Source organism: Malaclemys terrapin, chromosome 23 (assembly GCF_027887155.1).
Source record: "Malaclemys terrapin pileata isolate rMalTer1 chromosome 23, rMalTer1.hap1, whole genome shotgun sequence".
Classification (NCBI taxonomy): Eukaryota; Metazoa; Chordata; order Testudines; family Emydidae; genus Malaclemys; species Malaclemys terrapin.
The window spans coordinates 4246933-4495430 of NC_071527.1; the positions used below are offsets into that span (position 1 = coordinate 4246933).

Here is a 248498-nt window from a genome sequence, read left to right on the forward strand (position 1 = left end):
GTATAAGTGACAAACTTCACCCAGCCCAATTGCAATGCCAAAATAAAACCCTTAACAGGGAACCAGAGGGCCTCTAAAATGAGATTAAGCAGGCGATGATATTGCATTAAGTGAATGACAGCTAGAAAAAGGGAATCTGCTTACGACCAAGATCAGTTTGCAAGTTAGCTGCTCTGACACCTGGGAGTCTCATAAGTAAGAGGTGCGTTAGTAAATAAAACGCTGGAGAACAGAGAAGGAAAGCATCTCTGGACTTGAATTGTCAGACCTGTTCTCTTGTTTTCAGAGGTGAGAAATGTCTTCTGATGATCGCTGGTCTGCGGAGGAAGAGGACAGTCAAGTATCTAAACTGACACGGAAAGCTAGAGACTCTCCATTTGTTCCTGTAGGTGAGTTGACTCTTTCTGTGCATACAGAGTGCTATGGACAGGGTTTTATTGTAATAATTCTGCCCTGTTTTTCCTTAGAAATAATCTCTTCGGCTAGTAATGGAGGTTAATGGATTTTTTCCAGAAAACTAAAATGTACACCGGTTAAACGTGGAACAGCAAAATTGATAGCGTGAAAAGGTTTTTCTCCTTCCACTGTCAACTGATGTACACCATTACTCTATTGTCATACTAGGATGGCCAGAGTAGAGTATAGATTTATTGCAAAAGTTACTGTTACTTTAGCAGTAGTCTGATGGAAGCCTGTTATAACCTTCATTTAAAAGGTGTCTTTACTGTAATTGTGCAGCTTCCTATAGTACCTTCTACATGGGGGTTCTTCCCTCAGAAACAGAGCTTTACCGGTTTCCATATTCACACACCATTGAATCAGACCTTCCTTTAAAAACCAATATATTAAGTGAGATGAGTCACATCCAGAATACTAGGTTTTCAGGAACTGTGCAGACCTGGAAAGGCACAGAGAAGCCTGGCCAAGTTTCATCCATCAAACTTCATTAGGCTTCCCTAACATTTAGCAGCAACAGCAGGATTGTCAGAACAGAAGCTCTTCTAAACCTTAAAGTGATTTGGATGTACCAGACTAAATGAACACAGGCTAATCTGTATACACTGTTGTCAATTTAGCAGGTTGCAAGGACACGGCTTGCTTTTTTGCAGCGTGTGTGTGTGGGGGGTTGTAATTGAAAGATAAAAGAATAATTTAGTTATTCAATTTATATACCAAATAACAAAAGTAATTGAAAGTGATTTACAGGCCCTGACAACTTCAAAAGCAAAAAAGGCAGAGATAAAATTAAACCCTCTAGTTGATACTTCCTTCCCTACTTCAGGGAGAAAAAAAGTCAGATAATACGAGAGTGGATATGGCTACACTAGATGGTTTTGGGAACAAAACCACCATTTTCTGGTACAGAAAGTTGGATGCTTTGTTCAAACAGCATGTCTAATTTAGCATTTGGTAAACACGACTTTTTTAGGTCAGAAGGAGCAGATTCTGCAAACCCTTAATATGCTGATTCTTCACCCTATGCACTGTTTGTATTTAGAGTAATTTATCTGACATTCTTTAAGCCAAAGTTACATTTTCTGGTTCTACACATTTATTGAACTTCACCCTCCTTCTGAATGCATAGGGATGGCAGGCTTTGTTGCTGTTGTGGGCTATGGTCTCTACAAGCTAAAACACAGAGGAGATCAGAAAATGTCAGTCCATCTCATTCACATGAGAGTTGCAGCACAAGGCTTTGTCGTAGGAGCAATAACAATAGGTAAGATACTGATTTGTGCAGAAACCTTTTCAAGATACCTTTTTGGTAGCTGAGCCCTTTCCTGGGGGGCGGATGGGGCAGTCTTCTGCCCGCATAGTAGTGGCCTACTCAGAGGGTGCTTGACTTACCTCTACTTTCAGCAAGTACTCTCCCATTTCAAAGCTACCAGCTATATCTTCTGTAAATCACTATAGTTCATGATTCATGATATAACAATTCAAATTGGGATTTATTGGACCATTTAATATCCAGCTGTTACCTCCTTGCACCACTTATTTTTTAGGATATTTAGAGAAGACATTTTTACTGCTAAATAATGTTACCTGTGCTAGTTTGCAGACGTTAACTTAAATGAAAAGAAGCAAAACTGTTTGCATGAACTCTCTTTCATATGAAAACCACCAATAGATAACAGTATCTGCTCTCTTTTGTTAGGTGTTCTCTTCTCTATGTATAAGGATTACGTTAAACCTCAGTTCAAGAATGGGGCCAAAAAGTGAACCAACTTCATAGGAGCAAGCAGGAGAGGAAAGCATATGTTCAGTATTAATTATTTAGAATTTCTATGTGTAAACACTAAGAATTTTAAGTAATAATCACCAGGACTTCTGTTAGCTCTGCCATTGAACGGCTGCTCTATGCTAAAGCCAACTGTTGGGATCAATACCTAAACTCACAATATCCATGTCTATGATGCTAGAGGCAATGACTGACAGCACAGTCAGTACCAATGTTTCAGCAATCCCTGCCAGCTAGAGTACTGTGCAAGGAGGAGAATTGTTATCTGGGGCAGAGGCAGCCATCTACCTACATCAAGCTCAGAATGCCGCAGTGCATCCTAGTTAGGAAAGAGGGCTACAATATGGAAAGAGCATTGCAAGATTGTTCTTTGGGGTTGGCAGTAGACCGTTAACAGAAGTCCTGAGTAGTCCAATGTCTTGTACCATTGCTGGTTGTTTAAATGGTTCGTGCTAATATATTATATTAGCTGTTTATTGATGCTATTTTATTTATTAAATCTTTATATATAGGGTAACCCACTTGGTTACAATAAAATACTCATGTTTCAACTTGCTGAAGCCAATAGTTATAGCTACAATAACTAGATTTTGAACAGGTGCTCACTATGAAATACTGGGTCACTGCTCTTTGGCCTGTTGCATATTTCACGTCATTGCTATCGAGACCATCACCTGCCGGACATATCTGGTTTAACAAAGATGCTCTCTAAACCACAGCAGTGATTAACTTGATGCAAGTAATGAGATTACAACAAGAGCCTCTTCCTTCCAACTAAAGCAACAGTGTTTGCAAACAAAAGCTCTGGCAGCTATTTAAGAACTCCCCAGAGATAACACACATGTTAGAGGGACTCCTGGTTCAGGTACTGTACAGGGTGAGACTTGCCTGCCACTGAAAGATGCAACAAATTACAGTTAGCACCAACTGGGGTAGAGACCAAGGCTAGAGGCAGCCTGCCTCTAAAGGTAATCAGCTGAGGGGGGGAACTATTCCTCAGCCGTAAACCCAGATCCTTAGTGTCCCTTGTATGTAGCTACAGCAGCAAGCAGAAGCCCACTAGGCCACTTGCTAGATGCCTAATCCACATTGGTCAAGGTAACATTGTAATGGGATTTACTAAAAACAAAAGCAAGTACCACCTGCAACAGACTTAGGCTATGTCTACACTACAGACCTTACAGCGGCATAGCTGTACCGCTTGTAAGGTCTCCTGTGTAGCTGCGCTTTGCCAGCAGGAGAGAGCTTTTCTGCTGGCATAATTAAACCACCTACAATGAGCGGCATTAGCTATGTTGGCAGGAGAGCCTCTCCTGCTGACATAGCGCTGCCCACACCAGCACTTTTGCCGGTGAAACTGATGTCGGTCAGCGGTGTGTGGTTTTCCTTCTTCACACTCCTGACCAACAAAAGTGGTAGTCAAGTATCAGAGGGGTAGCTGTGTTAGGCTTAAAGGTGCCACAGGGCCCTCTGTTGCTTTTTACAGATTCAGATTAACAGAAGTATTGGAGCATAAGCTTTCGTGGGTGAATGCCCACTTCATCAGACGCAAGGGAAGCCGCGGCCAGCACATCCCTCGCCCGCGCCGCTTCTCGCCGCCCCCATTGGCCCGGGACGGCGAACCGCGGGCCAGTGGGGGCCGCGATCAACCAAACCTGCCACGTCAGCAGGTAAATAAACTGGCCCGGCCCGCCAGGGGAGCTGTGTGCCAAACATTGCCAACCCCTGGTGTAAACAAAGCTTTAGTGTGAGAAAAAGAATATCTGAGTATGACTCTTTTTGCAAAAACATTTACAGCACGTGTTTATACTTTTCCACATTAACTGGTGGAAACTTGGACACCATTGCCCATGCTACACTTCAATCCAAACTTTAGGGTCTCACTACAGTTTGGAGCCAGAGAATATCCTCTGGTGTACTGCATTCAGTACTCACACTGGTAGCGTTTTACTTCCCTCGCATGTAATAGCTACGAGTTTTTGCAGTTGTTCACACTGTACAGTCTGTTCTTGTACAGAAAACAGCCAGTGAAAGTTATTAACTTTCTGGGTCATCTGACCTGAAGAATATCAGCATTATTTCTTAAGCAAGTGAAGCCTAAACAGAAAAAGCTAAAGCGAATTTGACACATTTATTTGACAGTCTAGACTTCCATCAGGTTCATCACAAGTCAAAGTGTAATCAATATCTTTAATAAATGAGTGCCAAATACACAGGGATAGAAATGCTTCATTGGTAAGAGATTTAATTAAAAAACAGAAGTAAGATGCCTCAGAACGGAGCCCACATAGACATATATAAAAATATAATTCAGGGTATCTTCCATTTGAAGGCAGTTCCTGCCTCAGGGTTCTTAGCACAACTGCAAAAGATTTATTCTTTAAAAAAAAAACAAAAAAAAACAAAAGACACTTGCCCACCCAGAATATCATGGCCTCAAGCTTTGAGTTTGGAACCATCCAATTCTCAGAAATTATCCTAATCATTCAAGACTTCTTGAAATGGTATGAAAATGCAAAGCTCATGTTCAATTCCATCTGTGTAAAGCTAGTCCCAGGAAAAGTTAACCCCATTCGGTGGGGGTTGGTTGGCTTAAGACAAGAGGCCACATTTCACCTATAGATGGAAGCTGCTGTGTAACTGCACATGGATTTATTCCGTTACATTTATGGCTGGAAGAACTACATGAAGAAATTTTGAAGTTCCCTCTTCAGGACTTAGTAGTTAACAGGCACTTTTCATGGTGAGCACTCTTAATAGAGCGGTGTCCACTCCTATAACTGTATAGACAGATACTTAAATCAAGGATTCTATAGATCCCTACCTCTGATGTCAGGAGTAAAACCTAAACTTGCATTGCCTCTACAAATTGTTTGTATTTTGAAATTGAGAATTAAGCACTTCAACGCACTGTCGGTCAAATAAAAGCTGGGATGTGATGACAAAGAAAACAAAGTTAGACTGAATGCACAAAGATACAGCTCTTTGTGTCCTCCCATTCCAGTTACACTGTAGTTACCATTTCCTACGCAGCAGTCAGCAATGTAGTTGTGGGGGGCAAGGCAAGTACCTGAAATAAAATCCTAGAGCGGCTCAGTATTGGAGAACTGGCCAGATGCTTAGAAAAGGTGGGCAGGGAAGTGAGGATTGCCACGCTCTTGGAGTAGGAGACCTCTTCAGATAGCCACAGTGGAGGCTAGAGAGGTTTGAGATGATAGGACTCATTGCTATAGTAACTGAGCACCTAAGTACCTGGACAGATAGGGAGGGCGTTTTTAGACAGAAGGGAGCAGAAATGGAAGAGCATGCCCAGAACATAATCTGCATTTGACAGACGCCTTGTACGCTTCTTCCTTAGGCTCCAATGGATTTGCACTTCAGAATCTGCCCATCCTTTTGAGTTAATTATTTCTCATTGTGTAGTCTCCTTAGTGTACTTCATAAATGAGATCATTCAAAATCAAATGTAAAATCTTAACATTACTCATTTGGACAATCTTCCAAAACTTGGAAAACATGTTAGTGTCCCATCATTTAACTGACCTAAGAAACACCAAGCAGAATAAGTTTAGATCTAAATCAATAAGATATTCAAATATCTATAATTTACTACCCAAATAATTTACAATTAAAAAAAGGATTAAAGAAAATATTTTGAGTACCTAAAGATAAGACAAACCCATAGGGTATGTGATACTATGAACTGGTTTGACTCTGGCTCTTCATTGGTCCTGTGAGAACCTTCATAGCTGATGTCAAGTGCAACGTCTGTTGATTCCATCTGACACTCCTCTGCAGATGTCAGTTTTATCCTGTGCTCCTTCTCGGAGGAAATCTTTCCGTCATTCATGATGCTTGACCATACCTGTTTCTGAACTAACCATAAGTAAGGAAAATCCTTTTCTGCAGCACAAAGGGGCTTCAAAATTGTTTTTGTTCTTGCTACTGCAGTTCAGGGAATCATCTAGTCACAATTGAGTCTGCATCGACATTGTTCAGAAGGAAGAGTTCAGGGTGAGTAGCAAGTCCCAGCTGATACTAGAGAAGGCAAAGAAGAAAATTAGGGAAACCACTTTGAAACAGAAGCCAAAGACAGTGAAATCAAGGGTGATTAGGTTAAAGTCACTAAACAGAGGGTTTTATGCTTTGACTTTCTTCAGCCTAAAACTTTAAGTCATGGATCAATGCTTCAAATCCTGAAATAACACAGAAACATCTTATTTTGTTCAGACAATGAGTTTCATAGGACTTGTACAACCCAGAAGTGCAAGCTGCCTGGCCTGGCGTCCATGTAGAGAATAATCCTCCAGGGCAGGTAGTAATTGAGACAACTGCATGCCACAGGCACAGAGGCATGACCAAGACCAAGTTCTTTTCCAGCAGTTAAGTGCTAGTCTCTCTGAACTGCTACATACGCTGCAGTTTTATTTCACTAAGGGCTTGCCTACACCCTGATTTAGTGCACAGCAAGCCAGGGTGTTTGAAACAGCAGTACGTCAAAGCACACTATGGAATTTTTAGTGCGTGGAAGCAGTTAGTGCCATGTAGACAAGCCCTTAGGAACTGGTACTGCCAGAAGGCCAAGTAGCTCCAAGCCACACAGTACAGTAGAACCTCAGAGTTACGAACACCAGAGTTATGAACTGACCGGTCAACCACACCCCTCATTTGGAACCGGAAGTACACAATCAAGCAGTAGCAGAGACAAAAAAAAGCAAATACACTACAGCAGTGGTCCAAAACCTTTTCCGTGTGGTGGGCGCTGGACCGAGGACTGTGGCTGCCGGACAAGCAGCCGCTGAGAAGTGGCAACGTCAAGAAGCGTCGCCACCGAAATGCAGCGTCATCAAGAGGCGTCGCCGCCGAATTGCCGCCGATTTCTTGATGCTGCCGCTTCTCGGTGGCATTTTGGCGGCTGCTTGTCCGGCGGCCAGTAAGCGGGCACACATAAATGCCCCAGCGGGAGCCATGGCGCACGCGGGCACTGCATTGGGGACCCCTGCAGTACAGTACTGTGTTAAATATAAACTACTAAAAAAAGGGCAAAGTTAAAAAAAATATTTGACAAAATAAGGGAACTGTTTGTGATTGTTTAATTTAAATTAAGATGGTTAAAAGCAGCATTTTTCTTTTTCATAGTAAAGTTTCAATTCTTTATTAAGACAATATTCAGCTGTAAGCTTTTGAAAGAACCATAACATTTAGTTCAACTTACAAAAATGTCAGAGTTACGAACAACCTCCATTCCCGAGGTGTTCGTAACTCTGAGGTTCTACTGTAGCTCATAAGGCCTTCTAAATCATAATCTGATAAGTAAGAATCGTACTTAACTAGATAACTGATTCTTTGGTCCTGCCACTTTCATTATATAAAATAAAATCCAAATTTTGTGAGGCTGTTAGATGTTAAAACCAAAGCATTAAATCAATTTTTATTCTTTAATCAGCAGCAGTAAATCTGATTTATGTTATAAATATGATAAATACTGTACCACAATTAAGTGATTTATTAAAGTTATTTTGATTAATCTGAAGGAGTGTCATTGAAAGATTGAAGCAACATGCAGCTGATTAAAAAACAAAGGTGATTCATCCACTAGAACAGACAGGAGACAGATTTTTCCGTCTTTCCATGCTGATTATCACTTATTACAGTAGATCTTGTACATTAATTACCTACTAGATTATTAGCAGTAGGGTCACAGAGTGTGATCCAACAGGAAAACCCAATCTCCACTTATCAGAACATGGGATTCACCCATTTCAAGTAGTGTGAATTCGTTACAGAAAGTTTAGTTAAGCTAACAGTGGATGTTGTTTCAGTGCAACAGGTTCTCTCTGCCAGGGTGCACTCTCAATTAGCCAATGATAATAACCAGTTATTTATCTTGTATCTGGACAGGCTTCAGTCACTAGTGGCCAGCCAAAGAATATGCTGCTATGCTCTAGGACCCAAGAGTTACATCTTTATAAAATCCTGTTTTGAATCCAGTTTATGTTTCAGCTGCAGTAGTTTGAGGACTCTCTTTAAAAGGGATTTGAGTCTGATTTACAAGTTAGCTTACGAGAGCAATGGCTGTCCATAAGTTTTTATTTAATGGACACAATACTTCACATCGATACATATTACAAAAACATGCAAGGGACACAGATGCAATATCCCATTACTGTTTCTGTTGGGGGGAATTAAGGACGGTATCTTTCTCCGTTATAATTTCCTGTTACATCAACATGCAAGTTTAATTGATTCCACATATATAGAAGATAAAGTTATTCTCCTCTGTGAAGATTAAGTTCATGCTTAATTATTCAAAATTTGTTTAAAAATTCAGTTGTTAGAAATCAAAAGGCAAGACAAGAGTTTTCAATGGACTGAAACTTACCAAAAGTGTTTCTTACACGGTAGAAACAAAGAAACTAAGTAGGTATTAATTTAATTAAAGGCCTGTAGCGAACTTACAAAATTCAGTGTTTCCTCTAAGAGAAATAAATAATATGCATTACTTACAGCTTCCAGTTCACTTAAAGCAGGTAGGGAAAGCTTGTAATAAAAAAACGGGAAAGAAAGTTCCCCTATCACATAGTAACACAAAGATCAATTTCTGAACAGAAGCAAAGGTTCAGGTTTGTTTAAGAAAAAAGAATGGCGTGTGCAATGTCTGCTTCTATCAGAATTCCCTCCCAACTCCCAAATAGATTTTAAGGCCAGAATGGGACCATTATATCACCATGCCTGAACTCCTGAATAAGATCATTCCTATTCCAACTTAGCAGAGTTAATCCCCTATTAAGGTTGTTCCTGGCCAAAACATGTTGGCATTTGATTAAATGGTCTTAATGTAGAATGGTAAGTTTGTCTTCCAAATAGAGCCACCCAAAGACACCTATAAAAATGCTCAACTGAACCCTAGCAAGAATTATATTCAGGTAGTCAGGTTGCACAAGCTAATAGCATATCAATCCTTTGCTATTGCTGGGAGCAGAAGCACTCAATGCTGCCCTGAAGGGAGCGGAGAATATCAAGGCAAGATAGCTTCTTGGTTGAATGTCTTATACGAACAAGGACTGTCGTGACAATTTCTGGCAACAGCAGTTAGTGAGAAGTTACTATGCACAGCATGGAGAGAGTTAGTATAGAAAATTTTTCACTTTTACTAAGGTTTGCATGCAATCTAATGTACAGGGCCAATAACTCTACAGCATCTCAATCATTTGGGCAGCAATACGAGTTTCTTTTAAAGCAACAGACTGGGTGTCGCAATTAAAAAAAAGGACCCAAGAAACCAAGTTGAAAAAGTGTCTATTCTTTTAATTGAAAATGTAGTGCATACAAATTGATTCATGCTCAATTAAAAAAAAAAAATAAGTTTCACAATGAATAGAATAGAAGCTAAATTATACCAGGCTAAGAGGACTTTATACAGACGTTCCTGCATATAGCGGTGATTTTGATATACAGTTCGCATCAAATCCAACAGTGACAGTCATACATGTTCACAGTGGTCATGCATTTTTGACACTTTTACAAACCAGAAATTTTTAAAAAATGCATGAAAGTCTAAGGCATAAAAATTAAACTACAGGAACTTATAAGTGAATGAAGGCAGCTAGATTCAACCCTAACAGCAGTTCTAGATCATAAACGTGCCTTTGGTTAGACAGTCTATAGAATTTTACTGCCAAAGGAAGACAGATTAACACACAAGTCAGCAGAATTAGTATAAGACTACAAACCCTGGCAGTAAGTAGGATGCATACTCAGGATTTCTAGCTGGAATTTTGAACTAAAACGCTAAGTGAAGTCATTTTTTTCTTTATATCAAGCATTAATACTTAAGTCAAGTATGTTTTGTCAGTTATCTTGACTAAGAGTAAATTAGCCAACTTTGTAGGCTTAGTCAAAACGATCATTAAAAAAGATTAGCAGCTTTAATTTTTGCCATCCCAAATTCATCGTGTCTCTTGCTCATAGTTACAGCCTTCCTAACCAAATTTATGAAACCAACTCATTTATGCACTTGGGAGTTATATTCTTTCCTGTATGTCTGCACTTATCATCATAACAGGAGCCGCACATGTAGGTGTTCTTTACTACTATTGGAAACCGTGAGGTTTATACTTTACTCTAGCAATTTGAGACTATGGGCTGGACTCTCCATTGTCCAACACCTTATGTAGTCTAGGGCAAAGCAGTTGTAAACTTTTACTGTTCTGATTCAGTAGCATTTTAACCTCAGTGCAAAGTGGATATAATGGACTATGGCAAGTCGCAGGGCAATGGGAGAATCTGGCTGTATGCCTTTGCTTTGGCAAGACAGCAATTGTAACATTCAGTATCTATTTCTGACTGCTACAACGGATAAGAATATGGAAGTGGTCAAGCCTGAACTAAACTCAATGTTCTCACACGACCCAGTGAGAACCACATGCCATTTCCATACAGGAAAATATTTAAAGGTATTCTCCACACTTACTCTGGACATATCTTTTACCTCCCATCGACATGATGGATGTCCCTTACAGTCTGAAGTTTGTCCAAACAAGAGGCATTACTATAAAAAGAAAAAGCTACCATTCCCTTGTGAAATCTGTCTCTCCAACCCTCCGAAAGCCATGGATAACCCCCTTTATCTGCACAGAAGAATCACCTCTCTTGTGATGAACATGATAAACACTAAGACAATGAATTACCTGAGAAAACCTTGTCTCCAATTAGAACTACAGAAACTAAGCTTGAAAACATACCTACATTAGCCATTCTCAATAAAATATTTCCACTTAAAAAAAAATAGGACTAATTTTAGTGATCAGGAGAGTGGAGGACTAATAGCATGGGTTAAGTCAGGCAAAGGAAGGGGAGATGCTGTGCAACCCACACAGATCTTCCAGGGGACCCCAATCCTGTATCTTGTAATACCCTGGCTATTCCAGTCCCTAGCCTCTGTTGAGCAGACCGCAATCATGCCATGCTTTTGGTAGGTTCACACAGAGGGATTGAGAAGTCCTTTCGAAGCCACTTTCACTTGTGACCCATGTCAGGATTTGAACCCAGTTCTCTTTAAAAGGTGAAAAAACTAATGCACAAACTAAAATTCAGTACAGATCAAAATATCTGATGGGCCCATAAGATGACGGACAGAATTGAGATCAGTTGAATTCTTGTGAAAATACCTATCAAAATACCTCAACGCAAACACAAATGCTTACACACAGAGTTATCAGCTAAAACTTTTATCAAGTAGTAACAGAAGAAAAATCTTACTCAATAAGATCCAGGACTTCAGTTTCCCTACAGGTTCGCTTTACAGGATCCACTCATGAACACACGTCCCCCCCCCCCGCCCCCTCCCCTAAAAACCACAGTATATCCCCAAGGATATAACCACTTAATTCATGATAAAATTAGGACAAAATGTGCAGTCTTTTCCCAAACAGAGAAAAGGAATGCATGTTTCTCACTGTGACCTTTGCAATACTAGATTTAAGACTGCCTTGGGAGGTGGGAAAAGCAGGAAGTACAATGGGGAAAGTATAAAGGGCCAGACTGGAAGTGAAAGTAAGTACGTTTAAAAAAAATTAAGACCCAAATCATGAAGGCTTTTAGCATTCTGTTACGTTACACTCCATGAGTCATGATACAGGAAATTGCAGAAGATACAGAGAAAATTTCTATTAATGCCATACATACAAAATAATTCACAGAATCATAAACAACCTGTAAACACTGATTTATTTTTTACCCTTGCTGATCACCAGAATCACATACCAGGTAGGAAAAAAATATGACAACTCTAATGCTTAGACTTCTAGTGTTTATGGGCTAGGATTTCTCCAACACAATTCCCACCTCCGGGAACGAATTTCTGCACCCCATATTCATTCTGATTAACTGTAACCAGTAACTATTTTCTAATGAAATAACCAAGTCAATTTGCGATTATGGAATACAATTGAATTCTGATCTGTGGAGGTAGATTGCATCACTTAGCGTCACAGACTTTACACGCTGCTTGTCTAATTGTGAGAAGGAGGATTAATACTTCAGATACTGTCCAAGCAGTTTGATTTCTGTTTAGCAGCTTGTATTACAGATTCACTGGAAGACTTCAGAGACAGAGAACTAGCTAAATGGACGTGTCATTTTGGAACACAGAGTGTCTCTTTGCCAGGCTGGTAAGCTAGTTAGTGTCTGGATAATTGGAAAGTTACATGCAGTTCCTACATTGCAAAGCAGACATCTATTCCAGCAGCAACATAACATTATGTTTGTGATTAGAGGGGGTCAGCAAGGAAACTTACTCATCTCTTTAGTTATCTTAGTAACACAATATTTCCCAGTACGTACATCTGAGCTTTTATACAACAAACTTACACAAGTATTTTCCGTGCAAATTGCACATACGTTTGGATATGTTCACACAGTAAACCATAGAAACGCACTGGCTCTGATGGCTACCTGCTGTGTGCAGACAGACCCAGTGTTTAGTTAATTTGAGTGACAGGCGGTTCTTCAGTAAGCCCTGTTCTAGTGACGCTTACCGTTTGCCCACAGGCCAGGAAGGAGATCCCAAGAGCAATCAGACACAGCCAGCTCTGGAATTAAAGAAGGAGTGGGCTGTGAGAAACATTGCTGCAAGTTACTATCTTTTTAGCAGCTGCACTTTAATGAATGGAAACATGGAGGGATTACTAGATGCTATTTTTCAGTAATTACTCAAAAGTCAAGTTACCAAATCTCTTCATAATGAGTTCTACAGAGAACGTTAAGGATGTTAAAGCACATTAAGCCTGCTGAGATGGTGAAAGCCATTCAATAGATTGTTGAGCATGGTTATAAGCCGTTCTAAACTTTGACACACTTTTCTCAATAAGTAGAAACTTGGAGATACAGGAGCAGTCACAGGAAGGAAAGTCAAACTGCATGTTGACAGACTCTCCCCTCCCCCTCCCCTTTTTTTTTTTTAAACAAATGCATAATTGTCCCCTCTTACCATTTGAATACACACAAACAGATCTGGAATTTTGCATGATTCAGGTGGTCTCCCCCCATCAGACTATTAGATGAGTCATAAAAGGAACTGGATGGAAGGTAAGAAGTTGCAAGGAGTAGAGCACAGAACTGAGTGGCGCTTGAAAGCTTGAACGTGTCTTGACTTATGGGAAACTGAGGCACATATCTGAAATTATGCACCTGGCGGATGGCGCGGATTAGCGTTTGTAAGAGTTCTATGGTTTATTAAATAAAAGTTCCCAGCTCCTGGGAAAGCAAGTTCATTTTCTCAGTCCTGCCTACAAGCTGCCTCAGCCCAATAATCACCGGAATCACAATTTTATACACCAATGGTCTTGCCAAAGAGCGTGGAAGAACAATACTTACCAAATATGCTACAAAGCACAGGTAGGCAACACAGACAACAGCTGCAACCACGTACAAGGCAAGGTGTCCCAGTGCGGTGACATAGACCGCCACAAAATACATGTTAATGGAGCAGACAATGAGAATGAGCACACCGCCAGCGATCTTCCAGCCTCTGAAAGGGAAGCCAAAAGAAACGGGATTACGGGGGCATTTGGGAGAGAGGGATGTTCCTATTTGCCCTGGTGTTTGGAGGGAACACTTCTTGTAACGTAAATGCCGAGACTCTGAAAATGTAGTCACCAGAATAGAAACTTTCGTTGACCTGCAATGACTCTTTTCTAATAGGGTTGCTACTTTTAGACTAAAAACACAGACTAGAAAAAGGGACAAGAAAAGAGGTCAAGACAGCGCTCAGGAAGCAATAAACACACACCTGTTTCTAGAAGTGACATATTGGGCACCACTCCAAGGAGAGTGAGTTGTCAAACAGGTCTTGGGGAGACTGGGCTATGTATAAGAAGCTTAAAAGCAGAACTACTCTAATACTGTTTGGGGAATAAAAACAATTCACACGTTTTCGTGAACAGTTAGCCCTGTACTGAAGGAGGAAGAAAGGCCTAGTGGTTGCGGTGCCAGCTTGGACTTGGGAGACTTGGTTCTTCTACTTTGCCACAAAATTCCCATGTGACCTTGGGCAAGTCACTTGGCCTCTCAATTCCCCATATGTAAAATGGGGATAAAACTCCCCTCCCTCAGAGGGTGTTGCGAGGATAAATACATTAAAGGTTGTGCTCAGATATCACATTTATTGGGACCAAGCACCCAAGATAGATATCCATATCCAGGGCTAAATCAAATGGTTTTAAAATCAGGAAACTGTCAGGTGGGTGGGATTCTTTTCATACTTACAGTCCATTGGCGAAGTCATTCATCACAGGATGCAGGCTGGTGAATGTGAGGACTGGGATTAAAGCAAAGGGAAGCTGGAATAAGGCAACAAGATGCAGGAGATTAGGGCTGGGACTTTGTTCGCATTAAAACAAAACAAAACAAAAAAAACACACACACACACCCAAACTTTTCCCTTTAGCTTTCGAAAGTGTGTCATCTAAGATCTCTCATGGCTAGGAATAGGAAACAGTTTAAAGCCACAGCTGGTGCTTTCCCACCTCCCCTCAACCGAGAGATTCTTCAGTGAAAGAATCCAGAAGTGTTTATAGAAGCAAGACCCCACAGTATTTTTCCTCCTCTCTCTGTAGTCCAGCTGAACTAGGAGTTATTTTCTATGCTGGGATATGGGCTGTATCACTCTGGAGTGCGAGGAGCAAGTTTCAGACAAGAACCATCAGAAGCTGAAGTTCTTCTACTCTGAGCACTTAATTTGGCAGTTCCCATTCCTCATTTTACAACAGGAACAAGGCACCATAAATACATATCTAGGTCGTTGCAGAGCTGGAAACTCGAGGAGAACTGGACCAGCCAGGAAACTTATTTACATTTAAAAGTCATAAAAAATAACGAGGTATAAATGTAACCCTGTTTAAATATGGTTCTTGCTCTTTGTAAATATTCAAGTGGTGCTCAAATAATTCAGTAAGAGGCATAGAAGAGCCTAGAAGTAACTTATCTGTTCTATAACGCAGGGGTTCTCAACCTTTTGCTTTCTGAGGCCCTCCCACCATGCTATAGAAACTCCATGGCCCAGCTGTGCCACAACAATTGTTTTTTCTGCATATAAAAGCCAGGGCCGGTGTTAGGGGGTAGCAAGCAGGGCCATTGCCCAGGGCCCCACGCCACAGGGGGCACTCGGAAGCTAAGTTGCTCAGACTTTGGCTTCAACCCCAGGTGGTGGGGCTTGGTGCCCCAGGCTGCAGTCCCATGCAGCAGGACTTCGGCTTTCTGCCCTGCGCCCCTAGCGAGTCTAACGCTGGCCATGCTTGGCGGACCCCCTGAAATCTGCTCACAGCCCCCTAGGGGGCCCCGGACCCCTGGTTGAGAACCACTGCTGTAACCAATGTTGGCCACAGTCCACAAGCATCTACAGATCAGGGGCAGATCCTAAATTCACTGCTGCTGGAAAACCCAATTCTGATGGCAGCTGCTGCTATTTACAGGTCCCTCCTGCTCCCCTCCATATTTGAGCTCTCTGCACTCAGGACCCAGCTTACAGAAATGTTCATAAGTGGGCCAACAGAAGGCCCTAAAGCCAACACTAGTAGTGACTAAGAGGTTGGTTCGGAACGAGGAGTTACTAATAGCTAATGCTTAGACATGACTCTCCAAGGAATAGTCCCGTGCTGCGAGTGCACAGCTGCTCACCTGTAAGCTCTGAAGAACGTTCAAGAAGTCATTCATCCCAGTCAGGTGTTCAACGTCTTGAAAAATGGCAACCAGCAGAGTTGGAGTGATGGCAATGGAGCGGGTCAAAATCACTCGAGCAAAACGTGACCACTTCAGATTGAGGAATCCCTTCGGGGAGAGAAACGGAAGAGCTGCTGTTGCAACAAACCAACATTCCACAGAGTTAAACTGCAACAGGGGGAAGGGGAATGATCTACTACAGGGTGAGTTTTTTCTCTTAAAGAAACCTGAGTTAGGTTGGACTTTTCCAAAGGGAATTGGGGACCTAAGAGTTTGGTACATGGGTCAATAGCAGGAAAGTCTGATCCTTCAGCAAACTACATGACCAGGAAAGGAAACTAGGCCTCCACTGACCATCTCAACTTCAGGGGATTACAAGGAGAAGGGGGGGAAACACAGCCATAAGCTGGCACAGCTGTAGAGTCACATACCTCCATGACAAACTGCCCAGAGTAGGTCCCAGTCATTGTTGAACTCTGACCTGCAGCAAGAATCCCAACTGCCCAGATATAAAGAGCAGCAGGCCCAAAGTAGCATCCCAGAACAACCCCCTGAAACACAGAAGGTTTCCAGTCACGAGGTGTTAAATCCTAGATTTAAATGCTCAGTCAAAAGCAGAGTTCTTGGAGCCAGCTGCTCCGCCAGACTGACCACGGGCCTAGACAGGAAGGAACGCTGTTCTGTTCCAACAGGACAGCTCTTATAGTCTTATAGGTTCAAGCCTTGAATAGTCTCCATTTATTCAGAAGCAGCAGCTGCATATAACTCAGGCAAGGATGTTAAGGGGGATCATTCAGATAAGACCACCCTGCCTGACCTCACTATAAAGCCACTCACCCCTTTGTAGATATCCACTTCCAAGGTTTCGTTGTTATTTGGAAAGAGTCCGGCATGGGGGCTGCTGCTGTTTGTGCAGACTTTGTACTAGAAGAGGACAAGACAGTTTAGGAAGTTTCATTTTTGTAAACAGATTTCAGAGAGCAGAAACCACGGCTGGTAGAGTTTGGGGTGGAGGCGCTGGGCAGATGAAATGCATTAGCATTAATGTGTTGGGTGCATCTTGCAGGCTAGGGCGAGATCAGATAATATAATAATAAATAATAATAATTAATGGAGATATCCCATCTCCTAGAACTGGAAGGGACCTTGAAAGGTCATCGAGTCCAGCCCCCTGCCTTCACTAGCAGGACCAAGTACTGATTTTTGCCTCAGATCCCTAAGTGGCCCCCTCAAGGATTGAACTCACAACCCTGGGTTTAGCAGGCCAATGCTCCAACCACTGAGCTATCCCCCCTACATTTTACACTGCCTGCCAGGGCAGTGTAGAAGAGAATCAGGCCCTCTGTGTTTGAAACACTTAGGCCCACTGTTAACACAGTAGCTATTATTAACCCAGGTGCACAGCGTGTGTCTACACTGCAGCTGGGAGGTGCGACTCAAGTATGCACAGACATACCTGATCTAACTTTGATCTAACCAGCAGCGAAGCTGTGGCAGCATGGGCGGTGGTAGCCCCGAGTAGGTACCCGGGGTCCCAGGTGAGCAGGGCTAGCTATGCTGCTGACTGCCTGCCTGGGCTTCATTGCTATTGTTACTCGAGCTAGGGTACGCCAACATGTGCTGAAATCACACCTCCCGACTACAGTGTCGACATACCCACCGTGTATATGACTCCCAGTAATCCAGAATCACCACAACACACGTGCACAACTCCCAACAAACCCCAGAGACTCACCACTTGTTCATTAGTCTTCCCAAAAAAAGCTTCAGCAAAGACAGAGACGACGAAGACGTTAATGAGGAAGGAGACAAAGAGGGCAACGCAGGACTCTATGAAGAAATACTTATTGGCTTCTTGCACCTCCTTCTTGTCTGCACGATTCACCTGCCTCGACTGGAGAGAAAGCGTTTAAAGACAATTATGAGAGAGTATTTTAGAACCTCTAGTCGATGGAACCAGCTGTATCTCCAACAGGTGATGCCTCTGGATTTCTACTGAACTTTGGCCAGAATATGTCTATCCTGTCTGACAGCAAATACTAAGAGCTGAGCCCTGCTCACGACTGGATCCCTCTTTAGGCCTTACAAACAGCAGTCAACAGCATGAGACATTAGACACCAGCTGGCCAAGAGTAGCTGCTAATGCAACAACGCTGTGGGGTGCATACAATGAGCAAAGGGGCCTGGTTTGAAGAAGCGGGGCTGTGGCTGGCCACATTCACACAAGCACCCATCCACAGGATGCACTAGCAACACCACCTGTTTGAGCACTTTGCTCCGGCAGACTGGATTTCCCCATGGTCAACTGCAGCTCCAAATGAAATCTCACCATACTGGACATGCTTTCCAGCTTACCCTGGCACCCAGGGGCTGCTCAGCCTTCTGCTGGGATGCTGGGATGTGCCCCAAGATAAAGGAGCTAGTAAATTAAGGGACGGTATCAGCCTGAGCGCTAAACATATGCTGCTGTGGGGAGGGGGAAAGAGAAAAAAGCCCATCTTGTTTGCAGGACAGACTGATGGCCTTCAGCTTTAAAATTAGCCTGGGTTTGTCATCTTGTCCCCAGTAGAATCAAATATGGATGAATCCCACAAGGCAGAGAGACTGGGAAACACTGTTCAGATGTCTGAAATATGGTTTAAGGGGTTTGCCAAGTGTTCATTTAGACCCCAGGTTCTGTCACGCAAACACATAGTTAACGCGTGTTCAGCCAATTTATTCAATTTACCCTATTACGTAAGAGATACCGTATTTCTTTATCAGGTGCACATGGCATATTCTAATTCTGAAAACTTACATAGCACAGTTACCATCAGAATCAGCTTACTGAACTGATTCCAAAGTATGGAGAGTTCTCCGCAAAGGCTACGGGAACTGCTACTATAGAGGGGATTTTCAAAGGCGCTCAGCATCGGCATTCGCTTGTCGGAGGTAAAACTCCCACTGACTTTGGACTAACTCTGCAGTCACTCAAATCAATGGGAGTTTTGCTACGGACTTCCTTGACGTCACCCACTCTGAAAAGGGCAGTCACAGCTATTCAAACATACCAGGCCTTGCAAGGCGCTTTCCTCTCAACCCTCACGATCACATTCTAAAGTCTCATTGTACTTCTGAAGAGCAAACCAGAAGGAACACAGGACTCGCCCCTCTCTTACCTTGACTAAAGCAGAATGCAGGTACATGTTGTGTGGCATGATGACCGCTCCCACGATCCCCACAGCTTGTTCTAGCTGGGGGGTACCGCACTTGTCACAGTAAGGCATAAACATCCCCTTCAGCAGCTTTCCCTGGTCCGGTTTTACTGTAACATACTGCACACAGACACAAGAGAGCCACTAGTACCTCTGGATTGGCAGCGTTCACACAGTTGCTTAGATGGCCAACTTGAAAGGCCCCAAATTTGCCCCACCTAAAAATTGCAGTAATTTGGTAATAGCTCCCCCCTTTAAAAAACTCAGATATTGGTTACCCACTAGCACTGAAAGAGGAGTGTTGTACACCCCCTGGTAGCTTTTTGGAGGCAGATAAACAGCTAACAATTCTTGGGCAGGTCTAACCTTCTAGACCAGTGCCAACCAGCTTTGAGCCAGGAAGCAAATAGAACCCCAGGGCAGTTAAAGTGCCGCAAAAAAAAAAAAAAAACTCTAGGAGAGCATTAAAGCATGTGTTTTAGAACTAGTCTAAAATTTTCCAATGAAACCGCTTTCCATGGAAAATTTGGGTTTTTTGAACCAGAATCTTTTGGTTTTTGACTAAAAACTCAAAAAGCTGCATGGGAAAAACTTTTTTTTTTTTTTTTTTGGGGGGGGGGAGGATATCAGCTCTGATATGCTTAATTTTAAGCCCTGGCTTAAAGTGCTTTCCAGAATTGGGGTCACGGGCAAAGGAGACTTCACGAGGGCCTGGCAGAAGAAGACAAAAATCAGAGGAAGTAATTAGATTGTCTGGTTTCTAAAACGTTTGAGAGGAGAGAATGAAGACACAAGTTCGACAGAAAGAAGGGGGAGAGGGAGTGTCACTCTAATTGCTAAGTAAAGCTCCAAGACGTTCAAGTGAGAATTACCTCATATCCGAACGTAAGCGCCATGATGGTAATAAGAAAGCCAAAAAATGCTTCCAGTTTTCGCAAGCCTGTGGAAGAAACATGCCATTAACAAGTTTTGGAGGACACGTCTCAGGCATAATGTTGAGGGGGCAGCTGTCAGATTTAATCTGTTACATGTACTTTCATGGGACATTAAAAATAATTAAAAGGAAAAAAAAAGGAATTTACCATACTTGTCCAAGAAGAGAAACATGAAAGTGTCAGCAATGGTTATGAGCACTCCACCCCACAAAGGGACTCTGCAACAGAACAACAGGGCTTAGTTTGAATAGTGCTTTTACCAGCTCTTCTAGCCATGTCAGTCCAAGCTTCCCTATATTCCGGGCAGGGATCATGGCCACTTTTTGTGTGCTGTTATTGAACACTTATCTCAAGGTTTTATTTGTAATCTGACAAGCTGCTTGGTTACTTTGGGCATGAGACTAAGCCTGTTTTCTACATAAACAGTTCAGATAAGAGTTCCACCTTAAGCCATGCCTACATTTCTCTGCACAGCAAGCCATGGTAAGGTTCTGGTTTAACATGAGGTCTAAAAGCCAAGGGGAAGCTTATTACAGTTCTACAATGTGTCACATCAGCAATGGCTGGTGCCAATTGTGGGCTCAGACATGCCCATTTTATTTAAAAGCCTTTAATCTCAAAATACTTTTTATGTAATACACAATACAAAGAGGGAAGCTCATACCCTGCTGAGCAGAACAGGGCAGTGATCTGCTAAGATTCTCAACTACAGGAAATAAAACAGTCCTTTTTGGCACAAAGTGTGTTGTTTTCTAATGGGATATGGGCAGCTGATAAACACTAGAGATGGAGAATGACATTCATTTCCTGTTTCTCTCAAGCGATAAAAGCCAACTTACTTCCCAGCAGACAAGAGGTTTATCGCGATCGCTGAGCCAATAACTTCTTGCATGTCCGACCCAATGATAGCGAGTTCAATCATCAGCCACAACATAATTCGAGGGACCTAGATACAAACACTGAGCTTCAGATACTTGGAATTAAAACCAGAAATAACGAATAGACTATTACAGGGGGAAGTTTCTTTTCCCCAACTTCCTGCCAGACTTATGTGGGTTTAGGAAACCCATCTTCTCTTTCAGCACAGAAGTCAACGGAAGACACCCATGACTTCAGTATATACTGGATCAGGCCTTTACATTGCTAACACGAGTTTTGAAGACCTTCTGCGCTGCAACTTTTACAGTTTATTTTCTGCTCCTTGCTCAGTTTGGATCGTGAAACTAGACAGATGTGTTTACTGCAGCACATGAGCGGCAAGACTGGCAGGTGTGCATTGGTGACAGGTTTAAATCAACACCCCAAAATGCCTTCCCAACAGAAATGTAATCAAGTTGTCGTGACTTTTCTTATGAGGGATTAATGGGGGGGGGAGGGGAGGGGTTTTTAAATGGACAACCCAACCTTATGGCCTTGATTGTCTGACTTAGTCCCTTCAAACTGGTTTGTGTAAGATTACTGGAAATACTGGTTAAGGGGAGATCCATGTTTTCCACTGGATGGCTTTACTCATTTTCAGCTGAACAGTAAGTCATAACCGTAAGCTTACACAACCATGAGCATTTCCTCAACAGCCAACGGTAATGCACGTTCTTTCTTCATAACCCCCCGTGCTAGTTTTAAATCTCTCCAGTCATTTGAAGAGGAAACCCGATTCAGTGGTTCGAACAGGGGACTAGGGAGTCAGGACACTCCTGGTTCTATGCCTGACTCCGCCAATTTTGTGAGACGACAGGAGAATCATTCAACGTCTGTGCCCCAGTCTCTCCCTTCTAGATGGGAACAATACCACCAACCTCATGGTAGGCAGGCATGCTGTGAGGTTTCATGTTTGGAAAGTACATCAGCACCCTCAAACATGTGTGCAAAGTTGTATTATAAAGCCTATATCAAAGGAAGCTAGCGTGTGCCAGATCTAGAGACTTTGTTAGTGCTAAATCTGGGGTAACATTAGCACTTGTTTGCCAAGTATCAGAACGGCAGGGTTTGTGTGCTTTCAACGACAGGCCATTGCAGAAGTCAATCCCGAAATCCTCAGCTACATGGGCATTGTGCAAAAGTGAACTTCACAAGTCTATTTTTTAGAAATAAAACACCACCGTTAGAGGCGGATTTAACATATGCTGATCAATAGTAACATTCACATGAACCACAAGAGGGGTGTGGACTGCCTGAGACAGCGAGTCACAAACTGACACATACCCACAAGATCCTCAGTTTAGAAATTGGAGTAAGACCAATGTAAACTCAGCAAGGGCATTTAAACTACTGTTATCCCTTTAGAGGATGCACTGAATCCACCCTTGGGCTTCATGTCTAATCTTTCCTTTCATCCCCCAGCCACTGCCCAGCAACAATCCACCTTTCAGACTAGTCACTGGGAAGCCAAGGGTGCTTTTACACACACACACACACACACACACACACACACACACACACACACACCTCTCCCCACCAAGGCAAGGCTTTTCTTTGAACCCATGGTGCTTTGCTGTACAAAAGGAAGAGTTGTCACACACACAATGAAGGGCTTTGGAGATGGACCGTGTCTCTACTGACCCTTATTGCTTTGCATGCAGAAGAGCAAGAACTCTTTCCCTAAAGAGATGTATTTGGCTCTTACTTCGGTATAACTTAAATCGCTCAAGGGTTTGGAAAAACCACCCCCTGAGTGACGTAAGTTACACTAACCTAAGTGCTGGTGTGGACAGCACTATGTTGGTGGAAGAAGTTCTCCCATTGGCTTAATTACTCCAACTCCCCGAGTGGTGGTAGCTAAGCGACGGGAAAGCTCTCTCTCATTGGAACAGAGACTCTGCACTAGCAGTGCTATCGGTACAGCTGTGCCACTGTAGCGATTCTAGTGTAGACTAGCTCTCAGACAAAGGAGGAAGCGCCATTCACACCAGTTTTGAACCAACAGTGGAGACCAAAAGAGGTGTCACCTGTACCATCCCCAAGCCCTTCAGTTCAGAACCATTTTGAAGGCACTGTCTGGAAGTGGAGGCTCCATGTCTGCTCTTTCCCCCCCTCTCAGCCCTTCCTGGAATTTCAATTCCTCAACATTCCTGGGTCCCAGCCATTCAGAAAGCTTTATTTCAGTGACATGACTAAGATCTCAGATCTCTAAGCAGCCCAGTGCACGGGAACAGCATCCAGAGTCACTATTTCGAATCTAAAGACCTTTAAGTCCCCCACCTTTTGATACTGCCGGTTACACATTTCTGCAAGGTGCAGTCCTGTCACCACTCCCAGCCTTGCTGCCAGACGCTGCAGGAGGAGACCAATGATCGTGGCGAGCAGCAGAACCCAAAGCAGCTGAAAGAGATGCAACAACGCGAGGTAAGTAACCTTGAGTAATGAGATGCTTCGGAGGCAGATGAACAAGCCAGGACTTGCACTGGAGAACGTCTGGGTCTCCTGATGTTATAGTTCCCTCCACAGGCCTTCTTATTAATAGGAGCCAGGAACACAGTCGATCCATTTGGAAGTGCAGTCCTGTTGAGATTCCATGCTTGGTTTTATAAGCCTGGCACTGACATATACAAGGGGTTGCATGCAAATAAACCTGCAAGCCATTTTGTTGCCCGGTTTCACTCTCAGGTATACTGCAAGCCTAAGATCTGCTAAACTAGGGGTGGGCAAACTTTTTCTCCTGAGGGCCACATCAGGGTTCCGAAACTGTATGGAGGGCCGGGTAGGGAAGGCTGTGCCTCCCCAAACAGCCTGGCCCCGCCCCCTATCCACCCCCTCCCACTTCCTGCCCCCCCCCAGAGCCCCTAACCCATCCAAGAGGGTAACTTCCAAGCAACGCAGGAAGCAGACCTTTAGACCCCTTGCAGTAGGGAGTTTGGCCAAACCTTTCAGCACAACAGCACTGATGAGGCCTTTGGCACTTAGCCCAACACTGGTTCAGCGCCTTCATCCGGCAGCTGCGCTAGGCACCTGCTAGGAGAGGTGGTGGGCCTGGAAGTACAGCATAAAATTGCGTCACAGTTTGGAAAGCTTCACACTGACCTTAAACCCTGCGACAGCGCCTGACTGTAAATCCGACTCGATGTTGCCTGGATCCAGGTAGGCGATGCTCATGAGAAAACCTGGCCCTGTGAAGGCCCAGAGTTTGCGGAAGCTAAACCATGAGTGCTTTAAAATGGAAGAGAAGATTGAGACGTTAAGACTCCGCTCTGCACCAAAGATTGGCATTGATTCCAAACAAAACAGAGCACAGCCTCCAGGAACCGGCCCATTTTTAAGACAAAAAAAAAATTGGTAAGAGGGGCATACAAGCTTTTTTAGCTACCAGCGAAACAACCAACCCCTGGCAAGATCTCTTCATTCTCTTATCAATCTCTCTTTATTTTGAATTCCAAAGTGCAGCCCTTCTTTATTTTGAGACCTTCAGGGTCACCAGCACTTTAGCTGGGGGAGGAGATCAAGCTAACTTTGCATACGATCCTCTGACAAGTGCTGGCTTGCCTGCTCTTTACAGAGAAGACAGCAACTGCATCCCATACAGAGCTCCTTGTGAAGGGCATATGGCTCAGCCATTATGCTGGTGGGCCCAGCTTAGCACGGAAACAGCTATCCTGACTTGCTTTTCTTGGTAAGAGCAAAGCCAATTTCCACCTGGGAATCACACGCTAGACGTCTCTCCAATCTTTAGCAGAAGCAGAAACTGCTGTCCTGGGAAACATAACTAAAGACAGCAATGTGGCTCTGGGGTGAGTGCTACGCCCATCCTCATTAGGAGTGTGCATTCACTTGAAACAGACAAATGCTTTGAAGGTTCTGTAAAAGTCTGCCAACCTGGATAGAGGCAGCAGGAGCAGTGTTTGCTGACCTGTTTACTCTGAATGCAGCAATAGCCATGTGGGTAACTGGCATCCACAGCAGGTAGTGAACCTGGCAGTCACTTGCTTTGTGTTAGTTTGCTGACAGTCACTCATTTTGTTTTAGTTGGGTCACTGAATCCCATGCAAGCACGGCAGACACCTCATCCCCTTCTCAACATAGCTCTCCATAGTTAGAAACAAGCAGCCAGCTCTCCTACCCAATGCCTCAATTTAAACTGAAAAGGGACCCAGCGCCCACAAAGGGAAACAAGTCATCTAGGTAACTACCACTTCTATTAAAGCCATTTCCCCACCAAGGTGAGCTTGCTAAGTCTGGGGCCCAGCCACACTGACCTTTTCATCTTCAGGGATAGGGATCTTCTCATCAAAGTAGGTGGTGAATGGTTCATCATTGGACTCCGGAGACTCCTGCGGGACTGGGCTGCTGTAGACCGTGCTGATGACCTCCTCATGGTCTTCAGAGACATCTTCTGGATTTACAAAAAGCCACGTGTAAAACAAGGGAGGAGTCACTGTGCTGAAATGATGCTAGGAACGTGGCCAGTTTAAAATGGAACTTGCAAGTGCCATAGGCAAAGCAGAAAGCGAATGTTCTAGCCCCACTGCCATCCCTTGCCAGGATTGGTGGGTAGGCGGTTTTGGGTTTTTTTCAAACACCTGGACGAATGAAACGTGTGGAGCAGCAAATCCACATGAAGAAGCTACTGCAATGAGACTGGGTTCTCCAGCTCTCGTGTTCACATGCGAGCGAGGCAAGTTTATTTTTTATTTCAAATATTAAGCTGCCTGCCCAAGCTCTCGGCACCTTAACAAATCATTACCAATAGAATAAATGAAATTACTACTTCGCTGCTGCTGGGATTTCGCAGTAAGTGCAACTCAGGTGGCCCAACACCTATAGGTACTCCCCTTCCACTCCTTCATTTTAACAAACCTTAGCCCGGTCCAAAAACCCAACCATCTTTTGCCTCATGCCTGGAAGTTCAGTTTAAGCCCCTAGAACAGAGGTGGGCAAACTACGGCCCGTGGGCCACATCCAGCCCGCGGGGCTGTCCTGCCCGGCCCCTGAGCTCCCGGCCGGCCCCAGCCCCTCCCCCACAGCCTCAGCTCGCTGTGCTGGCAGTGCAGGGGTGTGGCTGGCTCCGCCGGGTGGCACAGCTCAGGGGTGAACACAGGGTGCCCCGACAGGGCCCCCCAACAGGGGGCCCCAGGGCCGGGCACTCGGGCAGCTCAGCACCGGCACACCCCCCGTGGGGGGGGAGGGGCTGCACTGCGGGGGCAGGGGAGCAGGCGGGCGGTGCGGGTGGCAGAAGCATGGGGAACGCAGGCAGAGGACTCAGGTGGAGCACCGGGCGGCCGCGCAGCTGGACGGAGAGAAGCGGCGCTTTGAAGGGGAAACCGCTGCTTCTCTCCGGCTGCCTCTGCTCGTCCTGAGTCCCCCGCCCATGTTCACAGGGCCACATTCCGAAAGGGGCTGGCGGAGGGGTGGGGGGAGGGTGGAAAAGGGGTGAGGTCCTGGGGGGCGGTTAGGGGCAGGGGGTCTCGGGAGGGGGAGGTTAGGGGACAAGGAGCAGGGGGGGTTGGATGGGTTGGGGGTTCTGAGGGGGCAGTCAGGGGGCAGGAAGTGGGAAGGGGCAGATAGGGGACAGCCAGGCTGTTTGGGGGGGGCACAGACTTCCCTACCTGGCCCTCCATACAGTTTCACAATCCAGATGTTGCCCACCCCTGCCCTAGAAGATGCTGCTAATGCACTGAATTCAGCCTCAGGAAGGCACAATGCACAGTTTTTTAGATCTTTGGAAGGAGTAAGAGACATTAAAGGAGACTAGAGGATCATTTTCCTGACTCCCAAGATCCGAGGGAGAGCACACAGCAGACATTCAGTTGTGCTGAACTCTCTGGACAGTATCTAATTTTAGGCTCTAAATCAGGTAAACGGGATCAGTCCCGTGACAGAATTACAACTCCCAACAACTTTGACATCAAGTCCTTTAACTCCATTCCACTCCCCCCAGCACCAGCCGAGAACAAAAAGCCAATTCCATCCCATATGTTATACTCACTCTGGCTACCACCTCCTGGCATTATGCTTTTGCTTCAGAGCAGGAAAAGCAGCATCCAACTTAATCCTGCCTCCTTTACTAAGAGCCAAAGTAACCATTTATAACCAGAGAAGTAAAAGCCAGGTTCGGGCTCCTACAATTGCATCATCAAAGCAAACTGAAGCTGGTTGTTCCTCCTCATTTCCCCGCCTCCTAAATACCTGACTGGCCTGCCAGCAGATCTGTGTATAAAATAGACTTAAAGCAACAGCACCTGTGTGTGTTTCTTTTCTTAGTAGCTTTGGTTGCACAATATCTTGCTCAGCTAGTTCAACCAAACTAAGGAAGTTATATGAACAGTCCATCTGTTGCTTAATGGTGCTGGGAAGTGACAGCCTGAGAACTGGCTTGAGCCACAATTTTCATCCATCTGGAACAGCTAATCTCAAAGGTGTAAGGCATACCAAAACAGGCCAGCCAGAAAATCTTAGTTCTACCTGTGAGTGACCCAAAGAACCCCTTTACTAACACCCTACAAAGTACCGTAACAATCTTTGTACAAAATATGCCTTGTGAGGTATCATTTGAAACCTACTAATTCCCTGGTCAATAATATGGTGAAATATGGTAGCAACAGGATATGGAAAGTTGTGAATTCCCCCGTATGATGCACATGTTCTGCTCAGAGAGATCAATCCTAAACAAAGGAATGTGTTTACCTCAGTGTACAGATAAGTAGTAAACAGGATCATCAAGACAGCAGGGGGGGAGATGGCAGGAAACAGAACAATCCGCACATTAGCAAACACAATAGGGAGGGAAGAAGGTGAAGGAAGCTCCATGCTCTACCAAACTCTATGTCCCCTTCCTCCGAGCTTGGTGAAACTTTACTTCAGAAGAATCCACTTCAGAGATTCAATAGACTATAAAAGGAAGGGGCAGAGAACCCCAAGTTTTCTCTTTCAGCTAAGCAGAAAAAGGCACCAGCACCTTTAGGCCTCTGAAAGAGATCTTGACTGCGGAGAGGGTCAGTCACCATCTTGCTGGAAAACTATGGGTGAGAGAGGCCACCTTGAACTAAGCCTTGAACCAAAACTTGCTAGATTAAGTTTTAGACTTAATGTTTTCACTTTTATTTGCTTGTAACCATTTCTCACTTTATCATATACCTGAGCTCACTTCAAATCCTATCTTCTTTTGTTAATAAACTTGTGTTACTATTAATCGAAACCAACATCGCTGTGTCTGTACTACAGAAGCGGTTTTCAACCTTTTTTCATTTGCGAACCCTTAAAAAATTTTGAATGGAGGTGCAGACCCCTTTGGAAATCTTAGACAGTCTGCGCATCTTCAGGGGTCCGCGGAGCACAGGTTGAAACGGTTGTCTCATTAAAAGAACAAACAGATCTTATTCCTTTGAAGAGGGGTGGAGACTGCAGAGCGCATGGATCTAGGGAAGTTCGGGACTAGGGGTGTGCTGCGATCACCTCCTAACATTAACCAAGTCTGGTAAAGACAAAACTGTCTGGGATAACTGCTGTCAGGCTGTTGGATTCCAAGTGGTTGGATCAAAGCTGTACAGCATACAAGGAGCATGCTGGCCGTGTGCAAGTCCGAGGCAGGGCGCTACAATACCAGAAGCATTTTGGGACGCTCAGGGCTAAAAGTGAATTGCACCCAACTGTGACTATCCAAAGCAAATACTGTTCATAACCCAGACCAATGTTACTCTAATTAGACTAAGGAAGCAGGATTTAAAGTTACTGTCTGGTTTCTCCTCTTTTATCCACTGCTTTCACTAACTGGTTCACAGGCAATGACGACATGACTTAACTGGAAAGATTGTAACCAGACCAGGTAGACAGTCCCATCTGTCTAGAGTTTTGTTACACTCTTTTCATGGAATCTCAAAACCTATTGCTTTCTACTGGAAGTAGCATGCAAATAATGTTGAAGACTGGATTCAGTCACAGTCTCCTTCTGATTAAGAGAGGGAAGAATTTGCACTGGGATTTCCAAAGAAGCCTCGTAGAGTTGGGTACCCAAACCCCATGACATTTCAATGGGATATGGCCACCTACTTCCCTTAGGGTCTTAAAAAATCCCAGCCTTGGTTCTCCCATTTTAAGTGGTTTCCAATCTATAACCTTGCCCATTCACAGGAGGAGGATGGAAATTGCGTGAGGTTAGGAAAGGACTTTGCCTGTAACTATTTTGTAATTGTTTATTATGGGAATTCTTGTCTCTTCCTCTAAGGAGTCTGGTACCAATCACTGGCCTGAAACGAAGTATTGAACTAAACGGACAACTGGTCTGATCTTGTATAGCAATTCCTGTGTTCCTAACATGCACACAAGTGTGGAGTGTTACCATATAATATTTTCCGCTCCTTGCCAGGTGCCATGGTGGAAGACCTCTGACTGGAGGGGGAATCCTTAGAATAGGTCACGTTAACTGCAAAAAAGAAGGGAAAAAGGCATAGTTAGGACAAGAACACATCAAACACGGAGACTGCATGAATTAGGGAGAAATAAAATGAGCGGCTACAGTATGGACTATAGAACAAGCAACTTGTAACAGACAGATTAAAGCACAACAGCAGCACGCTTAGAATTTATACAGCCCTTCCCCTGCTTTAAAAGGGCTTCACCAAACATTAGAAATAGATGATTTCATGTGGACCTGATTTACAAAAAGCCTGCTTGAACACAGAAAATAAACCCCTTGGGAACTTAAAACAAGAAGGGGGGGGGGGGTGAGCAGACTACCTAGAGAAACTAATCAACATGGACATTCGTTCTTGCAATTTCTGGTGCCAGCTCCAAGATTAGCGATGCTTGTGACAGACATTTCAACCCCATCTTTGGGGTCCATTGTTTTAAATGAATGGCTTGTGTGTTCTACTCTGGGGGTTGAGAGAGTAGATAATGTTTTCACCCCTCAGCTCACAGAGAGCCGAGAAGCGACGTACTACAGCTCTTACAAGAACTAAAACCAGCAGGTGGTGATTAAGGCAACTCAACCAGATTGTAAACCCCTCAGAGAAGGATACTACCTCCTGGAGAGGCTCACATATACTAGTTCAAACTAGATTATCCAGAGACCAACAGATAAAGAAAGCACTTTTGGGTAAACAACCGTAGTTTAAACTGACTCAAGGCCTTCTTTCTGATCCAGCAAACAGACAGGACCTTCTGTCTAAGGAGGGTCCACAATCCTTCCTGGGAAGGTCTGGAAGGACTTTGGCCTACAGAGGCCCCATAAGACTGATGGGTGACCTCTGGTAAGCTTATTAGCATGCATGTAGTGTTTGGGTTGTTTTTAAATGTTTTCTCTATAATGCTGTTACCTTAAGAAGCAATGTGCTTGCTTATAAAGAGCTCTGTGGTAACTCATAACTGCTGGCCAACATTGTTCACAGCCTTCAAACAGAAAGTAAAGAGCAAACACTGGCCTCTTTAGGCAGTCTGGCTTGCTGGGAATGGTCACAGTGTAGGCAAGGAACGGTGCAGCCTGGAGAAACCCTGGTCAGGAGGGAGAGAGACATGGATCGCCCCCGCAGAGAGTTGACAGCTGAGGACCCAGGAGACTAGAGTGGGTGCCCTTGATGGATCACAGAAGGGAAACACATTCAGCGGTTGCCCTGAATTGTGACACTTACAAACAATGAAACCACAATGTGGAAGCAGGAAAGAATGGAAATTCCTTTATGTGCAACCACACATCCTACACTATGGGGCTGTGGTTTAAGGATTGAGATCGTGTTCATCACCATGCATCAGAATGCTCTTCTAAATGCACTAAAAAGCCAGTCAGGACCACTAAATAGCCAGTCACGACCACTTTCTGTGCCAGAGTTGGGTGCAGAGTTTCAGATGAAAGCATCCCTAAATATTAACATGTCAACTTAAAAAAAATCCCAATGATATATTCAAGTCCTGATAACATCGAAGCATGGTATGTAAAGCACTTAATGTCCTCAAAGCCTGTTATATATTAACAGGGTATTTTTGCTCCTAGGACAATGCCATATATTGGCAATGTTATCTTCCTAAATTCCATCTTAATGTGGGCATACAAGGAAAATGCTAGTTGGATGTTAACATTAAGTGAATTTGTGCCAAAGTTAAGGTGTTCAAAGCATAACTACAGTTCATGCATTCCATTCTGAACAAGCCAGCACAGCTAACACGTAGCTGATGTTAAAAAAAACAAAAAACAAAAAACAAAAAACAGACAGACTTCAGCTCATTCACAGCAATTTGCTCAGTTGAAATGGCACCGTTCCTTTTCTGTAGATAAGACAACCCTACTCAAATATCTACTCAAATATGCTCAAGATTTTAAATTGTTTCTTCTAGAACAACAGATTAATGCAGAGTAAACAGTGTTCTGTGAGCTCTATGCACCTCGTGGCGCTCAGTGAAATTTGCTAGTGCCACTTTAGACAAATTAGGAGTTTGCTCTTCACGGGACTATCACGCACATTTGCTCACCTTAGGTGAGGGCCTACAGAAGTTCAGATGGTCTGTTTCAGTGCCTCGAAAAGCACGTCAGATTTCATTTGCCACGTACAAAGGCTGCAATATTTTGGTGCAATGCTTTAGCTTTCACCTGTTCTGCAAGGGAAAAAATAATCCTCCGATGGATCATCACCTCGTCCAACTCTGCAGGCACAAGAGGACCAGACAAGTGATGATCCTAGTTTGAAAGCTATTGTTTTGATACATGTGCAATGCTGACAGACCCCAGTTGGCGGCGGGTGGGATCGAACCTGGGACCTCTGAAGCTTAGTGCTTGGGCTAAAAGCCAACTGGCTATTAGCTAAGGCTGTAGCGCAGACTGACTGACTTATTCTTCTCTCTCTCACTCCTGGATGAGACAGAACACCACACCCAGGAGGTGTGGGGGTTACACATGCTATATACTCTTCTTGTCTTAAAAGCAGCAGAATTCCACAGAGGCCCACATCCCTTACAGATATGAATGCTGTCACTACGCGGCATTCTGCTGCGGCAGCTACATTTCTGACCAAGTGTGGTCATTAAAATAGTTAGATGAAATTATCACCTTGATCCAACGATGTGGAAACTACCACAGTCTGCAGCAATTTCAGCAGCACCACCAAGATCAAACGATCGGATGTAGCATCAGCAAGACTTGATGCCAAAGGGATTCTTTTAGACCAAGGGCACGTTAGTTCTGCCTTAGACTTAGTTGCTAGTTTGCATACGCAGTTCCCTCCTAGATGGGCACTCATCTTCAAGGCTAGACAGGGCCGCCCAGAGGGGGGGGCAAGTGGGGCAATTTGCCCCAGGCCCTGCAGGGGCCCCCATAAGAATATAATATTCTATAGTATTGCAACTTTTTTTTATGGAAGGGGCCCCCTGAATCCTGTGGGCGGCCCTGAGGCTAGATCAAAGTTTTACCCATCTTAGTTATGTGAGCATGTGACTTGTCTTCTTTATTGCTCTTTCAAAACAAGAGCTGCAAATGATTTTATACTAGAACCTTAAGCAGCCACCACCGACACAAACATTCTCTCCGTTGGTGTATAAAAGCCAGCAACAAATGCAAGCACATCCTACAGAACAGTTTGAAAAACTCAAATACCAAGGGAATTTGCCAGAACAGGGCAGAGAGGCTAAACAGGTGACTGTTGATATGCAAGTGATCCCAAACTGGCCAGGACTGTTCTGTCTTATAGTGGGTCACTGACTACAATGGATGTGAGCTACCAGAGTACAAGCTTGCCATTGCGCAGGTAGGTCAGGTCAACCATCCACAGCAGCTGGAGAGAGATCTTGACTGATTTTCTACAGGACTGTAGAGACAGCTTTCAGCATAGTTTACCTTACAGTGGAGGAGATGTAGTCACTAGGAGTAAAGTCTTAGGCTCCCAAGTCACTTAGGTGCTTCTGAAGTCCATTTTCAAAAGTAATTTAGGCACTTAAAAGCCTAAGTCTTGCTTTCAATGAGTCTTGGGAACTTTTGAAAACGTTATCCATTGCTCTACAGAAGCCTATTTACAGAACACAATCCTCACACATCCTCCCTTTGGATTTTAAAGCTTTACAGATTTATTTTTAGAAGCCGTTCTGATGAAACCTTAATTCTAAAACCTAATAGAACAGATTATTCAATGCATCGTGTTTCCCTCAAAACAAGTTCCCCAGAAGGAAAGAAGTTACTTATTTCTGCAGCAAGTTCTCTTAACACCAACCTCAGAGAGGTTAATAAAGGCAAAAGGGAAGATGATCACATGGCAAACATTCGTTAGAGGAAGAAACTGACCTAAATATCTCCTTGCAAAGCACATTTCTCTTTGAGTGTGAGATAAGCCATTTTGCTCCTATCTCTGCTGACAAGCTACAAACCCTGGCCTAGTTTAAACTCTCATGACACATTCATTTACTATGCCTGTCCTCCTTTGTCCAGACAGCAAACGCTTAAGTAGGAGAGCTTGAAAGCATAGTTCACTGACCTCTTACAACATGCTATTCAACACCTGATGCTCGGACCATTTCCATTCTTCTGTACTAACAAACCACAATAGGCAGCGCATGAAGGAAACACCTTAAAATAAACTTCTGAGGGAAGTGGTCAATTCTCCGTCTGTTGATGTCAAGATAGGATGCGTTTCTGAAAGGCACATTTTAGTAAATACCAGGGCTCAATATAAAGATAACTAGATAAAGTTCTATTGTCTGTGATACAGGTCAGAATAAAAGATCTGATGGTCTCTTCTGGCTTTAAAAATCAATGAGTTTGATTGGATAAGCCCCTCCAGCCAAATGCTTAGAGCTGTCCTGTGGGTCTCTGCAGAAAGCCATGTGTTTGCCCTTAAAATGTATTTCGTGTGCCAGTAATACATTTTAACGTTTGTAGGAGGTCTCTTTCTATAAGTCTATAATATATAACTAAACTATTGTTATATGTAAAGTAAGTAAGGTTTTTAAAATGTTTAAGAAGCTTCATTTAAAATTAAATTAAAATGCAGAGCCCTCCGGGTCAGTGGCCAGGACTTGGGCAGTGTGTGTGCCACTGAAAATCAGCTCACACGTGCCATAGGTTGCCTACCCCTGCTCTAGAATATGAAGAGCAACAGTTTCTGTGTGCAAACCTCCTTGAACTTTAAAAATTCCAACAGGTAATTGGGAGGTGTGTTGGACTCTGGATTATTCTTCTCCACATCCTCTGAAGCTGCTCTAGTCCACAAGGCAAATACAGTACCTCTTTTGTTTAGACATTCAATACCTCTTGCAGCAAACAACAGACCATTCTCCTGCACAAATCCTGAACCACTACTTACGAAGTTACACACTTCAGTCCAGCGAGTCCTTTCTTTTTACTGGCATTTCTAGGGTTCTGCAATTCTGCTTCCCAGCAGCAGTAAACTGGAAAGCATGAACAACTGATGATTGCTTGCCAGTCATTATCATAAGATGGGGATGTATACTAGACAATGGGGAACCTAGTCTAGTAACAGACCAAAAGCAGGTAGGGTTACAGAGGCTCTTGCAGTTGGTGCTGGGCTTTGATCTTCCCTGGCTTCCCTGCTGGCCACGCAATCTCTCCATGCTGGAGCAGTTACTGGTTTTTAAGCAGGCTTCAGCCAGAATGGTGGATCCCTCCTCAGAACTCTGAGCAGGGCCATATGGTTATTTTATCCATATCTGTAGGGTGACCAGATGTCCTGATATTATAGGGAAAGCCCCGATATTCGGGGCTTTTTCTTATGTAGGTGCCTATTACCCCCCCCCCATCCTCTGTCCTGATTTTAAACTTGCTAGCTGGTCATCCTGTATATCTGGGCATTTATACAGTGCTCACCCACAGTGGTATCCCAGCACCTTTCTGAGTCATTACACACAGACATGGGAAAAACAGCTACACTTCTTTATGGCTCATTATTTGTACTGTGGTAGCAGCTAAGAGCCCCAACTATGGACTCCACTGTACTAGGCCCTGTCCAAACACAGGGCCCAAAAGATGGTCTCCACCCCCAAAAGTTTACAGTTGAATTGCTTTGGTATATCCAGTTAGCCATTCACCCTTCATTATAAAGCTAGCCCCCCCACAGTGTGACCCTCCCCAGCCCTCCTGGGGCTTCCTAACACATACACCTTTCTGTGCCAGTTATCACCTGAAGAAGAGCTCTGTGTAACCTTGTCTCTCTCACCAACAGAACTTTACCCACCTTGTCTCTCTAATATCCTGGGACCGACACTGCTACATCACTAGAAGTTTTCACTAGTCAGTTCTTCTTGACCAAGTGTGAGAGTCAATGTCCAGACTGCAGAACTGTCTCCTTCCTCTCTGTGAAAGCTTTTGCCTTACCAAAGCAGCCTCTTTATAGCATTCCTCGTTATCTGGGCAGTTTCAACACACAAAGACATTCTGATGACCAGAGATTGGGGGGAGGAGGGGTGGAGTGGAAAAGATGATTCAGCAAGCCAGCTGAACAAGTGACTTAAATTGCCCTTGAGAGGGTTAAATTAACCCCATCCCTGGCCATTACATCACTTCTTAAAATACTGCCAATACCAGCTACCATTTCCAGTTCAGAGCAGAAAACATGACAGCAAGTGTCTCTGAGCTCTTCTATTAACACCACAACTGAAAGTTACCAATGGGCCCCACGCAAAGTGGCAATCCCAGCGTAGGGGCTGGGTTATTGTATTGTAGTTCCAGATTGTGCTAGTCACTGTTCTAATCAAACTGTGCTTTTATTGCGGAAAGAAAGATATAGACTATTTAAAAAAAAAATAATGGGAGGAAAATGGCTGTGACAAAACAGAGTCCCAAAAGCGAGGAAAAACAACAACCTGTTTCTCGCTATGTGAAATCAGAACCCACTAGGTTTTGGCACTCAGCAGGAGAGTAGAGTTTGCAGCTGCCCCTATGAGACTGTTCTGTGTTTGTACAGCATGTAACACAATGGGGTCCCAGTTCACGACAAATACAATACAAATAATACTAGTAAGATGCTGCTGCTGGGGGGGGGGAGGGGGCACAGCAGCCCGAGGCTGCCCCAGCAGTGGCCGGTGCAGGGTCTGTCCGAGCGGCCCCTGGACCAGCTGCACTGGCCACTGTAGAAGTCACCGAAGTCCTGGAAAGTCACGGAATCCGTGACAGACTCGCAGCCTTAATTATGATATAACGAGACCAAACAGACACAGTTTGTCTTCCAGCTAACTGTTACCAGTCATAAGAACAGCCATACTGGGTCAGACCAAAGGTCCATCTTCCCCAATATCCTGTCTTCCGACAGTGGCCAATGCCAGGTGCCCCAGAGGGAATGAACAGAACAGGAAATCATTAAGTGATCCATCCCCATTTCCCATTCCCAGTTTCTGGCAATCCGAGGCTAGGGACACCATCCCTGCCCATCCTGGCTAAGAGTCATTGGTGGACCAATCCTCCATGAATTTATCTGGTTCTTTTTTGAACCCTGTTAAAGTCTTGGCTTTCACAACATTCTCTGGCAAAGAGTTCCACAGGCTGACTGTGCGTTGTGTGAAGAAATACTTCCTTTTGTTTGTTTTAAACCTGCTGCCTACTGATTTTATTTGGTGACCCCTAGTTCTTGTGTCATGTGGAGTAAATAACACTTCCTTATTTACTTTCTTCATACCAGTAATGATTTTATAGACCACCTTAGTCGTCTCTTTTCCACGCTGAAAAGTCCCAGTCTTATTAATCTCTCCTCATACGGAAGCTGTTCCATACTCCTAATAATTTTTGTTGCCCTTTTCTGAACCTTTTCCAATTCTAATATATCTTTTTTGAGATGGGGTGACCACATTTGCACGCAGTATTCAAATGGGTGTTCGATGGATTTATATAGAGGTAATATGATATTTTCTGTCTTATTATCTATTCCTTTCTTAATGATTCTTAACCATCTGTTCACTTTTTTGACTGCCGCTGCACATTGAGTGGATGTTTTCAGAGAACTATCCACAATGACTCCACAATCTCTTCTTGAGTGGTAACGGCTAATTTAGACCCCATCATTTTATATGTACAGTTGGGATTATGTTTTCCAATGTGCATTACTTTGGATTTATCAACACTAAATTTCATCTGCCATTTTGTCGCCCAGTCACCCAGTTTTGAGAGATTCTTTTGTAGCTCTTCACAGTCTGCCTGGGACTTAACTATCTTGCGTACTTTTGTATCACCAGTCTATTTTAGTTATAGGAGAATGAAAACCACTTTCCATTATTATCCCTTTTTAGATATTTCAGCACCAAGAGAGCAGAACGCCTCCCTTCAACCAGGCTCAGCAGGCAAAGAGGGGGAATGGCCATCCACCCGTCACAGACACACAATAATCCCAAACCCCTTCTGCACTCAGGTCTCTAGCATGTCTCAAAAGAACAGTGGGTAATGAAGTATAATTTTATGATCTAGCCGTTCCTTTTAGTTCTGATGAAAGCCCCTCCCACTGCAAATGCCTTCACTGAATTAAGTGATGAAACCCTCTTTTCAACAATGGTTTCAGTATTCCTCACTAAGAGAGCCACAAAGACCTGGCCAACATTTGCTGTATTTGAAGATATGACGCACGCATCTCTTCTACTTTAAATATCCGCCTCTTCACACAGATTCAAATGTCGTTATAACTCAGAACTCATCCTATGCTTAGAGTCGCTCATTTTAGGATTGCAGGCTGCTTTGGAGGAAAAACATAGATGCTGATCTGTTGAGAAAGGAGATCAGGAAATGGGAGCATGTCTCCTGCTCCAGATGTATTCCAAAAGGACTTAAGGAGAGTTTAAACCCCTCTGATCTTAGTATCCTTTCAAGAAGCATCTGGATCTTAGTGGGGAGTCCTGTGTTGGTTTCACTTTGGGAATGCTCCACCCAAAAGTTCTGCTTATACCCGAGCCTTCACTAAAGAGGTATTTGCTCTTGAAGGTAATGCCCAGGAGTTCCAGATGTGGATATTAACTTTTGAAGGGTTACAATGACTTTCCCTGGGCTGAGCCTGGCATTATGTTGTATTGTGTTCGCCAAAAAGTACAGCAAAAGAATACTAATGTAACTTTTCATCCCACTTGGTATCACACATAGCGAGCACTGGAGTTTGGACTCCAGGACACGTGATGTGGCTTTGTGATAACACTAAGACAAATAATAGTCCATGTTTCATGGTTAAGACAGGCACAGAGATATGTGATGTCGCCACATTTCAAACAAAGCATTACATCAGGGGTAGTCAATTATTTTTTGTCAAGGTCCAAATTTCTTGGTCAAGGTATAGTCAAGGTCCAGACTGCAGAGAAACATTTTTCACATTGCAACAACAATAAGAGTCACTTGGAGTGAAGTAAAGAGGATGGGGAGAAAGAAGATTAGACCAAGAAAGAGATGCAAAATTATTTATCTTACATCAAATTACGATCCAAATTAAAAGTTCAGAGCAAAACAGCAGCCTGGGGAGAAGGGCAGGGCATGGTCACTGATATTGTGTTGTACACATTTCTCTGTATATCATCTGCCTGGCCCTAAGGACTTTGTCCAGAGCTTATCACCATACAACATAAGAATTAACTCTATTTAGAGTGTAAGCTCATTGGGGCAGGGCCTTTAAAGCACAAAGCAGACTTTAGGCACTTAAAAAAAACACAACCACCATCAACAACAAGAAAGCAGGCTGCAAGATCCTGCTGAGACTCAAACTCCAATAAGCCACTGAGACACCCATAAGTTGGTGGCACTAATGCCCGAACAACTCCACAGGCTCTGGGACACCACAAGGTCACAGAGCACATAGGGAAATGCCAGGGCATGCATGCACAGTCATCATTCCCGTTATGCAAGGTTAGTAACTGGTGTGCTGAATGCAGCAAACCACAAAAGGGCACTGTCCCAGAAAGAGAGCGTAAGAATGAGATGAATATAATATATCCTGCTGTACAGACTTGAGTCACAAGTCACCTTCCTCCTCCCCCCGACATGGCTGCTGCAACAGCAGTGGAAGCCTCCTGCCCCAATAGCCCATGTGTATACATTAACCAAACCCCACAGGGGTATGCAGCCCCCTTAACCACCCACCATTCCTCCACGGGGGCCCTGCAGCCCCCAGGGTGTCACCTCTTCACTCCCTCGGGAGTATACACCATCCCTGCAACACCAGCGTGCTACCTGCTTCCCCATCCCAGGGATCTGCACCAAACCCCCCTACCCAGTGACCTCTGCTCTCCCACCCCCACCGACCTCCCTCTTCCAGGGCATGCACCACCCTAGACACCCCTGCAGTGCCAGTTAATACCTCATCCCCCCGCCTCCCCCCATGGACCCTGGCCCTCCCCCATTACCAGCTTCTCTCCCCACTAGAATCCTCTGCTCTCTTGGTACCAATACCCCTCCCCCTCCCCCTCCCCCCCCCCCCAGTGCCAGCTCCCCTCCCCCACTCTCGGGTCCTACCCCACCCCCTCTGGCTACTCTCTCCCCCGCCTCACACGCCTCTGCCCCCCCACCCCGGTACCAGCTCCCCCCACCCGTGCCAGCCCCTCCCCCACGCCTCTGCCCCCCACCCCGGTACCAGCTCCCGCCACCCGTGCCAGCCCCTCCCCCACGCCTCTGCCCCCCCACCCCGGTACCAGCTCCCCCCACCCGTGCCAGCCCCTCCCCCACGCCTCTGCCCCCCACCCCGGTACCAGCTCCCGCCACCCGTGCCAGCCCCTCCCCCACGCCTCTGCCCCCCACCCCGGTACCATCCCACACGCCCCGCCCCCATTCCTAGCCCCGCCCCCCAAGATTAGCCGGGCCCGGCGCTCACCGCCCCGCTCCTGAGCCGCCGCCGCCGCCGCCGCCGCCCGGCCCCGCTGCCCTCCCCTGGGGCCTCCCTGGCTCCATGTCTCTCGGCTCCAGGCCACGCCGCCGCCGACCCGGCCCGGGCCCGGGCCCCGCCCCCTGGCCGCCAGGCCACGCCCCTGCTCCCCGCCCCTTTGGGCGCGCGGCGGCTGAGCCCTACGTTGCGTGCTGACGCACAGGGTCTCCCGGGGCAGCCAATCAAACTGCGACGGGAGGGGGCGGGCTTGCCTGTGGGTAGCATAGCTGCTGCGGAGTGGTGGGGATTGGAACGCAGGGGCTCAGGGTGCAGCTCCACCGTGGGGACACTGAGCCTCCCGGTGCAGCTCCACCGTGGGGACACAGGGCCTCCTGATGTAGCTCCACCGTGGAGACACTGGGCCTCCCGGTGCAGCTCCACCGTGGGGACACAGGGCCTCCCGGTGCAGCTTCACCGTGGGGACACAGGGCCTCTTGATGTAGTTCCACCATGGAGACACTGGGCCTCCCGGTGCAGCTCCACCGTGGGGACACAGGGCCTCCCGGTGCAGCTTCACCGTGGGGACACAGGGCCTCTTGATGTAGTTCCACCATGGAGACACTGGGCCTCCCGGTGCAGCTCCACCGTGGGGACACAGGGCCTCCCGGTGCAATTCTGCACTGGAGACACACGGTCCGTAGTGGGGACAGGGACCTCTCCCGGTGAAGCTCTGTACGGGGACCAAAGGGCCTTCTAGTACAGCTCCACCTTGGGGATGCAGGGCCTCCTGGTGCAGTGCCGCACTGGGGAAACTGAGGCAGAGAGCCCTGACTTGTCCAAGAATGCCCAGCAGGGCAGTGGCGGAGCAGAAACTAGAACCCAGGTTGCCTGAGACCCAGCCCAACAGTGTTGCTTGGCCCTAGTGATCAATGGAGATTGATGAGAGGGGGAGTTCTTTAGGGAGGAGGTGACTGTAACCCCTTTTTGGCCACATCCCAATCACAGCCTAATCAGACCACATGGCGGCAGGACATTCCCTTAAAGCTCTACCCCCTTTCAGAAAAAATATTACCCAAGCCTCCCTGTGAACAGAAAGTCTGAAGTAACCAACAGAGCAGCATTTACCCCTAAGGGGTAGGAGGATGGACGTGGGGTAACTGCTGCCTGTCTTTGGGAAGCCCCACGTGAAGTGCCTTGGCCTGACTTTCAAAGGAACTACATGCTCACTGTCGCTGCTGACTTCTATAGTAGAGAGACAAGGTGGGTGAGTCCCATATCTTTTATGGGACCAACTTCTGCTGGTGAGAGAGACAAGCTTTTGTGCTACATACAAGATCAAACAGATTGTTTAGCATAAGCAGTTAGCACGTATTCTAAGGGACCATTCACGCTGAAGCGGCCCATTAACACCCCTGTTAGAACAAAAAGGGGTGTTAGTAGGTTACAGGTTGTTGTAATAAGCCATAAATCCAGTGTCTTTATTAAGGTCATGATTTTTATTATCTAACAAAGTTATGAAATTAAGCTCCCAGGCTCGTCTTTGAAAGTGTTGGGCAGGTTTCCTTTGAGGATGAGGACTGATGAGTCAAGATATAGGGTGATTGCTTTCTGAAGTGTTCACCCATGGGCGATATGGTGTTTTTGTCTTTTATCATTTATCTTTTTTTTTCTGTGAGAGTTCATCCGAGAGCATGGTGATAGCAGAGGGTACACAAGCACACAGGCCCTCCCCCTCCTCAAAAGTTGAAATCAATGCAAATTAGGCGCCTAAATACTTTCGAGGATCTTTGCCTTAGTATGTCAAGTTGTGGACCTAAAATCAGTGGCCACTTTTGAAAAAAAATTGGGTTTAATTTCTCCATGCCTCACTTTCCCCGTCTGTAAAATGGGCTAATACTTCCCTACCTCCCAGGGAACTGTGAGAATAAAGGCCCAGATCTTCAGAGGTCTCTAGTCGCCTAATGCTCATTTACATATTTGGGAGACACTCAGATACTATAATGATGGGACCTATGTAAGTACCTAGATAAACAGAATCCTTCTTCGGTCAGACAGAGACACTTTGATCAAGACAACTTGGTGCATGATCTTTAGGACCTAGCTGCTTCCAGAGCAATAGGGCTTTTGTGCAGACTTTTTTTTATAGGACTGACTTTATTGCCAACTACTACACGGTGTGGAACTGAAAAGAATGTCATTATTATTTAAGTTCCAGTAGTGTCTTGAGAAATACTGAAAAGTGGTTATATTGATATTAGCTGTAGCATCAAGAGGCTCCAACTGAGATGAGGGCCCCCAGCGTGCCAGGCAGACAATCCCTGAGAAGAGCTCACATTTAAAGAGAGGAGGATGGAAGGGGGAAACTAAGGCACAGAAAGAGGTAATGCCTTTCCCAAGGCCACGCAACAAGTCAGTGGCAAAGGTAGGAATAGAACCCAGAGCTCCTGGCTTGCAATCCAGTACCCCGTTCACTGGATCTCACTGCCTCTCCAAATAACAAATATGGAGTCCAATGGTTAGAGCAGGAACTTTGGAAGTCAAGACTCCCAGGTTCTACTCCTACCTATTATAATATATGCTTATGGCAGTATCCTTTACGTTGCTTTTTACAAAATCGTCTACAAGGATTTTGTATAGATTGGCTAATGGAGAATACTTTAGTTCTTATAAAACATACTAAAAATCTGTTCCATGATGTCAAAGTTTGTTTTATCCTTCACTGGTTTATTACTTAACTCCATAAAGTATAAGTGATTTCCCCCCTTATTAAATATACTGTTCAGCTTGAGTGCTCTGTTCTGTAGAAATGGTTGGAAAATTTCCAACAGAACATTTTTCTGTCCAACAATGCTGCAATAATGTATCAATTTTGATGGAAACCAGCAGGTTTCCTGCCCCTCTGTGGAGCCTCGGCAGCTCACCTAGTGAACTGCCACAGAGCCTGGGGAGACGGGACCAGAAATTTTCAACAAGTTCCATTTCAGTTCTTCACAAATGGATTTTTTTTTTTAAATCTCCCTCTGATGGAAAATTTCCCATGTCTGACTCGTTGTTACAATACAGAAGGACATTTTTATTCAGAAATGAAAACTTTTATGTGGGAGGCAAATTCTGGTTCCCACACAGCTCCACAGTGACTTGTGGCTAGGGAAACCTAGAGATCAAATATTTGAAATAATTATTTTCTGAAAACTATAATGCAAAAATAAAGAAAGAAATGTTGTCACCTTTGTCACCTAAGTTTGTGATACAGTCAGAATAGAATTGTGATGCGGCTGGTGCATCATTGTGGCAATTTCAAAAGTTCATACACACTGCATGTTCCCCTATCTCTGTTTCCCCACCCCGCAATTTTATTATAATCCACCCAAACAGACCTGCTGTTTCACCCTGATACATCAGGGAATGCAAGACAGAGAGATCAAGCTATGTGTTAAGGGCAGATGAAGAAGAGAAAAACTTGCCAGTCACCATAAGAAATGCCACCCTCGACAAATTAAACTGTCTGCCACAGTGCACGTCGCACATGCTTGCTTGTACTCCTGGAATAGGAGAGAGCTTTGTAGACAAACAAGCAAGACTAATCACTGGCTTTTAGTTACTGTCCGTAGGGGTTTGGAGAGAAGAAAGATCATTATATTTGTCTGAAGCTTCAACTTTTCCCAAACAGACAAGTTTTGCAATGCTGCTTTCCTTTTGTTTAAAACACACGGGAGCAAAATAATTACACATGATGTTATCAGGGAAACAAAACCACTGAATTCAGCACAGATATCTGGGCAGCAAATGTGTGGAGCTTGTGGGTAACCCCCCCCACACACACACTTCTTCAGATGCATGGCCATACATCTGAAGAAGTGTTTTTTTTTACCCATGAAAGCTTATGCCCAAATAAATCCGTTAGTCTTTAAGGTGCCACCAGACTCCTTGTTGTTCTAGTGAAATAGTGACAGGTTTCAGAGTAACAGCCGTGTTAGTCTGTATCCGCAAAAAGAAGAACAGGAGTACTTGTGGCACCTTAGAGACTAACAAATTTATTAGAGCATAAGCTTTCGTGGACTACAGCCCACTTCTTCGGATGCAGAAGTGGGCTGTAGTCCACGAAAGCTTATGCTCTAATAAATTTGTTAGTCTCTAAGGTGCCACAAGTACTCCTGTTCTTCTTTTAGTGAAATAGTGTTTCCTAATATCCAACCTAGATCTCCCACACTGTGACTTGAGACCACTGCTCCTTGTTCTGTCATCTGCCACCACTGAGAACAGCCGAGCTCCATCCTTTTTGGAACCCCCCTTCAGATAGTTGAAGGCTGCTATCAAATCCCCGCTCACTCTTCTCTTCTGCAGACTAAACAAGCCCAGTTCCCTTAGCCTCTCCTTGTAAGTCATGTGCCCCAGCCCCCTAATCATTTTCATTGCCCTCCGCTGGACACTCATGCTGAATCAGGCCCCAGGTCATTTAGTTTAGCATCCTGTCTCCAACAGTGGTTAACACCAGCTGCTTCAGAGAAAGGTACTAGAAGCCCTGCAGTGGCGGTTATGGGGTAGCGTACCCCCAGGGAAATTTTTTTCCTGACCCCCAATAATTTATGCCAGGGGCAGGAAGATTTATGTTGTTTCCAAAACTCTTGGGTTGCTTTGTGTTTTGATAATCGAACCTAGCTGCCAGTAGCCTTGCTAAAGATAAACATGAGGGTGCTGCCCATGAGACAATGACTGCTTTGTCAGCGCCTACAAAGGGCGACAAAAATATTTTATTATTTGAACAATGCTCCGTTTCTTTGAGAAAATAAATGCCTCTGTAGGTGTGAAACATAGTAAGGAAGCTTGACTCACCCTCTGAATTAAGGAAACCACTAATTAGGAATGGATTTCCTAGCTCTTCCCCTCTGTTCAGATTACTTACCCAGCTCACTGACCGGAGAACTCTGGTCCAGAATATATTTCTTAGTCATTATGCAGAAGCGGTGTTTGCCACTTACTTCGCAGCTGTTGGGACACAGTAGCGGAGCCCAGTCTGCGGTTGTCTTTATACAAGTGTCTCCCCTCCGATAAGATAAGGGTACTTCAGATGTGCCCGGGAATTGGCTGGCATTGGGCAGAGCTGTTTGAAAGAAGCTTAAGAAACCAATTGGAATGTTGTTTTCCGAACACAATTAACCCTGCTTTTCTCTTATCGTTCTGAAAATAACTGACAGGATGGTTATTAATGGGTCATTAATTGGGTATCAGAAACCTTGATTTTCCCTAGTTCAAGTGGCTGCGGCTTATCCACTCACCTGAACAAATGTTATCAATATGGGGAGCTAAATCAAAAAGCCATTTGGTAGAACTTTATGCAGCACTCTGGCAATTAAATGCATGAGACATGCTGGACTCTGCTCTGACCAGGTCATTTTCCCGACAGATTAGAACCAGAACTGGCATTGCTGCGTCGCGGTACGTGCAGCACTGATAGGGCATCAACTGGGTAAATACGATACAAAGTATCATTGATCAATGCTGATCTGAAAGTTTCATAAAGACTGAATTTATCAATCGATGACCTGGAAACTATCAGTAAAGCCTACAAAGGCTTCTGTGCATTTCTTCTGATAAGCAAAAGCTGATTGTGCAGAACGTGAGCTGCCATATACCCATTTGACAGACTTATCGCCCAACAGGCCATGGGAGGTGAGTATTCTGCCACCTCAGCCTTTCCCCATAGATGGTAGAATACATAAATGTATTTGGCTCATCATGGCTATGAAGCAGCCACCGGGCCTTCTGAAAGGATGGGATCACCGTGCCTCCATGGGTTACAACTGAGAATACCAATCTGGGACAAACTGCTGAGAAATAGGGCAAGCACACCCCAAAACTGGTGGTTATTCTCCCATAAGATATACCAAACCAGCAACGAAATTAAACTGATTCACCACACTGGCTAACAAGAAGCAGTCTCCTTAGGCATTCCAGTGCTTGTATCACCACCAAAAACACTAGACTTAATGATGAGTGGTTATTTAAAAACAATTTAATCAAACAAAAGGATTCTTCTGATCCCAAAGGACCAGCCACATACCCAGGTCAATATATAAATCAGATCTTGCCCAGAAATCATGCTGTTGCCAATACATTGGTAGATGTGCAGGTGAACGAGCCCCTGATGGTATGGCTGATGTGATTAGGTCCTATGATGATGTCACTTGAATAGATATGTGGACAGAGTTGGCATCGGGGTTTGTTACAAGGATAGGTTCCTGGGTTAGTGGTTTTGTTCAGTGATGTGTGGTTGCTGGTGAGTATTTGCTTTAGGTTGGGGGGTTGTCAGGGGCTCGTTCACCTGCACATCTACCAATGTGATATATGCCATCATGTGCCAGCAATGCCCCTCTGCCATGTACATTGGCCAAACCGGACAGTCTCTACGCAAAAGAATTAATGGACACAAATCTGACATCAGGAATCAAAATACTCAAAAACCAGTGGGAGAGCACTTTAACCTGTCTGGTCATTCAGTGACAGACCTGCGGGTGGCTATATTACAACAGAAAAACTTCAAAAACAGACTCCAACGAGAGACTGCAGAGCTAGAATTGATATGCAAACTAGACACAATCAACTCCGGTTTGAATAAGGACTGGGAATGGCTGAGCCATTACAAACATTGACTCTATCTCCCCTTGTAAGTACTCTCACACTTCTTATCAAACTGTCTGTACTGGGCTAGCTTGATTATCACTTCAAAAGTTTTTTTTCTCTTAATTAATTGGCCTCTCAGAGTTGGTAAGACAACTCCCACCTGTTTATGCTCTCTGTATGTGTGTATATATATCTCCTCAATATATGTTCCATTCTATATGCATCCGAAGAAGTGGGCTGTAGTCCACGAAAGCTTATGCTCTAATAAATTTGTTAGTCTCTAAGGTGCCACAAGTACTCCTGTTCTTCTTTTTATGTATGGATAGGCATCTTCTGTGGTCCATTGTGAGTTAAGTGTTCTTTGATGGGCCATCCAACTTCAATAGCTCCTTCACAATGTGCTGGCTAAACACCTTGCTGTTTCCGCAGGAGCAAACATTTGAAATACAGGTACATAGTTAATACTCATAACTTCAGATACAAAAATTATACATGCATACAAATAGCGTAATCATATTCAGCTAATCATAACCTTTCCATAGACACCGTACTTGACATACTTTGGACAAGTTTTGTTGCAATTATATAACAGTGGCAGCAACAATGATCTACATGGTCATATTTTAATCAGATAATGTCACGCAATATTGATCATTCCCTTTCTTACTTCCCCTACTCAATAGTTGGGCATGTTCCTATCGCACCCAACGGTCTTCCCTGAATAATTTTTGGAGAGAAGAGGGTGATGTGACGAACTGGGACTGTTCTTACTGTGGTCTTTGAATGCTGAGTGGGGAGTGTTGGCTGGGAAGGCAGGGGAGTGTGGCTAGGATGGTCTGCATTGGGGGATGAGAGACTGACCGATGGAGAATACCTGAGCATGTAACATGAGAACCCAGGAAGGGGTTAGAGGCCAGGTGACACCTTTGCCCGGGAAACTGAACAAAGGCTGTGGGAGGGGACGCTGGGGAGAGTTTCAGAGCTGGCTGGTGGAATGGCTGGGAGGCAGATGGGGTTCTGGCCCCCCAAGGGGCTGTGGTGCCCTGGGACCCCAAGATGCACCTAATTGGGGGGGATCCTGTTGTCTGTGCCTGCAAGACCTGTCTTGGACTGTGTTCCTGTCGTCTAAATAAACCTTCTGCTTTACTGGCTGGCTGAGACTCATGGTGAATCGCAGGAAGCCGGGGGTGCAGGGCCTTGTGTCCCCCCACACTCCGTGACAGGTGACAACCGCTGTAAATTACAAAAACTGAACCAATATCCTTCAGTTTCAGTAAAGCCTTTCAGGTATCATTGTTTAGTGGCTTGAGCATAGGAAAGGGAGCCAGGAACCTTGTGACAGATATTGGCATTGCATTGATAACAAATATTATCAATATGGGGAGCTAAATCAAAAAGCCATTTGGTAGAACTTTATGCAGCGCTCTGGCAATTAAATGCATGAGACATGCTGGACTCTGCTCTGACCGGGTCATTTTTCCGACAGATTAGAACCAGAACTGGCATTGCTGCGTCGCGGTACGTGCAGCACTGATAGGGCATCAACTGGGTAAATACGATACAAAGTATCACTGATCAATGCTGATCTGAAAGTTTCATAAAGACTGAATTTAGCCATCGATGAATGTACCACATTGTATTCAATTTATGAATGGTTGATGTCTGATTGTGTTCTACTTCATGGGGGCGAGTAACCTTAGCTCCTCTTCCAGGAGCTAAAAACACTGGGAGGTGATTAAGGTAAATCACTGAGACTAAACAACTCTAGAGAGGGATCAGCTCTCATACACTGGGTTTTCCACAGACTAGGAGACAAATAAAGGGCTTTTTCTGTAAAAAGATTAGCTTGAACTGACTCGGGGCCTTCTTTCTGATCCAGCAAACAGACAGGACCTTCTGTCCACGGGTTGGGGCAACCCTGGGGAAGGGTTGGAAGGACTTTGATCTCCAGAAGACTGATGGGTGACCTCTGGTAAGCTTTTAGCATATAGGAACTTTTATTGGGTTTTTATATTTTCTCTATAATGGTTTTACCTTAAGAATGAATGTGCTTGCTTGGAAAGGGCTGTGTGATGACACTCGGAGAGAAAGCAAAGCATAGGTGCTGGTCTCTAGGCAGCCTGATGTGCCGGGGATATCACAGTGTAAGGCAGAGAGCAATACAGCCTTAAACCCCCCGGAATAAGTAAGGAATGGGACAAGAGACAGGTGATGGCTGGAGACATGATTGGGAGTTCCTGGAGTGGACCATGCAGGTGCAGTTACTCTGAAACTGTGAGACCTGGCTCTGATATTGATTCTCTTCTGTGACCACAGACAGGGCCGGCTTTAGCAAGTGTGGGGCCCGATTCCTGGGGCTTGTACTCACCGGGCGGCGCTCCCAGTCTTTGGCGGCACTTTGGATTGCCGGCCAGGGGAGGGTGGCCGCGGGGCTTGCCGTGCTCCAGCTGGGGTAGCGGGGCCGTGGGGCTTGCTGCTCTCCGGATGGGGGAGCGGGGCCGGGGTTTCTGGCCGGGGTGGTGGGGCTGCCGCGCTCCGTCCGGTGCTCCAGCCAGGAGAGCGGGGCCGTGGGCTTGCTGCGCTCCAGCCAGCGCTCTGGCCAGGGGAGCTGGGCCGCTGAAGACCCTGGAGCAGACCGCCACCGGGTTGAGTAAAAAAAATTTTAAAGGCGCCTAAGGCGCGGGCCCCAATTCCGAGGAATCGGGTGAATCGGCCTAAAGCCAGCCCTGGCCACAGACAAGATATTTCCCCTCAGCCTTGTAAAATGGGGAGAACACGCTCTAACTTTGCCAGAAGTCTGTGAATTGCTTAGTGACTGTAAAGCTCACTGAAAATAAAACAAAATGTTACTGAAGTGCTAATTAACTGATATTAAGAAGACTATCCCAGAACAATGATGCAAAAAGAATTAAAGCCAAATGCTTCCAATGATGCCGCTTCCGAGTTTGTTCCTGAAAACAGTGCCAACAGGCCAAACGATATTGTACAAGAACAGCACAATCTACCCCATCTGAGAAAAGCAGGAGCTGTCCATCAAGACATTTATAAGTTTGGTGGGTTTCAGAGTAGCAGCCGTGTTAGTCTGTATCCGCAAAAAGAACAGGAGTACTTGTGGCACCTTAGAGACTAACAAATTTATTAGAGCATAAGCTTTCGTGGACTACAGCCCACTTCTTCGGATGCATATAGAGTGGAATAAATATTGAGGAGATATATATACACACACATACAGAGAGCATGAACAGGTGGGAGTTGTCTTACCAACTCTGAGAGGCCAATTAAGTAAGAGAAAAAAACCTTTTGAAGTGATAATCAAGATAGCCCAGTACAGACAGTTTGATAAGAAGTGTGAGAATACTTACAAGGGGAGATAGATTCAATGTTTGTAATGGCTCAGCCATTCCCAGTCCTTATTCAATCCTGAGCTGATTGTGTCTAGTTTGCATATCAATTCCAGCTCAGCAGTCTCTCGTTGGAGTCTGTTTTTGAAGTTTTTCTGTTGTAAGATAGCCACCCGCAGGTCTGTCATTGAATGGCCAGACAGGTTAAAGTGTTCTCCCACTGGTTTTTGAGTATTATGATTCCTGATGTCAGATTTGTGTCCATTAATTATTTTGCGTAGAGACTGTCCAGTTTGGCCAATGTACATGGCAGAGGGGCAGTTATTATTTGCATAGCATCAACTACAGGCGAGGCACTTGTACCACTTCATTTAGCCATTCCCTTTATTGGCACTTTAGGGAACAAGAAAATCACATCAAAGAGAACTGAGGTAACTGAGGAGTCCCGGCAGAAACGAGGGAAGGTAGAAAGGTGTGAGAAAGATGGAGGGAGGGACAGGCACAATTGGACAGGAAGAGGGACTCATGGAGAAACAGAGAAGAGAGAGTTTGACAGGTGGTTGGAAATTGTTAGACAGTGGGAAGTTCTTGCATGTCTCAGAAATTCCTGGAGATTTTATTTAGTTCAGCAGTTCTTACAGTATCAAACCCAGTTCCACTAGGGGAAAGTCTCATGCCCTTGTGTGGACATAGGGTGACCAGATAGCAAGTGTGAAAAGTTGAGACACTTTTTTTGGTGGGGTGGATATAGTTGCATATATAAGACAAAGCCCCTAATGTTGGGATGTCTGGTCACCCTATGTGGATGTGACAGAACATATCTTTTGAAGGCAGGGAATGGAGTGTAAAGATGCCACTAAAAGACATCATGTGCCTCCTAGGATTAACCCCCCCTAGTGGCCTCAGGCTGCACAGGCATAAATCATGAGAGAGATCTCTTGGCGTGGCTGGCTGTACAAGTGCTGGCAAAGTCCAAAGAGGACAGAAGCCTTGGGTCTCCGCAGCCATAGGAATGGGTTTACACAGGGCTTGAAGCATGTGCAGGGCATCTTCCAGAACATTCAAGAGACAGCCCCTGCCCTGAGGTGCTCACAGTCGGGCATCGGCAAAATTGCATGGCTGGTTATGCAGGGTGGCAACCAGGGTACAGGAGAGTTCAGAGCACCCTGATCCATGCGCAGGCAGGAGGCTATCACTGCCCCTTTGGCAGGGACTGGTTCTTCCCAAATGCGCCCCAGGGTCACATGAATAAAAGCGATTGGCACTTCACTGAGCGGGGGTAATATTTGCTGCAGTAGGTCCCACATATGCTGGATGGGGGGGGGGGTCGGCTCATGTTTCTCCTGTCTTGGGAGGGGATACCTCACCCATCCCCATGCCAAGGGAGGGGCCTGCCTTGCTCTCACCCTTTCTCCTCCTGCATAGGATGTAGGGTCGGGGTGTGGGGAGCGAGGCCGTCCTTGGCTATATTCCCCCACCCCCCCGTCTGGTTTACCCCTCCCCTGCTGAGACCACATCCTGCCTCACCACTACCACCCCCACCCCACAGCTGGGGAAGGGCCTGGCTCACCTTCCTGGGAGGGAGGCAGGGGGGTGGCCCCAGCTCCTGTTTCATACCTGAGGAGGGGCCTGCCTCACCTTTCCTCCTACTCCCACCCTCTCTGTGGGGGGTGGGGTGGACTCACCCCCAGGCCTCAGCCTCCGCTCCCTGCCCAGGGACAGACCTAGACCCTAGTTACCCTCCCAACGCTCACTTCCGCCTATCGTCACGTGTGCCACCTGCACGGAAGCACGTCCGCCTATAGTCACGTGTGAGTCGTTGGGGGAGGCCCCGCCTTTTCGGAGGTTCCTGCCAATCAGCTCTCGGGCCTGCCCATCGCCCCGCTCCCCCCTTCCGCCGCCGCCAGTCCAGCCGCGCGATAACCTTTGCCCTTTGTCCCTTAGTGATGACCTTAGCGCCGTTGCCAAGATGGCGCTGTCCAGGCTGGGCTGTGGCCGGGGCGGTCTGCCTGGGGGGCTCCTGGGCGTAGGGCCCGTAACCGTCCCCGCCAACTGCCTGCGCCGGGTCCTGCGCGTCCCCGAGCCGGTCCCCGCCTGGAGGGCGCTGAGGTGCGTGCGGCTCCCGGGTGTCGGGGGGGGCGCGGGCCGCAACCTCCCGCTGCCGTTAGTCCCTCCTCGCGCCCCCCCCCCCGTGACAGGAGCCGTGGCCGTTGGCCCCTCCCCCCCGGTACCCACTGTGGCCGTTGGCCCCTCCCCCCCCGGTGACAGGAGCCGTGGCCGTTGGCCCCTCCCCCCCCGGTGCTAGCTGCATCCATTGGCCTTTCCCCCTCCTCCTGCCGGTCTCCATGGTGACAGCTCAGCCGTGCCCCCTGCTTCCTGGTGCCAGCCGGGCCCATTGGTCCCTTCCCCCTCTGCATCCCCCCGTGGCACCCATGCCCATTGGTCCCTTCCCCCTCCGCACCCAGCCCCCCCTGCCACCCATGCCCATTGGTCCCTTCCCCCTCCGCACCCAGCCCCCCTGTGCCACCCATGCCCATTGGTCCCTTCCCCCTCTGCGCCCCCTGCCAGCCGGGCCCATTGGTCCCTTCCCCCTCCGCACCCAGCCCCCCCGTGCCACCCATGCCCATTGGTCCCTTCCCCCTCTGCGCCCCCCCGTGCCGCCCATGCCCATTGGTCCCTTCCCCCTCTGCGCCCCCCCGTGCCACCCATGCCCATTGGTCCCTTCCCCCTCCGCACCCAGCCCCCCTGTGCCACCCATGCCCATTGGTCCCTTCCCCCTCTGTGCCCCCCGTGCCACCCATGCCCATTGGTCCCTTCCCCCTCTGCGCCCCCCCCGTACCACCCATGCCCATTGGTCCCTTCCCCCTCCGCACCCAGCCCCCCTGTGCCACCCATGCCCATTGGTCCCTTCCCCCTCTGTGCCCCCATGCCACCCATGCCCATTGGTCCCTTCCCCCTCTGTGCCCCCTGCCAGCCGGGCCCATTGGTCCCTTCCCCCTCTGTGCCCCCTGCCAGCCAGGCCCAATGGTTCCTTCCCCCTCTTTTTCCCCCGCATACCTCCTAGTGCCAACTGTGCCTATTGACCATTCCTCCTCTGTTGCCCACCCCCCCCCATGCCAGCTGTGCCCACTGGCTCCTTCCTCCTCTGTGCTGACAGCCCCCCCATGTCAGCTCAGCTATACCTGTGGTAGCAGATCCTTGTTGCCAGGTCAGCTGTGCTCCTGCCTTTTCACACCAGCTGTGCCTGTTTCCCCGGAGGTTGGCTTGTGGTGGTAGGGGAGGGTTTGGCAGCTGATATTGTCTGAATCTTTGCATGTCAGGTTTTTTTTCCAGGTGGTTTGGAAGTGACTTTGCCTCTTGCTTGGATGCCTCTCCCTGCTGCTGGATGCTCATTAGCTAGCTCAGGGCTACTTTGTGGGGATGGGCACCTCAGCCAACTCATTTGGGAGCTACGGAAGCTTCATGAGACCCTTTTGTAACATGATCTCCTTAGGAGACTATTTAGTTTCCATCTCAGACACAATGGATCTGACTCTTCTCTCACTCACTCACACTAGTGTAAATCGGAAGAATCTGATTATTTCTATTGGCCCTGCAGAGGCCAAGACCGCTACAAAAAAGAGTTGGACTCCATTCTGGCTCTGGCATCGGTAACGGAATTGTTAACGAAGATGTGATTATTGGGCTAAATTCTGCCCTCAGGTGCACAAATTTAACAAGACAGACTCTGAAGGCAGTTCTGGTGCATCTGAGAATGGAATTTGGCCTGCAGAATCTTTGTTACTGGCACACTTCAAAAATGAAAGCCCTGTAGAGTTTTGTGCCAACTTCCTCATTGTGAGTGGTGGGTCCCCCCCCTCCCCCCCTGCTACTCAGGCTTTGCCTCAAATCTAATCACTTCAGCTCAAGCCCTACATCCCTATAGGGCGTTGCTGGTTGGCTGGAGTACATGTACTTCCTTCTTTACAGCCTCACGGTGCAGGGTATGGAAAGATCACTTGGTTCCTATAAGATTTTTCTGCAAGTTGCTCTTTGTTGCAGGCACCCAGCATGCTGCCTCTCTACAAAGACAAACCCCAAAGCCCTCCTTGCTGCTGTCATATCACAATTCAAATATGCCAATGGAAAATACGAGAGCTTTTTGGAAAGGACATTCCCCCGCTTCTATGTATTGTATTCAACTTTTATGAAAGGTAGGTTTTGAGTGGGAGAACTGGTTTCTTTTACCGATTATAGAAAAGTCAGGCTCAATAATTTTAGCCTATTTTTTGTTGGCTAAAGGGATGCTGTAAAACTAAAAATCACTTATTTTTTTCTGTGTTTTATGAATAATCCTCAGATTTTTGCACATGAAAGAATTTTTAGGGTGGGATTTTCAAAGCCAATTTTTCAAGTCTCTTAAGCAATCGACAGAGTCTCAGCCTTAACATAGCATTTACTTATCACTTATGCTGGGTCTTGGTTTTTTTTGCATTGCATTTCATTCAGCTTGGACAATGAAAATAGACTAGCTGGGTTCAGGCTGTTTGGGTAATTAACACCGTGCAGACAAATGTTTACAAAAATTTGAAAAACTTCTTAAAACCATGAAAACTTTTCTATTAAGCTCTGTAAAATCTTTTCTCACAAAACCTAAATTTTGTGTCTGAACTGCCAGACAATGTTGCTTTGAAAACTGCTATTTGTTCTTAACCTTGTAGCAATAATATCCAAGGTAGAGCCAGTGACTGGAAGTTGAAGCTAGACAAATTCAGATGGGTAATAAGGCACACTTTTTAACAGTGTGGGTAATTAACCACATTGGAACAATTTACAGAGGGTTGTGTTAGATTCAGCAAAACATCCAACCTTGATTTAAAAATTGCTGGTGAAAGACATGCTCTAGTTTAAACAGGAGTTAATTCAAGGAAATCCTATGGCTTGTGTTATACAAGATGATCACAATAGTCTCCTTCTGGGCTTATCTATGATATGTTGTTTGTAAGGCTTGATCGGCTTACTGGGATTAGATATTAACTGTGAGATTTAAAGACCTCTTGTATATCCAAGTCAGAGGTGATAAGGAGCCCCCCCCCTTGAAAAAAGATCCAGTTTTAGTCACCCCATCACTAAAAGGATAAAGCAGAAATAGAAGGATTCAGTGATGGATAACAAAAGTGACAATTCCATATGGGGAAGAGTAAAAAGGTTCAGATTACTTAGAGAGCAGACAGATAAAAGCTGACATAATAGACAGATAAGATAACTTTGGTAGGCTTATTTATTCTCCATACAAGACCAAGGGGTCAGCCTCTGTACCTGAAAAGCAACAGATTTAAAAGTAATACTTTGAATGCCATTGCAAAATGCATAATTCACTCATATAAGTCATTGCCATAATAGACTAAGGCCACAACTTAGTAGGATTCTGAAAAAAGAATTCAACCTTTATATAATAGATGGAGATATACCTATCTCATAGAACTGGAAGGGACCCTGAAAGGTCATCAAGTCTAGCCCCCTGCCTTCACTAGCAGGACCAAGTACTGATTTTTTGCCCCAGATCCCTAAGTGGCCTCCTCAAGGATTGAGCTCACAATCCTGGGTTTAGCAGGCCAATGGTCGAACTACTGAGCTATCCCTCCCCCCTTTGGATAGATAATGAATACCTACTGATCTAGGATGAGTGTACAGGGTGAGCTTTTCAAAGGGACGAAGGGACATAGATTCTTCGTCATTTTTGAAAAATCTTGCCCATAAGGGATATTAGCCCTCATGTTTAAGAACAGAGGAAGAAACTTCTTGGATGCATAGATCCTTAATGCAGAAGTGTCCACTCTGTGGGTTTTATACCTTCCTCTGAAACATCTGCCCCCAGCCAACTCAGGAACAGGAGACCAGATTGGATAGACCATTGGTTTGATCTGCTCTGGCATTTCCTGTTTTGATTTGAAGTCTAAATGTTGTGTGTACTGAGGAAGCAGGTAATCGTGTATAACTGCTCTCCCTCCACACACACACACACACACTCCCTCCAAAAAATCCTGTAATACAGCCTGATGGGCTACTCCAGTCTGCAGACTGTGCTACTAAAGGTTTTGGTTCAGTCAGGTAAACTGCTCTCGCATTCTGCACATGGCTGCAACAGTTGGAAGAGCTGCTGACATTTTGATGGCTTGGGTTAGATTCTACATTTTCCAGCCTCTATTCTTGTTTTAGTTTGACTCTTCTATTCCCTGAATAATTGTGTGTGGAGCACAGCCTATAGGAGACAATATACAACGCATCAAGTTGTGTTGTATTGCACTCTGCCGCTCAGTAGCCAAACTAAATACGGATGTAAGGGATTGCGAAGGACATTGTCAAGGGATCTCTGGGGCAAAGCACAGCTCCAGGCCTGAAGGTAACATCTGTATTCTGTACAGGATGTCAGACATTGTTTTCGGAAGCAAAAGAAATAAGAAGAATAAAGTTAAACATGTCTCTTAAAAAGATCGATTTTCATCAGCTTCCGTACAGGGAGATGGAAAGACTAAGACAGGTGAGAGCCACCTTTCAGGTTCCTGTTTCTTACTCTAGTATCTTTAAGTTGCACTGAATTTCTCAGAAACAATCAAGCATTTTACTACACTGTCCCATGCAACTGGCAACCTTGTTTAGTGACTTACACCTCTTGTGGTTCCATGACAGAGAGAATGCCCTGCTTTTAGAGAGTGGATCTGCTCTTGTGCCTGGGTAGAATCTCTATTCTTTCTGTGAAGGGAGGGTCAATAGACACACTTTAACCCCCCCACCCCCAATATCATGGTGGCTTTACGAAGTTGGGTACTTAACCCAAGGCAGCCTGGTAGTTTGCTCTGGCCTATAATGTTCATGCCACTTACAGAGCATTTCTTATTGAGAGCAGGGTTAGAATGCTGCTGGCCGATCTGAGACAGTCTGTCAATCAGTTTTCAGCTGCATTGCTGTAATTTGCTATCAGGTCATAACTGTATTGTTTTAATTTTTGGTCAGTTTCGCAGGGACCTGATCAAGGCCATTCCTATTGGGCTTCTCTCCCTTCCACCTTTTGCCAACTACTTGATCTTTTTGCTGATGTAAGTATGTCCTTTACCGAGCCTTTAAAACGTTGTTGAACATCCTGTTGCCAAGTCCTTACCCTGAACAGTCGCCATGCAGAGGCTCAGATGGTAACTGAAGCGATTAGTCAGTGGAGCTGATCTTTCTCTTTGGGCTCCTTTCTTCTCTTGTCTCTCAGCTGACACTTGTACTATTCCTGGCTGTCTGATGAGAGGGTTTGCTACAGAACAGCTGTCTTTGTTCCTCTGGAGGCTTTTTTTTTGCAGCAGTTAAAGCTATACTCATATTCATGAAAAATGATTTTTTTCTCCTGATGTAGTTTTTCAGTTGTCTAAATTGAGTAAGCGCAAGTGGGAAGAATCATTAACTACTTGTTTGTCTGCAGACGACTCATCACCTAGACATCATGAACTAGATGGAATCTGAATGTTTTCTATCTAAACTGATTTCTGCCTCTGTATAGCTGAAACGTTCCCATTTCTGTACTAACCACTGTAAAAATCCAGTGCCTTGGATCTCTCACTACATTAGTGCATGTTCTGGCCCCCTTGTAGCAAAAAAGAAATCCAAATGAACAAACCAAACAGCATTGAGTTTGTCTGGGGAGATTTCTGCTGCATTCTAGGTACCTCCCCACACCATTAGTTCCTTCTTTCTAACCCTAAGAACAGTGCAAACTTTATTGGCATTTACATGGTGCTCATCTCTTTAGCATCTGAGTATGTTGTCAGTAAACAGTCCAGTGGACACTAGACTGTAAAAGTGGCCTCCTCACACGTGTCCATACCGTCTGACTTCTTTCCTAACTACCCCACCCAGATAAGTGATCCAGTTCCCTTCTCGGATGCTACCCTCCACCCCTAAGCACCTGGACTGCCCCTCCTGCTATCTAACCCTCCCAGCTCCTTGCACAGTCCTGGCTAGACTATGTTGTGCTCTGTGGGTTAAAAGATACAGCGAAATGACTGACAGATTATTTATCTGGTATCTTATGGAGCTCCCAGATCTGGACAGAAGGAACTGGGAATCAAGCCCCGGTTTGCCACATCAGAGGCAGAGCAGTAGCCATGGGGCAGGTCCCAGAACACTCCCAGCGTGTCTCCGGTTTGACAGGGCAAGGCACAATTGCTAGGCCACGAGCCTGGCCTGGGACTGCTGAGTGTTGGATTTTGTGTATCTGCAGTGTCCCTGCTTGTGAAGCTCAGTGAGTCATCTCGGGGTGACCTTTTCTTTTCAAGGTACTTGTTCCCAAGGCAACTGTTGATACGCCACTTCTGGACCCCAAAGCAGCAGTTTGAGTTTCTGAACATTTATCATGGTATGCGGAGAGAGGTGTACCCAGAAATCATTGATGGCTTAGAGCACGTGACTCGTTTTGTAGCTGATCAGCAGCTCCGAGACCAGATGCAAGAGCTCTGCACCAAGGTAAGGAACACAGGGCCTCTTTGCCCCCATGGGGACGCCTCCTCTGGAACACCGTAGGGTCAGCTGCGTCTCATCAGTCGCTTATAGCATTGCTGGCTGCTGAGTTAACCTGGTTGGCACATGGGATCAAACTGTGCCTTGAACCACACTCTGTGTAACCCCACTGGGGTCAGTGGAGGATTTGGCCCGTAGTTTTGGAGGGATTTTTATGTCTGAAACATTGAGTTTGTCTGCTAGAATAGGAGTCCCATCCAGTGGGTCTAAGATTCTGACTCTGGGGATTGAGCCTACGTTTGTGGGTCATCCTAAGTCCCAAGTCCTTTTCAAGAAGGACTGGCCCCTCATTTCTTGCCCTCCAAGCTTCCTTGGCCCCATTTGCTGTCCATGGGCAGACAAATCCCCCTGAATTTTCATTGCTCTAACCCCACAAAAAGGAAACCGTCTAGATCTGTTCCGCCCGAGGCAGTTACAGAGATGAATCTGCAGGTCCTTAAGAGGCAGAAAGGCTGCCCTTGTGCTAATAGGTAGGTAGGAACCCCGTTTGGGAGGTGGAAGAAGTGAAACCCTCTTACGACAAGCAGAAAAGTGCCCAGGTTGCATTGGCTTGGAGAGAAACCCCCAGGTGTGGTCACCCAGAGTAGCTGGTCCAAAGCAATTCAATGGAGACCATCCAAGCAGAGAGGCATTTCTGCTTTGCTGTAGGCTGAGAGTAATATGGCAGCACACAGCATGCCAATGCCACCATTAGAAATGTTGAGAGAACAAGGTCAGCGACTTACCCTTTGGGCACAGATGGATTTCCAGGGGTCCTGCTAAGTCGTCAGTAGCTGGGGTCAGACGAATCATCTGTCCATGGGAAGTATCATGAGCAAAAAAATCTTTGGCTCTCCAAGGTGCAGAGCGGTTCCCATCCAGAGACGGCGAAACTCCTGGCCGTGAGAAGCTTGTTTGCAGGACATCCCCTGGGCCTGCAAAGGCTGCGCATTTGGCAAGTGGTAAGTGCCTCTCCCCGCAGAGGCTGTCTGTGCTGGTGGTTGAGGAGATAGCTGGAATTGTACATACAGCTGAGCAAAGAGGATGGAGGCAGCTTGTTGAACTCTGAATTGTCACAAAGTAGCCGGCTGCTGTTTCACGACGCCCTCTGCCCACTGCTTGCTGAAGGCCTTCTCAGCACTGCTGTGAGGCTGAAAGGCTTGGTCAAGGGAGATGCTCTTAGCCAAGGCTAACCTCACCTCTGTCTGAACCCGTCAGGGACGATCATCGCCAATAGCTCAGCCTGGATTAGATCCCAGGGTTCTCCGAGCTTGCCCACTAGCCCATATTGCCTCCTTGGTGAGGCTGTTCCACACTCAAGGAAACTTGCTAAGATTCAAGGAGACGTCACAGATTTTCCTTGCCCTGCTTTTCACTCCCTGCTACAGAAAGCCTTGAGCCGGGTCCTGTTCCTGACTCCTCACTTGCCGATCATCTTCCTGAGATACCGGCTGCGGAGCCATATGTTGGAGCTACAGCATCTAGACCGAGCCATGCGGAAGCTGGGAGTGAGCGAACTATCTGAAGAAGAAGTGAAAATGGTAAGACTGAGTCCCCTTTCACCTTGTGCTGGCTAGCTTAAAAAAATCTGAGACTCCCAGAATCCTGCTGGGGAGAACTAGATACTGCTGGGTTTTTTTCCTCCTCTCACTCGTTAGCAAAAAGCCTTGTGTGACAGCGTCTCTGAGGTGGAATATGACTTGCTGTGTGATGAACCAGTCACTGTTTCTCCTGTTCTGTCTACGTCAAAGAAATACTATTCTGCCGATAACTTGGGGCTTGATCCTGCACTCAGACAAAATGCCCGTTGAAGTCAAACAAGGATTGCAGGGTCAGGCCCTGTTTGTTCTGTTGCTTAGCCAGTGCTGGGTCACTGAGTTTAAATCACTCAGCTCTAGAGATGCGCCACGAGCCAAGAAGAAATGCATGAATCAGTGGGTTTCCCTGCTTGAAGTGTATGTATGGGGGAGGCTAGTTATGCCATGCTTGGGCCCCACAGATAAGCCTTCCTCAGCAGAGGGAGTGGGCAGGGACTGGAGGTGAGGGGCGGGCTTATACATGTTTCCCTTGACGGGGAAGCGTCTCCTATGCCATCTCGTGTGTGAAGCAACTGCACTAGAGAAACTCCATGGTGTTTTGGTCCATTTAAAGCTGGATTTATCCAAATGCCCCCAAAAAGTAACTGAGCCAGAGAATTAAGCCTATTTCTTCCCATCAGAAATAAACCATATGCGTTGTGAATACACTTCCGAGCAGGGAGTCAGGCTTCAGAAGAGATTTAGTGTACAAGGGACATGGGAGTAACACCAGTGTATTGCCTCTGAAATTGACTAGTGCTCTGAATACACTTCAAAGGGGTCTAGAGTTGCAGGCCTTCCTGCTCAAGAGATTGCCTTAATGTAAATGTTTGAGCTTCACTTCCAGCAGAATAGAGGGAGTATAAAGCAGGCACTGGGGGAATCCTTCTAGTGGAGGGCCAGAGCAGAGCTGGATTACGTGGCCCTGTGCTATTCCTGCCCCTCACTCTCCAGTGTAGGGGCAGGCTGGGGGTAGAAGGGAAGCAGATGGAGTACTCTGGTGATTCTAGGCTGTGGAGCAGCCATGGGGCTGCTCTAACTTACACGGGGGACCAGGGCAGCCCATGGTTTAAAGCCACTTTTGTCCCCTCTTTCCTGGGCTGCCCTTCGTGGGAGTCTCAGTCCAGATTCTGGCCACTTGCATCCAGTGATACCCACTGAAACGAAAGCTCATCTGTCTGCACGCGCCTGCCGTGACACTTGCTTTTCTCTCCTGTGCGCGTTAGGCTTGTTATATCCGTGGCCTGAACTCCACCCACCTCAGCCCATCCGAATGCCAAAACTGGCTGAAGCAATGGGTGCAGCTCTCCTGCGAGCTGAAAGGTAAGACTGGTAGAGCGCAGGCCGCTGGCCTTCCTTTGGCTGGTTGTCTGTCTTCCCGTAGGGCTGCCCTCAGGCCAGGCACCCGAGAGCGTGAAAATCAAAGCTGCAGTTCCGTGTCACACAGGCTTATACACTTCAAAACAAATGGAGATTCGGGGCTTTCTGAATGGCAGCCCTACAGGTGCCCACAATAGGGTGGGGTGGGCATAATGGGTCCAAACCTCAGCTCTGAATTCCTAGGTTCCCTGCAGCCACAGGTTCACATTCCGCATTTGGAGGTGGATAAGCTGAGTTCTGAGCCAGTTACTTTTAGGTGAGACCTTGAACCGAGTTCTGGCTGGTCTGTTTGGGTCTTGAGCACGGGGTCCTTCCGTAAGGTTATGGTCTTGGGACCCCAGTGAAATCCTTGGGCTTGAGAGAGAGTTCACGCTGCAGGACCCTCAGAGGCAGATCGTAGTATTGCAATCCTGGCAGCGTTGAGTGCAGGTACATGGGGAAGAGGAGCAGACGTTCAAAGAAGAGTTTCTCAGTATATAAAGAGACATAAACATTCAGACAGCTTCAGCTGGGTCAGGCCAGTGCATTAGCTGCAGCTTCTGGGGGTATTTGGCCATGATGTGTGCTAGGGAGGTTGAGCAGTGATGGAGCATGTGGCCGAAAGCACTGCAGTCTCTAACCTAAAAACCCGGCAGTCTAAATGGAGTATGTTCTGAGGCTGTCTCCCTGGGGGAACTGCATCCCCCACTGTTAATGGGTTAGGCTCAGCCCACTTGGTACAGCTTCTAACATCTCACTTTCTCTTCTCACAACTAGCTGGAGAGGAGCTGGCCTCTGCCCTGGCTTCCAAGAGCGAGATTGATATTTCCCCTCCCCCATGCCTGTCCCAAATGTCACTGGTGGCTTTAGTTAAAATACTAAATTCTGACACATGACTGCTGGCCAGAGATACTCTCCTGCCTCATCTGAGGAAGGAGAGTATCTCAACCCATGAAATCTGTGCGAACAAATGAACAGCATTTCTTCCGGAATCATTTGATTCTTGCTGGCCCCTGATCGGTATCCTGCAGGTGGAGTTTGCCAATCCCAGTTACCTGCTGCCAACTCCTCCCTCACAACCTGTCAGGTTTCTGGGGAGCAGAGCTGGAATTTTAAAGCCTCGAGGAACGAGGCAAAGGGTTTAGGACTCTGTAGCATGGTGACACTGAGCTTCTCTTCAGGGCGAAACTGAGCTACCGTGTCCAAAGGGGCTTGGCCAAGCTGTCTGGCATCTGGCACGATGGCCACTCAAAAGAATGGCACAGAAAAGCGTAACATGAGTGCGGGCAGCTGGTCTTGCTGCAGATTTACAGGGCAAACCTGTGGAGTCCCTGGCATAAATCTGTGGCCCAGATGCCATGGTGGAGGCTGCAGTTCTCTCCTGGGGCCAGTGCAGGTGTAGGCAACTCTTGCTTTTGTCGAACACGCTGCTGCTTTCTTCCCAGCAAGCCTCAAGCACTGTTCTAAATGTGTGGGATGGGGACAGACTGTTTCCTGTGGGTGGGTGGGGAGGAGGATTGTCCTGGCTGCAGGCTGGTGATCACTGCAGTGGGTAGGTGTTACCCCTGCCTCTTAAGAGGATTAGATGCAAGAGCCAACTAGGGATTTGTCCCAGCCCAGACAGTGCTGGTGAAGCAGGAGGCTGACCTTCCAGCCCCTGCATTGTTCATGGGTGTAGTAGGGTTCATTACACAACAGGTGTACAGCCTAGAGCCGCAGGTCAGGAAAACTTGTATTCAGACCTTCTTGATGGTGCTGTGGGTAGAGAGGGACAGAGCACCTGGCACAGGGGCCTGGGTGAAATGTGAGCCTCCGCTGCTGCTGCTGCGTCCCACCACTGCCAGTCCGTCAGCCATCCAGTGAGCCCTAGCGGTAAACCAAGGATAAAATGGCTGGGAACTTTAGCTGGCACCTGCTACCGTTTCCTCTCATCTCTGGAAATGCCTTCTGCTAGGGACAGGGGGTGCCTGCACACTCAAGCTGGGGCCTCCCGAGAGCTGGCTCTGGAGGGGGCCGCTAAACGTGACTCTGTGTTTTCAGATGTGGAGGTCTCGCTCCTGGCGCATAGCATGGTCTTACTGTCCACCAACTACCTCGGGGCCAAGGAGTGACGGCACAGGCACCGACGTCAACCTCTTTCCAGTGCTGGTGGGCGCAGCAGGGTAGTTTTTTTTGCTCGCATTGCAGGACGAGGGCTGGACTTTAGTGAGAAACACCTTGCTTTTTGCCTGCTGATCTAGCTCTAAACAGTGCCACATCGAAGAGTAAAACCCTTCCTCAGCCCTGCCAGAGCGGAGTGCTGCAAACATATTTACCTTAGCCACACCGTCAAGTCCCCAGAGCAAGAACCTGCTGTGGCTCCCCCTCCCTGGGTGGTAGATTCCATGGTTTTTGAATGTGTAAGATTGGCCCTTACTGGGGGTGGGAACGACCCTGCAATTCTGAGCCACGCAGACTCCCATGCTCTTCCCTGTCATTTTCCAAGTGAGACCACGCTGGGACACAGCCAGGAGCCTGGGCTGTGCTATTATAGCCTCAAACGGTGGCACTTTAAATGTAATCCTGTCCAGCGGAGAGCGCTACTCTTCCCCTGGGAGGCTCCCACTGGTAACGTAGAGCAGTGGGCATTACCTAGCTCGGTTCCTTGTTGCTCCAGGACCTGTGACGAGACACCAGGCCGGAGCAGTGCTCTTTGTTGTTTTTCCTGTTAAGTTGTTATGACTTTATTTACTGTGTTGTTTTAGGAATAAGGTGACTTTTACTAGGAGGGGCTGTGGGTGGAGCACCCTAGTTGCCAGGGGCTTTATAAGTGACCTTGCCCCTTTGGCCAGTGATATGCCTTAATGTTGAGGATCCCTGTGTTTGTTCAGTTGTCTTTTTAGTTCACAGCAGCGCCCTGTTAATGCTTAAATCGTGACTGTTCTTCTCTGCCCTAGCTGACTGCTGGAAAGATGCAGGCCAGGTCACTGCTTTCAAACTTGGCCACTCAGTCAGTTAGCCTGATTTTCAGTTTCCGAGCCTCTACTGATTTCAGGGGAAGCTGTGGGCGCTGAGCCCCTCTGAGGCTCAGACCACTTTGTATAGATGCCCCACTCTGAAAATGCTGGCCTAGAGCCTACTGCCATAGAAATAAATGCTGCTAAACAGCACTTGCCTGTTAAGAACGGCTCAGCTTCATTTGGTCAATGAAGTGATTTAAAGTTCTGCCTAATCAGTTTTTAGACTTGAACTTTCTGCTCAGTGAGAGGATTTGGGAGCCAGAAGTTTGGTCAACTGGAGCTCCACCGCTGTGCACCTGAATGTCTCGTGGCAGAGGCGGCACGTTGAGTTTAAGGGATTTTTTAAAAAGTTACTTATAACTAGTGTCTTAAGTTATCTATGGCAGTAAAAATGCATGAAATGTCCGTCTTAAATCTGTGGTACCCTTACATAAATATTCCATTAAAGACAACAGCTAAGGAAAGGTCTCTGGTGCATTTTTACAATTCGTCCAATTAGTCTACCAGCACCTGTAACTCTGATTAAGAGAGGTGGGACTGGAGCCCTGCGCTCAGATTTTAAAGCGACATGACGACATGTTGAGGATGACCCATAGGAGCAAGCGAGCTGTTAAAGCCCCACTATGTCCCATTAATAAACCAGAGGATATTAAGCTGCAGTCTGAGTAAACAGCCTTTGTTTGTCTAGCTGGAAATATTAGCAGGCCTTCAGCATAGACAGACCACACAGTGATTCCTAGAGGTGTGCAATGGTTACTTCACTTCTCTAATCTGCTTGAATTAGGTCAAACAGGCCTCAGCAGGAGTCCCTACCCAGTGACTCGGGGGTAGCCTCACCCCAACTAGCTTAAACCATATACTTTTATCCCCTTTGAGAGGAGAACACAAGGCCCAGGATGCAAGTTTGAGCATTTATTTATTTTTACACTTAAATATTCTCTTTAAATACAGCATTATCACAATGAAAAGAACCTAAAAGGTCAAAAAAAAAAAAACTGCAGAGGACCTGACAAGCTTTGGATTCACATTGAAAATTCCACCTGGATACAGGGTGTGAAAGGAGACCGAAGTCACTATTTCAATAGGAAGAGGAGCAGGGGCTAGAACCAAAATGTCTCAGAACGGGAACAGGCAACAGCTCAGTAGCACCAGAAGTGAAATGGGCTGTTGGGTTTACTACACGGCTAACAGAAGAGGAGCAGACACAGTGCGGTACCAGCATTAGTGTCAAAGTGTGTGTGGGGAAGGAGGGAGGGAAAAGGCCAAAATGCATGTTCATGTTACCTCTGTAAAAATAGATTAAATCCTATTAGTTCTTTGCTTAGTGTGAGAGCCCCCATCCTAACTGCTGCCCTAGGATTCTTCTGTCATTTCATGTAAAGCAGTCCAGCCTCTGGTCATTTTGTGTCTTTCCACATCACCCGAAGGCCCCAGCCTAGATTCAGTTGCTTCTATAGCAGCGAAGGGCGTGGATGCAAATCAAGAAGGGAACTTTAGTATCAAAGATTCACCAGGCAGAACCACTCACTCTCTTTCCCTCGCAAAGGAGAGCTGCCCTGTTTCTCATAGGAGCAGACGGCATGCCCAAAGCCCTTACAGATACATGGAGGAGTCAGTCTGGCAAATGGCCAATCCACAGTTATTCAACACCTGATCCACACACACAGCCAGGTCAGCTGTGTGAAGTGAAGGGAGTTGTCCTACTGGCGCAGGTGATGATTATTCCATGGGGGATTTTGGGGGTGGACGGGAGAGAGAGCTTTTGTCTTTACCTGTGGGTTCAACTACCCTCTTCCTACTCACTGGCAGCACCATCTTGGAAAGTTTGGGGGGAGGTAAGAAGAGAATTCTCCCTGCTAAATGCTTCAAAGGGATCTGCTAGGAAAGATATGAACCGTTAATTCCAGTCTCAAGTGCACGTTCTGCTGGTTACAGTTCGGCAAAGGGATGAAGCTTAAAGCGCTCAGTAGCGTAAGAAGCTCCGCTGCTGTCCTACTGCACGAATGACTTTTAAAGCCTTCGTGTCTTGCTGTCCCAGAGGAAGGGGACTGGCTGTGGAATTAAGGCAACAAAAACGGGAGGGCATTTGGGCTGTCTACAGGAGCTGCCCAGCTGTGGCAGCACCAAGTGCAAGATTCAGCAGCCTTCTTTAGGGACCCACTTTTGAAAGGACAGCTGCCCTGGGGGTGGGCCAGACAGCCCCATCTTTTCTACACCACCCAACTTTATAGCTCAGAGTGTGGAATTTGGAAATAGAGAATTTAGTGATTTCATTTGTGCCTCCCACCCCGGTAACAAACCGGGGAGAGAAGAAACATCAGCACCTGCACCAGTGTGAGCTGTTCTTGTCCATTTCTCACAGTCATGGTGATGGGGTTGTGGTCGTAGCCCCAGCAGGCAGGCGATGTTTAAGGAGACACGGACACTGAGGCCAGAGGAGGTTCACAGTCTAAACCATAGAGGAAAGGCTAGTTTACTGAACACAACCTTCACTTCTAACTGCTCACTGTGCCAGGACGAAGTCAGGCAGCCAGTGGATCTTAAATACCAGTCACCAAAACCCAGTGGGCTCACGAGCCCTGTTCACCCTAGAGATCCAGCAAGGTGTTAACATGTAGTCAACCCACCATCGACTACTTTGTATCCTTCCAGCACAAATAAGGGCTGTAGCTACTTACTATGGGAAGGGAAACAAGGATCTTAAGAAATCTGTAATGGAAGAGAGTGAAATGGACGAGATTGTTGCGGCAGCTTAGCAGGCTCCACGCGTCTGAAAGAGACGGGAAAGGTATTTCTGCTCTCCGCAGAAGTTTAGTGCCACAGTCATGCTGGGTCCTGGCCCTTCAGAAAGTACAGTGCAGAGAAATACAACTGGGTCCTGGATGTGTTCTCCTTGGGCCAGGAGACTGAGGGGACTCGGGAAGGGGTCTGTACCAGCTTTTTATCACAGCAGGAAAGATGCCTCTTAAGGTTAGGGAGAAAAGTGCTTTCGCTACCTGCCTGGAAGGCAGGGTTGATGGGCTGTTGGGACAGAAATTGTGGCAGTTTTGAGAAGATTGAGTCTTTCCCCCTGAGTCGGGGGGAAATGCTGTGGCTTATTAGAATGATGATGATGTGCCTCCCTGCACCAGACTGGGATGCAAGCCCAGAGCACAGCACCTTCTCTGCCACCAACATATTGCACCTTTGCAATCTCTGCTGAATTCACAGACAGTCCTAGTAGGGAAAGGGCCAGTTTCTTCCAAGGACTGAAATAGCTGCTGCCCACCCAGTCACCCAAGGCTGCAATTCCATTGCATGCAAACCTCTCGCCCTCCAGTTTAGACTGAGCCAGGACAGAGGGTTGCTATTAAGTGACTGGGTGGCAGGAAGTTTTTTTTAGGTGAGCGTGTGGATCATGTTCTTGGTCCTCCCCCTCCCCACTCCACTTCCTGTGCAATTAAAACAGAAAACATTGACATGATTAGGAAACAGGTGGCATCCCCCCTCCCCCACATCTCCACCAGGTTACCAGTCTTTACCATCCAACGTTCAGACTTCCACAGAGAAGATCAAGTCTATTGGAGTAGCCCAGGTCCAAAGAGGGAGCTCCCAGAAGGGTTTGCCACAGCCCAGCACAGGGACTGTAGTGTCAGTTACAGGCAATGGGTCACAGAATGGCCCAGTAAACATTCAGCACATTTAAAAAAAACAAACAAACAAACAAAAAAAAAAAGACTGGATTCCATCAAGCCCATAACGGGCAGGTGATGCAGTGCTGGAAGGCAGTAAGGGGGGGGCCAGGACAAAGCTACTGATGAGCAGGAGATTCTAAGCTGGGTGCTGGTTTATAAAATGGTTGCATGCCGAAAGAGGAAACGTAACCAGTCGTGGAGGATGATTGATCCAGAGAAAGCCGTCTCTTCAGGGCAGGGTAAGGGTGGCAGCTACCGGGGGGAGCGCGGAGAGCCCAGGCTGTTCCGCTGCTGGGGTGGGGTTCAGACAGGTGGTTCCAAGGGCAAGTGCTGAAGCAGACGGCCTGGTAGGAATGTTGTCAGTTTCACCTGGGAGGAGAAGCAGGATGGAGACTCTGCCACACAAACACGTTCGAGATCACGGGGGGGGGGGGGGGGAACGCAACCACGGAAAGGCGTTCCTGCTGCCCCACAGGCCAAGTCTGGTGCTCGAAGGGGAGGAACAAGAGGCAGTTTCGCACTATTGCTTATAGGAGACAGACACAGATTCACATAGGATGGTCCCTGTGGGGGCAGGGAGGAGACACCCAGTTCCATAAATGGGAGGGAGCTCAGCTGAGCCGCCTTCCTCATCTGGCAGTGGAGCAGCACCTCCAGGGTTAGACGTGATGCCCCACCCTCTCTGAAGAGGGAGCCTCAAGAGACTGCCACAAGCGCTTGGTTGCATTGGTTTTCTTTTAAATCATATGTACAAAGCAGCCCGGCTCTCTCCCCCCCCCACCCCCCCCGATACCAATTAAATAATCCTCAGCGGCCACTGCCACTCGATAAAATCTCTGTCAATAAATAGACATCAGAGAAAGCTCCCGGCAGGGTCACACGGCCAGGGCGGGCCCCAGGGAGCGCTCCTCCGGGGAAGGCAGCTCACACACTCTCTCCGGGGCCTGCTCCGGTCCAGACGACGGAGCGTTTGTACGGAACGGGGGAGCTACGGCTGCCCTGCAGCTCTCGTGGGGCGGGGCGGGCTCCAGAGACAAGGCGGCTACTTTCCCCGTCTCCGTCTTGCTCGGGGCCATGGCTCTGCTGCACGGCACCAGCGAGGCCACGGGGACGGAGAAGACGCTCAGATCCTTCTCATTCGTGTAAGGAGAGGGCATCTCTGACTCCTCCGTGCCACTCTCGCCCTTCACCCCCAGCATGGACCTTTGGTCCACCTGGTAGTACACCACCGGCCCATTGTTCAAGTAGGACTGGTCGCCCACAGCCGAGGCTGCCTGCTCGGTGCTGTCTGCGAAGCACAGGACAGACGAGCCCGGAGGGAGCTGGGCTTGAATGAGGATAGGCGTGGGTAGGCCTGGGCACAGCCCCTCAGGCACGGCCAGAGGCTCCTCAAGGATGCACACTCCTAAGCTCTCTATGTTGGCGCCACTGGAGTCTTCCTCAGCCTTCAGCCTCTCCAGCTCCTCCGCCGTCTGCAGGTGCATGACGGCTGTCTCGTTCTCCGCCATGAACTCCTGGAAGTCTTGCGTCTCCGAGGGCTGCGTTCCCAGCCAGTCGTTGCTGGAGCCATGGAGAGACTCCTCCTCCAGGGCCTGGGGCCGGTTCACCTGCCGCTTGTTCTCCAGCTCCAGCTTCATGATGGTGTGGAGATAGTGAGTCCGCACCCGGATGGGATTAAATTCTATTCGCCCGGCCATGTTCCCGCAGCCGTCCCTGGAGCAGCCACATGGGAAGGACATGCGATCCACCTGGGAGTAAAGGGAAGGGCAGTGAGACGGTAGCTAACAACAGGGAACATGGCCTGGCATGAGCACCTCTCCGGGCTCAGACCTTAGCTAAAGGAAACATGCACAGGGTTGTGTCTGCCACCGCACAACAAACCATTAACTAGCCCACAAGTGCAGCCCCCGCCCCCCTTAACCCTGCCAGAACCCCTGAGGCTAATGCCTGGTCCTTCCCGGAGCTCCACATCCCCAGCCAAACCTGGGGAGTGCGAGGTGACCCTGCAGCATCTGCCTGCCTCTTCCCACCTGAGCACGTGGCAAAATGGAGCTGGCAGGTGACCGGGGGGGGGGGGGGGGGGGAAGGTGAAGGCACATTGCTGTGGGATCAGTGGACAATGGCCAGGGAATGCACTGCTCCCCCTGCACCAAGCCAAGAACAGTGTGGCTAGCCAGGAAACCCCCACCCCCACCCCCCGGGTGTCTCACCATCATGGGAACAACCAGGGATTCAAATTGCCAGCGAGCAGGAGGGGCTGGGCCACCCTAACAGCAGGTCTGGCCCTTTACTCATGAGAATCCAGGGGTATATTTAGGAGATCCCTGCTTTGCTGCAAGGACCCCAGGTGTTTGGCGGGGATGGGGGGGGGGGGGGGACCAGGAGGTCCCTCCCCTCTTACTCCCTGTCCCCATTTCTGACCCTTACATCCCAAACTGCCCACCCCACTCCTGCTGCTTTGGTTCCCTTTCTATCCAGGATTCAGAGTAACAGCCGTGTTAGTCTGTATCCGCAAAAAGAACAACAGGAGTACTTGTGGCACCTTAGAGACTAACAAATTTATTAGAGCATAAGCTTTCGTGGACTACAGCATCCGAAGAAGTGGGCTGTTCTTGTTCCTGTTGTTCTTCTATCCAGGAGTTGCCATCGGTGTGCTCCAGGAGTCAGCCAGCAGGGGGAGCCAGTGCAGTCCATAATTCCTGCCACACACCTAGGCAGTCTCTGGTCCCAAGCCCAGATCTCAACCCAACAAACACCATCAGGATCGGATTCCTGGCTCTTTGCAGCCACCATCTCGGTCAGACTGAACAGAGAGTTCATCTCCATGGGTGGGGGCGGCAGGGACGGGAAAGGACGACACCCCAGCTAACGGGGATGTTTCTTTCCACCTGACCAGAGTAGGGATTTGACGCATTATTCCTCTAAGGTCCCCAGAGCCCTTTCCAGGGCAGGGAGAGGCTCAGCACAGGCCAATGCTGCAGACCTAAGAGCTCCCCCACAGCCTGGGATGCCTGCGATTTGCAAGAAGGGGCTGTTACCGCCTTCAATTTGGGCGCTGCCCTGCACAGCAGCCCCTGGAACCAGGCAGACGCAGGTCTTCTCTGAAGGGTAGCTCCCATCCTCCCCCATCCTGCCCTGCAAGTTCAGCACTGGGGATAAGCCAGAGACCTGGCACAGAAATTGAACCCACAGCCCTTGAGCCTAGAGACCAGCTCCGACGCAATCCAGCACGGATCAGGCCAGACCCTGGTGCTACCCAGAGCTGCCCCAACTGACCTGGCATTTAATCCCAGCTTGGCTGCAAGCGCAGGCTTCGGGATCGCAGTACAGGCGGCAGTCGCAGCCGCATTCCTCTCGCGACAGGCGGATGGCGCGCAGTTCCTGCTTCTCCTCAGCATCGATGCGGTGAACCCCGGAGGCCCGGAGCAGGGCTCGGCGCCGCTTGGTGGGCAGGGGCTGCAGAAAGAAATAGTCGTCCACTTCCACGTTCTCCACATCAATGTCGTCGTCTGACACGTCCTCCAGGGTCAGGCCGTCCGCCTCCTCCGACTCCACTGTGCCGTTCTTGGTCAGCTGGGGAGACACGGGCAGAGTTAGTCCTTGGCTTGGGCCCTGGGCACGAGGCCTGGTGCTCTGCCCCAGCACACGCCTGGTGAGACACCTGCTAGCATTAGCTCTTGGAGAAGCGATCTGCTGGGAAAGGGGAGACTCAGTTGGTACCACGCACTTAGGGACCTTCAACAGCAGCAGCAGATGCTGAGAAAGATCTTTCCTCCCAATTTTCTCCTGCATGGCATCATCTGACTCAGTCATCTCCTGCCTCGTTCCCACCCACCCACGCAAAGGCCTCACGTACCGCTGGGCCTGCACCTCCTTCGCCCAAGGTCATTGCAGCCAAAATGTCATTTCACTCAGCTGTACAACACAACTGGAGCACAAGGCAGCGGACTCAGCCCTCCACATGACATCAGCTTCACAGGGGGATCTGAGCGATCAGTCAGCACAAACAAACAAGCTGCCGCCCAAGTGGATTCTCCACCAGGCCCCAGGTTTTCCCCTCCTCAGCCCCTTGCTAGGCCAGGCCAGCTTTCAACCCTTCAGCCTGCGATAGCCTGCAGGGAATCCTCTGCGCTGACCACCGGAGATGTGCTGGGGAAGGAATGTGTGCTCAGGTCAGAGGAGACGGCTGCCCTTCCCCACCCTCTGCAAACGGGGAGATAAAAGGAGGCCGCCGTGTCTTAAAATATCTGGCCCCTCAGAGTGGAGCAGCAGCAGCACCCCCATGGGCCGGATGCAGCAGACATGGCATCGGCCGTTTGAGAACGGGCCAGTCAAGTGTTTCCCAGCATGCTGTGGTTGAAAAGCAGCTAAGGGGCCAAGCCTCGGCACCCAGGATCCTCCAGGAATATCAATGCGTGTGGCTTCAGCAGTGCAACCGACTTACAGATATGGCTCCTGGGCTGATGGGGCCCCATCCCTCCACCCACACACCAGGCCTGCCCCCCAGAGCAGCTGAACAAAACCTGAACCCTCTGCCCCCAATCCTCTTCCATTACAGAAATGAAGGCTGCTCCCTGATCGGACTGACAGGAACACAGAGCTGAGTAGCGGCTTCTCTTTCATTCCCTCTGCTCCCCAAACCCTTGGAAACCGACAGTACAGTGTGTTTACACGGCCAGGGCTTTTTTTCCTCCCCATTTCTATTTTAAATGCAGAGAATCAGGGTTCCTAATGCAGGCACGATGGAGAAGCTGCTGCTGGAATACGTGACAATACTCTAGAGGCTGCTGCTTTCGTCAGACAAGCCCAGGTTTGCAGAGGCAGAAGGAAAATTCCTGAGAGAGACATGATGCAATAACTCCAGCTTAAGAACGCTCAGTTCAGGAGCCATGGAGATCAGAGCGACTCCACCTTCATTCTCTACAATCCAGGAGGTTCCCCGCAACAGATGGCAATTCTACAGCCCTGCTTGCCACTGGTGGCTCACGCCAGGCCCCCAGGATCACAGCGTGACTGCGTTGGCTGCAGGTGCTTCGCAGACCCCAGCTCATCATCTTCCCCGTCTCTCTGCACCCGTTCGTCTGCCCCACATAACCCGCCCTGCAGCCACACACCCCAGCAGGGGAAAAGCCCTAGTTCGAGGTGTGCACTTTAGAGGCTGGACGGATGTGTGTCGGTTTGCCAAGCAGGTTGCCATGGCAGCAAGAGGCGGATTTGAAGAGCTAGCTTTGCAGACAGACATGTCCGTTCAGTAAGGGAAGTCCAGTCTCTAGGGAACCCCCCTCCCCCCAGGGCACAGGCCAGGTACTCACCCATTGGGGATAGCATGCCCCACTGATTGAGTCTTCTTTGTGCCTCAGCTCTAGAAGCTGGATGGAAATTGGGCAAGCTTGCAGAAAACCTAGTGCCAGGCTGAGAGCAGGGGCGGCTCTATGTTTTTTGCCGCCCCAAGCACGGCAGCCAGGCGGCAGCACGCCTGCGGGCGGTTCGCTGGTCACGCGGATTCGGCGGTGTTTCTGCGGGTGATCTGCCAGTCCCGCGCCTTCGGCATACCTGTCACCGAAGCCGCGGGACTGGCGGACCTCTCGCAGGCATGCCGCCGAAGGCAGCCTGACTGCCGCCCTCACGGCGACCGGCACGCCGCCCCCCACGGCTTGCCGCCCCCGGCATGCGCTTGCTGCGCTGGTGCTGCCCCTGGCTGAGAGAGGAAGTTTAGCTCCAGCCAGGATCTTGTCTCTTAGCGTGCCAGGCTGCAGCCGCACCACTGGCAAGATTCTGCCAGGCCGCGCCCATCTGGTCAACACCCACAACCGAGAAAAGTAAATGACTTGAGACAAAAAATCACCTCTGGCTGCTCCCTAGGAAGCTCAGTCGTCCATCCCCATCCCCACCCCCACATCTGGCTCTTCCCAGCCTGGGGCCCAATCCCTCCAGAACTCGCGGTCACAGATCCACCCCCCATCCCCTGCAGGGCAGTTGCATTCCAAGAAGGGGCGAATAGCGATGTCCGATCTGCCTTCTCCATGCCAATAGCGACGGAGGAACGCAGGATCATGCCTGGTCTGGAGAAAGGCAACCAGGTGCCTCTATCTGCCCGCTCTTGGAACGTGAGCGCAAGAGACATTCAGTGACGGCGGAAGATAGCACACTTTAAAATGAGGTCAAAAGAAATCCTGTTCACACCACACGCAGCCGGTTGAACGCTTTTCCATTGACACCCAGAGCTCAAATAGGATTAAAAAAAGGACTGCATATTTACAGTGACAGGAATATCCGGAGTTAGAAGAGTAAATATTAAAAGATCTCTGCCCTCCTGCTTCAGGATTAAGTCAAACCCTCCTGCTACCGGGGTGGGGGGCGGGTTAGGAAGACACTTCCTCTGGGGGCTGCTTATCACATGCCTGCCCAGCTGTTGGGTTTCATGCACCCTCCTTCGAAGCAGCTGCTATTGGCCAGACAGAGGATCCCGGCCTGGGGATTCCCATAGCAGTCACTGAGCTCTTATGCGCCTTTACCCGCTCCCCCCTCTTTGTCAGTGATACCTTCATCTTCTTGGCATGGAGTTTCTCCTCCTTGAGGTGCTCCCGGAGGATCTCCCGATGATTCACCTCCTGCTCCTGGGCGAACTCGCACAGCGTGTACCTGCGGACGGAGTTGTGGCGCTGGGCCATGCCCAGGGAGCTGCCCCCTTGGCTGGGCACACTGGTGAAGCCCTGGCGCCGGGCAAAATAGTACACGGTCACCTGGTCGAAACGCACATTCTTCCTGCGCAGCTGTTTCTGCCTCTTCAGGATGGATGTGGCTGAGAGCGGAGGGAAGGGAGCATTAGACACAGGGCGAGAGCACGGGATTCTGGATGGACCCTACTCATGCCACGACCGCCCCCCAGCTCTTCCACGGCACAGCAGAAGCATGGACCCTGGTGGATTTGCTCTGAGTTGCTGATGCACAGGCACCTGAAAAGGCCGATCAGCTGATTTGAGGTACAAGGATGGGAGGAAGAGGGACAAGCAGGATGTTTGCCTCAATCAGGACTGGCAGCCAACTTCCAGAGCAGCCCATACCCTGGACCTCACTGAGGAGGAATTCATGCGTGGAAATGCCTTCCCCTCCCCTAGGGCTTGGCAAGAGTTACATTCAGAGGACCCTATTTGGGGAGTGGGGGAAGGGAGGCCAGTCCCAGGGATATGGACGCTCTCTCTGGCTGTAAATGTCTGATAGGGTTAGAGGAACCGTGTGAAGGGGAGAAATCACTTTTCCATGGAGCAGCAAGGCTGAAACTGAAGAGACAGATGTGCAGAGAGAAGGGAGAAGGCAGGAGAGCCGAGCCCGAACAGGTTTGATGGCTTGGCTTTTGGGCCCCCTCCAGGAGATCTTTCCAAAAGGGGAATAGAAAAATCCCTTCCAAATTTTTCTTTAAAATCAAATCTTTTTAATAGTAATAATAATACAGGGCAAGCGATTTTCTAATCCGAAATATAAATTAGTGGATTTAAAATAAGCCAAGTTGATAGTGGTTTCTTGAAAGGGATGGTAAATTTGGGGCTAGAGGGGAATTACAAATTTCTAATTCCTCTGATCCTTCCTGACCATTGACAATACTCCTAGCATCATCACTTTCCTCTGGAGCACTGAGCAGGGATCATCTTTTAGGGTCAGGTGGTTGTATCATACATGCCAGAATTAATCCACTGTTGGAGGAGGAGCGGGAGCTTGGACAGTGTAGGAGGGAATCGGACTTTCTCAGCTTCCATGCTGAATGTTAAAGCATCCCTAAAAAGCAACAGAGGGTCCTGTGGCACCTTTAAGACTAACAGAAGTATTGGGAGCATAAGCTTTGTGGGTAAGAACCTCACTTCTTCAGATGCAAGGCAAGGCATCTGAAGAAGTGAGGTTCTTACCCAGGAAAGCTTATGCTCCCAATACTTCTGTTAGTCTTAAAGGTGCCACAGGACCCTCTGTAGCTTCTTACAGATTCAGACTAACACGGCTACCCCTCTGATACTTGAAAGCCTCCCTAGAGATTCTCAGGAAAGAGAGTTCGTTTGCACAGGAAAATAAAAAAAGCACCTCAACTGTGCTCTTGGGTTGGAGACCGTTGTCATGCAATCCATGCCTGCCACCCACCCCTCATTTGCAGTCCAATGTCAGGCAAGGTCATCTAACTCAACCAAGCGTGAGACGATGGAAGGGCAAAGACCAAATCTGTCCAGAGGGATCCCATTTGACTATGTTTTCAGCCCACAAAGCATGGACACCAGCATTCCCCTGGGCGTGATTTGCACTTGTCTCATGCTAGTGAGACCAAACTGTGTGATGTGAAACGAGCCAGATGCCGGGTCCACCAGTGAGGTCAGACAAACGAAACACCACAGAGCGGCTCTGCAACCCCCCCTCTCCCCCCGATCCACCGGCTCAGCCACTCACGTATGAAGCCCATGGTGCTTGGGGGGTTGAGGCTATCGCAGCTGTCGGCGCTGTCGCTGTTGGAGATCTCATCGTCCGAGTTGGAGACGGGCGAGCCCACATCCACATCTTCAAACTTCCTCTTGAGGCTGCCGCTGGCGATTGCATCCATTTGTCTCTGGCTCGCATGGAGAGCCAAAGAGCATAAAAAAGGAGACGTCAGCGGCAAGAACTCCAACAGCAGCCCCAGGGCTATTGTGGGGGCTCAGCGGGTACCTGGGGATAAACAGGGAGCATGGGGGAGAGAAAGTCAGCAATCCACCAGCACCAAGCCGAGCTTTTCTAGTCTGTATTGCTACAGCCCCTGAGCTTACACCGATGCATCTACAGGCCCGCATCTCCACAGCATGCACTGCTGCAATGGCTGCCAAATGCCTTCTTGGAAAGGGGCCACTGGGCTGAGTTCCTAGCAGTTGCTCTTCCAAATTAGGGCATCAAGACCCCCAAAACTTCTTGTTCTAAGCACCAGTAACAGCACACTGCTTGAAAAGCAGCAGAGGGGCAAACCCTTAGCGCCACAGTGACGTTTATGCATTAAATGATAAGCCAACACGAGGCAATGGAAAAGGCTAAAGAGAATTCTGTGCCAGGACTCCAGCAAACTCTGCTGCCCACAGGTCCCATCGACACACCACTTGTTTCTTGGCCTGAGAGGGAGGACTAGACTAAAGCTCATACAGAGGTGTCATGACAGAACCATGGGAGGGTTGAATGTCTCCTTTGCTATAGACTTGCCAAGATAGAAGTCCTGCATGGAGTTTAAGTTATTTACGCTTTTAGATGCCAGCTGGGTTTCCTACTCCTCAACATGTTACGTCTGACACGTGGTCCGATACACTCAGCTGACTGGGAGAAGAGTCTGCTCCTGCCTTGTGTGTAGCATATGGTGAGGAAAAATGCATGGTCACAAACCATGAAAGGAAGTTGGACAGGAAGCCTAAATCAAACAGGTTTCATACTTAGAATCAGCTGGACCTAAGCCACTGGGGTGATGGTGGCCAAATTAGCATAGAGGAACCATATCAAGAATGGTTCAAGAAGAGACTTCTATTGAGACTTCCACATATTGCAGCACTAACCCACCCATCACTGGATCACTTGATGATTATCAGTTCTGTTCATTCCCTCTGGAGCACCTGGCATTGACCACTGTCGGAAGACAGGATATTGGGCTAGATGGACCATTGGTCTGATCCAATATGGTCCATATGATTCTTCTTAGGATTACTCAGTTTCTGCATTGACTGTCACGGAGAGGAGGGACCTGTCACCTAGCTTTTACATAACAGCTACTAATATGCTAGACTGTGAATAATGTTTACCACATATGGGGGAATACAAGCTATAAAAGACTTAACAGGATTCCATAGAAGAGGTCACAGGATCAGCAAACCCTGCCCACGTATTCTTCCTATTCTTATCTAACCATCTTGGTCTATTCTGCTCTGCAACTATGGGAGAATCTCACTCTTAAAACAAGGCCTAGGGGCAGATTGTAAGCATGAAGCTAACACAAAAATGGAGCTTTACATGAGTCCCACAGTAGAAAGGCATATGGCAAAGGCATAGAACTAGGTAAGTTCATGGAGGATAGGTCCATCAATGGCTATTAGCCAGGATGGCCAGGGATGGTGTCCCTAGCCTCTGTTTGCCAGAAGCTGGGAACGGGCAACAGGGGATGAATCACTTGATTACCTGTTCTGTTCATTCCCTCTGGGGCACCTGGCATTGGCCACTATCGGAAAGTAGGATACTGGGCTAGATCGACCTTTGGTCTGACCCAGTATGGCCGTTATGTTTAGCTGAATATCAAGCTCTAGATAAGAGTAGATGCCTGTAACTTCCACAAATACAACAGGACCCCTCCCTATTTTACTAAATAATTGAGGATTGAGTTCATGGAATTGGACATCTCAAAATTACAGTAGGTTTAGTGCACAAGCTGCCGTCTGGTGCACTGCATTGTTTTCTTCTTGTCCTTCAAACCATTGCAAAGCAATTTCCAATGCACTGAAGGCACTGGGATGTGAAGGGATGTCGACTTGTTCTTCATTGACATCCCTTTCATTATGTGATTTTTTTCCCCCCATTGGGAAAAACAGTTCATATAACTGGCTGTATAAAAGATTGGTGTTCAAAAAAATCAATCGAGATTCTACTATACCCAAGAACACAATTCCCAGCATCACATCATGAGATATGGAATAACTTACTGCAATTTGAGTGACTCTTCTCAGGGTGTAAGGGTAAGAAAGTCACACCTATATGTAAGCTTAGATCAGTTTTCAAACCTCTTTAAACTGGTGTAAATCCCTGCATAGACACTCTTATTTCAGTTTAAGAATGAGTGACATATTGGTTTAGTTTAAACCAATTCCTAATCGACTTCAGCTAATGAAAATAAGTCTGGCTGAAATCAAAATACAAGAGTCCGCACAGCCATTTGTGCCAGTTTAACTAAACTGGTTTATAATCACCCCCTTTAAGGTAAAAGGCATTCAATTCTCTCACGTAGACAAGGCCTTCGTTTAGAAGTGGTATCACAAGAAGCCGGGGGCTCCTATACCCAAAAGCAGCCATGGATTATATCAAGTTCTCGTTTTAGGATCCAGTGAGAAGACAAGTGTAACAGGTCACAGGTTTATAGGGTATTTGCTAATAACACTAGGACTGAGTTGAACGCAGAGGAAAAAGTAGAACCAGCTGCGTTGTTCTTGGCTTCAGCGCGGTCTTCCTAGTGGATTTCCACACTAAACGCAGAGCTGGGGACTGTTCTAGGAACAAACCACTAACTAGCCCTGCCTGTAACAGAGTGCTGCCTAAACTAATTCCAATCAGATCAGCTGCTCTATCTAAATCATAGGAGTTGAAAGGAGCACAGGCCCTGTCTATGCAAAGCCTGGAAAGGCCACACACCCAGCCTCCTAACAAACTGGGCACTTCAGAAACTCAGTGGGGGGGGGGGGGGAAGAGACTGAATCAAAGCAGGTAGTTCTCTCCCCATCCCCACTTCCAGCAGAGAGAGACATTCATTATAAAGCAATGTTCACTTGCTAAGTCAAGAAACAGCAGAGCGGTGTGAAACAGGCACCATTTCTCTTGTGCCTGATGTTTAGAGGCATGGGTCACCAAGATACAGATAATTTGGACCAGAATGACTTTGAGCTGCGCCCTTCTTCTGAGGCAGATGGATACAGAATACCCCGGGGATACCTGGGGCAGCGGACAGTCTCCTCGGAGCTCCCTGCTAGATGGAAGAGAGAGTCTTTACGCTTTTTAATAAGGCATCTCTGCCAGGGCCAAGAGAGAGACCCAGACATACACACCTTTGTCTTCAGAGGTGCAGTCGGATGGGGAAGTGGTCTGCAGGGCAGGAGAACGAGAGAGGCCCAGCCAAATGCTGAGATCTCCTCCTCCGGGTCAGGTTGGAGTTTATCGAAAGTGCCATGCAAACCATAACACAACTCTATCAGAACAAGCCAAGCAGAGCGATCCGACCCTTTACACCTTGCCCAGACCATCGCATGTGTTCAGGATAGTTTTGAACTCATTTCTTCTGGAGCAGGGCTGGGTCCCAGGCCGCATCCCTGGTGGTTGGGATCCTGAGCCCAACACCCACCCATCCAGCCTTCCCCCTCCCCTCAGTCTCCTCTGCACTTGTCTATTCCCTTCAATAAGCTAGCAACTGTTGCCATGACAACAAGTTGAACAAATGGGTTTTGAAAAACATGTCAGCCGACTGCGTGTAGCAGGAGAGGCGAGAGGCTCCTGACTGCAGGACGGAGCTTCCTGGGGGAATCAAACGATTCCACGCTCGATTCCTTCAAACAAAACGGGGAGCAGCCCCGCCCCTTCGCCTCCAGCTTCGGACTCTTCACTGTTCAGTGCAGGGAAAAGTGCACGGATTCGCTCCAGGGTTCTGGGGGCCTCCAACCTCTTCAAAAAATCAAGAGGAAATGAGACTGCTCCCCCTTCCCCAAAAACAAGCGGAGTAAAAACCTGCGCGTCTCGTACAGCTGACACAGCAGAAAAGGAGACGCGATGAAGTCAACGGGTGCTTTGCAAGTATCGAATTACTCCCGGGAGGCTGCGTAGTAGCATCCTCAGGTTTGCCTATACGCAGAGTTACACCAATTGAAGAGGTGGATGTTAAACTGATTTAGTTAACAGTTTACTTTGATTTAAACCAAGTTTGTTTCATTTTAGCTTAAATTGATTAGGAACCGGTTTAAGTTAAACTGAAATAAGCCCCTCTTCCACCAAAAATCAGTGTCTACACAAGGGTTTGGATGGATTTAACTGGACTGAGGTCCAGATGCTTTCAATGGCCTACTGAATCCCTCCAAATTGTTGCTGCTGCCAAAGGCATCCTGCTCACTTGTTTCACCAGAATATCACCTCTTCCCTTGGAGAGGCTCCACCTGCTCCCCTTTGCGCTGCACATCCCATTCGCAGGGTCTGCCTTTGCCTCCAAGGCTCTGCATCTCAAAGATCCTGCCTACATCTGACCTGATAGTCTTTCACATTCCCACCTCCCTTCGCAATGCCCATGGCGCCTGCCTCAATACCCCTGTTGTCATCTTCTCACCAACACATCTTGGTCCCCTTCAAGCCACCTCCGTCTCAGTCAAGTCCCTCCCAAAATCTTACTCCTGCCATCTTGCCTATTGAGATACAATGTATATGGACAACAAGAATGTCCAGTGTTCTCTTACTTAATGACAACAACAATGTTGGAAGGGATATTAAGTCTCATGCTTCAGGGCTTGAGCCAATCTCTATTAGAGATCAGGATGAGATGGCAGATGGGGTATGGGGGTGTGAGTGTGAGAGAGAGAGTGTGTGTGTGGAGGAGAGGGGGGGCAGATTATCCCACATCTGGCAGTATTTATGCCTTCCTCTGAAAATGATGGCACTGGTCACTGCTGGCAGACAGAACACTGAGCTAGATAGACCCTGGGTGCGATCCAACATGGTAAATGCAGACTGAACAATGGGATGGCACCAAACAGCATGTTAGTACCACAATTTTTTGTGGAGGGGGGGATGGGGGGGCGCTAAATGGAAAGGAAAGTGAATGAAGAGGGGACATTGAAAGGAAGGGGAATGAGGGGAACAGGGCGAGGAGAAGATGGTAAGAGAGAGGTGGAGAGACTGATGCGGGGGACGACAGAGACGGTTGGAGCAGAGAGCCAAATCGGCAAAGGGCAGAGGAAGTCAAGTCAAAACCATAACGTGGTGTTTGAAGGCGGATTTTACAGCGATGTGTATGTGTGTGTACACATACCACCACCACCCCCCCCGGCAAGAAACAAGCTCCTCTCTACAGTAAAGTCCATTTCCCACCTCATTGTGATACTGAGGTGTTTCCAGAAGAAATCTCTGGCTAATGGGGCTCTGGCAATCATATTCCCACCCGAGGTTGCAGAAGAGGGTTCAGAAACAAGATGCTACTGCACACGGGGAAACTGACCCATCCCCTTTTACGGTTTCCAGCAGAGGTGTTGACAAATAGCCTTCTGCCCCTTTGGACAGCATGCATTTGTATGGAATGGGCATCCAGAACCATACTGGGGAAGCTGAAGCTCTTCAGATTTGACAGCTTGGATCGAGGCCTTACAAAGGGCCCGTAAGAACTGCCAAGTTCGTTCTCAAACTTCATGCCTTGATATCATCATCATGGGACAAGACAACAGCAGCAGCATCTCAAGCGCCCTTCCTCACAATCAACTAGCAGAAACTATACTCCGGGCCCAATGGCATCTCTCCTCCTTTTCCACTCATCACCCACAGCAGGCGAGGGACATTGAAAAATATTTCACGGGGTGGCAGGGAGGAAAAGAAAGAAAAGAAGCTTCTGGTAACAAGTGCTAAAAGAGGTAGAGTCTTTTTTGGAAGCACATGGCCCTATTCAGGTCTGACGCTAGCATGTTACCTCAGCTGAGTATTAAGTGACCTGATTTCTCCTTAGGGGAGAAAGGAACACAAACTGCCAAGAATTTAATTAACAATAAACTCCACTGAATCTCCGGATTCCAGTGCACCTCTGAATTAGCCTCCCTCAGCAATACATTAGTGTGGGTGGAGCTTGCCTCCTCCGGCATGCAGCCTGGCAGAAGTCAGTCACCAAGTAGGATGGGTTCTCGTCCTACTGAGTTTCTCCACCGAGGGGTTAAGAGATTAACAACAGCATCCTGTCTGCTACTCCCTGGTACGCCATTGTTTGCAGTCCTGCTGGCTTACTGAGAAGCCCATGCACAGTGGAGAGGATTAACCTACAGCTCGTTCTCCAAGACTCGCCTTACAGGGCCTTAAAATAAAATTAAAAAAAAAAAAAAAACTAATAATATAGCAAACCACATGTGACATGCCCTGGACCCTTCTGCAGCACCAGACCCCGACAACAACAGAAGGGGGCTCCAAGGCTTTCCCCTAAAAAGGAGATCCACAGTAGAATGGTGGGATAGATCACCTGCTTCTCATTACAGGAAGGAATTTCAAGTATTTTCTGAATAGCCCCGTGGTGCTGGGAACAAAGTGCTGATGGGAAAGGCAGAAGAGAGCAGCAGGCGCTGAACAGTGAAAGACTCCTTACAATAGGGCCAGCAGAACCAAAGTAGATTCTTTTTGTGTCTGGGGAGGTGGGAGGCTGGGGTGTAATTTCTTTGGAGGGGGGTGCCAGGGAGGATGAGAGAATTCCAGCTAATCCTGGAACACTAGCCCATCACCCTACCCAGAGGAGCTTGTTCTCTATCAGCTCAATTCCTTTCCCCGGTATGCAGGGGAGGACAGCTGTCCCTGCACAGCACGCACATCCTGCTGCAGGGTAGAGGAAAAGGCCAGTTTCATTCATTCGCTGTATCCAATTACTTGAATTTACAGAAAATGCACTTGTAAAAACCACTCGAGACACACAGTGGCAGGTTGCACGGAGACCTCTGGAGCCTTTGAGCCCGAGAGACATGCATCTGCTAATCTCTCTACAGGGAATGGGCACACAGGCAGGGCTGGCAAGTACCGTATGCCAAAAGCCTTGCACCAGGGAAACATTTCAGAAATTTCTCCATAGCATCTTTCTATTAGGAGACCCTCTTGTGCCACATTCACTAGGGCTAGTCAGTGGGATTAGGATTTTGGTATGTTATCAGAGCAGGACAAGTGCTACTTGCAGCATTAGCAGGAAGAAACGATTCATATCCCGAAAGTGACTGCTTTTAAAATATAAAAGGTCATCTTAGGCAATATCTTTCAAGACAAAAAACGGCTTTAAGAGTTGGATACAGTTAAAGCAGCAATGGTGAAGGCCCTTACGCCAAGAGCGGTGAGCTTGCGTGAAGGCACAGAGCAGAGCAGACGGGAAGCACAGAAAGACCAAGGCTACAAGGTCAACTGGAGCATGCAGAGTTTTCACAGAGGGCGAAAATAAAGAGCGCCAGTGGAAGGCAAGATCTGAAGAGGGGGTGAGAATGGTCCCGTTTTGCACTGGAGAGAAGGTAGATGCTGAACTGTGCAGAGCAGGGACTTTGGGAGCCCAAAGACAACGCCCTTGACGTAGTTAAAGGTGGACGCTCAGGACAAGATGGTGAGCAGAACAGTTGTGGTGGACAGATTAAAGGGCCATGGGGTCCATAAGCTTTGGGGTGGAGGTGAGGATAGGCAGGTATGCACAGAGAGGTAGGAGGAGGAAAGCTTAGTGCCAGCACACCAAGATTTTTGAGCGCGGCCTACTTTTTGGGCGCTGAATTCAACACGAGAGAAGAATTCTAATCACCGAAGGTGGCAACAGGCAAGGGAACTCCACTAGAAAAAGCCAGCCAAGGACAAAGGTTTCCATACTGTGCTCCATGGCTGGTCGCACCATATCAACTCTTCTTGTTTCCATTTATTAAATGGCATACAAAGAAGCTGAAAACATTAAGTCTTCAATGTCAGCAATTGCTGTGGTTGCCTCAGGGTATTTAGCATGAACAGAAGGGGAGAGGAAGGTCCACGTGATCAGGATGGGGATGTCTCCAAGGTAACCTCTGCATTAAGATGTGGTCCATACCAGGAAGAAGTTTGAGGCCATCATGCCCAAAGGCTGCACAGAACTTCTCATGGCATCTCCTTTGTCTCAGGTCTTCAAGAAAGCGGATGGCTACCAGTTCAAAGCCAGTTAGAACTGGGCTGATTAACAAACAGAAGATCCATGAGACCCTACCAGTAACACATTGTGGCTGGAGAGCCTAGTTACTTGTTTGTAACCCATTATAAATTTAGCACCCACCACCAGGTTCCAGCTTTCAGTCACAATTAGAATCTTTCCATTAACGCATCACCATTGGAGGCGGAAAGCTGCCAAAGAATGCTTAGATCATTCACAAGGACTTCCTGTTGGCAAAAGCAGTACAGAAAACACCGAACGCGCTCCCACCAAGCAATGTTTGGAGAGGAATATATGACAGCAAGTCCCAATCCATCCAGTCTCACTGATCTCTGGTCAACATGCCAGAAAAATCCCCAGGAAAGCGGGTGAGAGAATTATTTTAGATACAACACTATCCACATAAAAAGGCATCACTATTATTCCTTAAGGCCATTTGCTGGGCCCAAATACCAGAATGAACTCGGGAGCGCTTTTCTCCTTCAATGAGGAAAAGCGGCTTCATGTCCATAGTCCTCCCTGTTTCCTTCATCTCCCACGTTCACAGGAGAAACTATTCTTCCTGTAACCAAAATGGAGTAGTTCTGTAGGGACCTGGGTATAGCTGACACCCAGAACCATAACAATGGCACAGCCAGATGATGGGCTGAGGGCTTCTAATCTACTTGAGACACACTTACAGACTGGTTTCCTACTTGCTTAAGTGTCTCCCCACGGGGAAAATTGACCAGAACAGTAACTGCAGAATAAGCTACTCTGGAATAGCTCCCCTTGTGGACACACTGTACCAGAATAAAAATGATTCTATTTCAGGACAATGCCTCATCTTTGGAAGCACAGTGATTACTCCAGAATAAAAAGTTTTCTGTTTTGGAATAAAAGTGTCCCCACATGGGGAGCAATAGCTTATTCTGCAATAGCTATTCTGGTGAATTTCCCTGTGTAGGCAAGCTGTAAGACTCTCTAAACTTTCATTATAAAGCAGACACTGACGCTCATTTTGCCTGAGTCAAGACTTCCACGGGGTAATCTCATAGACACCACGTAGTGGAAATGAAGGCTTCAAAACTTCGAGCTCCTGGGGTGACTCAAGGGAAACTCTTTACAACCCCAAGTCTTTTGGTTACCTCTGATCACTATTTACTCTCTTTGATTTGGTCCTTCCCCCCACCCACTGGCTGTAGGAATAGCCTTAGCCAGATCCCTCAAGTCTGCTACTTATTGGCATCTGGCTAGTCACTACAGTACCACTTCGTAATTCAGAAAAAAGTTTAATATTTCTTCCCTTCCCTCAGCTCATAGAGCAGGGGTTCTCAAACTGGGGGTCGGGACCCCTCAGGGCATCATGAGGTTATTACATGGGGGGGTCACGAGCTGTCAGCCTCCACCCCAAGCCCCGCTTTGCACCCAGCACTTATAATGGTGTTAAATTGATAAAGTGTGTTTAATTTATAAGGGGGAGGGGTCGCACTCAGAGATTCTGGGGGTTGCCCCGTGCCCAACTGCCTAGAAAGCTTCTCCAGTATCAGCATCTCTCTCTCGGTCTATAGACAGTAGCATAATTTTTTAAACCCTTTTTGCTTAGGGCAAGTTTTCACGCTGCAGAATTCAGTGGCTGGCCTGGTCATGTTTACACATAGAGCAGCTGTGGGAACACAAGACGCTGATCACACCAACATGGCAACTTTGGCTCTTTTTAATTTTTTGTCTTTAAATAAGCAGCTTGTAAAGGATAAAAGGCAAAAGTCAATTCTGTTCTCACATGACTCCTAGAATAGACCTTTGCTCTAGGCCAGTGGTCTCCAAAGTGGGGCTGCACAAGATGATCCACTGGGGGGGAGTGGCAGCAGGAGCGCTGCCGGAGGGGGAGGGGAAAAAAAAAGGGGGGGGCAGCCAGAGGAAGGGAGCAAGCAGGGAAGCTCCCCACCCTGCAGGCAGGGCCACCCGAAACACAGGGGCTTTAGGGGTGGCAGGGCCCTGGGCCAAGGGAGCCCCGGATCCCTAGCCTGCCGCTCTAAAGCCCCTTTTGGACCGCAGCAGAGTCCTCCGGCCTGTGGAGGAGCAGGGGCAGCCAGCGGCCGGAAAGAAGCGGCGCTTTCCCCTTCAAAGCCGCCTGGAGAGAAGCAGCGCTTTGAAGGGGAAAGCGCTGCTTCTCTCCGGCCGCTGGCTGCGCGGCTGCCCCTGCTCCTTCCAAATCCTCCGGCCCGTGCTCGCAGGGCTGCATTCCGAAAGGGGCTTTAGATCTGCAGGCCAGGGCCCCGGGGCCCCCTTAGCCCAGGGCCTTGCAGCCCCTAAAGCCCCTGTGTGTGTGTGTGTGTGTGTGGGGGGGGGGTGTCAGCTCCCAGAATCGTGGCCATGGGAGCGGTGCTGTGCAGAGCCACCTGCACACCCCCTTCACTAAACAGGAGCTGCCCCAGGTAAGTGCTTTGCACCTTCTGCCTGCCCCAGTCCTGAGCCTCCTCCCGCACCCCGACCCTAAGTGCCCTCCCACACCCTAACTCCCTCCCAGACCCCACACCCCCACCCTGAGCGCCCTCCCACACCCTAACTCCCTCCCAGACGCCACACCCCCACCCTGAGCGCCCTCCCGCACCCTAACTCCCTCCCAGACCCCACACCCCCACCCTGAGCGCCCTAACTCCCTCCCAGACCCCGCACCCCACCCTGAGCACCCTAACTCCCACCCTGAGCGCCCTCCCACACCCTAACTCCCTCCCAGACCCCACACCCCCACCCTGAGCGCCCTCCCGCACCCTAACTCCCTCCCAGACCCCGCACCCCACCCTGAGCACCCTAACTCCCACCCTGAGCGCCCTCCCGCACCCTAACTCCCTCCCAGACCCCACACCCCCACCCTGAGCGCCCTCCCGCACCCTAACTCCCTCCCAGACCCCACACCTCCACCCTGAGCGCCCTCCCGCACCCTAGCCCTAATCCAGACCTTCGAATCGCTGTATCCCAAAGTGTTAAACCAAGATTTTCAGAAATAATGAAGCATATTCAATCACATTGCTCACTAAAAATAATAATATTTTTTGAGAGAGCAAAAGGGTTTTGTACCCTTAATAAAATAAATTTAAAAAATATTGTTTATTTCATATTTCTCATCCTTTTTTAATTTATATTTTTGTGTACGTTTTATAATGTACATAACATATTAGTATAGTAGTACATGTATGATTTATACATAAATAAATATACATATATTGGGGGTGCGTGCTCAATTTTTTTTACTGATGGGGTGCGCGATCAAAAAAGTTTGGAGACCACTGCTCTAGGCCACGAGTGTCGAATACCCAGTCCACCTGCTGCAGTTACGTCAACTACATGAGGTTGTCAGAATCTTTAGCTTTAAACTAAAAAAAAAAAAAAAAAAAAAAAAAAAAGGCAGTTTCTAGCCCATGTCTCTGAAGGAAACCTTCGAGACAAGATCCAAGTGTACCCAGTCTTTCATTGCCTTTCCGAGTCTGCGGGCAACCGAAAAGAGGAGGTTACTTACCTGTAACTGGAGGTTCTTCGAGATGTATGGTCCCTCTTATTCCAAACGCGGGTGCACAAGCACACCATGTGCCAGAAGGTTTTCTTAGCAATGCCCCGTTGACCCGCGCACACGCTGTGCATCCCCTCTTGCTTGCAGAGTGTAGGATTAGCCATGCAGGTCGATGCCTCGCCAGTGACTCTCTTACTGCTGAGGAGACGGGTTCGCAGCAGAGGGGATGGAGTATTGGAATACAAATAGAGACCACACATCTCACAGAACCTCCAGTTACAGGTAAGTAACCTCCTCTTCTTTGAGTGAGGGTCCCCATATGCATTCCAAACCAGGGTGTGTAGCAATCAGTGTGAAGGTGGGTGCGAGGATGCGAGAGGAAGTGCAGTCTGTACTACGGCGTGGCCCACTGCAGCATCCACAGCTGCCCCTTGGGTGGTGGCATTGTGGGATGTGAAGGTGTGTACGGAGCACCATGTTGCTGCACAGATATCTGGCCACGAGATGTCTGCTAAGCAGGGTGAAGTGGCTACTTGTGCTCGCACAGAGCGTGCTGTAACTCTATCAGACGGCAGTATGTTGAATAGCATGTGGCATTCACGGATGCACCTAGAGACCTATTTGGAGATTTGTTGGGAAGAGAGAGCCTGGCCCTTGGACCGGACAGCAATGGCTACAGATTCGTTGATGCACGAAAAGCACGGGTCCTATGGAGGTAGAATGCCAATGCACAGCGGACGTTGAGGGTGTGCAAGGAGCTGTGTAGCTTGGGACAGAAGACAGGGAGGTGGATGCACTGATTGAGGTGGAATTCTGACACCACCTTTAGGAAGAACTTATGGTAGAGCCGTAAGTCCACCAGGTAAGGGAGGCCAGAACCGTTTGGGGGACAACCACCCCAGCCTCCAAATGGTCCTTCTGGGATCTATAGATGAAGAGAAGCCACAGCTGGAGGCCACGCATGCATAGATGTGTGTGTGGCGTCATGGGAGGTACAGGCTGCCATATGTCCAAGGAGGGAGAGAACGGCAGACCATGGTGCATGGGTTGTGGTAGAGGCCCACAATCATCACTGTAGCGTTGCAAAGAGGTCCTCTAGAAGGAAGACTCATGCTGCGATGGAGTAGAGCCACATGCTGATAAAGTCGATCGTCTAACTTCTCATTAATGCAAATACCCGGAGAGTGCGAAGGGCGAGGATGGCAGAGGCGAGTTCTTGTCAGGATAGCACGACAAGGGAGCTAGTCTTTGAGGTAGGGATACACCGAATAGCCAAGGCGGCGCATTTGTGCTGCTACCATGGCAAAAACTTTAGTGATGACTCACGAAGCCGTCTCTATGCTGAAGGGAAGGACTCAGGATTGGTAAAGGTGGTGGCCCATGCAGAAGCGGAGAAATTTCCGGTGAGTCAGGTGAATGCTGACATGGAAGTAGGCATCTTTCACATCGAGAACCGCAAACCAGGCCCCAGACATTGGGATAATCAATGTCAGCATCACCATATGGAATCTGGATTTCCTGATAAAGGTGTTGAGCACCTAAAGATCTAGAATGGGGTGCCACCCTTCTTCAGGTGGAGGAAGTACAGTGAGAAGCAGAGTGTTCGCTTCTTCTTGGAGGATGCGTTGAAGGGATGGGTTCCCAGGGGAAGCCCTGGGTGGGGAATGATGAGGGGGAAATGATAGGAATTCTATGGAGTATCCATGATGGATGATCTCCAGTACCCAACTGTCCATGTGAGCATGCCCCAATTGTGGGCGAATAGGGGAAGATGGCCCCCAATGACAATATGGGGTGCCGCAGGAGAACATGCAAGTCAAAACTGCTGTTTCAACTGCTGCTGGGTTGGGTCAAGCAGGTGATTGTGGCGGAGGCAGGGAAGCGAGGGCATTGTGAGCGGAGCAGTCTATGTGGCACCTCCTGCTGGTGTTGGTAGTATGTTGGCTAGAGGGCATGTGGTCGGGGACAGAATGGTTGCCGTTGCTGCTTGTGTCTCAGGGCCTGGGTGTAAACGCCAAGGGACCTAAGCATGGTTCAAAAGTCCTTCAGAGAATGGGGGGATTCATCTGTCTTCTCATTGAATAATTGGTGCTCATCAAAGGGGAGGTCCTCGATCAAGTTTTGGACCTCCCTGGGGGATCCGGACAATTGGAGCTACAAGTCCCTGGGCATCACGGTCACCAGAGAGCAAGAGGATGTGTCCATTGTGTTCACAGCAGCCTGGAGGCTCACCTTGGCCACCAGTCACTCCTCGTCCACCAGCGCCTGGAATTGCTGCGGTTGGTCTGGTAGCAGCTTGTCCCTGAACTCTGCTAGCCTGTTACAGCTGTTAAAGTCATATTTGGCTAGCAGAGCTTGATAATTGGCCATGCCGAACTGCAGTCCTGCTGAAGGAGCAGACTTTCCTGCCTAGCAGGTCCATCCTCTTTGCCGCTCTATCTGGGGCAGTAGATTTTTGAGGGTGTTTCGCTGCTGCATGGACCACAAGAGAGTTGGGGAATGGGTGGGTAAAAAGAAAGTCTGCCCCTTTAGCAGGAACAAAATACTGCCTCTCTATTCTCTTCTCTCTGTTCTCTTCGGTGTGGGGGCATAGGAGGCAGAAGTGCGCCACGCTGTACTCATCTGTTGCAGAATGGCCTCATTGATAGAGCCCCTGGGGTTGGAGGATGTCCAGGAGCGGATGCTGCATGACCTGGATCTCCTCCAACAGAATCTTCTTCCACCACCACAGTGCAAGTCCTGGTTCTGGCAGTAGTCATCAAACAGGGAGACAAAAGAGCCTCGTCCAGTGACGAAGCACCAGTGGAACCGGTTCCATATCTTCCTCCACCTTGTAAACTGACGGTCTGGAGAGTGAAAAGGGGCCAAAAAGAAGTGTCCCTGGGCACTGGTGGATCTAGCGGGTAACGGTACTAGGCCTCTGCAGTGGGGTCGTAAGCTGGAAGGTTATGGCAGGCTGGGCTGCAAGTCCGGATTCCGACAGGGCCTGGGAGAAAACGAGGGCTCCGGCTCTGAGAGACCCTCGGATTCTGAAGACCAGGGCCGGCTCCAGGCACCAGCTTGGCCACTCGGGAGAGGGGCGGCAGGTCTAGCTATTCGGCGGACGGTCCCTCACTCCTGCTCGGAGCGAAGGACCTTCCGCCGAATTGCCGCCGCAGATCGCGATTGCGGCTTTGGGGGGGGAGGGGGCTGCTTGGGGCGGCCAAAACCCTGGAGCCGGCCCTGCTGAAGATGGTTCCAGCAATGGGAGGGACTGTTGGTACCAGAGGGCTGTGATACAGCAACAGGACATGCTTCGCCGATAGCAGCAGCAAGGAGAGGGAAGTACCATGGCAAGCGGGGGTCCGGGAGAGGAGCGGAGAATGTAGGTATGGGAGGAGCAGCTCCTCCATCAAGAACAGAGGCTCCAACTGCCAAGAGTGCATGGAGTCCCCTTGGACACAGCCGAGGGCCCAGACGGCATCAGTGGTGCTGCTTGATCCAATGAGCCTAGAGGCACTGGCATGACAGACCGTGCGTGTGCTGGTGAGGGTGCCTGTGAGGTACTGAGGCAGTCGTCAGTACCACCAGATCCCACATGCACTTTGCCTGGCTCTCAGCGTGGTGCAGCTTGGGCGCTGGCCCAGACGGATCCACATGCGACCTCTCATCTGACCCGGCCTGGTTCGGGGAGGAAACGCTGGGCAATCCAGGAGGTGGATCTGCTCTTAGGTCTGGGTCCATGCTTTTTACCCTCATGGCAGGGCTTGTCCATCACCTTTGGTACTGATGGATCCAGAGCTTGGGAGGTGCTCGGAAGGGCGCTCACCGCTTGTGATGGTCTCTGTACCGGTGGTTCTGCGGGTCCCGGATCTGGGTGCTCCCTAGGGTGCATGGGTTCTTCCATTAACTTCCAGAGGCTAAGCTCTTGAGCCTCCCATATTCAGGGTGTGAAGGACTTACAAACAGCACACCGGGCCGTGATATAGGCCACGCCAAAGCAGTAGCGGCAACTCTGGTGCTTGTCGATCACAGAAAATGAGCACGGGCAAGAGGCACAGTTCTTAAGCCCATTTCCCCAAATGGGGAGGGGGGGGGGGAGAATTACACTATCTAAGAAGAAATATGAAACACTAAAACAGCTATGCACAACTATATACAGGAAACAGAAAGCAGATCACTCTCTCTTAGCAAGCTAAGACTCTGGCCATATGGTGGTAAGAGGGAACTGGAAAGGAGTGGACCGGCACGGCCTATTATATCCTCGTCTGTGAGCATGAGACACTGGTGGGGGGTCAATGGACTCTGCTAAGAAAACCATCTGACTCCGGTGCAAGGTGCGCATGAGCATCTATGTTTGGGATAGATAAAGGGACCAATCATACTCTAAGAAGAAATAATGATTCAGAGAAGTGTGAACTCCCTGCCATGCATTGGTCTCACAGGAGTGTTAACTTTAGAGGCTGATCATTTTAGCAGATGGATGGGGAAGGGGGACGAAATTATGAGTTTCCTGAAGAGGATGGGAAGAAGAGAAAGGAAGAGGAAGAAAAGAGAAATTGCAAGGATCCTAAGGGGAGCATATTCTCCCACAGAATGATGCTCTCTCTGACAATAAGGGACTGAACAATAAATGACAACTAAACTTTTAGTTCCATTATTGTGCACACTGCCACTGACATCAGTGGCAGCCCCACTGTGGCTCAAGGACTACACACAGGCCTCAATGTTTCGTCTGGTTTACAGTCCATAATTAGGTGTGGGATTCATCCCTATCCACAGAATGAACTCGACACTCCTGCTCTAGGTGGCACAGGGCGCCTTTAAGAATGGATTATGTTCAATCAGATCAGTCCAGAAATTCAGAAAGGCCGCATTTTATGCTGTGAAATGTTAAACTCCAATTTTCTTCCATCAAGGCAGCTTTAAGACATGAGGAATAGTCAATAAGAACAGGAACTAGCCTGCGCTTTCACCTTTACTTGAGAGAAGCAAGGCTGCTCCCAGCAGCTATTTTAAGTGATTTTGTTTTTGTTTTTGTTTGAACAAATGGGTAAGGGAGGCTCACATTCCTCCAAGTTGAAGCCTGCAGAGAAAGGGGTTCACACCCCTCTGCTGTGGGCTAAGCTCACCCAAGATCTCAGACTATGATCTCACTAGTTACCAATTATGCAGCAGGAATAACATTGCCCAGAATGACACGGCACCATCACTGCAGAGCAACACGCCCCACTGATGTAACGTGATGTCAGAGAGAGAACAGTGAAGCATGCTGAGGGTCTGGGAGAGAGCCGTGAACAGCTACTACTCCATATCTAGAGACCTCCACAAACACCAGCGAAAGCCACAAAGCAACGCATGCACTAGAGCAGCCCTTACGATACCTGCTCCCACTGGCCAGGTGTCGGTAGCTGCATTAGATATAAAATGAACAATTCTATACCTGTGCCAGCATGCAGAGTAGTCTATACTCTGAACTGTTTCAGAATAAATGTAGAGTGGCTTGCTTCAGCGAATGCCAGACAAACGTGTGTGGTCTACACCTCTCCAGCATACTAGTGAGTCTAGATTATACAGCACTCCAAGGCACAATACTGAACACAACAAACACCATGAAATGATTGTAATGCCAGAGAAGAAATAGCAAGCACAAAGAATCTAACCCGATGTCGACCATTCCTCCTAAAGGCAAGTAAAGCACCCCACTCTTTTACAAGGGCATGCATTCTAATAAGAAGCCTGTGTAATGTATTTGATATGCACGGTAAAGGGATTTGCATTGGGTTTGATTGTACTTCAGAAGCAGTTCCCTCAATCATCAACTTCTATTTAACTGGCTAGGGCTAGAACAGAGGGTGTATGGTAACCATTTCAACAGGCGGAGGAAGCTCTGTGCAGGTTCCAGAAGTTGAGTATCAAACTAGAGCAGGGGTAGGCAACCTATGGCACGCGTACCAAAGGCGGCTCGCAAGCTGACTTTCAGTGGCACTCACACTGCCCGGGTCCTGGCCACCGGTCCGGGGGGGGGCTCTGCTTTTAAATGAAGCTTCTTAAACATTTAAAAAACCTTATTTACTTCACATACCATAGTTGAGTTATATATTATTGACTTATAGAAAAAGACCTTCTAAAAACGTTACAATGTATGACTAGTATCAGGGGGTATGACTGGCACGCGAAACCTCACATTAGAGTGAATAAATAAAGACTCGGCACAGCGCTTCTGAACGGTTGCCGACCCCTGAACTAGAGACTGGCTACAAGAATGTGAATAACCATTAAGGTTCCCATCACCATCTGACTGGATGCAGATCCAAGAATTTCACCTCTGAAGTGTAGTGAGAGCACAGAGAACCCAGGCAAGACCTCAAATGGCTTCTATATAGTTGACTAGGGCAGTGTCATCAAAAACCCATGTCAACAAGCCACAGAAAATAGGTTAATTACACACTAGATTAGAGACTAACCACTGTGATGGGACAATGCATGACGTGACAGCTTCCTGGTAAATGTCAAGAGTTCAGCACTTACTGCCCAAGCGGTTTACAAACCAGTCAGGATTTCCCACTGGGTTCAGCTATCATCCGTTGTCAGCCATTCAGATGTGTGGCTATTTTATTTCACACACCGGGCTCTAACTCGAGTAGGGCGGACACGCCAGAGATCAAGTCTCAGTCTGTTCATTAAAACAACAACAGGTTCTGGAAGAATAGTGCGCCACAAGAGTCACACCAGGATCATGGAAGCTCCAGACCCTCCATTCTCCACCAGTGGTAGCAATGGTGAAAGTTATAGCACGCTCAAGGCACAGATTTATTTCTATTCACCACTGTATCAAAATGACAGCACCTGTGCCCCATCTACACTACAGCTTATATGGTTGCTACCACCAGAGGTAAATAGCCTGGATTTTCCTAGTGTAGATGCACCCTAAGATATTAGCTTTCACAAATGCTATGGCTAGACGTACCTTTTAAAACTCTTACAGAGCCTCCTCTTCACAGCTAAACTCATCTGCAAAAGGTGCAACCCCAATACATGCCGATGCTCACAGAGGCCCGTTTAATATCAGAATCAGGCCTTTAAGGCTTGATCAACCCCAAGTCACCCATGGTGACTTGATGGGCATCAAGGTCATGTTCCAAAGACTTTGATATTAGGGTTACTGCTGGATAACGATAGGGAAATCCATACTCATCCATGACCTTCTTCCTGGCCAAGCTTCAAACAGGACAGGTGTAAGGTCACAGAGTCAGAAACTGCACTAGCTCTGCTGGGCTCTACTGAGGTTTTCCTCGCCTGGTTTAAAAGGGAAAGATTTCACTCAGACCAAGGTGGAAAGAGTAGCGCGAAGCTGAGGGGGCAGCTCGCCCCGATCACGTCAGTGAGAAGGAAAGAGGGGGGCACATGGAAGTTACTATGGCTCCAAGACTCCAGCAGGGCCAGCTCTATCCCCTCTGTGACCTTAGCTCCTGCGATAAATGGGGCTGGGGGAGGGGAGCATGCCATGCCACACTGACCCCTTGGCCTGGATGCCTGTGAGGAAACATGCTTTCCAGCACCGCCTACAAGAGAATGGGTCCAGTCACATCACCAAGAGCCCGTTCCCAGCATGCAGCACTGGGATGCTTTACTACCCCCAACCTCCTGCCCTGAGGGGGAAAAGTCACAATCTTCCATCCATCCTGCCCCCTCCCCCCCAAAAACCCACAATGTCTCCGGTGACCCTGGGCCAGGGAAGGATCCAGAATGACCCCTACAGCTCATCCCTCCCAGCTCCAACTCAAGGAGCATAACCCAAATGCCCCCGCCCCCCCCAAAGCCCCACACTACAACCCTCAGCACAGCACCCCATCCCAGGGGGAGGTGCTGCCTCACCTGCCCCTCCAGATACATCCTCCACAGTCCCCTATGACAGCCCCCCCATTAACATGCAGGGGTGAAAGGGATGGTCCACCTGCTCCCCCATTCCAGGCAGAGGGGATGCCCCCCCCCCATTCTGCAACCTCCGCACCAACACCCAAGGGAGCAGGGTCACCCCACCTACCCTCCAACACCATTTGACCGCCCCACCCAAGGGGGAGCAGATGCTGTATCTGCCCCCCCCCATACCCTTCCAGTCACATATGCCCCCCTACATGTGGGAAATGCCCCAATCCCCCCAGGAGACGTGAGGGGAAGAGCCCCCCCATATTTGCCCCCCCAGGAGACGTGAGGGGAAGAGCCCCCCCATATTCGCCCCCCCCCCAGGAGAGGTGAAGTAGCCCCCATGCTCCACCCGCCCCCACTAGGGGTCGGGGTCCCCCAGCCCCCCCCGGAAGGGGCTACTGCCCCCGCGTCACTCACCGGCTGCGGGTCCCTCCCCGCCGCTCCCTCCTCCCCGCCGAGCGGGCCGGGGCTGCAGGGCGAGGCCCGGGCTCCCGGGCGGTTCCGCGCCAGGAGGAGCGGGGGGAGGGTCCGGCCGGGCGGAGCGGGGCGGAGGCGGCTCGGCGCTCTCGGGCTCTAACCGGACACACCCGCCCCGGCTCCGCTCCGCGATAACAATGGGGCTGCCGGCGCAGCGCCTCCCCTTATATAGCCCGGAGCACGTGACTTCTCCCCCGCCCGGGCGCGGGGCAGCTTGGGAAATAGAGTTCTGACGGCCGGGCCTGCGCACTGGCCGCTGGGAGTTGTAGTCCGGAAGGAGGGGCTTGCTGGGAGTTGTAGTCGAAGGCCTAACCCCCAGAGCAGGCTGGATAAGGCTGGGAGACACAAGCTCTCGCAGCTGCAAAGGCAAATCAGGCCCTGGGAAGAAGCAGGGGAGGAATAGAGTAGTGCAGGTTAAAAACCAAGCCGGCGTGCAGGAGACCGGGTGGAGAGATGCATTTTGTAAAAGAGCCACCCCTGCTTTTTGCCTTCCGAGGGTAGAGCCTTTAGAAGAGTACAGCCAGGCTTTTCTCTAGCTGCTCCAGCGCTAGGAGCTTTTGGGTTTTTTTTTTTTTATTAAAGCATAAGCTTTTTAAAAAGTAAACTGTCACATTCATAACACACACAACTGCAGCTTTAACATCACATAGCAGAACAGCAACAGAGAGCAGGGCATACGGAGGAATAAGGTGAAGCTTTTGCTCTTCCACAAATTTAAGGTATCAAGAGTGCAGGCAACAACCGAGGAATCCGGGCAAAAAACCCACCCACCATACACACACTTCCCCTCCACCGCGCCCCAAAATCCACTATCTGCTTTGTGTCCCTGAGTACCTATCTTCTGTACAACACAGCTCTTTGCCTGCCTGCAGCAAGAGCTTGTCCAGACAGCTGAAAGGAACAAGGCTGGGGTAGGCTCCAGTATTGCAAAATGAATTCGCTTTAGTGCAAAGGTTAGGTTCACTTTAATATACTCACCCTTCAATTACAAAGAGTACAAATGATAAGTAATGTAATATCTTAGATCACCACTGGATGGAGTGTGTGCAATAAAGATGCATTTAGCAGAAGGGTCCTTGGAGCCTCTGTGCATTTTCAATCATTGAGGTCTCCAGGTCGGAAACTATTCTCTCATTCTCCCACGTACAGCGATCGCCAAGCCTTACAGATCATTAAACACAATCTTTACAGTTTAAACCCCAAGGCAATCATGAATCAGTTACAAAAAGAAACAAGAATTGAGAAGCAACAGCTGGATTAGCTAGATCTAAGGAAGAGAAAGTTAAAATTCAAACAGTAACTCCACAAATCTTTTAAGTGTAAACTCCACAGTGATGATGGAATCAGCCCACCCATTGAAGAGTTCTAACAAGACCAGCAAAAAATCAACTTAGAAAGACGATAAGAGGACCCCCATTAACCAATCCCCAGATCAGCACTTACACTAAGATAAGCCGCCACCATATGTTATCAACAGAACTTCAGGTTGAATTGTTAGTAAGGGTAGTAATGGGATAAATGCAATCTCTGCAGTGAAGAAGCCCAACTGCTGAGCTCTGGGTGTAAACAGCTCCAGATGGAAGAAATAAGGTGGCCAGAAGTGGAATTACAGAGGAGTCTAGACAAGAGATTAGAAAGGCCAGAACCAGCCGGAATAAGCAAAAACACCTTATTTTAGGAAGAGTGAGCAGCTGCAGCCTGATGTAGGGGGTCAAAGGGCAACTGAGTCAAAAAGCAGTTGGAGAATCTAAGCCCCAGACTAGTTAAAAATCAAGTAAGAATCAGTTTATGAGTACAGGTTTCAGAGTAGCAGCCGTGTTAGTCTGTATCCGCAAAAAGAACAGGAGTACTTGTGGCACCTTAGAGACTAATGCATCCGATGAAGTGGGCTGTAGCCCATGAAAGCTTATGCTCAAATAAATTTGTTAGTCTCTAAGGTGCCACAAGTACTCCTGTTCTTTCTATGAGTACAGAAAGCTTTCCAGCAGATTCCAATTCTCACATTAAATTCAGTTTCTTTTCAATCCACTATACAGCTTTATATGGGGCAAGTTTCAATTACTGGTCATTCACTTAACATCTACTGTATTCTGTTGCTGGGGATTCTGTTTCTAGCTCTGCTTGTTAAGTACACTAGGACTACTAATTCTTGCTCTTAAAAGGACAGGCAGAAAGACAACATGCAGCACTGTTTTCCATCCAGTAGGAATCTGAGAGGTGCTGTATGAAAACTTTTCACAATATAACATGAAGTGCATTGGATGGACAGTGTCAAATTAGACAGGACCCAGAAGGCAAGCAAGAGCCCAGTTTCAATGAAGGAATTCTCTACACAGCCTGTCACCAGCTTTTTCCAAACATTCAATAACTTTGTCACTTACCTCGATCAGCTGATGATGGGAATGAAACCCACCAAAAATTGTTTGCTCTAAAAATCCAAATGTGGGTATCAATTCAAATGGAGAGTTTTCATCTTCATTAAATTAGCTAATAAGGAAGTCAAGTGATTTCTTTAGTGAAGCTGTTTAGGCAAAGAAGCAGTTGATCAAGAGGATTTCTATTTCCCCTTTATTTTAATCGTTTATTTCCAGTACTGGCCATTAAGTTTCACGGGGGAGAAGAGGTGAACCTCTGGCTGTTCTGCCCTCTAACCCTTCTCTGAGGGACTGTTTAACAAGCTGTTGTAGATCAACAACACAGACGCACAAGTTTATGTTTTCAAACAATGGATTCATTAAGAATCTGTACGCACCCAGAAACATGGATACAAAATAGTCAACGTCTGTCACTATTGTACATTTTCTATTACGCCTCTTGCATACTGAGAACCCGGCCCCCCAGATTAAAATACAGGCATCTTCCCAATCTATCACTGATGTAGTACAATAGATACAAAAGGCCAGCTGCCAAAAGGATAGCACCTCTGTATGCAGAGTTCATAGTCCTGTCAATTCATCAGTAGCGCACACCGTTCTTCAGCAGGGAAAGCAGGTGAAATCGCTCCAGCTTTTTCTAAGCTTTTCTTGGCATCTTTAGCCCCATCGATTTAAGCGGCCGAGGCCTCCACGTTTATTAGGCAAAGATCCATAGCCATTTCAGAGTGTTTAGATCTAAGTTCAAGATTCAAACGTGACAACTGTTATGTCACAAGCCATCAAAAAGCCAGGTAGAGGAACAATGCAGGTTGCTGCCCACAACTCAGGCCGTGATACAAAGGGGCTTTCAGAGCGTCCTTTTAAGCAAAACCCAGAAAAAAACCAACTGCTTTGGCATTGAAGTGAATTCAGCCCTGGGTGACAAAACTGGATAGAAGAGGCTGTCCCGAAGTCCTCTATTTATCCCCAGAACAGGTATAAAACAGCAAGCAGCACAGCATGTTCACACATTGTCCTGCAAAACATTACTCACCATCAACCCGGAGGGGCTATTTTTGGCTCAGTCTCTATGGCTCACTCAGTTCTTCGCCAACAATGATGCCAATGACATGGCATTGGCAGGTCTTTGCTAGGAAACGTGGGGGGAAGGAGGGGGCAAGGACTTCCAGCACCTTTCACACAGGGGCTACCAAGCAGCCATCAAACGGCCAACAACTCTTGCGCCATCGCTGAGTTGTTTCATTATTTCCAATCCAGTCTAGAGGTGAAAGGCTCTCAGACGCATCACTAAATAGCATCTACAGAAGCCATCATCGTCAGAGGGAAGGGGGGATTGGAACAGATACATAATGGTTGCCATCTTTAGGGCTTTCCAATGAATTGGAGGCAGAGGGGAGTTCATACAGGTCCTCTTAGGGTTATAAGAAGAGCAGTCAATATCTTACCAGCTGTTTAGAACTATGGAGATACGATTGTCAGACTGTCGCATACGCAGCATTACTCCCCGCCCCAGCTAGGCCTTTCCTGGTCCAACTCAGAACCTGGCATTTCCTGCCTTGTGTTGGTTAATGTCACAACCTAATCATTTGAACACATCTGCTTTGTATTCTGTTTCTTGTAAAAATATTTCATGTATGTTTATAAAAACCATCTGTTTACCCAAGAACCTGACATTCTGGGCAAATATAAATCCAGGCCTCACTTTATTATAAGATGCTTTTTATTTAGAACATCTTCTTTCAAGCTATAATAGGTGCTCTCACAAAGAGGGGACGTGTGCTCAGGCATCTGTTTTAGAAAGCAGATTTTATTTTTTTTTTAAAACACCCAAGAGACCCAACGGCTGCTGTCCTGGAAATCTGTATGTAGGCCCTTTCGTCGCCATGGCGTTTTCAGTAGCTTTAAGCACAGCCTGCAGGTTCTTGCTATGTCAATCTTTTTCAGTGCTGGTCCCATACTCTTCCAGCTCCAAAAGTGACTTTCAGGCCAATGAGACATAAAAGTCAACATGCCAATAAAGTGTCACCCAAGTTGACAATGAAGGTACAGCAGAAGTTTATCACTTCCCCTCCACCTCAAAGATCAAGAATTTTAGTTCCTTTTTAAAAAAAAAAATCATACAGGAAACAGACCATATCATCAGTTAGCTAATTCATCATCAAATTTCATTTTTTTTTTTCAAAGTCACGTGAGCTTTGAGAGTAAAGCCATGTTTGTCCATATAGACAGTGACCTTATAAATCCATGAGAATGGAGTTAGTTCCTGACGGTCTTGACACGGACATGGAGGACAGAACTACAAGCAATCTCTTTCTCACATGCACACGCAGGAACTAAACCACCAAAGATCGGGAGAATGAGAATAATGCCTTCACCATGCAGCTGTCCGACAAGGTCAAAGAGAAGCTTAAAAAAATAATGCTTCCCCCCCCCCCAGTTCCATCAGTGCAGTTGGAAGGTTTATTTTGGGGGGTGGGGTGTTTGAGAGGTTGCTGTGTATGCCGGAGATGTTGCTGGGTTGAGTTATTAGAATAGATGTTCACTTGCAAGTCTCCAGCACAATCACAGGAGCCGACACCTCTCAAAATGTAACACACTTATCATTAAACCCATACGCAGGTCCCAAGACACAAGGGCAAGTTCCTATCAATAGCGAAGGACAACACAACCTGGCAAGTTTAGCCTCCCATCTGCAACTACTTCCATTTTAAACTCCAGAGGTTAAGCAGTGCGCTATCATCGGCAGCAGGCTGCATGCCAGAAGAGTTACGGGGGGGGTGGGGTGGGTCACCTGCCAGAAGGTACGGCGCAGTAACAACAAAGCTCGGGATCTTTACAGAAGCCTCCCATGAATTTCTGATCTCTGCTTGCATCCTCGTGCAATAGGCGATGGGTCTTTGTGTGTGATGAGAGGTGGCGACGGGCTCTCTCCTAGTCCAGTTCCCTCTTATTTTAAGATGATGTGGTAGCTATCATTGGTTTCAGCTGGAAAGAAAGCAAAGCAGCGTCAGACATCTCCAACCACAAGGAAAGCAGCTTTCAATTTCAATTCAACATGCCTCTTTCTATAGAAGAGTTCTCAAGACTGCCAAACAAGTGGTGGGGGGGAGAGACACGAAGAGGAGAGAGGAGCACCCGCTGTTTTATAAAGGCACATTGAATGAATTCAGTTACCTTTCATTGTGTCCAGAACAAAACACGATTCGTCTTGGAAGTTCTGTATCATCTGAAAGAAGGCATGAGATCAGTTGAATCCATAAGTTTAGGACCGAGGCTCGATTTCATATATGTATTAGTCATTTAATGGTGGGGTTAGGCACGGCCCCTTGAAAGAGCTGGACGCTATTCAGCCACTACAGTGCTTTGGGGTGTATAGAATGCACCACCTGGAATATTTATTCCTCCCTCACACCCAGAATGGGGGGGGGGGGGGTATCTGAAATACAGCAGAACCAAACCAGCCAATCAAACAAGAAAACAGATATTGAAGCCCCTTCCCAATTCCTCAAATACGAGAGAGAACGAATGAGAACGCATGCACATATCAGGGTGGCTGGCCCCTTAAGAAAAAAAAAAAAAAAAAGATAAGATGGGGGGGCCTAACTTGCCTCCCCAGCTGTGGAAAAAGCCTACAAGGCAGCCTAAGGAATTGCAGCCAGCACTCCCACTAGATCTCCCTTCCCTCCCCAGGGACCAGCAGTGCCTCACCGAGTCCCACGTCCCACAGTGGGACTCAGTGAGGAGGTGAGACAAGCTGGTCACAGATGGACTGAGGCTCATCTCCCCTTAAGGGGCTGGCCACCCTGTGACAGTCTGGTTATAATGAAGTGTTAGTGGCAATATTGTTACATGCTGGATGGGCAGCGTTTGCTCAGGGCGTTTCCATTTATTTTTAGATTCAAGGCAGAAGCTCCGCTTCCGGCATCACATCCTTGAAGTCAAGTAGCCAGCACAGAGGCTATTAGTAAGAGCTTTGTTCACCTTTCTAGAGACCTCTTGGCAACCTTTATGGCAGGAGTCGCACCACCTACCCCACCGGCTTGTGCCAGTACTAGCGGAGTGGGCTGAGCGGGCGGCAAACCCAGCTGGGAGGCTGGACTTCTCACTTCCCTTCTTCTAAAGTGGACCTGACGCTGGCCACACACATGCTGCAGCTAACCGCCCCTCCCAGCGGTTCAGTTGCACTGGACAGTGAGGGTTATATGGATCCCACAGGCGTTAAGAGAGACCTAGGAGATCATCCAGGACTTTGCCCATAGACAGGATGGGCCAGGTATTAGGTGGATACTTCACTGTGGGCCTGGTTCTCATTTACATCAAGACTCTTTCCCAGCTCTCTAGCAATGTAAATGTGCCCAACTTCACAAGAAGACTCAGGCCCTCTGCACACAAAGCCATCTGGGAAACCCACTCGAAATGAGTAATTCCAGCTTTCCCTTTAAAACAGGCAACATTGGGTGGATCAGATCTTAAGTGCCACGGCCTAAGCACAGACCTGGGAGCCTGGATTCCCTCCAGGGCCTTATTTGGGCCCTGACACCAATTCTGTGGCCTTGGGCACAGTTTTGGCATCTGTAAAATGGGGATAAATGGGGGTGGGGGTTCAGGATTAATGCTTTGAAACTGAGGAACGCAAGTAGTATTACAGGTGAGAGCACAAATGCAATTGTAAAATCTAGCCCGTTGGGCTCTGCAGACAGGTACGTAGGGCCCCTAAGCTGTTTACCTGGAAAGGGCCAATATTCAAACCACTCCCTGTCCATTTGCAACCCTTAGCACGTTTCCCCATGTCAGAGATCATAGAACCAGACAAGGTTGGCAACAGACTGAAAGTAGCTGGCTGGGATGATTTAGCTGGGAATTGGTCCTGCTTTGAGCAGGGGGTTGGACTAGATGACCTCTTGAGGTCCCTTCCAACTCTGATATTCTATGATTCTAGCTGAGCCACCGTGACTCGAAGATCCCTCCAGGCTAAGTGCCAAGAGGCACTTACCTCATCGCTGATCAGTACGTGTATTCCTGTAGGGCCTTGTTTGTAGATATGGCTGATCTGTCGAGAGGAGATACTGAAGAGCTGGGCAATTTTTTCTGTCAGTTCCACTGCTGTCAGCTCTTCCAGATAGATAGCGTGATATACTGCAACAGGGACAAGAGCAGTTGTAATTAGTTTCCCAAGCATCTATTGTGACCGTGTCTGAGTTGCCTGAATACTGTAAATATTATGGTAGTGCTTAGGCACCGCAGTCATGGATCACGGCCCCACTGCTAGGTGCTGTATAAACAGAATGGAATGACCCTCCCATCTCAGTAATGGTGGCCAAACGTGACTCCGCACCATTCCCGGCTATTTCCACTCAGCCAAAAGAAATCAAAGTGCGACTGACGAGCCCCCTTGAATACCAATGCCATCGCCTTGGAGAGGACATGGGGAAGCATGCGGGTTATGGAGTCGTAACAAGACAGAAAGACAGAGCCCACTGGCTTTGCAGCTTTCTCCCAGAATGCCGAAAGTGGATGTGCTGGCATCAAGCCACTCCAGAAAAGTAGGTCAGTCAGTGCGTCTAGGCCATGCTGGATTCTCAAACAAGCTATAATTTATCAGCCCAGTGTAGGCACCGTGCCAACCATGAGATGCCGCAGCCACAGTTTTAATTGGGGAGGAGAAAACCAGCAGGCTGGAATGATGGCAGGTCAACACAGAGCCCTCCTTCCAACCCACTCAACCTTCCCCTATGTGAGATTACGTGCATTATGGTAATGACTAGAGGCACCAGCTGAGACTGAAGTCCCATTTTACTGGGCACTGTACACATATTGAGAGAATATCAAGCCCTAAAGAGCTTAAAATAGACAGAAACAGTGTCAGCAGGGAAGTGACTTGCCCAAAGTGGAAGAGCCAGGATTAGAACTCAGATCATCGGAGTCCCTGTCCAGTTCTCTATCCACTGGACCACGTTGCTTCTCCTCGGAGATGACTGGTATCCTACTTGCTGCTTTAGTAGAGATCCCACAGCACTAAGCCAGAACTGCAGCACGCGAGGGGAGAAAGCACGTCACCCCTTCTGGAAACTCTTACCAAAGAAAGTACTGTTTGCCGGCTCCCCATCCTCATGCTTCTGCTGGTCCCTCAGCGGCTGAGGCTCCTGGCACACGTAGATGGTCAGCCTTGGCCGTACCATCCTGCGGGAGGGAGGGCGGAACAGGTGAATACCACTGAGTTTACCATGAGCATGTTTCCAGTTTCCCTGATGCTCAGGTCCCACGCTCCACTTTTCAGGCTCCTTGATGCAGAAGACCAGACACACAGGCCTGTCTTCAGGCAGAAACAAGAGGGAGATCACAGCAAGTTTTGTTTCATGGAGACAACACAAAAAAAGGAGGGGGCGGGGAGAAGAGGAATCAGGCAGCATTCAGACTCCTGGCCAATTAAGGGCCGTGAGGACTGGCTGCCAAGTGTCCCATTCAGCCCTCTTAAGTGGGATTAATAGCAGCTGGGAGTGGATGGGCTGGGGTTTAAATCAGGGAGACCCTAGGCTGCAGAAAGAGCAGTGGATAACACTGGAATAGGAAACAGATGAAGCTTGTCACAGCAATTTCTGAGTTGAGTCAGCTAGGAGGTGACTAATGTCTGCTCCCCCACCCCCATGCAAAGCTGCGACAACGTTTCAGTGCTATCTCACCAGTCATCCGACTTGGTACATTAACTCCCTGGAATGCTCACACGAGCACCGACTCTTGCCGTCCCTTATCAGAAATCCATGCTCTCCCAAAACACACCCTGATATTAGTACACCACCTGTGGCTCTGTGCTTCTCTGCCTGGTTGCAATTCCTGCAACAGTTTCTCCACTACCTGATCCTCCATCTCGGGCACAGGGTGATTGGAACTGCAAGCTAGTCCCAGAGGCTTCACATGGAGATGCAAGGAAAGCTCCCTAATGGAGGAACTTGCCCACAAGAGACGTTTCTTTCCACCCCCGTCACCTGAGGCCAGATTTTGCGACTGTCCAGCACTAATGATCCAGTCCAGATTTTCAAGAGAGCTCAGCTCTTATTCACGCACCTCAACAAAGATCTGGATTCTCAGAATTGCTCAGCACCCAATATGCAGAGCTCTTGAAATCTGGACCCTTATTGGTTGGGCTGAGGCCCTAAAAATATGACTAAGTGTTTCTTAGGGCTGGTTTACACTACCACTTAAGTTGATGCAACTTACGTCGCTCAGGGCTGTGAGAAAGCCACACACATTACATCGACCTAAGCGCTGTCCACACCAGCACTATGTCAGCGGGAAAGTCTGTCCTGTCGATATAGCTTCTGCCTTTCGTGGAGGTGGAGTAGTTATGCCAACAGGAGCACGCTCTTCTGTCGGCCTAGTGCATCTCCACCAGACGTGCTACAGCGGCATAGTAGTGTAGATATGCCCTTAGAAGCATCTAATCCTCTTCTGAACCCTGCTACGCTCTTGCCCTCGATGGTATTTTGTGGAAGAGTTTTCCAGGCATTAATTTTCCAAAATGTATAACTATTTTCCTTTAGCGATTATGCATTTGTTGCTTTGCAATGTCACTGAATGCTCTCAAGTTTTTGTTACAAGGAGGGATAAACAGAAGCATCCAGTTTAGCTTCTTTACCCCATATGTTTTACCCACCTTGCGTCCCTTTGTCGTCCTCTCTTAACAAAACCCAACCTTTCCTCACCTGGAAGTGACCCTTCTAATCATTTTCACTGTGTCTCTGGACCCCTTCTATTTTTGTTCTATCCATGGCAGACAGCTCAAGGATACCCCCAAACTGATGCAAAGAACTCATCGAGTTCCTCTGGAACACTGTCGTCCTTCCTAATCCTTTCCTTCCCACTCATCCAGATGACCTACCAATTTTCTTGCAGGCTTCCTCCTTCTGCCATAAGAAATTCACAAGTGCCTAGACCTGAATTCTGGACCTTCTAGCTCCAAAGCATCATCAGCAACTTAAATTTGGCTTTCGAGCTGTATGGTCTTCGCTTTTTCTGAACTGGATTATCACTTTAAAGTTTGACTAGATGGGGGATTTTCTTGTTTTTACCTTGTTTTTCCAATGGTTTGCATGCCGAGGGAGTGGAACTCAGTTTCCCTGGGTGTTACTGGTTTAACAAGGTGAGGGGAGAGGGAGTTTGTTGTTACAGAGGACCGGAGAGGGAACTTGGGACCCCAGCCAATGGCCTAGAGGACGGATACCTCAGCGACTGGTGACCTGATGACCCGGAGGCCCAGCTCAGGAGTCGCAGACGGTTCTGGCCAGTGGGAGGACAATGGGCTGTAAAGAGAGGACCCCGATGAGAGGACCCTGGTGATCTAACCAGCGGTTCCAGCCAGAGGACAGAAGAGGGGAGAGGAGGCCCAGGCGACCCTGTTTACCTGGAGAGAAGACAATGGACACAGGCGGGGCTTGGGGCCAGTGATATCAGATGCCCAGCTGGGAAGCAGGGGCTCTGGGCTGGGGATAGGGGGCAGGCAGAGCCCACCTGGAGGCAGGGGAGACTTGGATGTGCTGTGCTGAGGGAGGCCAGGCCTGAGGCCGAGAGTTTCCTGTGCTGTGTTCAACGCTCACTAACCCCTCCTGTTTTATGCTGTCTGAGAGTCGCTCCGGTCTAGAGAACAAGGTTGCATCAACCCCTTTGGGGGGTGGAGGCCCCAGGGGTCCAGAGCGAGTGGACTCCCTGAGGGGCCCATGGCGAGAAACAGGTGTGCTAAGGCTCAGAGAGGTGCGGCTCCAGGAGGTGGAGGGGCCTAACCCGAGAGAGAGTGGACTCCCGAGAAGGGCTGTCTCACTTAAAGGGGCACCCCCCCACAGACCGCACGGGGCCAAGCGTGGGCACGATCTGCGAGTCTGTGATAGAAGGTCAGATCTTGAAGAAGGATTTTGCTTTTAAACTGTGCTAGGCTTTTCAACAAATCCATGAAATCCCTGGCTTTTTTCCTGCAGATTTTGGAATAAGGTTAGCCCTGACATTTCTAACCTGTCACAACATTTTGCTGTCATGCCGCAGAAGTCCTCCTTTGTCTCGGGTTTACGGCGGCACTAGGCATTACGGCAGCAATGCACTGATAAGCCAGAGGCCCAGTCTACACTGAAGTTTTGCTGGATTAGTACATCAGTCAGGGCTGAGATGAGGTGGGATTTGTGACCAACATAGCTATGCTGGCAAGAGCCCTAATGCAGATGCAGTTATATTGGTAAAAGAGTCAGTTTGCTGGGAGAAACTGCATTTCCACTATCATTGACTTCCACTAAAACTAGAATTGTACCGGCAACCTTTTCTAGGGTAGATAAGGCCCAGAACTACAAGAGTGATAGAGAAGCAGAGACCCCATGGCCATTGCTCTGTGGGGCATAAAAATCAACACTCATTCTCAGCTTTTACAAGTATACACACCGTCCCTTTAACGCATTGAAGAGCCTGATGCCATCTGCAGGGCCACAGATCTGGATAACATCTTCCCTGGTTAGCTTCAGTAAGTCTGCCCCTGGAATTTAAAAACAACAAGGAGCCAATAGATCACCCGTGGGGAAAAGAGAGCAGGAATGGTTCATTTAAAGAAGATGGAGGTAAGTTTCATACAACGCATCACAGCAGAGTTTGCACAGACTACAATACTTCCAGCGATCGATACCTCCTCAGGAGGGAATGCAGCAGGACCCTATTGAGGTGAGGAGCGAGCAGAGATGGGCTTTCATCACCAACCTGAGAAGTTCGTGAAGAGCCGGGAGAACGTGGAGAAGCGGTTTCGATGCAGCCATTGCTGGGCTTCCTGAGGCGTCGTCGTTGGCAGGAGGTTCTGCGGCACGGGAATAAAATGGTTACTTTTCCTTAGACTAGGTAACACACAAGCCACTTGCATTAAAACATTAGCACAGGTCAGCTAGATTACTACTGTAATATGGGAACGCCTAGGACCCCAAGGCCTGGATCAGGGCCCTGTATGAACATAGAATGAAGATGGTCCTTATCCCAGAGAGCTTACAATTTCAGTAGAACACTAGAGACAGCAGGTGAAATACAGACAGACTGGGGGGAGGGGGGGGAGGGAAGAGAAGGCAGAAGCACAACAATGAGATAATGCTGGTCAGCACACTTAGAGCAGAGGTCACAGAACGCCAGCTGCTCAACCACTGTCAAAGTTTTTGTATGGCTTCACTGAGAGTTTTCACTCTAGATCCTCTCTCACCAAGTAGGAGCCATTGAGGAAGAAGTTATGGGCTTAACTTAGAAGGGTATATCTTCACTACCCGCCGGATCAGCAGGCAGGGATCGATCCAGCGGGGGTCGATTTATCGCATCTAGTCTAGATGCGATAAATCGACCCCCGAGCACTCTCCCATCGACTCCTGTACTCCAGCGCTGCGGGAGGCGCAGACAGAGTCAACAGGGGAGTGGCAGCAGTCGATTCACCGCAGTGAAGACACCATGGTAAGTCAATCTAAGTACGTCGACTTCAGCTACGTTATTCACGTAGCTGACGTCGCGTAACTTAGATTGATATCCTCCCCCCTCCCAGTGTAGACCGGGGTTAGTGAGCTTCTTTGGCCTGTGTAATAGAGGAGGTGAGACTGGATGATAATGGCCCCTTCTGGCATTAAAATGGTCTATGAAATTTATTCTCAAGGGAAGCCTGTCCAGCCCAGAGACAGAGGTCTTGTCTACATGGGGAATTATTCTGGAATAGCTATTCCTGATTCACATCACATGTGAATGCTCTTATTCTGGAATCAGAGTGTTTTATTCCAAATTATCTGAAAGTGAATTAAATGAAATTGGAATAAGAGTGGAGTTAACCAGGAATAGTTAAACCGCTTTAAAGTAATACCCTACCTTATTCCGGATTAACTCTCATGTGTAGACAAGCCCAGAGACCCCATACTGCAGCATACCAGCAAGCTCCTGAACATAGACACCTAGAAACCCACAAACTTCCAACAGTAAATTTAGAAAATAGGATAAACACCATCCTTACCACAAGCATAAGATTTGAGGTGGGACTTACATCTGTGATCGGAGGAGGTGGCTCGGGCTGGTGGTTTGGAGAGCCATTTCTAGATTTTGAGAAAGAAAAAGAAAACAAAAACGTGGTTGGAATCTGCTCTTCCCCACCTCCCAGTCTGATGCCTCTAAAATACACTGACAAAAGGTGTCACATATTCTATTGCGAACCATGATACGCAATGACCGGCACACAGTGTGTTCTAGAAAGTGGGCTCAGAAACCTGTAGGCATGACTGGTTGCAAGTAGCAACGTGACCATGTCAATATCATTGCCAGGGAAATGAAATACCTCGCAGAACAACGAACGGCACTATGTGAGTGAATTGATATGCCAGGGGAAGGCTGATGGCTGAACACAGGCAGAACAGCTACACAAATGCACATTCAGTTCTCAGTTCAGGGGCAAAGTTTGCTGTACATGTTATTGATCAGAATGAGCAACCGGCTAGATCTCCAGGAGCTGCCATGTTTGCTGCCATTAGCGCTTTTTAAATAGGAGGTTCTAGCTGCTGGTTCTAAAATGCTAGGAAATCATTTAGGGTAAGGTCACCAGACGATTCAAATGTTTCCATCCCTCAGGGAAGTCAGAAGAGGATGACAGACAGCCAGCCAAGAGGGGAGGGAGAGCTCAGTGGTTTGAGCATTGGCCTGCTAAACCCAGGGTTGTGAGTTCAATCCTTGAGGGGGCCATTTAGGGATTTGGGGCAAAAATCTGTCAGGGGATTGGTCCTGCTTTGAGCAGGGGATTGGACTAGATGACCTCCTGAGGTCCGGGGCAACCCATTAGGCGACTTAGGCGGTCGCCTAGGGCGCTACAATTTGGGGGGCGGCGACTGCGGCGGTATTTCAGCAGTGGGACCTTCTGCCGCCTCTGTGGGGGGCGGCATTTCAGGGCAGGACCTTCCGCCGCCTAGGGCGGCAGAAAACCCAGCGGTGCTCTTGCTGAGGTCCCTTCCAACCCTGATATTCTATTCTATGATTCAAGCAGTTCTCACTGCCCACACTTACCCCTCACCAATGGAGAAGCTGCTGTGGGAACTGTTAAAGCCAGGAGATGGTGCATTGTTGACATAAGTGATCTCTGGCCACGGAGAACACTAGAAATGAAAACCCAAGTGTGAGATTCCCCAGGGAAGTCACAGTGTTTTCAACTTTTACAAACTGGTTTCTCTAGATTTAGCTTTAAGCTGGCTTCTATGAACTAGGGCAAAATTGTTACCTGCTCCGTTTAATGTAGACTACAGAGTAAACCTCCTTTTGCAGAAAACCGCTAAAGAGCTAGTTTACTGCTGCATTACAATTTACAGGGGTAGTACAGACCCTGTGAAACACTGGACCGTCTTCAAACTATAAACAGTGAGCTCTTGGATTGGAGTCACATCTCCTGGGCATTGTGTGTGTTTGCTTAATATCCTCCTGCTGTGCCAGCTGCAGAGCGTGCACACACATCAAGCAGCCTGTTCCCAGAATTTACTCTAACCAGATCAAATACTCAAACTGTTCTACTTCCCAAGGGATAGAGAGTCAGTTTAGCATGGCGGTCCAAAGAATGAGATAGCTGCCTCTCATTGACAGGCTAACAATTCTCACCCTATCTAGCTATTTATCACACCCCCCACCTAGCTTAACAGTTTAATGACCCTTCAATTAGGCCTGGAGGAGGAGGAGGTGGAATGACATTGTCGCCCCCAACCAAGCTGATTTGCTAGGAGACAGATTCCAGTAGCCAAATGCTCCAAGATGTCTCACCTCTGTGAGTATTGTGGTCTCATAGGAAGGCTGGTATTTCTCCTTCTCATGAGGAGTTCGCTTCTCCATTTTCTCTCTGTCCGTCTTCTGTTTTCGATCTGCTCCTTTGGGCTGGAAGTCCAACATTTTTGTTAGATCACAAAGGCCTGGCATCTTGGAAGGGAGTTAGTCAAATGCAGGAAGAGAGCTAGATTCACACTGGCTGCACAAAGAGACAGGAGGAGACTGGAACAGAATAGAAAAGCTGACAGAGAGCTGGGGAACCTTTCAAGTTATTGAGTTGGGGGACAGATTCCAAACTGCTGCCTTAGGGGACGGTAGCCCGGCTGGTATGGGCAGAGAATAATGTGCACTCTGTGACAGATCTTCATATTACTAGCTGTTCTCCCTACTATCCCGATCTGCCCTCCCCCAGGAAAAGATTTCAAAACATCTGAACTAGAAAGTGAAAAAATCTTTCAGAGAGGAATTAGGCACAGACCAGGATGCTATGCCATGCCAATGAGCTCTAACAGGGCAAAGACATGGGTGGGTGTTGCTGCAGATCTGTTCTGGTTTAAGTCTGTTGCAGCATAAGGGAAAGAGCCCTGAATGGTGAATCAGACCACCTAGATTTTATTCCGAGCTCTGCCACTGGCTTGCTGGGTGACACTGGGCAAGTCACTTCACCGCCCTAAACCTCAGTTTCCCCATCTGTAAAATGGGATAATGGAACTGACCTCCTTTGTAAAGTGCTCTAAGACCTGATGAAAAGCACTAAAGAGCTAGGGATTACGATTTAGGGCTTCACCTATTGCTTTAGGAGACTAGTAAGATTCCCCATTCCCCTTCTACCTCACCTCTGGAGAGATTTAAAGCTAGACTTGCAATTATTAGAGAGAATAATTCTGTGCTGGCTCCTTGGCATAGACTAGCTGACAACGATCAGGGAAGGGAGATGGAGAATTGGGTTCTTCATGCTAACAGCCAGAGTACTTTTTCCAACACTCCAGTATTTCGTAGGGGTGCTGGTATAAGCACGTATCAGCAGTGAACTGAAAGGGTCACCAAGTTCTTTTGGCTACAAAGCTCTTTCCTGAAACATTTCCCAGTGTGTTTCAGTTCATCTCTTTCTCCATGTTTGCTTTAATCCGTCAAATAACTTGTTTTATTGTACCTCCCGCACTTTGTGAAACTCTTTGCTAGATTTTCATCTGCGTAATCAGGTTAGCAGCATGCCCGCAAACCCCCACACCCCCTTTCACAGCTCAGCGTAAGTGGTTAGACAACATAGCTCAAGCGGTGTGTAAACGAAGGCTGGAATTCCCGTTCAGGGTTCTGAAGACACGGCCTTTGCATTTGGAGGTTCATTAACGTGCTTCCCAGGGCTATGGCCCTCAGGCCGTTTCTGCATTAGAGAAATTTGTTCTGGCCCAACGACACCAATATAGTTGCACTGATGCAAACCCCTAATGTAGACTAAGAGTAAGCTGCACAGGTGTAAACCCTGCTGCAGGTCTACATAAAGGGCAGGTCTATGCTTAAAAGCACTTAAGTGAAGACGCTCCTACGCCAGCGGGAGAGCTTCTCCCATCAGCAGAGTTAATCCACCTCCACGAGAGGCGGTAGCTATGTCCCGTCAACATGATGCTCTCTAGACCGGGGGTTATGTTGGTAGAAGTATGTTGCTACCCTGAGCGACATAGTTATACTGATATAAGTCTGTAGTGTAGACCTGGCCGGACGATGTAATTACAATGGTACCAGATTCCTTAGCACAGACATAGCATCAATGGAGTGCCATGCTTTCCCTCAAAACTGCAGATCTGAAATGCAGAGCAGCTTCCCCTCCCTGGCTTAGAAACAGCGCCGAGAGCAACGAGGCCCTTTAAAGAGGCCATCAGCTGCTTTGAAACAGAACCTGCGTCCCTGCTCTGCCCCATATTTCAATCTGGGTCTGTCTCAGGTGTCTCTGCAAAGGTTTGGGAAGACGACCCAAACTCCACACGGGGAAAGACCTGATAAAAGCCCTCACAAGCCACTTTCAAAACACAGCCACGCTCATCTTCTACTCCCACTGTCCTACAATCGATATTACCCCTGCGGGTAAGAATGTCCTGAGAATCTCCTGCAGTGAAAGGATCGCACGCCAATTTACCCCAGGCCCTGATGTTATCTGCAGCCCCAACAGTGCTTGTGCTACAGGTGCAGTGGCTGTATCTAGTGAGCAGATCAACCTGATTCCATGTAGTCAGGAATCCCTGCCAAGCTCTCAACCACGGGTGGAGTTCAAGAGAGTTTCCTGTGATCTCAGTCACCCATCAGCTCTTGAGAGGGAAGGGTTATTTACACTTCAAAATGGGAGCAGCAGTTCCACCAGCAACCCAAACAGAGCATATAAAGATTGCTTGTAGGATAAACAGCTAGAAGTCCTGCTTCAGAGTAGCAGCTTTTCACACAGGCAGTAAGAGTGTGTGCATCAAGTGCATGAAGATCATGAATCATTGCGACTCTAGATGGAGATGCCCCCAGACCTAGCTACCAGCCAACCCTTCTGCAAAAGGTTTATGCCTCTGTCCTAACAGGTACCGGCTTGAGACCTGGTAAGCAGGACTTTACTTCTGAATAGCTGAGTGGTTCTTCCTCCGGTTTCAAAGGCAATTTGGTATTTTTGGCATCTGTTACCATGTTTCCCGGTGTTAGAAACAGAAGCTGTGCAGAAGTTCAGAGTCAACAGCTTTGCAATCCTGCTCTGGAGAGCGAGCTGGCCTGTAGGCTGTCATATCACAGCTCAGGATGCTAGGGGTTACATTTACTTTATTTATTTGTACTAAAGTAGCACCCAGAAGACCCAACAGAGATCAAGGTCCCATTGTGCTGGGTGTTGTACCAAAGCATAGGCCACATCTATAGGTATAGTGCATGTGTGTGGTGAAGACGTGCTATGCCGCTGGGAGGGAGCTGTCCGGTCAGCATTAAAAAAACCTACCTCCGTGAGTGGCATAAGCTATATGCTTAGGAGCGTCTCTCGCTGACATAGCGCTGTGCGCACAAAAGCTTATGTCGGTGTAACGTATGTTGCTCAGGAGGTTGGAATATTCACACCGCTGAGAGACATACGTTTTGCCAACACAGGCTGTAGTGTATACGTAGCCTAAGAAACAGGCCCTGCCCTGAAGAGCTCACAATCTAAACAGACAAGAGGTAGGAGGAGAAAAGCACAGAGAGGAGAAGTGACTTACTCAAAGGCATACAGCAAGTTAGTGGCAGGGTTGGGCCCAGAACCTCTGTTCTCCTGTCTTGGTGCAACACCCTAGCCACTAGATCAAGCTATTCTGACAGCTCTCTGTGCTGGGCTTCCCTTTGGAGCTGGAGAGGAGCCAGGGAAGTTGTCCGGGGTTTTACATTATTATGGGGGAGTGAAGATTCGCTAAGACGGTGTCACTTGTCCCAAACATCCTGGGGGTGCCATAGGCCATCTATTCCAGACCCAAGGAGTTCTGCTGGCAAGCAGCCTTTCCTCTAGGGCTATCCCTAATGATGCTCTGATGTTTTACCTACTCCTCTTACCACCACGCACAAAAGCTAAGGACAGATCAGATCGTCACACCCAGGGCTTCTGTTGACATTAAGCCTCTGATCTGATCCTTAACTCGTATTACATTCACACATTTCACTCATGCCTGCACTAACCCAGGGGCTAGAGGGGGACTAGATTTAGGACTTTTTTTTTTTAATTTTAAAAGCACCTATCCCACAATAACTAGAAGCTAAAACAGAGAAAACTGCCCAAGGCCAAGATATGGAGCCCTAGGAGAGCACAGGCAAAATCCACCTGGATGACATTACGTTACTCCAGCCTATGAGTTTTGCTGCCTATATAAAAGGTACACCTCTACCCCCTTAGAACGCTGTCCTCAGGAGCCAAAAAAATCTTACCGCGTCATATCGAACTTGATTTGATCCGCCGGAGTGCGCAGCCCCCCCCCCCCGGAGCACTGCTTTACCGCGTTATATCCGAATTCGGGTTGCGTTATATCAGGGCAGAGGTGTATTTATAGAGTGCTAGTCATGACAAGCAAGGAGCTACTTCTGTGGCATACGAAGGCAAGGCCCTGTCCCTGCAGTTCATTGAGTCAATTGGGGTCTGCTCCCTGATTGTTTCACGTGGGGGGCGTTTGTGTCTGATTCTAGTTCTTTAGCAGGATGTGCCCACAGCGCACATGGTACCTTGAAGACTTTAATCTGGCAGCTGGCAGAATGCAAGTGCTCAGTGTACTCCCCATTCTCATTCTCTTTAAAGGTGTCGATCTGGACTCGGAAGGGCACTCCCTTTTCGCCGCCATGTTTCCTCATGGTGAACTCCGTGCTGATACAGTGCACCTGAAAAGAGTCACCCAAGGAGGGACATCATTAGTAGAGCTCTAACATTGCAGAACAAGAACATGCCCGGTTAACATTCAAGGCAAAATGTTGCCCCTGAAGTCTCACACTCAGCTGGACACATGTTCCTGGGCAGCATCCCAGTGAGATGGGTGCACTGCAGGGCTGAGATGGAAATGCATCGGATAGCGTGAACATTAAGGAATTAAAGAGACACCAGCAGAAGTGTGTGTGTGTGTGTGTGTGGGGGGGGGGGGTGTAATTCACTTTCTGCCTACAGGATTTCCAACCTACTATTGTTATAAATGACGCCCCAAGATCATTAAAACAAAGCAGTTTGCAAACCCCACCCACGCCTTTTCTAGTTTATTCCTTCTAGGCCCAAAGGACCAGATTTTCAAAGATATTTAGGCACCCAGTGGGATTTTCAAAGGGGCTAAGCAAGTTAAGTATCAAAGGGGTAGCTGTGTTTGCTGCTTTTACAGATCCAGACTAAGAGTCCTGTGGCACCTTATAGACTAACAGACGTATACGTATACATCTGTTAGTCTATAAGGTGCCACAGGACCCTTTGCTGCCTAAGCAAGTTAGGCACTTGAGTCCTATCAATTTCAATGGGAATTAGGCAACTAGCTAGCTTACGTGCTTTCAAAAATCCCACTAGGTGCCTAAATGCCCTTGACAAGTTGGCCCAAATGCACGGGTCATTTCACTGTTTTATAGCTAGTCAGAGGCACTTCCTGTTTCATACGATAACAAGACAATGCCACCCTCACGCATTGCTCTAGGGGAGCTCTTGTGCAGATCCTTCCCCAGCCCCTGTAAAACCCCGCTGGCTGCCGTTTGAGGTCTGGTCTACACTGGGGGGGAGGAGGGGGAAAAAAAAAAAAAAAAAAAAAAAAAAAAATCGCTGAAGTCGACGCATCTTCGATTGACTTAAAATCACTTATTCGCGGGATCGACAGCCGCCGCTCCCCTGTCGACTCCGCTTCCGCCTCTCACCGTGGTGGAGTTCCGGAGTCGACGGCAGAAAGATCGGGGACGCGATAAATCGATCCCCGATAGCTCGATCACTACCCGATCCGGCGGTAGTGTAGACGTACCCGGAGTATTGACCCGGGAAAGAGCCCCTTTTCCTAGGACAGCTTCTCCCCTTTCCCTGGGTTGCTGCAAAGGAGCAGCAGGAGCCGGATGTTCCCGGCAACTCCTGTCTTACCTGGATGAACACGGAAGTCCTCTTTGAAGGATCCCAGAGAAACTCCACTGTATTTAGTTGTGTTGGATTTGCCCTGGGGTCAATTATACCCACAGACATCGGGATATCTGTGGAAGCAGAAGACACACTTGGAGGGCAAGCACGAGGCAGAAAGTGGGGCAGGGATAGCTCAGTGGTTTGAGCATTGGTCTGCTCAACCCAGGGTTGTGAGTTCAATCCTTGAGGGGGCCACTTAGGGATCTGGGGCAAAAATCAGTACTTGGTCCTGCTAGTGAAGGCAGGGGGCTGGACTTGATGACACTTCAGGGTCCCTTCCAGTTCTAGGAGATATAGGTCTATCTCCATATATTTTATAAAGTGTCCCTGACCCTCTGGCTATACAAGCACAGGTACAGTGACAGAGGCATCGTCTCTATTTCACTTGCCCTGCAGGAACCAGAGCGGAGTGAATTTCTTGAGGCAGTTCAGTGTGCAAGAAATCAAGGGACCAAGGAGGTTGGCCAGAGCTCCACACAGTTCAGGCAGATGTTGTGCAAGCTTCCCCACTTCCAGCCTCCTAGACTGCCATGTAGTGGTGGCAAGGGAGACAGAGCAATATGGAGGCCACAGCTAGGTGAAGATGTGTCTTACAGTAGTGTGAAGGCTTCTGTTGCCCAGGGGACATGGAACAAGGGATACTGAATGTTTCTACACCCTTTAATATTTACAATGATGAGTTAGTCGCTTTTTTTCCCTGAAGGGCTAAGGGCGGGGAGGTCGTATTCAAAACAGAACTGCCAGCTAAAGTCATGAGTCAGTACTAAACGCAATCATTTACCCTCTATTTTATGAGCAGCAAAGCATTATTCTTCCCTCTTCTTGCCTATAAAAATAATTCTTGGGTTACCTGAGAGCACAGAAGCTGTTTGGATCAGTGGGAATTGCATCAGTTAAGACAAACTACATGCAAATCTGTTCTCCAGGCCCTATCCAGGCTACTGCAAACACTCACCTATATCCAATATCCTGTCCCCAGGCCTGTTCCACCTCCAGCCCTCAAGCTGCTGATGCTCCGTATATTGCAGCCGCCGGTCATGAAACACCACTCGAAATATACTCTAGAGGGGACAATCATAGAATATCAGGGTGGGAAGGGACCTGAGGAGGTCATCTAGTCCAACCCCCTGCTCAAAGCACCGTGTGTCTGGTCCTGCAACAGTCACTAAACAGCTCAACATCCCTCAGGCAGTGAGGGTTTCCCTGCATCACCAGCTCAGTGAAAGAGCAGGGAGGGAGAATATGGGAGACCTAGAGCCATCCACAGAAGCTGAAGGGGCGAAACAAAGAGTTAAACTAGGCCCTGTGGAGTGAGTGACAAGCCGCCAAGTCAGCATTTCCTCTTATCCCAGCTCTTCCCTATCAAGGTGCTTGTGAGGAATGGTCCAAAGATCCGTCCAAAGATGGAATGAGGTGAAGCATTAGCTGTGGGGAAAAGGGAGTACTGTTGCACAATGCGAAGTTCTCCTTCACCTCTATACCCCTCAGGAGGGGTGTGTTACCGCCACATTTTCTTTTCTTGGCACTAAACTGTTGTATCTTAGCCTGGGCCTGAGCTCCTCAAGCATTAACAGAAGATTCTCTGCTAAGGGGGCGGTGGAGTCTAGCTGGCTCGATTTTCCGTAGGGCCTTTGGTTCTGGTGGAGCCCTGGGGAGACCAGCTAAGCCCACACCTGCTGGGGAGCACCTTGTGCAGGTTGGTGGCATTGAGTGCCTGAAAGCACCTATTAATCCCTATGCCGAGAGGACCTTTCCGTGCAGACTGCCTGATGTTCTGCTGTGCTGGCAGGGCGCCCTGTGTGAGGATGGCTGTGTACAAAGGACATTCGCATTCTCGCTCACTTACCTTTACCAGTTTCCCATTTATCTCAGGCAGCTCCCCGATTTTCCTGTTATCCAGCATCCGGATCTCATACGACTGACCTAGGGAAGAGGCCTAACGACTGTTAGCTGCACATGGGTTTTGCTCTTCTTTGGCATTTAATTTGCCATCTAATACAAGAGCGACAGAAGTGGCGAGAAGTGTAAGTGATATGCTGATCAGGGAGTGGATGAACACTGGCCAAGGGAGAGGGACCTGTTGAGATGTTAGCTCCTGTCCTTCCTTGTGAACCAAGACGGAGCTTTTTAGGAATTGCCCAACTAACAAAGCTCATCTACTTGCAAACTAAGAATATGAGAAGAAACCCACTACATGTTGGCTTAATTGGGTTACCGGCAGCTATCCTGATCTTTCCAAAATCCCACCTATGGAGGTGACTGGAATTTATAGACAGACTGTAAGGTCAGAAGGGACCATCATGATCACCTGGTCTGACCACCTGCGCATTGCAGGCCACAGAACCTCAGTCACTCCTCCAAGAGAATACACGCGCTAAAGAATTTCCTAGTGTATGCCCAATAATATGCTTGCTCTAACTTACTTCCTCTTACAACCAGTCACAAGAACATGTGCTGGCAGCCAGGTTAGCAAAGTCCTCGTAAGGAGAAAGGGGTATGCTCCTGAGGTAGGAAGTAGGATCAGGAGATGCATTTGTAGCACAATCTGCGTTAGGCTACAAAGATTGTCTATAATGCCTGTAAGATGTAGTGTACCTGTTGCTATAGACCCTAACCGGTCCTATGCTAGCCTTGGTCTAAGCACTGCAAAGGTTAGCAGTAGGTTCTCTGCCAATCAGGCGTGGGGTTTAGATGGCTCCATTTTCCTTAGGACTTTTGGTTCTGGTGGAACCTTGGGGAAACCAGCTAATCCCACACCTGCTGGGGTAGAGCGAAATGAGGTGAAAAGGCTGGGAGCCTCGAAGCAGCTTGGGTTTTAGTACAAAGATGATTTACATTTGAAGGGTGAACATTCAAATAAATATATGTGACCCATGTAGCTGCCCTCCAGCAACACAGAAAAGCCTCACCTTGATTGAGATAGGTGAGTGTTTCGTCATGGAGTTTCACTGCAGGGGATGTGGCTGCACACAGAACGTACTGAAAAGGCAGGATCTTGTTTTCGTTGTCAGGAGGCAAACTTGATTCTTCCTGTTTGAATATGGGCAGGGCTAGAACATCACTGCAACAGAGATTTGTCAATCAGATTGGTTTCGGCTCCGACTGCACAGAGATGTCATTTGAATATTTCACTCCTCATGCCCCCCCTCCATCTAACACCCATCACCTGCACAAAAAGGGCCTAAAGCAAGCAATTCCGAACAGCACCCAAAGACTGATTCTTGCAAGATTTTTTTATCATCCTCCCTGCACTTCTAAATACAATCATTCCCTGCTTCAAACATCATCAGTTTGTGGCTTAAACACAGAGACATCCTCTTTAACAGCAGGCTTATTTTACTACCTTTATACCCCATGGCACACAAGCAACATTGCAGTGCATAATCTCCAAGTTGGGAAGATGGGTAAGTGAACAAAGACATTAACGTCATACTGCAAAATGATCAATCACCCCACTTGACCCTCAGGAGCCATAGGTAACCACCTCCACAGCCGCAACATCCACCCCCATGCAGCTATTCACAGCCCAAACTGGGTCTCCAATTGCACCAGCTTCCAGTGACTGGTTTGTTTTATAAGCCGTGGTGCAACTAATTTGGTAACACTGAGCTTGCATGCGGACTCTGTTTAAAACAAGAACTAATACACACACACACACACACACACACACTTGTATATCAGGTTGGGCTGATTTAAATCACAGATTCCAATCATGATTCAAAAATCAGCAACCAGGAAACCTTGATTTAAACCCATTTTAATCTTGTTTTGCATTTGTACTTTTTAATAACTTTCCTAAAGACAAACTGATTCTCATTGGTTGGTAACCATTACACTGTACTGATTTGCAACTAAATATAACCTTCACACTATATTTGGTACTTTTTGCTAGTCAGAAAAATAACACAATCTATACACATTTATTAAGCACCTGTGTAGCGTAACATAATGTAAAAACTTCAAAATTTAAATTAAAGTTTTTATTGCATTAGAAAACAGTGAATGGTGCATTTCTAATTTACCAGATGATTAGTGTCTAACTGCATTTAAATGGAAATTAAAATTTTGTTTTGGAGCATTTTTAACTGAATTCTAAACTTGTTTTTATTAATTAAATAAGACTACTTTAAATGTGCTGGATAGGCAAGAAAACGTTTTATCAAAATATGTTTTGCATTTAAAACAAACTGATTAAACAAAATAAGTACTAACTGAATAGTTTCCAATCACTATGTCTTTTAAGATCTTAGAACTAGTAGATCTCATCCTTTCACATCTTGTTTCTATTCATAGATTGGAAAAGGAAAACGAGTTTCCCTGTTTTTTCAACTCCCAGTTGGTTTCTCAACCAAAAATAAACTAGTTATTGAACTGAACTAGCTGAATAATCTGAAGGGAAGAAAATACTCTCTCTGTACCTGCAGAAGAGGCCACTGCTGCCTACAGCTGGTTTAGCACTCAAACTGCCACCAGGTCAGTGAAACTTCAAAACTTCAGCACCAAACACATACTGCTTGAATATAATTTGAATTATTAATAGATTGCAGTAAATTTAAGGCTTGAATACAGCTTGCCAATTTAAATTTTAAATAGGTTTACTTTTTAAAAGAAAAAAGTGTATTTAAACTTTAAAAAGATTTTTTTTTTTAAATAACTGATTTTTTTAATCCATCCTGATTTTTTATTTTAAAACATATAGCATGCATGCAAAAGGCACGTCCTATAGCAAACCATTAACCTTCAAGGAAGTGTCCTACATCATAGCTCCAGCATCAACTTTGCCCTTCCATTAGCTCAAAAAGTTAGATAAATTCTTGCTTCTATGTTCAGCTCTGTGCATACTGATAGCTGTCTCCATCTGACAGGGGTGGGAGGGATGGGAGAGGCAGGGATGATTCATCTTGCCTTTCCCTCAGGGCCCGGCTTCTGATCCCTCTCTGCCCCTTGGGCTGCTGACACCTAACCTGTCCCTCACTGGGAGACCTGGGTAAAGTCAATCCCTTTCAAATTCAGACCCATTACTGCTATGTTCAAACAATGGAACAGCCAACAAGAGCTATGGTAACATGAATACAACCCCTAGAATGTGCTCCTTGGAGCAGGGACCACGCCTTAGTCTGGGTTTGTGCAGCGCCTAGCACAAGGCCCCAATCTACATCTACTGGGAGCGCTAAACAATGGGGGGAGGGATAGCTCAGTGGTTTGAGCATTGGCCTGCTAAACCCAGGGTTGTGAGGTCAATCCTTGAGGGGGCCACTTAGGGATCTAGGGCAAAATCAGTACTTGGTCCTGCTAGTGAAGGCAGGGGGCTGGACTCGATGACCTTTCAGGGTCCCTTCCAGTTCTATGAGATAGGTAAATGCTGCACAACAAATCACCAACCCATCTTTGCCAACTGACCAGCCATGTGAGTGAATGGTACCATCATGCTTTTGTGAGCTTGGGGCATTTTGTAGAGTCCTGCGCAGATATAAAGAAGATCTCTGCAGATTTGCAGGGCTCTAGGCATTTGAACTCCTACATCCAGGTAAGCAAGCATGTCCAGGAGTCACCCGAAGAGAAAATTCTCCCACCAAGCTGCCATGGAGATGGAGCCAGTGATGGCAACCCAACCAGATATCCCTTCTGGACAGATAATGGGAAGATTTTTCACAGTGACGATAATCAATCTTTGGAACAAATTACCAAGGGTTGTGGTGGATTCTCCATCACAAGAAATTTCAAAAATCAAGAATTGATGTTTTTTCTGAGAGAGATGCTTTGGTTCAAGCACAGCTATTGAACTTGAAGCAGGAATTAATTTACAGAGAAGGCCTATGGTGGTTTGTGTTACACAGGTGGCCAGACTAGACCAACACAACGGTTCCTTTTGACCTTAAAACAAAACAAAAACAAGCCTGCAGCACCTTCCATTAGCTGTGACATTTCTCAGCACCCTTAACTCCAGTAGAGAAGATTTAAACTCTTATTAGTAGAAATTACGAGTAAATTATTAGATCATCTATTTCTACACCTCGGTTGTCATTGGCTGTTTACAAATGTGGTTTGCTTCAGATGCCACTGCGAGGGGATGGGTCATTGGAGGGTCTAAAGCAACATGCTCTAGTGACCTTTTCCAACAGTCCCACAACATACCAAGATCTGGGTACACACTGACCTGTTAGATTTATAATAAGCCAGGGATGGAATGGAAGGCACTGGGTCGCGGCGGTTCTGGTCAGCACCGCCGACTGGGCCATTAAAAGTCCAGTCAGCAGTGCTGCCCGGCTAACGCAGGCTAGTCCTTACCTGTTCTGACACCGCGCTGCGCCCTGGAAGCGGCCAGCAGCAGGTCCAGATCCTGGGGGGAGGCACGGGGTTCCCCGCGTTGCCCCTGCCCCAAACACTGGCTCCACATGGCCAATGGGAGCGGGGGGGGAGGAGGAGGACAGAGAGAACAGCGGTGCCTGCGGCGAGAGCAGTGCAGCACCACTTGTGAACCTCCGCCTAGGAGATGGACCTGCTGCTGTCCACGGTGCCAGGACAGGCAGGAAACCTGCCTTAGCACCCCTGCTGTGTCACTGACTGGGAGCCGCCCGAGGTAAGCCTGCACCCCAATCGCCTGCCCCAGCCCTGAGCCCCCCCCAAACCCAGAGCCGCCTCCTGCACCCCAAACCCCTCATCCCCAGCCCCACCCCAGAGCCTGCATCCTCAGCCCAGAGCCCTGCCCCCCTCCCACACCCAATCCCCTGCCCCAACCCAGAGCCCCCTCCCACACCTTGAACCCTTCATTCCTGGCTCCAACCTGCAGCCCTCACCGCAACCCTCTGCCCCAGCCCTGAGCTCCTCCCACCCCCTAAACCCTTCATCCCCAGCTCCGTTGGGTCGCAGGCATCAACAATTTTCTTCAACTGGGTCACCAGAAAAAAAGTTTGAAAACCGCTGCCCTAAGGTCCTGTCAGCACACAAAAGGTGTATGTATCACTTTAACTGCAGCAGCATATGTGCCCCTAGCAGAGATGCAGTTATACTGCTATCAAAGTGCTGGTAAACTGGTATAGCTTATTCCCTTTCCTATATGGGAATAAGCTATATTGGTAAAACTGCATTCACACTACAGGTTGCACTGGTAGAATTATCAGTTGGGGGGGGGGGGGGGGGGAAAGGGGAATACACCCTTAATGGAAAGTTCTACCACTACCAAAAACTGGTGTGTAAACCAGGCTTTAAGCACTTCTAGAAAATCCCAGCTGACGTCTCTAAAAGTCTCTCAGACTTCATCAGCTGTCAATGGCACCGACAGGAGGGATACTCTGGGGGCCAGTGTTCAGAATTTGATACAGCGTTCGGCTGGAGAAGCCTGACAATTCTTTACAAAACACGTGGCTGTTACTGACGCACACACACACAAATCACGATGCCTTCGAGGTGGAGAGCGCTGAAGTGCAGCTAGAATAGTGGAACTTTTTTTAAATGAAAAGATGCTTCCCCCTTCAGTCCAGTTCTGCCACTCAAGCCCTCCGCCAAACACCAGCGGCCCACCATGCAATACACTGGTATCTCCAGGAACAGCACCTTACAGAGATGATACTGCAATAAAGGCAGCAGCTGCTCAAAACCTGGTCTATATGGACTAGTCAACTTGCATAGCTGTTGCAGAATAAACTGTTCTGGAATAGTACCGAGTGGGGAATTTTTTTTTTTTTTTTTTGCACGCCAGAATAAAGTAAGTCGCGCATTCCACAATAGCTCTTCCAGAAAATTTCCTTGCATAGGCAGGGCTTAAGAAAGAATGTTCTGTGGGTCAGACGAAGTCAAGTCTTACCAAACAATGAAAAAAGCAGAGCTCTTCTCACAAGACAGGGCGGTAGTGTTGCATAAACAGACAAACCCCTCACACCTAGCACTGGATGAGACAAGGGAATTTCCACTTACTAGATTAGCCAAGTAACCAGAAACTACTTTGCCCCAAAGGGAAGATTGGATGGAATGTGAAGCCCTATTCAGACTAAGGCCACCGATACCATTACAAACATGGGGGGGGGGGGTGGGAGGGGGGAGAAGAAACAGTCTAGACAGTTCAGAGCAAACACACACAGAGTCCATTTCCTGGTTAAGCAAAGTATTTCGGGTATTAAAATATATGTCACATTCACACAGACAACAAACTTGGGGGTGAGAGTTTTTCCAGTGTAAAAATCTTGGATGGATTGCCCTTATTACATATTACAGAAATGCCTAACTACCCAGCCAAGGTCAAGGCCCCCATTGTACTAGGCATTGTATAAACACATAAGACACAAAAACAAGTAGTATGGTGGCACCTTAAAGACTAACAGATTTATTTGTGCATAAGCTTTTGTGGTTAAAAAAACCTTACTTCAGATGCATAGAGTGAAAGTTACAGATGCAGGCATTATATACTGACACATGAAGAGAAGGGAGTTACCTCACAAGTGGAGAACCAGTGTTGACAGGGCAGATCCGATCAGGGTGGATGTGGTCCACTCCCAATAATAGATGAGGAGGTGTCAATTCCAGGAGAGGCAAAGCTGCTTCTGTACTTAGACAGCCACTCCCCGTCCCTATTCCAGCCCAAATTAAAGGTGTTTAATTTGCAAATGAATTTAAGTTCTGCTGTAAGACAGTCCCTGCCCCAGAGAATTTACAATCTAAATAGACAAGACAGAGGTTGGTGTGGGACTGGGGGGAAACTGAGGCAGAAAGAAGGGCAGTGACTTGCTCAGGGTCACACAGTCAATGAGAGAGCCAAGATGAAAACCAAGGTTGTCTCAGACCCACACCAATGCTACACAGCATCTCATCTGTAGAAGCCCCACTGTCAGATGCACCTCTTCCTTTGAATTAAATTGTATTTAAGAGTTTCCAAAACTTTGCTTCCATGCAAATATTGAGACCTTGCAATGGCTCGCATGCTTTCCTTAAGCCTTAGGGGGATGGAACGCTTCTTTCCAGTTTGCCCAGCATGCTGTTGACCACAAACATGAAACCCACACACCACCTCTTAGCACAGACATCCTACCCTGGTTGGAGGATGATTACGGTGGGCACAGACAAATCCCACATGAAAAGGTTGCAGCTGAATGACACAAAGGTAGTGAAATCAAAATAAACCCAAGGCAAAGCCCAGCCATTTGCATCTGTCTAGCTCAGCGTTCTCTAGCTTGTCTCCAGTGCACTACGTGAATCTATCATCGGACACTACTGTAACTTTTGTCCAGTCTACAGTTCAAGAACACCAGGATTTGTAGCATAGGGAACAATCCTGCATTGGCAGGGAGACAGCTCGAAGGATTTAAGTTAAGTAATATCTTTTGTTGGACCAACGTCTGTGGGTGAAAGAGACAAGCTTTCGAGCTTACACAGAGCTCTACTTGATTTGTTTCTTATACAGCAATGAACATGTCAGCTCTTAGAAATATCTACAGCCTTAGAGGGAAGTCATTGTACTTAACAGAACATAGGAGGTGTGGAGGCCACCAAGCTAGCCTGTTTTAAGTCGGGGCTTGGTAGATTTATTATTGGGCTTCTATGATGGCACTGCCTGCGATAAACAGGGGACTCAACTCACTGACCCAGGAGGTTCCTTCCAGTCATATGTAACATTGTATCACCTTCTTGTCAACTGTTGGGAATGGGCCACATCCACCATGATTGAATTGGCCTCATTAGCAATGACCCCCCCCACTTGGTAAGGCAACTCCCATCTTTTCATGTGCTGCCTATTGAATTTTTCACTCCATGTATCTGATGAAGTGGGTTCTAGCCCATGAAAGCTTATGTCCAAATAAATTTGTTAGTCTCTAAGGTGCCACAAGGACTCCTAGTTGTTTTTGCTGATACAGATTAACACGGCTACCGCTCTGGAACATTGTACTTTTCAAAGAGTCTGAAGCCCAGATCCTCAAGGGTATTTTAGGCACCTAACTCCTACTGATTTCAATTCACCTAAATCCCTCCGAGGATCTGGGCCTGAGAGTTAAAGTTACTTTTTTAAAAATAATGTCACCAATCCAACTTAACAGTCAGTGTTACTTATTATTAGTAGAACACGGTATTGCCTTCAGGAGATAAGCTCTGATTGTTTTGAACCATCCTATCTCAGGTGTGGTCATCTGGCAGATTGTAAGATAGGAGACTTGAGTTTCACCCTGTGCCCTGTTGACAAAAACGGAGCCTGGAGAAGGAGTGAAGGAACATTGTGGCATACATTTCCATTATGCCTGGCACACACAGATCCGTGTCTCAGCCCCAAAACGGAGATTTTAACATCACTGCCGACCTTGGTTTGGAGAGGCTGAGAAATTTTCCACCACACGGGGAGTTCATTTTAAAACAGTTTAAAAGCACATGAAGTTTTGCTGAACACCCTTTTCAACTACTTTAGGGGAACGTAGGGGGGTGTGGGGAAGAAAGGCAGGGAAGGAAGGTTAAGTCAGACCCTTAAAGGTCAACGTGTTTTTTTGCTGAACATTAAAAGTTTGCTGAGGGAGAACTGGACTAGTCAAACATTTACCATTTGGCCCCCTGAGCAAAGTTTTAACCCTTCCATTTCAGGAGATGAAATATTCATGGGCTCCCCTCCCCGCAAAACGCTGCAAAAGTAACCAGTCTCCATCATTATCATAACAGGAAGTGGCTGCTTTTCAAGAGAAAAACCCATGTAGAAGGCAAGTTGGGCAGTTGCTGGCTGCAGTCCAGCCACCCCTATATGCACTGGCATTTTATCTTTATTTCTTTTAAATGCCCTGATTTCTATCATCCGTTCCACAGGCATCACCATCCCTGCCTTCCACTAGATGTTCACATACTGGAGTGACAGGGGCCATGTAGCAATATATATAGTTCGGGCTCTACCAAATTCACAGCCCATTTTGGTCAATTTCACGGTCATAGGATTTTAAAAATTGTTAATTTCATTAGTTTAGCTATTTAAATCTGAAATTTCATGTTGTTGTAATTGTAGAGGTCCTGACCCAAAAAGGAGTTGGGGGGGGGGCACACAAGGTTATTGGGGGGGGGGGGGGGCTGTGGGACTGCTGCCCTTACTTCTGCATTGCTGTTGGTGGCGGTGCTGCCTTCAGAGCTGGGCAGCTGGAGAGCGGCGGCTGCTGGCCGGGAGCCCAGCTTTGAAGGCAGAGCTGCTGCCAGCAGCAGCACAGAAGTAAGGATGGCCTGGGATGGTATTGCCACCCTCACTCTGCACTGCTGCTGGCCGGTGCTGCCTTCTGAGCTGGGGACCCGACCAACAGCCGCCGCTCTCCTGCGCTGCCTTCAGAGTGGGGCAGCCGAAGTAGAGGTGGCAATACCACAACCCCCCTAAAATAACCTTGTGACCTCCCTGCAACTCCCTTTTGGGTCAGGGCCCCCCAATTTGAAAAATGCTGGTCTCCCCCATGAAATGTGCATAGTACAGGGTAAAAGAACACAAAAAAGACCAGGTTTCCATTACACGTTTTTCATGGCCATGAATTTGGTAGGGCCCCATATACAGATTATGTATTTCTACTACAGACCAACAGCTACAAACCAATCCCTTGGTGCCAAGAGTCAGCCCTACAGCATGAGACCCCAGAAGCTTGCAGCTCATTTAACCCCAAAAGATGACAATTTTAGTGAAGCAAATAATATTTAACGATGCCAGTGAGCGATGGAACTAACTTGAGCAAGTGCCTATTGGTTCATGGACTCACACTCCTAGTAAGTGCATCAGGGAGAACCGAAAACACCAGTAGACCATACATACTAACCCTCACATTGAAACAAAGTAGAAGTACAACGGAAGGTGCTTAGTATCTCTAGCAAGCCGAGGGGATGGGGGAGCAGCACCAGGGAAAAATAGAGCCAGGAACGTGCACAAGACATTACAATAAATTCTTAGATTTTAGGGGATCTCCCACATCCAGTGTATATGAGAAACTTATGCCACCTCATCAACTGTCAGATATATTGCTGCAGCAGTCATCTGCCCCCGAACAACCAGCTAGACATACAAGGGAGATGACCTACACAGTTGCCTGGGTGCTGGAAACACAACATTGCTACATCAAGGAACGTGCGAGTGAATTTACACAGTTGGGCATGTTACATAATCCAGTGAAACGACTTGGCTTGATATTTCTCTGCAGAGCGGACATGAAGAACGAATCTTTGCTATAGACTAGGCATCCCATTAGCACACAGTGATGGCTATTTTTCCTGCAGAAAGATTCCCTGAGCTAGAATTCCCCTGGATGCAACCGTCCTATCTTGAGAACACCAGCCTTACCACTCCATAATGAAACAGCCAGTCATCACTGCATTGGAGCAGGTGGCAAACACATCTGGAGTTCTATATAACAACTTGGAATTAACATCAGGTTAAGAGTCAGTAACGCAGTTTGCTGTTACATCACAGACTGCTTTTCACAGCACCAAATATTTAGCCAGTCTATAATAGCTACGGATCTGATTTAGCAGCTGACAAAGCTGTTAGGACCCCAGCTATTTGGGACCCCACTTAACCCGGAATCTAGATTTCTGTTAGAAATATTACACATTCCAATAGGTGATACACAGAGTCGGTTCTGGACCATTGTACTGCCGTATTTGTAGAATTAGTCTAATCAAGCACAGAATTCCTACAGTTATCCACTTGTTAACCAAGTGTAAAACAAGCAATATACTACTGCCAAAGATAAGAGCTCTGTATAGGTTACAGAAGCACAGCTCATTCTGAGCCTTTGATTACTAACTGAACATACAGATAGGCATTCTGGTCCAGTGATCATACTGATATGGTTAACTGCATGGAGTTATCCGCACTAGAAAGATCACAAACAACATCCAAAGAAAGCAGTTTTCTCCACCTCCCAGTCATGGATTACGTTAAGAGCTCCTAGGCTGGGAGTTCTAATCATTTAAAGTTTCTGTGCTATGCGACCCGGGTAATAGGGTCAGCTTTACATGTTGTATGGCGTAATAAAAAGTTTAAATATTTATAGGAATGGTATCATTAAGACAGCTAGAGTTTAAAGAGCTCAACAGTGCCTCAAAAATGCTTGGACTCACAACTAGCATCTCCAGTGGAAATTCTTAATGACTTACCAAGAGATAGCAAGAGGTTGTGACCTCATGTGTTATCTCCAACCTTCTTCAAGACACAGCACACTGCTAAGTCCCATCTTCTCATGCTATGACCTTTCATGTCACCATTCATCTGCTCAGTTCAGGAAGATGATGAGTTGTAAGTTTTGTTAAAACTGAGAAGCTCTAACATTCAGTTATATTCCCCATTAGCAAATGTATACTTCCCATTCACGGCTTCCCAGAATTCCCCTAGACAACTAGTGAGTCACAACTGAGACACTCTTGTACAGTTGACAGTCAAACAAACAACACAGCGTTCCACGAATTCTTCCAAGGGAAATGTATGGTCAGTTACTAATGAAATATTTCAAAGCTGTCTCTGATCTCTTAGAACTGCTATGTTATATAAAGCTACCAGTAACACCAACCATTGCATCCACTAGCAAAATCATAGAAATGTTCAGCTGAAAGGGACGACCTCAGGTGGTCATCTAGTCCTCCCATCCCCTTGCTTCAAGGCAGGATTAAGTATACCTAGAAATGCATCCTCTGATCCTATACTGCAGAACGTACACAAGGTAAAGCCGAGAACATCCATCCCCAAGGGTGAGGATCATCTCCACGCTCACCTACCAATGCACATTCCCAAGGTAGCACTGTGCTTCTTCCATATTGAGATTGAAGAGCAACTGAAAACCACAAGGGGTGCTGGAGGGGAAAAACACACACATAGGAGGAAACAAAGTGGCTATAGATGTCTTTCCTCCCCGCGACTGGTGTGTAGAACTGCCATGACACAGGAGAAAATGTCAGATGTCAGGAAGGCATTTACCTACAGTAGGACAGGCACTATTTATGATCAGCTTAGGTCAACAAATGTCAGGGAAAGAGAGTTAGGTTTCAGGAGGCCAACAGAGTTCAGACCTAAGGCATGGAATGCTTTGGACAGAGGAGAAGGGAGTTGAGTTTGCTTAAGTGAATTACTGTTAAGTGGTATGAAAACTTAACTTGGCGTCAGACAACATTACTGGGGGTGTTTAACTCAGATGCTCTTTACCCTGGAGTTGCAGGTAATATTTCAGTAGCAGAGCTCTGCCTCTGGATGGTGTGTATTGCTAGGAGGATATGGAAGAGCCAAGTGTTCTGGGTAGCTAGTCCCTGGGGAAAACGCCACTCAGACTCCTGGTATTCAGCACTATCACCCTGCTTTTATCCAGTGTACAGCTAGGTTTACAGAGCCCGGAGAAGACAACCCATTTCACCAAGGTCATTTTACAAATTAAAGATTTAAAATCCCACCCCACCCCCCATTTCTTTGCAAACTAACCGACGCCGCCTTTATGGAATGCAAGCTCTGAAATGCAGCCGACAGGGTTTCACTTGAATATATTCATTTCTCTGTGTTTCTGGTTTGAAGGAAAAAAAAAAAAACAACCTGCTATTGCAAGGGAGGGGGCCTACCTTAACTGCCAGACTACAAGAGCTGAAATCTAGTCACAGAATTCGGTTCCGGAGCCTCATGTCCAGCCTCGCTTCACTATGGCTGACAAATTAGGTTCAGAACTGTCTGTTGGGAAACTACATCCAAATTTGGATGCGACTCCATATACCGAGCAGCACGATGACAAAGCACATAAACCAAAGGCACGTATCTGAACTGAACAGAAAGAGGAGGATGACTGGGGATTATAAAGGAAGAAGTATTAATAGTAGGAGGTGGCACCTAGAGACCACAACCAAGGCAAAGAGCCCCATTACCCTGGGAATAGCACAAACCCATAGTGGGGGAGAATCTCTGCCTCAAGATTTTTACAATTTAAATAGATAAAACAGACAGGAGGCGGGAGGAGAAAAAGAGGCCCAGAGAAGGGAAGTGACTTTTCCAAGGACGCACTGCAAGTTAGTAGTGGAGCCAAAACCAGAACCCAGATCCCAGGCCAGCAGTCTATCCACTGGACCATGCTGTGTCTCATCTGGACATTGTCAGACCTGATCCTGTAACCCTGGAATGCTATGTTCTTGTGGACACCTCTAATTTGTCTACAATTCACAATAGCCATTTATGTTCCTTCATAGATGGGAGGAGGGATAGCTCGGAGAGGAGAGATAGCTCAGTGGTTTGAGCATTGGCCTGCTAAACCCAGGGTTGTGAGTTCAATTCTTGAGGGGGCCACTTAGGGATCTGGGGCAAAATCAGTACTTGGTCCTGCTAGTGAAGGCAGGGGGCTGGACTCGATGACCTTTCAGGGTCCCTTCCATATCTAGGAGATAGGTATATCTCCATATATTATTATTAGGGTGGGAATCATCCTATGAAGTCCACTATCTGAAGGGGGATAAGACAATGCTCCACTTTCAATATGGGCAAGATATGCTGACATACCTCTGACATGTAGGATGTATAAGCCAGTCACTCCCAATTCTCAAACCCCTCTCCTGGCTGGCTGTTCATTCCAGGAGCCAGCTTAAAGCCGGTGTCATTCTTAAAATCCTCTGTGCACTTGTTCAGCTGACTTCACAGACCTCAGGCCCAATTCTCCACTGCCCCACACCTTGTACCATCATTTCCACCACTGACGTGTAAGACATTACTAGGTCAGATCAGCAGCACTTTGCACTGGTGCAAATGGTGACACGATGCAGGGCAATGAAGTCAGGCCTCTTGCCCCCCTCATCTCGTGCACCTCCACCAGCTATCTAGGCTCGGCCTTCCTTGTCCACTGTTGGTGCCAAAACATTCCTGCCACTTAGAACAGGTTTCCTGCATCTCTCGGTCTCACTTCAAGTTTTAGCTGGAAGCATCTCCTTGCTGTTTGCTAACACCTCTCCATTTCTCTCCCTCTCAGTCACTCTGAAGACTAAACAGTAGGTAGCTCAGACCTAGCATTTTTGCAAAAATAAAATAAGAGAAGTGTTAGTTAGGAACTCTGAAGCCCAAACTTATGGCAAAGAGCTACAGCAAAACTAACCTGTCTATTTTCACTGCTTGCATTTCCTCTCAGAAAAGGGACAGGCCATCTAGCTCTGAAACACTTGATAATAGCTAGGAAAGCGGGTGTGCTGTAACTGCTGCTTATTACGTCAATCACAAATCATCTGTTTGCTTTGCGTTCCATGTCTGTCTGTTGTAATCCCCTTGATGTTGCACCATGACTTTGCTTGTAAGCTCTTTGGGTCAGGAAGCATCGTTCGGTTATGTATCTATCTAGCCGATATCTCAACGGGGTCCTGAGCCTGGATTGGGGTCTGTAGGCACTATGGGAATACAAATTAATGTAAATAAATAAATAAATAAAAAGCCACACATACCAACTAATGTTACTTCTTTGTACTTTTTTTTGGGGTGGGGGGCATTTTGGTAGCACCTAGGAGCTGCAGCCATGGATAAGAACCCCATTACACAAGGCACTGTACAAACAGAACAAAGACAGTCCCTGTGCCAAAGAACTTACAATCTAATTTTACTATTTGAAGGTGTTATCAGTAAGATAGTTAAAGGAGTTGGTTTGAAGAGTTATACATGATAAACAGGACACTGTCCCTGGTGCGCGAGTCAGAGCGGGTACCGTTTGCACGTAAGACACGGCTACAAGAATAAGTTGGCATTGCACAGCCTTGATAGTAGTCTCAGTTATACACTTAGAGGCAACCGGGAGAAGGCTCTAGCTATCTCCATCAACTGGTTAAATAAAAGATCAGGCCTGAACAATTCCAGCTGCTATTTAACACCGTCTGTCCCCTAAAGGAGATGAAGTAACAGGAAGCAAGGAGCTCTTCACTTCCTATTGACAATGGACTAAGGCAGTGTTTCTCCACCTATTTACCATTGTGAGCTGTATATACAGGTGCGTGTGTATGTGGGCTACATCCACACAATATACATACTACCAGTATGGACCTGAAGACGTCACATGGGCTGCAGCTGTGTGCTGACTGGGCCGCAAGCAGCCCACTGGCCACGGGTTGAGAACCACTGGATTACGGGCATGTCAACACGCACAGTGTGGCAGCTGCACTGATGCAGACGTGCTGCTGCAGCATGTCTGGTGAAGATGCTCTATGCGGACAGGCAAGAGCTCTCCCGTCAGCATAATAAAACCACCTCCGTGAGCGGCAGCAGCTACGGGAGAGTTTCTCCGGCCAACATGGTGCTGGCAACACCAGTGCTTATGTCAGTGTAATTTATGTCGCTGGGGGGGGGTGTGTGGCTTATTCACACCCCTGAGCAATATAAATTATGCCGACATAAACTGCAGTGTAGACACAGCTTGAGATTACCATGAGCCTGTTGCATTGAAAGTGTTAACACCTTGACATTTGCACACGTCCTCCTCCAAGAAATGTCATTTAACTTTTAGCACATTTCAAACTCCACCTTATGCGTCCCCTGCTTGAACTTTTCACGGTGCACCTCTACCCAAATGCTGGCTTATGATTGCAACAACTTACTGGTGGTGAAGTTTCATGTCAACCTATCCTGGAAGAAGCTCTTCCTGGAGGGAAAAAAAAAGTTGCTTCCCCCGCCTCCCTTCCTCGCAACCTTTTGCTCATTTCTGGCCAGTTCCCCCCAAAATACAAATATGTCCTTGAAACACTGCCAATTATTGCCCCATCTCTCTCCACCTCACATTCCTCCTCTCAAACTCTCTCCTGGGTGTCCTGCCAGTCTGGCTTCCTCCGTCTTCACCTCTCCAGAATTGCTCTCATCAAGTTTCCTGCTCCTGCTCCACTCTCAGCCTCCTTCAGTTCCCGGCTGCTTATGACACCATTGATCACACACGTCCTTTAAATCTTGTCTTGTCTTCTCCTCCCATCTCTCTGATTAGGCCTTCACAGTCATAGTCAAATGGTCCCCCTCATCTTTGTCACTTTATGGGCAGTGTTTCCACAGGACTTCATCCTTGGCCCACTCATCTCCCATTATGCCTGCCCCCTGGGCGATTGCTTCCACCGACAGTTTTGATCACCTTTCCACAGGTGACTCGAGTCTAGCTCTCCAGTCTTGACCCATCTCCCTCCACCCTACTCCACCCCTTGGCCTATCTCTCCAACATCCCATCCTAGAGGTTAAGGAGGACAAACTCCTGAACTTTCCTGCCACGCTGTCTCCTCTTAACTGCTGGCAACTCCATCATCCTCCCAGTCACTCATGTCTGTAATCAAGAGACGTCTTGGACCCCTCCCCTCCATTGCATTTCAAACCAGCTTTGTTCTGATTCAGTTTCAGTTGATTAGGATTGACCGAAATAAGCCTGGTTTCAATCGAAACAGGAGTGTCCACACACACTTCTGCACCAATTTAAAATACAAATAAAAAAATCACACCTTAAATTAAACCAGTGCAACTTTCTCATGCAGACCAATCCTAAGATTTCTAGAACGCCTCTTTGCCCATCACACTGACTACATCACCCCCTTAACTAAACCTCTCCAATGGTTCCCCCTGTTCCATCCCCAAGCTCATCATCAAGGCCCTTCACGGTTCTGCGCCTCCCTACCATTGCCTTACTGTATTGTTCCCCTGTCCACCTCCTCCACTTGGCCAAAACAAAATGCCAGCCTCATTTGCACCTTCTTCCATACCACCCCTTATCCATGACATGATACTAGCGCTGATACAGCACTTTTCATCTGTAGATCTCAAAGCACTTTATTAAGTATTATGTCTTTCCAACAAGTGAAGCCACCACCCTCCTCATCTTCAGATCACCTCTCAAGGCCACATCAAGTCAGCCAGTTAATAATGGCTAGAGAGACAGAGGGAAATAGGCGGTACTTTATATACTTGAATTATTGGACGGGGGAGGGGAAACATTGGGCTGCCAACCTACATGTGTCTATAAAATTCTATCTGATTTATCCCTCTCCCCTGACACTGCATGTCATACGTCATCTTTGATTGCAAGGGTGATGACCACCACACCAGGGATTGAACGGAGGACGTCCAGAGCTGAAAGCATGAGCGGCTATAGCTTAGCTGGGGCTGTGACAGTCTCTTATCCCCTGCAGATCAGGTACAGAGAGGGACCAATGAGACAATCAGCAGTGGGTTAACACAAACTCTTCTAAGCAAGGACACATCAGTCCAGTATCTAACACAATGAGGTCCTGATCCTGAGCAGGGCTGTTGGTCACTTTCTTAATACAAGTATTAATTAGGCACTTTAATATTAAACAAATGATCCTTAAACTCCGTCCCAGCCCCCACTGCAACGTAGGGAAAGCGACTTCCCCCAAGGTCACAGAAAGGAAGAGAGCCAGAATTTCGGAGATGTGCAGATTCCAAGGCCAGAAAGGAACACTGCGATTAGTCAGACCTCCTGCATAACCGGGGCACAGAATGTCCCCTAAATAATTCCTGGACCAAATGTTTTAGAAAAACATCCAATTTTGCTTTAAAAATGATCAGTGATGGAGAATTCCACCACAACCCTTGGTAAATGGTTCCAGTGATTAATTAGCCTCAATGTCAAAATTTTACACCTTATTTCCAGTCTGAACTTGGCCAACTTCAGCTTCCAGCCACTGGACTGTATTAGACTCTTCTTTGCTAGACTGAAGAGCCCATTATTAAATATCTGTTCCCCATTTATAGGCTGTAATCAAGTCACCCTTTAACCCTCTCCTTGTTAAGCGAAACAGAATGAGCTCTTTAAGTCTGTCACTATAAGGGCTCATCTACACTTGAAAAGCTGCCGCGGCACAGCTGAACGCTTCAGTGTAGCCACTACCTACACCAATGGGAAAGGTTCCAAGAGGTGGCAGCTAGGTCAACAGAAGAATTCTTCTTTCAACCCAACCCTGTCTACACTGAGGGTTTAGCTACATCCCTCAGGGGTGTGGATTTTTCACACCTCAAGAGACGTAGCCATGCGGATGTAATTTTCCTGCGTAGACCAACCCTAAGGCAGGTTTTCTAATCCTTTAATCGTTTTCATGGCTCTTCTCTAAACTGTCTCCACTTCCTCAACATCCTTCTTGCGTTAAAGTATTAAGATACTAACACCTGCGCTCACATCACAGAGAGCTGAAGGTGCTTCTTCCAGCCCTTGGGGGTGATTATTCAGGGCAAGATTAAGGAAGAGACACTCTTGGCCTGATTAGTTGAGGGAGTATAGAACAAAGAAGCATGGAACAGGCTCTCCTAATCAGCAACAGGTGGGAGGCACAGGATTGAGACTACATCTACATTAGAGCAAAACATATGTTGCTCAAGGGTGTGAATATTCCATCCCCAGGAGCGACATAAATTACATTGACATAAGCATTCATGTGCACAGTGCTATGTTGGTGGGAGAGCTTCTTCCACCAACACAGTTTATGCCGCTCACTGAGGTGGTTTGTTTATGCCGACGGAAGAGCTCTCTCCAGTCGGTATATAGCGTGTTCCCCAGACATATTGGTACAGTACAGCAGCACTGTATGCACAGACATAGCCAAAGTCTGGATGATTTATCCATAACCTGACAGCAGGAGGCCAGATTCCAGAGGAATGGATTCGCTATATCCCCTTTAGCTGAACAGTCCATGCCACCTGGGAACCTGCCTCCCACCATGGCCAATACTTGATATTTTTAGAGGCAGGTGAACTGAATCATAGAAGATTAGGGTTGGAAGGGACCTCAGGAGGTATCTAGTCCAACCCCCTGTTCAAAGCAGGACCAATCCTCAACTAAATCAACTGCCCCAAAGCTAACCAGCTGTGCAACACTGAACATGAGGGGAGGAAGGGCAAGTGTTGCAAATCCTTCCTGACCCTGAGTTTAGATGATGCCCTCAAGCACAGAGTCCCCATTACTTCCATTTTAGGATTTACAAAACTCATAAAATTATCCATCTCGACTGTTGAGTTCTGCGGCTGAATTTTAACTCTGGCTCCCAGCAACCGCTAACTCCTCAGGCCAACTTCATGCAGGGAGTGACACACTTTCGTCTTATTTCTAAATTCTACCTTATCTTTGGGTTTTATACTGCTGTCCAAATCTCCCTGCCACTGGTTTCACTTCGTCTTTCACATTCACAAATGCAGCATGCAGAGCAAACAGGGGGGAAGATGTCCCCCCGTTACTTGGTACAGATTACTACTGAAGACCGGATACTGCACTATATGGCCCCTTGATCTGCTCCAGCCTAGTGATGGGTTCAATCAGCCCACCAGAAAGTTATCTGCCATTAAATGCAACACCTACAATACACTGTGCTGTCTGTTCTGCTGAGCTCAATGCAATATCCAAGTACTCCTGGACTCTGCAGTCTCCCAGCCCGCGGTGGTCCAATCACAACCTCCAGATTCCACTCTCATCACCCTTCTCAATTCACGGTGTAGGACAAGATGTTCAGGAGGATCTCACCTACCTCATGCTGTAGGCGCCAGCGCCCAGCTCCTGGCCAATGCCCGAGAGGCTGGCATCGAAATCTTGCACCAGCCCCGATTCGATCACCTCATCCGCCAGCGGCAGCTTCAGAGCCCACGCCATCCTCACCCAGTGGCTCGGGGCTCCGGCCCCGCGGTAAATGTACAACACCTCCCCCCGCCTCCCCAGAGATCAGTGGGAAGCAGGGTACTCGCTACTGAGTCACTCCTTCCAGGAGATACACCCCAGACATACCCAACACCCACAATCTCCCCCTATGGGACCCCAATACCGAGGGAGCTCCCTCCAGGGGATACTGCCCCACCAGGGACCCACAATTTCCAACTCCCAATGGGCTCAACACATAGTCACCCCCTTCCAAGGGGCACTATCTCCCTGGGACCTCAACACCCCGAGACACTCGCTTTCCAGGGGCCACTCCTCCCCCACACCGCGGGGACCCTGAGAACCAGAGTCACCCCCTTCCAGGGGAGACTAACCTCTAGGAACCCCAACACGCAGAGTCACCCCCTCACCCAGAGTCACCCCCTTCCAGGGGACAGCACCCCCCAGGGGACCCCTCGCAGAGAGACACCCCTCCCAGGAGACAGTACCCCCCCAGAGCCCCCCCTCACCCAGAGCCCCCCCTCCCCGGGGCCAGCACCCCCCAGAGCCCCCCCTCCCCGGGGCCAGCACCCCCCAGAGCCCCCCCTCACCCAGAGCCCCCCCTCCCCGGGGCCAGCACCCCCCAGAGCCCCCCCTCACCCAGAGCCCCCCCTCCCCGGGGCCAGCACCCCCCAGAGCCCCCCCCTCACCCAGAGTCACCCCCCCCCAGGGCCCAGCACCCCCCAGTTACCCCCTCACCCAGAGCCCCCCCCCCGCCCGGGAATCCCCCCTTCCCAGCAGCTGCCGCCCTCCGGCTGCCCGGCCCCGCGCGCGACTCACGACCCCGCCACCTCTTCGCCCGGCCCCGCAATATGGAGGCGGCGGCAGCGCCGCAGCCCCCTGCTCCAGCCCAGCCAGGCACAAGCCCCGCCCCCTCACTCACTCGCGGCCAATAGCAGCGCCCAGACCCTTCCAGACACCAAACGAGCGCCAGCCAATCCCTGCTCACCGGCCGGCCCGTCGCCTCGGCAGCACCGTTGCGATAGGCTGAGCGCTCCGGACGGGGCGGGACTAGCGGGGTTAAGGCGCAGGAGCCGCTCAGCGTGGTGCGGCCCGGATTCTTCTCCCTCTACCTTTCTGGGACATGGCTTAGGCCAGTTTCTCTGAGTGCTACGGGTTCGATTCCTGCCCCTGGCTAATAAGTGCAATGAGTTGGGGGTGGACTCAGCCTGGAACCTAGGGGACTGGATAATGGCAGGGGGACTCTGAGGGCAGTGGCAGACCTGGGGGGAGGGGCGGAGATATTGGGGGGTGTGTGGATTGGGATTGCAGGGCAGTGGCAGAATTGTTCTGGGCGATAAACCCAGGGTGGGGATAGTAGGGGGCTGTGGGTTGAGATTGAGGGGCATTGGCAGGACGGGAGAATGCAAGGGTGGGATTTAAAGGGCATTGGTGGAGCTGGGGGACTCCAAGAATAATAGAGGGTTTAGGAGTGAGGAGCAAAGGCAAATATTGCATGTGCTTATTTCATGCATTACAATTAATATGTACTGAACAGCTGCCAAGTTTTCACATCAAAGGGGCTGGAAAAGCTAAACCAGTAGAAAGTTTATTAAAATAACTTGGTACAAACATGTGACAAAATCCTTCCAGTTGGACCCCCCAACTTTGCGGATGAATCAGTTACGTCTTAACATAACCCTGGAGCAAGTTGAGTCTTTGAAGCTAACAGAGAAGAACTCCGGCTTTGTGCATAACTACCCTAGCTGGTCCTCTCCAGCTGATCTGGCTGCTGGAAGCTCTTTTCCGGGTGGATCTAGAACTCAAATGAGAAAAGTGGGGCTTTGGCTAAAGTGCTCCCATACTCCATCCAGATTTTAAAATGTTATTAAGATGATGTTAAAAAAAAATAGTGAACAGAGTTTGAGCATTGAAGTTTCTGGTTATCAGGGAATAACATACAGATTATCGATGGTGCAAAGTTTGGTTTAAGATAAGGTGGCATGAGGAATACATAATCTGCAAAATCCCCGATTGGGGGTAAAAGGTTGATGGGTCAAAGTACAGACATTGAGATATGAGGGTATGAAGTTCATAAAGTGCCTATGTGCCACTGTGGATTATAATGAGTGGATATGATTATGAGGATGGATTGACCCTCATTTGGTGAGATTTAATGTTCAGGGAGTTTATGGTTCCAGTTCATATGTAATGGTCAACGGAGAAGGTCACTTGGTCCCTTTCTCGTAGTGGGAGAACGATGTCACTCTGGCTCACGCCTCTTGGTACTGTCGGTGGCCGGTGATGTGCTCGATGTAGATGTCCCTGGACCATCGGATGGCATCCGAGACCATGAGGCGCCGCATGAGACGTGCGTAGCGTCAACCGATCCCGCAGGTCCGCAGTCCACACAGTCCTCAGCACGCAGACAGGGAGCCCGGCCTTCCCACCACTATGGGAGGCTGGCTGCTGCCCTACAATTTGGGTGGCAGTTTCTTTCCCAGAAACCCTCAGCACTGACAGATTCAAGCTGGGGTGGGGGGCTTGTTTTCATAGGGTGGATTTCCAATGGCGGCCAGCATTGCTGTTATGGGAAGAGGACTAGAGCCCTGCTGCAATGAAAACTCAGCCCAATGTCTGCTGGAAATGGGGTCAGGCTTGTTTACGTTAGTAATCAGTTTTCAGCCCCGACTGGAGGGGCATATGATTAACGCCATCGATATTATTTTCCTCGAGAAAATACAATTAATATGCGTTGGAAATTCCTACCTATTCTTACCTATGAGCCCAAGCCATGGACTATGACCCCACTGTGCAAGGCACAGTACAAACACAGAGCAAAAAGACACTCTTTGGCCCAAAGTATTTACATTCAGTCATGTGCTCACATTAGCAGATCATAGTTTCCCTCCACTCTCAACCTGTCTCTCAAGTTTTCAATCCTTTACAATAAAAGTTTCTTTCCCTGCAGAATTGGTTCCCCATTATTTTGGGCCGTATGCTTCCCAGAAAAATGGGCTTGCGCCTCTCTCATTCAGCTGCCAGCAGAGGATTAGCACATATTATTTCGCTTACACACTGCCCGAGCCCTATTCCCAACTGCTTCGGGGAAGTCATGTTGCGTTCCTAATGGTAGAACATCTTGAACTTTTCAATCAGTGGCACCAATTCAGATATTTCCTGGAGGCAACACTCCACCATATTGATTTAGTACAGGACCACTGCTTAAAAGTAGCTGGGCCATGGTCCCCCAGCCTATGGAACATTGAGCAAGTGCAAAATCTTCCCCACCCCCTCCTAACTGGTGTTTATGGGGCCCTAATTTTATAGCCATTATGCAACTTGCTGCTGTATGATTAGGGAATCGATGCCACCAGGTGGCCACCACCAGGCCCTGCAGTCAGAAGGGCTTGGAAATGTTGCATGTACATCTCTGCACCACAGCTGTACCTTCCCTTGCAGAAAGATCAGAGAATTAATTCCCCTCAGGTGGAATTTAGGAATGCTGGCCTGTTTGTTCAGTGAATTTAATTGGTGCGTAGGCATTGTGCTGTCTGTCAGCACCAGCACAATCTGCATGAATGTATGTTTTTTTTTTTTTTTTTAGAAACAGCAATAATCCAGCACTCCTCCAGGTAGGCAATCCAGGGGCATTTTGCCTTTAGATGGCAGGCTCTGAATCCAGAATCAACCTCTCCCTTGGATTCTTTAAGTTTGTGGTACTATGGCTTTTGTGTCTTCCTAATACATGTCAGCAAAAGCAGCTGTGTTCCTGCTGTCAATTTTATCCCAAACATCTGTCATCTCGGAGGTTCTCTTGCACTGGTACGTGTATATGTTGAGAGGTCAGAGCCTACTGGCTACGCTAGAATGAGGAGATAGGTACAGCACAAACCACTCACTGTCTGTGCCCACTGGCAATTCTTATGATCAAGACACAAAAGAACAAGACCGTGACCCACCCACCCCCAGTTCCGTGCTTCGGCAGAAGGGGTCTAGAGAGCTCTTCGCTGGCAGATTGTGCTCTGAAGACAGGGATAGGATGTGTCTAACTCCCTGAAGAGTTAGAGGAGAGAATGGAAATTGGCTCATGGGTTTCCTGACCAACTAGCTGGCTGAACTGGGAATTGCCTTCTGCTAGCCCAGGCAGTAGGAGTTGCAGTGAGCTGGGCATCACACCCTGGGCCGAGCAGGTAGGAACCAATGACCTCACCCCGGCAGATGCAGTTCAGCATGGCTGGAAGTTGCTCCATGCAGCCCTCACCTGGACCCCCGTCTCCTGCCCCTTCTCCTCCCCTGAGACTGCAAATAAATAAACTGTCCGGGAGCCACAGGACACATTTTTTACAAAAGAAAGTGAAAAAAGAAAAAGAAAAAATACTGTTTATTTCACACAACTACATCAAGTGCATCAGTCTAACAGAGCAAGACAGCCAGACCCCAGGCCGGCTCCCCACCCCCACGGAGCCCTTCCCTCCCTCCTTGTTCAACTTATACCACCTCACATGGCACTCTGTGAAATCCAACAGCTTCTCTTGAAACCGAGCAGTGGCGTTAACCGAGGCAAGGGGGAATGGCCCGCCCAACAAGGACTGGCTAAGTGGGGGGAGCCCTGGAGATTGGAGGCTGGAGACACAGGATTGGCGATAGCATTTCAGGTTCTGATTGACCCGGGGCGGCGGCGTATAAACCACCGCCTGCTCCAAGGATGGTATGAAACCGCTTTTGCTCCCAGTCCTGCCCATCCGCTCTGGCCATGTCTGGAAATCACTGAAACACTCATTTCTTAGGGCAGGGAGAGAGGGAGATGGGTCCCCTTTCTCAGGGAGGAATTTGCCTGCCAACCCTGCCCTAGCTATTCCAAATGGAGATGGCGGGACAGCAGATCCGGAAAGGTACTTCCTAAAAAACAAAAAAACACAACCCTCCCTCTAAGAAACCTTCTTTGGACAGATCCAGACGCGTCCCCCGAGCACCTCGTTCTGCCGTTCAGAGCAGAGGTTTGGGGAATCAGCAACGCCTGTGTGGCACTGGTCTCACCACCACACCGGGCAGCCAACGGAACGGCTAGCGTTGCTTGTAGCATCTTGGGAACAGCAGCATCAACGCAGGGCAGGGGACCAACCAAACATCCTAGCGAAAGCCTGATTGGAAGGGAAAGGTGCCAAGAAATTCTATTGCACAGCAGAATCGCCTTGCTGATGCTGGGACTGAGGTCTGCTTGTGGAGGCAGCAGCCGCTGTCCAATTGAGCGGCTGGGTCTTTCCCCTGTTCCTCCTCTCCCTGCTGAGTCTCGTGGTCCTGGGCTAGTGACACTCAGCCTGCGGGCAGATCTTTGCCCGATAAAAATGCGGTAAAACCCAAGCAGCTTTTCAGTTCAGCAAAACCCTCCACTGGCCCCCATCCCGCCCAGGTCGGCTGTCCCCAAATCAACGTGACGTGTAAACATTTTGCCCGGCAGCGAGTTACGCTGAAACCCCAGTGCCACCCTCCTGGAGCAGAAAGCTCAATTCGGAAGGTGGGCAATGAACTAGGACACAGACTCCCTTAGGATGTGTCCTGGAAATCAGGATGTCAGACCCATAACTCTCACATATCTCCTAGGATAAAGAGGGCTTTATGGGGCACTGACCCCTATACCCGATACTCATCCTACTGGGCTATCTGACGCTTTCCTAGCCTGTAGGTGGGCCCCTGGCTGCAGATGAAATTGTGCCGGGGTCTGAGGTCACCTCTTGATTACCATGCAGGCAAGCAGAACCTCCCACTCCACTTGGCCACAGAAGCTACTTTCTGATGATCTATTTTGGGACTGAAATTTAGGCCCTGTTTTTGTTTGTGTTTTTAAATGCTTAGGCCCGAGGCAACCAGCACTGTCTCTTTAAGATAAGCAGAAGAGGCAGCACCGAAGAGGACCTTTTCCTGGGTTTACAGTTAAGGATTATTGTGAAATCATTTATATCTATATATATTTTGGCTTTCACAAGACAGCAAAACACACCTCCCATTCCCTTCTTATGTTAAAGACACACAGTGCATATACAGACAGGAACAGGCTGGCCCCACCCTCCCCGCAGGACCTTAATACACACAGCTTCCTCCCCTTTTGCATTGAGCCCAGCTTAGAAAGAGGGCACCATTCCACCTCCCTGTATCCAGCCCGAGAGCTGGGCTCTGGCGCGTTTTGCAATGATGCCACACAGGCGGTGGCGGGGGACGACACGTTCAGGCGACGTCCGACGCGCTCGAAAAGGCTGCCGGTAAAGAAGGAATAGACGTCCCCTGGAGAGCGTCCCCTGATTGTTGAGCCGCACAAGGAGGGACTTTGTAGTTCAAAGCTGAAGGCTGTTCCTTCCACACACAGCCCTAGGGCCTGGTGCGTCTCCACTGTACAGAGTCTGAGTCCTTTGCCTGGCTGCTTTCCCATGGGGAGGAGGGCTGGCGCTGCTGGCTTGGAGTCGGCTCCCCTTCACTTGGCAATTCGACAAGGCAATCGGCTGTTGGTCTCCCCTCTTACAGCCAGGAGGGCTGCTGCCACTTCCCCATCCCCCTTCCAGCAGTGAGCAAGAGTCCAGTCCGTTCATTTTCCAGATCACCCCCTTCAGAAAAGCCACGCTCAAAAGGCAAGCATAGAACCCTGCAGGAGGAAGGCAAAATATACCTTGTACAGCCCCAGCTCCACAGCACGGCTCTTTGGTCCCCCTCTCCTGGTGAGACCACTCAGAGTGGTTTATGCCTCCCAGCTAACAGAGGCCCATGCCTTTAGACCCCCAGGCTCGAGCCCTAGCAGGGGAAAGGGTAACGCTCGACTTCAACAGGAGCCAACGCAAAAAAAGAAAGAAGATGGAGCAAATGAAAGGGCTCACACCCTGTCCGCCTTCAGAGGCCTCACTTTGGTGAAGAAGCTGCCTGGCCCGGCCGGTTCTGCCCATTTCTTCTTATAGAAACAATCCCATTTAGTGCAATTTAACCTTCCATTTCCCAAGGGTGGCAGGGGAGATGCCAGGACGCAGGTGGCCGGTTTTCCTCTGGCAAACGAGGTTAGTAAGGGAGCTACCTACTGGCGCTTTAAACGACGCGGTGATCCCAAGCCCTAGCAGCTAATCATACTCAGAAACTTCCGTTTAAAGTCTTTTGATGGACAGTGCTTTGTACTCATAGGGGAGGGGATATAAACTGAGCTACTCCGCCTTGATGCCGTTAGATACCGAGAACTTGTGTCTCACACGGGACAGGCAGGGTTACGAAATAAACAAGGATTGAAATGAAGTAGGCTTCACATCTGCCTCTTCCCGGACCCTACCGGCCTCCTGGCAGGCCCCGACGCTACCTTGGAGAAACAGGAAATTCTAGAAAAGAAGAAAGTCACTCGTGTGGCGGACATATTTGTCTGACACAGAAATGCACGGATCACAGCACTCCCTGTGCCCTGCCCCACTTCTGCCCCCGGGGACGGAGGGGGGCTGGGGGCACTCACATCGGCAGCTCTGGCACTCACTACATGTTACACTCAGGAGCACGAGAAGGAAGGAGCGACGTCCGACGTGTACACGGTCAGATCCTGTGAAGACGAAGGGTGCGGATATATGCACACGGCGGGGAAAAATAATGCCTGGCTGCCATCAGCGAAGCTGGGCTGGTGGGGCGGGGGGGAAGTGGACAGGGGCAAGGCCTAGGGAACAGATAGTCACAAAGTGCTCACGGCAGGATCCTGGGGTGGCCGGGCTGGGCTGGGCAGGGTTCTCTCCTCCCACCTGCCCCGCTAGGGGATCTGAAAGACGTTGAGTTTGCTAGTGTTTTTGAGCGTCTGTCGGCGGTTGCAGAACCAGACCCGGACGACCTCGCGGTCGTAGTTGAGCTCCTTGGCGATCTCGGTGATCTCCTGGCCGGTGGGCAGGGCATTCTTTTCGAAGTAGGCGTTGAGGGCCTCGATGGCCTGGGGCGTGAAGGAGGTGCGGCGCTTGCGTTTCTTGGAGGGCTCGCCGCCCACAAACTCCATCAGGTTCTGCTGCCCTTCCTGGTTCCGCAGCTCGGCCTCACTCAGCCACTTCTCCAGCACGGGCTTCAGCTTCTGGGCGCTCTTGGGGGTGATGTCCAGCTTCTCGAACCTGCAGGCAGGGCAGCGGGGAGGGAGAGAAGGCGTGAGAGTCCCGCCCTGCACATACAGAAGCAGGAGTCCGGCACAGACAGAAGCAGCGGTGACCAAGCTCTGGGGGGGGAAGGGGCATAAGATCAAGCCGGTTACGTGGCCACTCACGTGCCGATGGTACAGTAACAAACACGACAATGGAGGCTAGTAAGAAAAGAGAACTCGGAAATGGGACGCAGGCACGGACGCATGGTTCTGGGGGATCCTCAGGGACCTGGGTCTGCCCACAAAGAGGGGCCAAAGCCGGGCGCTGGGAGACTGGACTCCTGGGTTCTTTTCCTAGTTCTGGGTGGAGAGTGGTCACAGCAGTGGGGATGGGGACTCTGGTTCTATTACCAGCTCGTAGAAGGGGTGGGATCACTGATGCCCAAACCGTGGCCCTACCCCCTAGCTGCCCCTTCCCCCTGAGGCCCCACCCCACCCCGCCCCTTCCCTGATGCTACGCTCCTTCCCCTGATGCTCCGCTCCTTCTCCCTGAGCCCCCGCCTTCACACCACTCATTCCCCTGAGACCCTGCCCTCCCACCACCATTCCCCCAAGGCCTCACCCCGCCCCTTCTCCCTGAACCCCTGCCCTTGTGCCACCCCTTCCTGAGGCCCCGCACCCACACCGCCTCTTCTCCCAAGACTCTGCCCCCCCCACTCGCTCCTCTCTGCCCCCTCTCCCCCCGTCACTTGCCCTTATGGCTGGAAAAAACGGGGGGCCATGGCACCCCCCGCCCCCGTTCCAGCATCCCTGGCATGATTTAAAGATTAGAGGGGGAGTGGGAGTCATGACTCCGGAGTTAATTTCCCAGGACTGGTAAAGGAGTGGGAATCTGGCTGCTGGGTTCTATTCATGGCTTTGGGCGGGGCCTGGGGTTTACAGATTACTGCAGATGGAGAGACAGGACTCTTGGGGTTCTGTTCCCAGCTCTGGGAGAGGAGCGGGGTATAGTGGTTAGAGCAGGTGGATGGGACTGGGAGTCAGGACTCCTGGGTTCTAAGTCTGGCTTTGGACGACCTATACAAATCACTCCACCTCTCTGTGCCTAGTGCCCCTCTCTGTTGGGGGCATTAGTGCTTGGTTGAAAGGAAAGCGTTATGAACACCATTTCTGGGGTGAGCAGGGCCGGGTGCAGCTGCCCTGGCTCGGGGGATTCTCCCAGTGAAGCCAGTGGGTTCAGAAACACTTTCTCTCCTTTTGGCTGAGTCAGTTTCCTCTTTGGTTTTTCAGGGGAGGGAGTCACCGAAACGTTACACAGTCGAGCGGCGCCCTAGCCACTGTCTGCCCTGAACCCCCGAGCCCCGTCACAGGGCCGGCACTGAACCCAGCCGCTTACCTGCAGATGGCAGACTGGCTGTAAGCTGGTCCTTCTGTAGCCGTCAAAGCTTGACCCACCTGTGTCTGCGTCAGGCCCAGAGACAGACGTCGGATCTTAAAGTTCTTGGCAAACTCCCGAATCTCCTCCAGGTTGATTCCATCCTCCTCAATGCCCGTATTTGGAGTTTGAGGCTCTGGGGTAGGGAGGGGAGTACCGTTATGAAGCGCAGTGTGCTCTGTATCATCACATCCAGCCACAGTCCATCTCCTCACACCTCCAGGGAGATCTCGAAGTACAGCATGACTGGCAGCATTCTGGTAGCCTCACCCTATGGTTAGGGCCCCACTGGGTTGACAGACAGTCTCTGCCCCAGGGTGCTTACAGTCTAAATAGATAAGCAATGGGAGGGGAAACTGAGGCAGAAAGAGGGGAAGCGACTTGCCCAGCGGCAGAGGCTGAAAGAGAACCCAGGTCTCCCAAGGCCCAAACCAGCACCACATCCACAGAACACGCTGCCATGCTAGGGGAAGCAAGTCTAACATGCGACTTGGCTTGTTCTAGAGTGCTTTGTGTCTCGGGCAGTAGCTCGTCGGGGCTGGGATCTGCCTGACACTGGGGCACTGGCGTCGCTATAGATATAACAATACTAACATTGCACTGCTTCGCAACATCAGTTTCGCTGTTTAAAGGCTTTTCCTCCCCACCAAAAATGCTTCCACAGAAATGCTTCCACTTTGCTTTGTTTTATAAACAAATCGGAAGCTTCACCCAACACGTGCCAGCGACCCTACAATAACAACCCAGTGCGCAGCTCGGAGCTCACCAGCGACCCTGACCCTACAATAACAACCCAGCGCGCACAGCTCGGAGCTCACCAGCGACCCTACAATAACGACCCAGCGCGCGCCGCTCGGAGCTCACCAGTGACCCTACAATAACGACCCAGCGCGCGCAGCTCGGAGCTCACCAGCGACCCTACAATAACAACCCAGCGCGCGCAGCTCGGAGCTCACCAGCGACCCTACAATAACAACCCAGCGCGCGCAGCTCGGAGCTCACCAGCGACCCTACAATAACAACCCAGCGCGCGCAGCTCGGAGCTCACCAGCGACCCTACAATAACAACCCAGCGCGCGCAGCTCAGAGCTCACCAGCGACCCTGACCCTACAATAACAACCCAGCGCGCGCAGCTCGGAGCTCACCAGCGACCCTACAATAACGACCCAGCGCGCGCCGCTCGGAGCTCACCAGCGACCCTACAATAACGACCCAGCGCGCGCCGCTCGGAGCTCACCAGCGACCCTACAATAACGACCCAGCGCGCGCCGCTCGGAGCTCACCAGCGACCCTACAATAACGACCCAGCGCGTGCAGCTCGGAGCTCACCAGCGACCCTACAATAACCCATTGTGCACAATACTGGCTCTGTGTCCTGTACTCTCACCACTAGACCCTGCTTCCTCTCCTACAATCACTGAGAAGGGCTAAACCTCAGGGGTCACACCACACACTCTCCAATTCCTACAAAGGGAGTGCAAGCCGCCTGCCCCCCCACTCCCGCATGAAATGGACAGGAACCGAGCGGTGCTTACTGGAAACCAGCTGGCTCACTGTCGGGGTCTCCGAGCAAGTGATGGGAACGGGCGTGGAAGAGGGCTTAGCGGCAGGGGCTGGGTTTGCGATGACCACAGCTGGCTGGGGCAGAACAGGGGCAGGCTGGATTGGCTGAACCTGGTAACACAGCAAACAACAAGGCTCAGTGCACGTAGTCCAGATGGATGGAGAGGGTTGTGGCAAGCTCTCAGCTGCGGTAAAGCCCTGGCCACCCACCCGGCTTCTGCATAGGGGGCACAGCACAGCTCTGCTACGGCAATTCCCCGTCTGGAGGGAGCTGCCACCTTGACTCCTTCCAAAGGGAGAGGTCAGGCTCAGTCTCTGAACAGCCTAACGGGGCACCGGAGAATTCAGCAGGGTGCTAGGTCCTGGCAGAGGCTCCCGCAGGTTGTTTAAAGCTCAGTAAGTGGACCCGTAAAGGGCCAGTGCCCAAGTCACCAACCTCCCCAGGCCTTGGGGAGCTGCTGCGCATGGCATTACGCTGGCGCGCGGCCACAGACACTAGCTGCTTGGCTCCCTGAGAAGGTGCCTGTTAGACAGCCGTCACCCGCCGCTCACCTCGTTCTTTGCCGGGGACTCTGGGGCGCTGGGTTTCCGGATGGCCGCTGTCTGGAGGGCGCTGCTGGCTAACGTAGCGATGACCTGCCCTTGGGCGTTCAGCAGCAGCTGCGGGGTCACCGCCTGCACCTGCAGGTTCTGGGCCGGCAAAACAGCTGGGGTGGCATTGGCCGTCGTGATCCCAGCCGGGTTCACCACCCAGGGCAGCGTCCCAATGACCTGCAGAGGAGACAAGAACGGGAGCTGGGGTGCGTGGCATACCAATACCCTTCCCTGCCTCCCGTCCGACAGGATGGCGTTCCCCCCTCCTGGGGCTGGATACGGGACACTGGATGGGGTGAGCCGGTGCTCTGGGGTGGTGCTGAGAATTCTCTCTCAAGTGCTTGGCTGGCTGGTTCATGCTCACATGCTCAGGGTCTAACTGATGGCCATATGTGGGATCGGGAAGAAATTTCCCCCAGGTGACCTTGATTTCACCTTCCTCTGCAGCACGGGGCCCGGGTCTCTGACTAGGATCATCTGGGCATACCTCACTTAATCAATTCCCTGCCTCTGCATGGGCCCTGGGCACTGGGGGCACAGTTGTGTCACCTGTGGGCTGCAACACGTGGATCTAATTGTCTGAGTGGTGCCGATGGCCTATGATACACAAGAGGGTCAGACCAGCTGATCTGGCAGTCCCTTCTGGCCTTGAACTCTATGACTATCTTTATCCTGAGTGACAGCTCTCGGGACGGGAGAGGATGCCCATAGGAAGGCTTTATGAGTGGCAAGGGAGGGTTATCCTCCTGTTGCCTATGGGAGCCCATCCCCCGTACCTGTCCCTGGGCGTTGGTCAGGATCTGGCTTGTTATCCCTTGGACGCTGGGAATGGTGTTCGCGATCACCGGGGCGGCGGCCAGTGAGCTGAGGAGCTGAGTTTGGCCCCCGAGAGAAGCTGCGCTGATCTGTAGAGAAAACAGGAGTCGGAGGTTAAACAAACGCACTCAGCCATGTCTCGTTCAGGGGGAAAACCCCGCCTCTGGCTCCCTCTTATGGGGAGGAATCCTCTAGCGGCCTTAGGTACTTATCTGGCCCCCAGTTCTTCACACAGTGCACAGTTAACCTGTGGAACTCCTTGCCTGAGGAGGTTGTGAAGGTTAGGATTAGAACAGGGTTTAAAAGAGAACTGGATAAATTCATGAGGTTAAGTCCATTAATGGCTATTAGCCAGGATGGGTAAGGAATGGTGTCCCTAGCCTCTGTTTGTCAGAGGGTGGAGATGGATGGCAGGAGAGAGATCACTTGATCACTACCTGTTAGGTTCAGTCCCTCTGGGATACCTGGCATTGGTCACTGTCGGTAGACAGGATACTGGGCTGGATGGACCTTTGGTTTGACCCAATACAGCCGTTCTTATGTTCTTATTACGGTAGTATCTCGACACTTCACAATCTTTGTTGTGCTCCTCTTCACAAACCCCGGGGGGGGCAGGGCAGGGCAGTGCTACTATCCTCACTTTACAGATGGGGCACTGAGGTGCAGAGAGACCACAAATGAAGATGTCATTGTAGCACAGGTAGGCATAGCCCTGCTAGCATTAAGCTAGCTAGCCCGGGGGACCGTAGCAGCGGGACAAAGCCTGGGGCCGGCTTACGACCTGAATTTGTACCCAGCGTTCCCGGCGGGCTTGTACTTGGGCTGTTAGGCCATGCCCCCACAGCTTCTCTAGCTAGATCAAAGCTAGCGCAGGGATGCCTCCACACGCTAACAGTCACAGCTTCATTTGCGGCCCAGTTGCAGGCAGGAAGCCTAGGAGGCAGGAAGGAAGTGAACCCAGGCCTGCAAAGTTCCAGGCCTGCAAAGTTCCATAACCACTAGGCCATCCTTCCTCTTCTAGGTACCATCTTTCGAGGATAGACTCCGCATATCTCGGCTCGCCACCCAGCCTGCTTCTGTTCTGTCAGTGACGGCAGCCAGCCCAACCCGCCGGCTGCTCCCACCAGTCCCCGTGTCCTTTCTCCCACCCCGCTCCCTATGCATGGGAAAAATCCCTGTCAGAATGATTAATAACCACACCTGGCTCATACCACCAGTAGCTCTCAGAGCACTTTACAAAGGGGGTATCATCAGCCCCATTTTTACAGATGGGGAAACTGAGGCACGGAGCGGCAAAACAACTTGCCCAAGGTCCTCCAGCTGGTCAGTGGCAGAGCCAGGAATGGAACACAGCTCTCCTCCCTCCCAGTCCAGTGTTATATCCACTAGGCAACACTGCCTCCTGTTCTGGGGAGGTATAAATGATGACACAAGGGGCCAGAATCAGGCCCTTTTGTGAGCTGCTCTGTCAATACCGACTGCCCGACATCAGGACAGACAGCTCGGCTCCCAGAGATTCTCTGGAGCGTCACACCAGCTCCTTACTATGCCAGGGTTAAAGGCAAATCCCGCAGGCTGGACTGTGATTTGCGTCTGCGTCTCCAACGGCTTTGCCACGGGTGGCGGCGCGGCGGCGGACTGGGGCAGGATGGCCGGCGGGCTCTGGAGCGTGGGCTGCGGCTGGAACACGGCCTGTGTTTGGACGGAGGGCCGCGGCTGGACCGTCAGCGGGGCCTGTAGCGGCTGGGTAGGCTGCATTGGGGCTGGCATTGCCGTGTTCAGGACCGTAGCTGCTGAAAGCAGAGCAGAGACATGGACGCTGAATCGCCATAACACGCCACTCTCTTTGCCCGTCCCTGCAACAAACTATCATCGTAATACCTAGCCTTATCCAGAGCCTTTAAACTGAGCCCCACCCAAGCCCTTCTGATCCATGCACCAGCACTGGCCTCTGTTCTGTCCTTTGGATACCTGGCACTAGTACAAAGGAGAAGGGTGCGTGGGATCCAGGACAGGGCAGGCCCATGGGCTGTCTGGCAGAAGACCAGTTGCCAACTCTGGTGGCTTTATCACCCATCTCGTGATTTAGGGTATTCACCCCATGGAGCACCAGCTCTTGGGGTCATGGGACTACGGAAGAATCTCAGCTTTCGTCTAAGAAACTGGACGTATGTTTCTAGCCCCCGCGGCTGCAGAGAGATGCTGGGAAACATCCCTAGCGCTTTGCATCAGTCGGTCTCAAAGGATTTTACAAAGGAGGCCGGGATCATCACACCCCCGTTTTACAGATGGGGAAACGGAGGGACGGGGCGGTGACATGACACGCACATGGTCATCCAGAAAGCCAGCGGCTGAGTTAGGAAAAGAACCACAGAGTCCTGAATCCCAGCCCAATGCTCTAGGTATATCACACGTCAGTTCCTGTAGCAAGGCCTGTGTGTGATCATGGGCAGGGGTTACACGGATAGGCAGGAGTGCAGGGCACTTGAATGCCATCCGCAGCCGTCACAACCCAAGGGGGGGAAAAATCTCGAACGACTAGAAGGCCAACGAAACCGTCCCATGGCTCAGGCACGATCTACGCAGCCCTCCCCTCCCTCTGTGCTGCCTGTCTAGACATCCAGGTGGTCCTCATCAGCCTAGTAAGGGAGCATCTCACAAGCTGTAACACACTGTGAGGGAAGACAGGGCGAATATCCCCATTTTATAGGTGGGGGGACCAAGGCACAGGGTTGGGTACGTGCCTAGTCCCAGGTCGCAGAGTAAATCCACGAGAGAACCAGGATGTGAACCCAGTTCCACAGAGTCCCCATCGGCTGCCTTATCCGCCAGACCATCATTAGGAGCAGCTTCTTGTTGAGAGGCAGGTGCACCCTCCACCCCACCCCTTTTTGGAAGGGAGTTGGCAAAGTTCAAAAACCCTGGTCTGTCAAACGACCCCAGAATCTGAAAGGTCCCATGTGGATCCACTCTTAACTCTGTAAAGGGAACCAAACTGGCCACCGGGCCGCGAACACACACAGCGGCAACGGCAGGACTAGGCAGCGCGAGGGAGCCAGCCCTTTGGGGCTTCAAAGCAATTAGACGCATTAGCTAAACACGGCTCCACCAAGAGACAGGTCAGTGTTAGTCTCCGAGCTCTGCACCAGATGAACCGAGAGGGCACCGTTCACCCCTGTGGCAGCATGAGGCCTCAGCACTGCTGAAGCCTTTCAGCTTCCGTGGTATACAAGCCATATGGACTTAAGTGGTGCCTCGACCTCATGCCGGCCCCCTGTGCGGGGTGGATTTCACCCTGAGAGCGAGCATGGCTCCCGTACCAACCCAGCCGCGGACTCCGAATTTAAATGCAGATCCTGGCCTTGCGCTCAGAGCACTGGCCCTTGCTTCTTCCCAGACACAGAGAAATCAATGTAACCTTCCTTGCCCTGCGTGAGCCTGCAGTCCTTATGCATGCAAAGCCAGCTGGAGCCAACGGGAGCTTTTGCCTGCCAAAGAACAGCAGATTCATGCCCGGTGCTTGCAGCTTTACCCCGTTCCCAGGCCAGGTGGACTTTGACTCAGCACAAGTAACGGGACATTTGACCGGTTCAGGGATGTTCTACGGCGGAGGAGCGGCCAGTACCTTGCAAGTTGGCTATAGGTGGTTTGAAAATTCCCCCTGTAGGAGAAGCAGCCGTCAGTCCGGGAAGGGCAGCGACCGTTGCTGTAGGAAATGTCCACACAGCCAGCCCCTGCTGACCAGCCACTTGACCTGCAATACTGATGGGGATAAGAAGAGGTTGAGTAACTGCCCCTGCTGGAACCATTACTCCTGTCACAACTGTTGCTAAGTTTTCCTGAGTCAAGACCTGCAAAAGTAAACAAGATTTAAAAAAGAAAAGGAAAAAAACCATCAGCGCCACTGCAGACAGCACCAGCGCGCCCGCCGCATTAGCGAGCGCACACGGTCTTTCCAAGGCACGCTTGGCCCCAGCCAGGGGGAGCCTGCCTGAGCCATGCGTGGGCGTGGGATCGCTCCCGTCTTAGCAGCTGGGTTCCAGCTGAGTGGAGCCCCCCGGAGGCTGGTTGTCAAATCACCACCAGAGGGGGCCTTTCTTTTTTTTTTTTTTCCTTAGTGCAACCCTACAGAATCATTTCCAGCAGCAGCTCAACGCCACGGGGCCTTCTGTGGCGGGCGCTATACGGAGGAGTGGCCAGGGATGGATCAGGACACGGAACCTATGCTCCATGCCTAGGTGGGTTGTTTCATTCAAACCCCACCTCACCTCCAGGTGCTCTCCCACTGGGCAAGTCTCTGTGCAAAACACACAGCGCTGTGTCAGGGACCATTAACAACCGATACACGACGGGGAGCGTTGGAAGAGCGTGTGTGAATCCCATGTGTCCGTGGCACCCTCACAGGTGCATCCACCTCACCGCTTGAGGCTCCCCTCCCACATGCCGGACACAGGAGAAATACCCCGCGCTCTTCCTCCTGCTCGCCGTCCGCGTTTGCTCCCTTCCCACGCCCAGCTGCGGGACTGCCGGGTAGTTACCTGTGGCGCAGCTTGCACGGCCAAGGGAGCTAGGGTTTGGGTCGGCTGGCTCGTTGCTGGGTTGAAGGTGGTGACGGACGAGACGCTGTTGGGAGCCATTCCAGGCAATGACTTTACTTCGCCTTGAGAGGAGGAAAGAACACAATGTCAAGAGACCCTGTTACTTAAGTGTAATGATAATCACAATTATATAGCGCTTTTCAACTACAGATCTCCAGAGCTGCATTATTTCCCCTTATGGGGAAACTGAGGAACAGGGAGGGGGGTGACTTGCTCAAGGTCACTTAGCAAATTAGTGGCAGGGCCTGGAATTGAACCCAGGACTCAAGTCGCAGTCCCGTTCCCTAACTGCTAGGCCGCATTGTCGTCTACGTACATAATGAGGCTTTCTGTTTCCCTCCAGTGGCTATACCACAAATGAGTGCTGCTGGCAGAGTTGGATTTTTTTTGGCTCAGGCAACAGAGTGTGGCTCTAATGTGGCAGCCTCTCCCCTACCCCAAAAGAAGCTGAACATCAGAACAGCCATACTGGGTCCATCTAGCCCAGTATCTTGTCTTCCAACAGTGGCCACTCCCAGGTGCTTCAGAGGAACTGAACAGAAGAGGGTAATGTATCGAGTGATCCATCCTGTCATCCAGGCCCAGCTTCTGTCAGTCAAGAAGTTTAGGAAAACAACAAGGAGTCTGGTGGCACCTTAAAGACTAACAGATTTATTTGGGCATAAGCTTTCGTGGGTAAAAACCTCACTTCTTCGGATGCATAGAGTGAAAGAGGTTTAGGGACACCTAGAGCATGGACTTGGGTCCCCAACCGCCTTGACTAATAGCCATCGATGGACCTGTCCTATAAACCACTTATACTTTTGGAACGCACCACATCCCCCAGCAATGAGGTTCATAGGCTGACTATGAGTGGTGTGAAGACGTGCTTCGTTCCGTTCGTCGTAAACCCGCTGCCTGTTAATTTCATATCAGGTGACCCCTGGGTCTCGTGTTTTCATTTTACATAGGAGGTCAGGATTCTTACCCCCCATTTTGTAGAGGGGGAAACTGAGGCACAAAGCAGAGAGGCCACTTGCCCACAGAGCTTAGTGGCAAAGTTGGGACTAGAACTCAGGTGTTCGGAATCCTATGCCGGTGCTCTATCCACTAGGTCAGCCTGCCTCCCAGTTGGTAATACCCCTGGTCTGGCTACCTCAGCCGTGCATGGAGTCAAGATGACACCTTGTGGCCAGACATAGGCATTGCAATTCTGTAACCTTGGATGGCAGTAGCGTTCCGAAAAGGCACCGAAATGTTTGGCGCTACCCTCCCATTGCTACCTCTGGGTAAGAGAGGCTGCATCACAGCTACATTACATGCATCTTCCTTCTCCTCCACCTTGGACTCTAAGACCGAAGTCATTTTCTGCCCAAAGGAGCTGCCGATCGTAGGATAACTACACTATCTTGGCAGCTGTCCCCCCAAAAACATAACTCGCCAAACTGAAACCCAAGAACACTTCACCCACCATGGAAAGGCAGCCACCTCTGGGGTGGGACGCAGCAGCTGTTTATCAGCACATATCAACACTCCAGAACAGCCTAGGGCAGGCAGGGAAGAAAAATCCCATACCCCTACACTGCTTCAGCCGTTTGCTTTGGCATCATGGCTGCAAAGGAGACCAGGGATCCCCTAGAGGGTATGTCTACACTGCATCCTAAGCTAAGTCTGAGACCAAGCTCCCCTTATGTGCACACACAAATGTGTGTGAGTTGGGGCAGGCAAGCCCTCAGGACATCAACGGCTCCACAGACCCTGCTTGGGTCCCACCGTGACTCAGGTCCAATTCCTGTCATTTTGCAGCGTGGACACAAATCAAGCTGCAGCCCATCCTCCTCTCTAAGGCCCAGGTGGTAAAGAACATGGCACATGGAGAAAAAAAGAGACTCCCTCTAACCTTTCTTATGGATTACATCGAGGAGTAACCCCCCTGCCCATCTGAGCTCGGAGCCCTGTTCTGCTAGGAACTGAACATAGTACATACTAAAAAGCTTACAATCTAAACCAAGGGAGGGGAAACTGAGGCACGGGGCATGACTTGTCCAGGGTCCTGGGATAGAACCCAGGTCTCCTGGTTCACAGACCAGTGGCTAGTGAAGCACATGGCCACATCCGACAGCCATCGGCTTCATCCGTTTTGTTGACAGGCAGAAAACTCAATGGAAAGACCGGGCCAGAGTCTGTTGGGAGGGCTAGGATTAGAAAGTCAATTGAAACTGAGAGTATATTTTTCAGGGGAGCTTTTGGCCGACTCTGGAGGTTTTCTAGGTCTTGGGCATTTTCCTAATCATTTGCACTAACCAACGCGTTTGGGGTGGAACAGTGAAACAGCACAGTGTAGAGGGCCTCGTACCAGTTGTCCCTCCACAAGTGGTCTCCAGGTTTGGCTGCACGTCTTCTCTTCCTGGTTCACTTGTTTCCACGGGGCAGCCGCTTGCGACCTCTCCAGCTGTTGCTTCCAAAGCTTTCCCATCATCCTCTGCTGGAAGTGGGGCGTCCACTCCCACCTCCAGCACTCGGATAGTCTCGTGACTCGACATCACAATGACCTGGAAGCAGACAGCAAAGCGTAAGTAAGATCTCAACGGGCACAAACCCTGAAAGAGATGAACAAGAAGAGGGCATGATTCTCTTGGCTTCACACTCTAAATCCACAGCAAAAGGCAGAGCTAGACTGGATCCATCTATCTATCTATCCGTCCACCCCTATACACATCCATCCATCATCCATCCCCATACATAGCTGTCTATCCATCCATGCTCATATACATCCATCTATCCATCCATGCCCAGATACATCCATCCATCTATCTATTTATCTATCTATCCAGCCATCCCCATACACATCTGTCTGTTTATCCAGCCAACCCGTATCTATCTATTTATCCATCCATGCATCCATCCCATGGACCCCCTCTATCTATCTATCTATCCATCCATCCCATGGACCCCCTCTATCTAGCTATCTATCTATCCAGCCATCCCCATACACATCTGTCTGTCTGTGTGTCTGTCTAATCACACTAGGCTCAGTTGTAACTTTTTCATCACCATTGCAGTTAGTCAAAAACAGCCCGGCCAGATCCGCAACTGATGTAAATCAGCTGTAGCTCCATCAGTCATTGGGCCACCTCTCCAGCTGGTGGGAGCTGGCCCGGCTCCACTGACGTCACCGGGGCAGCCCCTCAATTGGTGTGAATCACCACAGCTCTATTGAAATCAATGGGCCAAAGCCCCAAGGGGTGTATATCAGTGACACACCACTGAAGCCAGTGTTGATTTACACCCGCTGAGGCTCTGGCCCTGAGCACGCGGGCAGTGTTAGAAAGGCAAGCTATTCCCAAGCCCGACGCCAGGCTCTGCTGCCACAAACCCGTGGAAAGAAACCAACATACTTGCTCGTTAACCGTCAGGGAAGCTTCCTGGGGTTGCACGTCCATGATTGGTCACTGCGCGCTGCGGGGGGTGGGGTGGACTCACTCTCCACATGCTGCAAGCAAGAAGACAGTGGTCACAAGAGGATCTGCTACTAAACCGGTGTCACACCCGCCACGGGGTCAACTCTTGGAACAACTTGCAAGAGTTGAAGCAACACGCACCCTTGCATTTCACCCCCCGAAGCCACACGGGAACAGTCCCGAGACCAGGCTCCCTTCGCAACGTGGGGTAGCTGACGGAGCCAGGCACAGGCAGCCTGGCTTCTCCATACCACTTACACCTTGTAGAGCCGTTCACACCAGTGCAAAGCGGGTGTTAAAATGCTCCTCTTCCAAACCATTTCCGCTTTGCAACAGGTCACTGACTGCAACAAGTGCAGGGCAATGGAAGGTCAAGTGTTGGGAGCACAGGCGCTGACCTGCATTCTTCCCGGGCTCCACCCTAAGGCCCCGCCCCCACTCCGCCCCTTTCCCTGAAGCCCTGCCACACCTCTTTCCACCCCGGCTCCGCCCCCTCTCTTGAGGTCTCCTGCCCTCCCCTGAGCGCTTCCTTACCAGCCACCCAACAGATGATCGGTGGCCCCACCCAACAGCTGTGGTTGGTGGGTTCTGAGCACTTCCTATTTTTTTTCCATGGGTGCTTGAGTCCCGGAGCACCCACGTAGTCGGCGCCTATAGTTTGGAGCCAGGACTCCGGGGTTCTACTCCTGGTTCTACCACTAACTTCCTTGGGGAAAGGGTTGGTATGTCAGCGTCCCCTTCTCTATGCTGGGTGTGGGAGGCGGGTGAGCTAATATTGATCATATCTCACAAGGGGAGTGTGTGTGTATGAGGGGAATTGTGTGATTCACTTAGTAAAGCGGAAGTGCTGAATAGCCAATGAGAGAAGGCAAGGGGCAGCGAGCGGAGCCACCTGGAGATTTCACTAAAAATACCCATCCCCACTCCACCCCAAACGAAGCAATGGATCAGTGCAAGAATGTCTACTGATTGGGAGGAGAAAACATCCCAGATGAGAATCTACCAGCAGAAAAGCAAAACCTGCCCCTCAGGATCAAACCATTCTCCCTTCTCCTTGGACAAACAGACTCACGCTAACACATTTCTTTAGGCTGGCATTTTCCTCTCCCGCTGTCCATGGGGATTACGCGCCTAACTCCCATAAACCCACTGAAAATTCCAGCCTTAAAGAGCGGCTATTTCCTAAGAGGACACTGCCTCTTCGCCTGGCCCAGGACCCTCAAGGTGCTCAGGTCTTTGAAGGCTTGTCCTCGGCCATCCTGTGTCTCGGCAGGGGAACGTGAGGGGCAACAGAGTCGATTTGCTCTTTCCTATGAGGATGCTTTCTTGACGCTGGTTTAAATGTCATGGCGGGCGAGATTTGTTTTGGAAGGATCTTAGTGCACCTGTTAAAGAGGAAACCGATCCTCTCGTAACGGCCTTCACGAGCTTATTTACTCACGTACCGTCCCCTCGCTGCCTTACAGACCTGTAATTGCCTTTAGAAGAGGCTTATGAATTTTTTATTAGGAAGGGCTCTGGGATGCATTTAACCGGCCAGGCTGCTTGACATTCAGAACTACTGGATGCAGGCGTGAAGGTGTCCTTGTTTACGCAGCTGCGGAGGAGTTGGGTCAGGAGTTACCAGCAATGGAGAAAAGCAGCAGAGAGACCCCAAATGACTTCTGCCTCAAGACTCTTTGTGAATAGGGATGCCAACCCTCCCGGACTGGCCGGGAGTCTACCAGAATCTGCCTCAATCTCCTGGTGACTATTAAAAGCAATCCAGCAGATTTTAATACACCAAAAGTCCGGTTGGCGGCACAACAGGGCTAAGGCAGGCTCCCTGCCTGCCCTGGCTTTGTGCGGCTCCCAACAGCAGACGGCATGTCCGGCTCCTAGGTGCAGGGTTGGCCGGGGGTCTCCACATGCTGCCCCCTGCATCCCACGGGAGCTGCGGCCAATGGGAGCTGCAGGGGCGGTGCCTGCAGGCAGGGGCAGCGTGCGGAGCCACCTGGCCACCCCTGAACCTAGGCCCCGGACATGCCAGTTGCTTCTGGGAGCCACCCGAGGTAGGCACCACCTGGAGTATGCACCCCTCACCTCCCCCCACACCCCAACCCCTGCCCCAGTCCTAAGCTCCCTCCCGCACCCAAACTCCCTCCCAGAGCCCACACCCCCTCCTGCACCCCAACCCCCTGCCCCAGCCTGGTGAAAGTGAGGGTGGGAGAGAGCAAGCAATGGAGGGGGGGCGATGGAGTGAGCAGGGGCGGGGCCTCAGAGAATGGGCGGGGCAGGGCCTCAGGGAAGGGGTGGGGCAGGGCAAGGGTGTTTGGGTTTGTGTGATTAGACAGTTGACAACCCTACTTGTGAACATGTCTTGTTGCTAGGGTCTTGCCTACATGGGAGATTTTAACAATGTGGAAAAATAACTTCAGCCACTCAAGGCAGGATTAAATATTATCTTTTCTAGACCAGCCCTGACAGGTGTTTGTCTCACCTGTTCTTAAAAATCTCCAATGACAAAGATCCCACAACCTCCCTAGGCAATTTATTCCAGTGCTTAACCACCCTGACAGTTAGGAAGTTTTTCCTAATGTCCAACCTAAACCTCCCTTGCTGTAATTTAAGCCCATTGCTTCTTGTCCTATCCTCAGAGGTTAAAGAGAACAATTTTTCTCCCTCCTCCTTGTAACAACCTGTTATGTACTCCAAAACTTATCATATCCCCTCTCAGTCTTCTCTTCTAAACAAGACTAAAGAGACCCAATTTTTTCAATCTTTCCTCATAGGTCATGTTTTCTAAACCTTTACCCATTATGAATTATGACTAAAGCAAAGAATTCTCATTGGCTGCGATTTTCAAAATTGACTAGTGTTTTTTTCCCCTGGGGGCCCAACATGAGAGACCTAAAAAGGGCCTGTGGGGCCTTCAGTGCTCTCTGAAAATCAAGGTCCCTTTACGACGGTCCAAGACAGCACGGACACTGACTTTCAGCTTTTCCTGGGGGTGCTCCACTCTGAGGCCCCGCTCCCACTCCACCCATTGCCCCAAAGCGTCACCCTCGCTCGCCTCTTCCCCTCGAGGCCTCACCCCTTTCCTGAGCAGGCCCTGCCTTCGCTCCGCCTCTTCCTACCCTCACTCCTCCCAAGCGCTTCCCGCCCACCACTGAACCGCCGATCGGCAGCGGGCGGGAAGTGCTGGGGGGAAAGGGAGAGCTGATCGGTAGGGCCCACTGAACAGCTGTTCGGCAGGTGGCTTTAAAGATTAGCACTGGGGCCATGGAGCAGATGTTGGGTGTGCATGTTACGGTGATGTGCACTGACGTTTTAATAATATAGGCTGAAATCCTGGCCCCATTAACATCACTGAGGCCAAAATGACACCGATACAATAATCAGTGTGTAGTAACTGGGTAGTATCCCTTTAAAGTGTGTGTGAAATTACTGTGTCCTTCACTCTTTACACAACAAATGTACCAGGAAGGAACCTCACAGAAACACAGCGGAGTCCGAGTAACTATTTACTAACTATATACAACAAGCAACAGATACACATATACCCGCTGCTGGCAGTAGTCTGCTGGCTTCTGAAACATAAAACCCAGTGAGCGCCATTAGAAGGTTCACAAGCTATTTAAAGGGACACTACCCAGCTCCTAGCTGCGGGAATTTAGCTGCCCAGTTCCCTTTAAAACTATCCCCCTTGTTGGCTTTGCCAATCTCAACCTAAACATTCAAACAGATCCCAGGAGGCGCTGCCCAGAACTAGTGCCATCTTCTCTGCTACGCTCGGTAGCTTTTAATAGGTTTAGACTCTGCTGCCTGAGTGAGTGAACTGATTGAGATCAGCCCAGTGACCGATCTGTAATATCTGATAAAAGTTTTTAAATCCCGCTTTGACTTCAGAGTAGCCAAACGCCATGGGATGCCGGAGCATGCTTTAATTAACAATTTATTCCAGTGCAACAGAGAACAGAGTCAGGGGCCATCAGGTAGCTCTTCTACGCATGTGGCGTTATTAATAGTTAATTAGTTCTCCTACAGCCGGAGCACAGCAACCGGCAGGAAAAGTTGGAGCGAGGGACACTTGTTGCGCCAGGGATGTGCCGGTGGGAAGAAAAAGCAGAGAACTAAAGCTGCAAAACCTCCTGTGACAAAGAGACGAGATGAACCGAATGGGCAGTCATTCCACCGGGAAGGGATGATCTGTGAGCTGGACAGGGTGGTGGTTACTGACTGGGTTGCTGGTCTCCTGGCAGTGGTAAGACCTGCTGTGTGTCTCTGGGAGGAGACTGTAAGCTCTTTGGGGCAGGGACTTTACAGAGCCTACCACAATGAGGTCACTATCTCACCTGTGGTTTCCAGGTGCTACTATAATGCAAATCATAAATAACCGTTGACCCCACAAAAGGACTCTCTGGATAAGTTAGAGCAGCCCCAGGGCTGTTCTATCCTCGAGCAGTCTTTCTCAGGTGGTACCGCAATGTTTTTAAAGGCATCGGCCCAAATTCAGTCCTGTACAGAATAACTCAGCACAGTTTTCATGCTAATCAATGGAAACTCAGCCTGTTTATACCAGGGTTGAATTTGGTTTGTCCCAGGAGGTAGGAAGGCAGAGAAAATGTCCACTGGAGAGATTATTTTTATCAGGCCTTGTCTACACGCAAATTCGAACTGGTTAGTTAAACTGGACACTCTGATTTCGGTTTCTAACAGTTTCCTCTAATTTCCTTATCGTTTTAAGCTAAATAAGCCCGTTTTCAACCAAAAATCACAGTCCACACCGGGGTTTGCACCGGCATCACCAAAGTGATTGAAATTCACCCCTTTCGTTAAAAAGATTCAACTTTCTCCTACGGACAAGCCTTGTACCGGCTTTCTCTGTTGCTGCTGTGCTATTAAATAACACGGTTTGACAGAGACTTCTTTTGCATACAGGCATAATTAAATCTGCAGTAAAATCTTCCAGCTTTGCAAACACAGGACGTGAATAAACAGCAATGAGCGATACCAAGGCTGCTGCGTAGAGAGACCAATTAACAAGCTGTTTCTGAACAAATTCGGCAGGAACAGCTGTATCTATCCATCTATCTAAAAATGAAAGGGTTGAGGATGTTGTAAGCTGGGGTGTTCGCTGTTTGCACAGGCATATATTTCATTTATGGAGGGTTTCTGTTAAATACCTTCGAAAAGCAGCCTGAAATGTTGTATCACCTCATCAGCCCACGCAGCAGAGAGGGGAAATTTTCACCCAACCTGCTCCCACTGAGAATTTTCCTACTGACTTCAATTAGAATAGGGTCCATCCAATGCTGAAGGCCTTTAAAAATCCCATCCACGATACTTCAGCCTGGTGTACATACAGTCATAAAGTTTTCCCTGCTTAGAGTTGGGGCATGATTGTACACCAACGGCGTTAAATCAGTATCATCCCTTGGTCTGGATCCGGTTAGACTGGTGATCGTCTACTCTTTTGGGGCAGAGCCTGTCTTTTTTTCCTTCTGTGTTTGTACAGCACCTTGCACAATGGAGTCCAGGGCTAGGACTGAGGTTTCTAGGTGCTATACATAAAATACATAAAAAATACCTAAAATAATAAATAATAATAATAATATAAAGATGGTTACACCTGTAAAACTTACTCCTGTCATTTTACCTTCGGTCTGCTCTATGCACAGTGTTCATACTGATTTAACAACTTCATTTAAGGGGGTTATTTTTTTTAATTGATTAATATACTGGTATGTATAACCTATTCCCCAGACAGGTCTACACTACAGAGCTTTGCCGGCTTAAAAATTCACACTCCTAACCGACACAGCTATACATGTACATTGGCCAAACCGGACAGTCTCTAGGCAAAAGAATAAATGGACACAAATCAGATGTCGAGAATTGTAACATCCAGAAAACCAGTCAGAGAACACTTCAGTCTCCCCGGTAACTCAATACCACACTTAAAAGTGGCCATTCTTCAACAAAAAAACTTCAAAACCAGACTCCAACAAGAAACTGCAGAACTGGAATTTATTTGCAAACTGGACACCATCAAATTAGGCCTGAATAAAGACTGGGAGTGGATGGGTCACAACAAAAACTAATTTCCTCATACCTTCTTGTCAGTTGTTTGAAATGGCCCACCCTGGTTTACATTGGCCTCATTACCACTACAAAAGTGATTTTTCCTCCCTTGGTATTCTACTGTTGAGAACAGCCCACTTCCACTTGAATGGAATTGCCTCGTTAGCACTGACCCCCCAATTGGTAAGGCAACTCCCATCTTTTCATGCACTGTGTATATACACCTGCCTACTGGTTTTTTTCCACTCCATGCATCTGATGAAGTGGGTTCTAGCCCATGAAAGCTTATGCCCAAATACATTTGTTAGTCTCTAAGGTGCCACAAGGACGCCTCGTTGTTTTTGCTGATACAGACTAAGACGGCTACCACGCTGAAAGCTATACAAGCAATCCCCGTGTAAAACGCAGCTCATCTCTGTAAGTGTCCTTCTGCTGGTATAGTTTATGTTTCTTGGGGAGGTGGTTTCAAGTGTCCTTTTGCCGGTATAAGCTGCATCCAGTAGGCTTTGCCAATATAGCTATCCGGCAGAGCTTTTGTACTGGCCTCCTGGTTTCCTTCCCACGTGGGAACCAACTATACTGGTAGAAGCACATTTATACTTGTAGAACTGCATGTACATTAAGGGGGTTGTACCACTTTAATTACACCTGTATAAAGCAACACCATTTTTCTGTGTGAACAAGCCCTTTTAAGCACCTTTGTGCCAGCGGGCATAACTGTGTCCACACTAAAGGGTTTTACTGCTTTAACTACATCGATTTCTAAACCGATATAGTTAAATCGGTAAAAAACCGGGTGTGCAGACTGACCCTTATTGTGCGTCTACACTGCAGCTGGAGGCGTAACTTGTAGCTTGGGCACAAGGCACCCACGCTAGCTCCGATCTAGCTAGCATACGGAAAATAGCATTCAGCATAGCACACCTGCATGGGCGGTGGGAGGGGCTAGCTGCCCTGCGTGCAATCCCATCTGAAATCCTAGGTATGCACTTTGAGTGGCTAGCCCATTTCCAGCCGCAGCTACACTGCTATTGTTAGCTCACTGGCTTGATCAGAGCTAGCGCAGGTATGTCTGCTGGAGCTGGAAATTATATCAGTGTAGACAACCCCTCAGAGAAATGCAGCTGCTGATTCCTGGGGAACCTTCCTTCATGCATTGCACCCTCGCTGGGAGTCTGCCATCAAGAGCCAGGTGTTGCGTCTCTCACAGCGCAATAAAGCGGATTGGGAATTTTTTGATGGAAAACGTTTTCATCGGAAATTGCCCATTGAATGAAGCCAAAGCTTTTCCCGGGAAAGGGAGGCCAGTCTCGACAAATTTTTCCCCTCGACTATAAAGTTCTGAACCTGTCAAAACGACTTTTCGTTCCAAAATGTAAGATCGTTATATTTTTAAAAATACATCAAAAATGGTCAAAATTGAGGCGGGGCTGGGCACCCACGGGGAGACTGTTTGATATTCAGTGGACATAGTCCTAAAAAGCCAGAACGTATTTAAAAAATAAGCAGACATCTGTGCTCCATTGCAACTTTCCTTTGCAGTGAATGCTCACGCCAGGAACAGCTGTTTAAGGAAAGGTATAATTCCAAACACACTCTCTAGTGACTGAGTGAGTGTCATTCTTGGCAGGAGATGGGACTGAGCAGTTATTAGTTGGACTGCTAGAAAAATCACAAGAGCAGAACCCAGGAAATTCTGAGTTCTAATGCTGGGTACTCATTTGCTTTTCGGCTTTGGGCAAAGCACAATCTTGGGAAGAGATGGGAGGGTTTTGTGCACTTGCCTCCCATACGGAGCTGGGCAAATTCTTCAGCGTGATCAGCTTCTATGATTTCACTCGCTAGGCTGCAAAATAAGAAGGCTCGGTGCTGAAAATGCCCCAGCTCCCTTGGTCCTCCCAAGGGTATTCATCTGCTCCCCAGTCACATCCCTCCTGTTTGTGCATTTTAGGAACGTCTCCAGGAAACGGTGAAAAAACAAACAAGATCCCATGCGCTTTCCCAAGGAGGCCCATCGGCATAATGGAGTGTTTAAAAAACAGCATAATCTTTTACAGTTACATACACTTTACGGCGCCTTTGCACTGCCAGAGAGGTATAAAATGGCCTTTGTGTACATTCGAATGAAGTTTAGTGCAAGCCGCCGTCTTCAAAGTTTGCAGAGGATTAAAAAAAAAAGCATCTTTCAACAGAGCCTTGGAGTTTTGCTGATCAAAGTAACACGAAAAACTGCAGCAAAGAGCACCGTGAGATGGGAAACATACTTGTGGCTTATAGGAAGTTTATCTCTGCACAGATCTACAGCAACAAAACAAGCTGAAGAGCCACTTTTCAGAATCGCAGGTATATTCTAACAAGACTGAACAGGACACACTAATCAGGTTCTAGTTACTGTATTTATCAGAGCAGGATACTTAGATCTTTTCAGGCCTCCCCACTGCGGCAGAGTCAAATAATGGGCAGAGAAGAGAAGCCGAGCTCTCTCTCAGTGCTGTGCAAAGAGACCAATTAGCGTGATGGACGATTAAACAGACATTTCATAATGTCAAGCTCAATGCAGTTCTGTGGCGTGGCTTGGATTTCCTCGCGGGCTGGCTCTCGTTTAGCAGACGTTCCGCGAGTGTGTCGTACCATTTCAGTTTGCTTCTTCGCACATTTTTGCAATTAATGGGACAAATCATTTGCCCAGATGGTGGTGTTAAGTGCACGCAGCACGAAAACCGCCATTTCACAACAGATGGTGACGAGGAAATGAAATGTACAAACTAATAATACTACTACTACTACTAATAAAAAAGAATTGGAAAAGAGAGGGAGAAGATGATTTACGACACTCCAGTTTTCACTGTGAATATAACTGTTGTGTTAATTACTAGTGCTGATGAGTCAGAGATGTGACTGCCTGGATCCTATTCCAGTGGGAATCTCACTTTGAACAAACATGCCACAGGTGAGAAGCCCGAAGAGCCAGATTTTCAAAGGTATTTATGCTCTCTATTCGGCATTGGTGAGGCCTTATCTGGAGTACTGTGTCCAGTTTTGGGCCCCACACTACAAGAAGGATGTGGAAAAATTGGAAAGAGTCCAGCGGAGGGCAACAAAAATGATTAGGGGTCTGGAGCACATGACTTATGAGGAGAGGCTGAGGGAACTGGGATTATTTAGTCTGCAGAAGAGAAGAATGAGGGGGGATTTGATAGCTGCTGTCAACTACCTGAAGGAGGGTTCCAAAGAGGATGGAGCTCGGCTGTTCTCAGTGGTGGCAGATGACAGAACAAGGAGCAATGGTCTCAAGTTGCAGTGGGGGAGGTCTAGGTTGGATATTAGGAAACATTATTTCACTAGGAGGGTGGTGAAGCACTGGAATGGGTTAGTGGTGGAATCTCCTTCCTTAGAAGTTTTTAAGGTCAGGCTTGACAAAGCCCTGGCTAGGATGATTTAGTTGGGGATTGGTCCTGCTGTGAGCAGGGGGTTGGACTAGATGACCTCCTGAGGTCCCTTCCAACCCTGATATTCTATGATTCTATGATCTACGGACACAGATAGGTACCTAGCGTTGTCTTCAAAAACACCAAAGCAGATTGGGTCCTCAACTCCCAGAGAAATCAATGGAAATTAGAGGAGTAACGTGCTATGAGCCTTTTAGAAATCCCACTAAGCACCTATCTGCATCTTTAGGTGCCTTAAATACCTTTGAAAAATGAATGCCCATCCTCATCGGAGTACGGTGAGAGCTCCTGCACTGAGGTGTGTTATATGCTCAGGTACTAAAGTGGGGAGTGCCGCAGAAATACCAATATTACCAACTGAATTCTGTTTCTGTTGGAGGTAATGACAAAGTTCCCATTGATTTGATGGGAGCAAGTTTGGACTCCACCGGGAGGGGCCCATGAGCCTGCAAGCAAAGGGAATAATAACTAATGATAATAAGAGTTCTTGTCGTCCGTAACTTTCAAAGCACTTTACAAAGGAAGTCAGCACCATCATCCCCATTTTACAGATGGAGAAACTGAGGCATGGAGAATCTGAACCGTCTTCCCTACCAATCTGAAATGGTCCCTGGGTTCTACTGTAAGGCAACTAGCCCCAACCTTCTGGGACACTACACCACTTCACTAGGCCAAGGCAAGGCTCTGGTTACCCCATTGCCGACCACCACTTCCTGTCCCGTTAGACCAGTGCTAACCCATCGGGGAGTGTATCCTGAGTACAACTGTGGGTTATAGCATGCACACACTGAATGGAAAATGGACAGCAGCAATGCACTGAGGCTCGGTATTAAGGGGGCTAGGGAAAGAGGTTACCCCTTACAAAAGGGTAAAATTATGGTGCTGATATCTGCACCAGTGGTTAATAGCACTAGAGGAGAATAAGACATGAGGCATTAGAAGCTTTGAGACTGCTGGGCCTCTCACTTCTGCCATCCAGAGTTAAGGGTTCGATCGTGCACTCTGGTCCCCATAGCAAAACACTTAAGAAAGTCACATGGTTTTAACATCGAGCAAGGCGGGTGATTTCATATGCTTAAAGTGAAGCATGTGCTGAAGAGCTCTGATAGATTGGGACCAAAGTGCTCAGAATCTTGCAGCATCGAGCTCATAAAGCAATTTCGCAGTCACTCAGGCTCATATTAGGGCTGGTGCAAAGCGACATTGTTTCACGGACTTCATTAGCATTATGCTGATTCATGCCAAATGAAAATCCGCCTCTCATTTTTGTAGTGTTCCCAATTTGTAAAGCCATTCCACACAAAATGCATGGAGTAAAAGGTTATTTCACTTGTATGTGACTAAATGCTTGTCTACATGAGGAAACTGACCAGAACTGCTTTTGTAGAGTAGTTTATTTCACAACAGCTATTCTGGTCAATTTCTCCCTGCAGACAGGCCTTTATTCTCACTGTTTAAGTGGTCTGCAGAGATTGTTGTATCTTCCAGACTGGTTACATTTGTATCTCTTGAAAGATCAATTAAATGGACAAACTTGAACTCAGAGAGACCACAAACATTTTCTTTTCCAATGAGGCCAAGTAAAGGTCTAAACTGCAATTTAATTAAATTAAAACCTGCATTTAATCATAAAAAGCCATTCATCATCACATGGGTCCAAGCACAAATGTTGTGCCTCACGTTTAATCTGCCTCTTTTCCGTTCATATTTGTTTTCAAAATATTACGGACATTTCAACCTGGTTTTGTAATTAATTCCTCCCCCCAACGGCCTCCCCCCCCCAAACCCCAAAACCTTTGTTTGCATTTCGACCCAACCTTTTCCTCTAAGAATCTCAAAGCACTTTACAATTAGCCTCACAACCTTCTCGGAGGAAGGCAAATATTACCAACCATATTTTACTGAAGGGGAAACTGAGGCAGAAGGTGTAACTTGTCTAGCATCACACAATGAATCACTGGCAGAAAGAACACTAGACCTCAGGAGCACACAAACCCTGGACTCCTTTTCAGTCCACTCACCCAGTCTTCCTACGGTTCTGATCTAGGCACTGATCCTGGAATCAGGTCCCCAGAGAGACAGATTCAATTACAGCATCAGACCCCTAGAGGAAAGGCCCCCTTTTAGTATGGCTGAATCACACGTTGCTTCTTACAGTCTGAAGCAGTGTCCAGGTAGAAAATGAAAAGCACCTCAGTCTTAAATCCCAGTTTAGTGTAATTCTATCTCATAGACTCATAGACTCATAGACTTTAAGGTCAGAAGGGACCATTATGATCATCTAGTCTGACCCCCTGCATGCTGCAGGCCATAAAACCGTCCCTACCCCTTCCCTGGACTCTGCTGTTGAAGTCCCCAATCCTGTTTTAGGTGACTTCAATCGGCAGAGACCCTCCTGCTAGAGATCCCTGCCCCATGCTGCGGAGGAAGGCGAAAAACCTCCAGAGGCTCGGGAGGAGATAGTCATAAAAATAAACAAGCCAATCTTGCTCCAAGGCAGATGCTCACGTCAGTTACAGTCTGTCATATAAATGGGGATTATGGGCAACAATTTCCAAAGTTCCTAAGTCATTTAGGAGCACAAGTCCCATTTTTAAAAAGTGACTTCTGCACTTCGGCTGAGATTCTCAGAGGTATTTAGACACCCTAGCTCCCACTGAAATCACATTTTGGGTACTTGTCCAATTAATCCTTTCCAGCCTCACTCTAATATAATAAACCAGCACTTTTCATCAGTAGAGCTCCACTTCACAGAGGCAGTCAATATCATTATTTCCATTTTACAGATGGGAAAACTGAGGTAGGGGGCGGTGACGTGACTTGCCCATGGTCACACAGCGGGCCAGTGGCAGGGCCAGGAACAGCATATGACAAGTGGACAGGATGCTGGTCCTTTTCTCTGCAGCATGGTGCCTAACTCGACTCAAAACCATGTTTACTCGTGAGGCGAGAAACATACACACACATCTAGGCATGGCAGCAGGGCAAACTTCCAGCACCCATACTCATCCCTTAATGTAGCACAAGACTTATTCCCAGAGCAACCGGCATGGCTTGATTCTCATTTACAGTAATGCCCCTTCCCATCACCGTGGCTCTCCAAGGAGGCCGGAAAGTGCAAGTCAATGTAACGTATGCTCATTTGAAATCCCCATTTGCACCAGAACAGTGCAAAGTGGTCTTAATGTAACTAAGCTTCAGCTATATGGCGCAACTGTTCTACAAGTGACCATTATAAGGCAGCCCCCAACCGTTTGCTGAAACAAAACTGGATTCCCCTTTCTGAAGGCAAAAATAAAACCACGACCAAAATCCACTTTATATAATGGGGGGGAGGGGACTTCAGTTCCATGCTTGGGAACTTAAAAACGGCCAAACCAATGCTTCTGAAAATGTGCATTTGCTCCCCAGGGAATGCGCCCTGCTTGGCACATTTCTGAGTGAAGTTTTATGGCCATTTTTAAACTCCTAAAAATTTTGGGGGGGTGGGAGGGGGAAATGAAAAACCAAAGACAGCCTCTGATCAGAGATGGATTCCGTGCATCTGAAGAACTGGGGATTTTACCCACAAAAGCTTATGCCCAAATAAATCTGTTAGTCTTTAAGGTGCCACCGGACTCCTCATTGTTTTTGTGGATACAGACTAACACGGCTACACTAAGATACTATCTTCGAAGACAGAGATTTCTGCCACCGGGATAACTTTGCAGCATATGGCAACTCCCCAAGGCTCTCCGTTACTATCTTCTACAAGAGGAGTGAGCCCCTTTCCTGGAAAGCTTGTGCCAGGGCTGGGCCAGGCCAGCTAACTCCACCGGCCAAATCAATGAAAATTAATTTGTGACACATAAAGGACAGCCGCTCCAACGCTACCTTAAATCTATGAAAATCTGTACTGGGCTGCTATAAAGTGGGCTGTCATCAGATCAGGCTGCTCGGCTGACCTAATATGACAGTTTCGTCAGCAGAACGAATTACAAATTGGTTACTGTTAAATGTACTTTGAGACAAATAGCTGTGGGCCGTAGGGCTGCCTGTAATGAACCGCGGCTTCGAGCTGAGTTTCAGGAGTGAAGAAATCACAAGAGGGAATTCATGTCTGCAAAGCACGTGCAGCTTCTGCAAACTTTAAAGAGCTTCCCCCCCCCATCCGCAAGAATGCCTCATTTTACGTTGACATACTTGCTGGCATCTGTGCAGAGGAACTAGAGGTCACTTGCATTTGCCAGTAGTTTGTTGGCAGTTTTTTAGCCCTGATCCTGCAGTCGACTGCACATGGGCAGACTCCAAGGTACGTCAAGGAAAGCCAGAGACAACCTGCCAATCCATTTACCAAAACACTTGCCCTTCCCATTTCAAGGCAAGTAGAGCAGTGAGTAACGAACAGGGAGCTTGCGTCTGCATCCAGAACATTTTACTAAATACGTTAAAAATAAAAAAAAGCCAGAGGTGACCCAATAACGTCTGCCAATTTCTGGGTTTAACTCTCAGTTATTTGCCAAACCTTCTTAGAACTTTTAAAATAAACTTTTGTTTTCCCTGCTTTTCACTTGTTACAATCCCTGCAACCTTCGAAATAAGGACGATGCTCTATTAGAGAGACAGTGCGACCCACTGGATTAGGAGATCTGTTCCTAGCTCTGTCATCGACCTGCTGGATGACCTGGGGCAAATTACTTAATCGCCCTGTGACTTTCTTTTCCCTCCTACCCTTCGTCTATTTTGATTGTAAGCTCTTCAGGGCAAAAACTCTCTCCCTATGGGTTTGTCCGGCACCCAGCACAAAGGTTCTACTGTAATACAAATGCAAATAATATGTTTGCTTGACATCTTCCTGAATTCGGTCAGTGCGGTCTTGGAAGCCGTATTTATTTGTTTACAAGTATCTCCGGACTGCACATACATTATTTGCTCCTGAGAGGGAGGGAAGTATTACTATCTTTGTTTTACTGATAGGGTGTTGAGAGATTAAGTGAATCGCCCAAGGTCAGATGAGAAGCCTATTGCTGGGCTAGGCACTGAACTCAGATCTCCTGAATCCCAGTCTAGTACATTAACCATAAACTCAGTCTAGCAGTTGTGAAGGAAGTTTGTAATATTGTTTCCGGTAGGACCTGCAAACATAAAAATATGTCACCTACCAAGCAAGCCTAACCTAAAAAAATGCACATCTTGCAGCTTTCCAACAGGGTGGCACCGGAGTAATATTGCAGACACCTAACATTCCCTCCCCAACCAACGCCTATTCAGTAAAGGTGGTAAAACTACCACCACCAAGTGCGTATTTGTGATGCGTGAGAAAAATCGACTGGTTGCTTCTTAATATTTCATGCACAAAAACATTTACTGCAAAAAGTGAGGCAGAGAATAAAGCCAGCTCCTTGGAGCCTGGGATGGGAGGTCACACTGCTGAGTGTGTCAAATAAAATATTCCCGGGCATTTCCATGCCTCTGATCGCCCCCCACTGGCAGGGAGCTGTCAGGACATCTGTCTCAACAGGTGTTTCCTGGTCAAGGTCTATTAGTATTTAAAGCCTTTAATATATAATGCTGGGGTATGTCAGGGTTAAGTAAAGACCTGGGTAGCCGCTATCATGGTAATAGGGAGTGAGGCACAGACAAGCACTGTTTCTTCGCTTGATAAAGTTACCATTCTTTTCCCTTCCCTTCTGCATGTTAAGGATAGATAAGCGTTGCAGCTGGATAAGGAACATGGTTGTCTGAAGGATCCCCTTTGTGTGAAGAAGTGTTATCTCCCCTCTCCCTTCCTCTCCCAGCTCGGGGTCATGGCCCCTCTAGGATGACCAGATGTCCCGATTTTATAGGGACAGTCCCAATTTTGGGGTCTTTTTCTTATATAGGCTCCTATTACCCCCCACCCCCTGTCCCGATTTTTCACACTTGCTGACTGGTCACCCTCTCGCTTCCTCCCTCCCCTGGGAACTGCTGAGTAAGGGAACTTGTGGCTACAATTACTGCAAAGAAATGTACCTTCAAGGTAAAAATGTCGATAGCATATGCTTAATGCTGTAAACAGTAAACAGGGGCGGGTATAATTATATTCAGTATATAGCTATTAATATTCATTATATGGGCGTTCATATTATTAAATAAGGATTGGGGGGGCGTTGTAGTAAATGTGAGCATTTACAGATTAACTTAGATAAACGAGTGTGACGTGATTAACTTGGGGCTTACTCGACAACTGGGTCGAGGGGAACAAGTAACGGAATAAAGAATCCGTTTACTCAATCCGCCTCTGGGTCAGCCTGCTCCTTCTTTCCATCTCTAACCTGTCAGTGCTGTCTATGGGGGAAGGGCAGCCTGCATCCTAATACCCTGTCACAAGCAAGTACAATCGTTACCATTAGAAGCGCTGGCTGTACCAGGTTGGCATCTTGAGGGGACGAGAACATGGAGCTCACCTCTTTCCCTATACAAAGCCCGGCCAATGCAGCCTTAAGAAAATCATAGACTCATAGAATATCAGGGGTGGAAGGGACCTCAGGAGGTCATCTAGTCCAACCCCCTGCTCAAAGCAGGACACCCTCTCCCTTCCCTCTCCCTTCCTCTCCCCCCGGGAACTGCTGATTAAGGGAACTTGTGGCTACAATTACTGCAAAGAAATGTACCTTCAAGGTAAAAATGTGGCGTATATTTTATATAATATATAAAACTCCAGAATCTTTTGTTTTCGTTCCCTTTGGTAATTCATATTTATTTGTATTGGAGTAATGCCTAAAGGCCCCAGTGAAAAACCACGTATTTGGCTACTGGGGTGTCTGTTGTACTGACCACCGCTGTTCAGGGTGCTGTCAAATTCACCATTATCCTCCATTGCTCTGGTGCGAATTAGCAATCGCAATAATACCCACCTTTCATCTAGCGCTTTTCATCAGGAGACCTCAAAGTGCTTTACAAAGGAGGTCAGTATCATTTGTGCCCATTTTACGGACGGGGAAACGGAGGCAGGGAGGTGACCTGACTTGCCGAAGGTCACCAGCATGGCAGAGGCAGAGTTAGGCATAGCGGCACTTCCCTGGGAGGCACTTCTCTCTGACTCTGAGCCCCTCTCCCTGCAGGGGCACCTAGCTCAGGGAATGCTTAAGGGGGGGTCCTGGACAGAGATAATACAAACCCCTCAGTTTGTAGCAATTAGCCCCAGTAACATATTCCTCAACCTCAGGGGCGGCCCCTCCCCAGCCACCCAGGGGGGTCCAGCACCCAGCGCAGGGGGGCTCCAGGGACCAAGTGCAGGGGGCAGCCCCACCCCACCTAGCCAGGCATGTGCCAGAGCCCGGCAGGGAGGAGAAGCCCCCGCACCGCGTCTCCCTCCCAATCCGGCAGCTCAGCCCCATGGCCCGGCCCCGGCAGCTGCTCCCCCAGGCCGGGGCCTCCGCAGCCCCCAATGCAGCCTAAGACCCCCCCAGGCCCCGCCGTGCGCTCGCCGCCTACAGCACAGCGCCCCCCGGGGCGGGCACTGCCCGGCCCCCGCTGCCCGATTCGGGCCGCTCCTACCTTGATCCCTTCCCCGCTATCCCCCAGCCCCCGGCTCCTCCGATCCCCGGGTCCCCCCGATCCCCGGGGCGCCCCCAGCCCCTCCGATCCCCGGGTCCCCCCAGCCCCCGATCCCCGGGGCGCCCCCAGCCCCTGGCGCCCCCGATCCCCGGGTCCCCCCAGCCCCCGATCCCCGGGGCGCCCCCAGCCCCTGGCGCCTCCGATCCCCGGGTCCCCCAGCCCCCGATCCCCGGGGCGCCCCCAGCCCCTGGCGCCTCCGATCCCGCGGTTCTCCCAGCCCCCGGGGCTCCCCCTGACCCCGGCTCCCCAAGCCCCTGACACCCCCAGCCTCTGGCTCCTCCGATCTCCGGGTCCCCTCAGCGCCCGACCCCCGGGGTCGCTCCGATCCATGGGGCTCCCCCCAACCCCGGAACCCCCTCAGCTCCCGACCCCGGGGGGCCCCGATCCCAACTCCGGGCTCTCCCCAGCCTCCCGGGCTCTCCCCCCACTCCCTGGCTCCTCCAGATCTCCCCGACCCCCGGAGCTCCCCTTAACCCCGGCTCCTCTGTCTTCCCCCCACCCCCAGGTCCCTCAATCCCCGTCTCCCCACGACCCAGTGTCCCCGGGCTCCCGCGGCCCCGTCTCCCCCGATCCCCGGGCTCCCCCGGCCCCGTCTCCCCCGCTCGCAGCGGCCCCGGCCCCTGTTTTTCTCTTTATCATAAATATATAAATTATGCTAATTAAGACCATTGCATATTCACCGAACCGGGTCCCCCCCGCCCCCCCTGCCCGCCCCGCAGCGGCCCCACCGCACCCCCTCTCCCGGGCCCCGCACTCACCGCGCCGGCACCCGCTCGCCCCCCGCTCGGGCCGGGGCTCCGAGCCGCTTTTTTGCTGGGAATAATTAACAATTCATCTCACAGCAGCGGAGCGGAGGCTGCTGCACACAAAGGGGGGGTGGGGGGAAGGAGGCGGCAGCCCCCCCTCCGCCTGCCCAGCCCAGCCCAGCCCTTGCACCGAGACCCCCGGGGCTCTGCACCGGGCCTCCCCCGCTTGCAGCCGCCCCAGCCCCGGGCCCCCGTTTGGGGGGGGTGGGGGGGATTTTTTGGTTACTTGGATTTTTTTAGCTGCTGCGTCATGAACATAATTTATGCAAAGGCCTTTGCCGCATCCCGCAGGCTGTAGAGCGGGCCGCGGCCTCGAGGGGGCGCAGGGACCCCCCCCCTCCTGTACAACCCTCCCTCCCCCCAAAATCTCCCTGTCTAACCCCCCCACCCCAACCTGAAAAGTGCCCCTTTTGTATAAGACACTTTGCGTTTCCCCTCCCAGCACTTGGCAAACATGAGATTAATGGAGCCCAGTGGGGGGGGGGGGGGGGACTCTAAGGAATGGGTGGGAAGGGTGTGTGAAACCACTGCCCCCCACCAAGGTCATGCAGCAAGTCCCCCCGACACAGCTCAGAGAAGTAGTCCTGACTTGCTGATTCGTTCCTCCCAGTCTCCCTCATCAAAAGCCTAATGCAGCATTTAATAATAATAAATTAATACATTAATAATAGCATTCACATTAGCCACCTGGGGGCAGGGTAAAGGACTCTGACTGTTTCCCCACCTTACCTGGCTCTCTTATAGGGCGTAGCTTGGACCTGGAAATTTGAGCACCACTAAGGTTGCCTCCCATTCACGTTTTTCCCAGGTACCTGTCCTGGGAAATTTGTAACGCTGCTCAGGACACACTGCCAGGTGTCCAGTGTTATGGGATCAGGATCTTCCCGGATGTCCTGGTTTTTTGTACCTCAGAGGTAGCAACCCTACCCACCGCCCTTCTTATAAAAACGAAACTACTTGTTATAAAAACAAAACTATACTGTACCATGAAAGAAGGGGCCAGCAAATTAGCTGTCGGGGGGCAGGTCTTCCATCAAGGTACTGGAAACCTTGAAGATATACTTTAAAGCAGGGGTTTGGCTCAGGGAGGAATAGCACAATTATTGCAGGTCCCTTCCGTGCTTTGCAAGAGTAATGTTGCAAGAGCTACACTTTATTGTGTAGTACTGTTACTCTCATTACTAGCACGCTCCAAGCACAATATGCAAAGAAGCCTGCCTTCCAATGTTAGTATATTTGCTTCTTATCCTTTCCCTGCAGTCAATCAGAGGACACCTAGCGGGACCAGAAGCGGCTTGTGGTCTGGCTGTCCCTCCAGAAGGCCTGTCCTGACTATTATAGTTCAGGAGCCAAATTCATGATCAACATTACCCAAAAGAACCACAGTAGTTGCTCTAGACGGACCAAGTGTCCTACAAATGGTTAACGACATAGTAAAAACATTCTGATTGGTTAATAATTAAGGCAGAGGGTGTTTTAATATCATCTGCTGCAGAGACACATTAAAGAGCTCCTTGCGGCTCCCGAGCCTTATCTGAGTATCACTGTTGTACCATTATTTTATAAGGACATCCTGGCTGGCCTCTTGAACCTACCTACAGGCCTATATGCCCCGAGTCAGACCTGTGCTCATACACACTTTGATTTCCGATACAGTGAGTGCTGTGGGAGAGATCTGTGCGTGTACTTAAAATGCCTGATGAAGAGAATAAAATGTATCCACTCCCAAGCAATGCAGTCCCAAGGAAATTAAATATTGTGCATCATTGGATTTGTTTCATCTGGAGAAGAGAAGACAGAGGGGGGACATGGTAACAGTTTTCAAGTACGTAAAAGTTTGTTACGAGGAGGAGAGAGAAAAATTGTTCTTCTTAACCTCTGAAAATAGGACAAGAAGCAATGGGCTTAAATTGCAGCAAGGGAGGTTTAGGTTGGACATTAGGAAAAACTTCCTAACTGTCAGGGTGGTTAAACACTGGAATAAATTGCCGAGGGAGGTTGTGGAATCTCCATCATTGGAGATTTTAAAGAGCAGGTTAGACAAACACCTGTCAGGGATGGTCTAGATAATACTTAGTCCTGCCATGAGTGCAGGGGACTGAACGAGATGACCTCTCGAGGTTCAGTTCTAACAAATTTATTTGAGCATAAGCTTTTGTGGGCTAAAACCCACTTCATCGGATGCATGCAGTGGAAGATACAGTAGGAAAATATATATACACAGAGAACATGAAAAAATGGGTGTTGCCATACCAACTGTAACAAGGGTAATGAATTAAGGTGAGCTATTATCAGCAGAAGAAAAAAAAACTTTTGTAGTTCTATGATGGGCAAGTCTCCTTGCTGTGAGCCTCAGTAATAGTGCCTGACCTCACAGAGGTGTTGTGTAATACATTAAAGAGTGTGGCGGGTTTACGGTAATGGGGACCATATAAGCCTAGAAGCAAGCTACCTCTAAACCACAGGGAGCCAAATTAATTCCTAACGTTACTTCACAGTCACTCAATTTAGGTGTGAATTTTGACTTTGAGACTGTATTCTACATGAGGCAGGGACTGTCTTTATTGGTTTTGCTCAGCAACAAGAACATCATCAAGTAAATAGATAATAATCACACCCAGGAAAGTGATGAACTGATTATTTTTATTGAAGTGGTAATATATATATATAAAAGAAGACTTTCTGAGTTCTATTGAGCACCTGTATTTTTTTAGTGTGATCATTCAGGAAACCTTTGTCCAGTTCACTTCAAATTTTGTACAAGAATTCTACCTCAGTTTCAGATCTAACCTACCAAATTTGAGGCAGATATGATTTTTTTGTAGATTTTAGGTGGCAGGGGGGAGAGATCAGGCTTCTAAAGGAAACTCGGTTGCAACTTGAACTTTGTCACTCCATAAATAAAAGGAACACAAATATCTCTTTTAACTATATACCTCATTAAAAGCACAGATGCAATATTTGCAGTTTTTCAAAGCAAGCCAACTTATGGGCCAATTACAGCTAGTTTTGACTCATTACAAAAGAACACAAAGTATGTTATTATCTTGCATTGTGGATGTTTTAAAATGTATAATTGGATAAATTGTAACTTCTTTCTTATCTGTAAGCAGGAATAAGGGGAAAAAAGGCATGTCTCAATTGCTGGTGCCTCTTAAAAACAAACAACAAATGGTCCGATAAAGAAGAATTATTTGTACCTTATTCTTTCACATCTAGGATCAATTAGAAAGAATTACGACGTCTGTTTCTCTTTACAGAGAAGCTATTGGATTAATTTTAAATTACTGCCCTAAAATGCATTATTTTTGAGTTCACCATAAGATATTCAAAATGTGCCTCTAAAATACATTTCAGGATATATGTGAATTTATATATCACAATTTACAAGAGATGCATTTTTTAAAATGTGTAAATACTATTTGAAATTTTTGGGGGGCTACCCTTAATTCTGCATCCTATTTCTGTACACAAAAATGTTTCTGGAATGAAAATAAGCTAAACTAGACTATCCCATCTCTATTGGCATAACATGATATTTAGTACTAATTAGTAACAAATCTATTTTGTAGAGGAACTCAGCAAACATGATATTATGTAGGCAGTTCTCTCTGAGGTCCTGATTCAAGAAAGCACTTAAATACTATACATTGACTTCAAAAGGAGTTAAGGATGTGTTTAAAATTAAGCACACGCTTACATGGTTTCCTGAACTGAGACTTGATCCAGATGTTAATACCAATGCACAAATATTAACAAATGCACAACCAATGGTGACTTTTTTTTAAAGAACCGAATCAGTTATGTTAAAATGGCTTTGCTTCAGTACAGCTGTTATTTGAGACTCCGCAGTACAATTCTGGCGAGAATCTGGTTTGCATATGCTGTACTGTGATTATGAATATTTAAATACTTCCATCGAGTTGAATTTCAGACTCATTTACATACATTGGCATACTATTAATATAATACATATGGAGAAAGGCTACACATTGAATTTTTAATTTATTTTGAAGATGAATTGATTTTGCAAGTTCCAGAACTATTTCTTTGGAAAACAGCTTGTTTAGAGGTGAAAAAAAAAAAATGATACAGTATTCATACGTTTGATACGAATAGCTGGCGGGAATAAAATTCTGCCTGTCTGATCGTTATCAAATGCCCTTTCCTCCAGTGCCTCCTCTGTCCACAGGAACTCATGACAGAGGACCAAATTAGTATTCTACCTCTCTTGTCTTTTCCTTTCTCGCTGACTTAAGGATTTAGCTTCCCTAGCCACACACAGCACTGGGCCAGATCAGTGTTTGCACCTGACTACGTGGTCTCTGACACATCTCACTCTCTACAGAAAGGCCTTCAGTTCCACAAGTGATAAATATCATGCCATAAACCAGTTTCCCTCCAAGGTTCTGGGGAAGCTTGCCTTCCCCCACAGCACAAAATCCAAGCAACAGCAAGCCAGCATTTCTGTTTGATTTGAAGATCCCATGGGTTTACGCACTTTTGCTATATCAGCACATGCTTCGGTGCTTTGCTGGATAGGGAGGGATTTAAGCAGATGCTTCAAGTTAAGCATGTGCTTAATGCTTTGCTGAATCAGGCCCTTCTCAGTTTTCTCCTCTAGAGCTGTAAATAGGATCAGGATATCGCACTGCAGTTTCAGACATTTCCCGACTTCATTGGTTTTGAGGCTTAGCTTACTCATCTGGGGTGAAATTCTCACTCTATTGCCATCGGTGACAAAACTCCCACTGATTTAAACGGAGCCAGAATTTTGCCCTTTGTGATTTGCAAGTAGGAGGTGCCATAAGGTAATGAACAATTAATTTGTATTATTATAATTATTTTTACACTAATGAGGGCCCTAATTCTGCACGGTACTGAGTATCCTCAACTCCTTTTAACCTTCAACTACTTACATGAGTAAAGTTACACTCATGGCTGTTTGCAGGGGCAGGGACTTCACAGACATGATTTTCTTTCTTTCAAGTAGAAACAACAGAAACAGTCCAATTCAGTGTCACTGTTCGCCAGTGTTAAATATTATCCAGTAAAGTAAATAAGTAACTCTAGCTCTGGTCTGGACTTACCCTTTGCCAAAACCAAACTGAAAGTACACTCACCTGTTTTGCATTTTATTTGTATAGTATCATCATTGTGCTAGGAAAGCAATCCCATTGCCATTTGGAATTACCCAGGGCAGGAAGCACAGTCCGTTGGCATACAGTTCAAAAGTAACCTCTAATTTTAAGTGCGTCAGTTTTTGGATATTTAGCTCAAAACCCTTTGGGCCTGATTTATAGAGCGAGTGACATCAGTTGGAGCCTGAAAATCAGGCTCAAAGTCGATCACTTTGGCTACTCAAAACAAAACCACCCTCCAAAAGAATGCACGCTTTCCCTTTTTCAGTATAATGAAACCTGGTGAGCAGAAACAGGATTAATAACATTCACTCTTTCAAATAAATTTGGGCTTGGTTATGAGCTCTCTCACCTCTCACTAATCTGAGTGTGTACTGGGGGCATTCATCACCTTCTGATCTAATCAGTACCTTGCAGGATTTGGGCCCTCGCAGAGAGACAGCAGAACTCAAGTCACCATTTCAGAAACCATTTTCTAGTGACAGGAAAACGATCTGCCATGTCTCCTGATGGAGATGCTCATTCCTTCTTTTGCTCTCGCTGCTTACATTTTTAGCGCTGTAAAACTGGGGCTATTTTATACAGGCAGGTTTCAAGCTATCTACACAGATCTCTCCTCCGCTTTAAAGGGTAAATATTTTTTTATAGCTCCTGTACAGTAACAAGGTGAAGAACATTTTATGCTCATAAATTATTTATAAAGCCCTCACAGGCATAGCAACTGATGTGCATATTCATTAGTAGCCCTGTACATTATTCATGAGGCGTTCACTTAAACAGTGAGAAGCAATGCAATTGTTGATTGAGATGCCTAAGAATTAGCCCGATAAAAGGTGTGTGTGGCAGGGAGCGTGGGGGGTTTCACCCCCAAACCGGGAAAGTTTGCATATGAGGCAAGACAGAAAGTGGCATTTTTTTACTCATGCCAAAAATATAAAATATGCATCTGTTCTATTTATGAAGGAGGAAGATTTGTACTTGTGGAATCTGATAGTCATATTCAGAGAGAATAGGTACAAGCCCTTCGTTTCACCTACCCACGGGCCTCTGACTATAAATTTTGTTCTAGCGTCTTTGACTTTGTGACTATCAAACCAGTGTTATGACAACAGGTAGGCGCACAGCACCTGATCCTCAGAGCACATGGTTTGTTTCAGTTCTGTGGGTTCTGGTTTTGAAGGTGCTGAGCTTTCTCGTGTCCCAAGGTTCATCTCAGTGTGATCAAGACCCAACCCGGACAAGCACTTAAGCACATGTTTAACTTTAAACACCTGAGGAGGGATAGCTCAGTGGTTTGAGCATTGGCCTGCTCAACCCAGGATTGTGAGTTCCCTCCTTGAGGGGGGCCACTTAGGGAGCGGGGGCAAAATCAGTACTTGGTCCTGCTAGTGAAGGCAGAGGGCTGGACTTGATGACCTTTCAAGGTCCCTTCCAGTTCTAGGAGGTAGGATATCTCCATTAATTTAAATGTGGAATCCCACTGAGGTTAACAGGACTCTGCGTGTGCTTAAAGTTAAACATGTGCTTAACTGCTTTGTTGAATCAGGAGCACAAAAGATAAGCACTCTTATGGATAAAGGAGGACCTGATCCAAAGCCCAATAAACTCAATTGGGAATCTGTCCATTCGTTGACTTCAATGGGCCTTGGATAAGGCCCAAAGGATCTGTGTCTCAGGCCTCAATTCAGCAAAGTACAGCTGGTGCTTAATGCTTTGGTGAATGAGAGCCTTTAATTCAGGCCAGGGTGCTCTGGACCATATGGAAGGGGCAGCATGGAAGAAAGCATAGAGACATTCGCGGGAGAAGCAGACAAGCGCAAAATCAAAGCTTTGGACGCGGAAGCTGGGAGAAGAGATAAGAACCGACTGAATACTTGGTATTGAGAATCCACCTTTCCTGGCATGTTGTAGTTCATCAGCTTGACTATAATAAAACCAAACTGGAGGTACCTTATGACATAGCTGTGGTCGGACAAGGTACAAATGAACAGAGTTTGGAGAGAAATGGAAATTTTGGCTAGCTACTTGCCTAACTAACGGCATGCATGTTTCTCAGTTTGTATTTCCTTTTCTCCTTTTCCCCAGGCCATCAACCCACGCTCATACATAACCCAAGGACTTGGTGCCAAATGTTTGAATACAGAGCCACTGTGGACGCAAAATATCTAAGCAATGCCTACAGAACTCAACTGCTCTATTGCAGTGTGGCCACTCTCCTTTGTGATAGGCTACCTCGAGGGCGGTGATCCAAGGTTGGATCACTTCAGTTAATGCTGTGGGATGGACCCGCCCTTTGAAAAATTCCAATGTGGACCAAAAATTGTTGCATTTCTGCAAAAATGGGCCTGTTGTTAGTCAGAAGCGGAGAGGAGGCTTGAATCAAAGAGGCATCATCTCCTAGCAGCCCCTACTGAGGCTGTTGTGGGATAAAGGGGCATAGCTGGGCAAAGACTGGCTGGGGAATAGCTGCTTCTCATGGGATGTTCACCTTCAAACCATTCAGGATTTCATAGATTATAAGGCCAGAAAGGACCATTATGATAATCTAGTCTGACCTCCTGTATAACTCAGGCCAAAGAACCTCACCCAACAATTTCTGCATCAAGGCCATAACTTCTGTTTGAGCAACAGCTTATCACTGAGTAAGACATCCAATCTTGACAAAGACTGCAAAGGATGGAGAAACTACCAAGTCCCTAAGTAAGTTGTTCCAATAATTAATTACCTTCACTGTTAAAAAATTGCCTGCATACAGTCACATTGATGCAAGTGTGTTCCACCTCTGGGTTCTGCAATCACCTTATAAAGCGGGTTTGGGGACATTTATGTGTGTGTGTGTGGGGGTGTCACAATTCCTGAGTGAGCCCCATGAGAGTGTGTGACAGGAGTCTGGGGAATAATGCAGACACCAACTTTCTTTTATAACAATGAAGAGGATACGTTTTAAAATAACTAACATATCCTAAAGCTCAGGCCAAAATAACTAATAAAGCATTAGCTGTTGCTAATGAACAGAACTCACTGCCTGATGAAATTTTACCAGCCTTAAGGATTAATTAAATTTAAAAATATTTGGAGGTTATCAGCTGTTTCCATTGATCTTTTATGCATGAACTTAGAAGTGGTTGCTTTTTCTATGTCCAATTCAGAAGGAAAAAACAAAAAGCAAGGAAGGTTACATGGATATTTGTTTCCAGATTTCCTCAACTGCCTGTTTACAGCATAGCTCTGTGCTATACCGAGGGTTCAGGCTTTCTATGCTCCAAAGAGGTGTACCCCAAGATTGGGTGTAAATGAAAGGGTTGCATTAGCCAATTGGGGTAGAATTCATTAGTAACAATATTTAGCACTTTCCATCTTCAAAGCTCTTTACAAACATTGAAGGATTATGCTTTGTAACCTCATTTTATGGTGATACAATCCCTGTTTTCCCTATAGGGAAAGCGAAGCACAAATGCATAGATGGTAAAGCCAGAAAGAATCTTTACGATCATCTAGTGCGACCCCCTGTATGATACAGGCCGGGGAATTTCAGCATCAAGCCTATATTGAGTCTGAGCTAGAGCCTATTTTTTAGAATCATCCTGTCTTGAGTTAAAGACTTTGAGTGACGGAGAATCAGCCTCATTCCCCTGGAAAGTTATTCCAATGGTTAATTACCCTATTTAATACGTGCACCTTAATTCTAGCCTGAAAATACCTAGTTTCAGTTTCTAGCCATTGGAGCTTGTTATGCCTTTGTCTGCTTGATTAAAGAGCCCTCTACTATCAAAAATCTTCTCACAGGTTGGTACTTGTAGGGGGAGAAGGAAGAGCTCCCGCTCTACTCCTTGGCTGGGATGAGGTGGCTGCCCCACTCCTATCCTTGGCTGGGATAAGGAGCCCCCCCCCCAACTCCCCCTCCCCTCCCTGACTGGGATAAGTAGCCCCCCCCACTCCCACTCCTTGGCTGGGATAAGCAGCCCCCCCTCCCCGACTCCCCCTCCCCTCCCTGGCTGGGATAAGCAGCCCCCCCGACTCCCCCTCCCCTCCTTGGCTGGGATAAGCAGCCCCCCCGACTCCCCCTCCCCTCCCTGACTGGGATAAGTAGCCCCCCCCACTCCCACTCCTTGGCTGGGATAAGCAGCCCCCCCTCCCCGACTCCCCCTCCCCTCCCTGGCTGGGATAAGCAGCCCCCCCGACTCCCCCTCCCCTCCTTGGCTGGGATAAGCAGCCCCCCCGACTCCCCCTCCCCTCCCTGACTGGGATAAGTAGCCCCCCCCACTCCCACTCCTTGGCTGGGATAAGCAGCCCCCCCTCCCCGACTCCCCCTCCCCTCCTTGGCTGGGATAAGCAGCCCCCCCCACTCCCACTCCTTGGCTGGAATAAGCAGCCCCCCCCGACTCCCCCTCCCCTCCTTGGCTGGGATAAGCAGCCCCCCCCGACTCCCCCTCCCCTCCCTGGCTGGAATAAGCAGCCCCCCCCGACTCCCCCTCCCCTCCTTGGCTGGGATAAGCAGCCCCCCCCCGACTCCCCCTCCCCTCCCTGGCTGGGATAAGCAGCCCCCCCCCCGACTCCCCCTCCCCTCCCTGGCTGGAATAAGCAGCCCCCCCCGACTCCCCCTCCCCTCCTTGGCTGGGATAAGCAGCCCCCCCCGACTCCCCCTCCCCTCTCTGACTGGGATAAGTAGCCCCCCCCACTCCCACTCCTTGGCTGGGATAAGCAGCCCCCCCCGACTCCCCCTCCCCTCCTTGGCTGGGATAAGCAGCCCCCCCCGACTCCCCCTCCCCTCCTTGGCTGGGATAAGCAGCCCCCCCCGACTCCCCCTCCCCTCCTTGGCTGGGATAAGCAGCCCCCCCCCCGACTCCCCCTCCCCTCCCTGGCTGGGATAAGCAGCCCCCCCCCCGACTCCCCCTCCCCTCCCTGGCTGGGATAAGTAGCCCCCCCCACTCCCACTCCTTGGCTGGGATAAGCAGCCCCCCCCGACTCCCCCTCCCCTCCCTGGGATAAGCAGCCCCTCCCCCCTTTCCCAGGAGTCCGGGGCGGGGCTGCCGCCTCCTGCACCCAGCAGGGGCTCAGCGCTTGGAACGGGAGGGGATATAGGCCACGCCCCCCATGACCCCTCTCTCTTTCCCTCCCGCAGCCCCGGCCGCGACGCCGTTACGTCACGACGCCGCGCGGCGAACGTAAGACGTCCTCTCCCCTCCTCCCCCCGCCCCGTTCCCAGCGCCGCAGTGACAATAACAAGGAAGTGAGCGGAGCGGACCCATCCGGCACCGGCCGCAGCGAGTCCCCGAGCAGAGCCGCACCGGCCCGACCCCCCCGCCGCCATGAACAGCAAAGGCAAGGGGCGGGGGGGAGCCAGGGGCCCCTCGCCGCCAGGCGCCGGGCTGGGGGCGCGGCCCCTTTAACGCTGGCGGCGCCGTCCGTTACCGTGAGGCCGAGCCCGTGATGGGCGGGGAGGCCGGGCCAGTGGGAGCGCGGCGCGGCGGGGCGGGGGGCGGGTGCTCGGTTTCCATGACGCCGCACGCCTGGGCCTAGTCGTTAACCCCTTGGCTGCCGCACGGCCGCTGGGTGGGAGGAGGGAGGGGCGGGCTCGAAGGCCGGGGTCCTTCGCAGGCGGGAGGACGGGGGCTGGCGTGGGCGGCAGGTACGTGGGGGGGATGAGAGCGTCGTGGAGAGAGGAGGGGGGGGAGGGGTGCGGGGGTGTCAGCGCCGTGGGGGGGGTGCGGGGGTGTCAGCGCCGTGGGGTGTAGGGGGGAGGGGTGCAGGGGGGGTGTCAGCGCCATGGTGGGGGGAGGAGAGGAAGGGGTACAGGGGGTGTCAGCGCCGTGGGGGGGGTGCGGGGGTGTCAGTGCCATGGGGTGTAGGGGGGAGGGGTGCGGGGAGCGGTGTCAGTGCCATGGGGTGTAGTGAGGAGGGGTGCAGGGGGGGTGTCAGCGCCGTGGGGGGATGGGAGGAGGGGTGCAGGGGGGGGTGTCAGCGCCATGGTGGGGGAGGAGGGGAAGGGGTGCGGGGGGTGTCAGCCCCATGGGGACTATAGTTATTTTCTGCAGGGGAGGGGGGTTTGGCAGGGGATGCCTATCCTAGCTAAGAGGCAGTGATGGCAGCTGTAGGAGCCGGTAGTCCTGGATCAAGGTAGGGCAGTTGTGAGGGCTGGAGGTGGTGGTGGGGACAAAAGGGTGAGGGTAGTTGCGGCGGCTCCTTGTGGTCCTGAAGAAGCAGGGAGCCTCAGGCGTTGGTGGAAGGCCTATATTTAACCGTTAGCTCAACAGTTCAATGCGTGAACCTCGATTTGCTAACTCAGAATCCCTAAACTGTGTCACGAGGTCTCTCTCGACTGCTTCCTGTAAGAGAGCTGCAATGTCTGCAGGATGGCGCTGTGCCACAGCAACACCCTGGAGGTAGACATGACAGTCATGGGGGAGGCCCTCGGGGGAAGTGGTGGGGTCTGTGACATTGCTGGGTGCCACTGGAGGGATTAGTGCACATTTGTCCCACTCCAGTCGATTGGGTTCATAATTTGCCTTGAGTAACGTGAGCTGCTGGCTTTTCCCGAGGTATCACAATCTTTAAATCGCTTCAGGAATCTTGGCTACTTGCCATTAACAAAACTACTACTTTTCTCTGAATTTTCCTTGGGGGCAGTGGCTCCCTCTGGTTTTGGATGCTCTCCTGGGGCTGGGGTACTGCGAGGATGAGGATCTTATAAAAGCTTGACTAGAACTCAAATTACAAACCCTCCAAGGCCACTATATTCTCTCCCCCCCCCTTTTTTTTTCTTTAACTCTGTCTTGAATCTGTAACTCTCATAGAACCGTTTATATTGGCATTAGGTTTGATAGAGCTTTTAACAATCATTACAAGAGTCCTGCTTTGACCTGATGGTGACACACTAAAGCCACACCTCCTTGATGGTGACACATTAAAGCCACACCTCCTTGCCATTGCTAGCTATCTTACATGCAGCTGAACAAACACGTAGAAATTATTTATTTTAAACACATGATATTGACCTGATGAGAAAAAACAAACTGTAGAGCCAACTGTGGTAAGATATTAAGCAGGACTTCCTATTGGCCTTCGCTTTAAGAGCAATGCTACTGTACACCTACTTACTTTTGAGACATTAAGATGCATGTCGCTTTAATGGAATGTCAACTTTAGCATGAATTAATAAAGGGGTAAGGAAGAGTAATGAATGTGGGAGAGCCTGGGATTGGGAGCAGGTCCTCTCTTACTTTGGGGACTATATCTGTTTCTCACTTCAGTTGTTATGCCCCCTCTCTTTTGTAGAAACCAAGTATCTTCTCTCTGAACTCTGCCTTCTGCAACTTGAGGCACATGGAGTGACAGTGTTTAATTGTAAACATTAAGGTCATTAACAGATGCTCTCTGGAAATTGCACTTATGACAACCTGTTATCAGTAGCTTCAAATGATACAGGATCTAATATTCTTGATGTCCCAGTAAGTGTCCTAGTTCTGTGGCAGAGTCTCAACATTTTGTGACTTGCAAGTCTAAGCAGTGAAATGCCCAACTCTGAATAAGCGGATCTGCATAGGAAGATAATTTAATTTTGCAGTAGCCTAGTTCCTTTAAAGGATTTTAACAGAACAGAAATTATTTTTTCCTTTAAATTCTGACCAGAGTGCAAGTATTGCCTGAACATGACTGAGTGGACTTTACTCAGTACCTGACATAGTTGTAGGCCTGCAGGGCATTTCCTTCCCTCTTGCGCCCTCTGCCTCTAATTATATGTGTAAAACATCTGCGATTTCAATCCCTTGTGGTCCTCTCTCTCGGATCCGTAAAGAAGTGGCTTTCCATAAACTCAATTTCCTGTCCCATTTCTGTAATGGCAGTTCAGTTAACACTGACCAAATTCTCTTTTGCTTCTTAGGTCAATATCCGACACAGCCATCCTACCCAGTGCAACCTCCTGGTAATCCTGTGTACCCACAGACAATGCCTCTTCCTCAAGCACCACCTTATACCGATGCACCTCCTGCTTACTCTGAGGTACGCAATATGTCCCTTTTGTGTTCTTGCTCCACACCTGAAAAGTAAACTTGAACTGGTTACAAATGAATACTTAATACCGGCATTTGTTAGCCTGGAATGACCATTTGCACCTCCCAAGAGTGGGCAGCAATCAGTCTGGCAGCTCTGTCTAGTGAGAAATGTGCTGAGTTAGGGGATGCCACTCTGACTGCTAATTAGAAAAGCATACTTTATGCACTTTGGGAGCTGTTCCAGGTTTCAAAATCCTTCTCTCTCCCGCCTTCAGAAATCAGTAAAACATTAGTTAATAGCTTTGGCTAAATGCTCAAGCATAAGAGTCAGTAAAAATGAATTGACATTGCCCTCTGCCAGAGGCTTCATGTGTGGATACAAACATTTCTGTTCTGAAATGGGAAAAAATACTTGTTCTGTGATCTGGCTGAAATCCACAAATAACATTTCCTTTCCCAAATCCATTTAAAATGCCAGAAACTTTAGTCAAAGCTTCCCTTGGAGTTGCCACTAGAGCCAACCTGTGTAGGCAAAAGCCAATAAGATGGTTCTTCTGGATTGATTCTGGCAGACAATTGGGAAGCACCATGCTTCAAATTGGCATAATCTGATCAAACTCCTCTCTCCCTCCAGATGGAGTTGTGCTTTCAGGGAAGGGAGTGGGACTACCGCTGTACTTGAGGGAGGGCGGCAGCCCTATGACATACTATCAGAGCTTTGAGAGAGAATCTGCATAAATGGTTCTGGGGCGAGGAAAATCTTATAACTTCCTTGTGTTTCTCGTTCTAGCTCTATCGTCCAAGCTTTGTGCATCCAGGGGCTGCCACCGTACCTACTATGTCCGCTGCATATCCTGGTGCTTCTCTGTACCTACCCATGGCACAGTCTGTGGCTGTTGGCCCAATGGGCTCTTCAGTTCCAATGGCATATTATCCTGTAGGTCCTGTCTACCCTCCTGGGTCAACTGTCCTTGTTGAAGGTGGCTTTGATGCCGGAGCGAGGTTTGGGGCTGGTGCCACTGGTAGTGTTCCTGTAAGTATAAATGTATTGTGGAAACCCTGCATGTCTCATTTTCAGAGTCACATGGGAGGCTGACAACATAGGCTATTCTAAACATTTATCAGAAGGTGCTTGTGTCCGTATTTAGGAGCAATCGGCTGCTAGGAGAGAACTGGTGCGAGCGACCTGTGCTTGTAGAGCTTATGGTGTTCTGTTGCAGTCTTTTTCTGCCATCACATCTCTGCTTGGCTTTGAGGGGGATAAAAAAAGCCAGGGCGGCATTCGTAGTCTTAATTCTTGCCTATCCTGTTGCTTCACCAATTCTGTCCTCTGAATGGAGCAGGGATGACTCTACTAGTTCAAACCAGGTGATCAGGGTGTTGCCCAGCTGTTTGTGTACTATTACGTGCAAGCATAGTTCAGTAGCTAGCTATGGGTGCGTTGATGGTAATTATTCTGTGTTGAAAAGGAGTGCCCGGTTCACTGTAATCCAATACATCTTGTCTACCCGGCTGAGGTGCCAAGGTGGCATTGCCCTCTGATCCTCTTAACTAATCCTCTCTTTGTTTTTCAGCCGCCACCTCCTGGCTGCCCTCCCAATGCAGCCCAGCTGGCAGCCATGCAGGGTGCCAATGTGTTAGTGACGCAACGGAAGGGAAGCTACTTCATGGGGGGCTCGGATGGTGGCTACACTATCTGGTGAACAAAGAGGCTATGTTTGTTTAAGGAAAGACATCACATACTGTCAGCACTTCTCACAATGTAACTGCTTTAGTCCTATTAACCTGAAGTTGCAGTTTAGACACATAACGGTGGGGTGTCTTCCTGGTGCCCAACCCTTCAGGCACTTTTAAAACGTAATAAGAAACCATGTAATGGTAGCAGTGCCTCTATTAAAGAGGGGTTAATTCATGAAATGAATGTGAGCTAAGCAGCCCCACAGATCTTCCTTTAATTCCACTGGAGTAATACTGCAGCACTGTCTCCTGGCTTTTATTAATCAATTGTCTATAAATTAGGGGGGCGGGAGGAGAAGGGTAGGAAGGAAATCTGACTTCAAAGTATCAAACTGTAATTCTTGCAGCTCCATCTCAAATCTATTGCTAATCAATAGGAGTGAGATACATGCATCCTCTTTCTCCTTCCATAGAATCAATGGTGCTGGATAGAAAGCCAGTCACATTCATTTCTCTGGTGGCCACATAGGGCTTTTTCTCCCTCGCGACTTCACAGTAGAATGGATCCCTTGAAGCACTCTCTGTGCTCGCATTCACTCTTCATTTTTCTCCAGGAAGGTATGCAGCTAGGATGTGACATGGGATGTTCTTTTGATACATTCCCAGTAGCGTTGGGACTTCTTTGCAGGTTGAGTCTAATCAAAGCCATGCTTTGGTGCCTGAAACACGGTGCAACTCCTGTTAGAACGTTTCATTAAATGCAAACTAGACTTTTAAAACTACCGCTTAATAACAAAACCACATTTTAAAAGCAACTTGGTGTCTTGACAGCAAAACTTAAGGCTATTACTCAGAATAGAGAGACGGGTTTCCATCTGTGCTCGAGTGTGTAGCAACTGTCAATCAACACACAAGTTAGCTTGGTGAATGGCTTGTTTTATGAATGCATCCTTTAAAAAATGACTTGAGTATAATGAAGTCTTATTAGGGTTAAGAAGAATATTTCAGGGATCCTCAATCTTTTGGTTTTTGTTTTATGAAGAAAAAAAATCAGATTTGGTGAATATATTTTATCTTGAGGTTTCAGTTGAATCTAAATCTCTGTAGTGTATGTTGTGTTAAACCGTACAACTGACTGTTCTGGAAGTTCAGCATTATGTCTCTCTGTATACACTGTGGTGCACTTAACTTGTGGATTTTTTTTATACTAAAAAAAGTAGAATAAAGACTATTTTGAAAATTTGAATAAAGTGACAAAGTTGCATTAGACCTCACACAGAACTCCTGATCATTGCTCAGCTTGGTGGTGGTGGTTTTTTTATTTATTTTAAAGGCTTGCATCTTCTTTCCTGCCTTCTTGCAAACTTCATCTTAAATAGGTTTTGTGAAAGGGGAACTTTTCTTAAGAGGTGAGGAGAACCCTGTAGATCTCCTGAGAGCATTTCACACTAGTCTAACCTAACACAGGGAAGGATGAAAGGAAAGAATGAAGTGAAATTTGAGTCAAGCTGTTGGTTTGTGAGGATATCGCAGACTGGCATGATGGGTAAGTGGACTTGTGGTACAATAGAGGTTCATGCCAAACTGAAGGATTTTTAGTTTCTTGGAAACGGTCATCCTGCTTCAGAAGTTAAGCAATACATGGCATGTTGAGTCATCTAGAGTGATTCAGTCAAACAACTCTGTAGGGCTAAAGCAAACATAAGGGCAGAGTAGTTTCAGGCACCTTTTTTTCATCCCTAAAAGGGAATTACTGCTGATAGAGGTAAAGCACTTTGAATTTTAGCACTTCATTCAGCCTAAGATCATGTTGCTTGCCCTAAAGAGGGGTGTCTTCCTTTTGGTGGTGGCACTAGTGACACCAAACTAAGGTACTGTGCAGAACAGTGATACAACAGCCTACAGCATGTAGAGGCCTGACTTTCTTGTGTTGAGGGACTTGTTTACATGAAATTAGCTGCTAGCCTCACCGCTTGTAAGAATGTAAGAGGAAGTGTTGTGCTTAATTAGATCATGGATCTGTCTGGTCTCAAACACTGGCCAGTACCACATGCAACACCTCAAAGTGAAAGAAACCCTGTAGTGGAAAACACTGAATAAACTGCTCATAAGGCCAGTTTCTTTAATTGGCCTCTGTCAGCTAATGGCCGTCCTTATTTTGAGAGGCAGTGTGCTCCAAGGGTTAAGACACTGGGTTAGGATCAGGAGCCCTGGGTTCTTTTCCAGCTCTGCCACTGACTTGCTGTGTGACCTTGGGCAAGTCACTTCCCCTGTCTGTGCTTCCAGTTCCCCTCCCACTTGGTGGCCTTTTAGACTAAATTCTTTGGGGCAGGGACTTGCTAAGTAATTGTACAGAGCCTAGCATGATGGAGGCCTCTAGGAATTACAACACAAATAATAACTTTGGCCCTTAATCTAGTCCCCCCTTCCTTTAGGCAACCTTAACATTCTTTGCTCGAGGAGAGAAACTCTAGACCAGGGGTAGGCAACCTATGGCACGCATGCCAAAGGTGGCACGTGAGCTAATTTTCAGTGGCACTCACACTGCCTGGTCCTGGTCACTGGTCCGGGGGGCTCTGCATTTTAATTTAAATTAAACTTCTTAAACATTTTAAAAACCTTATTTACTTTACATACACTAGTTTAGTTATATATTATGGACTTATAGAAAGACCTTCTAAAAATGTTAAAATGTATGACTGGCACGTGAAACCTTAAATTAGAGTGAGTAAATGAAGACTCGGCACACCGCTTCTGAAAGTTGCCAACCCTGCCGTAGATGTTTATTAGTCCATATTACAAACCGTACAAGGAAGTGCACGGTCATCACAGCTAGCACTTGTACATTGTAGTGCTTCCAACCAAATCACTTACTAAGTGGGAGACCCTTGCCTTCAGTTTAACAATCATTCTACGCAGTGGAACAATGGTTGAGGTTAGCATTGTGCACATGTTAAATTAATCCAAGAAGGAAAAGTGTAATAAATTAGGGAAAAAAAAGTCTCTAGATCCCAGAGTCCAGGAAACATGGGCAACTTAGCGTCAAACGCGAGTCCGGTGTAGAAGCTGTTAGCCCCACTGAATGGGTTATATAAAATATTCCTCCTTTTCTCCTTTGGAAGGGAGGTTCTCCATCTGTACTGACACATCTGCTTCTGGTTGCTCATAGGTATGGTAGCTACCTTTATTCTTGTACAGGTATATGATGATCACTACCAGGACTGTCAGGAGTGTGATGAAAACCACTGTGATGACACCTTCCAAAGAAAACGAAAGCCAGATTAGGATATAGCCTTGCACAGGTCAGCCTCTAGCTGCTCACTTAGAAATCTGCTTGATCTGTAACAGTACTAGCATTGGTCATAAGAGCAACACAACAATATGGGATGCTCTCTGGGCTACGTTTATTTCAAACGGGGAAAATAGTATAAAAGGGTATATTAAAAAATAATTCACTGTAGCGGACAAAGAAGAGGTACAGAGATGTACAGTGCTAGCCTGGGATTTAAGTCTAGACTCCGTTCCCTGCTCTGTCCCAGACTTCATGTGTGACCTTGGCCATGGCACTTGGGCCAGATTTTTAAAAGGCATTTTGGGTCCTAAAGATGCAGATTGAAAATCCCAGTAGGTGCCTATCTGCATCTGGTCATACAGCAGGGCCAGGGAGCAGTGGGAGAATGGTTGAGGGGAGATATATAAGCCCTAGACTAATTAAGGCATGGTTCCCTGTAGACTAGGGAAGGTTACTACAGGTTAATTGGAGCACCTGTAGTCAATTAAGGCCCTGTCAGGAACCTAGTTAAAAAGCCCTGCTTCAGGCAGATAGGGTGGTGCAAGGAAAGAGAGAGGACTGGAGTTTAGAGGTGGGTTGCTGAGACCTGAAAGACCAGAGAACCAGAGGAAGGGAGACCCTGCCCCAATGTCAAGGACCGAGTGTAACCCTACCCAAGGAGGAAGAGGGTAAGAAACCCGCTGGGGCTCAGAGTGTGGCGCAAACCCAGACCCCTTCCCTACTTCCCTCCTCTACCACCTTCCCAGGCCACTAGCGGGGCCCTCAATGCCCCAAGAGCAGAGGTGAGAGGTGGCGTCCTAGCCCTCCCACCAAGAAAAGCATAGGAACGACCATCCCAACATCAGCCATTGTGCCACAATCTGTAGGCACCTAAATACCTTTTAAAAATCTATCTCTTGGTCTGTATGCCTCACTTCCTCATCTGTAAAGTGGAGAGAATAGGAAAGAAGTACCTTATCGGGGTATTGTGTGAATTAATACGTTAAGAGTGTGAGAGGCTCAGATACCATGCTGATGGGAACCATATAGTACTGTAATATCACTTGCTATATTCATGCATGGATTTGGGGAATCAGTGTGGTGGGGACGGCACAGGAAAAGACGTGGGTTTCATGTCTGGCTCCGTGACTTGTGGTCTTGGACTTGCCACTCAACGTTTCTGTACCTCCGTTCCCAACCCAGAAAATGACAGTAATATCTCACTTGCTGTTGAGAAGCTTAAGCAATTGATGTTTGAGAGCTTCAGAAGCAAGATGGATTTGTCATGAAATGATGTCTAGAAATGATATAGGACACTCTTCTTTTTCCTGATCTTTAAACAGAATATCTTACGGAATATTAGTAAAGCAGCTGAGATTATGCTAAAGTGATAGAAAAAAACAGTTTATCAGCAGTTGCTGACTACAGGTCTCTGTTACGGGAAGTTACTCCAGCATTTCAGCCATTAGCAGGCGGATCGCTCTTAACCAGCAACACACTATACCCTGAAGAGATGCTTCAGACAACGGCACCTGTAATAAAGTGTTACACTGGGAAATAAGGTATTGAAGCAACCTATGACAAGGCTTGGAGACTGGCTAAGAGGCAAGACTAACCTTATGTGCATGGACAGAGATGGAGGTGGCATTGATTTGGTTGGGTGAGAATAACCCATAGACTTTTTTTTTTTCTACATCCATTTCCTCTTCTTTCTCTTAGAGAGTGTGTGTGTGTGTGTGTGGTGGGTTTTTTTTGTTTTTGTTTTTAAAATCCTGCCCTGAACTCTATCTTTTGCCTCTTCTCTGTGCTTAGAACCTGGGCTGGGAGAAATTCACTGTTCCTTTAGCTTCATGTAGGCCATCTCTGGGGGGCCACTCTAGAATTGTTCTCCGTAAAAAGGGACTGAGAGGCTATTAAACTCCTCTGCCTGGAAAAGTTCAGCAGCTGTCAACTGGATAAAGTAACCTAGCTTCTGGTGCTGTTATCACAGTTAACCCCTCGGTGATATGACTTGGTGTCGTGCATTCTTGGCGTGCGTATCTACCGAGGTGAGTGCTGAAATTTTGTGCGTTAGCTGGGAGCAGCCAAGGTCATCCACATTGCAATACAGCCCCTTGCAGCAGTGAAAAGAATCATTAATGCCTCAGCGTGGAAGAAAGATGAGTAAGTCCTGTAAGGTGAACTACTTTGATTAGGCTCTGAGTTTTACCCAGAAAGTGTCTATGTACCTATGTATCGTGGTACAGAGCAGAGTGATGGCCTGTGTGCTGGTTGGGATCAATGTGCAATGATAGGAACGTCCTACCTGCGATGACACCCACACTGGCTTCCTCTTGGAGAGACGGCGTATTTGTCCTCTTCAGGAAGGGGGTGGTCAGCTCTTCTTTACAATGCCGGGGAGGAAATTGAGAAGAGGGGGGAGGGAGAGGAAGAATGTAAGTGACACTGTTATTGAAGCATCTTCAAGGCACTTACAGTAAAGCCTTTGGAGACATCTAGTTACACAAGAATAGGTCTTATGCTAAGACTTGTTTAGTAGCGTTGGTTGAACATTTTTCATTGAAACAGTTTTTGGTCTGAAAACAGGTTTAAAACAAAAAGGAAGTATTTCTTCACACAACGCACAGTCAGTCTGTGGAACTCTTTGCTAAAGGATGTTGTGAAGGCCAAGACTATAACAGGGTTCAAGAAAGAACTAGATAAGTTCATGGAGGATAGGTCCATCAATGGCTATTAGCCAGGATGGGCAGGGATGGTGTCCTTAGCCTTTGTTTGCCAGAAGCTGGAAATGGGTGACAGGGGATGGATCACTTGATGATTCCCTGTTCTGTTCATTCCCTCTGGGGCACCTGGCATTGGCCACTGTCGGAAGACAGGATACTGGGTTAGATGGACCTTTGGTCTGACCCAGTATGGCCGTTCTTATGAAAATGCCCTTTTGGCAAAACCATTTTTTTGTTTTGTTGTGAAATTGTATTGACAACATTTTGTTTAGAAAAAAAATAGGAAGGGTTTTGAAAAATGTTAAAACATCCCAGTTTGACACTTTTAGATCAAGAAGTTTTGGTTTTTCCATGGCAAAATGACTCTGGTTTGAAGCTTACTTCATTATATATTTTTAAAAAATGGTTGAAATCCAAACTAAATGTTTGGATAGACCTAAAATGATTTTGGATTTTTGTCCCAGTTTGAGTCTTTTTTTTGTTCTCAAATTTCTTTTTCTTGCAGCATGGAAAATCAGTTTTCTGACCAATTCTGTCATTTATCACAGGTGAACCCTGGAATGGGAGTGAAGTCTGGAAACTTTTAAACCACATGTTAATTGAACGATTTAGAGCAGTGGCCTTGATTAGCAGCCCAGAGGTACTCAATACTTTTAGCCAAATCTGTGGACTTTAATAGGGCAACATGCCTATTGGAATCTGAGTTTTGCTCAATTCAAGACCTGGTTTAAAAGGCAGAACTGATGTAACAGCATCTTTCCCATCATTCCGTGGCATTATGTAATCAGGCTGTCTCCTTGCACATTGTGTTATAAATAGCAGCACTGCTACCAGCAGGAATGGTCTGGCAGTAGCTCCGTTCCAAATTGTCTTACAAGTTCTCAACCTGAGACAATTTCTTCTGGCTACATTTTGCTTCAACGGGAGGTGGGATTCTTTGTTTAGGGATGTGGGTTTGTCTTCATGTGGGACAATTATAAAGGGGTCTTTTTTTTCCCCTATCCAACAGAAGCTGCATGCACAGCAGGTGTCTTTCCTGCAAAGTTTTCAGCAGAAAAACTTGCATTCACAAATGCTTCTACAGTTTGGCTCATTATAAACTTCTGCCTCTCCTGCTAAGATGTTGTATTGTAAGATGAGGCCCCATATAAACCTGCCTCTTCATTTTGCATCATGCAGAAGGTGTTGCTTTACCTTGCCAGCTAGAAAACCAAGCTGTGATTTACTGACCCCTTACCAGGTTTGCAACCTGCCAAGCTTTCAAGCGCTTCATACCTGGAGGTGGTGGAGTAGCCCCCATGGATCTAGCTGAGTTGCAGGTGTTTTTATCCTTCCAATTTAAATTTTGGGATCTTTTTTAGAACTACAAAAACAGCAAGAAAAGTGATGTTAGATTTAGTAGTGTCTTACAATGGGGAATGTAACTCAGTTAATTACCCTTCTGCTTAGTTATGGTAGAATCTGAACTTTTTGATCAGTCACCCAACATCAAAAGCAGCACTTACTTTGAGAAGAAAACAAAACAGTCTAATTTGTACAGACCTCATTGGGATAGTTGGGCCTAGGGTCAACCCAGGAGCAAGTTAAGACAAGCAGGGATTGGGAAAGCCCAGGTGACTCTCCAGCATCTTCAAACACGTCCAGTTCGATTTGTTCGTTAAGCCAGGATCAGAGCAGACCAGTGATGAAGTGGGGAATTATCTCTAGCTGTGCAATTAGTTCTCTGATTCAATTTAAGCACATATGACAATTTACATCTTTAAAATGCTTTCCATGCACTAACTAGTAAGTCCTTACAACTTCTACGCTATGCATATAATTTTCTTTGTCATAAAAGGGGACAATGAGGCACAGGCCACGTCTACACTATCAATCTATTGGGGATCGATTTATCGCGTCTTGTCTAGACGCGATAAATCGATCCCCGAATTGACACCCGTACTCCACCTCGGCAGGAGGGGTAAGTAGAGTTGACGGGGGAGCTGCGGTGGTCGACTTGCCACCGTGAGGACGGCCAGGTAAGTCGAACTAAGATACTTCGACTTCCACTACGCGAATAGCATAGCTGAAGTTGCGTATCTTAGATTGATTTCCCCCTTCCCTCCCCCTGCAGTGTAGACCAGCCCATAGATATGTTAAGGCCAGAAGATCTAAAGGTGGCCTTTAGTTTTGTGGGCTTTAGTTTTGAGTGCCTCTCATGAGCCACGCTGGGCCTGATTTTTCCAGGGTGCTGGGCACAGCCACAGCTTCTGTTGACTTCATTAGGAGTGGTGGGTGCTCAGCCCTTTGAAAACCGGGCCCGAAGGGCACCCTCAATCAGAGGCCATTTTGAAAACTTTGGATTCAAGGCACATAGTCCTAGAAATTCTAAACAGACGCTATGTTCATACCACTACACCAGTGGTTCCCAAACTTTAACAACCCGTGAACCCCTTTCATGAAAATATCAAATCTCGTGAACCCCCTCCTACAAATGAATATTTCCTGGGATTTTCTCCCTTACCTGAGCATAAATTATAGAAGCAGTGATCTTGGAAATAATTTGGTTTTTTTATGACACTCTTATGACACACTATTTATTATTACATTATTATTTATCATGACATTTTATTACATTATGAAAATGGCAACACTCTTCCAAGATTTCACTTTTGTAGCTCGTATCACTTCGATTAAGCCTCCTACATGTTTCATCCAGGAGTACCAGACGTGAAACAGCAGGAAGGTATTTAAGAGGCCAACTCAATAAAGAGTTCCTCCCACAAGCATTCAGGTCTTGAGCAGTCCAGGCAAACAACGCATGACTACAACAAAGCTTAAACTTGTTCTGCCAGGAAGTCATAGTCACGGGGCTTGGGCTGCCGGTCCCCGTGCGCGGGGTCTCTAGGGACGGCCCTGTCTGCCATTACAGAATTTTTTTTTTTCTGAGAAGCCCCGATCCATTTCATGAACCCCAGTTTGGGAACCACTGCACTAAAGTTAGGGATTCTTGTTTTCAGTTTGACCTTTGCCATCACTCTCCTGATCAGAAGCACTCTTATTGCACTCCTTGGGTGGGTAATAGGGTTACCACCTTTGAAATGCACCCCCCCACACACCACACAAGGCAAGTCCACCGCACTCCTAATTACAAGGCAACTCTGCAACCCCCCACCTTCAGCAGCCACTTATGTTCTCTAGAGAGAGAACAGGTATACGTAAGACTGATAACAATGCAGGTCTCCTCACTCTTGCATGACTCAAATGTTCTCTCACAGGTGTGCAGTGTGCTTGTGGGCAGTCGGCTACTGTATTTTCAACAGGTTTGATCTGTTCTCATTTAAACTGTGGAAGTGGGAACCACTGCAGCATCTTTAGCTGGACACAAACTTTTAACATTAGGTATCCTAGTGTATCGTGAGAATGCAAATCTTTAGACCCATGGGGGGGCGGGGGGAACCCGGCAGAGTAAATTATTTTTCTGGCAACTAGCAAATCCACTAAAAAAACTGGCCAGGCTGGTCAAATACCAGCCAGCTGGTAACCCTAGTGGGTAAATACATGTATACAAAGAGACTGAAGAGGTAGGTGAGAACTTCTAGACTCTTCTTACAAGAGCATGTCAATGATTTTTTTGCCTCTGTCTTCACGCACAAGGTCAGCTCCCAGATTGCTGCACTGGGCAGTACAGCATGGGGAGAAGGTGACCAACCCTCTGTGGAGAAAGAAGTGGTTCGGGACTATTTAGAAAAACTGGACGTGCACAAGTCCATGGGGCCGGATGCGCTGCATCCGAGGGTGCTAAAGGAGTTGGCGGGTGAGATTGCAGAGCCATTAGCCATTATTTTTGAAAACTCATGGCGATCGGGGGAGGTCCCAGATGACTGGAAAAAGGCTAATGTAGTGCCCATCTTTAAAAAAGGGAAGAAGGAGGATCCGGGGAACTACAGGCCAGTCAGCCTCACCTCAGTCCCTGGAAAAATCATGGAGCAGGTCCTCAAGGAATCAATTATGAAACATTTAGAGGAGAGGAAAGTGATCAGGAACAGTCAGCATGGATTCACGAAGGGGAAGTCGTGCCTGACTAACCTAATTGCCTTCTATGATGAGATAACTGGCTCTGTGGATGAGGGGAAAGCAGTGGATGTGTTATTTCTTGACTTTAGCAAAACTTTTGATACTGTCTCCCACAGTATTCTTGCCACCAAGTTAAAGAAGTATGGGGTGGATGAATGGACTGTAAGGTGGATAGAAAGCTGGCTAGATCGTCGGGCTCAACGGGTAGTGATCAATGGCTCCATGTCTAGTTGGCAGCCGGTTTCAAGTGGAGTGCCCCAAGGGTCGGTCCTGGGGCCGGTTTTGTTTAATATCTTTATTAATGATCTGGAGGATGGTGTGGACTGCACTCTCAGCAAGTTTGCAGATGACACTAAACTAGGAGGCGTGGTAGATACACTAGAGGGTAGGGATCGGATACAGAGGGACCTAGACAAATTAGAGGATTGGGCAGAAAAAAACCTGATGAGGTTCAACAAGGACAAGTGCAGAGTCCTGCACTTGGGACGGAAGAATCCCATGCACTGCTACAGACTAGGGACCGAATGGCTAGGTAGCAGTTCTGCTGAAAAGGACCTAGGGGTCACAGTGGATAAGAAGCTGGATATGAGTCAACAGTGTGCTCTTGTTGCCAAGAAGGCTAACGGCATTTTGGGCTGTATAAGTAGGGGCATTGCCAGCAGATCGAGGAACGTGATCGTTCCCCTTTATTCGACATTGGTGAGGCCTCATCTGGAATACTGTGTCCAGTTTTGGTCCCCACACTACAAGAAGGATGTGGAAAAATTGGAAAGAGTCCAGCGGAGGGCAACAAAAATGATTAGGGGTCTGGAGCACATGACTTATGAGGAGAGGCTGAGAGAACTGGGATTGTTTAGTCTCCAGAAGAGAAGAATGAGGGGGGATTTGATAGCAGCCTTCAACTACCTGAAGGGGGGTTCCAAAGAGGATGGAGCTCGGCTGTTCTCAGTGGTGGCAGATGACAGAACAAGGAGCAATGGTCTCAAGTTGCAGTGGGGGAGGTCCAGGTTGGATATCAGGAAAAACTATTTCACTAGGAGGGTGGTGAAACACTGGAATGCGTTACCTAGGGAGGTGGTGGAGTCTCCTTCCTTGGAGGTTTTTAAGGCCCGGCTTGACAAAGCCCTGGCTGGGATGATTTAGCTGGGAATTGGTCCTGCTTTGAGCAGGGGGTTGGACTAGATGACCTCTTGAGGTCCCTTCCAACTCTGATATTCTATGATTCTATGATTCTATGATTTGACAGGGTTTGTGTGTGAACTTGCTACATTTTTATTAATTGTCAGGGGGATGCTCAATTAATAGATTTGATTGGTTTCTAAAATCTAATAACTGTGAATCTCAGTGCGTAAGCAAACTCTGAACAGGAAGAGTAAAGCCTTTAACATGGAAAAAATAAGGAGTTCTAGATAACTGGCTCTACCCCAAGCAAGAGGAGATGTCTTACCACATTCTGCTATACTGCAGTTTGCATTGCCTAAGGCCTTGTCAGAGGAACCGCCCTCATATCTGCAGCTCTGGTTTAAATGGCAGTTGCAGCTAGATCTCGGTGTATTTTATTAGCTAGGGCTCTGCCTCATACACCTTGTTCTAAAGGCTGCCTGCCTAAGAGGAAATGACTCACCCAAGCACTTGTAATAAAATTGGCATCTGCTTCCCTACTCAAATCAAGTGAATCAGCTGCTGTTCAGGAACTGACCACTAGGTGTCAGGCGAAAATAAATTTTAAAACAGCAGTTCAAGCAACATTTCCTCATGCTAATTTTTTCCCCCTACTGTTACTCACACCTTCTTATCAACTGTTGGAAATGGTTTCAGGGTAGCAGCCGTGTTAGTCTGTATTCGCAAAAAGAACGAGGAGTAGGTGTGGCACCTTGGAGACTAACAAATGTATTTGCGCATAAGCTTTCATGAGCTACAGCCCACTTCATCAGATGCATCCGAAAGCTTATGCTCAAATACATTTGTTAGTCTCTAAGGTGCCACAAGTACTCCTGTTCTTGTTGGAAATGGGCCATCCTGATTATCACTACAAAAGTTTTTTCTCCTGCTGATAATAGCCCACCTTAACTGATTACTCTCGTTATAGTTAGTATGGCAACACCCATTTTTTCATGTTCTCTGTGTGTGTGTGTGTGTGTGTGTGTATATATATATATATATATATATATACACACACACACACACAATCTTCCTACTGTATTTTCCACTGCATGCATCCGATGAAGTGGGTTTTAGCCCATGAAAGCTTATGCTCAAATAAACGTTAGTGCCACAAGGACTCCTCGTTCTTTTTGCTGATACAGACTAAAACAGCTCCACCCCCACCCCCCTCCCCCGACACAAATTGGGTCAGAGAAGTGTCCAGTTTCTACTTCAGTATCAGTCTTTGTATTTAAAAGCACCTTGGTAACTTAAGAGCATATGGCACAATGTGAGGATGTAAACCCAGATGTTACCTATTGAAACTGAAAGATCTAAATTAGTTTCTACTGTTGACACTCCATTTTAGTCTGCAGTTGACTTAGGGCCAGATGGTATCTGCTCGTTAACCAGCTTATTATCATCTTATGTTCTCCCCATGTGTGTTGTGTCCACCTGTTGTCTCTCATTTTATACCTGCATTTTAAGCTGTCCGGGGCAGGTCCTGCCTTTTTGTTACACGTTTGTACAGTGCCTAGAACAATCACTCTGGGATCTTATTTAGATCTTACTGTAACACCTAATGAGAGGCCTGCACAGCCCAGCAGGAGTAAAGGAGAGGAAGACCACCCCTTATATCCCCTAGCACGGGGCACAGTGAAGTGGACAGAAGCAGCCTTTGTAAGACCAGGAGTGGCGCCAGGGTTTTTGCCACCGTAGGTGGCAGCACTCCTCCTCCGAGCATTCAGGGGGCCTGGGGTCTTCGGCAGCGGGGGTTCTTCCACTCCGTGTCTTCGGGGCACTTCAGCGGCGGGTCCCGGAGCGAGTGAAGGACCCGGCGCTGAATTTCCGCCGAAGATCCGGAGCGGAAGGACCCCCCGCTGCCGAATTTCTACTGAGGGCGGCAAAATGCCGCCCCCGGCGACCGCCTAGGGTCGCCTAGTGGAAGCGCCGGCCCTGCCAGTAGCTTCTCTCATACCTGTGCAGGCCGGCAGGGGCAGAAACTTCATTTGAACCCCTCCCAAATTGCATCCGAGCTGAGCCAGCCTGAGGTGGGAAGTAATCCGCTGCTGGTCTATCCCAATAGCGGAGTCCATCTTGGAGCAAGGGGAAGCAGTGAGCTGTGACTCTTGAGTCACAGTTTGTCCCATGATCTGCTCTTAGCGCTCCACACTGCCTCTGCCGCAGGCCAGACTGAGAGACCACACACTAGCCCTTCATTTGCTTGGGCTCCGATTGAGCCGGGCCCTGAAATGTGAGCACAAAACAGACCTAGCTCCAACCCACAAAACTCAGCTACAGAGCAATCCAGGAGTCACTGTGACCTGCACACACTAATGCCATAGTGAGAGACTAGAAATAAATTCTACCTCCAGAATGAGTCAGACAGCAGTTAAAGGTAAGTGCACCCTGTCTGCAAAAAGGGTGAAATCAGTGAAAGAAACCTGTAAAACTCTCTCTCTCATTGTCCCCATTGCTTTCAGCTGCTACAAGGCAGTACTGGGGCATGAGGCCCTTGTGAATCAGGGAAGGTAGGAGTGACTGTGTATAATGCGGTCAGTGTTGGGCAGGGATGAGCAAACTTTTTGGCCTGAGGGCCACATCGGGGAATAGAAATTGTATTGTCGGCCATGAATGCTCAGAAAATTGGGGTTCGGGTGCGGGAGGGGGTGAGGGCTCTGGCTAGGGGTGCGGACTCTGGGGTGGGGCTGGGGACGAGAGGTTTGGGGTGCAGGAGGGTGCTCTGGGCTGGGATCGTGTTTGGAGAGCGGGACGGGGATCAGGGCTGGGGCAGAGGTGTGGGGAGAGGCTCAGGGGTGCAGGCTCCAAGCAGCACTTACCTCAAGTGGCTCCCAGAAGCAGCGGCATGTCCCTTCTCCGCCTCCTACGCGAGGCGCAGCCAGGCAGCTCTGCGCACTGCCCTATCCTCAGGCACCGCCCCTTCCGCTCCAATGGGAGCGCCGGAGGGGGCCATTGGAGTGTGGCCTTGCCGCGGCTTCCAGGAGTCACGTGGAGTGGTCCCTGACCCAGCGCCCCGGTTGGAGCCCCGGAGCGGGGCAAGCCCCAGACCCCGCTCCCCAGCGGGAGCTCGCGGGCCGTAGTTTGCCCACCCTGGTGTAGGGCCGAAGGAGAACCCCAATGAGGAGAGCATGCTCCCAGCTTGCTGGCTGCACAGTGAACCTCAGTCCAAGCACTGGAGGGAAGAGAAAGGTGCTGTAGAAATGCAAGAGAGAGTCTTGCAAAGCGGAGCCCCAGCAAGGGGTTTACCTTACAAAGGTGCTGACTCAGGCCTCTCCGAAGCTCCAGTCCTGCAAGGTGCCGAGCACTCTCACCCTTGACGTCAGTGGGACTAGTCACTTGAGTCCTGATTTAGGGCCAGTCTCTGAAAGGACAAACCACCAGCTCCTTTGGGAATCCAGCTCTGATTTTAAGAGGCTCTACTCTCTAATGCTCCGTTCCTCTCCAGCCTCCTTGCTGATTGGGTGTAGTTCCATAGGCAGTGACTCACTTCCCTAACACACTGGATATTTACTAATCTGTAAGTGTTTTTAAAGCGACATGGTATTGCATATAGCTGTGCACGGAACCAAGGTTTTGGTGCACTGGCCGTTGCGAAAAAGAAACCGTTCACGGGGAAGCGAAACCAACATTTTTTGCCACCAAAAAAGTTAAAAAAAATTTTTTTTTTAAAAAGAGTCATCTTGGGGTTCAATGAAATGTTTCGTTTGACCCAAAACACGTAGTTTCCAGGCATTTTTAAAATCAAAGCAAAGACAATCCATCACAAAGGGAAGGATGATGGTGCTAACGCCCCATAACCATTAACCCCGTGCTTAGAGCATGCACCGACCTGGCACATAGAAGACACATGTTTGAATCCGTTCTGAAGCAGGGACTTTGAACCCAGCTTCCCACACATGTGTGCCTGAATCACCTGGGTATAGGGCATGCTGTGAGGGGGTTTCAATCTCTTTCTTCTGTGGCAGCTGTTCCACTTTATATCAATCGATTTTCATTGGAGCAGGGACTGCAACCCAGGCCTTCCACATCCCAGTCTTATTTTCTCTTGCTAGCCCCATTTGTATTGCAGTAGCAGCTAGGGCCCCAGTCTTGAGCCAGGATGCATTGTGCTAGGCGCTGTACAAACTCAGAACAAAAAGATGTCCCTAGCCCAAAGAGCTTACCAGCCGTGTCATGCTGCCATGGTCAGGGATGCCTGCACAGTAGAGGCTGGATGGAGACCCTCTCCCCCACCCCCACAATTCAGTTTGTAAACAGCAATGTGACTATCAAACCTAAACTAGATTCCAACCGGTGACCTAAAGGCTCAATCTCTCCCTGCCAATGACCTTAGACAGCTGGGTCCCCCCTCTAAAGAGTCTTCTTTAGATTAGATTTCCAGAAAGCCTTTGACAAGGTCCCTCACCAAAGGCTCTTACGTAAATTAAGTTGTCATGGGATAAGAGGGAAGATCCTTTTATGGATTGAGAACCGGTTAAAAGACCGGGAACAAAGTCTAGGAATAAGTGGTAAATTTTTAGAGTGGAGAGGGGTAAACGAGTGGTGTTCCGCAAGGGTCAGGCCTAGGACCAATCCTATTCAACTTATTCCTAAATGATCTGGAGAAAGGGGTAATCAATGAGGTGGCAAAGTTTGCAGACGATACTAAACTGCTCAAGATAGTTAAGACCAAAGCTGACTGTGAAGAACTTCAAAAAGATCTCACAAAACTCAGAGATTGGGCAACAAAATGGCAAATGACATTTAATGTGGATAAATGTAAAGTAATGCACAGTGGAAAAAATAACCCCAACTATACATACAATATGATGGGGGCTAATTTAGCTACAACTAATCAGGAACAAGATCTTGGAGTCATCGTGGATAGTTCTCTGAAGATGTCCACACAGTGTGCAGCGGCAGTCAGAAAAGCAAACAGGATGTTAGGAATCATTAAAAAAGGGATCGAGAATAAGACTGAGGATATCTTATTGCCCTTATATAAATCCATGGTACACCTACATCATGAATACTGCGTACAGATGTGGTCTCCTCATCTCAAAAAAGATTTACAGGCATTAGAAAAGGTTCAGAGAAGGGCAACTAAAATGATTAGGGGTTTGGAACGGGTCCCATATGAGGAGAGATTAAAGAGGCTAGGACTTTTCTGCTTGGAAAAGAGACTAAGGGGGGGATAGGAGAGAGGTATATAAAATCATGAGTGGTGTGGAGAAAGTGGATAAGGAAAAGTTATTTACTTGTTCCCATAATAGAAGAACTAGGGCCCACCAAATGAAATTAATGTGCAGCAGGTTTAAAACAAATAAAAGGAAGTTCTTCACACAGCGCACAGTCAACCTGTGGAACTCCTTGCCTGAGGAGGTTGTGAAGGCTAGGACTATAACCGGGTTTAAAAGAGAACTAGATAAATGCACACAGGTTAAGTCCATTAATGGCTAAGGAATGGTGTCCCTAGCCTCTGTTTGTCAGAGGGTGGAGATGGATGGCAGGAGAGAGATCACTTGATCATTACCTGTTAGGTTCATTCCCACTGGAGCACCTGGCATTGGCCACTGTGGGTAGACAGGTTACTGGGCTAGATGGACCTTTGGTCTGACCCAGTACGGCTGTTCTTATGTCTCTAACAAGCCCATCATATTCTGGCGTGGTTCTAACTTCTGCTCTTTGTATTCCGCATGCTCCGTTTCGTCTGTTTATTTGGGGAGGATTTTTCACTTCCTGCACATTCCTACGGAAGCCCGGTTGACCATTCAACCGCACTTGTGAGAGGCTTTTATTTGCTGAATTTACACTCCAGTGCAAACACAGCGCCTTGATGCTGCAGTAGCTTCTAGAGGGAAACTCTGAAAGAAGAATAGAGATGACGGGGGAGCAGCATTCTGGCTTTTGCATCCTCCCTCTGCTGCCAACACAGTCCAGAAGTTGAAAACCCTCTGGGCCTGGACCGGTCATGTGCTGAGCTCCTGCACCCACCGAGGGCAGTACCTGTCAGGATTTGACCCACTGGGCCAGATTCTCAGAAGTGCTTAAGCACCCAGCAACTCTCACTGAGGGGCCTATGTGGGAGCTAAGTTCTTTCCGAAAAACTGTCCCTGTGGTGTTTGCAGTTAATCCACTCCAACCGAGCCTTCACCAGGGTCTCCCTGGTTTGTCTCTCCCTTCTGCCAGACCATATTCAGCTGTGGGGATGGACTGGGAGTTGATGGACACCCCAGGTGAGCGGACATGGCTTGTAAAGTGGATCAGAACCAGTAGTGAAGGTGAAAGTAAGTTTCTATCCCCAAAACAGCACTATGCTGCCAGGAAACCCCCCTCCCCCCACCCCCTTACCTGATACCATGTCATCAGCGTAAAACACTCCAGCAGCGTGAGCAGTTTGCAGACTTCCCTTCCACCACCTGTTCTCACACAGCTCCTGAAACTGCTGGGAGGCGAAGGCGTTCCCTTTCCGCCTCACCTTTCCAGTTTCCCCACATTGATGATAAAAGGCACAGTCATCCGAATGCCTTCCCTTTGTTAACTCTTCGTTGGCAGGTGAGAAACAGACTAAATATGAGAGGCCACAGTTGTGGGACCTTCCCACCGATCGATAGATGCACACACAAGGGTCAGGAATAATAAAAGGTGTCTTTATTGAAATATCTTGGGATTTTAAACCGTGGGTGGCCAAATGTCTAGTGCTAAGAAGATGCCGTGAGTTATTTATTGCTATTTCCTCACTGGCCCTCCCCAGAGAAACGCCCTTCCTGGAATAACAGGATATCGAGGCCAACCCCAGGGATCGAGCCTTGTCACGTCAGAGCCCGCGCTAGGCATGGGCAGCTCAAGGGGCTCCCCATTTGCTTTTTATTATAAGATCTTGCCTGTTTTAGTATTGGGAGAAGGGGCAAAAAATTCTGGTTTAGGGCCCCCAGTGGGCTAACACCAGCACGGGTCACCATCATGTGCCTTGGGGACAATCACCAGTAACCATGCATGTGGCAGACAGAAACCACAGCGTTGCCAAGAAAGTGAGGGAAGTAAATCTTTTGTGGATTCAGCCCTAACGAATGGTGCATTGATATAACCAGCAGCATAGGTAGTGGGTGAACCACCGGCTGGGGGAGGCTAGCCCCTGGCCGCCCCCCCAACCTGAGGACCCACCCCCCCATCCCCTGCCAGAGCCCCCCTCAGCCCTGGAGCACCGAGTGCATGCCCCCCCCAATCCCCAAGCATAGGGTGGGCAGCACGTGGCCCCCACGCCTGAGCACAGGGCAGGCGGTGTGTGGTCCTCCTCAGTCCCCCCCCAAGCACAGGGTGGGCAACCCTAGTCCCAGCTCCTCTTGTCTCCCATCCCTGAGCACCAGGTGGCACGGCCCCAGTGCCCAGAGCCCCCCAGCCACCCCAAGTCTCGGCCGCCCTAGCCCCAGTATGCTGCTTCCCTGAAGAGGACGACCCTGTGGGCAAGCAGGGCTTCAGGGTCCAGGGAGGAGCATGGAGGGGGCCACGCCGGGCTGTTTGGGGAGACACAGTCTTCCCCAGCCTCTGCGATGCGATGCCCTGCCCATGACCAGCAGAGCCACACAACAACTCCTGCCCCTTCAGATTCTGAGCCCGAGTGGTCAGAGCAAGCCCCCCACCTGAAAAGCATCCCCAAGACAGCTGGGCCTTTCCAGGGGCTCACCTGGTTTGCAGGAAGGAGGGTCTCATGGGGCTGCTAAGGGATTAAGATCCTGATTCACCAAAGCACGGAAGCCCATGCGTAAAGCTAAGCACACGAGTGGCTGCAGACATTTCCATTGGGATTACTCAGGTGCTTAAAGCTAACCACGTGCTCTCTGGAACCTGGCCTTCACGGAGCATAAATGCCGGGGTTTTGAAGCATAAGGATAAAACACCCCCAACTATGCTGCAGTGTGTTCAACCAGTGCTTCACTAATTGTTTGGCAAAAACAAATCGGGACAGCAAATTCCCGGATATTTACGGCGGGGGGAGATTCAGGTTTCTGTACTTTTTCTAAGGGGCATGCAGCAGATACTGTGGAATCATCAACCTGAAGCTTGTTCCTACGCCAGCTCCATTAATTCCCACTTACATTCATTTTGTTTTGAGAGATGGGTTTTCTCTCCCGTCCCCACATGCCCCGTTGCAGTTTGACATTCTGAATCAGATGGACGCAGCAAAGCTCTCTCTGGTTACAACTGCAACGTTACTGCTTTCAGAGAGACATAAATAGATCCTGTTTCCCTCCCACTCCGCCCCAGCCGCTTTGATGCGCTGGACTCATTCGGAGGAGATGGGTCTGATAAGCTCTTGGGGGAAAGCTCTCTTCTGTAAGAGATCCCGGTTCACCTTCCAGTCGCTCTCTTTGAAGCCGGTCAGAAATCCTTCTTCCTGGGGAGAAAATACAAACCTGGGTCAGGACCAGGAGGAAGAGTGGAAAGGAATTTCTAAGGCTGAGTAGCAGGAAAATGTTCCCGACAGTGAGGTCTGTTGGACTGTGAACGTTTCCCAAAAGTTACAGGGTGGAGACATGGTTTGGGACATTTAAAACTAGATTAGATGCAGCAGTACAGAATAATCCTGCATTGGGTCCAGAGAGATGGACTGGGTGGAACCTATCCAGTCTTTCCCATTTAATGATTCAAAGAGGAGTTCTTTGCTTTAAAGTCACTTAGGATGTGTGGAAACCCAGTTCCCGTTAATTCTAACTGGGGTTTTTGAGTCTATTAGACAGCTCTGAAAAATCCAGCTTTAATACTGCACTTCTCTTTCGTTTTACCCTCTTGCGACAGCATCTTCATCACAGAGACAGTACACAGATTCAAGGGTGCCGATGAAGGAACCAATTAATGAGCTGAGTGGGAAATGGTTTTTCTATCCTGTGAGTTTGAGGGTTTGAAATTTTTTTCCTGTCTCAAATCAGGCTGAAAAGTCAAAAGCTCAAAAATTTTTGCAACCTGATAGTCCAAAATTTATTTTGCATCAAGTTCATTAAAATGTTTCATTTAGATTTCGACTTAAAAAAAAAAGCTTTTAGTAACAGCTAACTAAAATTTCAAACCGAAAAGTTATTTTGAACCAGAAAACAAAACTTAATTTAGAAAACATTGAAATGGGCCATTTCAACAATTTTAAAGTGTTTTCCTCCAAAAATGTTCTAATCAGATTTGTCAAAACCAACCCTTTCCCGTGGAAAAAATTGTTTCTGTGAACCGGCATTTTCTGATGGAAAAAACGTTTCATCAGAAAATTTCCAGCCTGCTCTACCAATCTGCCTTTAAATCTCTTCACCAACAGGAAGTGACTTATCAGCACCAAGGAAATAGATTAGCAAGAGGAGGAAGGCGCTGGGAGATCAGTTAATGATTGACTGACGGTCTACCTAAGAGGAATGCATGCCGCTGCAGGCACTGTGCCTGCATTTTATTAGGCCTTGTGCTCATGGGAAAGTTGCACTTGTATAACTGAAGGTATGAATTTAAACCGGCGCAAACACTGCACAGACACTTTTAGACTTGGTCTACCCAGTTCTTTTACTAGTATAATGATGTCTGTTAGAGGTGTGATTTTTTTTTTTTTTTTTTTTTACTCAAAGTTCTACCAGTACAACCCCTAGTGTGGGCTTATAGTTATACCAATATGGTTTATTCCCCTTCCTCAGGGCCAGCTCCAGGCACCAGCCCAGCAAGCAGGTGCTTGGGGCGCCCAAGGGGAAGGGGAGGCATGTTGGGCTCTTCGGCGGCAAGTCCCTCGGTCCCTCTCTGAGGGAAGGACCTGCCGCCGAAGAAGAAAGCAGCGTGGTGGAGCTGCCGCCGATCGCGACTTTTTTTTTTTTCTCCCCCTGACGCTTGGGGCGGGAAAAACCCTGGAGCTGGCCCTGCCCTTCCTGTGTGGTATACCTGCACCCACCCTAATGAGGGTACATCTACACTACAGGGGGAGTCGATTTAAGATACGCAAATTCAGCTATGTGAATAGTGTAGCTGAATTCGACGTATCGCAGCCGACTTACCCCGCTGTGAGGACGGCGGCAAAATCGACTTCTGCGGCTTTCTGTCGACGGCGCTTACTCCCACCTCCGCTGGTGGAGTAAGAGCGTCGATTCTGGGATCGATTGTCGCGTCCCAACGGGACGCGATAAATCGATCCGAGAGGTCGATTTCTACCCGCCGATTCAGGCGGGTAGTGTAGACCTAGCCTGAGAGTCGTATTGCTTTAATTATACCAGTATAGTTAAAGCAGTACATCTTGTGTGTGTGTGTACCTAAACCCTTAATCCAGTTTAAGAGTGGTTTACTTCTGTTTAGCTCAATGGCTTTACTGCTATAGCTGTACCAATATATTAGACTGGCAACGCGCTCCTAAAGTGGACGCAGCTTATACCAGCAAAACTGTGGTTTCACTAGTGTAACTTATTCCAGTGGGCCTCCTCCCCCGTGAGAGAAAAGTGCAGTTTTGCCGGTATAACTGTAGCTACACTAAGGTCTTTTGCTGGCTGTATTGGTCACAAATCACACCCCTGACTGACATTGCTATGCCAGCAAAAGTTTTTAGGGTAGATCTGGCTTTAGTCAATTAGAAAGAGGTTTAATTAAACCAAAATAAGAGCATCCGCATGCCGCCTTTTGCACCGGTTAAATTGTCTTTTTTAAACGGATACAATTTAAAGTTAGACTGTGAAGCTTTCCCACATAGACAAGCCCTTACATACTGAGAGAAGAGATTGCAACAGGATCATGTTAGGTCCCGCATACTGTGTACGTGAACAGGAAATTGCCAAGACATCCCATCCCCCATTATGGAATAGTCAGGCCCTTTGTTTTCAGTTTTTACCGATTTTTACCAAAAGTTTCCCGGGCTTTACAAAAGCCATTATTTGGTTTTTACCAATTTTCCCCCCCAAATTTTGGAAGTGCTGGAAATCCCACGAACCGCCTCCCCGCTCTGGAATGAGAGATGGTGGCTCGGTGTTACCTGGCCCTGAGAGTTGGATACCACCAGAATTATCTCCCCTTCCCTGAACTGCAGATGATTTTCATCATCTGACGTGTGAGTCTGGATTGCTTGAGCCTGGAATGGGAAAGATGGGATTAGTGAGAAGTTACTTTCCTTGGAATCACTGACCCTTTCCCCACCAGCAGGATGAGATGGTACATGGTGGAATTTGGATACATACATTGTGTCAGAATGGTGCAATTGTCTTTTGATAGTCACATTCCATACCATGTGTAATTGCTTAATTAGCAGGTCCCTTTCAGATGACACCCCAGGGAGCAGCACATACCCAGACTGGGAATACTGCTAGGAACGGCTGCTGTACATTATTGAGGGCACGGACGCCAAAAAAAATATGCATCTGAAGGCAGAATTTAGCCCTTGGAACGAATTTTTTTTTTAAAGTAGCGATGGAGCAGGCAGGCAGGAGAACGTGGATTCCCCTGGGATTCTCCTGCCTGAAAGTCCGAAATTTGTGTGTCCCTAAAATGTGAATGCAAAGGGCTGCTGCTGGTGCCATCTGAGGAGGGCAACAATCCCCCCTCCCGCAAGCTGCTGATTACATCACACAGCTGATTGCCATCACATTGTTCACTCTGCTTGTGTGTGGTGTCGCTTTCCCCTATCTGTCATCTGCACTGTCTATAATTATCAGCTCTTCCTGGCAGACACGATTTTGTGTTTGTACAGCACTTCCCACAAAGGGGCCCCAGTCTCGGCTGGTTCCCTAGGCACTACCGTAATGTGCATGCTTAATAACAGTAATGAATAATATTGACAGAGGCCAGGATTACACTACAGAGTTTCATCAACATGGTTCTGTCAATCAGAGGTGTGAAAAAAACACACCCTTGACTGACAGAGGTATGTCAGCAAACCCCCCCTATGTACATGCAGCTATACCAGAAAAAAAGAGTCCTTTTGCTGGTATGGCTTATGTTGTTGCGGTTTAACTATACTGGGAAAATAACTCCTCTTGCTGGTATAAGCAGTGTCTTTACTAGGAAGCACTGCTGATACAGCCGGTGTAGTGTCAACAAGCCCCCTGGCACCAGCGAAACACACAATTCCTTTGCTGAAGGTCAGCCTTTGAATCAACCCCAGCTGTGTCATTATTGGGAATTCATATTAGACTAGCACTTAGAGGCCCCAACTGGGATTAGGACCCCGGTGTGCTAGGTGCTGTACAACACCATAGGATGAAATGGTCCATGAAGAACTTACGGTCTAAATAAATAAGACAAAGGATGGGAGGGGAAACAGAGGCAAGAAGCAACGTGCTCAAGGTCACACATCAGGTCAATGAATCCTGGTCTCCTGACTCCCAGGCCTGTGTCCTAGCCACTAGACCAGCTCTGCTCAGCCTTATGTTACAGCAGGTAGTTGGTGTTTCTTAGACTATAAGAATGGCCAGACTGGGTCAGACCAATGGTCCACCTAGCCCAGTATCCTGTCTTCCAACTGTGGCCAAGGCCAGGTGCCCAGATGCTCATCAAGTGATCAGCTTCTGGGACTAGGCTAGGGACGCCATTGATGGACCTATCCTTCATGAACTTACCTAGTTCTTTTTTGAACCCTTTTAGAGTCTTGACCTTCACAACATCCTCTGGCAAGGAGTTCCACAGGTTGACTGTTGTGTGAAGAAATACTTCCTTTTGTTTATTTTAAACCTGCTGCCTATTAATTTAATTTGGTGACCCCTGGTTCTTGCGTTATGTGTAGGGTGACCAGATGTCCCATTTTTAAAGGGACAGTCCTATTTTTTGGGACTTTTTCTTATATAGGCGCCTATTACCCGCCACCCCCTGTCCCGTTTTTTTCACAGTTGCTATCTGGTCATCCTAGTTATGAGAAGGAGTAAATAACACTTCCTTATTTATGTTCTCCACACCAGGCATGATTTTATAGACCTCTATCATATCCCCCCTTAGTTGCATTCTTACCTTGAAGAGGAAGTCCACAGGCAGCTCATGACTGCTGTTGCCTGTTTCACCATCTGGGGTGAAGCCAAACATGATCTGAAATTAGAAAGACATTTTATGGGTTCAGTTACTCTAGCTTCTTTGCCCACACACAGAACTATCCCTTTGGCTGGCCCTCTTGGGCTTCTGGTGGCGTCACAGACAAAACAGAAAGCAATTTTGCAAAATAGTTTTTAGAAAATACGATGTAGGAGCTATAGTTGGGAACCAGAACTAATCCGGTCTTTCGGAGTCCCTGCTTTCTTCAGTGGAATCTCAGATCTTCTGTTTTAGATCCAGATGTCGCTACTCTTACATGGCCAGCAGCCCTCTGGAGAAACTGAGACTACACCCAGGGTGAAGCACTAACAATTGCGTGTCAGGATATAGGACAAGTTGACCCTGCAACATTTCCACTCCTCAGTCAACTCCTATCAAGGAAGAGATTCACAGGTGCAGATCACTAACGGGGAACGCTAAGCAGCTTCATGTCCATCGGAGGAGCTTTGAACACAGCACGGATCATTTGCTCCTCCCGGGGAAAGCCGCAAACTTGAGTTAAACTTTGCTTTATCATCGTCCTATCACTCATACTGCAATAGCGTCTAGGAGCCCCAGTCAAGGACCAGAACCCCACTGCGCTAGGTGCTGTACAATGACAGCGATTGGATGCAGTTTGTTTCCTCCCAAATAGGCTCTCTCTTTTTCACGGCTGATGACAAGGAGCACGACTAGGCCAAGCGAGCGTGCTCGTTTTTAAACACGTGCTGACTGGAAACGCCTTTTGCTCTGGTTTCGGGACAAGAGAGGCACAAACCCCACTATAATTCAGCAGCCGTTGGGTGCCTAAATCCCTTAAGTTTTATGAAAATCCCAGCCTTCCTGTGCAACAAGAGCCTGGGAAATGGATGGGTGAGGGAGAGGCTAAAAATACACGTTTATCTTCAGGGCACTTGTGAGCGCTTCTGGGTGCGGGGAAAACATCCCATTTGGGAGAGCTGGAGACATAGAAGGGAGCCATAGGGAACATATTGTTGTGTGAGAAATGACTATCCAAACACAACTGGGTTTGGAACAAAAGGAGGAGGAAACTAGTCTTATTCAGCAAATACTTTCCAGTTAAAAAAAAGCAAACCACATCATGGAGTGACCCAATTCCTTGCTGCTGGGAACTGCTCTCCTCCCCGCATTGTCCTGCAAGCTGAATAGGGGAGCATTGGAAGCTGGGAAACTTGCAACATATTTTGCCATGGGCAAATTGCTTTTCAGCTGCAAAGGCTCGTGTAGGCAACAGACCCAGGTGACTGTCCTGATACAGGCCCTGGTTGTCAGTAACATTTCTAGCAAGGACAAGTACAATTCAAACGGGTCTCCTCTCTGGGTCCTAGCACCTCACGCCCGGCTTCTCCAGTAGCCTCCCTTTCATCTCCTCAATGCACCCGCTTGCTCATTACTCCCATGTTACAGCAGATACCTGCAATGACTTTACTTCAGGCCACTGGTCAGCAGCCAAACCCTTGTCCCAGATTCGTTCTGTTGTCTCTTACCTGCGTTTCAGTCACCGTTGGGGAAACGTTTAGTTCTTCCATGCTCCCCTCGCTGTCCCGGTCCTCTTCGGCCTCCCTGCTTGGCTGGCAAAGGGTCCGCTCAGTCTCTGGTTGTGGCTGCTTCTGGCCTTTGGCCCGTTCCTCTGTTTCGGGTGGACTGGAGCCACTGGTGCTGGCTGGGTCTTGATGGACTTCGTGGACTGGGGTGGGAGGGGGAGAATCTGTGTCAGGAGGGTACGTGGTATTTTCAGGGCAAACTAAAACCTCACCGAGGGGCAGCCCGTTTCCTGGCTGACTTGATTCTTGCTGGGGAGCTGGGGGTTGGGTATCTCCTGATGGCTCCATCTCCTCTCTCAGGTCAGGTGAAGGGGGTGCTTGCAGAGATGGGATTTCATGGCTCGCCTGGAGTACAGAGCATTCATTTCCCCCCTGCAGTTCGCTAGCCTCGGCCTCAAGGCTCTCTGGAGTCTGGGTTTGGGCTGATGCACCATCAGAGGGCGGCGGAGACGTTTTGGCTTTGCACACCACGTCAGTTATAGCGGCAGATAGAATCTCCACAGCCGTAGCTGCTGCAACATCTTCAACTCCCCGGTACGACCTCTCTGTAGCTCTGCTGGGTTGATCCAGCGTCCCAGTTTGATTTTCATCCTGGAGTTCATTGGCACTGGAAGACTCTGCCTCCACCTCTGCTGCTGACAGGGATTCTGTCTTGTCATGCGCCGGAACAGCAGGAGAGGTAGGTGTCTCATCCTGGATTTCACTGGCACCAGAGGACACGGACTCCACGTCTGCTGCTGACATGGACTCTCTTTTGTCAGGTGTCAAAACAGCAGCAGGAGACGCCGGCCGCTCATCCTGGATTTCGCTGCCACCAGAGGATGCGGCCTCCCCCTCTGCTGCTGAAGAAACAGATTCTCTCTTGTGACATATTGAATTGTCAGGAGGCAGCGCAGGGGTCCCATCTGCAGCATTTCCCAGTGATGTGAAAACGACAGGAGGACGACTCACCGGGGAGGAGATGACCAGTGAGCGCCTGTTACTGCATTAAAGAAGACATCGCTTTTACTTGCATAGGCCGTTCTTTCTGTGACACAGGTTACCTATCTAAGTACTTTGCACCTACTCCAGGACGCGGCACCCTACATTAACACCCCCCTTCCCCCCAATGCATATAACCCCAGCAAGAGTACAACCCGGCCGTAGGCTCCAAACAGACAGACTGCAACAACCAAAATGCACATTTCCTAGATCCCCAGACGTCTTTAACTAATCCCTGTGTAGTGACCATCAGCTTGGCCTTCACCAGGGATTTCCACAGCTAAAGCATGAGCCTCTAGGACGAACTAAAGGATGAATTCCCCTAGCTTTGAACTGCAGCAGACTTATTCTCTCTGGGTCAGGCCCAGGGTAGGGGTGTGAGGTCTAAACCACACCTTAACCAGTGGGTTATATTGGCTGAAATGTGTGAGATTGCCTCAGTGAGTCTAGGAGTATTTAAAATCCAGCCTCCCCAGGAGGGCAATGACTATACCCACTTAGATTTCTCTTCACTTCCCAGTGATAACGCTATAAAAATCCAGTATCAAAAACACACACGTTGACCAGAGTACGTCCGGCCAGGAGTTCCACCCAGGGGTATCTTAGCCAGGGGTTCTGAGGAAGCTGCTCCAGAGACAGAGGTGAAGATTTTTAAAAAAAGCGACTAATGATTCCGAAGTGCCAACATTTGAGACGCATTTATGGGCTCTGATTTTCAGAGACCAGGCACTCAGCAGAGTTTGAAAATCAGGCCCCATTAAGGAACCTCAGCCCAGACTTCTGAGGGTTGAGGCAGCTCCCACAATCAATAGTCTGATTTGAAAATCTTGGTCAGAGTCTTTGTTCCAGTTTGACATTCACATCATTATTTTTTGTGATTTACTGCATTATATTTATATTCATTTGAAGAAACAGGAAACCTCAGAGAATCCTGGCTTGAAGGCATAGGAGAACATTCTCCATAGCTCCTAAGGCCTGGTCTACCCTACAAATTTAGGCCGATGGAAGCCACCTTATGTCCACCTAATAATATATGCGTCTACGCTACTAGGTCCCTTCTGCCAACTCAACACTCCTGTAACATCGACTTAATTACTCCACCTCTGCAAGAGGCGTAGCATTTAATTCGCTGTTGATGGGTCAGCAGAGAGGCAGCATAGACGCATTAGTGACACATTAGAGAAGCTTAAGTTCCATCGCAAGTCAATGGGAAGTAGGAGCTTGACTCACTTTAGGTACTTTTGAAAACGTTCCTGATCTAACATGGTGCCCAGCGCTCCCCATGTTTGAGATTTAGCATCCCTGTAGACCTCATCTCCCTTGAGAACTGGAAAGCCATTTACCTGGACACCCCTTTAATGATAAAGACCTTGCTGGAGTGCTGCTTTTCCAGTTTGCTCATCACCTCATACAAGTCGTGGTTCAGCTGAAAACAACGGGAGAGAAGCAAACATCAGAACCTAGAATGAGATGATACGTCACCGCTTTCTCTTCTTGTATCAGGGAGAATTAGTTCAGATGGTTTCTCTTCACAGCCCTGCGAGCATGGACTTCTGCTCACGCCCTGTCTGAACCACTATAACATGGACTAGCTAGACCAGTGTTTCTCAACCTTTTTGATACCAGGGACTGGCTTGCTGCCTTCCTAAACTGTGTCAGGGAAATCCCAGGGACCGGCAAGGAGACTGCCACGGACCGGTCGTTGAGAAACACTGATCTAAATGACTCAAGACAGGAAGTTGCTTCTGGAGGAGCCCCATGGGCAGCGGGTATCAAAGGCTGAGCCTCCCCAAACAGCCCTGCATGGCCCCGCCCATGCTCTGCCCTCAGATTCCCTCCTTCCCAATGCTGCACTTCAGGGTGGGGGGGCTGTGCCACCTGCCCACCCACGCACCCGATGCTCTGGGGCTGGAGGGGGGCACCACCCACCCGGTGCTCCGGGACTGGGAGGGGGAGGGAGGGCATACCACCCGCCTGCCCTTCTGGTACTCTGGGACTGGGGAGCACTCGGGTGGGCTGGGGAGGGGGAGAGGTGGGGCCTCAGGCAGGAGGGGCAGGTCAGGCTGGGGGCTAGACTCCCCGAGCCCAGGGTTCACCCACCGCCCATGAGGAGCCCTCTGATTCCCCCTTCCCTTCATTTGGGGCTGCATTTCCCGCCCCCCACGTTCTCCAAATCTTCCCTTTAACCAGATCATAACAAGAACCAATGATTGGACCTTAAAGCCAAACAATTTAAAATTGTAAATCAGGCAGACATTTTTTGAACGGTGAGGGTGATCGAACCATTGCAAGAAACTACTGAGGGAAGTGGTATCTTGAGGTCTTCAGATCAAGATAGGACGCCTTTCTGAGGTGCTGTAGTCAAACACAAGTACGCAAGACAAATCAGACTCCTGAAAGGGGGCCAGGAGTCTGGAAAGGTTGAGAAGAACTGACGATCGAAGAGTCCCTTTAAAAATCAATGACTTTATCTATGAAAACCCCGTTCACAAGGCTCTTCTGGGATATGCTAGTGACAAGTCTGGTTAACACAGATCGTCCGACAAACAAGAGAGCAACATGTAGATGGAACACAAATTCCTTGGATAAACTGACAAGGCCAGTGAGGGAAATCTCTTGTATTGGACCAACTTCTGTTGGTGAGAGAGACAGGCTTTTGAGCTTCCACAGAGCTCTTCTTCAGATCTGGGAAAGGTACTCTGAGTGTCACAGCTAAATACAAGATGGAGCAGATTGTTTAGCAGAAGCTGTTAACACACATTTCAAGGAAACATACAAGTTGAAGTGGCCTGTTAAGACCTTTCCAGTCATGGTGGGAGGCAGGGCCTCCGAGAGCGGGTTCGGGCCCCAGTGAAAAAAATTTTTCGGGCCCCCCAGCAAGGGCGGGCCGGCTAAACAGGGCCGGGGAAGCCGGGCCCCCTTCCGGACCGCCAGGCCCCAGTAATTTGTACCGGCTTCCCCCCACTCTTGTCGGCCCTGGCGGGAGGAGGGAAAATACAACTAGGACCAGAGGTGGGTGACTACAGAACCCGCAGATTATTTTTTTACCTTCCTAACTGTCCTCTAGGTGGCAGCAGAGGGCGATTATTGTTAATGCTCAAAGGAACAGTTTTTAAAGCAACTGAGACCCCATTACTAGGAAAACACATCTTCTGGGTGTCATTTAACAGGTTCTTATTTTAAGGGCCAGTCTCTCACCTTACTCATCTCCTTATAGAAAATGTCTCTTAAATTGGAAATATTCTGGAAGATGGTCACGTAGCAAGCAATGCGGCTGTTCAGAAAGAAACAAACAAAAATGCAAATTGAGTCATGCCATGCAATGAAAGGAACAGAAGGTGAATAAATGAAAAGAACAGGTTGGAATAACAATTGGGTAATCGATGAGCAGAACAACTTACCCTTAGGCGGTGATGGAGTCTCCATAACTTGAAGTCTAGAGATCAAAACTGTCTGTCTTTTTAAAAAGAGATGCTTTAAGACCCTAACTTCTGTTTGAGCTAATGCAGAAGTTACTGGGTGAGGTTCCTTGGCCTGGGGTATGCAGGAGGTCAGACCTGATGTCAGAATGATCCCTTCTGGCTTTTAAATCTAGGACTAGTAATGCTAATCACACTGCACAGCTGTGGATTCTCTTTGTGTGAGATTTCACATCACTTTACATCCAGAGCACTATGAAGCTTCAGGTTTACTGTAGCCATTTTAAAGATGGGGTAACTGAGATACAGAGAGATGAATGGTCTTGTGGGTATATGGCAGAGCTGAGAACAGGAGTCCTGATTCCCTGTCCATTACATTAACCCCTCAAGTATACCTGCTTTGCTTTACCAGCTGTCTTGGTGCTCCATGAGCTGGGTATGTTCTCCGTGTAACTTAACGAATCGAGCTGGAGAACTGGCAAATTGAGCAGAGAACTGATGCAAAAGCTACCACATGCTGCCAGTGGAACTGGCTGGTAGGCAGGAGTAAAGTGGCACATCTGACTGGTCCACTGTGAGAGTGGCACATCTGACGGGTCCACTTCTATCTCCCGCACCTTGTCTCTTGAATGTGCTGGGACTGGCATGACTTCACCAACACTGCAAGTAACTGTTCTACTGTGCTCAGGTCTCCATCTGTAAAATGGGAATTACAATATTTCCCTGACAGGGATGGTGTGCGGGTACATTTGTGAAGCACTCGCATAGTATGGGGATGGCCCCCAATCCAAGAATCTAGATCACAGACATCATACTCCCCCTTTTGCAGGTAGGGAAACTGAGACATGGAGCAGTTAAGTGATTTGCCCAAGTGCATACAGGAAATCTGTGGCAGAGCCAGGAATAGAACCTGGCTGGAAAACTTAAAAAAAAAAAAAATTTTTTTTTTTTTGTTGCAGTCAAACATTTTTGCGAAAATGCATTATTTCAACTGGCCTTTGACGGAACGGCTGCTCAGGTCCAGAATGGACTTTCTGAAGCAGGGGAGAAGAGAGACAGAACCTGACTTTTTGGATCCAAAACGGACATTTCAACCCAATTCCGTGGTCCCAAAAACCTTTGAAAGGTTTTATTTTTGTTCCAATGTGGAGCAAAACCTAAACTTCGAACCCTTGAAAGTTGTTAAGAAATGGAATGGTCATTCTCTAGTCTACTGGGATTTCTATTGTATATAGGTTCTTATACAGTGCTCATCATTGTAACATCTGAGCACAATATAAGAACTTATACGGAGATCTAGTGTCTGAGACCTAGGGCAGAATCTTAACTGTAAGACCATAATAGAAACTAGCATTAACTACTACTCTTGGCCTGGTTCTATTCCAATACAAACTGCTTACAAATTAAAATGAGTAAAACGTGTCAGTAAATTAATATAATTTCTAAAAGCCATGGGTATGGCAGGGAGTTGGGTATCAAAAAGACACTGCAGGATGACAGGGGGCACGCACAACAGCTCTTGCGAACTGATAGATCATATAGTTTCGCTCCAGTTTGCATAGCCTTTTATTGTCGCCCTTTCAAACAAAGAAACATACAAATTTCAGGGTAGCAGCCGTGTTAGCCTGTATCCTCAAAAAGAACAGGAGTACTTGTGGCACCTTAGAGACGAACAAATTTATTAGAGCATAAGCTTTCGTGGGCTACAACCCACTTCTTCGGACCGAAGAAGTGGGTTGTAGCCCACGAAAGCTTATGCTCTAATAAATTTGTTCGTCTCTAAGGTGCCACAAGTACTCCTGTTCTTTTTGAGGATACAAATGTAATTCATTGTATTATTACACAGGACATCGGCCTCATTCTCATTTGTGAACTTCTACTGCCATCTTTTGGTCATTAATCATCGGAACTTTTCAGGCACAGCTCTCAAAGCACTTTCTCGAGAGAGCGCTCTGTGTATTATTCCCACAACAGCGGGACAAAGGAAGGTGAGGTTAAGGGCACGTTTTCCAAATTTGGCTGTGAATTTTGGGTTCCTGTTTTGGAACACTTAATTTTAGGCGTCTTAAGGCAGAGTTCAGCGTCTAACTTCAGAGAGCGACATTTTGGCCAGTGTCTTTCCTTAGGACACAATTCTTTGGTAAAGCAAGAGGAGATATTTGCTTGCGTGCTATAGATTTGTTGAATTGGATTGTGTATCACATTGTTGCATGGCTTGACAAGACGATAACTAGCCTTGGGTGTGGAATTGCTTCATCTAGTCTCCCCCACCCACCCTGTCTCCAAAACAGGCAGCAGCCAGACCTGTGACCAACACCCTCCACCCAATTCAGCTCTCTGTGGGGTGGGGAGAGAGGATGTGGTTTTAACATGTAAGATTTGAGGAGCTGGGGGTTAGAAGCTAGAAGGGTGACAAGGACCCATATTCATTAGAACTCCAGATTTTAACTCACATCAGATTAATTATTTTTTTTTGGTAGACAAGTTACTCTGTTTTTCTTAATTCCCAGCAAGAACCTCGGAATTGAAGGCGTTTAGTATACGGGTCAAAGATGTACTCATACTTTCCTCCAATCTAGATGTGAACACTAAGCCCTATTGCCTATCAGGGAAATATACCAGTGGGATAAAGGAGCTCATTCCCCAGGTAGGTTTCTCTGCCATTCAGCACCCCTGCTATGACCTGTCTCCGCCATAGCGCAGGGCGGCGGCAGGCTGAATTTTGCTTGTGAATTAAGAACGAGACGCTCTCTGTGTACCATGGAAATGAACATTTTGGCTCCCCCAGATCCTCCTGATTACATGCAAGTTCTCCTAGATTTAACTTGCCCTTTTTATGCTGCTCTTTAAAGCAGGGTGATTTTCCGGCTGGTTTAGCAGGCAGGGACGGGACGTTACCTGTTATAAAGAACGGGGAGCTCCTCTCGAAGTTCTTTGTTAAGATCCTCAAACACAGCCTGAGCTTTGTAGAATTCCTCTTCAGCCTGCATGACGGAAGGGGACAGCAACGTGCAGGAGGCATTAGCAAAACGGACGAGCTGAGCTGTCGAGGTGAGAGCCGAACTCGGCGCTACAAGAATCTTTGCACACAGGAGCTCCAGATACGCTAGGTAATTGGCAGTCCCTTGGGCAGCTAGAGCCAGTCCTGTCTCAGAGACTGGCTTTAAGGCCCCTTGAGATGCTTATCTGGGGCTTACCCCAGTATTCAGCATTGAAGGCACAAAAACCCTGGGCACAAATAGTTGCACGTGGAATGACACGAGCAAGTCACTTAATGAACCTTCTCCACAAGGGTCATTGCAGACAGAATTATTTGCGCTGCAGATCGGTGCGGGTGCAAAACTGTGTCCATTAGGTGTGTATCATAGGCCAGGGTGAGGCCCAACTAAAAGCCAGGACTGATCAGGGCCGGTCGGAGCTGAAGCTCTGAGTTACATGGGAGCGGCTCCTAGGTTCTACTCTGCACGGGCAACCTTTACCTTTGCAATCTTAGCTTCATCCTTCTTCTTGGCATTCTGCAGCGCCTCCAGGTGATGCCTGGTGCTGTCGTAATCCACCAGCTTCCGCCCCCGTTTAGCAATTCGCTCCTGGTCAGAAGCCAAATGCATGGAAGGTGAGTTAGTTCAGGAGAAGGCCCTTAGCACAGGGAGCGATACCCTCCTGTTCTGTACCTTCGAATCTATCCACAGCCCTGCTCAAGGGTGTTGTACACCTCACCCAGTCATACTGTACCTTGAACGCCTGGAACACCTCATGACCACTGTAGCTTGTGCCTAGCACACGGTGCATTGTCCCTACCACTGTGCTGTGTACGCAGTGAGCTGTGTAGTATCTGTTGACGTTGCTGCCCAGGGCCCATCCTGTGCTCCTTACTGTGAATGCAAAGCCTCCTACTTTATTTTGTAGTGGGGTCGGGGTGCGACTTTCTGAAAATACAACCTACGTTTAGACTTGACGGTACCTTAATTTCACCAAATTGAGCCATGTAGTTCTCCATGGTTCGCACGGCCTGGTCGGCTAGTTTTTCCTCATAGTCTTCCCACAGGAGGTCATTGCTCTGGAAATAAACACACGTGGGACATTTGAAGGGCTGCTGTGTCCCTAGACTCTCACCGCCGCACTCCGTTCCCTAGACTGGTCCGGGTCAGGATGGTTCAGCGGTTGGAGAGCTTGGCTGGGATTTGAGAGACCCAGGTTCAGTCCCCTTGTTTGCCACAGGTTGCATGACCTTGGGCATGTCACTTAGCATCCCAGTGCTTCAGTTTTACATGTGAGATGAATGGCAGTTGCCTACCTCACGGAGGCGTCATGAGGATAAATACAGGTACTATAGTGATGGGTGCTCAGAAGTACAATGACTAGATACAATTAAAAAGAAGAACAGGAGTACTTGTGGCACCTTAGAGACTAACAGATTTATTGGAGCATAAGCTTTCGTGGACTACAGCCCACTTCTTCTAGATACAATTAATGCTTCAGGCTCGTCTTTCGAGTCAGTGGATCACTGAAGGCTTCATTATAAAATAAACACACCAGATAATTATCCTTCCAAATGATACGCCGGTGCTTGGGTCTGTGCGTGCATTTGTGTTTTCAATTAGTCAGTAAACCCCATAGAAGTCAAAAACTTGGTGAGACCTTCCAGGTGGATTTGGAGACTCCAGGCACAAAGCTTCTATTCATGTTAAGCCTCTGAGTTGGCTCTGAAAAGGCCAGCCCTTGGTCTCACGCAGCGTTGGGGTAGCCGTGCCGCTCCCAGGATATGAGAGAGACACAAGGTAGGTGAGGGGATATCTTTTATTGGACCCACTTCTGTTGGTGAGAGAGGGGATCTTCTGAGCTGACACAGAGCTGAAGAAAAAGAGGCTTTTTCCCTTCCGCTCTGCATCAGCTTGGAAATGTGTTTCTCTCACCAACAGAAGTGGGTCCAATAAAAGGTATCGCCTCGGCCATCTTGTCTCTCTAACCACTTATCTGTAATACCCACCGCCAGTCTAGCCAGCTCCTACCACAACAAGGCTCACTCTGAGTGTGGCTTTGAGGGGCTGCTGTAATATAAATCATCATCCACGCCTCCATCCGCATGGGGCTACCTTAGGGAAAGTCCAGAACAATGTGAAAGTTGCCTATTATTCCTTTTCTATACACCTTAGGTACTTATATGGTCCATTTGAGCATCTCAAGCTCTTTGATGTATTTTTTCCCCCTCACAACCCACCTGGGAGGTAGAGCAGAGCTATTATCCCCTGTGACGCATGGCTAGAAAGGGTTAAACATCCTGCAAAATAAGTAACCCACAGAAGACCTGTAGGGAGATAATTTTTGTGTATTTACATATGCATGAGTAGGGTGGACAATGAAATCAACAGTCCCTGTCTATGCTGTATTCTGATCATTCAGAGGTCAAAAGAGCATCCTGTCACGTAAATGAATTGTAGACACAGGACATCTCAGTATTCATCTCTCCTTGAAATGTACTGTGAATGGTGGCGGAACAAGCAAATGGCCTTATGTTAATTCGTATAGCTAAGTACCAGTGATGGACCTCCTTCAAAGTCTTCCTAATTACCTTTTGTTCCTTAAGGAACTCCAACTTGTCAAAAGACATGAAATTGTATAAAAGACCCTTGGGTCCGGATTCTGTCATCTCAGATCTGCTTAGACTTCATAGGGGAAGTTTGAGTTGCAAGACCGAGGTCCCAGTTATGCTGGTATGCCCTGAATGTGAGATTTGGACATTGGACTATAACCTATGCACTGAATTCTAAAGCAACTACGAAGCTCACCATCTCTGCTATGAATCTGCACCTCAATGAATTGAGCTCATGTCTGGCTGTATATAGATCTTTTAACCATATTCTCTCTCTCTCTCTTGTTTTTTTAATAAATTTTAGTTTAGTTAACAGGAATTGGCTGTAGCGTGTATTTGGGTAAGATCTGAAACATTCATTAACCTGGGAGGTGATGTGTCCGATCCTTTGGGATGGGTCGAACCTTTTCTTTTATATGATGAAATAAGATTTATAGAAATTTTCATCATATTTGATGTGGGTACCTGGATGGGGGCATGAGGCTGGATCACTTTAAGGGAACTGTGTTGTTTGGACTTCTGGGTAACCAGTAAGGTAATAAAGAATCTGTTTTATGCTGGCTTGGTAAATTTAAGTATTGGAATATCCACCCGCTTTATGGGGTTTGGCTGCCCCATTCTTTGCAGTTCACCCTAATTGAGTGAGCACAGCTGGCTCCCCATTAAGATCCCGGTCTCAGTGGCATTGTCGTGCTTGGATGCACATTACCACAGGTTAAGGGTTTTGGATCAGAACCACACGCTTGTCAAAATTTTATTTTGATATTGGAGAGTTTAAGGATTAAAAATCAGTGACAGTGAGTGACCCATGATCAAGGCCCTGACAGAAAAAGCCGGGAAGAATTGTACTCACAGAGGGGGTTGTTTTTTAAGAAAAAGGCCCCAGAGCAGGAACTAAGAAAGCTGTTAGTTGCCAGTGATAAGGAAGCAGACCCAGGGAAAATGCTTACGTGGAGAAACCAGTAGCTAGAACTTGAACAAAAGCAAAAAATTGCTGATATGGAAGGAGAAGCTGCTGAAAAAGAGAACACTAATGTTTTGAACATGAACAAAGAATGGCAGATATTTGATTTCAGGAACTAGAAGCTAAGGCAAAAGTGGACAGACTTAAGCTCCAACTCAAGAGAATAAAGGAACAACAGGAACTGTATCATTCTGGAAAGCCAGCTCCTCTCAACAGCAGAGATGGGAATAGATAGGTAACTGAGGCACAAAAGAGGTTAAGTGACTTGCTCAGGGTCACACAGGAAGTCTGTGGCAGAACAAGGACTTGAACCTGGTTCTTCCAAAATACAGGCTAATGCCCTAACTGGACGAGCTGTCTTATTACTCCACTCTTCAGTGAATGAAGATTTTCTAGCTAGTGTTTCATGCCCAAGGGAAGATTTCATCCCATCTCTTACCTCCGCAATGGCTTTCAAGTCGCCATGTCCATCCCATTCCACATTGTAAATTTCATGCAGGGTTTCCGACACTTTCTTGGAACTTTCGTGCATCACTGGAAGAGACAACCCGGCATGTGGCAAAACTGCTACCATCCCAGAGTCCTTAGTATCCCTTAAGCCATCTTCCTGGCTGCATCATTAAGGTTTAGAGCTACCATTGGAGTTTCCCAGTGAAACCTTCACCCCCAGATTTACACACATCCCGTAGGAATAAAAGACCATAACATTAACAAAAGTCAGGCACCCAAGAGAATAAAACCCAAGGTGAACGTGGTAAGCAAGCAAGTTTGGGATAAGGGGAAAGCTGTCTGACTGGATCCAGGAGTGACTTCTTTTCTAAGCCTCCCAGGAAATTGAGATGCACAGTTCCCCACTGAAATGAATGGGATGTGTGTCTAAATCCCCTAGGAAGGCTTTGAAAATTTCAGCCCTAAGACTGTAGCCTTCCAACACTGGGAGGTATGGCAAATATAGGTAGGAAGGGTGGTCTGGTAGTGGAATTGGGACTCAGGAGACCTAGGTTCTACACCCAGCTCATGCAAGACACTTAGTCACTCTGTGCCTCAGTTTCCCATTTGTAAAATGGAGAGGATAGCACTGCTCTACCTCATAGGGGAACTGGAAAGATGAAGCCCATTAAGGACTGTGAAACATTCAGAAACTACACTGATGGGGCCATATAAAAACTTAGATAGATACCCATTTTACAGACAGGGCCAGTGAAGCAAAGCAACTGTCCAAGGCCACAGAGGGAGCTAGTATAAAAGGTGGGATTAGAACATGGTGGTGCCTGGCTCCCAGACCTGGTTTGGAATGCTAAAAAATATCATACCTCTCGCTCTAAAACAAATGAGGCACCTACTGTTGCTAATCCTGCAATTTTATCTCAAGTCTTGAGTTATTTGATATTTTCCCTAAAGCCCCAGCTCCTGGAGTCATGTGGTTAGGTGAAAATCTCCACTTTCGTTTAAAAAAAAAATGTTCCTAGACCTCATGGTTGCAGAGAAAGGCTTGAAAATGTGATCTAAGCATGACTCAAGAGATTCAGAAGCCAAATAAAAAGAACCTCAATTTTTTTTTGTTTTAAATTCTCATGATTTTTAGGCCAGTCTCATGATTTTTTTAAGGGTCGGGGTTGGCCGCATGGTGTGTCAGCAGCGATGTGGCAGGGAGCCACGCAGCAAAAGGTAAGTTTGAAGAAGGAACTGGGGCTTCATACCTTTCACAGCACTGAGGAAAGACTTAAGGTCCTTGTAGAGTTTGTGGCCTTCAATCTGAAAAGCAAAGAGCAACAGGGAAGGTGCGTGTCAGCAGCTGGCGTTCTACCCTGCACTTCTACTACAAACAGCGAGAGGCAGAATTCACCGCATCGGCCACAGTGGGGAAGGGGAATGGAGCAAAGTGTATGAGTGGACTCAAAGAAATCTGCCCTGCTGGAATTCAAGCAGTGGCTGGTTATACCAGAGCGTGACTTGGAAAGAAAACCAGCCTCTCTCTCACCCCTCCCTGCCCCACTTCCACTCTCCAATATCTCATCAGACACCCTCTCCCCCTAGTTCCTGATCTACTCCCCTTCTGCTATATGGGAGATACCCCACCGCCGCTCCTTCCTTCATATTTCAGGAGAATCCCCCTCCCTCCAGATGTTCAGCGACCCTCCCCCCACATATCTCAGATGAACCCCCCCCATGTCCCTGCCCCTCCCATATTTTAGAAGATCCCTCCCCGACCCTCGGTCCCCATGTCTTTCAGGATCTTGTCTCCCTTCAGTCAGACCCAACCTGTTGCTGCTGGAAATCGTAAGCGCTTTGCTCGAACTGCTCATCTTTGGTTTCTACCGTCTTGCCCAGTTTCTGCAAAACCTGGCGGTAGAAAAAGACACCAAGTTTAAAAAAAAAAAAAAATCTCCCTGGTAAAAACTCTTAATAAACTATATGGGGTGCTATGAAGTTCCCATTTTAATCTCTAAGGATGAGCATGTGCGGCACCTCGTACAATGGGCCATGATCTCAGATGGAGAATCTAGCCACTACTGTAATTAACAACAATTACTCGTCATTTGAAAGTTATTTCCTTGTAATCTCTCATTCCATGTACAGCACCGGGCACAAAGGGGCCCTGATATCAGCTGAGGCATCTAAGTGCTACTAATTGTATTAATATTAATAATTTGAAAATTATTCTCCTTTCAACTGGAACATGCGAGTATTAGTAATTTTCAATTCTGCACCTAGGTTTATAGATTAAGGCCAGAAAAGACTATTGGCAGAGCTGGCTCCAGGCACCAGCCCAGCAAGTTTGTGCTTGGGGCGGCAGATCCTAAGGGGAGGCATTACGTCCAATCCTAGGGTGGCACGGTCGCCCTTTTTTTCCTTTTTTTTTTTTTTTGGTTCGCCGCTTCGGCTGCCCTGTAGGGGGCGGCGGCGGCACAGAGGAGGGGAGCACCCTGCTGGGAGCAGACTGCACACTCCGTCTGCTCCAGCCGGTGCCAGGCCTGCAGCAAGTCCAGCAGCCCGTCCTTCCCTCCCTGCCGACCTTCAATTCACCTGCAGGCAGGAGCGGTGCGGAGCCCTCCCGGCAGGCGGCGCGGCGGGAGGGGCCGAGTGGCGAGTGCCCCGGCTGAAGGAAGCCCTGGCCGCCCCCCTTCTCTCTCTCCCCCCCGCTCCCTCCCGCTCCTCCTCGCTAGCCAGGGCGCGCACTCTGCTACCCGGGGCATGTCTGCAGCGCAGGGAGTCCCGCTAGCCAGAGTGCAGCCACCGCCCGCCCAGAGGCTCGCCAGCGCGGCTGGGGCAGGCAGCCGCGAGCCGCTAAGTAAGCGGCACTGAAATTTTGCACCCTGGGGTTTTTTTTTTGCTTCGCCGCTCCTTTTTTTTTTTTGCGCTTGGGGTGGCAAAAAAGCCAGAGCCGGCCCTGACCATTGGGATGATCTGGGCTGATCTCTTGCACAACACAGGGCAGAGAATTTGACCCAGCGTTTCCTGAATAGATCCTGCGACCTATTTTGAATCCTCATCTTGTGTAATTATTTTCCAAATGAATTTCACAGAGGATGCAGATTTAAAAGCTCAATGTAAGTTCATCTTTGAAGCAAAACAAGCTTGTGTTTGGCAAAAGCTTAACCTTGCTGCAGTCTGAGCCACCCACGCAAGATGACATGCGGTGGAATTTCAAAATCCCCACTTTCCTCCTTTTGCATCAACGACACTCTGAACAAATGAAACCCAGGCCCAGTGCGCCCCCTAGTGGTGACTGGGCCATACATACAGATTGACGAGGTTTGCTGCAGCCTTGGCTAGCTCATACCCTTACATCCGGAGGTCCCAAGTCTGATCCCTGCTACTGACAACCCACCCACGTGCATGCCATAGTGGGGGTCTGTAGGGGGATTTGAGCTGGCTTGGGGCTCAGAAGGAAGTGTGTAACACGCGTCCATTCCACCGTGGCACTCTGCGCCCGGTGACGACCCATTCAGGGGTTCAGCCAAACGCGTACTGCACTTGGGTAAGCTCTGCACACAGGCCTCCACGTTCAGAAATAGGGACGTAAGCATGTGCGTAAGTGCTTAGTTTAGGGGTCGGCAACCTCTGGCACGCGGCTCACTAGGGTAAGCACCCTGGTTGGCCGGGACGCTTTGTTTACCTGCTGCGTCCGCAGGTTTGGCCGATCGTGGCTCCCACTGGCCGTGGTTCGCTGCCCCAGGCCAATGGGGGCAGTGGGAAGCCGCGGCCAGCAGATACCTTGGCCTGCGCCGCTTCCCACCGCCCCCATTGGCCTGGAGCAGTGAACCGCGGCCAGTGGGAGCCACGATCGGCCAAACCTGCGGACGCGGCAGGTAAACAAACCGGCCCGGCCTGCCAGGGTGCTTACCCTGGTGAGCCGCGTGCCAGAGATTGCCAACCCCTGGCTTAGTTGAAACAGATGTTTTCATGACTTGAGACCAAGCCAGAGCAGAATATCCAGCACCGCCTGCCACTTCTGTGGGCTCAGTTCTCTCTTTAAATAATTTTGAGCCCAGTGTTGTCTGATGGTTCACGAGACTACATGGTTGGTAACATTATGAAGAACTGATATAACTAGTCACACTGTACTCTATAAAGCAGAAGCAGCCCATCTGGAGTCCAGGTCAGCTAACTTCTCCCCACCCCAACATGGGCCGGTCAGTGACATGTCCAACCTCTGAGAGAACATCTGCACCTCCGAGCTTCTCTCTTCTCTCCTCTGGAGTTTCCCATCATTACTCACAAAATCCTCCTCCTCTTGAAAAAGATCCCCCCCCCAATCAAATAGCTTTAATTGGATGAAGAGTGAAGTTCTGGGAAATTAAACCCAAATGGTGAGGAGCTTGAAATACAGAACATGGGAGGAAGCTAGCCTGCAGAAGTTGGTTTCTTTGAGAATCAGAGGTGTGTGTGTTTCCTAAATTGCAAGGCCAGAAGGGACCATTGTGATCATCTAGTCTGACCTCCTGGATAAAGTACAACTTATGCGAGAACTGCCCCAAAATAATTCCTTTAGAAGCATCTCTTTTACAAAAAACATCTAGTCTTGATTGAAAAATTGCCAGTGATGGATAATCCACCATAACCCTTGGTTAATCTTTCTAATGGTTAATTATCTTCACGGTTAAAAATGTATGTCTTATTTCCGGCCTGACTTCATTTAGCGTCACCTTCTGCCCATTGGATCATGTTGTACCTTTCTCTGCTAGACTGGAAGAGCCCATTATCAAATATTTGTTCCCCAGGTAGGTACCTAGCGTCTCACCAGGAAGAGAGGGTTTCCCAGGAAAGCTGTGAAGGGACCACATCTAGACAGTTCCTTTCAGCAGGATCTGCACATATTATTCAGAGGGTAGCTGGCCCCAAACGTTTTGGGCAATGTGTAGAAATTCTACCCAGGTTATTGAACTACATGAAATATCTACAAGAGAAGAGGGCTCCATCCAATGAGCACAGAAATAATTAAACAATCTACGATGCATATGTAGCCCCCATGATCTGAGCTCCTCAAAATTTTTAATGTATTTATCCTCAGCACCCCTAGGAATAGTGCTAGCATCCCCATTTTGCTGATGGGGAATTAAAGACACGGAGAGAATAAGGGGCTTGTCAAAAGTCACCCCGGAATTCTGTGTCAGAACGGTAGAGCAGGGAATCTACTTCAAGGGAACCTAAGAAGAGACAAAACACAATAATTTAGTCTCCAAAGACTTTTCCAAACCACTTCCTCTCTCTTCTCCTAGATGCCAAATGAAAATCCACGTTCTCATAGTTAAGCACACCACCACTTTCTAGCGCGCTCAAAAGTTTCTTGCCTGCGTTTGTGGTCAAACAAGAGCAAACGCCTTTCTGCATTTTCACACATCTGAATTCTGGAGGGGTAGAGCCAACGCTACGTGGGTGTAGCTGACAAACAGCAGCTCAGGCTGACAACGACCCAAACTTGCAAACAGCCATGAAGGGTGGGGACAAGTTTTCCTAGTCAGGAGGCTGTACAGCTTCAAGGGTCCTTCCTAGACTGATTTAATCTGTTCCGGAGGGATAGCTCAGTGGTTTGAGCATTGGCCTGCTAAACCCAGGGTTGTGAGTTCAATCCTTGAGGGGGTGATTTGGGGTAAAAATCTGTCTGGGGATTGGTCCTGCTTTGAGCAGGGGGTTGGACTAGATGACCTCCTGAGGTCCCTTCCAACCCTGGTATTCTATGAAGATCATTTCAGCTGGCAAGGCGATTTACAGGACAGTAAACTCTGAAACTGCGCTTTCCCAGAATAACTTTGCAGATGGTGCTCCAGATGCCTGCATGCAAATTTAGCACTAGAAACTGCTTGCAGTTTCGTGTCAGATTGACAGCCCTGGAGACCGGAGCCTTCTGGTTATCTCCGAGAACAAGTACAGGATGGACAAGCTTCCACACCCTGCCTCTATTCTTACTTTGGATATATCGACACTGCAATCAGAGCTGTCACTGCAGCACATGTCAGCTAATTTGGGTACCAATAGCAGTGAAGCCACAGTAGCATGGGTTAGGGCTAGTTGCCCAAGTTATGTACCCAGGATCCTGGGTGGGCTCATACAACCTGTAGTGCCTTAGACTCCTAGAATATCAGGGTTGGAAGGAACCTCAGGAGGTATCTAGTCCAACCCCCTGGCTTCATTGCTCTTGGTACCGGAATTAGCTAGAGCAAAGCTAGCTCGGGTATGTCTACATGTGCTGTGGTGAACATAAGAATGGCCATACTGGATCAAACCAAGGGTCCATCTAGCCCAGTATCCTGTCTTCCAACAGTGGCCAATGCCAGGTGCCCCAGAGGGAATGAACAGAACAGGTAATCATCAAGTGATCCATCCCTTGGAGCCCATTCCCAGCTTCTGACAAACAGCCATTGATGGACCTATCCTCCATGAACTTATCTAGTTCTTTTTTGAACCCTGTTATAGTCTTGGCCTTCCCCACATCCTTTGGCAAGGAGTTCCACAGGTTGACTGTGTGTTGTGTGAAGAAATACTTCCTTTTGTTTGTTTTAAGCCTGCTGCCTATTAATTTTTAAACCTGCTGCCTATTAACACCTCTGATTGCAGTGTAGACATGCCATTGGAATGGAAGGATAATTCATCCAAGGTCCATGCAATCTTTGCTCCCGACTGAGACTACCAGCTGGGAAAAACCTATTATGTGACCAGTAGGCCCCATTCAATGAGACTCAGATACTATAGAAAGATGGAGGCCAGTTAGGGCTGCTCACATGAGAGGATTGATAGGATGAGGCTCAAGGGAGCTAATCAGGGCTAAGCCATCATTTCTACTGCTGTAGGACCTAGAGAGGCCTTTAACAGGTCAAAACCCCAGAACACTGAGTGCCATAGAAACTTCTTAGAAGACAGTTGTCCATTGGAAAGCAGCTGGAGATCACCCCTAACTGATTTCCACACAGGCCGCCACCAGCCATCAAATGTCACTCACCCTAAGGGTCAACACCAGTGACACGGAGGTGAAAGATTCAGCTCAGGATTTCTGTGCTTTGGTCAAAGGGAGATATGGTACTGGTCTGTCCTGACTTGGACAGCGTGGCTACGTCCTATGCCAGAGTGAAACAGGCAAAAATCCTATGCTTTCAGAGATGCTGCACTTAAAAAGGAAGAAATACCAAGGCTAGAGGAACCAGCAGAGGCCAGCTCTATTTCTACCCACTTCCTGAGCCCAGCCCCCATCTCTTCCTGATACAGTTCATAAAAAGAGAGTTTAGGCGGTTGGCTCGTGCTAGCATTTCTAGAGTTAACTCCACTTGCCAGCCCTCCGCCCTGTTCGGGGCTTGCTCTCCTTCCAAAGGAACTGCCCTCAACCACTCAGTACTTGCAGGCCACCGCTACTCGGCATCATCATCCATGGCAGACGCATTTTGCATGACAAGGTGATGTTTTTGGGAAGGTTTGGAGGGTAACAATGCAACTCAACTCCTCAGAGACCTTTGGCGGTAGATCGAATCAAGCCCCCCTGTAGTAACTGTAGGTAGCACTCCATGGAAGTTAAGCCAGGTAGAGATACAAGGTTAATATTCTCTCTATTATTATTATTATTTTTGTTAAGAAGAGCTCCAGTCAACAGAGTCAAGCTCACGGGGCGCAGGACATCACCCTTGCTATCATCAACGCAGCTGTCTCAGCACATTTCATAATACCGTTGAATTATAAATACCATAATGATTGCAAAAGCACTGGGAATTAGACACACACAGCCTAGTGCTCAGAACACGCCTCCCACTCACTCAGTTGCATAGCATGATTTCTCAGCCCCCTAAGAAGCTGGACAACTGAAAGCGGATGCTACGGTCTGAGCTTTCCTTGCAAAGGCACAAAGCAGTAACAAATGAATGAAGCGTACCTTCTCTTGGGCTCGGCTAAATCGCTTTTGGACCTGCTTTGCAAACTGCCCGGCTCCTCCCGTCTTACCATCTGCCATGGCTGCAGCTCACGGTGCAATTTCTGTTTTCAGTATGAACTTGTGGTTTTAAAGTTTTCTGGGGGAGGAAGTAAACAGACCGTCAGCTGCCACCATGCTCAGCATCCGCTTAAAATCAGATCAGGGAGCGTTAATTTCCATTGCTGAACGCTGAGCAGCTGTCTGCCTGAGGGAGGAAGGTTCTGTATGTTTGGCTGGTTGGATTTGGGTGGGTGGGACAGTTGGCTAGAAAGGGTTAAACATTGTGCAAAATAAGTAACCTACAGAAGACAGGTAGGGAGATAATTTTTGTGTATTTACATATGCATGAGTAGGGTGGACAATGTAATCAACCATCCCTGTCTATGCTGTATTCTGATCATTCAAAGGTCAAAAGAACATCCTGTCATGTAAATGAATTATAAACAGGGGACATCTCAGTATTCATCTCTCTTTGAAATGTACCATGAATGGTGGTGGAACAAGCAAATGGCCTTAGGTTAATTCGTATAGCTAAGTACCAGTGATGGACGTCCTTCAAAGTCATCCTCATTACCTTTTGTTCCCTGAGGAATTTCAACTTGTCAAAAGACATGAAATTGTATAAAAAAATCTTTGGGTCCTGGGACGAAGTGGGTGGTTCTCTTGGTTTTTTTCAATGGTTTGCATGCAGAGGGGGTGGGACTCTGTTTCCTTGGGCGTTACTGGTTTAACAAGGTGATGGGAAAGGGAGTTTGTTGTTACAGAGGACCAGCGACGGAACTTAGGACCCCGGCCAATGGCCGGCAGAATGGATACCCCAGCGACTGGTGACCTAGAGACCGGGAGGCCCAGTTCAGGAGTCACAGCCGGTTTTGGCCAGTGGGAGGACAATGGGCTGAGAAGAGAGGACCACAGTGACCTGACCAGCCGGTTCCAGCCGGAGGGGGACAAAGCACGGCTGAGAGGAGAGGAGGCCTAGGCGATCCTGTTTACTTGGATAGAAGACAATGGACAGAGGCGGGGTTTGGGGGAGGTGATATCAGACGCCCAGCTGGAAAGTGCAGGGTCTCTGGGCTGGAGAGGGGGAGCAGGCAGAGCCCACCTGGGTGCAGGAGAGATTTAAATGTACAGTGCTGAGGGAGGCCAGGCCTGAGGGCCCTGAGAGTTTCCTATGCTGTGTTTAGACGCTCAATAAACCCTCCTGTTTTATGCTGGCTGAGATTCACTCTGGTCTAGATATCAGGGTTGCATTATTCCCTCTGGGAGTGGATGCCCTGTGGGTTCAGAGCGAGTGGACTCCCTGAGGGGGCCCACGGCGAGAGACAGGCATGCTAAGGCTCAGAAAGGTGCAATTCCAGGAGGCGGAGGGGCTTAACCCCCGAGAGAGTGGACCCCCCCCCAAGAAGGGCTATCACACTGAAGGGGGTTCCCCCCAGGGACTGTACAGGCCAAGAGTGGCATGACCTGTGAGTCCGTGACAGGTCCTGATTCTGTCATCTCAGATCTGCTTAGACATCATAGGGGAAGTTTGAGTCGCAAGACCAAGGTCCCAGTTATGCTGGTACGCCCTGAATGTGAGATTTGGACATTGGACTGTAACCTATGCACTGAATTCTAAAGGAACTCTTTGCAACTATGAAGCTCACCATCTCTGCTATGAATCTGCACCTCAATGAATTGAGCTCATGTCTGTCTGTATGTTGATCTTTTAACCATATTCTCTCTCTCTTGTTTTTTAATAAATTTTAATTTAGTTAAGAATTGGCTGTAGCGTGTATTTGGGTAAGATCTGAAACATTCATTAACCTGGGAGGTGATGTGTCTGATCCTTTGGGATGGGTCGAACCTTTTCTTTTATATGATGAAATAAGATTTATAGAAATTTTCATCATATTTGATGTGGGTACCTGGATGGGGGCATGAGGCTGGATCACTTTAAGGGAACGGTGTTGTTTGGACTTCTGGGTAACCAGTAAAGTAATAAAGAATCTGGTTTATGCTGGCTTGGTAAATTTAAGTATTGGAATATCCACCCGCTTTCTGGGGTTTGGCTGCCCCATTCTTTGCAGTTCACCCTAATTGAGTGACCACAGCTGGCTCCCCACTAAGATCCCGGTCTCAGTGGCATTGTCGTGCTTGGATACACATTACCACAGGTTAAGGGTTTTGGGATCAGAACCACACGCTTGTCAAAATTTAATTTGGATATTGGCGAGTTTAAGGGTTAAAAATCAGTGACAGTGAGTGACCTATGATCAAGACTCTGACAGAAAAAGCCGGGAAGAACTGTGCTCACAGAGGGGGTTGTCTTAAGAAAAAGGCCCCAGAGCAGGAACTGAAAAATCTGTTAGTTGCCAGTGATAAGGAAGCAGACCCAGGGAAAATGCTTACGTGGAGAAACCAGCAGCTAGAACTTGAACAAAAGCAAAAATTTGCTGATATGGAAGGAGAAGCTGCTGAAAGAGAACGCTAATGTTTTGAACATGAACAAAGAATGGCAGATATTTGATTTCAGGAACTAGAAGCTAAGGCAAAAGTGGACAGACTTAAGCTCCAACTCAAGAGAATAAAGGAACAACAGGAACTGTATCATTCTGGAAAGCCAGCTCCTCTCGACAGCAGAGATGGGGATAGAATCTATCCAGTTTGTAAGAATGTTGGTATGTTGTTTGACTCTAAGCCGTTGTCTGTGTGTAACCAAATGTACCCCAACACTGCCACCTTTTATGTAAATGCTTATACTGCGAGCTCCGGTGAAGGTAACCCCATAACTTGTGCAGAGAATGTAAAAGTCAACAGTAAAAGCCGTTTAGGGCAAATTACAGCTTCCAACATCACTCTTGTTAAAAGAGATTTTATCAAAGAGGAAGATTATTTACCAGATAAGAGTGTGAATATTATAATCTCTCTGAGTTTACTGTAAGTGTACCTTTTGCTAGACTCCATCTTGAATGGAATGGTGGTAAACATTATAGCTGGTGTCAGGAAGTTATCGCCTAAGAATCTTTTGATTGGGGATGATATTAAAGCTTTGTTCAGTCAGGTTAACTTAAACCAGTCACAGGAAAGAAATAATCCTGAACCTGTGTCTATTAGGGGCAAGGATTTGCCTAGGGAGGGTTTCTCCAGATGTTTGTCTGAGGAAGATGGCGGTTTGTCTGTGCAAAGAAGCAGAGCATACATGGACGAAATTGCTGAGTATCGGTCTGGTATCTCAGAAGTGAATCTGGCATTAGATAAGGCTCAGGAAGATGTTTCTCTAGAGCAGAGGTCAGCAACCTTTCAGAGGTCGGCAACCTTTCAGAAGTGGGATGCCGAGTCTTCATTTATTCACTCTGATTTAAGGTTTCGCGTGCCAGTCATACATTTTAACGTTTTTAGACGGTCTCTTTCTATAAGTCTATAATATAGAACTAAACTATTGTTGTATGTAAAGTAAATAAGGTTTTTTAAAACGTTTAAGAAGCTTCATTTAAAATTAAAATACAGAGCCCCCCAGACCAGTGGCCAGGACCCAGGCAGGTGCGAGTGCCAATGAAAATCAGCTCGCGTGCCACCTTCGGCACACGCGCCATAGGTTGCCTACCCCTGCTCTAGAGCAAATTAAAATTGGTGATCAGGTTAAAGCCCTAACTGAGGAAGGAAAAGGTACAGTCTTGGTAAGTTATGGATTGTTGGCAAGGTTAGTGGAACATGAGTATCCCTATACCCTACCTGTTAGCAGTGTGGAGAATTGTGACAAGGAAGTGTTCCTGTGTCTGTTAGGGGTAATGACTTGCCTATGAAGGGAGCTACCCCAATCTCCAAGCAATTGTCCATGAACAGCCATGTGTTCTGGGACAAAGGAAAGGCTATCCCACGCTATTTGGCTGTTAAAGGGGAATGTTTCTCCAGCTTTTTTGGGTTTGTAGAGCAGACAGAAAAAGCCTGTCTGCCTATGATGGTTGAAAATTTATCAGTTAAGCCAGGGCTGATTTTGGATACAACTAAAGCCCAGGAAGGAAGTGGTCCCGAATTTGTGCCTGCTAGGGATGATGACATTGCAATTAGGTTATATCCAATTGGTGTCATAAATAGCTCCCAGAGACCAAGCGATTCTGATGCTTCTATTTTGCCTGTTGCTAGTGTGTTGCTGGGTAAAGATATGACAACCTTGTCTGATCAGGGTGATATCACAGCCAGGGCACAAGAAAAGCATGAAGGTGATTTGACTAGGTTACCCACTGACCGTGTGGAAACTTGTAACAAGGAAGAGAATACCTCTAATCTTTTGACTATGAAGTCTAGCAGTTTACCTGAAAGGGGGTTTTGTGAAAATCCTCCTGATGGATCAGACGTGATTCTGGATTTAAGTGAAACCCAGAAAAAGTCTGTTGCTCAGGCAAATGTTCCTTTAGAGCAAGCCCTAGGCAGGGGTGAAAGTAACTTAAAGGACTTACCAGTAAGCCGGAGTCCTGATCAGGGGGCGTGACTTCAACCAGAAGAGGCTGGGCCTTTAAATCCCCAGGCCCTTTAAATCACGCCCGGAGCTACCAGCTGCAGAGGTGACTGGGAGCCCCAGGGCTCAGGGGTGATTTAAAAGGCCCAGGGCTCCGGCTGCCGCTACTGCAGCGGAGCTGTGGGCCCTTTAAAGTGCCACCCGAGCCCCGCTGCTGGAGCCCCGGGGTAGCAGCAGCAGGGCTCTGGTGGTGATTTAAAGGGCCCGGGGCTCCCTGCAGCAGCAGGAGCCCCGGGCCCTTTAAATCACCACTGGAGCCCTGCTGCCGCTATCCCAGGTCTCTGGCAGCGGGGCTCGGGAGGTGATTTAAAGGGCCCGGGGCTCTGGCCACTGCAGGGAGTTCCGGGCCCTTTAAATCACCAGCCTGGGGAAGCCGGTCCAGTCCAGCACAGTGTACTGGTACGCTGTACCGGACTGTACCGGCTTACTTTCACCTCTGGCCCTCCGTGAAAAGGGTAAGGGCAGAATGTCTGTGAAAAATGGGTTGTTGCTTAGAAAGATTCCTGAAGAGGAAAATCTTCAGGGTAGTTTTTGCAAACAGTTTGCTGCAACTGATGGGTGTGGAAGTGATTCGACTGAGTTAACTCAGAGTGAATCACTATATAGAGAAAGCAACAGTTTGTTTGGGAGACTTGTTCCAGTTCCTAACTGCCAGAGTCTTTCTGAGGTGTACAGATCCAGGGCCAATCGGGGGGGGCCAGGAGGGCCATTTGGCCTGGGCCTCAAACTCAAAGGGGGCCTCACATTTAGACACTCGTTCATTTTTTGGCATTTGATAAGTTTCGCAACTTGTTTTTATGCACATCCTGATCGGACCAAAATGAGACACAGTCTCTCTCAGCTTAGAGCTGCAAATTTAAGCGAATAAGAGATGTGATTGATAAAAGACAATTTTTTGGTTAACGGATATAGATTGTCATATTAGACAGTTAAAAATGTTCATAATTAATAATAAAAATATATCGGTTCTGACCAGGGCCGGCTCTAACGTTTTTGCCGCCCCACGCAAAAAAGAAGAGTGCCGCCCCCGCCCACGAGCGCCACGCCGCGCCGCCGTACCCCCCCCAGTGCTGCCGAAATCCCCGCCCCCGCAGCACCACGCCGCCTGACTCCCCGCCCCACAGAACGCCACGCCGCCCGAAGCCACTCCCCCTCCGAGCACCGCGCCAGCCCCCGCCCCCCCAGCGCCCCGCCAGCCCCCGCCCCCCCACGCCGCGCCAATCCCCGCCCCTCCTCCGAGCGCCAGCCCCTGCCCCCCAACGCTGCGCTGCGCCAACCCCCTCCAAGCGCCAGCCCCCGCCCCCCACAGCACCGCGCCAACCCCAACTCCTCCTCTGAGCGCCAGCCCCGCCCTCTCAGCGCCGCGCCGCGCCAGCCCCCGCCCCTCCTCCGAGTGCCAGCCCCCGCCCCCCCAGCGCCGTGCCACGCCAGCCCCCGCCCCTCCTCCGAGTGCCAGCCCCCGCCCCCCCAGCGCCGCGCCAGCCCCTGCCCCTCCTCCGAGCGCCAGCCCCCACCCCTCCTCCTCCGAGTGCCAGCACCTGCCCCCCCAACACCGTGCCATGCCGTGCCAGCCCCTGCCCCGCCTCCGAGAGCCAGCCCCCCCAGCGCCGCGCCAGCCCCCGCCCCTCCTCCGAGCGCCAGCACCCGCCCCCCCAACGCCGCGCCACGTCAACCCCTGCCCCTCCTCCGAGCACCAGCCCCTGCCCAATAAATAAATAAATAAAAACCTGAGCGCCGCCCCGGCCCAAGGTGCCGCCCCAAGCACGTGCTTGGTCGGCTGGTGCCTGGAGCCGGCCCTGGTTCTGACGGCACAAGATTAGACGGTGATGAACGTGTCCTTTCAGATCCGCTGATTATATAAACAAACCACTACTAGTGGCTGGTGCTGGATCAAGTGACTGTTGAAAGGTCGAGAATTGTTACATTTTCGTGTCTTTATAGTTTTACGTCTAGTTGACTAAGGAATTATTTATGTGTGAGAATTCTTCATTGTTATCTTCATATGGCAGCTAAAAGAGGTGACTGGTTGGTTGGTTGGTTGAGCCCTAGCTTGGTAGCTTGGCCATCATCACAGGCTTTTGTAGTTTATAGGCCCAGATTCAAGGTGAAAATTTGTGAGGACAATCTTGTACAGCGAGCATCGTGAGGACACGTTTGAAATTTTTGGACATTATCCCTCTGTCTGTAGCCATGTCTGTGTTTACTAAATATATGTTATCCCTCTGTCTTCATCTCAGCCTGTATTATATCTTGTGTGCTTGAGTGATAAGGATAATCCTGTCTGACTGTTTCATTCTATGTTCTTAATTAGTATTCCTTCGTTTTAAGTCTTTTCAGCATTTGTGTACATGTTTACAGTAGAAGATTTCAAGTGTAGATAAGCTACGTATTTACAGCAGAATATTTCAAGTGTGGATAGACTACATATTGACCAGATAGATCACTCTGAAGAGGCCATTTGAAAGTGGTGCAAGCAAGAGATGGTGAAAACAACCGAGTGAAGCAGCAGCTATGAGTTCAAAGCCAATAACTTCATTTCTCAAACCACTGGAAAACGCACCTTACTCAACAAACAATGCTACAGGTAATGAAAACCCCGCAACTGCAACGGGTGATTTTTCAATGCCAATACCTGAACATGAGGATAGTAGTCAAGAAGGAGATGTGCCAACAGTAACATATGCAGCAGAAGATCCTGTGTACCATCAAGAAACTCAACAGCAACAGGAAGATGTAGATGTTATGCAGCAAGAGCAATTCATGAGTACTACAGGTTTGACTGTGACGGACATCGGAATTATTGACAAGAGCAATGCTGCCCAAATGCAAGCTTTTCTTCAAATTAGTTGGTTAGAAATTCCAAGCAACATTCCACGAGATGCTGATAATCGTCCTTTCCCTACTCGTCTGCTGACAAAAACTCTTCCAAATGGTGAGACCTGCACAAGAGACTGGTTATGCTGGAGTATGGAAAAAGACTCTCTCTACTGTCCACCCTGCTTCATTTTGAACAAAAGCGCTGCAAATGCATCAGTTCTCTCTGATCAATCAGGATGGAACATCAACGGAGGTTGGAGGAAGTTGAAAGACCGAACACCATCCCATGAGAGTTCAACGTCACACAAAGAAAACGATGTTGCATGGAAATCAGCCAGTAGGGCAGCATGAGCTGAAAGTTCAGTTGAGAATTTACTCTTGACTGACCTCTCTACAGAAACTAATAACTGGGAAAAACTTCTTGAATGCACCCTGAACGGCATCCTTTTCCTTTCTGAGCGGGGACTGGCTTTCTTCGGTTCCAGTCAACGTATTGGGGATTGTGTAAATGGAAACTTTCTAGGCATAGTTGAGCTCCTCAGCAAATATGACCCACTTTTATCAGAGCATGTTAAACGTGTTCGAGAATCGCAAGAGAGTCAAAAGCGCATGCAAGTCCATTCTCTCTCCACACGCATACACAACGAGTTTACTGAGCTAGGTGGGGCATTCGTACAAACAACAATTCTTGAGATTTGCAATGCCAAGTATTTTTCAATTATTGCTGATGCCACTCCAGATTGTTCTCCCAAGGAACAGACTACTGTGGGTATTCGATATGTTAAGATTGTAGACAGCTCAAAATTTCCAATTGAAGAAAAATGATCAAACAAAATAAACCTCACGAGAAAAAACTGGGAAAGAAATTGCTGCTCGGGTACTAGCAATTCTAGAAGGTTTTACGTTAGATTTTCAAGTCTGCATTGGTTGAGCCTATGACAATGGATCCAATGTGGCTGGGAAGTACAAAGGAGTACAAGCAGTTGTGCTTGAGCAGAATTCAAACTGTATTTTCTCCAGCTGTGGAAACCACACACTAAACCTTGTAGGTGTTGACTGTGCTGAATCATGCAAGGACGCAATTACTTACTTTGGAACTGTTCAGCAAATGTACAATCTCTTCAGTAGCAGTCCACAAAGTGGGAAATTCTGAAGCAATATCTTCCTGTTTCACTGCACAGGATGTCCAAAACTAGATGGTCTGCACGGATGGATGGTGTTCAACCAGTTGTGCGGCATTTGAATTCAGTGAGATAGACTCCAAAATCGCAATCTCACTGCACAGGCTCGAACTGAACTTCGGTCTATTCAGAAGCACATGTCCAAAGTTGAATGCATTCTGATGTCATCTTTGTGGATGAAGCTACTTACAATGATCCACCAAACTAATCTGGTAATTGAAGCACGCAATGCTACACTTGGTGTTGAGAGGGATAACACTGAAAGTCTTATCAATGACATTCAACAGATTATAGCACAGAATATTGGCATTTCATCTGAGTTCTCCACCAATCGCAACTTACCTACTGAATCCGATGCCGAGTAGCATTATAGTGTCAATGTCTTCCTTGTCATCGACTCTATTCAATCAGGTCTTACACGTCAACTAATTTGTAACCTTTTTGGGTTTCTTTGGCAGTTCAACAGACTGAGTAATGAAGATCTATTTTCTGCAGCTGAACAATTTCAGCAACAGTACAACAAAGAAATCTCAAAAGATCTCAGTGACAAGGTCATCTTCCTCAAACAAATATATTCCACAAACTTTACATTGGATTGCAAGCCAAAGGAATTGCTTCAAGAATACTCAAACTTGGACTCTCTGGGGTGTTTCCTAATATCACAATTGCATTGTGTATTTTTGTCAGTTTGTCTGCATCAGTGGCTTCAGGTGAACGCACCTTCAATGTGTTGAAGCAAGTAAAGAACTATCATTGTTCAACTATGGGACAAGAGCGTTTGAACAGCCTTGCCATGCTTAATATCATCAACTGTGACATTGCACACAGGAGGGATAGCTCAGTGGTTTGAGCATTAGCCTATTAAACCCAGGGTTGTGAGTTCAATCATTGAAGGGGCCATTTAGGGATCTGGGGCAAAAATCTGTCTGGGGATTGGCCCTGCTTTGAGCAGGGGGTCGGACTAGATGACCTCCTGAGGTCCCTTCCAACCCTGATATTCTAGGAGAGCTAGATTTTCCCTCAATAATTAGTGCATTTGCATAGAAAAAGGCTAGAAAAGCATTTGTTAAATAAAAAAAAATTCAAATTACATCTCACTCTTTTTTTTGGTGCCTTATTTTGTTTTCATGTGTCATTTTTTATTTTCATTATGGCGAGGGCACTCAAAAGCTGGAAGTGGCCCGGACCTCTCTGGACCTCTGAGAGGGCCTATATAGATCCACTGACTTTACTTTAGAAAGACCCATGGTGGCTAGCTTTGAAAAGATTGCAAATGAAATAACAATGGCTAGGGAATTTAAACAGGCCTATAAGCTTAACCGGCTTGTTGGGGAGACAATATTGTTGGAACATGAATGTCTCCATGTTGGTTCTTTACGTAAGCAATCCGTGACTCAGGTACTGAGGAAAGATTGGGTTACTGGTTACAAGGATGCAGGGGACAGCAGGAAAACTCATCTCTAGATATTTTGGATATGACTTGTAGTCGCTATGGCTAGGTCTACACTACCCGCCTGAATCGGCGGGTAGAAATCGACCTCTCGGGGATCGATTTATCGCATCCCGTCGGGACGCGACAATCGATCCCCGAATCGACGCTCTTACTCCACCAGCGGAGGTGGGAGTAAGCGCCGTCGACAGAAAGCCGCAGAAGTCGATTTTGCCGCCGTCCTCACAGCGGGGTAAGTCGGCTGCGATACGTCGAATTCAGCTACGCTATTCACGTAGCTGAATTTGCGTATTTTAAATCGACTCCCCCCTGTAGTGTAGATGTACCCTTAGTGGACTTGGCATCTGACTCCATGTAGAAGCAGAGGTTGGTAAGGGAAGGACAAAAGAACCTAGAGTCTAACATGCTACTGAAAATGGATGGAATCTCTTTAAGGCAGAGTCCAGCCTTCGAATTGGTAACGCTTGAGGATCTGAAAACTAGTAAACCAGCTAGTGTCTGTGTTGATGCAAATTACCTGACTGAATGGGGGGAAAACAGACTTGCCTGGACCTGTTAGCAAAAAGGACACACCCAGCTGGCCAATGAATTCTGTTAAGCAAAAAAGTTCAGATTTTGACCCTACTGGACAGGCAGGAAGGGAAGGATTAAACCTTGCAAATAAAAGCCACAGATTAACCCTAAAATACCAAAACCTCAAGGCTTTCAATTTTAACCACTTCCTATGTTAAGGAAGACCCTGAGGTCAAGAAAAAGCTACAAAGATTCAAAAGGGATATTGAACAAGCTGACCTAAAGAACGATTTGTCTAAACCAAAGGCTTGGTGTGACACAAATAATTGTAAATGCACACTTGTGATAAAACTGACGTTATTGCTAAGGATTGTAACCAACTTGTTGCTGATACCAAGAACTTGCAAAAATGTACAGCGTGCAGGGTTTTTTGGGAAAACCCTTCAACATGTTGCGGGTGATACATAAGAACTCATTATGGTGTAAAAGCCTTCATGGTTATGTTGTTTCATTACATGACAACACACACTATGTTAAAAGGCCTGGTGATACTGATATTTCTCAGTTAGTGCCTGTATCTAATCTTGGAACTATACACAGCAGAAAAACCACTACAAGCTTGAACTGCTGTGCACAAAGGGAAACTGAGGTACAACACCTCACAGCCTTCATGGCTGAATGCCAAAGTAAGTGCTCTTTAAAAGTATCAGGGGGTAGCCCGGCATCTGTAACTTTCACTCCATGCATCTGAAGTGAGTTTTTTTTTACCCACGAAAGCTTATGCCCAAATAAATCTGTTAGTCTTTAAGGTGCCACCGGACTCCTTGTTGTTAATGTAAACACAGCTCATATCAATGTTGGAAGGTCCTTAAGGTGTATCTAGGAGTTCTAATTTCGCCCTTCCACACCAGTCTCATGTTGGGGGTATGACGCTTGGGTAGAAAGGGTTAAACTTTCTCCAAAATAAGTAACCCACAGAAGACATGTGGGGAGATAACGTTTGTGTTTTTGTGTATTTACATATGTCTGAGTAGGGTGGACAATGTAATCAACCGTCCCTATCTGTATTCTGA

General features: G+C 48.2%; 9 protein-coding genes across 19 annotated transcripts; 3 read left to right on the plus strand and 6 right to left on the minus strand.

The window, feature by feature from the left end:
- The first annotated feature begins 295 nt into the window (after window positions 1–295).
- HIGD1C (HIG1 hypoxia inducible domain family member 1C) lies at window positions 296–2230 on the plus strand. The gene is made up of 3 exons (XM_054013231.1): window positions 296–389; window positions 1586–1720; window positions 2156–2230. The coding sequence occupies exons 1-3, from the start codon at window positions 296–298 to the stop codon at window positions 2218–2220; spliced, it is 294 nt and encodes a 97-aa protein (XP_053869206.1). The 3' UTR covers window positions 2221–2230.
- Window positions 2231–4351: 2121 nt separating this feature from the next.
- On the minus strand, window positions 4352–39892 carry SLC11A2 (solute carrier family 11 member 2). 4 transcript variants are annotated; one of them, XM_054013255.1, is made up of 17 exons: window positions 39776–39892; window positions 29353–29436; window positions 25274–25410; window positions 24105–24230; window positions 23286–23405; window positions 20927–21033; window positions 20235–20305; window positions 20025–20092; window positions 19117–19272; window positions 17694–17852; window positions 16796–16882; window positions 16390–16509; window positions 15917–16066; window positions 14507–14580; window positions 13616–13769; window positions 12778–12831; window positions 4352–6277 (listed from the first exon to the last, which is right to left on the minus strand). In XM_054013255.1, exons 2-17 carry the CDS (start codon window positions 29384–29386, stop codon window positions 6200–6202), a joined length of 1695 nt encoding a protein of 564 aa, XP_053869230.1. In that variant the 5' UTR covers window positions 29387–29436; window positions 39776–39892; the 3' UTR covers window positions 4352–6199. The 4 variants fall into 4 exon arrangements, with proteins under 4 accessions (XP_053869230.1, XP_053869227.1, XP_053869226.1 ...); XM_054013252.1 differs by lacking the exon at window positions 39776–39892 and adding an exon at window positions 35183–35269; XM_054013251.1 differs by lacking the exon at window positions 39776–39892 and having other exon boundaries at window positions 25274–25407.
- An 11720-nt stretch (window positions 39893–51612) lies between these two features.
- LETMD1 (LETM1 domain containing 1) lies at window positions 51613–64839 on the plus strand. The gene is made up of 9 exons (XM_054012417.1): window positions 51613–51837; window positions 53770–53921; window positions 56133–56248; window positions 56722–56804; window positions 58026–58212; window positions 59106–59207; window positions 59634–59786; window positions 61049–61145; window positions 63222–64839. Exons 1-9 carry the CDS (start codon window positions 51698–51700, stop codon window positions 63290–63292), a joined length of 1101 nt encoding a protein of 366 aa, XP_053868392.1. The 5' UTR covers window positions 51613–51697; the 3' UTR covers window positions 63293–64839.
- A 238-nt stretch (window positions 64840–65077) lies between these two features.
- CSRNP2 (cysteine and serine rich nuclear protein 2) lies at window positions 65078–96449 on the minus strand. The gene is made up of 5 exons (XM_054012416.1): window positions 96279–96449; window positions 76282–76536; window positions 74397–74656; window positions 71131–71427; window positions 65078–69602 (listed from the first exon to the last, which is right to left on the minus strand). Exons 2-5 carry the CDS (start codon window positions 76430–76432, stop codon window positions 68730–68732), a joined length of 1581 nt encoding a protein of 526 aa, XP_053868391.1. The 5' UTR covers window positions 76433–76536; window positions 96279–96449; the 3' UTR covers window positions 65078–68729.
- An 838-nt stretch (window positions 96450–97287) lies between these two features.
- TFCP2 (transcription factor CP2) lies at window positions 97288–139051 on the minus strand. Of its 3 annotated transcripts, XM_054012676.1 has the most exons (16): window positions 138525–138580; window positions 133139–133424; window positions 120011–120162; window positions 118948–119024; window positions 118057–118162; window positions 117066–117172; window positions 115697–115849; window positions 111488–111598; window positions 110747–110835; window positions 109710–109788; window positions 108440–108533; window positions 108131–108221; window positions 104790–104893; window positions 103707–103849; window positions 101888–101939; window positions 97288–101698 (listed from the first exon to the last, which is right to left on the minus strand). In XM_054012676.1, the coding sequence occupies exons 2-16, from the start codon at window positions 133159–133161 to the stop codon at window positions 101661–101663; spliced, it is 1419 nt and encodes a 472-aa protein (XP_053868651.1). In that variant the 5' UTR covers window positions 133162–133424; window positions 138525–138580; the 3' UTR covers window positions 97288–101660. The 3 variants fall into 3 exon arrangements, with proteins under 3 accessions (XP_053868651.1, XP_053868650.1, XP_053868649.1); XM_054012675.1 differs by lacking the exon at window positions 133139–133424 and having other exon boundaries at window positions 109740–109788; window positions 138525–139051; XM_054012674.1 differs by lacking the exon at window positions 133139–133424 and having other exon boundaries at window positions 138525–139051.
- A 3943-nt stretch (window positions 139052–142994) lies between these two features.
- POU6F1 (POU class 6 homeobox 1) lies at window positions 142995–177864 on the minus strand. 3 transcript variants are annotated; one of them, XM_054013222.1, is made up of 11 exons: window positions 177775–177864; window positions 159087–159181; window positions 158045–158240; window positions 155650–155771; window positions 154737–154962; window positions 152657–152904; window positions 151072–151200; window positions 150254–150472; window positions 149674–149812; window positions 148099–148273; window positions 142995–146736 (listed from the first exon to the last, which is right to left on the minus strand). In XM_054013222.1, the coding sequence occupies exons 2-11, from the start codon at window positions 159129–159131 to the stop codon at window positions 146391–146393; spliced, it is 1845 nt and encodes a 614-aa protein (XP_053869197.1). In that variant the 5' UTR covers window positions 159132–159181; window positions 177775–177864; the 3' UTR covers window positions 142995–146390. The 3 variants fall into 3 exon arrangements, with proteins under 3 accessions (XP_053869197.1, XP_053869198.1, XP_053869196.1); XM_054013223.1 differs by lacking the exon at window positions 177775–177864 and adding an exon at window positions 176998–177203 and having other exon boundaries at window positions 152657–152901; XM_054013221.1 differs by lacking the exon at window positions 177775–177864 and adding an exon at window positions 176998–177203.
- A 9495-nt stretch (window positions 177865–187359) lies between these two features.
- On the plus strand, window positions 187360–193126 carry DAZAP2 (DAZ associated protein 2). The gene is made up of 4 exons (XM_054012673.1): window positions 187360–187508; window positions 190069–190187; window positions 190971–191213; window positions 191755–193126. Exons 1-4 carry the CDS (start codon window positions 187496–187498, stop codon window positions 191881–191883), a joined length of 504 nt encoding a protein of 167 aa, XP_053868648.1. The 5' UTR covers window positions 187360–187495; the 3' UTR covers window positions 191884–193126.
- A 1489-nt stretch (window positions 193127–194615) lies between these two features.
- Window positions 194616–209506, minus strand: SMAGP (small cell adhesion glycoprotein). 4 transcript variants are annotated; one of them, XM_054012205.1, is made up of 5 exons: window positions 209402–209504; window positions 206323–206432; window positions 199127–199214; window positions 197434–197511; window positions 194616–195114 (listed from the first exon to the last, which is right to left on the minus strand). In XM_054012205.1, the coding sequence occupies exons 3-5, from the start codon at window positions 199149–199151 to the stop codon at window positions 194945–194947; spliced, it is 273 nt and encodes a 90-aa protein (XP_053868180.1). In that variant the 5' UTR covers window positions 199152–199214; window positions 206323–206432; window positions 209402–209504; the 3' UTR covers window positions 194616–194944. The 4 variants fall into 4 exon arrangements, with proteins under 4 accessions (XP_053868180.1, XP_053868182.1, XP_053868179.1 ...); XM_054012207.1 differs by having other exon boundaries at window positions 197434–197508; window positions 206318–206432; XM_054012204.1 differs by having other exon boundaries at window positions 206318–206432.
- A 751-nt stretch (window positions 209507–210257) lies between these two features.
- BIN2 (bridging integrator 2) lies at window positions 210258–237153 on the minus strand. The gene is made up of 13 exons (XM_054012795.1): window positions 236928–237153; window positions 230831–230911; window positions 230269–230323; window positions 229008–229102; window positions 225976–226071; window positions 225494–225601; window positions 224913–224998; window positions 221794–221869; window positions 219939–220021; window positions 217558–218596; window positions 215993–216067; window positions 214029–214124; window positions 210258–211445 (listed from the first exon to the last, which is right to left on the minus strand). Exons 1-13 carry the CDS (start codon window positions 237003–237005, stop codon window positions 211335–211337), a joined length of 2079 nt encoding a protein of 692 aa, XP_053868770.1. The 5' UTR covers window positions 237006–237153; the 3' UTR covers window positions 210258–211334.
- Between the last annotated feature and the right edge of the window lie 11345 nt (window positions 237154–248498).

Excerpts from the sequence above, each read along its gene's own strand:
- SMAGP (XM_054012206.1), bottom strand. The coding sequence starts at position 199,151 with ATGGGGGCTACTCCACCACCTCCAG. Across the intron at positions 197,512-199,126 it reads GGCTACTCCACCACCTCCAG|AAGAGCTGACCACCCCCTTC; the intron begins GTATGAAGCGCT and ends GGCATTGTAAAG. Across the intron at positions 195,115-197,433 it reads CAGTGTGGGTGTCATCGCAG|GTGTCATCACAGTGGTTTTC; the intron begins GTAGGACGTTCC and ends TTTCTTTGGAAG.
- BIN2 (XM_054012795.1), bottom strand. The coding sequence starts at position 237,005 with ATGGCAGATGGTAAGACGGGAGGAGCCGGGCAGTTTGCAAAGCAGGTC. Across the intron at positions 229,103-230,268 it reads TTTCCTCAGTGCTGTGAAAG|TGATGCACGAAAGTTCCAAG; the intron begins GTATGAAGCCCC and ends TGTCTCTTCCAG. Across the intron at positions 211,446-214,028 it reads TATCCAACTCTCAGGGCCAG|GAAGAAGGATTTCTGACCGG; the intron begins GTAACACCGAGC and ends TTTTCTCCCCAG.
- LETMD1 (XM_054012417.1), top strand. The coding sequence starts at position 51,698 with ATGGCGCTGTCCAGGCTGGGCTGTGGCCGGGGCGGTCTGCCTGGGGGG. Across the intron at positions 56,249-56,721 it reads AGATGGAAAGACTAAGACAG|TTTCGCAGGGACCTGATCAA; the intron begins GTGAGAGCCACC and ends ATTTTTGGTCAG. Across the intron at positions 56,805-58,025 it reads TACTTGATCTTTTTGCTGAT|GTACTTGTTCCCAAGGCAAC; the intron begins GTAAGTATGTCC and ends TTTCTTTTCAAG.
- POU6F1 (XM_054013222.1), bottom strand. The coding sequence starts at position 159,131 with ATGGACGTGCAACCCCAGGAAGCTTCCCTGACGGTTAACGAGCAA. Across the intron at positions 158,241-159,086 it reads CCCTGACGGTTAACGAGCAA|GTCATTGTGATGTCGAGTCA; the intron begins GTATGTTGGTTT and ends GTCTGCTTCCAG. Across the intron at positions 155,772-158,044 it reads CACTTGTGGAGGGACAACTG|GCGAAGTAAAGTCATTGCCT; the intron begins GTACGAGGCCCT and ends CCTCCTCTCAAG.
- DAZAP2 (XM_054012673.1), top strand. Across the intron at positions 190,188-190,970 it reads CACCTCCTGCTTACTCTGAG|CTCTATCGTCCAAGCTTTGT; the intron begins GTACGCAATATG and ends TTCTCGTTCTAG. Across the intron at positions 191,214-191,754 it reads GTGCCACTGGTAGTGTTCCT|CCGCCACCTCCTGGCTGCCC; the intron begins GTAAGTATAAAT and ends TTTGTTTTTCAG.
- SLC11A2 (XM_054013255.1), bottom strand. The coding sequence starts at position 29,386 with ATGGCACCTGGCAAGGAGCGGAAAATATTATATG. Across the intron at positions 24,231-25,273 it reads CTATCCCTGAAGATGAAAAG|CACTCATGGTTTAGCTTCCG; the intron begins GTCAGTGTGGCT and ends TCCATTTTAAAG. Across the intron at positions 21,034-23,285 it reads GTAACCGGCAGTATCAAAAG|GTCCCTCGAATTATGTTGTG; the intron begins GTGGGGGACTTA and ends GTTTGTATCTAG.
- CSRNP2 (XM_054012416.1), bottom strand. The coding sequence starts at position 76,432 with ATGGATGCAATCGCCAGCGGCAGCCTCAAGAGGAAGTTTGAAGATGTG. Across the intron at positions 71,428-74,396 it reads TCCATGCCAAGAAGATGAAG|CTGACCAAGAACGGCACAGT; the intron begins GTATCACTGACA and ends GTGTCTCCCCAG. Across the intron at positions 69,603-71,130 it reads AAGCTGGGATTAAATGCCAG|GTGGATCGCATGTCCTTCCC; the intron begins GTCAGTTGGGGC and ends CTTTACTCCCAG.
- HIGD1C (XM_054013231.1), top strand. The coding sequence starts at position 296 with ATGTCTTCTGATGATCGCTGGTCTGCGGAGGAAGAGGACAGTCAAGTA. Across the intron at positions 390-1,585 it reads CTCTCCATTTGTTCCTGTAG|GGATGGCAGGCTTTGTTGCT; the intron begins GTGAGTTGACTC and ends CTGAATGCATAG. Across the intron at positions 1,721-2,155 it reads CGTAGGAGCAATAACAATAG|GTGTTCTCTTCTCTATGTAT; the intron begins GTAAGATACTGA and ends CTCTTTTGTTAG.
- TFCP2 (XM_054012674.1), bottom strand. The coding sequence starts at position 138,646 with ATGGCGTGGGCTCTGAAGCTGCCGCTGGCGGATGAGGTGATCGAATCG. Across the intron at positions 120,163-138,524 it reads GCTGGCGCCTACAGCATGAG|TGATGTTCTAGCCCTGCCCA; the intron begins GTAGGTGAGATC and ends TCTCTGTTGCAG. Across the intron at positions 101,699-101,887 it reads TGTTCTGGACACAATGAAAG|CTGAAACCAATGATAGCTAC; the intron begins GTAACTGAATTC and ends CTTTCTTTCCAG.